This window comes from Gymnogyps californianus, chromosome 2 (assembly GCF_018139145.2).
Source record: "Gymnogyps californianus isolate 813 chromosome 2, ASM1813914v2, whole genome shotgun sequence".
In the NCBI taxonomy this organism is placed as follows: domain Eukaryota; kingdom Metazoa; phylum Chordata; class Aves; order Accipitriformes; family Cathartidae; genus Gymnogyps; species Gymnogyps californianus.
In genome coordinates, this window is record NC_059472.1 from 43,993,906 (window position 1) to 44,243,039 (window position 249,134).

At 37.9% G+C, this 249,134-nt stretch overlaps 1 protein-coding gene across 5 annotated transcripts; it reads left to right on the top strand.

The window, feature by feature from the left end:
• Positions 1 to 14,910: 14,910 nt before the first annotated feature.
• Positions 14,911 to 185,773, top strand: ST18 (ST18 C2H2C-type zinc finger transcription factor). 5 transcript variants are annotated; one of them, XM_050891821.1, is made up of 23 exons: positions 14,911 to 14,949; positions 15,257 to 15,392; positions 109,619 to 109,725; positions 116,357 to 116,411; positions 118,295 to 118,325; positions 136,202 to 136,392; positions 140,695 to 141,492; positions 144,279 to 144,413; positions 146,207 to 146,297; positions 147,399 to 147,503; positions 148,904 to 149,109; positions 152,287 to 152,498; positions 161,097 to 161,342; positions 167,405 to 167,520; positions 170,965 to 171,027; positions 171,887 to 171,955; positions 177,043 to 177,105; positions 177,201 to 177,281; positions 178,336 to 178,557; positions 180,644 to 180,732; positions 182,225 to 182,328; positions 184,681 to 184,824; positions 185,633 to 185,773. In XM_050891821.1, the coding sequence occupies exons 1-23, from the start codon at positions 14,911 to 14,913 to the stop codon at positions 185,771 to 185,773; spliced, it is 3,444 nt and encodes a 1,147-aa protein (XP_050747778.1). The 5 variants fall into 5 exon arrangements, with proteins under 5 accessions (XP_050747778.1, XP_050747779.1, XP_050747780.1 ...); XM_050891822.1 differs by lacking the exon at positions 14,911 to 14,949 and adding an exon at positions 15,058 to 15,099; XM_050891823.1 differs by lacking the exons at positions 14,911 to 14,949; positions 15,257 to 15,392; positions 109,619 to 109,725; positions 116,357 to 116,411; positions 118,295 to 118,325 and having other exon boundaries at positions 136,209 to 136,392; positions 140,695 to 141,057; positions 141,148 to 141,492.
• Positions 185,774 to 249,134: the final 63,361 nt, after the last annotated feature.

The following is a 249,134-nucleotide window of genomic DNA, read 5'->3' on the forward strand; positions in this document are numbered from 1 at the left end:
GGTTTGGGAAAACACTCTCTCAGGCAGCTCTGTTTGGGTATTCCCTTTTGGGTATTCCATTTGCATATACCTCTCACACTCACATCCCTACTGTATCTTCTGATGTTACACAGGCTATGTTAGCAAGGAACAGCTGTATGAATTCCCCCCAAAGGAAGAAATAATCTTTCAGTATAATGCTAATTAATGTAATAAATCCTGGTTTTTTACTTTTTGTTATAAATATGATGGCTATGCTACAATGTATGGTAAGAGTGTCTAAGAAACTATATGGTGTTTTGACATGCCAGTGAAGGTGTGCATTCCTCCAGACATTAGATTTATCAAACTTTTGAGCAAAGTTTTAATCAGATAACTTGTTATCTTTAGATAGTTACTCACTTAATACTGTCTTTCAAAATAACATTTCACGAACTCTTTCTAAATAGATTGATCAAAAAGCTGTAAGGTCTGTCCTGCACAAAATTTCATTGTGGATGCCAGCACAGCCTGGATGTTAAGAAATACTAATTGTTTAGCTTAAATAAGAAAGTTTTAAATAGAATGAATCGCTCAGAGTCAATCATTTGGCATTAGGATGCAGGGGTTACAGCATAATGTTGTGCGGTTTGGTATGCTGTTTGTTTAGCATTACTTACTTACCATGAGTAGATAGATTTGTTGAAGCCTTACACCCCAAGCTGCAAACTTTCACGTAGATATGCTGAACTTTTACCTAGTTAAGCAAAAGAGGGCCTCCAGAGCCAGCACAAACCAGAAGATAAGGAGGCTACAACTGTCAGCAGAAGCTGCAACTTGACAAGATAAGAACAGTTAATGGCCTGCCTGGAGACAGAGAAGGAATCCAATAAGGTGTTAGAAGATCCCAGACCAGAAATCACCATTGGACCAAAAGGCGCATGAAAGACGCTTGAAGAGCACGGGAGGGGTGGGTGCATAGATTGTAAGGGTATAATTGCCCAGGGATTTCTTTGTTTGGCATCCCTCTTTGGAGACACCCAGCCTGAGCTGTTCCTACTGCTGTACCACTCAATTAAATTATTTTTTATGGAATCTGGCGCCTGAGACTCTGCTGTGGGAAACCTAGGGTCCGAACTGCGGGTATACCATCCAAATGAATGTGTGAGTGTGTGAGTGTGTGTCAAGGAGTCAATTGGGGCACCCGTCGGTTCATTGGAATCGCCCTCTGCGAAGGGACTCAGGTCCTAGCAGTAAAGTCTCGGGTGGTGTGAAAGTGACTCTGAGTCTGAACTGGACACCCGGATGGTGTGAATTACCTGAACAGTTAATCCACTATTAGTTGCCATACTGTATTTTCTGGGGTACCACTGCATTGCTATGCATTTATATACTGAGAGAAAAGAAGTTCTATTCATGGACACATGGAATCCTACTGCAGATGTGCTATGATTTTGACTGCTGCATTTTTCTTAAGTGAGACAGTGATCGTGATGGGTTGACCTTGGCTGGCTGCCAGATGCCCACCCAGCCGCTCTCTCACTTCCCCCTCCTCAACAGGACTGGGGGTTGGGGAGAAATAAGATGAAAAAAACTTTTGGTTTGCGATAAAGACAGGGAAATCCCTTACCAATTACTATCATGGGCAAAACAGACACAACCTGGGAAAAATTAAATGAATTTATTTAATTCATCAGTCTGGGATGAAAGTGAGTATTATAAATGTTTTGTTCTGCTTTGTGTTGTCTCAGACCCAGATTTTGAAGAGACACTTTTTGAAGAGACCCTGGGAAACTTTCTTCAAGCTCAATGGAAGAGAAAGGAAACAAATGGTGGCTACAGCAGAAGACTGGAATCCTGGGTCTAAAACACAGGTACAGTTGGGCAACAGCTAGCTTTATAAAAGCCATGATAAACCTGCTAGCACAACCTTCAAAACTGTGTTTTTGTAGTGCTTTTTTCAGCATTCAATATGCTTCTACTTTTCTAATCCATTTCTTGTGTTCAGCTGAGCACATACTGGGTAGCTTCTTGGCAATAACTTGATATTCTGTTCCACTTATGCTGACGGTGCGGTAAGGAAACTTTATGGGTCATCAGCTCCTAATTGTCGCTTGAAGGATGCCTACCCTTGTGCATCTGCAGATGGTGGGGAAAGACTCAGAGATTTTGCTAGGTGAGAAGTAAACCTGACGTAGGTTGGAAAGAAGTGGAAAGGAATATGAAGAGACTCTTCCTGGTGAAGTGGACCACTGATATATTTAAGGGTGATCCATGGGTCTGGAAATACATTATGGAAACCAAGAAAAAACCACTGTGGAAAACACAGTCAAAGGAAAGAAATTTGGGTTCTTCATAAGTAAATAAAGGGGATGTCTAGGGTCAGTAGGGGATTGATGTTATACATAGGGGATGTTGTCTCTTTTATGAGACTTCTCTTTCTAGAAAAATGCTGCCTTTTTATCTGTTCATAGTTCCTCACTGCTTTCTGTCACATCTTAGAGAGATGGTGTTTAAGATTTGCAGTAAGTGTGAATGCTCCCTGGTGGTAAACCAGGAAAAAAATAAAATGAATGGAACAGTCATTAGGGATTACCGATATAATTTGTCTGTAATATCTAGTTATAGGCCTCAAAACCACATTTAAATTCACAGCTTTTCTCAGAATATACTGTTCTAACATTAAAAAAAGGGGGGGTTTTAGCTTTTTAGAGGCAGGGTACATTTATGAAACTCACACTCAAGTTTAGGTTGTGAAGAACCTGGGGCTTTTGGTCATAATCCATCTATCCTCTCTTTCTTTTTTAGTCTGATATTAGTTTTGGATTCTTTGTAATTGCCATTGAATTATACACCTTTGTAGTGTTTCTACTGTATTGTTTACACTACTCTAAACACTATCTGTAGTTTCTACCACAGTGTTCAGAAAGTGAAACTTTCTTACAGAATTTTCATAAACATCATATTATTGTTTGGATTACAGGGCTTTACCTTATTTGTCAGGTTCTCTGTTTAACACAATAACATAGTAAGTTTATGTTTGCAAAAACATTGTAGAGCTTGTCTGAAATAATTTTTCTCATCACATCAGTATTTCAAGTTTACAAAAAAAATCTTCATTACAAATGGAGATCTTGAAAACTTAATTTCAAAATGAAGTGTTTCAGTGGTTTCAAAACCAACCTTTCCCATTAAACAAAAGTTGGTCTTGATGGAGCTGCATTGCCTGACTTCTTTCTCCCCTTCCCCTTAATGTATTTCTGTCAAGACAAAACATCTTTTCATTCAGCCCTCTGAGCAACTTAGTTTCAGCTTTCAATAATTATTGGCCTCTTTGAAATGCATTGCAATAATACTACAAATCCTGATGTGGAAATATCTCAAAAATCTGCAAGGATTTCTTTCAAGAGGCTAATTTATTTCATTGTTAACAAATGCTTTTGCAAGGAAGAAAAACTTATTATGTTAAGGACCTTTGAGAACAAGTTGAATAACTCCTGAGTTTATGTCCCTTTTAAAAGAAACACAGGTCTAGTGCATTCGACCTATAAAATGAAGGGGGAATGTATTGAAATAACATAGAAGGCAAACTGCTTTTGTTATGTGTTCAAACATGATATTTTTGAACATTGTCCAGTGTTAACTGTGTACTGATTTTTATACAGAGTATCGTTCTCTTGAAGAACAGGGGAATATAAAATAATTTTAAGATTATTAAGCTCAATGTGATGACTACAGGGAAGGGACTGCCTTAGTTTCTGAATAACTCACATTAGCAGTGCTTGTTTTGCTTTCTACCTTTTCTGCATTGTCTTGCATTCTTCTTTCTTTCCTGTCTTGTTCTTTAATCAGTTTAGGTTGTTAGAAATTACACAGATATGAGTTTCAACAGCTGCCAGAACAAGTACGTTCTCTAGTTCACCCTTGTCAAGTACCAGTACTGAATTAATTGTTTGAATTCATGTGTTGCTGTCAACATAACTGTCCAATACCCCAGTTTTTCCTTACCTCGCTTTATATCACTATCAATACTGGTTTGCAAATGCTTCAAGGTGTGTAGTGCATCTTTTAATCCATTTTGTGAAGTATTTAAAAAACCTGAGATATACTGCAGTGCTGGAGAACAAATGATGCTAAGTTTCATTTGACTGGCAGCTCAGAGCAGCTCAGCTACAAAAGTGGTGGAGAAATTAATTTCAAGGCACTGCCTTGAGCCAAACCAGATTTAGAGATATCCACGTGCCGAGCAGATATTCTCTATTCTTGAACACTGTAAATTGTTCCATTAACAGAAGTTTATATACAAATGACTAATTATGAATTTTGATACATATATTAACACAAAACAATATGACCCATGTAGCTGAACTTCTTTTGTCTTACAGTTATAGAAGCATTCTTTCTTATCATGGCAGTTTTAAATTCTTTCCCTTATGGCTAAAATAAAATACTGATGTCATAACTAATCTAGTTTATACAATAGTAAGATCAATTTAATGGGAACTAACTCATCTTTTCCACATCTAAATTCCTAGGACAAACTCTTCTTCACAGAGAAAAACTTAGAAGTTCAGCTTTTGTATTACTTCTGTGGAATGTTACTTAGAATTTTCTTGCATATTTCCTTCCTTGTACCTCAGCGGAAGTCTAATGTCCCTGAATTTTAATTCTGTTTTCTATGATTTGCTGGTGTGAAGTAGAAACTCCTCTATGCCAGCCTCTTCAGTTCCAGAACTGGTACTGTGTTAATGAGAGAGCAAATGGGCTAGACAACTTTCCTGGTAAATGTCATTTTTAGGATGTTAAGGATTTAGCTTCATTTTTAATGAAGAAATTATGTGCCTGTGTCTCCCTCTTGTGGCACGAAAATATTTTGACCAGAAGTTAATCATAACAGAACCATTGGAAAAGAGCACAGCCTTTCCTGGTTTCAGATTTGCCCATTGCTATTAATTTTCTAATGATCAGTTTGTGTGATGTTTTAATTGAACGGTTAAGGATTCTCCTAGAGGTGCAGTGAAAGTTTCAAGTTAAAATTCTGGCCAGAATTAAACTCCCTGGGTTTGTACTGCACTGTCCCTCAAAAAGAGATTTAACATTAACAAGGGTAACTTTGAACTTTTGGTTTTCTTGTACTGTATTCAGTCCCAGCTTTTAAGGTCCAATTAATATGAAGACCTCTATTTTCTCACAGAAAGAAGAGTTTATGAGCTCTGTGTCATGCTTGACAAACCCTGCTGTCCTGTTTCTGGATCAAGGTGGTTTGTACGCAGCTTACTCTAATGTCCCTGCAACGTTCCTCCCAGGACTTCTGTTTCCAAGGTCGCTGTATCAAAAACCAAGTCAGGTGTCTCGGCTCTGCACCTGCAGCAGATATGGTTAAAACTTCAAAAAAACAACCCATTTCAGATAGCTAAGAAAAATCCTTCAAAATCTGGTTTTGTTTTGTTCTTAAATATTTTATTTTGTTTTGTTCTAATTTTAGCTTCTGATTTTGAAGTCCTGAAGACTCAGTGGTCTATCAACTCATCAAGACCCATCAGTTTTGGCTTGTTTCTCTATCAGTTTTTACACACTGAGTAGTCCAAAGTGGAGGAGTACAATTTTTCTCAGGAACGGCAGGCATCATCTCAGACCTTAAGAAGCCTTCAAGAAAACTAAGGACTATACCTCAGGGTATAGTGGTATATAGTGGCAACTTTTAGTGAAGATCCAGGAGTGTAAAAAGCTATCTAAGGAAGTAATATATAGTTCTTCCTGTTATTAAAGCCCACGTTATACAGAATGCTAAATGTCTTCAATCATTGTCTTGCAAAAGTGACTGATAAGGGATATATCATATCAGTAGTTTGGTAGACCACATTCTTGAACGTAGTTACCTAAATGCACTTATTCCCCAGGCAAACAGGACTGACATTTACCAAGTATGTATCACATCTAAGAGGCTGGAGATGAACACAAAGCACAGCAAAGACAAAAAGCAATATAGATGTCTCTGTTCAAAGTGGGCTCCTTTAAACATAACTTTGGAAAAACAAACCAGGTCTTAAGAAATCACTGCTATGTAGCTGAATATAAAGAGTGCCCAAAGGTAATAAAATGTTTGCAGGTGCCAAGTCTATTGAAGCTGTTGTGCAACCAGGAAGTATATAGTCCAGAAGGAAGTGAAGGCACAGACCTGTCCTTCAAATATGAGGCTGATCAGCATGCAGAATTCATCAGCAGCAAACTCTTAGACCTCTAAATAACATCTGTCACTGATTAGGACAGAATAACCACATATCCAGAGTGGTCAGCGCAGTCACAGAGTTTTAGTCCCCCATTTCAAAATAACAAAGAAAGTCTTTGGGGTGCTGTTTTGTTCCAGATTTTAGAAACAACACAGCAAACAAGGGAAAATGTCCTTTGACTTTGGGCCAAAGAGTTTTCTATCTCTGTTTCTCTAGCTCCAGTCCTAAGGACTCAGACTCTTCTGTTCTCTTATAGCCTGAGAAAAGACATGTACTCATATGCTGTAACTTGACCCAGAGGAGATGCTCCACAGAACCTTTTCTGGCCTTATGGTGTTGGGGGTTTTTAACTATGTGAGATAAGGGGCATCCCCTGAAAGAATGGGAGATGGGCTTCAAACCACTGTGCTGTCTTATTACAACAGAGACAAGAGTCTGAAGTTTCTGTGTCCCAGGCGAATGCCTCAATCATACAGCTATAAAGTAGACAAATGTCATCTTGTCTGGTGAATAATTATCATAAGTAGAATAGCTTTTAACAGAAGAGGCTGCTAATGAGCAAGTACAGGATTCCTAGTCTGGTAGTTAAGAGCGTTTCAGAAAGCTAAGCGTCACTTGTTCTAAGTAAGTCAGATAAAGCGGAGATTTGAAAACAAGACTAATGCCTACAAGGAAAATGATCTTATTTGCAGTCAGACATAAAGGATTTGCACACCTGTCAAACAAAGAGGGGGAAAAATCCCATGTTACCAGAAGCATTCCGTAAAATCTGATATGCCTTGTCTGAGAATTGAGATTTCCAGGATTGGGCACTACAGGTAAGGATAATATCTAAGTTAGCATGAGACCATGGACTAGGTGTGAGTTACGCTGTGAGCAGTTTAGGTGTTTTAGGGATCAGAACTCATCTTTTCTGAGGACATTATAGTTATCTCAGGGCTTTTGTAAGCCTGAATACTCAGCAGCTATTCTGAACATCCTTACGATAACTTATTTCTCTTTCTTTCCATCTGTAAAATATGTGAGAAAAAACATTTTGATTATGAGACCACAAAATCTAAATTGAAATAAGCAGTTTTAATACCTCTTGTGTGGAAAACTTTTTGATATTGTCAGTTTGTCCCCATTCACAGCTTGGTAATAGGCTACTTTCTTTTATTTTGTCCTTGGTAAGTTCCACTTTCTGATTCTTGTACACAAGAAGGATGTTTGAAATACTATTTGAAATGCAGTAAAAGGTGCCTAAAAAGAAGAATAACCAGGAAGTGGGCTTATGCTGGTTCTCGGAGCAGGGCAGTATGCCAGATGGGAGTTACTAGAAAGACAGAGTCGTAAAAAAATTATGTGGCACCTATATAAGTCAGTCTAGATGTTGAACTGTGCCTAATTTTTCTTTAATTGTCAATACATGGGGATTAACTTTTTTTTTTTTTATCTGTCCTAGCAGGACTTCAACTCTGATCTAGATGTTTTATAGGAATGTCCTCTGTTCTTGCTGTGTATTTCCATAAGGCCATGCTTTTTGCTAGTTTGTAATTTTTGCTAGTAAAATTACATTACAAGTGATCCCATCTGTGTAAAAGCCATATAATTGGTCATAAATAGCAATAAGACTTCCAAAGAAAATGTAGAAGAAAAGATATACTATGGCTGAAACCATAATATAACAAGTATATTGACATTATCTGCTTTGGAAGTTTATTCAATAATCAGTCTAATTTTGTCCTACAGAAACTATTACCACAGATATGCAAGACAAAATTTCAATCTGACTCTAAGATCTTGGGTTAGCATTTAGAAAAGCCATGTTTGAACTTCTGGACAGAATATGTTGATCCAGAATAACTGATGTGCAAGGAACAGTAGCACCATTAAGGCATTGTTTTTTCTGCTATTACTTGGAGAGCAACAGAACTGGCTCTCCTACTGTGACTGCGAGGCTGAATCTGTACAAAATTGGTACCTGCCTCCACTGGGTGGCAGCTCAAGCTCTTCTCAACCCCGAAAGCTTTCTCTTTAGCTGAAAAAAACAGCATCACCCTCGCATCTCAGCGCTTCGTAAAACTCATGAGACTTTTCTGTACATCTAGTGAGTCAGGTGTTGGCCCCTTCATCCTCAGGGACTCTCTGATTACCCATAGCAAGTCGGTCTCTCTTCTGCTAATGGCACTTCAAAATGCAGTTCTCATACTGTGTTTTAATTAGATTGTGATTAGTTCAAGCGAACTGTTTTTTAAAATGAGGATTCCTGAAATGAACACCTTCACCATGAACACTCTACTCACAGAATTCATTGGAGACATCTCATGGGTTTAAGTAGCCTATCTGGAAATTACTGTGTGTCACTCATAGCCTTATATTTTAAAGCATGCTGAAGCACCACTGAAGAAAGTGGATCTTTACAGTAGTGAGAGATAGCACTTTTGATCCTCTCTTCTAGGAGGCTCGTGCCTGTGACTGCAGTCATTACTGTTGTCTGTTCAGCTGTAGTCTTTCTAAGTCTCAAAAGCAGAGTCAGTGCTTGGATGCGGAGTGCTGCCCCATCCAAGCAGGAGAGGGACCAGTGTGCCTCTCCTGCTCTGCCTCGCCTGACACTGGTGAGGAATGCAATGCTAGGATTCCTTCCTTCCAGCCAGCAAGAAACAAAGGTCGCAACTGCTTCAGGTGGCAAGGATCCCATAGTCTTTTCAGGATGGTAAAGAGAAATTACAGTGTCCTGGCCATGCTGCATAAAAAGTAAATTTCCTTTAGGTACCTGAAGGCTTTCTGTACTTTCTGTTGGACACAGTTTCACTTTCTTCTCTTTCTGGCAATTTTAATGGATTTTACAAAGAGTTGCTTGGCCTCACAGCATATACCACACTTCAGTCACTGTTTCACCACAAAACAGCATAATACAAGAAAGAAAATTTTATGGGACTCTGGTGTACAAGCAATATTCTTTTTAACAGAAGACTGTTAGTTTAATCTAAGATACGTAACTTTGGGTTATTTCAGGCCTTTTCATAGATTCCTTTAGGAAAGATTGCACTGTTTACCTCCAGAGGATAAATAAGGTAGTAGACCCTTTTTTCTATGGACAGGCCCAGTAAACTGTGTTTCACTGAAATAACATGCTAGCTTTGGAGTTTGCCCTGGTTTGATCTCAGAACTGTGAGTCAGTGTGTTAGCAGCTTCAGATCTGTGTCATGCAGAAAGAGGCATTGTACACCACTTTTCAAAATCTTTGTCATCTCATATACTCAAACTCAGCACCTGAGAGATTTACAAAATCAAACCCAGGCAAGAATAATTTGGTAAGTAAAAGGATAATCTCCAAAGAACCTTTCCGCACCTTAATCTGGAGCATTTATATTAAGATTAGTGACTCAGTTTGAGAACCTGAGAGTCCTTGAAATGTTTTCAGTAGAGTTTATTTGGAGATTTCCACTGCAACGGGTGTTTCATATCAGAAACCTATAAATGAAAATGAAAGTTATCTTTAGTTTCACAGGATGAAATTTCAGTTCTGAAATAGAAGTGTTCCTTATAGAGCTGTTCTCACGAGGTTTTTTTTTTTTGGTGCAGCCAAGCTACAATGAAAACATCCTCTTGCACTAGTTTCTTTCTTGCTCTTAACAGAGGGGAAGTATCAAAGGTTTCTGCATCACTTTCATGATGTAGGCTGCCTCAGAGCCCAGTGGCTCTGACAGTGCAAGCTGATGTAGCTGATTGTAGCCCACCAGGAAAAGTAGAGCTCTTCTCACTCCCTCCTTAAGTGCACAGGAGATTCCTCATAGCCAAAAGAGGGATACGTCATTCCTAATTTCTAGGGATGGTGCCATGAGCTGTGGAAAAACTCCAGCCAGAGCAAACTACAGACCATCCTCTAGCAGCAGAGGTCACCATGGACATACCACCAGTGGCGACTGCACTGGCTCCCTACTGCAAATGCAGAACCTCATTTGGCAGCTTTTACTCAGATTTGCACAAGTTATCTGGCGGTTTGCAATCACATCTGTGATGGTGATTGCTGACGGTATTTTGAGGGAACAGGCTCTCAAACAATAGGAGGATTGTGGAGGAGTTTTCCTAAGAGGGAGACCTAGACTGTAATATTTGCTTCTAAGAGAAAGGAGAGTGAACATGAACCTCAGATTTATCTCCAGATATTTCAACCGCACTTGACATGTCTTCCACCCAGACAAGTCACTTAATACTTGCAATGAAATAACACAGCACACCAAGGGGAAGAATAACCTTTCTGTGCCTGTTGCTTTGTAACGTGGTGTGCTGTCGAAGAGTCTTCTGGTCTTCTGTGGAAACCAGCTGTACAACCTGGTCTCTGCCTGCATGTGAGTGGGTCTCTGTCCCTCACCTACCTCATGAAAGAGTGCTGTCACAGTTAATTTTTGTGAAATGCTTCACAATTACTACCTGACAGATGCCTAAATACGGAGCATGGTTAGTATAATAGCGTAACTAAAAGGACCTTCACAGAACCATTTTTGCTTTAAAAATCTCTTCTGTCTCTCAGCGCCCTCTGTTTTAATGTTCCCATCTTCTTTCCATTTAATCCTCATCTCATACCTTTTGTTTCTTTTCATTGGCCCTTCTGGACAACTGTTTTTGGGAAAGCCTTTTTATGTATCTCTCTTTCCCTTGCTCTCTAATAGATACCATCATCTTTTAAAGAGCAGCCACTCCCTCCCTCAGCTAAGTACTGTCTTGGCAGGCAACTGGGGAGGAGGAGTCTTCTTTAAAAGGCTTTGAAATTGTGTTGTTAAAAAATATATAAATAAAGCAACAAACCTTTTAATAGGGCTTTGAACAATCATCCCTTTCATTCCCTTATGGCCTATTGTGCTTCTGGCTTTTTTATTATTTAGTGCGCATCAAAAAAAAATCCAAATGTTTTATGTTAAGCCATTAAGAGTTTATTTGGGTTGAAAATAAATAAATAAATGTGGTGCTAGCAGTTGGGACTGTGAGCACATGCACAGTTGCCTGGCAGAGGCAACCTATAGGAGGCACATCAGAAGGCCAGAATAAGCTTCAGTGAAAGACCAGAACAAAAGCATCAGCAGCATTTGTTTCTGGTTAAGTACTTTTGCATGAGCCTGACTACTGGAGTGGTTTACCCAGCTTTTATCTGTTTCAAATTCACCTCACTCCCCCCACCCCTCTCTACAGCATCACTCCGAACTGTAACTCATGGTAATTACATGGAAAAGGAGGAAACATGGGGTTTTTTAAATCTTCTTTTGTTTTATTTTTTTAAACCACCTGATGGGAGCATGTGACTGATTGGTATCCAACATTACTCCTGGAGTTATTAGACACCTAATTAAATGTTTTTTGCATGGCCTGCCTGGATTTTTTGTGCATTTAGATTTTTTTTAAGTGCTGGGTATATTTTGTGAATAGCCAGAAAAAGCATTTTGTTTCTTTCTGTCTTTCTACCCCCTTCCACTTTTGTTTGCCAACTCTGCCTGTCGTCCCCAGAGAATTCTGCAGCAGGCTGGTGACTGCAGCTAGGGCTCCTCTGTGTGCATAATTAGTATCAATCTTGATTGGTCTCATTTCCCTGGTGGGGCTGTTAAGGAGAGAGAGAAGAGTCTTTGCCATTAAATGCATTATTAGGTTCACATCTTAGCTCCCATGTGACCTACATTTGGCAAATCAACATCAAAACTTAAACTTTCTAACCCTCTTTCTCCATGAGACTGAAGTATATGGTAACTTTTGAAAAGCACACAAATAGACTGCTGTTGGTATTGTTAAAGAATTAATAGATTGCAAAAGGTAGATATGAGGAACTTCTGAGAATCTGAGCTTGACTTTGCTGTCTCAGTTTTGAGACTCATAAATAAAACAATATCTGATAAACCTTGTGAAGCTGAATGGAGCCACTGGCAGTCCAGACCTCAGAAAATCAAGGGAGAGGTGTCCATCTCCAATCAGGCTCCAAAGGAAGGACAGTGCCTACTGGGTACCCTTCAATGATTGCCATTTTATGTGTGCGACATGGAATGTCGGGTTGCAAATGACAAAAAAAGCTTCTAGCACATGTAATCTCAGGTGCATCAAAGACACTGGAACAGAAATGTACCCACAGCACAAAAAAAGAGAACGTGAAGCTGTCTCTATAACACAGTGACATTTTCACTTTTTGCTCTTCTGCAATAGTATTGCTGATTTTAACAAAAAAAAATGGCGTTGTCTCTTTCTCCTGTAATAGTGTGGAAAAGTAGTATGATCTGAACACAATTTTAAATGCTAGACTCCTTTAACTCACGTAGTTTGGTAGATTTGCCTATAAAAGCAAGGTGTACCTTTCAAAATCTAGTTACCGGATCAGTAATAGAGAAGAGAAAATCAGTTTGGATTTAGGAGGCTTAATGTTCTGTAGACCTTGCTCTTGCGTACAACCTTCTGCATGCTGGTTCTGACCTATTCAAAAATAAGTACTAGAGCTCAGAAAAGGCTTAAGAGCAAGACCTAACTGAGGTCTTCCCAGTCCATGAAACTGGGATTATAAACTTTCTGACCTCATAGTGATACTGTGAAAATAATCAACCTACTGTATACTGCAGTATTTTAGTAGGCAGGGTATGTGTTCCTGAGATACAGATAATTAAGTGGAACAGTGAGGTTATTGGGAAAGAGGAAGAATATATGTATACTGTTCTATAATATATTACTAATTTTAATGAGATGAGAAGAGCTTATAATGTAAACTTGGAATAAAAATAAAACAAATATACAAAGATTAGTGGAAAACTTCCTATTGGCCCCAGTGTTTTTTAAAGTCTACTTTAAAAAGCAAGAGTAACTGTTGTAGTATCTTCAGCTATTATGGAGAAGTGAAGGTTCACTTGATCTCTGTAAGTGATTACTTTTAGAGAATGGTACTGCTTGGCAAGGCACGACTGCAGACTCTGACCAAAGACTGCATGTTTGTTGGGTACTGAGAAACAATCACATTTGTTTTAAAAATCCTGAGTTACTCAGACAATTCTACTTGCAAGATCATTCACTATTCATATTTTAAAGGCATTATTTTCCAGTATTGATAAAAGAAATATAGCTAGGTATTTTAAGATTTTGTATATTTCTAGAAAACTTTTACATTTTTAAAAGCTATACTTCTGTCATCCAATTATTGGTCATGAATCACTCAGTTGTTAAAGTATATCAGCAGTTGAATGTCCTTTATGTCATACCTGGAATGATCCTTATTCCTGGAATAAAGATTTGGAAGAACCTATGTCACAAACCTATAAAAGCTTATAAAGGTATTTCACTCAGGACGAGATCAGAATACACATTTATGCTGCAGAACTAGACCCTACAAAAGAAAAAGCAGACTACTGTTTATTTTACAACATAATGTCACCATATCTCATGTTGTCCTCTCACAAACATACACGGCAGGTGTTTTATAACACCTGTCCTTTAGACCTTTGAAAGCATAAGAAAAAATATTTACTAGGAAGTCATAAAAAAAAAGCAAGCATGGGAAGGGCTGCCATGTAGATAAGAAGGAAGGATGGTTTAGATTGGATGGCAGAAAGAGGATTCCAATGCTGGTCTGACAGTTAAAGAATGAAAGTATAAAAAGATCAATGAGAACGATTTTTCATCTTTCCACATCTGGAAATAGTTGTTGTCTGTGATTTATTGTAAGCTTAAAGAAAAGCACTGGAGTGACTTGGTGTGAGTGGAGGCCAGTGGCCAGTACTGGAAGCGCTGGGTCTATATGGTACTTCTCTTCCTATAGGGAGCTGAAAAAGACACTTCTGCTTCTCTGCCAAAGTGTGGCTTTGTGACTAGTGGGGTGAGAGTTTTCAAAGAATAGATGGGTTTAAAATAATGAAAGTGGGTGGAGAGGGTTTATGATTTTAGGAATACTTGAAATTACCAAACTGAAATGCAAAATCTAAAGCTCCTCTGATATTTACAGCAATCCTAAATTGCTTTAAGAATTCAGTTGTATAATGAGTCAAAGTCATAAAGTTGGGTCAGAATTCCCACTTTGAATGGGAATACTGAACACTTGAAACTTGGGTATGGCTTTAATAATTGAGACCTATTTCTTTAACGAACCAAAGGAAAAGACTTCCCACAGGTGTTCTGAATGAAGGTGAAGGAGTGTAAGCCACTGAATTTCTTTGTCTATTTCTGTGATGGGTCTGGAAGACTCTGAACTAGCTTCTGCTGCTTAACTCAGCTCCAGGGTTCCAGATCTAGATCCTGCACTAATTCCAGATGTTCCTTTCAGATCCCTTCTGGAAGAAAATAAAGGTTACAGTGAGGAAAATACCGTGCAAGGACTATAGCAAATGCACCCAGTAGACTAAGCAAGAATGAAGTTCTGCTTAGAGATGATAAAGCAAATATAGCTTAACGTTAAGACAGAGAAAAAGTAACACCCGCCTCCTCCTCCTCCTCTGCACACACACACAACTTGTTTACAAAAGTGCCTTGTAGTGACTGCTGGTGGTGTCACTCCGTCCCATGCCCCAGAGCTATCACCGGGCCTCATGGGAGATGTGACTACAGCATCGGACATGGGACTGTTTGTTCACTCACTTTCTGTGAAGAGAGTTTTGAACTGTGTTTTGAATAGACAGCATTTTCTTTGTGTGGTTGGTAAATAACACAGAGCAAAGTTAGTCAGCAAGTTGCATAGCTTCTGCATTCTGATTCTTTGGAGCTCTTTTGTACCAAGCTTGACAGGATGTTTTTAACAGAATGTGACCTCACTGGGATACCAGAGGTAAGGAAAAAAGTTATTGGGGTTGTTGTGGAATATTTTGCACAGAGCTGACCAAAAGTACTGCTTTAAAATGCCTCTTGGAAAGAAGATGGTTTCACAGTGATCCAGTCAACACCTTGTTCAGTGAAAATCAATGTCTTTCACTCCTTCGTAAGTTATAGGAAGTCTTAATAAGATTTTCTATTTCCCACTTACGGAAAAAGATGCTGATTTGCAAATCTCAGAACGATTATGTACTTGCTCTAATGTGTTGAGCAAAGGCCCAGTTCTAGTGACAGAACATCAAAATGTTTTCTTTCTAACACAGAACAGAATAAGCAGAACAGATCCAGTTGTTCAACCAAGTCCTAGAAGCAGCAGTGTGAGAATCGGAGCGGTGGCAAACCCAGCAAGACCAGGCGACAGCGACCTTCTGGACACCCGTACTCAATCACTAGGTAAAGGTAAGAAGGCAAAAAAAACCCAAACCAGTAGCAGTGCGTTTTCTGGGTAAGATCTTGTGTGGGTTTTCATCACAGACGTTAAAGCTGAGGCCGCCGCTTGTAGTTTTGGTTGGACGTAGAGCAAGGGGGGCTGTGGTACCCTGGGGGATGCGGGGACGTGTGGGCACCCCCTCTCCTCCCTCTGCTGGTCAGCGCCGGGGAGACGCGGCCGCTGGCGGCGGGGGGACCCGGCACCTTTCTGCCGCGGTTGGGGGGAAAGCCCTGCTTGCTAGCAGCTCTTCAGGGTTTCTTTAGTGTGTCGCTCGTGGTTCTAAGCACTGACAGCCTTAGGATGTAGTGATGCAAGGTTCAGCGGTGGGAAAAGAAGGGAGAGAAATCTGAGTGTTCAAGAAGTTGGGGAAGATGATTAAAAAAAAAAAAAAGGGATGTCGTTCAGGTATTTATTTATACAGTATAAAAATGTTATCGATTCATGCTGAATATCTGAGTGATTTGTTTATATTCAGGATCTAAAGAGGGTTTTATGAAAAATGAAAGAGAAATGCATTATTATACAAAATAGCTTCATGAATAATAGGCACCTTGCTGTTCTGAAATTGAATAACAATGTGTGATCTGCTTTACTATGTATACCAACAAAACAACACAGCTTCATTGTTTTTGTGGTCAACAATCACTGTTTTTTTCCAGCCAGTACAGGTGACTTACCAAAAAAAAAAAAATTTGTTTGGAGTCACTGATAGAGCAGCGGGAGGAAATTAAGTTCTCACGATATGTAAAATTGTTATTCATACTTCAAGACTTGCATAACAAAGAAATCTAAAAATAGGCTTTTAAAATTGGAAAGTTTTGAGTGCTGCTGACAATGAAAGTGTTCTTTGGTAAATGAGGATGGAAAAGTTTGCTCATTTACTTATGACTAACCTGAGTTGCTTTTTACTGTAAGGCACATAAAGAACTAGAGATTTGTTTTTTCTTGTGATCAGTTAGAAAGTGGATGGGTTGAACTTCATTTAGTAGTATAAAAGATGCGGTGAGTGCGTCACTGCTCCCAGTAAGACAGGGTAATGACTTTGGTTTGACAAAGCATTTATAGTGATACTTTTATAATGTCAAACTTGCTACTGTACTTTCATCCACTGGTGTGTGGTAGATAAGCTGCAAGCTCTGTCCTAATTAGAGCAAATATTTCTTCTAAAGAAGCTTCTGGAGACAAGCATGTTCTCTGAAGCAGAAGTCGGTCAAATGGGGACGACTGAAGATGATGAATTTATATTCACAACTTCGGTATCTCTGTTGCAGTAATACTTCTGGTCCTCATCATGGGTCAGATGCTGGGTATTGTACAATACCAAACCAGATTTTATATACCAAACTGCTGATGATGCAGACATGAGACAGCGGTTGAATAAAACAAATGTGATAAACAGTCATAAAAAATACACTCAAAGTGTTAAGATGGAGTTTTCTGATTTTAATATCTTCCTACAGCTGTATGTGTACTGTAAGGGTTTTTTAAACTGATGATTTTTCATAGCTTCTCACCCACTACAGGTAAACTGCCACCAATAGTTGGAAGCTTGATTGCTTTTTAACCCTCAGTCAGGGAGAAGTTGGCAGGGTGGGATACAGCGTACTTCATCCCTGAATTTGAACAAGAGAGTGCAAAAGTTCAATACAAGTAGGCTGTGAAATATTTGTGAAAGCTACGATGGAGAAACCAGTAGAGGTCAGTACAGAGCGCTGAAATGGAAGCAGAGTGCCAAGGCTTTGTGTGTTTATGCTCTGTACTTTCGATCTTTAACTTTTCCTTTAAAATGTGGTAAAGGCTTACAGTGGCTTACAGTCAATATTCCTGTCCTCTTCAGAAGATAGATTAAAAATACTTGGGATAATATGATAATGACAGACTGCTTAAACAGAGTAATTTAAGCAACAACATGCATTTTGTAGCATGTTATAACTTGCAGAGAGATGCTGGAAACCTTATTTTGTGGAATCATTATCGAAATCAATGTGTAATACTTATTACATATATTGCAGTGACAAATGCATCTAGCTGACGGTTATGTAGCAAAAAATTAGGAGAAAGATAATTTTTAGGAAACAAGTTTTCAGACACTAGAAGTTAAAGTAACAAGAGTTTTTCTCATTTTAGGCAACAAGTTTGGATAATTATGACTAAGCGTTGTTTTAAAAGTCTTTTCTTTGTGTATATACACATATATACACAGAAAGAGAGAGAGAGAGGGAGAGGCAGACAGACTCTGTATATAAAGTTGAATTATCTTTTGTTTCACTTTTTAAAGCCTTTGTTTGCTCGTGGTTTCCTTTTGTGATTTAAAGCAAGGAAAAGAATCACCATGCATAGTCTGTGCATGAAAAGATCCTTCAACATATATTAGCTGCAAAAGCTCATCTCTGAAAAGCTTCTGTTCAAGCTGCTTTCTGTGGATCTAGAAAGAGCAACCTGCCTGTCCCCATTCTGTTTCCTTGCACTTTAACTAAGTACTTTGAAAACTACGTTGCTATTAAATTGTAATTGTCGAATATTAAAGAATTACAAAAAAATTATCACCACATAAAGATGGCATGTTCTATTTTGATTCCACTACTGACCATCTGCTGTCTATGAGTTTAGGGGGAAATTTCCTAATACCTTCAGAAAGAATAGAACTATACAAGCGGTGAATATTTTTGAAAATCCTCTTCACTTGTTCTGCTTACCTTTCATGCGCTTCTTTAAATTGATTATGGAGGCATTGGAAATTATCCAGCATCTCTGAAAACCATGCTTTCTTTTTATTTGCTTTATCATGCACTTAAAAGTGACAAGAACTAGACAGAGACTCTGCAATCCTTTCTCATGGGCACCTGTGTTGTGTGCTATTAGAGTCAGATGGCATAAGTGTGAATGCAGTTCAGAGGGCTTTAAGGGAGGATTACTACAGGGGAGGGATTTCCTAACTGTAGCAGCTATCAACAGTATAAACTGAGGTGGGAAGGAGACAGAGATGTCATAAACTGCTGTTGCATATCTGATCCGTGACATGTTTTTTCCACACTTCCATCACTGTAACATCACACACAGGTCTTCCAATCCAGTACAGCTGAATTTTCTTGTGAAAGGTCTCCCTTTACATGTATAGTGTAAAATCTTGGTTTTGGTGAAGTCAATGGAAGTCCTGCTGTTTGCATCAGTGGTGAGACCAGGAGCTCTACAGGCTTGTTTCAACATTTTTTTTTCCTGAAGCAAAGGAAACCTAGAAATAATCTCATTTCTTTCATAACACAGGGTCCAATCTAACAGTGTGGCACGAGTGATGGCATGTTAAATGACGATTTCCATTTTGAGTCCAAATTTCTTACCAAAGGCTTGGATTCAATTCCATTCAATTCAGTTCAGTTCTTCTTCATTTAAAGGGAAGTGGAGAAACAACTTCTAGTACTGATTTCACTCTTGGCTTTGACTGTGTTTTGAGAAAATAGGCTTGAATCCAAAAGTCAAACCCACCTTCTTTCCCCAGGTAAACTTCTGATGTCCATACCATTTAGGCACACAATATTTTCCTATTGCCTTTTTCACGTCTCTCTCATTTTTTGTTGGGTAAAAAGAGTGTGAGAAGTTGTATTTTGCTGAGCCACAGCGGAATTGCTCATTTACAGTAGCTGATATTCTTCATTAGTCGTTGTTGGGAGGGAGCCCTCCTCCTCAAATTCTTTTCCTGAAAAGTAGTGCAAAGGTTGAAGTTAAGGTGGTTCTTATAATACTAAATGCTCTGGTTTTAGCCAGTCAATGTTGAAGTCCAAAAGTCCAAGCATTTCTATTACTTCAATTAAGTTTGTTTACGTGTTAAATTTCATGAACATATGGTCTGTTTTTTTTCTGTAACATATGGGATATAAACCCCCAAAATTCAGTGACCAAAATAATGTTGCTGGAGATGTGTAGTTCAATCAAGTGTAATGTTATGCTAGAAGTTTGCTATTCTTATCTGTATCCAGACCAAAGATAGAAGATTACAGCAGGGCTGTTCATGATTAAAGAACAGAAGGTCTATCTTATCACTGAAGTTCTCAGTCTCTTGGTAGATTAATGTTTGATATTTTCTTGGTTGTGGTATTACATTCATACATTCTTATATAGTAACATTGCATTCTCATTTTGTCTCTCTTTTCTGATGTCTTTGATTTATTTGTTTGCTGGTTTTTAAAAATTCTTCCCTGCAAAGAGGCTATGCATAGTTAAATTATCCTACCACTATATAGCTAAGTTTTATGTTTGTTTAAGTCAGGGATAAATTTCTCCATTCTCAGTGTATGTGTGTACAGGGGTGACTTCCAACATTTTTGCATTACCTGATAAGGAGGTATCTGTCATTTAACTATAAAGCTGTGCGTTCTGTTTAAGCACGTATCAAAAAATTGTGGGCTTGTGTCCAGATGGGAATAATACCAATTCAGTCAGTGGTGATCAGTAATCAAGATAGCAGCACTAGTGAAAATCTCTTCATATAAACAAGGAAACTGTGGCATTTGCACCAGCAATTTAATAAATTAAGGTTCCTTACCTGTAATTATGTTATCAATCTGCAGATTGCAAAATAACCTAAAATAAATTAGAGCCAATAAATTAGAATGATACATGTAAGCAAATAAATTGTAATTTCAAACATTCCACAGGGAGAAAAAAGATAGATTTTTCACCAATTTCAGGAATAAAAGGACAACCTAAGGAATTGGTAAAATTCTGGGGAAAGTACGCTATATCACAAGAAAACATCAATATAACAGTTTCGTTTTTGGTGGTTCTATGATTTTAGTGAAGCATATCTATGGAGGCAACTTTGTTTCTAAGGTGCTTAAGGGATCAGAAATGGTGCTTTTCCCTGACTATATTAGATTGGATAGTGTAGCTGGGTTTGGTTTTTTTTCACTTTATCCTAGAGTTCTATTGGGAATTTGTGACCTGTCCTTTTCACTGTGTAGCTCAAGTCAATACTAGGCTTCTCTTTTTCATTTCCTCACTTTGTCATACATCAAGAATAAACTTTAGACTCCAATCTCCCCTTGATATTCTTTACCTCCCACTGAAATCAATAGGACACTGAACCCAAGTCTTGAGTGTCTTACATATCCCGGTAACAGAAAAAAACTGTAGGGGTGGCCTGAGTCTGAGGACCTGTAGCCTTTATAATGGCGACATTAAACCTGAAGTATAGGTGGAGTTAAGGCTTTCCAGAAACTCTGAAAATGGCTTCTTTTTCGTAGAAAATTTCTCAATCATTTCTCTTATACCTATGTATTTCTAAGAGGTCAATATTCACACTGTCACCTGAAACATAAACCAAATAAAGTGAATTCAGTTTTTGTAGTACATATTCATGACTATGTTTACAAGCAAAGTAGTTTCTGAAGACCTTTATGTTTTTAATAAAACATAAAGCGAATCTTATGTTTGGGTCTACTCTACAGAACAAGTCTTTTATGAACAAACTGTAATATATCAAAAAGATCTTCCGTAGTATATGTTTGTGACTATTCAATATACTGCAAGGGGATGTTAAGAATAGGCTTCACAGAGTAGAAAATGTTTAGCAAGTACATAGTCTTACTTTTTCCTTTTGTACTTTAAGAGCAAACCTCAGCTTCAATTGTATGCACTAGGTTTTCCCAACACTGTAAAAATACAATGAATAGCAATGTTATTTGACTACATTATTTGACTGTTCTTTAGGGGTTTTTTGTTGGTGCAGAAAAAGAAATGTGCCTTTCTGAAAACTTTTTATCTATGTTTATATATATTGTATTTTTATCAATATACTCATATTTATATATATATGTATATAAATATATACAGAACATTATGAAATTTCTGCAGGAAAATACTACTTGGGAGCTTATTAATATTTTTTATGATCTCAACAAGCTCATATTGACATTAATTTTGTTCCAGGAATTAAGATGTTAAATTTAGGAAAATGTTTAATTAAAATTAGATGGAATATGGATAAAAGTCTTAAAAAATACTAATTGCAGCTTTAAACAGCAAGAAGCAGAAACACGTGTCATTTCCTCTGACTCACAGAAATATTTTATCTATTTTTCTCAGTAATAATTTTATTAGTAGTGCTCCTATACAAGTGTTAATCATGTGATTACATGTGTTAAAAATATTCCATTTTGCTAGCAGATTTATACTACTTCAGAGAAAATGTATGAGTAAAGGTTTTCTGGTAGCTTAATGTTGGTGGTAAAGATGACCACAGAGAATGTGAATGCTTATACCTGGTATGCTTATACCAAGTTCTCTTGCAAAAAAGTGATTTGGAGTACCATGGATTTTAATCCTTGACCAACCTGATGATTGCATTCTATGATGAGGTGACTAGACTGACTGGATTTGTGGTTAAGGGGAGCCAGGGATGTCATCTGCTTTGACCTTGTCAAGGTTTTCAGCACAATCTCCCACAACATCCTCATCTTAAAGCAGGGTTGTTACGGAGTAGATGGATGGACTACTAGATGAGTAGAAAACTGGATGGATCATCAAACTCAAAGGGTAGTGGCTAATGGTTCATACTCTGCCTTGATGCCTGAGTTCCTCAGGGGACTGTCCAGAAACCCATCCTGTTTAATAACTTCCTAAGTGTCTTGGTGGACAGTGGGTTAAACATTGTATGCTGACAGTGCTGAAGGTTAACACAGCACTGGACTGTATCAACAGCAGAATAGCTAGTAGATGAAAGGAAGTTGTTATTTCCCTTTACTTGGTACTAATTAGGCCACATCTAGAACATTGCATCCGGTTCTGGGCACCCCCATACAACACTGATGTTGATCAACTGGAGCAAGTTCAGTGCAGAGCTACCAAGATAGTTGGAGGCAGCAGCATATGCCCTGCGAAGAGACTCCAAGAAAGCAGGGCTTGTTTAATCTGGAGGAGAGATGCCTGCAGGAAAAAATTCATGTTTAGGCAGAGCAATCCTGAGAAAATAATTGTGTTGCAACTTTTGAAATAACATTTTGCTTGTAAGTGAATAGTGCCTCCTGCCTCCTAAGGAAGCTTACCCATTCCCATGCATCAGATGAGCTTGGGTTGTTAAGGGCTCTAACGAATCTAAATGTTACAAGAGATTCCCTTGCAGTTAGGCAGTAGATGGAGTGCTGCACTACTTTGTAAGGGCGAAGTATTTTTTTCACATGGATAATAATGGAAAATATAAAAAATTGGCATTCCAGATGTAATCTGATGGCTTATCCAGGTCTCTGAAACTCCTGTGCCTGCTGGGAGGATTCTTCCTGTGGAGCAGTCCTTGCCATCGCTCCTGGGATGTTGGAAATTTACAGACTACAGGTGTTTGGCCAGGATGGTGAACGCTGTTGGTAGGGAACCGATAGCCTATGGATTCTGAACTGTGCCTTGTTTTGATTAGATGGTGCGTATGCCCTGTTTTTGTTCTTTTCCCCTGAAATTTGATGTGAATATTTTTGCTTAGGAAGAAAGAATTGTGTCAAGGAAGTCATAAGAAATCTGACTCATTTTTGTTTGGAAGTGAAAATAGTAGAATAAAGGGAGTGATTAGCAGATATTTGTAAGCCTATCTTTTCCTTATGCTAAATCAACATGACTAACAGTAAGGACAGGGGGCTAAAAGTAAAAGGAAAGGGTTAATGGGCCATTGGTAGAAAATACGCTACTTGGGAATGTGGAATACGTTGTAACAATCTTGTACTGTATGAGTTTATACTCTGGAAAGTATTAGGAAGTGGCTGGGAAGATACCAATGTGATCAGCCCTGGAATGGACAGAGAATGGTACCAGAATGTTCAATCTGTCCCATCCAGATGTTGTCCTGTTAGGCCAGGGAAAGCACCTCTCCCCCACTCCCTTCCTCCTGATTGCAGAAGCAAGTTTGATATATGCATTGTATGTTTACAAGTTTGGTTTGTTGTCCTGACTCAGGCTGTGCTGATCAAATGCAGGACTACCCAGCAGGCAGCACTGCTCACAGGACTTGGATAACTTCTGATCACTTTTTCTATTTCTTACCTTTTTCCTTTTCTACTTTTTGATGTTCCTTTTCACCTCTATGGTTAACTCTTTCCTGCTTCAGTCCTCTCCAAAAAAACAGCCTGCCCCAATTTCTTTCTCCCCACTGGTCCCAGCTTTGCTATATCTCTTTGCCAGTTCAGTATTTCTGATACCATTGCTGATGTACTCGTGGCCTTGCATGGAATTTCTGCTACAGTTGCCTGGGCACTGCTGGCCTTGCATGACTATACTCACCAGAAGGTCCCCAGTGCTGCCCTGCAACTATCTGTGAAGTCTGACCATTGATCACATAACTCTCTCTCAACTGCCTGTGAAATCCAGCCATTCTTCACTGCACTATGTATAAAGTTTATTAGCTTCTTTGTTATCTCTCAATAGTTTCTCATTTTCTGTTCATGTTTGCATGGGTAGTGTTAGCATGTCCTGTTCAGTTAGCTTTAACTCCAGGCAGGGCCGAGGCAGCAGCGTCATTGCTTTCCTGAGCCCTAACACCAATAGCATCATCCTTAGTTGATGCTATTGGTGTACAGTAGAAGAAAAGGTAGGTAGTAAACCAATGAATTTAACAGTAATTGGAGTAAAAACGTAGCACCTTCACTTTCAGAGAAATAGTAACACATTTATATGACTTTTCTGTTTTAAACACTGAATTTAAAAATTAATGGTGCAGTGGGACAGCCATACTTCAGGACTCTACATACGTGATTTCCATGACTATGTGATCACTAGCCAGCATCGCATCTAGGACAGGATGCAACCTGGAAATGAATAGAAGTGAGTGCACGTTTCCTCTGATGTGTTCAGTCATTCCTGACCCTCCCTGCTTCAGATCACAAGGCAGTGGTGATACCATGATGCAGATCTGCAGAGGGAACGAGTACACAATACAATAGCTTTGGAGGAGCTCAGAGCAGTCAGGGCCACGTGTGTTGCCACTATCATGGTGAAGGGAATAGGAGATAAGGGCATGGGTGATGATGGCTAGTGACAATCAAGAGGCTGAAACATCTTTAGGTTCCTTCTATACATCCTGGCACAGGAATCTGTCTGTCAGGGCTACTTGGGAGTTACAGTGCATGAATGGAAACAGGAGCAAACTCTGCCTAAGTTCCAAGCTAATAGGAAGTGAGTAATATAACATTGTGTGAGCCAGTGTCACCGCAGCGATGGTGATAAGAAAGCCTTGCTACAAGGCCGGGTATGGTGTCACATTTATTTATTCCTCTGGTGGTTGTGTGAGAGTTGGCTGGCTTGATATATGGCAGAGCAAGGTCTCATCTGCTCACAGTTGCACAAGCAGACCTAGTCAACGAAAGAGGAAGTTTTCTTCTCATTGTTCCTGGTCACTGAGGACAGCGGGAAGCAGAGCAAGTAGGAGCAGCTGAAGTCACAGCTATTGATGCAGCATCAGGATGGGAATAAACATTTGGGAACTGGATGCTGGAAAAGTCCCTAGTTCTAGTCCATGGCTAACCCAGATGACTTCAGGTAGTCATCTGTTAATCAAATGGGAATGTGCTCTGGTTATAAGAGACTGGACCCCACCACAGCTGGAAGGCAAAAATCACAACTGGAATACTATAATCCTCTGGTATTAGGTAAAGAAACAGGTCTTTGAAATCACTGTTTACACTTTTTGATCTTTAAAAAAACCCACTTTCCTAAATGTTTTTAATTTGAGACTTTAGGAAAATGAGATTGATGCTGCCCATTGTTATCTCTTGTAGAGATCATACTCAAACCCTTGCTTAGTGGCTACGTACCTCTTAAAAATTAAAAAGTGTAGAACTTGAATGATTCTTTAATATTTTGGAAATAACATTGAGTTGATTCACTTCTGTATTATTAAATCTTTACAGTACTTGGCTGCAAGTACAACAAAGAAATAACGTGCGTAATCATTTCTGTGATTATAGCGTCTGCTGCCCAGTTACAAAAAATCTGTCCAGAAGAAAGAGAAAATGCAGCACATCCTATTCACCTGTTTATATAATCTTATGGCTAGCGCTATCACAAAGGCATCAGGTTTATTCAGTGATTTCTGGAGGTCAGATTTCATGAGCGAAGTGAATGAGGCACAATGGACAATGCTGACTAAAGATGAAAAGATAATGCTTGTTCTTGTAGCGAAAAAAAGTTCTAGAGATTTGTGTATGAATAAAACTACTTCTGTTTCTGAAACAACACTAGGGTTGCCATGAATTTCAGTGGAATCATACAGTTGGAATATGATGATATTCTTGGATGGCTTTTGTTTCTTTGTTAAACCAGGGATCTAACAGTGTCCAACACTCCATCAAAGATGTATTGCGTTCAGTTATAGTTTTAAAAATGTTTTGTAAGTGCTGCTAAAGAATTGAATTCCATCATTTAATCAGCTGACAACCTGAGAAGTGCTTGTACAAGTTCTACAACTGCATCAAAGAATGGCTGAAAAAGGACAAACCTGAAATTCTGATTTCCACAGGTTTGAGATACAGCTGATTTGGTAATTAAAGATAAAATCTTGGAGTGCCAGTGTTTTATCTGGGGACTCATTTCACTTGGATGGACTGTTCTTAGAGCCCTTTTTTGGTTGTCTGCTCCCATTTAGCCCTGGATATTTGGTTACTAGCCTGTGGTGACTGTGAAAGAAGAAAGCTATGGCAGATTAAACCTTTCTATAAGGTGTTTTCTGCAGTGTGCAGCCATCGCTGTGTACATGATCTACGGAGATATAGTGAACGTATTAAAAATACGTCAGTATGAGAAATCAGTGTCATGTACAAGTGTCATGTAAAATGACTAAAGAGCAGAAATCCTTTGCTTCTTTTTGGAACTTAACAGGATGCAACTTTGCTTTCTGTTTACCTGGACTACAAGAGAGAGAAGCACATTCTCCTCCATTTTATTAAGCTTTTTAGTATGGGAACATTCCTCAAACAAGATATAACTGGAGCTTAACAGATTCCATCTCCAAAGGGAAAACACATCCTATTCTCAACACACTAGAATGAAGGACTGAATCTTACTTTAAATTATTTGCCTTTTTGCCCAAATATCAAATAGATTTATTTAACTGAATAAAAATGGTCCTGAATGCTCAAAGTATTTTTGTGAAATAAAATGTATGTTACGTATGTACAATGACAGAGGGAAAGGAAGAAGCAGAGATTGCCAAGGACATTCTGAGAGCATTTATTGATTGGAAACAAATCACTGGATTTTTTTTGTTTTGTTTTGTTTTGTTTTGTTTTGGTGTTTTTTTTTTTTCCTCTCCATATTACATGAAGTGGTCTCTGTCTGGGTGTAATTTTTACTTTTTAGTGCCATCTGCACCTGTGGCCTTTGGACTTAATGTTTATGACAGATGGACTGGACTGTGTTTGCACCATTTAGTGTATAATCCTTCTGTATGTATCTATGCCATGCTAGGCAGTGGCACTGGCCCAATGGGCATATTTATTAGTGCAGACTTCCTGTCTGCTTCCATTGTTCTGTTGCAGTGTCCTTTGAGCCTAATGGACCTTGCTTTGTGCTGGGCCCACCTACAAAATATTGTTCCTGATTCATGCCAGATTATCTGTTGCAGACTCTAATCTTTTTTTTTTTCTTTTTTTTTTTCCCCTCTACTACGTTTGCCAACTAGCACACTTAAAATGGATCAATTCCATATTGTAAATGCTCTTCCTCTCCTCTCAGCCTGCGAGCTTCATTTTGGAACAGGCTGGCTAGCTTTGTTTGCTAGTATCGAGATGCTTGATGAAAAGGAGAACTGTTTCCTCTGAAAAATGTCGCATCTCACGCGACCTGAGCTCCCGTTCTACTGGAAGCGGAAGTTGTTCCCGGCACAGCGATGGCCCCTGTAAAACAGGGTGTAATAAACACAGCCCCGGCTGCAGGAGCCTGCTGGCCCATGGCTGGCAGCCGGGAGCTGTGCGGCACGTCCCATTCCTGCTGACTTCATCGATGCTGTGTGGCGGGTGTGGGAAAAAGGACAGGCTACTATTTCACAAGAAATGTTGCCTTCTGTATCAGTAGAACAGCAAAACAAATGCCACACTTAGGCACTTGCAATTTTTTAAGTTTTTTGAAGGTTTGTGAACCTAACAATCGGCAGATGTGATGATATCATAACAAAGAACAATTTACTATTGTTCATTTATCTCATAAAATCATGAGGTTGCTGCTCTTAAATTTTTATGCCTATTACAGAAATGCATGAAATTAACCTTGCTAGGTTACTACAAGGTACTACCTACTACTACTAGGTAACTACCTAGCTGTAGTCACACGAAATTAGTGGCAAATTTCAAACAGACATCTGAGAATCAAAAGCACCCTTTTCTAACCATCAACATATATAATCCCAACAGTTAAAAAGGATTTTAAAGTATTTCTGTAGAAAGTAATCATGCCCTTGTAAACCCTCTATGGAAAGACAGATCACCCATATAACTTCTCACACTACATAGCAAGACTATGCATTCTGTGCTCATATTATCATGATCATGAGGAAAGGAGGCATATTGTGTATCATACACCTGGATTCTAACAGGGATAGTTTCTAGGGTGGATATACCTGCCAATCAGAGTTCTGCAGGATGAGACTGAAGACCTGGGAGGGAGAATTTATCATTTCATAAATAAAAAAAGCAATTATCAACAACATTTTCATACCTAGAAAAGGCTTCTTTATAATATTGAAATAAAGCTGTATAGTAAAAAGAAAAGAGATTATGATGGTATATTCATGACTGAGAAGTAAAAAAGGCAAAAATTCTTTTTTTCCTTTCAGCCATTTTGAATTTGGCATTGCTGGTTTGCAGTAAAAACTTCAACTATAAAATATCCACCCAGAATGTGTAACTGAGTGAGCTTGGGCTTCAGAAGAAAGTATGTTGAAGTCCATATACAAATACTCATGTATGGTTTGAATATCTTCCTTTTTCATTCACCTTCAATGCTGTTGAATACTTAGCACTTTCAAAGATTAGGTACCCACATTGCAATGATGAAATTCCATGTAGACATTTTTGTGAAGGAAAGTGTGTATTTTCAACCCTGAATGTAATATTAAAACATATGATTGAAATTTGAAAATCTCATGGCAGTATGTTTGGCAATGATCTTTCACACCTCATGCAATTTTTTTTCTTTCCTTTTGTGATATCTGAAAGAGTTTCATCAATTTAGCCTCGTAGTTGCACATCTTGAAGGAATATTTTTAAGACTGCAGTGTAGAAAATGTGCAAGCTAGTTGTAGGCAAATCCTGTTTAATACCCTTCAATTTGAATTAGCTGTGTGACGGTTCTGAAATTTTTTTCCCTGCATTTGCTGTGACAGTATCACAATTTGTTCCTGATAGATTATTGCTCACCTACTCCATGAAAAAGCAGTTTTCTAAGTTGCTTTTCCCTGCTGCCAGTCAGTGTGATGATGAAGTATCTTCTCGAAACTACCATAAAAGCTTCAGTATCTCTTTTTTGTAAAAGACATTTTATAAATTTTAAGGTGAGAGCAGAGGTTGGTACAGAGGTATATCACAGAGGAGACAGGATATTATCAAATGCCTATTTTTTATTTGCTTTTCTTTCTTTTGCTTTATAGAGTTCATAGCCACAGTTCAGTACAATAGAGATATTATCCAAGTTTGCCAGGACAGAGAAGTAATCTTCTGCCACAAAAGTCTGTTTGTTACATGATAAGATTAGCTTTAAGGTTATTGTAATGTTTGAGTTTCTGATTGGAACCCTCTGCAAATAATGACCTGAGGGGTTGTGTCATCATGTAGACAAGCTACATGACCATTCAGCTGTGATTATCGTAACTTCAGTGCCAGTAATGTGGAGTGCCTCAGAACTGTGGAGCTAGGTATCATGTCCTGCAAATGGAATTATTCAGTTAATCACGGAAGAGCCCGGGGACTGAGCTGATGGAAGCACATAATAGCAAGGTTATGCCTATCAAGGATATGCAGCCTAAATCTCCCAACTGTGAGGCACAGTAGAGACAAGTGTTATGTGATGGCCCTCCCTTGTGGATCATCATCATACCCCTTCCCTAGACATTACCTGATTACTAGCCAAGCCAATATACCATACTACCATCATCTACCCTTGCATCTGCAGGGTTGCATCTGAAATGGAGACAACCAAGGGGATTTTTCATTACCCTGAATTGCACGTATCTGTGAACACTGGAGAGTCAGCCTTATCTGGTCTTGACTGAATTCACACTTCTGTTGTTAGAGGAACTGTAAGTCTAAAGAGCTTTGCAGAACATCCAAACTGGCCAATAACTAACTACATGTCCTTGGGGACATGAGACAGGAGACTGCAGTCATCTGCAAACACTAGCTCAGGAATAGTTGCTTTCTGTACGTAAGCCTCCTGTCTCTGCATGAGCTTACCGAACATTCAGGACCCCTCTATTCAAATATTATTATGTGTAGATGCATAACCTAGCTAGAATTATCAATCATTTTGTGTCACTGAAGCTATTCTCGCCTGTTAGGCCTCTGGTACAGTAGAAGTCCTTGTGCCACACCTTCCACCTACTACTTTTTCCTATTACTGTAATTTCTTCATAGCTGCAGACTTTTTCTGCTTTGTCTGATCTACAGGAACAATCCATCAGTTTTCTGATGGACAAAAAATCCACATTTGTGGTCCCACAGAAGGATCTTCAAAAGACTTGTACAACGCCAGTGTTCACCAAGCTCTGGATCAGTTTTCCCTCTAGCTTTATAACCATCTGCATTTGCAAAGAAATAGAACAGTGCCCTTGGGGTTTTCATCAGTTCTGTTCTAGACAGGATTTCCATGCTGTAAGCAGATCAACTGGCTTTCCCTATCCATGACTTTCCAGGGTCCAACCAATGGATTTAGCCACTAACTTCCTAATGTCTCTAGGTATGTTTGACTCTGATCTTTGGAAAGACCAATCACACCACTCCTAACCTGCTGGGGGATTCCACTGATGTCATTCATTGTAAGATCCATTAGGCAAACCAGCTGCTCCTTTTGTCTGCTGAAACACTATTGTTGCTACTAGATCACCTGTGAGTTCCTGAGGACCCACAGGCAAAAGATGCTGCAGGTTACTGTGAGCCACACCTGGCACCTCCTAGAGTGGTTCTGAGCAGCGACTGATGGAAGATCTGCAACTTTCTGCTTCTCTACCAATTTTCTTCCTAATATGTCTGCACATATTATTTAATGTCATTGTATTGTTCTATCTTTGCAAGTTATTTTTATTATTAATGCATTTCTGATGCTTTCTACCTAGATGTTAGGAGCAGCTTGGTCTCATTTGTGTTGCAATTGAATCAATCTTCGTATCTGCTCCTTACAAAACCAAAGAATTTCTTCAATGTTGAACACTAGGATGCAGTGATAAATTCATCAAATGTGGTAGGCAGAATAGAGCTCAAAGGGTCACATTTGGTTGCTTATATGAGTTTTTTTACAAATATAAAATAGCGCTGCTGCTGCTTTCCTCTAAAAGTTAATCTTAGTTTGTGCACTCAGGAAGTATACTTAAATTCTGAATAATTGCTCCTAGTTGAAACTGAAAGAAAAAATTGCATTTCATTTATGAATAAACTGTGTAAGACAATATCATTTGTGCCCTTTTTTAATACTTTAGAAATAAAATATTTTGTTTCCTGTACTTTTTTCTTTTTCTTATAGACTAATATATCCAAATGACAATATATAAAAAAATATTCAAATTATAGTAAAATTATTTGAAAAATAAGAAAAGCAAATGCCAGAAAACTGCAAATACTGGAATAACAAATGTTAAGAGAGTAAAATAAGTGTGTTTGTAGGAAGTTTTTTTCAGAGATTCCTATAATATCCTTTTGTTTCGATTAAGGGTCTTTTTGCCTAAAGACCTCCATTTTTCTTTGGTCCTGTTTCTCATGTTGTTAGATATCATTAGGTCCTGCCTACAAAAAAACTGTGCACATACAACGCTCCTATGTTCACTTTCTTCCTTCACTAATGGGGGGAGCTCAAGTATTGAATAATGTGGAAGGGGAGACTGTGAACTACTTGGAATCAGTTGTTCCTTTGTATAAGGACTAGTATAGACAGAGCTTTATTAGTTTCTTTAGCCAAGCCTAGTAAGCAGTTCGATAACTGATTTTAAAATCTGTTCTTGTGGTAGTCTTCAGTGCTAGGAGAAGTAGTTTTTCACATGGTTGACAGCCTCACGTGTGAGCCTCATATGTGAACCTCACAGCACCACTTCTGCATGTGACTGAGATTAGGCCAGCAATGGGCTCTGTGTGGGATTATTTCATTTGTCCCCCTCACTACTCTGAATCCTTTTCTTCTGTCTGTTAGTTGTATTTCCATTCCACCAGTTAATACTGTGATCAGCGAGGATGAGAGATTAATCCATCCTTTGTACAGGTCTTATGTATTTCTCCCATCTACCTACATGTTTTCCCTAAATCCTGTGATTGCTCAGCAACTGGCAACAGAGACAGATGGAGGATGTCACACCTACATACAAATGACGAAGAAATGATGGCTGTTGGCCATTGACTTGCAGTGACAGAGGCATCTTTAACTTGTACATCAAAGGAGCCCTTTTTAAGAATAGTGTCACTATCACTGGTTGCTGAAAATGGAAAAACAGATACTCAGCTGTCATGTACTCTATCATTGATTCACTGCGCTACAACAGCAAGCCAGTTACAGAGCAAAACTATCACATAAAACAAGCTAAGCCAAAAAAAATGTGAGAGACTAGGGAGGTGTATAGTACATATTGAAAGTGTTTTGCAAAATGCAATATTAATGTAGAAATCTGAAATGAAACCTATCTTTCAGATGAGATAAATTTTAAGGCGGTCATTGCTCTGTATATGTATTACCAGAAATCTGACTTTCAGAATAAATGACTACCTAATGTTTCCTTAACTGAGGCTGATATCAAAGTTAGATTCTTTGTAACATTACTGACAGATTTTATGAGGATCTAGATAATTCAGTGAAGGTGTCTTCACAAAATGATAGGCTAAACTTGTAGATAAAGACTTAGCCATGTTTGTGTAACATAGAAAAAGATAGCTGATCAGGTTGCTGTGGGAAAGAACAGCTCAAAGCATTGATTATAAAAGCTGCAGTGTTGACTGCCCATAGATATGTTAAGTAGTATCTTCCCAGATTAATAGTTTCTTCCATTTAAAATAGTAGCTGCACTATGATTTCCCAGTGGAAAAAAAGAGGTGTATTAGGGGGGAACAGGAGGGAAGGGAAGGTCTAAGACTTAGAATTTCCTTTAATTAATCAACTTCATTATAGAAAAATAATGGGTGAAATAGCATGAAAAATAAGATTTGTGTGTGTGTGTGAAATAAATGCAAATGTATTAAAAGACTGATTAATGCTAGGTTCCCAGTGGTTAAAACAATCCCTTCTTTTCAGTACTCTGATATTTGAGTTTATAGAATTATATTCTCTTCCTACTGACTACTCTGTAGTCATTTCTGTTAATTATCATCTGAAAGACTATACAGTCCACTTCTTACTGACATAAAAATGCAGTAATTCTTAGAAATTGTCCCACTGATGCCTATGAAGCTATTTGCAAGAGAAACTGCTGGCCAGAGTAAGCAAGGGCTCCATTAAAGGGTTCAAATGGAAGATAAAGTTAAATTTATGTTTACTTGATAGATTCCTATTCTCTAACATTCCTCTTGTTTAAATCCTTATTTCTTCTTCTACTTATATTTCTAACTGCTTCAAACTCTTTCTCTGTTTCTTCCTCTTTTTTTATTTTTTTCTTTCCTCCTCCTAATATTCCATTTTAACAAGATTTTGTGAGTCACACTGATTCCAGGCAAACAAGCTGCTGTACTGTAAAATAAATAGCCTTGAAATGCTACAAAGTAAATCACTTGCCTTCAAGATTAAGCTAAAATGTTTGCTTCAGCTTCATGTCTGAACATCCTTCCACTTAACCAGATGATAGCAGACTTTTTGCCAACAAAACATATCTTTACTAAACCAGGGCCATCTTTCAATAAGAACAGAGCAGTATGATGCCCTCTGCCTTCAAAACATGCCTCTAGCCCTATTTATTTATGAGGAGCTTTGTACTGGATACAAACTGATCATGAATGTTATCCAGCTTTATATAAGACATCACATGGTATTGGTAATCTGATACAAGGTTTTAAAAGGATAGCCACACTGCCAGTTTTAAGTGCCAGCATTTTTTTTTCCCTTTTGCTATCGAGTGGTATAGCATGTACTGCTAAGAAATAGTCTAGCTTTCATTGAGTTTATGCTTCCTGCAGAAGAATTGCTACGTCTTTATTTTGCCTTCTATTCTTCTGAACAAAATAAACTATTATTCTCTGATGGAGCATCCTAGAAATAGATTGTTGTAGGAAGAATAATCTACATTTTACTTCTTGCTCCCAAATATATTTTTTCACAAGCTTGTGTTTCAGCATCTTTTTACTGTATGTTTATTAAAATAGTTATGCTTTACCGTTACAAGTCTGGAGAGTCTTAAGGAACAGATATGGTTTCAGACAAGAAATATTGACTTTTCTTGGTGGTTATTCTTATAAAATTCTATTTGATCACCTAAACTTGTATTTGTAAACCTAGAGAATCAGCTTTATTTGTGGATTACATATATAATTGACATTCGCTCCACGCAGGCATGGAAAAATGTAACCTGGTGTGAGAAACCTGAAGTGTGACTAACATCCTGAATTTTTGCTTTGCAACATAATCTAGAGGATGGATGAGCATTAACATGGAAAATCTAGCCTCTTTTTCCCAGAGGGCACCTTTGCATTATTGTAGCTGAAATGCTTCATGTACTGTATCACTTTGATCTGAAAGCGAAAATCTGATGAACACTTGTTTGAGTATTTTAAAGGTAAAGATAATAGCTTTGATCAATCCCTTGAATCCCTAGTTCCTTAAATCATTTTAGGACAAGTTAAACTAAGATTTTGGAGCTGGTCTGTGCATGCTTAAGGGAAGGAAAATTGGCTAATTTGTGCTTGACTTACTAGAAAGCAGATATGGGAAAGAATATGGCAGAGGGAACATTTAAAAAAGTGAAGAGAACCTATCTGAAAATTTTGTAAGTAATTAGATGGCAGTACAGATAGAGGCATCTCAAACTGGCATTTCAATATCCAATTATTTATCAAACATTCATTTGCAATTGAAATAGCTTAAGCAGAGATGTGACTTGGAGGAGAGGTGGAACCGGTAAGGAGAATTGTACACTGAATATTTGTTTATATGTTTCTTCTACCATGAGAGAGAGATCTGGAGTTTTGTATGCTTCCCTAACTTCATGCATCAGAGAAATTGAATAGCATGACTGAGTTTAAAAGGGGTGACATTAATGTGAAGTCTAAGGATTCTTTATGTGCATAAAACCATGATGGTTCATTCCGTGAACAGCTGCTAGCCAATAAGCCTTTTAAAAAGCCTTTTGGAGACAACACTGACAATCCAGAGCTCACACTCTCACTGCAGGATTTGTACACTGAATTTTCAAAAATAGGGCACCTCCAAATACATGTTAAAAGGTAATCTAAATGCCTCTTGGGGACCCAATATTTTATTAATTGTATATCCAACTGTTGTGGTTTAACACCAGCCAGCAACTAAGCACCACACAGCCTCTCACTCACTCTGCCCTGGTGGGATGGGGGAGAGAATCGGAAGAGTAAAAGTGAAAAAACTCATGGGTTGACTTAAAGACAGTTTAATAGGTAAAGCAAAAGCCGCGCATGCAAGCGAAGCAAAATGAGGAATTTATTCACTACTTCCCATCGGCAGGCAGGTGTTCAGCCATCTCCAGGAAAGCAGGGCTCCATCATGTGTAACGGTTACTTGGGAAGACAAACGCCATCACTCCGAATGTTCCCCCTCTTCCTTCTTCTTTCCCCAGCTTTATATGCTGAGCATGACGTCATACAGTATGGAATATCCCTTTGGTCAGTTGGGGTCAGCTGTCCCAGCTGTGTCCCCTCCCAACTTCTTGTGCACCCCCAGCCTACTTGCTGGTGGGGTGGTTTGGGAAGCAGCAAAGGCCTTGACTCTGTAAGCACTGCTCAGCAGTAACGAAAACATCCCTGTATTATCAACAATTTTCAGCACAAATCCAAAACATAGCCTCATACTAGCTACTATGAAGAAAATTAACTCTACCCCAGTCAAAACCAGCACACCAACACACCTTTGAACTTACTAGAACTTTACTTAGTACCTAATAGAGAAGTTGTACAATATTAATGTATTTAAACATAATTAAATGTCATAGTTTTGAAACTGGTTTCAGTTGGTGACTTGATTGTCCAAATGTACATCTGAGTGAATCTGGCTATCGGGTATTTTCACTCTAAACTTTGTGCAGGCTGCAAAACTATCACAGTTTCTGTGAGCACAGAATGATGTATGTAATAACTGAAGCCCACTAGTGAAGCTATGTTAAGGTTTCTACCAACAACTTTCCACTGAGTTATTTATGTTGAGGTTATGTTGTAAGTTTTTTGGGGAGACTCTTCATTTATATTCCACCTGCACAGCAGTTCTGATTACTGATTAGTGCTATGTTATAAGAAATAAATAATAAAATCAATGGATTTGCTTATATTTTGGGCAATTGCTGAAGATTCCATAGTAGCACTTCTCATTTTCTGGCAGATGGTAAAATGGTTACCTCTGCAATTAGAAGAACACATGTGTCTTCTTTTCTGCACTGAAAGAATCTTAACAATTAAACATGTGGCCATGATAAGCCAGAGGAAAACAGAAACAGCCTGTTTGTAATGTATGTAACTGAAGAAATATATTCAGAATGAAAGTAAAATGTTTAAAATCTTCCTTCTCTCTCTAATGCAAAATTTTCTAGGACCCAAAGGACAGGAGTGCCAGTTCCAAACCTCCACAGGTGTTGAGCAGAGGTAGAACTGGTCATGGAAAGGAACAACACATTTGAGGGTTTCTATCCTTGTACATTCAGCACTAAGGGCTAAGGAACCAGAGTGTAATTACGGAGAGATAAGTATGAGCTGGCAAAGGTACTACAGCCATCTGACCGTCGTACAAATATAAACACAGTTAACGTTTATCTATACCTAAGCAAGATATTTTAAAATGTGTTTCATTTTTAATTAAGTTAAAGCTATTTAAACTGTAAGGGTTTCTGGGACTGGTGTCCTGCATGTCCTGACCAATGCATGGGAAGAAAAATTATATTCCACTTTAATGAAATTACAAAACATTTCCTCGAGATTTGATCCTGTTGCTTAATAGCATTGTCTCATCTTATAGACAACTTAGCTAATGCTGGTGTAATCAGAGATGGCTGTTGTAGCACGAGTTGGAAATACATCTGTTAAGAATGTAACAGCTGCACCTTCCGCTTAAATTTTGTCGTTATATCTTGAAGGATAAACATTCAAAATACAGTTTAAAAGAGAATAGAAGCTTCAGCTAAGTGACTTACACCACTGAAATGGAATTAACAATAAAAATGATGGATATACAACTTCATTTGAACTGACAGACTCAGTTGTAACAACTTTAAGCTGCGCATTAGATATTTGTCCCATTGTGTCTGATGACTATAGTTATCAGGGCAGGAGATAAGAGCTTTAATCACAGTCTTAAAATATATTTTGTGTTTCCTTTTGCATACTTGATTTGCTTCTTGTATGCAAATTTTATATTTACTCCATATTCAAAAAGTGTCTCCTATTAATCTACATTGATCTTATTTTATTTTGCAGATTGACTAACTTGCTTTGTGTAAGTTACACTGTAAGGACAGCTTTAATGGTTGAATTAGATGGTCTGTTCACTTTTTACAGTACATTTTATTAGTCTAAATGTATGGTAGCCAGGCTGAAAACCAATACCTACAGGTACCTTTTCAGCACAGTGCTCAGGAAATTAACCATGGAGCTCTCATTAGCATTAATGGGTGCTTAGTGGCTAATTTACTGTGCACCACGCTTAAAACATACCCCCCAGGGTGCTCACCAGGCTGTGTGGGAGATTCCTCCGTGCTGATGGTACTGTAATTGTGTTTTACTAGATAAAGCTGCAAATGAAAGATTTTGATTTCAATGACATCTATGCCTAACTCTGATTCAAAGAGAAAACACACACACCTATGTTCACTATGAATTAGCTGTGACAGCAAGATAATCCCATCAAGGAGTTCTGGCAGAAAGATACAGTAGAAAAAAGATGTACTATCAATACTTCTAATTTCTCATAAACGCGGAAGGTTACACAGAATATCTTATTTTGATGCTAAATATTAAACATTAAAAGCATAAACTTTCAAAATAACTATTCAGAAATTTGGAACTGCTGTTGCTATTTTAGCTTAGCCTCATTATGCATGTGTTTTCAATTACAAAGGGAAAACTTAAAGAAATTAAGATAAATCAACTGGAATCAAGAGCTCAGGAACTTATGTCTCTAAGAAGCTAAAGTTTTCCCAGTCAAAGGTGCAAAAATTCCCTGGAATTCACACTCCAGTCCAAGAAGAAAAACTGTTGGGAATGCTTCCAAATTCTGTTCTGAATAATGAATTTTAAAAGAACATTAACTTTAAGCAGAAAACCTATAAGGAATGGGGGAAAGAGAAAACAACAAAGAATCCTGTGCCTTGGTGAATAGAAAACAGTGGGATAAGGCAAGACTTAAAATCAATCTGAGTTTTGCTTTAGAAAGAAGATTCTTCATTTCTTAACAGAGGACAAAGCAGGAGGAGGGTTGCCATATGCTTAAAATTATCTCTTACCTAGAACAGATTCAAAATTGGTATCTGTTTCAGTTTTTAATGGGACTAACACTGAGTACAAAAGCAAAAGCAGGCTTGCTAAAACAAAGCTCACTGAGCTTAATGTGTGTGTGTACAGCAGACAGGGAGAGAAGAAGATGACATCCTTCCCAAAATATTGGAATATAAAATCACAATCAGACATAATTTGTTAACAAATCTGAATGGCACCATAAAATTGCGGAGTAATATAAATAGTAACTACACTTAAGACAAGAAAGAAAATAGGTAACTTAGGCTAATATGGACTTACAAGTGTGACCCAATCAGCCAAAAACTTAGAAAATATTGAAGATATAGCAGAGATGGAAGTAAACAGCATAAAACAAAGGGGTCATAGATCATGTCAGATCAATCTGTTACCTATCTCAGGTAAGAAAATTAATTTTTTGGATAAGAGAAATGCAAGTCAGTCTAATTTGTCTGGATTCAGAGAAGCATGGAAAATTATTGGTTACATTGAAAAATTGGGGATTAATAAGGAACTCTAGAGTGAGTAAGGAAGGAACTGGCTAGAAGAGAGGTGAGTAGATTTTACTTAACAGGGCATTGTCATCATCAAGGGCCTTTGTTAGCAGTACACTGCTCGTGCATTGCTGCCTGTCTGATAGTATAGATCCCAAAATGTTATTTATCACACAACTTCTTGGCCACCGGTTTTTTTTAAAGCATCTTTTTCTCCACTATTGTCTATAAAGCTGTATTAAAGAGCACTGCTACGGAGTCTGTCACTTAAACTCATGAGTGTCACAGATTCTCATAATTCACAATGGTGGTATCATTCTTGTACATTACAGTTGCTGGCATCACTAGTCCGTGATATCCAACTATTACTATTTTTTTACACTAACCCTCTTCCCCCTTATTGCACAGATACATGCTGAAACGTTTGCTACTGTAAAGTGACCTGCTTATAGTCTGGGTCAGCATCACATCAAAAAGGTACATCAAAAATGTTTAGGACAGTGCTTTGCATCCTAATACCTTCTAGGAAAGGTATGAATAAAACTGAGCTTGGGTAACCTTCTTTAAGACAGAGAATGTGATTGCCTCCAGAAAAAGGTCTTTTATTTGTTCCAAATATGTTTACAGAATATCTTTGTGGAATCTGGCAGCATATTTACAATGGATATCTGCCCAAGGATAACTAACAGATATGTTACAATCTCCAATCGTGGATGAACTGTAACAGATGTAATGAAGTGAGTGGTGCAGGAAAAGCACAGAATAAAATATGATATATCACAGTTGGAAGGCTACTTTCCACAGATTTCTTTTCACAGATACACAGATTGACTGTATGTAGTAGTTCACAGCAAGAAAAGAAAGGTAGACATGGTTTCACTTGAAGAGGGAGACTCCAAAACTGCTTTGCTGGGCTGGGAATAAAGCAGCTCTAGTGATACAGACAGAGGAAAATTGCAGGTCTTGCCTACCCTTCCTTCCCCTAGTGTAACATTTGTTGCTGTGATGTAGATGATTACGGTCATCTGTTTCAAAATTTTTCAAAAGAAAAAAGTGACTCAGTGTAGCTGTATGTGTCAACTGTATTTTATCTGTTTGCTGTAAAAATGCTGAGAAAGAAACTTTCACTATTTATTTTCAGAAATGTCTGTTATTTAAACATCGTCAACCTGTCAATCAATGTTCCTTTGCAAAACTGAGCCAACTTTTTGCACTAGGAAAAATGATGATAAAATATATTAACTGTTTTAGAAGGTTTGTGCTGGTGCTCCTCAGTCAAGAATGTAATCTCCATCCCTGTATTCTTCAGTATTAGCAGTTTCATTAATTTATTTCTTCTTAGCTTGAGGGAAGACTGAAAATGCTTGTTGAGTGGGTGAGGTATCGAGCAAATAGCACTTGTAGGAAAGGGTAGCAGGCAACAGCCTGTTCTTAAACAACACAAGAGGAAATAAAAAGTGCTACATTTATCACTATTATGAAGAAACCCAGAAAGAATAGACTATCAAGAGAGGCTCCTAAAATTGCAAAATAGTTTCCTTACATCTGAAAAGATATATGTATGGCAAGATGACTAAAACTGTTTTCCAGAAGGATGGCAATTCTGGAGTAGGCTATGTATAAAGGGACATCTATAGCTCGCAGACTATGCCCACCCTCGTTCCCACTAGATGAACAGGTCCTGCCCTCTACCAGATGTAAAAATCAAGTTCTACCAATGCCCACAGGAAGGCTTCGCTGCTTCTGGAAAAAGTAATATTCCCAAAAGTTCAAAGGGAAAAATCCTGACCTCACTGAAGAAAACTGAAACCTAGCCACTGGCTGCTGTAGTGTCTGACTTCTCTCTCTCATTAGCAAAAAGTTAACTGAAAATATCGATAAGACCTGATGTACTTGTTAACAAAGATCAGGTCCATCTTCAGCTTTTAAAGAAAGTGAGGACTGGATACACTATTTACAATAAACATCAATCATTAACTGTGTAAGGAGATGGGAATGAGATGGTATAATTAATGATACACAGGAAGATGTAACATGAGTCAGCTTAGTTTGTACATTCACTTTGACGCTGAAGAACCCTCAGGATCAAAAAACATTTAATGAACCTAGCATTGTTATACTTACTAATTGCAAATACAACTCTGTGATATACTTTCATATTTTAGCAATATAAAATAGTTTTGATGAGTTGATCTGTTAGAAAAAAAAGTTCAAATGGTTTTCCATCAGAATCTGCTCATCTAATGAAATTGAAGCATATCGGGGGATGGACAGATACACGCCAGCTAAATTTACCTAAATCAAGACATTGATCTGTACCTACACAATATTTTTTTCCAAATTACGAGATACTACTTCACAAAAATAAAGACAGAATAACTTCACTGCAATGAAAAAGAATAATATCTTTGACATTTCCAAGATTATTATTTGTTTTGACTTTGACTCTTCTTTCTCTTTTATTTTCTAATAAATGGGTTTCTGTTGATCATTGCAATGTGGGCTTAAAAGGAAACTACAAGTTTTCTGAGAAATCAGATTCTGAATTTTAAGAGTGGTCAGAGTCTCACTTAGAAGACTGTATTGAACCTAATTTCTGTGGATGCAAGCATCCATCTTTGTTTTTCTTCATGGACCTTCAGGTAGAACATGAGTTTGGGTAACCTAACTATGTGTTGTTGACACGAGGTGTGCACCCGTTCTACTGCAACTGCTGCAAATTTTTTACCAATTGCCTAACAATTGCACTTCTTATCTTCAGCGACAACACAAAAAAAATTCCTATCTGGTCTCATCAATGCCTGATAAATCTAGAACACAGAGGTGGTTGGTTGGGAAAAATGCATGTTAATGGGCTGACTTCTGTACTAGAAACACCGATAAATGTTTAGTGGGTCTCTTAATTCTTTTTTAAACTACATCGACATGACATGCTGCTATCCTGCATGGAGCTGCCAAAACTTTCTAGTACTGGAATCTGGACTGCCCTATGAGCTGCCCTATATTAGTGCAATTGATGCCGGCTGATAGCGCGTTCATGTTGTTTCATGTACCTGCTGGTCACATCCTCATTTACAATTTCCATATCTAACTCAGGCACATCAGTGCACTGTGTGATATGCATAAATCTTTAGATCACTGCAGCAGGTTCCTGTACAAGTTGCCAGCACACAGGTGCCTACATCTTAAATGCTGCACCTTGGAGCACCTTGGCTCAGGTGATACTCTTTAGATGTTCCTAAAAATTCTTTGTAACTTAAAGACTATTGCAGTCAGGAAACATAAACCTGTACAAAATTTCCCTTTCTTTTCTTCTTGCTCCCCTTTAGCCCTCTCCCCACCACTAAATGAATAGTAAGTACTATCTTGTAGCACTAAAAAAAAAAAGCCAGGCAATCTCATATTATGTCCATATAGCATATGCATAGTATATGGGCTATAGTCTCTTAACAATTTTCTGCCCTCATACTGCATAAACCTGTGCATCTTTTACACATAACCGCAGATTTGTAGTGTTCTTTCCAATGAGCAAGTGAATAGTGGTTTTCTGCTTATATAAACTAAGTGATGCTGTGGCTGCATGGTATGACACAAACATCTCTTGTATATTTACAGGGAGCAGAATACAGTCTAGTTTAATTATGCAAAAATATTTATCTCTCCCCTATTACCATATCTGAAAAGTATATTTCCCACTCCCACAGTTAAATGTATCCTCATATCAATTTCTCATATGTAGTGCTCAGCACAGTGCTTTACATTTTCAAAGTGCTTTAGAAACATTAACTAATTAACTAATGCATGTCATTATGGGCCTGTGAATCTTGGATGTCAAAAGGCAAAAGACAAGGCAACCACAGTGGATTAAATAAAACACAGATTAAATTGCCAGCATAGCACCACCAACACTGCAAATTTCTCTACCCCACGCAAAACTATTCTCTGACCTGCACTACTGTTTCTTGCTTCTTTCTTCTGGTGTGAGATACCACTGCTGGGTGATAATCCTTCCCTTCAATGTAGGTCCCACAATTCGTGGGGCCAGTCCCAACCACATGGCACATGTCTATTCCTGCTTTAATACATATGAGCATAAGATTGTACTGTCCTTGAGAAGTGGTTAAGATAGCGTTTATTCCAAGATGTACTCACTGCACAGTCTTAGAATAGGAATGAATATAAATGCAGTAATCTTGACTTCTGATTCATAAAAAATCCTATTGTCAGTTTAGATCAGAATCATAGTCTGAAAGTTAAAAGCTAAATATGAGACTTAATGATAGAAGATATTTTTGTCCTTTGATACAGTTCTGATTTCTAAAGGATTATCTGTATAAACATGTCTGATCCGTTTCCTGGGAGAATGTCCCTCATATACTGGATGCAGACCACTAGAAAAAAAAGTTATTAGACTCACAGCTTATTCAACATCATTCTCTTTCCTTGGATCTCTTCAGATAGGGGCAGAGAGCAAATTGTTGTCTAGATGAATTTTTATGGCTGTTTGTTCCTGGCCTCCTTTTTCCAAAGTTCTTCATGCCTACCCCTATACATGAATATAAGGTATGTTCCTCATGTGACCCAGCTACATACTTTTCATTCAAAGAAGACTTCCTGATACGGAATGGTGCTGTTGTGTTGTCTCATGGCTGGAGCCATATTCTTATGCAACTGAATGCAACCTGTCACTTGACCAAAATACAGACCCTTTTTACAGTGTGACTGGACATGTTCTCTTCCAGTAACACTGAATACCAGCATTTTGTGCATGGAACTGATGAATTCATATTTGCGTGACGGGTGAGAAATCTAAGCATCCGGTGCCTTCATAAGAGACAGTGAAACCATTCTGCTTCAAGAGTTAGGTGGATTGTTCAGCACAATTCCACAACGTTGTGTTCCTCGTCTGCAAGAAGCGAAAATCATCAGGTTTTACATGGTAGAGTAGCTTACTGATTCATCAAGAAAATCAGGTTGTATATTGCTCATTAGATTCCACTTACCAGAATAAAAGACTCTAACAGCTCCACTAAAGGAGAAAGCTGCAAAGGGAGAAGGGAGAATAGCAGAACAGGCAGATTTCTAGGTGTGGCCATTAGGGCAATCACAGCAGGCCACTCTGCCTTTTGTAATGACTAGACAGGTAGGTTTGCTGAACTGATGTGAGTTTGTAATACAAACGGGCTGAAAACGACTTGCTGAAGTTATTCTTAAATTTTCTGAAAAATTAGAATTTACTTCAGTGATTTCATTATCTTTCATTCTATATCCACAAGCCCAACTCTTCAGTATTCTTAGGGGGCAAATTAAAGTTGTAGGTAAAAGGTGTCTTAATAACTGCTGGATAATAACAAAAGTTCTGACAATTTAAATTGATTTTGTACCTCAGTATTAATAACTGCACAGCCATTATACAGCTATTAATGATGATACAGCTATTATAATTACAGCTATTGTAATAAATGTGGAAATGATTTCACTGGCTTAAGCAGAAACATTATAGTATCATCTATATGAAATGGCAGTTTTCCCCCTCCTGCAGATACTTCATTAGCACAATCATACTTCTCTAGTAGTAGCACCTAAGAGTCCCTTATTGGTATGAAAGCATTCCTGACAGCAGTGCCAAGTTGCCTTGCAGTTAATGTGAAGAGGCCTGAACTATAAATATTTTCATGACCTTTATGAATGCAACCAGATTGCTAATTTTAAATTGTAAGTATTTAAACGGGTTGGAAAAGCTGGACTGTACCACTGAAAATTTGCTATTAACATTTTTTTTCCCCAGAAATGTATGTTCGAGTGATTAATTACTTTATGTTACACTTGTCATAAATCTCCCTGGTGCACAGTGCTCCCCCATCTGTCTGTCTCATCGTCACATTATCTCTTGCTCTAGGTGTAAGTATAGTTCCTTCCTCTCCAGATACATGGCTAAACAGGCACCTAGAAGGACTTCTTTATAGAAAACGGGTGCAGAGTACAATGTGCTGTCGACTTGGTTGTTACACAAGCTTTTAGAGGCAGGGATTGTCTTTTAACGGTATGCATAGTGCCTCATTAAATGGGCTTCTCCCAGACTCCATCACCCACAGCTGAGGTCTCTAATTTCTACTACTATACAAAAATAACTGTATTCAGTTCAGATATGCTCCTGGTTTTAATCTATCTTTAACAAAAGTTGATAGATCAAATCTGCCCTTTACATTATGGCTGATAAATAGTGCCCTAGTGCAGAGGTTCTAAATAAGTTATTTTGGCTGCTAAGATGGAGACACTTTTTCCAGAGCTAATGAAACTTTTATAAAGCTGGATTGGTCCCTGTCTATCAGATCTTGGGAGAGAATTTTATAGTCAAGGCTTAACGATATAAATGTCTATGGTTGGTACATTCAAGGACATCTTTCGCAGCTTTGTGAATAAAAGATATTATCACCTCATATAAAGTAGGAAGGAGAGATGAGGTGCATGAACCTGAACTGTGCATCTGGGGCTAGTTTAAGGCACAGTGCTTTGTAAAATCTGATAGTAAAACTAGACTTCCCTGAAGCTTTATTTGGCAGTTCAAAAAAAAGCCTGTTTTACTTCTTCATGTAATATATCTACATCTAGTATGTATCCCTAGGCCGGTGTTAGATGGAGGGGTTTAATTCATTGAAAACAGTTTGAGATTCTTACAATAACTTTTATCTTAGAGGCACATGGGTAGATGTACAATTAGCCACTTACCTACTTATTCAAAAACAATAACCATCTTTTACACCTACTGTATATAACTTGTGCCTTCTCATTGCCTTAACCTTTTAAATCCATAATTAAGCAGTGATTTTGCCTTTTGGGTCTTGTACAGATCAGCAAAACTGGATCTTCCATTTAAACTAATACATGCTTGTGTATACAATTATTTCCTTAGCATACTACTTGAGAATCAGGGATGTTTCTTGTGGTTCATATTTTGGGTATAATCCTTTGGCACCCACCATTTTGCTCTTTCTCCTGAAAAAAAACCCAAACCAAACCAACCAGAAAAAAAGATTGGTGGTACAGTCTGAAGAGGGACAATCATGACAACACATCCACAAAGACCTGTGTTTCCCCCATCATATTTCTACTTTATTCATTGAAGTGAGCATGCAAACATTTTTTTCCATTTTCTCCCTGGAAATCTTCATTCTTATTTAACTCTACAGTATGTATTGAAATGGAGTACATGTAAATAAGTTTTAACGACAGCTCTGTTCATAAAAAGATTAAAATGGAATACCAAATGTTTAGTCAATTGTTAGGCTCTTTGGTTAGATTCAACAGATCAATAGCTTGTTATTTTCATGAATTACTATAATTCTGGCAGTTTCCTGTTTGCTTATAGCATATGTTGTTTGCATTTATATTGTAATTTGCCTTGCAATTTGCAATATAATCTTAAGGAAACATTGAATGTTTACTTGATATATAGGGTCCCCTACAGTTAGGTTTTCAACATTCAAGCTCAAATAAACCATTTGGATTTAAGCGGAAGAAAGGAAATTAAAACAAGATATTAATAGGAACTTTTTCAAGGAGTTTCAGAACTTTGAGAAGAAACTGTTTGAAATGTGTCTGTGTTGAATACACCCACAGCTCAATATGACATCCCTAATAATTATGCTCTTGAAGGCTGACTATGAAGTATTTAAAACACAAGGAATTCTGTAATTGACTACTTTGGGGCAATAGCTACAACTGACTACACTGGGTCTTTGCATGAGCCGCAGTCTCTCACCACAAAGTTCATTGAGCACGAGCAGGACCATACCTAGAGATGATCAGGACTTCTCAAGAATGCATTAATTGGAAAACAGGGATTTGTTGTAACCAAAGTTTCTGGTGGGAGCAAAATTCAGGCGATACTTTTGTCCGGAGTGAACTTTCTGATGAAAGTGAAGAGAGACACAGCAGACCCCCGACCTCAAATACCTAACATCCCCAAAATAGAGAGTTCCTCCTGGGTGTTTATTACCGGGTTTAGGCCTCCCTTCTGGCTGATTTTGACTGGGGACTGGAACCTGGGTAGTTCTGTGTTTCAAGCATGTCATTAACAAGGAATTACAGTGTATCTACGTGAAAAAGTATAAACACATGAAAACTCCTCTGCCTGTTTGCTAATGTATGAGGGAAGATACATTCATTCTAGCTCTATAGAGTGCTATGGTAACAGTGAAACTCCTAAGCCAGAAATTTGTCTGCATACATTGATGTAGAAATACCCTGTCTGCCTTTTTCAGAAACATCTGCTGTGCCCCCCTCCCGCCCACCACCACCAAACTAGAGTTATAAATGTGGTATAAATAGTTAAATATTCAGTCGCTTAAAGAGAAGCTGTCTAGGAAGTGTGTTTAGTGCCTGGCTTGTGCAAGACATGGTTTCAAATTGTTGGCCTCAATCAGATACCAGCTTCAGGTTTCCTGAAGTATTTACCTGTTCTCTCTGTCTCTCTCTTCTCAAAACTTTTTTTTTTTTGCCCCTTTCATTCTTCGTCTGGTTGAAAATAATCCCATAACATCATTTGATATCAAAGAGAGTTTTGATTTTCCGGGTAGGCAATACCAAAGATAGTCTTCATATTACATCATGCGAGGCATCTGAAGTGCTTTGAGTCACCTTCTGGAGACTGACCACTCTCCAGTAGTTGCCTGGGAAGGGTAACTCTTCTTTGAAGTTCAGATCACTTAACTAATCCAGCTTAAATGTGAACACCTTCTTACCACGAAGTGTAAAAGACGAACAATGAGGTGCTGTAGGATATTAGGATGGCCTGTAATATATACTGAGCTAAAGGAGGAACACAACAACACAAGAAAGGAAGATAGCACTATAGTTGGAGCACAGTGATTTATACAGGCTCAGATAAAACCCAGGTAGCATCTAAGCACATTGCAGGAATTGCAAAAGGAAAAATCAGTAACTGAAAGTCTTAGGATATTTCCATATACATTTACTGTTTGAGGAGTTTTTGCTTTTAGAATTTAAAAAATTATTAAATGCATTAGCTTTACTTTATGATTTCGACTGTAGGAGCATGTGTTGGATATCTGCCTACTTGTAGCTATTTTCAGACAGTCAGTTCCCTCCTATTTACCGGCTTTTTATCATTTTAATTACATGATAAATAGTACAGATTACAGATTTTTCCTGATTAATGTTGCTACTGAGGCATTCAGTCTTGGAATACAATTACAAGAAAATGTGTATTTACTCCATCTTTAAGATTGCTTAAATAATAAAAAAAAATTGTCACTTTGTAAATCTCTTAGAAAAACATTTTTGTTTTGCCAGATCTTATGTTTCATACAGACGGCATGCACCATGCTAACAGTCAAAATACTGTATCCTTGTAATATCAATATTTTATACACAACCATCTCATAAGCTTTAACCTTGCAACTTAAAACAATGATTCTCTGTCATAATAAAGATAATTAGGGATGAGCATCCCCATTCTGTTCATTTTTGATGTCCTCCTAATCTCTGTAAGTAAGAATATTAAACTCCAGTAATCCGTAGATAATATGGTGGGAGTGACTCACCACAGTTGTGTACTGTGATCAAATTAGTTACCTCAGAGGCATTTCTTTTCCTACAAATGAGAAACACAATCCAGAAAAGGAAAATAAAATAACTGGTTTGGTTCCCCCGCCATCCCCCTCAGTCTCTCTGAAAAAGAGCTATTTGTAATAACAAATCTAAGTGTAGTTCTGAATGCTATTTGGGGATTTAAATTAATTCGATCACAAAGGAGAAATTAATAAATTATAGAATTTTGACAAGTCAAAAGCAAAATCGAAAACTATTTGGGCACTTTTATTCTCATCTGTTGAGCACATAAGTGGGATTTTTGTGGGGGACTTCACACATATGAAATATACAGAGAAGAGTCTTGAAGATGTAACATGTATCCTTGTAGCTGTGAACCTCCACACCAATGACCTGTACTGAAGTTCTGAGGGTATTGTCTCACATAAAGCCTGTAAAACTCCCACAAATAACCTACATTCTCTGAAATTTCTCACTTGTCCAGATTAAGCAAATTCACTTTCTTCAATCTTTATTTCTAAATCGTGTTTTCTAAACCTAATTCATTGCTGTTGCTTTCCTCTGGACTCTTTCCAGTTGATCCACATCTCTCTGCCAAAAACTCCATGTGATACAGCCAGAACCAAGTGGAGTGGAAGGATGACTTCATGAATCTAACATGACACTCCTATTTGTACACTGACTTTCCATCATTGTATTTATATATCACAGTATGATGTTTGCTTTTTTCTTCACACCGCTGAGGTGCTTTTAAAAATTGTTCATCTCTTATCCTCCAAACACTTCCTCACGTGCTTAAATTGACTTGAGTTTAAAGGGACAATTCACATGTGTAAAGCAATGCACATATTTAAGCATTTCAAAGGTCAAGGCCAAATATTCCTGTCAAGGAGTTATAAACCAAACTGGAGCCAGCCTGAGTCAAACGCACAGTAAGCCAATAGCAGTGTTCTCTAATGTAATTAAATCTTTTCTGATCTGCACTTCAGATGTGGGATATGAATGTACTATTGTATGAAGACCTAAAAACTGTAGTATTAACATTCTGCATCGCTCATGGAGAGAGGGGGGAAATGATTTTATTTTTAATCCAGTTTTGGTTTACTTTTTTAATAACTGGAATATTTTTTGATTCACTGACTTGCATTGTTTTATTAAGATACACAGCAACATTTCCATAGTAAGAATGAAAGCAGACTACCAATTACAAATTTTACAAAAATGCTTCTCATATTCTGGTAATAGATTAAGCAACAACTGATTGCTCAAATAAAATGTATTTATTTCTAAGACACTTCAGGAAAAATATATCAAAATAATATCTGATGTTCAGTTTTCTTCAATTTTGTCACAATGCAATTCAGTAGATAATAGAAAATTTAATACTAATTGTTCATTTCTTGGTTCATGCTATCTCAGGTGTGTAAATTTGGTTGGTTTTTTTTTTCTTCTTTGTAAATATCTTGTTATCAGTTTTATAGACACTGTTAAGAAGCTTTTCTTTTCAGCACTGATTTTCTAAATAATTAATTCAAAATGTCTTTTTAAATGGTATTGCTTTTTTTTTTTTTATTTGGACATTTTTACCTATGTGATTATGTAAATAAACATTTAGTTAAAGGTACCATTATTGAACTGCTTTTAAGGATGTTCGGTACACAACAGCTGACCCATCATGATGTGATTACTCATGTTGCCTTCATTTTCATTTCAACCAGAATGCAGGGTTTTCTTGGTCCTATTGTAAGAGCAGAAAAACAATTATTTTATGCATGACTGATGATAGTGATGGAGACTTTATATGGGACACAGCAGGAAGCTGAGAACTGCTTGATGCTTCAAAATACCGTGTACTTACAGCACATTCAAATGTTGTAAACCCTAAGTATGCAGCTTAATTTTATTTGTAACTTCAGAATTTCTAAACTGCTGTATATATTTTTTAATTCTAATGGCACACTGAAAAAATAATACTTTTCAAAAAATGTACGATACATCAGTTTTAAAGCACAAATGAATTCTGACTAAGTGGATGCTTTACTAGGCAAACTGGTGTTAGAAGTTAATTGGGTTTGACTAGCAAGTCCAGTTATTGGCACAATTTATAAGCTTTTGCAGAATTGTGACCATTCTGCTATCATACAGTAATATGCACAATGTGAGGCCTGACAGTAAGTGCTTGCTATCTGACAGTAAGTAATGAATCCTAGTACAAAATATCCTTATAAAATAGACCCCTTTTTGAAGTGAAATGTAGTACAAGACTATTTTTCAGGATGCCTGAACATTTATTACATCAACATATAATTAACTTTTCATTGTCTTTGCGTGCTGTGCCAAATCTGTTACAGGAATGGTCAGATGTTGCTTCTTTGTGGAGAAAAAAGCTTCTTAGTAGAGAAAAGGTTTGTTAGAAAATATTATTAAAATTATAATAATTATTCTGTAATTTGGGAGACTTCCTCATTCTTTCTGAAACTTGATGCTGTAACTTTAAATCCTAAAGTAGCATTTCATAAATCCTACTGGTCTCTTGCATTATAATATTTTTTTCTTCATGTGCTTGAAGTAATTTCTGCAAATCTTTAGGCACGCAACTGATTTAATCACTTCAGTAGTTCCTTTAGCATCTAGCATAAATTTGAAATCACTGAAGAAAATCATGCATATGCGAAGTGCTGTTTGATGCATTTTGTTTTTATTTAGTATTAAGTGAGTTAATCTGAAGAAGCGTTTAACCACTGTACATGTAACCATTACTGTGAAGTGCATAAAGTTTTGCAACTAAATGCAGTTTCTTCTAGGAGAAAAATCACTTAATTTGCCACTACCTGTGTGACACAATGTTTCTAATTCTCTGTGGGCATTGTGAGTGTTAGAGGTTGGTAATACATCTATCCCCCACTATTTTTCCTTTAATTATCCAAAGCCTGGGAAAACTTATTTCCCTTGAGAGCTTAACTATTGTTAAAATCTCTGTTTTCCTGAAGGATAACCAACTCCTGGCAATTGCCCTGGAGCCCAGAGTTTGCCTTTGCAGGCTCATGCGTGCACATCACACCACCCGTCTCTTCCCCTGACTGCCAATTCCATCCCAATGAGCTGGCAGGGTGCTCAAATTCACATCAATTCTGTTCCGTGATATTTTCATCAAATTGCCAAGCCTTAATTGCATAAGTGGGCTACATGGTTTTTTTGTGCTTGCACACCATTGTAAATAGGACTAGCTGCATGATGCTGTCTGTAAGATATTTTACATTTCAATGTTCTCATTTTTTTCTGGGGGATCACTTTCTGTTCATCCCTTCGTAGGCTGCTTTTCTAGGTTTCTCCCTCATATTTCCACCAGAGAGTTTAGTTTGTCTTTGACTTTACATCTCAGAGAAAGATGATTTTGTCACTTCATCAGGGAATGTAGACGATTCTCTGAAAATCTGCAGAAGGCCAAGTCCTTTATTGTCTGGTTTCGCTGGCACTTGGTGGATCATGTGAGTCAACCAAATGCTCTTATAGAGAGGGACTGAGTCACCATCCGCAGCTGTACCTGGAATCGTGGTCTGACTTCTCCTTCGTTGTGTGTGCTCAAGCCTGAAATCATCTGCCAAGGTGATGCCAACAGCGGTTTTGGTACCACTTCAATGCAGAGAATTTGGGAAGGGGGAAGGAGGGGAGGGAGGGGCCTAACTGCTGAATGGGAAAGTCTTGAGAACTAGGTATAGGAGAAATGCAGTAGGGCTTATGTTCTCTTTTTTTTCTGGTTGGCTGCTTAGTTCCAACACTGATGTTGCAAAGTGTGTTACCATGATTTTTCTCTGGCACAACATTTCTAAAGCAGTAAGGGGAGTAACTATGTTGCAGTTACAGTTTAGATGAGGAAAAAAGTAGACCTGCAGATTCTGATATTGATGTTGAAGATTAAATCAAAGACAGTGTTTGAAATTTGCTTTTAATGCACATAATAAGCATTTAATAGATCGTCAGTGTAAAGTTCTGAAGTAGAATTATTTCCAGCCATCTTTAGAAAAGTACAGTCATGGGTCACTCTTTCTATGCTACACAAAACTGTAATAAAATGGGAGGTGGGGGGATTTGTTTGGATGTTGATCTAATAGCAAAAGTTCAGGAAACTAGCTTATATATAAAGCTCAAACACAAGGCTTGTTTATTCAAAAGTTTTCTGATTCCATTACCCTGAAAACACATCACTAAAATATGAAGCATCTATATCCTGGCATAATGAGTCCAATTCTTGCTGAAAAATTATAAGTATTCCTAAGGAAGCTTTTTATTTTGCATCAGAAACAATCAGTCATATTTTGAATCTGGACTTCTGAATAGCCAAAGGTCTAGATACGCTCCACTGTCTGCAGCTGGCTGTGGGTGAAGAAGCTACTGCTGCCCTGTTACCTCTGCTTGCCTATCACTAGCCTTGTAAGTGAATATAGTTACACCACCTCAAATGAAATCTTTACTTACTTTCAACAGGGAGTTGAATGGAATGAAATGTTGAGCTGAAACACAGGCTTTTATGCTGAGTATTGGTTTTTAACTGCAAGAAATTGTTAATTAGTCTGTTTCCATGGCAATATGCAATAGCAACCCATAACTTTTCAGTGTTTAGTAACAGTTTTTCTTTGTTTTTTACGTTTCCCTGAAGTTTTAACTGCTGACCACAGTTCAGTGTTTCCAGGTCAGTCATCACTCGGTAGTTTAGAAGTCCAAAGAAAGACCCCATAAACTGGCTGGTTTAGACAATAGTATTAGATACCTGTCCTGGTTTTGGCTGGGACAGAGTTAACTCTCTTCTTAGTAGCTGGTACAGTGCTGGGTTTTGGATTTAGTGTGAGAATGATGTTGATAATACTCTGATGTTTTAGTTGTTGCTAAGTAGTGCTTATCTTCAGCCAAGGACTTTACCGTGCTCTGCCAGCAAGCAGGTGTGCAAGAAGCTGGGAGGGAGCAGAGCCGGGGCAGCTGACCTGAACTAGCCAAAGGGGTATTCCACATCGTGGAACATCATGCCCAGTATATAAACTGGGGGGAGTTGGCTGGGAGGCGTGGATCACAGCTCTGGCATCAGTCAGCGGGTGGTGAGCAATTGCATTGTGCATCACTTGTCTTTTCTTGGGTGTTATTTCTTTTTTTTTTTGTCATATTCCTTTTCATTACTATTATTATTATTATATTTCATTATTACTATTGTTAGTATTATATTTTACTTTAGTTATTAAACTGTTCTTATCTCAGCCCACGAGTTTTACTTTTTTTTTCCTTTCCTCCTCCTCACCCCACTGGGAGGGGGTGTGTGGTGCTTAGTTGCTGACTGGGGTTAAACCACGACGACACCTCATGAGAAGGTCATCTCTCCCAAGATACTCCAGAACTGTAAAGAAGCACTCAGTGACTTCAAAAAGTAATTCAGTCTTATAAAGTAACATTCATCTCATTTTCTGCTTTCATTCACTGCTTAAGGAATACTTTATGAGCCACTTTCCCAGGCAGTACTGTCCTAAAAAAAAATAAAATCCCAAATACTGATCTCATAACTGTATAGACAGATTATTTTCTTCTTATAACCCCCATCTGTGCTCTTGGAGACGTCTCTTGAAATTTTACTACATGGAAATTTTTAGCATTTTATTCTGAGTCCTTCATGGAGAACTCAGTGCCTCTGGACATCCGAACGTGTTCGGAAAAGTGAGTGTGCTAAAGGACAAGACAAAGAAATTAGACTGAAGAACCCAATTAGACAGGGTAATTCTCTGTTCCTTTGCAGTTGCTGAGCAAACAAGGTGTTATGCAAACCAGGAAGTGCTCTTTTCGCTCAGTCATGTTTTAAAATATCGACTTTTCTCCTTGCTGCTCTTTATGTGGAGACACATGGCACTGTATTTCTATGGTACATAAGTTGTTTTAATGAAAAACCACTGTTAACCTCTTCAGTGCTGTGAGGATAGAAGCACGACCTAGCAGTGGCAACAGCTTTGAATAAATTGTTCATTCATTCGGATGGAATATCAAAATGTACAGTAACCTATACATCCACCTGCATCAGAGGAATACATTTCACATGCCCATTGGGTACATCACATAGCACTGAAGTGATCAGAGTGACAACTACTGACTCTATCGCTTGTCCTACCATCACATAAACGTACTCAGATTATTAAATAATTTGGTTTGGGGATTCGGGTAACATATAACAGTATATACTCATGCTATGGAAGGTGTGTACTAGAGGGTATTATTATGCCCCTTTGAGGCAGTATTCTTGTTAGTGTAATGAAGTATAGCTCTGAGTCAAGTAAAGATACATGTCTTAACACCAGCTCACAATTTAAACCTTCACGTAAACTCTATGTCCTTTCTCCCAACGATTTGTCAGGAATATCAGGGGTGCCAGCAGTGCACAAGGTTTGAATGGTTCCTGCATAACTAGTCAGAGAGTGGCATTTGGGGTTTTTGCAAAAGTGGAGTCCTGGCTGGCTGCCCAGCCTTCCCTCTCTTTTCCTGGGGGTTGGAACTGTCAGGGGATTCCCCAGTAACAATCAATGACCTGCTGGCTCTTCTGGCAGCATGCCACCAAGTTGTGAAACTGCTGAGAATTACATGTCCTGATTCACCCTCACATATGCCAGGGAGCTTCCAGCCAGGAGAATATTCTAACCTGTTAAACAAAGATAATGCACATATTCTACCTCCAGTCAACCATTTTTTCCCCCCTTTTTAACATGGGGCAAAATACATGTTTTGGCTGTTGGACTCTTATGCAAGCACATGCTGAGGTCTCTTTTCGTGTTACATCTTATGGATTCAATAGGGATTTTGTGTAATATCTTTCACACCATTTTTTGTTTCATTTTCATGTGAATACCAACAAAATCTTAATTTAGGCTCCAGCTTTTTGTATGTGTTTTAATGCTAAACAGTTCTTGGCAGATTTTAATCAAAGGTGATGATAATGATAGCATCTTACCTCAGCCTTCATTTCTCATTTTAACTATTACCTTCAACTGTCTTCAGGCTATGAATGCCAACTTGTTCCACTCTGTATACAGCTCTTCTTTGCACTTAATTTTTTATGCTACTTACTATGCAGGATTAGCCTTTATGTAAATAAGAGTTTAATTAAATATTTTGCTGGGACCAGGACTAAGATTCCTATAAAATCTGGTTTGAAACCCTTGTATGGCATACTTTCTATGAAAGTGTTCTGGGAGAAGACTGAGCTATAGGAGTTCATAAAGATTTAATATGACTTTCTGCTGTGGAACTTAATAAAATGTCTTACAGTTAGTTGTGTCTAAGGGCTAGTTAGGTACTTTATCAGGGTTCCAAAAGATTTTCCTTGACGAATTATTTTACAGTTTGCTAACAAAATTATAGAAATCTTTGAGCCTTTTCAGGTGCAGACATAGACAAAGCAGGATATCATATATAGGTGGATCAATACTGTAGTCTCGTACAGGTACTCAGTCACACGTATCTAGGACTATTTTCAACTTTTTAGAACAAATGGTGCTGCAAACACTTGTATTTAGTCCTGTCAAATAATTCCTTCTTAAATCCCTTAGAATGCGAATTCTCCAAAGATTTATAACACATATTTTATTATGGGTTTATTTCTGGTACAATTTTGAATTTTAATGCACAGGTTAACATTTTGATTGTTTTTTAAATTAATGCCAACTGCAAAAAAACTTTTTGAGAGCCTCTTCAGTAATTATAATCCTGTGGATTCATGCATTATCTAATCCCTTTTAACATGTCAAACAAATATTTCTGCACTTGTTGTAAACGGAACATCATGATAACTCTATTTTTAGTCTTATCATAGATACAAGAAGAGACATAGTAACCAATTTAACAATGTATGTGAGTAACAAGCCCTCATTATCTAATTCATAGACATGGTCTTTAAACTTAAGTGATCATAACAGCATTTTTTTGATCAAATCCCCCTGATGACAATTGGAGTTCTCTGAACATTGAATCAGTTACTGAACATGATTCAGTGGATGGTGGTGAAGGATGAGATTCTTCCCAGTGTGTTCATTAAATGGCTGTTTTGTATCTCCCAGCTATTGCCAAATATTTGCTCCTAAAATCGCATCTAAAGCAGTTCCTGTTTGCTTAAAAATCATTGTACCACATTTTACAACAAATGTTTTAAAACTGATCTAACAACAAGCAGCAGGTCATATTACACTTTTGGTGTATAAAACATGGTTCACTGAAGTTATTTTGTGCCTCTCTAAAGAAGAAGCTACCTACACGTGGATGAACAAGACGTGTATGTGTAATCACATCTTTTCTCCTTCTGAACCAGCAGAATGACTAATTTCTCCTTTAAAAAGGGATGATAACTTGGTTGAAACTGTATTGAAAATACTGGTTAACATAAAACTAATCCATTAACTTCAGTTAAAACCATGTTCTCAGATTAAAGGAAGTATTTGTCCAAAATTGTTCAAAAGATTTGAAGCCACCTAGGGGATTTCACTAATCTTTCAGGTTTTTTGCAAATATCTCTCTCTCTAATAATTGTGTATTTTGCCTTTTTTATAAATGAGTGAAGCAAACACTGTAATTCATACTTTAAAAGAAAATAAGATGGAGTTAATCAAAGTAACCACTCCACCACTTTTATTATTCTACCTTATTCACACATCCTGATTAAAAATCTATGAAACACACAAATTAAAATACAAAAGCCTCACAAGCCGTGTTTCTAAATGGTGATAAAAAATGCAGATGTGGGCTCTGCAAAGAGTTTTCTTCAAACCTTTCCAGTCTCATTGTGTTAGATTTTGGCTAGCCATCTAGTGAAAAAGTAGGTTTGTGAAATCCAAAGCACTTCTAACATCCTGATTCATGTTGCAGATGCCAGACTGTGTCCTGAACACAGGAGGAAGAGCAAATAGCGTACTCAGCACCATATGTTTTCCCACTGGCCTCACACCTTGTTCTACCCAGAGGCATTTACCTGTGAGTGCATAGGTCTGTGACTTCATTCTTCTCCATACGGCAGAGTTGATCAGAAGTATATAGCATCAGGCCTTTACAAGTTGCCAGCCTTTTTTCTCCCCATACATGCATGGCTGGACAGGGAATTGTGACTCCTTTGAGTCGTACTTCCTTCCTGGTACTCTTCCTCACATCCAGATTTGCCCCAGGTGATCTCACATTGGAAGATCCACTGGAGAAAAGTTCTTAAAGATACCTATTAGTTAATGCAGTAAAGCAAGTGGTATCTACCTTTTTTCCCACTTATCATTCTGGCAAACACTCACACACACCATTGAAATTCACAGTTGAATTGAGATTTCATGTATCTGCTTTGAGACCAAAGCAAATGATTAAGATCACCTTGCAACATACTGAAAAGAAAAACCTTAATGAAAATCCTGAACTACTCTAACGTACTGTGACACATACTACATTGTAATAATTGGGTGTGTGAACAAACTGAATGCAACTGTATTGCTGTTTTGCTGTCACTAACAGAGATGGCATTAAATACCTCAGCAGCTTTACACATTGTATCTCTGTTACTAATACTAATGATATCTACACGGCAACCCAGAAGCATAATTACTTTGCCATCACCACTCCCATTATAGTATATGAAAGAAAAATGAGACCCTAGCTTTTCTATATTCCAGGCATCACAATATCATGAACGTGAAGCATAACTGTGGAACTGAGAAAACATATTGAATAGAATACAAATCAAGAGCTCAGTGACATAAGCACAGCTCCTTCATGTGCTAACGGAGGATGTCCTCTGCTATGACTTGCACATGATCTGAGCAAAATGCACTTTTATTTTCAAATGCACTTTGCCCAGCAGCACAGATGTGAACGAGCCTGACTGGTGATTATCTGAAGGTATGTGGTATTTAGTGATGTATCATAGATATTGCCCATCTAGCTTGGACAAATTTTTAACACTTTTAAAACATCTACCCTAGTATCATATACTAACTGCATGTCAGGTTATTCTGAAAATATGCTGTTACCTATTCCAAAAGCACATGCATGTCTAGTAACTAACATCCCAAGTCACACAGCAAGGCTGCCTTGCAGTTATAATGCTAGGGCACGCACTTTGTTGTTTATGATCAGATGTGTAATTTCTCTTAGCCTCACTGGGCATTCTGTATGCATGACACGATGTAAATTTTCCTACAATGGTAAAAGATCATATTTTCTGCTGAGTAATGATATCTTTGCACTCTGTGTTTGTGTGTGTGAGTGTGAGTTTTTCTGCCTCAAATATTCAACTGAGGTTTTCCTTGTCTGCACAGGAGATAGTATAGGCAGAATATAACATAATATAGCATATAGCATAGCATGCTATTCATAGTAGAATTTACCATCAGCCATGTTAGAGGTCAATGCTAATTAAGCAAATTGATCATATTTGTAGTTAACTACTGTAAAGGCTCAAAAAAACCCACCAAGTAACCATTTTATTCTGCTCCCCTCCCCCCTTTTTTTTTTTTCTGAAGAAAAGAATAAACGATATTTCTGGTACAGCTAATGCAGTGACAAGGACTGTCGAGCTGCATTTCTTCAGTTATCATGAGCCCAGGTGTTAAACATGGCACATGACACTGGTGCGCACCATGCAGTGAGGCAGGGGCACTATATGCTGACAGAGAATCAATAATGAAGTGGAAAAGACAATGACACTCTATGGCATTGTCTCTCTTCCTGACAGATCTGTTCAGCCCCAGAAGTATTAATTCAATTGCTTCAGTAGCACCAGACTCTTTGATTTCATTCAAAGTCAGCACTTGTGGGGAGATTGAGAGCAGCATCTATAATGCATAAATATGTTTCATGGTCCTTTCTTTGTAAATACTTAGTTATCTAAATTGCTGTTACAACTGATGAAGTCGTATTGAGTTCCAGCCTTTTCTTCTCAAGGATAGCCATTTCTGCAGCAGAAATTCAATTTTAAGTCAGAGCTCCCCCTTGGCTTGATGCCATACTTAAACATTTTAGGGAGAATCTAGTGACAAATTTGGTTAAAAGTTAATTAATTCAGTTTAGACAAATTCGATAAAGGGTGATGTACAACAACAACAAAAGAACTATGTTACTAGTAACTATATAGTAACAAAGAAAGTTGCATTTGCTCATTTTTCTCTCTTCTCTCTCTATTTGTTGTACACCGTAAATGTACAATGATTTCTACTCTTTGTTCACCACTACAAATACAGCTACACTCAATATTAATTTACTTCCACGTCCCTGCTTCCCCCAAAATGACAGCATCCATGTATTGAGAATTCTCAATCATCAAATTCAAACCAGGGAAGACCTGAGCAACATGCTGGTAAAACACATCTGAAGCAAGTAGGCTGGAAGAGCTTAGGCAGCTTCTGCAATCAATGTTTACCTGTTCTACAGATAAATAGAGAACTTGAGTGTATTCTTTCTTAGCTCATAAAACTTTCAGAAGCTAATGTTAATTACTTAAGTTTTAGATCAAAGTATCTAAACTACATTTAATTTTCATTCATTGAATTTTCATTAGTTGTAATGGGCATTGCATGCTTTCAGCTTTTTTTTTTAATTAAGCTATATACACGGGTTACTTAATCTTTATTTGTGTGCCTGGCATTTAAGAATCATTCTCTGAATACTTGGGCCTCTATTTCGATGTGGGTACGGACAGAGAAATGAGAAGGGTGAATTTAGGCTTCTTCCATATCATCAGACTCAGTAGTGCTTATGAACTGTCAGATCCAGAGTGAAATCACAGTGGGCTTCAGACCTACCATCCATCCTCACGGTCCATTTTCTACAGGAGGAAAACTTGGACACATGGGACAGGTTATTTTTATGCCATACCAGAGTCAGATAGTGGTGTTCCAATATTAGAAAGTAAAAAACCACCAGTACTGGAATTTTATCTTAGGAGGTGTACTCACAGAGAAACTTTTAGAAATAATCTGGGATGTAAATGTAATTTGTGACTGTGAATCATACAGGACATTCATATTCTTCACTTGAAGTATTGTTTGACATTTACCTAAATTCCAAAGGCCAAAGTTGATGAAAAGGTGTACAAAACCAGCGTATGGCTCTTGGTACAAAATAAATCTGAAAATGTGCTTGAAGGGACTTCTGCTGAAAAATCTAGGGAGGGAATGTGAGTTTCAGTCAGTCATAAAAACTTCATTTAAAGTTAAAAGGACACACTGAGGTTCTGAAGGCAAGTTAAGATCCTGTCTTATTGCTGTTTTAATTTTAGTTGAGTATACTTACTTTGATTATTGAAAATATATTCTAATGTGGAAAGAGAATGTCCACAGAGGGACCCGGTTGGAAACAGTATTTCTATTAAAGTCATTATTGGATGTTTCTCTGAGCAGAACTGCCTTAATGAAGCCTTGTTCTGTAAGAATTTGGAGTTCTTAAAATCTATAATTCTCTTTCTCATGCTAAATCAGGAACCATGCAAGACGTGCCAAAATAAGATGCCATTTTGAAACATGAGTGAGTATGAGAAGTGGATGTTTGCACAATTTTGTGAACGTGACTCTATTTAATGGAGGAAAACAAGATCACTTTTCACATCAGTAACTCTTTTTTTAAAAATCATTTTGCCTTTATTTACTTTTAAAGGAGTCTCAAAAAATGCCTGCAGCATGACCCAGTGATAGGAAGAATTAAGATCACATTGGAGACAGGGAAAGAGATAGAAGGGAAATAGGGAAGAAGTGTGACCTACTATCATTTTCCTCTTGAATAGATAGTTCATCTTTTCAATCTGTATTCATATATTTAACGCATAAACTATTGAAAATTTGAAGCCACCGTATGAGCAAGCATGTACAACCTTAATTATTGTAATAGAGAAACAAATATTGCTTACAGCATCTGAAGGCTGGGTATACTATGTATAGCTTCATGTTACTCTGACAAGGGTTTCATGTCAAACTGGGGAAATTACATTGTCCCAAATTTTCTCCAACAAGACATCACAGTAGATTATCTGGCTGCCACCACTCATCAGGCTGCAGCTGCTAACCCGCTCTGTTTGTCTGAACCAGCTCCCTATATCTCTGCTGAAGTCAGACGGGATGCAGACCGTGCTCAGAAGCAGGTTGGATTAGCAATAATAAGGTGGCAGATTGAGCAGCCAGTAAAGAGTCAAACATGACTGGTGGTGCAAATCCAGGCTCACCCAGGCTTTTGTTTGCTGCTTCAGTACAAGGGCTGGTGGGATTTATCCATCACAGCATTAAAAAAGAGAGTACATTGATGGTTTTGACCTCAACATTATCCCTTTGGTTTAACTTTGACCTCCTAATTTTGCACCAAAGGGATGTGGTCCTGCTTAAGCATGCCAAGAATTGAGAATGTAGGGAGCGCTAACAAGAATTTTGTGGCAATGTGTCGTAGTGTATTGCTGGTAAAATGCTATAGTCTCTGTCTACTTCAAAAGGTTTCATAATTCTGCAGCTGTATACAAATGATCCTTTTTGTTAATCTGAATTCCTAGGGTCATTAAAATTTTTTTCTCTCCTCGCTGAAGTAGTTTATTACTTTGAGAGAAAAAAAATCAGTTTAAAGCCAAGTAAGGGAGGAAAGCTGACAAAAACATAAATTAGAGGAAGAACTTAATTTAAAAAGTGTCAAAAAGGATAGATAGTCTTAGTTCAATAATAAAGCCTGGTTCAAGAGTCTTCTATCTTTAAATAAAGCATTCAAGCACTCTATTACCTGTATACAACCAATCTTTGATTTCCAATCTAAGCCTATTTTTGCTTCTTATGTGATTAGCATACAAATGCAACAAAAAAAATGTGGCCACCCTGGTGACACCTAGGACATGTTTTTGACTTTCATGTCAGTGTCAGTGAAAGATTCTGTATGATTTTGAAAGTGAGTCTTGCATAAAAGCCTCCTGTTTTGCTTGAATCAAAATATCATCACCACTGAGTCAGATTATATCTACACTTCCTGGAATATTTCATGCTGTGCTTTGTGCTGCTTTACAGAGACACCAAAGACTTTTTAAGGATTTGACCTTTTCTGGGCTACCATACTGTAGGCTGATCGTGAATACCTACTGAAGTCACACCTGTGCAAGCAAGGCAACTGTACTTGGAGAGTAGAAACATTATCCACAACTGCATAAGCAACTCTTGTTTTCCATAGGATTTAATGCTTCCTGGAGTTCTCCCTGGTAGAATATCCCTCAGGGTAGTACCTGTAAGCTACAGTCCATTATAGGACTCTGATTTCAAGACACTATATTTAAGTATAATAAAAGCAACATACTACAAAGTTGAAGGGAGAGTTGTACTTTACATTATTTGCTGATAAACATTTTGCTGCTTCTGATATTAAAGACTAAGTATCAATTTGCCTCCCAAACCAAAGATCAGCAGCAGCCTGTAGAGCCAGTGATCACAACTACTATGCCAAGACAAATCTGGGGTAACTCTATTAGAGTCAGTTGATTTCCTTTGAATATATATTGATTTGCAGTGAGAGCAGTATGTGACTCAGTACATTCATCATAATCAAAATAAGAAAAGTAATCCTTTTTGTAATTTCACAGCTTGATGTAGAGGGATGATGGTAGCTTGAAAGTCAGATGTGTTGTCCACTACTAACAAACAAACAAAACAAGTCAGTACAGATAGTAAGAACTGTGAATTCCTTCTTCCTGATCCATGCCATCAGCTTGCTTTTCACATAGTGGGACCAATTGTAAAGAGGAGAGGTACATAATTACCTCTCTGTGGTTTCTTTTGGTTTTCTGCTGAGATCGAAAAGAAGATGCCTGTTATGATGGTGAGATTTGTGGTCTGTCATACTTTGTTTGGAACTGGACTAAGATAGCAAATATATTTCACACAGATCATGCATTGAAATTGTTCCTTTTTCAGTACTGAGAGCAGTGGGGTCTGAGGAGTTTGCAAATAACTCTAATCTTCAAATCTCACAAAAAAAAAAACCAGAATTAAAGTTGTTGGCTATTTGGTTATTTAATTATCTTTATAGCAACAGCTGCATCATTTGCAAACACTCAAATCTGATTAAAATTAAAGATACTGAATTTACTAGCCAAATATTTCAGACTAATGATCACTGAAATGGCGGTTAGCCAAAATATTTAACAATTTAATTTCTGGTAGTGCATACTGTTTGAGTTCTCTAGGATCCACTGCTTCATTAATATTTCATTTGTGATGAGTTTCTGAAGTTCTTTGTAGCTAAGTTACATCATCATCAAGCTGGTTGCTCTGCATTTTTTCTCATGAAGGAAATTGTCTCTTGGGGAATGATAATTGACTGCTTGGGTTGATCTCTGAGGATGTTCAAGGTCTTCCAGGTTCTTTATAAGCTGCCATTTGTGTCTCTGTCATTTTTGTTGTTCTAAGACAAGCTGAGTGTCTAAATGAAATTGTGCTCTTAAGTTGCTCAGCTGCAATGAGGTGACTGCTCTCTTGAGGGAATGCTGAAACCCACTCTTCAGAAATACGTCCCTTGGTATGGGCGTACTTGCTCACTTTGTCTCTAGTCCATCTCATTAAGAAATGTAACTGAGAAAGTGATTGCCTTCTACAAATACCTAGGTCAAAACAGCCTGCATAGGTTCTACCTAAGTTTTACCTAGGTGGCTGTATTATTGTTGCTGTCTACCTTTACTGTGCTGCATCGCTTTCTTTGGCACAGTTTTGTTCTTTCTTTTGCTTTGACTATCTCTTAGTTCCTTAGATCAGGAAATTTGCGTGTGTTTCTGTGCGTGTATACAGACTTACTGACATTATAATATGCTTTCAGAAAGAGACAAATAGGTGTCATTAATATAGAATTATAAATAATGAATAATGACCTATCTAACTTCTTCCTTCAATCCTTTTCTTTTTCCTTATTTCATACACCATTTCACTTCTCACATAGTTCCATTTTCAGAGATTGCAATTTTTAGCATTGTTACTTTCTTTCGTTGGTCCTGTAGTGCACCATGATAATTTTGGTTGAAGGAACTGCTGCTGACAGATGCACAACTATAAGAAAATATTCTGTATTTGCAATGGCAGTCTAGCAAACATGTATGTGGTTTTCCAGAGACTGAGATATGCTTGTAAGCACTTAATTGCATGCACTGGAAGTAAGATCTTCAGGATTATCAGATTCTGACATGATACTTATTGTCTGGCTGCAGGATGCTTACTGCTTAGACTTTTCTCTGTATATGTCCAATTCTGTTTTTATTGTCCTTATATTTTAATAATCTTTGTAACCTCTCTGTGTGAGGAGGAAGGAAGAGAAATGGAGAGAAGAAGAAGAAAGAGCACATATAAAGCCAGTAGGAGAAATAACTTCTTCAGTGTGTTTTTTTTCTCTCCACTATTTCTTCTCTGTTTCTTTTCCCCAAGATTTTGGTTATGGTGGTAGAGCAAAATGCTACCACCTACCCGGTAACTTGTATGAAAAGGATGGAAAATAGTTTATCTACGGTGTACTTGGGTGTAGACAATACTTTTGCTCTGCTCTGTTCTAACCCAGTTGACAGTGAGCTTTATGCTTACTCTTTGCCATTGCACTAGTTGTTGTTTGGGGCTGGGAAGAAATGTTCCCCTTGGCGCTGAACTGGTAAATGTAGATGAGTCTCCACTTTTCTGCAGGGCTTAGACTTGTGAATGGTAGATTTAGGTTCAGATTAGTAGGTGACAATGATCTAGCAGGGATCCTTGTTCCTCTCTCTAGTATGCCATAAAAAAAAAAAAAAAGCTGGGAAAAAAACACCGAGGGCTTGTGATGTTCATACTGTCAAGAGGCAATCATAAGCAAACTTGCTGCAGTGGACTTAGATGACTTTACTCTTGTCCTTCCCTGTAGCACCAGCTCATGAGGCATTACCTGATATAGCAGCTACCTAGCTGTGTAATTCATGCCTCCCACCTAGTCATACCAACTTGTATCTAACTTGGAAATTTCCCTCTCACCAGTATCTTACAAATCAAGTCCATAAGTCAAACGGACTCTGAGAGGATTGGTTAAGGAAACAATGTCTTGGAGGATACGGATGACATCTGGGTGGCCTTCCTAGATGTATTACTAAATTTATAGCTTCAGTAAGCCACATTCTTGGCATCTAAAGGTGCTGCATGGTCAGGTTTCCAGTTGCTAGTATCTTGTAGGATCCTGCACTGTTTATGGAGACACCACCACTTTTGACTGCACAATAGCAAGAGCTTCATCACTCTATTAATTCAAAAATAAAAATAAATATGTCCAGGTTCTTGGTAGGGGAATATTTTAAGCAGAATAAGAGCCTACTTTCAGTCTGAATAGCTAAGTTTTGTACTGAATGCATAGTTAATAATAGTAATTTCTACATTTACAGTAAATAAGGCAAGTTTGTAAATATAATAACCCACTGCATGAATACAATACCACCATGAATAGAATGTAGAACAGAAAAGAGGGTTAATAAGGCAGACATTATAATAAGTATAGTTTTATGTGTAAATCAAAAGATCTAAAATGTAAAAAATTACCATGCACGAGAATCGGCAGTAGAAACAACAGAGCTTTAATCTAAAGTACACTAATGCAGCTCAAGTATAATCAGGGTTGAATAAATATTCATCACCTGTACTTTATTATACTGTACTCTGAAGAGGAAGGTACAGAAAAAAGTACAGGGCTATATTAACATTCAGTTTTTGGCTTTGCAAGCTAGTTCAAGTCATTCATTTATATGCAGCTTTATAGCTAAGGGCTGACCAGTATTGCTGCTCAGAGAATGTGCAGTTCTGTCAAAGTCAAAATGCTTCACTAAAGTGGCCAGTTTTGCATGAATTCTATTTGAAAGGGAAAGATGTGGGGGGAAATTCCATTTCTGTCAGAACAAAAAAGGTTTAAACATTAACTTCAAGCTGATTTTTCTTGTTGACATTTGATATTGTGCCTTAATACAAAATAACACAGTTGCAACTGAATTCTGAATAATCAGAAATTAGCATTTGAATTTTTGGTTGTGTTAGCCTTTGCTTTGGTTTGGAAAAGAGCTATACTTACAATCTTAAACTTGTTTACATAGTTTCAGTGTCCTCTTCGGATTAAAGTAAACAGACATCTGACCTTATGAGAATAAAATTGGACTCTTTCTCAAGGCCTAAGAAACAATTTCTTTTATTTTTATTATTTTACAACGATGTTGCCCTTTTATTAATTCTGGTTTCCTGCTGTGGTTCCAATATCCTCTTTCTGCTGAGTAACAGTAAATACCTTCCACCTTTTAAGTCTGCTTTCTGCTCATGAGCAGAGAACATGGACAATAGAACTGAAGTTGCTGAAGAGAATCAGGCAGGAATCCTTTATAAAATTCACCCAGTACCTTGCCCTGGAAAGCCTTTCTTATTCACAAGCTCGCTAATAATAATTAGAGACAAAGTGCAGAAAGAAGAGCTGAATGCTGCTCATCCAAAATAAAGTTGTTCACTACTTTCCAAGCCCCTACAGATATTGTTCATAATGAAAGCACGCTGCATCTTCCAAAGACAGGTGTTTGCTCATAGGTAAGGACATTGGGAACTTGGTATTTTAGATAAACTGAGATTCCTGAAGGAAGGAATTTATTCCCTGCTGGTCATCACCTCAGTTCCTGCACTGGCTAAGTGAACTTGAAGACTGCATAAAACACCACCTGAGGATGGTTTTCATGGCTTTACGTTTGTGCTTCCAACCACTTTGGTTTCATGTGTTTCAGGCTGATTATTTTTGTAAAGTGTCAAGTAACATCAACAATTGCTAAAGTTATTCACACTTAATAATTGATTTCACTCACTGGTGAAAGCTCCCCTCACAGCGACCCTTGAGGAGCTGAAGTGAGATACCTTGTAAGAATATTGTTTCTTTCAAGTGTTCTATTCTTCTGAGCCTCAGTTAATTATACTCATGTTACTACAGTCGCCCTAACTCAAAGGTAGTTAAGGGTACTCAGTTATTCACTAGACTGTGAATAAAGCTCATAGCTTTTCCTAAGGTGAAAGTAATTAGCTCAGAAACAAGTAATTTCCAGGTAGGGAGGTGAAAACCCTGTGAAAATAACTGATGATAGGACTACAAGTAGGAACCAGGTCATCTAGTTCTTGGTCCTCCCTCTAAAATATGAGATTATTCTTCCTTCTCTGCTTTGAAATGTTGTCCCATTCATCAAGTTAAATATACAGTGGATTAATGATACGAGTGTGTCTTAGCCAAATTATTTCCCTTTTGATGTTCTGTCATTGTAAATGACAATATTATTTCAGTAAGCTTTCATATTCTTTGTAACAATAACAAAAATTTTGGACAATATTACAGATCTTCATCAGATCCTTTTAATGTAGGTCTGATTTACAAATTGTTTCCTTTCTTCTGTAGATAGATGAATGTATTATTGGTGAATAAATGTTTCCATTATTCAATTAGTTGTATAGATAGTCAAATAATGTTTAATTATGTGACCTATTCACATTTTCCCATCAATTGATACTAAAATACTCATGAGTAATTATTTTTGTTTTTCAACCAGCTCTTTAAATGATCAAATAATATTATTAAGTTAAATCCAGTTATTATCAGCAAATGAAGCAATGAATATTAGAGTATTGTTTTTCATTATTTGCTTCAATACATATACCTATGCCATGAACCTGCTTTGAGATGTTTTCTGTAAAAGTAAAGTCTTTTGTACATTCACACCATGTTTCATCTTCAATTTAACACTAAGATAAACTCAGGCCAAGGAATAAACCTAATGGGCTGGAGGAGAAGTATTGCAGTCCTCACTTCTCCACTTGGTATGGAGGTTGACCATTAGCATGTACTCTTTTTTCTCCAATATGAGGAACTGTAGACAACCATTTCAATAAATAGACTCCAAATGTTTGTATTTTAATGATGTTAATGCTATTAGTTGGAATTCATTGTTCAGCCTAAAGGCAGATTCATTTGCAAGTTACAGTCTTTTTTTTTTTTTTTCCCAAGCCAGTTTCCTGGATTTTTCCACCTCTATTTTTATTTGGTGTATTTTGTTTTCAGTCTGACATGGTGTTCAAAACCCACTGCTATAAATATGAAAGAATATTAGTATAGGCACAAGAACGCTGCACTGCACTTGACAGATGGAAAAGGTTTACGGTGAATCTATCATTGCCCTATGGTGGAGAACAACACTGTTCATAGATTAATGTTCATTTTATTACAGCCATATCTTACCCTCAATCTGTGTGTAGAACTCTCTCTGAAGTCATTTTGATCTGTGTTCATCAATCAAGGGTAGTATATGACACTTAGGGCCACATTTTCAAATGTCGGCACTTGGCATCTGGAAATCCTGTATCTTGTGTGCCCAAAATATTTATTTATATGTGCAAACATGGGTCGTTACAGGATGTTTTAGTGAGTGAGATAGTTAAGCTGGTCGGTTTGAAAAATTCACTGATTAACTATTTGAGTTAAGTTCAGGCACAGGCTTAAACCAGGTGTGCCCGATTTAAGCCAGTTCCGCAATCTTTCCATTCACAACTGCATTGATAGCCATTTCTACCTGGCTGTATCATTTTACTAGGATAGTACAATCCTTTAGCTGTGTAGTTCAGGGTAATATCTATTGTACAGCAGTTATATATATATATATATATATGTGATTATATATAAGCCCAGTTAGCAATACCACAGTTCTGAACAAAGTCTTTGGGCCCTATGAAGGCTTATGTTAACAGTTATTTCTTAAGAGTTTTGTAAAATTTGAGAATCTGACAATTTGTATTGTTTAGATGCAAGTAACTGCTGTTTATCACAACTGCTGATAACTCAGACCTAAGATAATGTCGGTAGAAAAGGGGTCCCTGAAACAAGTCTGTGATAATCTCATACTTTATAGCACACAGTCAAATGGAATAACAGTTTTGCCCACACTTGCTCAGTATAACCTCTACACTTCGTGAAATCAGCAATGACATAGGATTGTATTCTTCTAAATTGATATGATTAGAAAAGTCCTCTAACTGTTGAGATTTGAGAGAAATAATTTACCGTCAATATAATTTCCTGTATCTCCCTTTGTGATGCTCTAATGAAGTTATTATAGTTTGGCCCTTCAGCCTATGACAGATTGAATTTTCCATGACTTGATGATGTGACAAAGTCATTGCTCAAAGGCAAATATACTTTGTAACTGATAAACTAATGCAAATTAATTTATACTTCAAGTGAACTTTACAAAAAGGCATCTTAGTTTATTTTTTAACTCAAATTAAAAGCCAGGCAATATCATAATTTAGTTGTCTCAAGAAAGCAGTAAGTACAATCTGTGATGTGAAAAGAAGTATTACTGCAGGATTAGGGAAGTTTCAGAACTTTAATCTTTTATTTTCTATACTGTTGGACTATGACGATGACCAATGTCCTTTTAAGAAACTTGAGCTGTATCATAGGCCGATTTAGGACAGAAAGAAGAACTGGATGCAAAAGTAATTTTCTCTTGTCATGTTCATACAAAGAATATGTGAATTATTACTCTCAACAACAAAAGCTTTACCCAGATCGTCAATTCACTTATTTCATTGCCTTTAGGCCAGAACTCTGGACAAGGGTTTGGTGCTGTCACATATCCTTTTCCATCTCATTTAAGTGATCTGGCCTCTGTTTTGGGAATGCATTTTTATTGTGCTGTTAAGCCCTGTGTCCCCTACATGAATATTTCATATATCTACTAAGTGCTTTCACTGAATATATTAGCCCCTGGTTTTCTCTTTTTTTTTTTTTTTTTTGTCATGCCTGTTGCCACAAATAAAATGGTAATCGTGGCCTAAATATACATGAATAATCCTTTATGGGGTGGGAATTTTCAGATGCCAATAATAGCTACTTTGTGAGGTTTTGGCTAGGCTATTGAAAATGTTTAAACAAAATCTGTCCATCATATTACGTAAGCATTTGTCTATTTATATCTGCCTTTACCAGTCCACAACAAACATAATGAGCAATAAATGAAGCAGTGGCCAAAAGACACGTTTATGACTCATGCAGATGCCAAGGGACCATCCTAATATGGGCACTGCTTGGCATTTCTGCGAACAACAGACCAGAGTGTAACTCTTATTTGACAGTATTTTTTAAGTTTACAGTTAAAGCCCATAGACTTTACTCATCTTAATGAAAGTAATGTTCAAATTTCAACTGACTTATTCCACTTAATATGACAGATATCAAGGGGCAGGCAATCCTGGGAGTTCAAACTAATATTTTACATCCAAAGGACGCTATAAACAAGAACAGAATTTGTCCTGTACCGTGGTAAAAGGAAAATATGTAAGTGTGTCCATTTGCTGCTATTCGGACTTCATCCTTTCCATTGGACCTAAACTAAATTAACATTGGACTTCAGCCACACTTATTTTCTAAGAAAGAAGCTTGGCTATGGTAATGGCAAAGATTCATAACATCATTTCACCCGTTCTTGTGATGACTAGAATATTTCCCAACAGTGAATCTCCTGATGGTTTATGCAGATTGCATCTATTGAGCTGAAAATATATGTACACTTCCCACAAGGGATTTTGAGATAAGGATGGAAATGGAGCAAAAACCGAGTTCCTAAAAGGGCAACAAGGATGCCTTATATCATGTTAGAGAGGAGATGGTCCGTGTTTTTCTGCCTATGTAGAAACCTCCTTCCCAAGTATGCTAACCAAAGGTTTAAAAAGAATGTGCTAGGGGACTTTGAACTCTTCTTTTTCTCCCATTCACACATTGGAATAATGAGCCACATGTACAGGTACTCCAGGGAATGTTCTTGGACTATCTGGATGTGGAGCACCTGACAGATGAGCAGATTTACGTAAGCCTTCTATCCTGTTAAATATTTCTTATTTCCTAAGCATAGTTAAGTGTCCTTTAACTGTTGGAAACAGTGCCAGTCTCCCTCTTCAGAAGGTGCTGCAGGAACCACTTCGCCATTATTTAAAATCATGGTAGTCTTCTCTGTAAAATGAAAGCTGTACGTGCATGGCTTAGAAGTAATACAATGAGCTCACTAATGTGCAGCTCTGAAATACCCTATTTCTCAGCTACACAGAAGAAAGCTATGCTAACCTTCTGAGTCCTCCTCCATCGGTACAGAACAACTTCAGATGAAGTCAGTTACATGATAATACTTCTGTCTGACAGATAAAAAGTGCTTTGTATAAAGTCCATTTATGCTGATACAAACTGCTTGGTTGATTCCCTGTACTTCCAATGAGACCAGCCTCCTTTATTCCACATACAGAACCCCTTCAGCAAGAAGTTTACGTGAAGCTGTACAGTAGGATGCGATCTTTTGTTAGATAGGGAGTCAACTAAGTGGGGTTGTTTGCCAGAGAAGAGGAGCCCATATATTTGCCATCATGCACATTCCGAATTTATTGACATCTCTGCTTCAGACTGGAGTTTTGCAGCCAGTTTATACTAAAAGCTTGAAGCATGCTGAGTTCAATGGAAGCTTTTTTCATTAAAACCCGAGTACCGTGTCTCAAGCCCTAGGTGTTTATTTGTTGACTTTTCAGAAATAAACACAATAAAAACTGGTTTTAAGGACGAGGAGAGGCTCCAGATCACCAAATGACATTTTTATCTATATGTTTTATTTTGTATTTATTTTTCAATCATCAGCATATTAACATTTGATTAGCAACCGCTTGTTTAAGAGAGCATATCAGGTTATCTGGCTGGAGATAACAAAGCATGTTTTCCATAGAGGCTTCCAGACTAGAGGCTACACAGATGTGCCTGAGTTAAAAGGGTCTCACTGTCTACTTTGAGAAGTGTAGATGGCTTCTGTATTTAGAGAAAACTCATCTGAAGCATCATAAAATAAAATGTACGGAAAATATAATATTCCATAATTAAGATTTCTAATGAATTGCCTTGTTAATCCATACAGTGTATGCATGTTGCAAAATTTGCCTGGCTTAATTAGTGCACTTGCTGATTATGTTTATTTCCTGATGTACACACTGATTAAGCATTGTCCATACACTGAGGCTTGAAGCAGGATCAGTCTACAAAATAGTACCTAGTCGTTTAACTGGAGACTCAGAATGCAAATAGATCAACTTATGTAAAATTAAATTAGTTCTAATAGAACCCATTTTGACTGAGCAGCTGGTGACACATTATAAACAGAATTCGCTTGTTATGTGAAATAAAGGGCTTCTGCTAACAGATGCTTATATACTTTTAAGCCACAAAAAATGTCATATTATGTTTAAGGTCTAAAGTTAATGAAACAAAATAAATTCTGAGCTTGTTAGGTAACAGTTCCGCACTGGGTCTCAGCATTGCTATTTGAATAGTGTGTAAGGTCAGCTAGCCCTTTGCAATGCTCCATGTGGGAACTTAAAAGTGAATAACTGCTAAATCATTAGTCTCACAGCTAGCACATTAAACCTGTTCTCTTTAACAAGCAGTGGCTATCAGCTGATTTTTGAAAAAACTATTAAGATGTTGGTACTGTCCCCTAAGCCCTTAATTATTTTGTTCTTTTAATAGAAAGTGACTACTTTGTCTTTATTATTCTTTGGGAACATCATTTCAGACTGGTTATAACACTCAAACTAGCCATTAAGAGTTAGCGGTGTGCTGTTCCTGGTCAATATTTGACAATGAACTGCACTTTTTTCCTATGAATGCTGTCAGCCACACTGAAATGTGTTGAAGTCCCAATGACAGGCCTTTTCTTAGTGATAGAAGGTCTAGTGGATTGTATGAATGAGGTGGGTGTGTTTTAAACTCCTGGATGTACAGTTTATTTATGGAAAGTTTAAGCCTCTAAGACAAAGAACAGAATAATTTCAACAGAACTAAGTAATTAAGCAAGTGAGTAAGACATTAAAGGCCTAGATGTGCATTTTCTGGCTTTAATGGATTTGACTCTGATCATGGATTTATTTGAAGATGACTTTTTGTGAAGAAGACATTATACTGGAACTTAATGGCTCTTTGGTTCTTGTTCTGTGTTTGACAGTGCTTACCCCACCAGAATTTCTGTCCTTAACTGACTTTCTAAATACAACAGCGTGCAAATTAATGCATATGGATGCTTTAAAGCATTATAAAATTAGTCATATCTTTAGTAAGTTAATGAGGAAAACAATTAATCAAATGCTCCATTTTTACTCCATTCCTGGCGTGTTTCTGATTTTATTTTGTTTTTTGTCAATGTTTTTTGTCTACTAAGCAGAATTAAAAATATCAGTTGATCCATTCACAGTCTGGCAGTTTTTTCTGGCCTTACTCAATTTTAATTTAATATCAGTTGACTCTGTGGAGTTAGAGGTCTACAGAGTTTAAATCTTAATATTTTAGACAACTCTTGCTGAACCTGGGCGAGTATAGATAGATGCCAATCACAGAGATTTAAATCTCTAATTCTTACTATCATTTGAATAAATGAGCAATAAATCTTGATTCAAAGAATTGCATTTGTACTTATTTTCTTAATGCAAGTTTGAACTACGAAGATGTGGATTTTCAACTAGCATGAAACTTATACTACATTTGCTACTTCTTTTTGACAACCTGGAAGATACACTAGCTTTACAGTTAAATAATATCATCTGAATGTACATTTCTTCAATTCCCTATTTTGTGCATTTTGTTTGAAAAGGGAAAATGACATTTATTTTTTATTTAAAGGGCTTAATTTTTTACCCTCATAACTTGGGTCACGTTGTTTTTGTATGGAAATGGGAATTCAATGTGGAATATATGTAATCAGACACTTCTTTTACATTTGCTACATAAAATTATGTTTTAGATATATTATAAAAAGTGTTGAAACATTCTGCACATAGAACCGATTTATAAAAAAAAGGTATAATGTGGTCCATGTGTGTTTTAATGTTTTATGACTAGTAAATGGTCTTTCACACATTTATTCACACATAGATTTGAAGAGAAAAACAAGTTTTACTGCTTGTTCAAGACCCGATAGATTTTTTTTCACTTCGAATACCTAAAACAGAAAGAAAATATTCTTCCTGGATATGCAAAAAGGCATGATTCCAGTTTATTGTGCTAGTAATGTAAAAGCACCTTTTTAAAGTGTGAAATGCCACACTCCTGTATTCTGAACAATATTTTTGAACAACAATATTACTGTTTTCAGTAATATTTGGAAAGGATAAGTTTAGCATGAAAGACAATACTTTGAATACACAGTAACAAAATACACGTGTTATATGTTTAGGCAGTAATGTTAGGAGGCACTATTGAATTAGGTGTCAAAATGCAGTGTGGCTTATCTTTCAGACCTTTTAGATGCTAAAATCTTTTTAAAGTAAATTTTGTCTTCAGATAGTGTTCTTTATTCCATCATTTCAATAAATATGTGTGTGTGTGAGAATTAAATTTTTAAACTAATTTCCTCCATAGTCACTTAAGATATCAGTACTGCAGAAAGGAATTAAAAAGAAATGAGTCTTTCAGCAATACTCATTGGTACATTATAGTTCTGCTTCAAAGAGTTTTCAATCTATGAGGAAAAAATCCCTCTATTGTATAAGTGAAGTTTTTTTGCCTAGTGTCCCTAAAAAGGTAAGAGACTTTATACTCAGTAGGTGTGCTTTTAAGTATGGTAGGCTCTTAAATTTAATGCCTTAATGCAAGGCTCTTAAATTTGGAAGGATGCTCTGACCTATCAGTATAATGAAAGCATTTAAAAGTGCTAGGTTCACTAATCACAGACATAACACAAATGCTAGTGTGATGGGTTTTTGCAGATATTAGCAGCAATGGAGTAATAGATCAGAATGGAGTTGAACCTACATCAAAGTTTTGGAGATCAGGGCATATGTCTGGATTTATATGCACTTAAATCTTTGCTCCATGGATATATGTTTTATCATCTCTTTTGCACTCTCTTGAAGACATTGGAAAAAAACAATCTGACTTTTAAATATTTTTAAAAAATCTAAATTTATGCTTACATAATCTCATTCTTTTACATAATCTCATTCTTTTACTTGCTGTTAGTTTAGGTTTTCAGCAGCCTTTAATGGTGGTGAAGCATCCAGCCAACTAAAAAACATTTAATGCTAGTTAAACCTTTGTGCAATAGAAACCGAGGCTAATAATCTCATACCTGGGCACTGGTTATTATGATCACAGTTCACATTCCTGACATTGTCTCTGTGGTCTCCCCATTTTATGCCCAGAAAAAGGAAAAACAGCCAGCAGTCATTCCAGACTGAAATTTAAACAGCCAAAAATCATTCTACCGTTAAGCAAGAAGACAATACAAAGCAAGCAAACTAAATCCAAATATGTTTAAATTGCTGCTTTAGCCTTCACGGCCTTTTCATATGATTCATACAAAAAGAAAAAGAAAAAACAAACTAAATTAGAATCACAGCTCTGACAAACTGCAAAGCTTCATATTTTTTCCCCATTTCTAAAATGTATCGACTGCAAAATGTCGGTGTGCTAGATCAAAATTAAAACCACATGAAGTGAAATATCAAACTTCATGCTCAAAAGAACTAAGAAAGTTCCCGAGACACAACCTTAATTTAAAGAAGCAAAATTACAAGAAGTCATGCAGAGCAGTATTCTCTTCCTCTCCTTGGAAATGTGCAGCTTTTTATTATGGAAAGGCAGTAGCCCCTCTATAGTTAGGGTTGCAATCAACTTCCATTATAAAGCCTTATTTTAGCCCCCTGTAACTTTGGCTTGAAAAATTGGAATACAAATTACCATATTTTCTTCAAAAGAAAAGAAGAATGAGGATTTTTTGTTTATTTGGTGAGGTGGGAGGATTAGTTTTTAATTTTACTTTTTTGTGTGAAATTGAGAAAAAATTGCTTAACAGTTACAAAGTTTAAGTCACTAAGAAAAAATTACCCTGATCTAAAATTTTTGCTTTTTTTCTTGCTACCGTATCTGCCCTTATTAGTTGAAATTATTTACAAATAATTTAGCAAAATAGTCCAGTTGCTTTTTTTTCTATTAAGAGGGATGGGCCTAATATTTCTCTTGCTGATGACAGTAAAAATATTTTGCTGGTGACTTCTAGAGGCGTAGGATTGGGCAATCTGATCAACGTTTTCAAAAGCAATTCACATCTGGTAGTGTGTTATATACCTCAAAGTGAAGAATAAAGCACATGTTGATCTACCTGGAGTTTTGGAGCAAGTGTTTAGTTTCTGGAGCTCTCCACACATTCTTTGTTGAAACTTCCAGCACAGAGGGAATGGCTGAGTGTTAAACTAAAAGACTGCTCTTAGAAAGGCCAGAAGAAAACATATACTTAGTTACTGAGGGCTACTGACTGCAGTCTAGAGATTGCCTAATGACACTGTGGTGAAGACTAGCCACTCCCAGCATTCAGCCTTATTTATCATGCTTGGCTCATTTCCTAGGATTACGTCCAGAATAGCCTCTGGCCATGTAGGCTGTTCAACAAACTGTGTAAGAAAAGAAAGCAAGCATAGTCCATGGAAACACACTTCCCTCTTTTTTCAGATAGTTGTTATCCCATTCTGGATCTAAGCATTTTAAATTCTTTATGATTAAAGACCTGGCATTCTTGCAGATCTCATTGATTCACTGAGGGGAAAAAAAAGTTCTTATGGCTGTCCCTTACTTTTGTGTAAATTGTTTAGAAAAGGTTTATAGTACTATTTCCATTCTATTCAAATGATCTTTTCACTGTTAGAAAGAACAAGGTTTTTATTCCCTAAAGGCTTAGTTGTATTATGTATAAAAAGTTGCATATGTGTGTTTATGCGTTTATGTAAAATACGCATTTGTGTATAGATACTTGAAACCGGAGATTATTTTGCATATACCTATTTATAGGGGGTTGGACAGCCCAAAGTTTGTTGTACACTGTGTTACAATATTAAGTTTTGTAATTATTTAGTGTATTAGTATCGTATTTTTAACGCTGACAAGATGCATCAGAAGGTAAATTTAGATCCAGCTGTGATCTATACACCCAATATTGAATACACAGGTGAATCTGACTTGGGGTTCTTTTCATGCAAAGCTTAAGATGTCCATGTGAGATCACTGTGTGTCTTATGGTATAACTTGACTCTTTGAATACGCTATAGTAAAGTTATTCAAAGTTTAGCAAGACTATTGCAATATTATTAAAAAAAAATACACTGTAAATTTAGAGATTTTAACAAACAATGAAATCTGACAAGGTTTTAAAAATGTAATAGAAAAATCTGTACTAAGAAGATGGTTCTCCTGAACAAATCAGACTGTTTTCAGTAAGGTATATCTATAAAATAAATCCTAAAAATTTAGGAGCAGAAGGAAAAGTATTAATCCTGTGCCAAAATACTTGAAAGTGAAAGAAGGAAAAAGATACCAATATTTTCTCTCTTTATATCCACACAAGATATTTTAAAAAATTCTTTTTTTAACTGGCTGTTTTCATTGTGATAATTAATGTTCAGACCCATTTGAATTTTGCTTTGCCATTCAGAATTCTTAAAACCCAGGAACACTAAGATCACTGTTTCTACAATGTCATTAGGCTTTTATTTGGATAATAAGTATGTGCTGCACATAAGCAGCGAGGAGAACAGAAAATGATGTGCAGGATTTCCCTGAAGAAAGCAGCTGTCAGGTATCAGGTAAGACATTGCTGGCAATAGCTGTTGGGGTTTTGTGTATGTTGCTGAGAGAGCAGCAGAAGAGGTTACCTAGGCACTTTCCCAAGACATGGCTATCAGAAGAAAAAAAAAACTCTGAAGAACCACAGCTGGAAGCCTAGGGAGATCTGAGGACAAGAACTTAGGCTGAAAGGCAGGTGTTCAGCAGATGAGTGTTTACCTGTTGACTTCTCTAATCTGGAAAAGGGTGCTATGTGAGCAACAGAAACAAAGGCAGAAGCTTGCCTGCAGACAAGTCCAAATCAGAGAAGGGATATTTCCCCAAGACAACCTGGAATGCTCCTGCTCAGAGGGCCATAGATGGGCTTCAGTGAAAAGGCTGGAAGGAAAGATATGAAAGGAACTGAGGGAAAGACACAGTTGTCACCGCTCAGGATATTTATACAGCTATGTTGAGTTCTGTACTTCTCAGGACTACATGGACGGCGAGATAAGTGAGCTTTGTATTAAGATTTCCAGGGCTCATTTGCTCTGTTGGAAAGAATGATTTTCCCAAACAAGATTTAGTCTGATGCTACAAATACTCATGATGAAGTTTTCAGAGGCTAACACTGGAGGTGTTAGAGGTCACCCCTACTTCCAACAACATTTGTGATGGTGTGTGAAAGGTAGGAATAACACATATAGACACAAATACATAAAATAGGCAGCAATCAGATCAATAATTTAGAAGACAAAAGTTCTCTGAAGTAAGGTTGACCTAAACAGAATCATTTTGCTCTTTGAGTCAAGACATATAATAACTTGAAAACTACTAAATTATGACATGATCTGACATTGCAATTCAAAAGAATTTTTGTCGGCTGATCAGCTATCTAAATTGAAAATGAAAATCTGGTAGTATCCATGACAGAAAGTTTCTTACCACAACAGCAATATGATTATTGGGTTTTTATTTATGCATTTAATAATACAATGATTAGGAGAAAGATGTGTTTGAGGGCTTTTTTTAATTAGCAGCTAGAGCTGGGAAAATTTGTTACTCTTAATATTTAGCCTTACTATGGGATTTTTTTGAAAGGCTTAATCCATATTTGACATCACCTACGCCTAATTTTCAGTGCTTATTAAATAACTGCTTTCAGTTACTTATTAAGGCTATATATTAAAGTAAATAAGACTACAAAGAGAAAAATATTTTCATTTCCCAGTTTTAGATCAGCTTGAATTTCATAAAACTGTAACTCAAAACAGCAATATTCTAATTTCACTTTCAGTGAGGTACAATCCCAACAACTAAACCCATTAAGGATGACTTTTTTACATCCTTTAAATGGAGAGTTGTCCACAGTGCCTTGAGTATTTTTATACAAAGCCTAAGAGAATTGGGTGCATGCCTGCACTAAGAGGCTTTAAGAAAACTCACCTGAAATGTCTGTTTCCAGCTTTCTGTGGTAGAATCTATTGGCAGGAAAGGAGTACTCCATAATTTGCTGGCTTTCTCTAGGGTACTGTTAAGTAAACCTTTAAGAAGGAAGGTGGCTAGAGAGAAGATGAAAACTTTCTGTTATTTCAGTGAATAGAGTATTTCATAGAGAACATGCTGAAAACCTTAACATTCCCATGAGCCAACATATAATTTTATTCAGATAATCATTCCCTTGTTAATATGAGGTCAGGTATCTTTTCTTCTTCATCCTTTTTATTCTTCTAAATTGACACTTTTGAAGTAATATGTTGTACAAACATGGTTAGTACATTTTTGAAATGTCATTTCAAAGTTGAATGCTTAATGACTTGTAGTTTTTCTGCTATGTGTATATCTGGCAGTTTTCCTTAGCACAAACCTGCTAACGTAACTCACTCCAGGCTGATTTATTATTTTTATTCAACCAGGTGCTACAAGGGTTTGGCAACTTTGGCAATGCTATTGTCTATAATGACTCTGCACTTGGTGCTTGATGATGCCAACACGTGCAATGAATTTACTGGCACCAGCAGAGAATATTTCATTCCCTTATCTCTTCGTAAAGAATCAAGCTTCTTCTCCCATATTGCTTGTTATCCAATACATCTCATGTAATGTCTTTGATTTCTGTGATACCTCTCCATTTCCAGAATGTTCAGTTATGATTCTGCTGAGCTAATAACTGTTCTTAGAAGTAGAAATACATTTGTTATGTTGAAGTTTCTTTATAATTATTTTCACTCTTTATTTTTCCTCTCATGAAGTCTCTTAGGCATGACTATTTTGTTCAGGAGGCTGTATCATAAACAAGTTTTGTCTTTTAAAAATAGATCTGGAATATCATTTGGCAAGATATAGGAATATAGAGACTACATTTATTTCTACAGAGGAATGAAAAGTTTCTTTTTTTACTGTAGCAGTCTCTTCTTCCTAATTGTGAAGATAAGCTAAATTCAGGTGAAAACATTGAAAATTTTAGTACTATTTAATACAATATTCATAGTACTAATTTAAATTCTGTGCTGTTTTTGAAGTTACCCCTGAACTTGAATAGCAGTCAAAGAACTGCTGTACAGTCTACAAGGAAGCTTTCTTTGTCAATCTTTGCTGTGGTCTATTTGGTGTACTACAACCATTCATTTACAATTTTGTTTATGCTCTTTGAAGAGTGTTTTATTTATCAATAGAAGACTATAAAGTCTTGTATCTGAGCATTCATATTAGACCCGCACAATTTCTTACCACTACAAGTCTGAATGGTAGCTACTGCATATTGCAATGCACATTTATTTCATTTGTGTTTCTGCAACAAGTCATCACTCTCCTATTAGATTTCATTTTTTCCTAAATAAGCAGTTTGAGGGATAATTTAAGCCTTTCTTTATCTTTTTCTTGTTATTCTTGTAAACTTTGAACCTCCTATTGCTTAGAGGGTCAAAATACAATGACTGTTGCAACTTAGGTTTGCTAACTTTGAAGCACTTACTTACAACCTAAGTACATTTTTTTTTTAAATGACTTCTCAACACAAACAATCCAAACTTTGCCAGTTTGTCATTACTTACTGAACTGTAAACCATGCAAAAAGCAAAGTTGTGTTAAATCTGAACTTACTTAGGATTGATTTAATGACAAAGATTTTTTTTTTCTTACTTATGTGTCTCAGTGGAATGTAAGAAATACCTTCCAAACCCTTTTTTCAGCAAGCAGTTTTTGATAGGCATGGCACTACAACCATATAGATAAGAATCAGACAGGAAAAGATAATCTATATCTACAAATTTTACTCTTCCCCTCATCCCATGTTCTTCTGAAGATGTGAAAGGATCTGAATAGCTTTGTTAAACAAGCTGTACCTTTAAGGTAAATGAGACAGTTCACAACCCAGGACTATACTTAACACTGGAAAATATAAAGACAGTGACCTAAATGCCAGTCTTACTCCACGATCTATTAGGGCCACGCACAGCAGATCACACATGAAAAAAAAAAAAAACAAAAACCAAAAAACAACCTAGGAAAAAAGCTCCATCTGGTTCAGAAGACAGTGGCCAGTCCCATAAATAACACAAGCTGTCAGGAAAACATCATTCCTATAGTACTCTGTGTATTGGCTTTCTGTCCAACTACAGATCCACTACAAGGAGCTTCAGAGCTTTGCATAGGCTTGGACCATGCTTATCTCTTTAGCTCACCATAACAGCCACATTCATGAGTTATTCCCAAATTAGCAGGGTGGAGAATGAAATGTACAAAAGTAAAGAACATGGACGTATACAATTCTAGAATCCTATTGCACACACATGCACACACAGACACACACAAAATAAAAAAACCCTAAAAATAAAAGAAAAAGTCCAGGTTTTCATTTCAGCTGATCTTTTCTGAAACAGGAAAATAAAACTCATCAGTAATATTATACGTGGAAAATGTAATTGCAAAGTCCACACCACAGCATGAGGTAAAGATGAACAATAAGCTTTATTTTACACTTGTTTGTATTTCAAATACTTCTGTTGGTAGCTAATAAGTAGTTGGCAATACTAAAGACAGAAAAGAAACACTTCTGGTTTTTACTTGGTTAAAACAGCCATACATTATTTTCACATTCAGAAGAATTTTTTCATAGTGGAAGAGGAAAGATCATTCAGTACTGAACATTCGTATTCTGGTAGCATCTGTTACTAGGTCAGAAGATGAGAGTGCTGGGCGCTGTACAGGTGTATTAAAAATAAATAATAGTTCTGGAAGTTTGCAATATTGGTGCACAACACAAATGTGCCTGCATTTTTTTTAGATGGAAGCTTTACCTTCATAAAAATTGACGACTGGAAATGCTAATACAGAACACAAGCAACCCTGAGGTGGTGTTGAGCCCTGCCAAAACAGGAGGAGGATTCACAGGCCCAGCACTACCTCTGGAGTTTCCCATCACTTGCTTCAAGTGTTGTCTCAACATCCCAATTTTTCTCTGGGGGGTGTAATGCCACTTGTCTCCTCTCTGGCTTCAAGTTTACACCCCACTTGTGCTTAAGGTGTGTGGGCTCCAAGGAGAGGATTGAAAATTACTTTCAACAATCTGATCAATTTTGAGGAATTCTCTTCTGTGAGGGGTAGCAAGCTTCCTTGGTCCAGTTCTGCGCTAAATCTCTAGCACACAATGGAGCCACCACTTCCCAGAGCGTTTTGTCAGTGTTACTTAAACATCCTCTGCTCTGCTGCAGAGGGAGACAAAGGATTCTCCATTTTTCTAAGGTGTCCCCTGGGGAAAAGAACAAAAGACATACAGTTTCTGTACGTACAGTTTCTTAGTTAAACATACAGTTCATAGCTGAACTTTATTTCTGAGGAATCAAATGGTTACTCATATGCTCAAAATATTAAAGGACATGAAAGTTGTGGCATGAACAGGGTGAAGAGAGACTGTGGATATTTTGTTTGCTCAGAGGTAAAATGGTGATCCCCACTCCTTCCTGTTAATCTGTTGAAGATAAATAGCAAATTGCTGCATTTATTTCTTCTCTCTGGTTTGCGTTTAGAAGATGACACACAGAAAATTCACTTTGAAACATTTCCTTAAAGGCACATGATAAATCCCTAAGGAGAAATTCACAGCCTGAAGAGAGCCTTGTGCTTGGTTTGATAGTGACAGATAGCAATGGAAATACAGTACTTGGTGCTCCAAACTAAGAGACCATTATGTGTGCAACTCACAGTGAGACCATGGCAGAATAAAGCTTTCCCCAGCCCCACCCAGAAGTGTGGCTGCCTTTGTAATTTTAATTGGTCTGTGTTTGTGGAGTGGGGCCTCTATTTACTTATGGCTTGGGGCTTGTGTTTACCAAGCCTGGTGGAGGCCAAGTGTCATATCACTGAAGCTTAGTTCCTGCAAGCTCTCCTGCTATATCTTGAGGCACTTTTCTTTTCAGTATCTGTGCCTGTCTAATTCGCGAGCTTCTGTGAAACAAGCACAGGAGGGTACAAGGCCTACAGGGAGGAATTACACCTAATTACTCAAATAATTGCTAGGCTGTTGCCTTCTTAGTCACTGAAAATAATTTCCAGGTCCCTGGCTTTTATAGATAGTCTTCTAGAGGCAGGAGGACACAGCCCCCTTTTTAACTCAGCCCATTCACTCACAAAATCAGAACACTCGAGCCTGCAAAATTAATAAGCACCACTTCCATTACATATATTTTAGGTTGTTGTTGCCGTGGCGATAAAGTCAGGGACATTGAATCTCCTCTGTTGAGCCATTGTTATCATCCCTGGCCATCTGCTGCAGAGGAGTGATATTCCATCTCATTTGCATGATGACTGATATATGGGAGGTTTGGAAGGACATATGCCACAGCAATCATGTGATGAAAATTAAAGTGAAAGTTTTGGGCCCAGAGCCGAAAAAAATCTGTGTATGCGCATGAGGCTGTTGATGTGCAAATGTGAATCATATTGAGAAGGTTTGAATAGGGAGGTGTGACGTAAAGAGGGGACACAAACGCAGGTGCTTATCTCTAGGCAGTCAAAGGCACTGGATGTCATATCATGGGAACTACCTTTCAAAGACACAGCTTTAGTGCACAGTTCAGCACACAAGGGAGGAGAAACATATAAGTTTTGGAAACAAAAATAAAGTAAGTTTAACAACTTTTTCACACTATTCTGAACCCGTTAATGTTTAAGCAACTTGTACTATTAGTAACTTTCTGTCTTTTCTATTGTTTGTGCTCTTATTTTGCAAAAAGCAAAAAATCCTGTCCATATATCAATGTTGAAAGCTTGAGAGATTTGTATTAAGAAGTTTGAGGGGTTTTAATCCATGTTTAAAATGCTCTCTGCAAACTTTTCTTTTTGTTTAAATGACACTAATGCTGTTTCTTCCACAATGTATGCTTGGTCATTATCTTAAATGCTATTTTGGGCCTCATTTAAAAAATAGCTACTTGTAACTGCTTTGAGAAAGCTTTCTGAATAAAATGTCATGGTGTAATTGCATTTATACTGCCTCAGTAAAGCCTTTGTTCCTATACATTTTAGAATTGTGCAAATTTGCAGCTCTAGCTATTTGATTTGAGGAAATGATCACAAGGACACTTTTCCTCTCATTTTGAAAAGTTACTGAACTTAAATACTACCATTGAAAAAAAGAGAGGGGGAAAAAACAAGACGGAAGAGGGAGAGAGTGGGACCAGTGTATTTGTAGGAACTGTTCGATAGATGCAGGTTCACTTGCAGTTATGTATTACACACCAAAGAGCTTTCTCATGATGTTTTAGAATGCTTTAAAATCATGCATAATGTTTTTAAAATGAAGATTGTTGATCAATATATTTAATAGCATTACTCTAAGTGAAAAAGGGTCTTTCAAAGTGTGACATTTCAGTCCTTTAAATTATTTGGGATTCAGAGAGTGAATTGAGAGCTTCTGATTAAAAAAGCGAATACTGTACTTTAGAATGAATGTCTGTGTCAGGAAAATCTTTAGAAAGTTAAATGACAGTAATATCAGGCAAGGTTGAAGAATGAAATGGACCTTCTGGGACAACATTTTGCAGGAAGATGATTTTTATGAAATAGCATTTGATGCTAGGAAAAGTCTGTTTAACACTCTGATCAGCAATAGCTCTCTCTCTCTCTCTCTCTGACTTTCTTTTGTCTTTAACAAAGCACTTAGTTCAGATGTTTGTCTTCCTTCATATGTAAATAGCAAGACAATCTTCTGCAAGGTGCTGTGAATTTTTCATTTACTAGATTATAAAAGCACAAATCCCAGATTTTATCCTTAAACTGTATGGGGTGAACTTTGTCAGTTAAGGATCTTTTTAGGATTCAAAATGACCATTTATTATCTCTTTTGTCAATTAAATTAGTTAAGTTAATTGCATAGATGTGTCTTCTTTGGTTTGGCTGTGCAATGGTTTTGTAATTCTTGGGGAAAATTACAGCATTTGTGATGAAAGCTTTCTCTGAGACAATAATATATTTCTGCTACAAGGTGGCTAACAGATAATCCAGATTCAGAATGAGGAATTTCTAAATATAGGCTTTGCCTCTTAACTTCCCAGTTTGGAGCATTTTATTTTTACTTGTAAATATCATCTGCGTATTATAGTACTTTCATGTCTGCAGGCTAAGATTACCAGTCTTCCTTTTTTTCCTCCTCCTTCTAAATATTCAATTACTCAATGGTAATTATTATTATGTGGCCTTCTTGGCTTACTGCATTATTAGATTAATATAGATTTCTTGTGCCAAATTAGCGGAAATCACTGTTATACACAACAACGAATCACTTTTTTTTTTAGTTTTATTTACTTTGTTGAATAACAGGAAGGCTTTGACATCATTTTATTCTTGAGACTTTTAATATAATATGTCTTCGAAAGCTGAGCGGGAGAGGGCGTATTTTTGTTTTGCTTTTTCTTTTGTAGGTTTCTAACACGTAGAAACTTCGGTTAAATTGTAATTTAGTTCGTTCAAAAATCTATAAATGGGGACCTTTGTGAATGCAATGACAGTTAAAGTCCCCTGATCTCCGGTTATTGTTTCAGAGGTGTGTAGCAGAGGTAAGAAAACCGAAAATGAAAGAAAAGGAGCTGTCCAGGGTACTGCAGCTGATTAATATTTCCTCTTACTGTACAGAAAAAATTGTTTACTGAAGTGTTCACAAAACTGCCACCATTTGCTACTGGGTTCTTTTTTTCCCCCTCAAAACTAGATAAACGTCATATTGAAGTTAACTATAAAAAAGTATGCGTATGAAAAAGTTATTTCAGGAGCATGTCCTGTTTCTGTGAATAGCAAATACACCCTAAGATCACAATAACTTTCACAAATTGCTTATTAAAACTAAATTTTTATGCGAAGGTTTTTGTCAAAGGTACAGACAATACAACTTTTCCAGTCTAAATTAATCTTTGAGTATAACACAAATGGTTTCTATGGTAGTGCCGTAATGTAAACAAAACAAACAAACAAAAAAACCCCAGATCCCAATCTTGCATTACTTGATTGCTTTTGAAATGAATTCTTGTCCTTATATGACCTGAAATGCGTGGTTACAAAGCTATAGAAATCCAAACGATCATATTTGTTTGATATGAAATGAAAAAAATAGTTAAATTGAAAGTTTAACATCATGAAATTCAAAATCCCAAGCGGTATATAAACATTAAAAGAAACTTTGGACTGCTAATCCTAGGAAATGAGTTTTATGGATTGAATTCAACAAGGCTTCAGAAATGGTTCCATCTGCTGCCTAGCAGCTGGTGAAAGGATAAATTTAATTCATTAATTCATTTGGAAAAAAGGATCCAAGTAGTAAAGACTTCATTGCTCATAATGCACATAGGTGGAAATCAAAACTGAAATTAAGTCCAGTTGATCATCTTTGATAATGAGGAACATTTTCTTTGTTATTGTTGTAATGATCTTGATCAGGCAGTTGACAGTATATTGACTATATGTTGTTACCTGGTATTTTTGTCTCAAAAAGTTGAGAACAGTTCTGAAAGAATAACTCCTCTTCTGGGAGGAACATCCCTACTTTGGGAGTTACACATTATGTAGGTTTAAAAAGCTGGAATGTTTCACTGAAACAATATTGCTGTCTTTCTATGAATATTTGCAATGTCTTTCCTATTAAGTCAGTTGAAGAATACAAAATAAGATATCATTACAATTAGAAAATAAACTTATTCACAGTTAAGTCACCATAATAATCCAAAACCAGAATGTCAAAAGTAAAGAGTTTATTACTTTTCTTTTCGAGTCATAAGATTCATCTTTTCTTTCCTGTCTTCACTCATTTTCTTTTCATAATAAGTGCTGAAAACTTAGAGTAACAGTAAGAGGGGAAAATATAAGTTAAGAATGGAGAAAGGGCAATATTGAAATATCCAGAGTTTTAAAGGCAAAATTATTGGACAAATGCTTCAATAATAACTTGACATTTAAGTTCTAGATATAAAGTTATCCAAATTATCACAACCTCCAAATACAGATTTTTTTAAAAAGTGGTTGCCTCTACTTCTTTTAATCCAAATCACAAGCAGTGAGTGCAAAGTTATCTAAGGCTTTCGAACCGTGAGATGGTCAAGTGGCAAGGGCTCTTGTTCACTTTATACCAGTCACACAGGTAAATGTGTGCCTCATTACTTGCTGAGGGATACACAGGACTGATGAACCTGTTATCCTGAAACCAGTTAAATATCTGCCAATGCCTATTTTCAATGTTTCTGCTTGAGATGGTGATTTCATGAATGATATTTGGCTTTTCCCATTTCCTCTGTAGCCCATAGCTCACTGTGGTGGGTTTGTTGGATTTACTATAAAGGTTCTGTTCGCACCCTGTGGGTTGGGTTAAGAATTAGGATTTATGCATTTACTTCTACTGTTGCATTGTTTATACAGCTTTGGTTTAGTTTTGATCCCTTTTTTTTTGCCTTTGAGGCTCTTCCACAGTGTCAGCTGCTGACTGATAGTAGGAGAACGGCCTCGTGGTGTGAATGAAAGGGACCTAGCGGTTGGTAAACAGAGATAAGGAATAAATAGAGCACAGGCAAAAGGAGATAGTTCTGTGGGAGCCCAGATTGCCGCCAGTCTGTTCAAGTGAGATGCAGTGCCTGTCCTTTTCCCAGATTAAATTAGTGTGCGAAATCTCCAGTGACCTCCTCCCCTTCTCCCCATACTCTTTAGCCAAGCTGAACAGCCTCTGCTGTAAAGTATTCATTTTATCCAGGGACAAGTTGGACAATAGAACTCTCCCTGTTACTTATGGACAGCTGTCGTGATTCATAGGGCTTTTCAGCATTTCATTTTTCATAAGAGTTAAAAGGGTTTTACCTTGTAACTGACAAGAGGTTAGAAATGCAAAGACACCAGCCCTGAGGTTGCCTGTAGTAAGGAAGTTAATAAATAAATATCACCCCCCCACACACACATATCCCTTCCCCAATGTGCAAAAGGCTGTGTATTTTGTTAGTGCTGCTCTTCTTATTTAAAGGGGTTTAATTGTGATAACATGATTACACTGAAGCATGAACTGCATGGAGAAATTAACAAGCAGAGACACAGCGATATGCAGGGCCCCCAAGGTTCCCTAAATTAAAGGTGACCAGTGCAAACCCAGTGAGCGCCCTTTTCCCTTCTTTGCCCTTGCTTTTGCCTACATCTCCTATCACTTTATTACCTGCAAATAACTCCCAGGAAAGAGTAAACCCTCATGAGATACCTTTGTGGTCCTGTATTTTTTTTTTTTAGTGATTTACTGCAAATATATTCAGCATTTTGACTGATTAAATAGACCTTCGGCAACCTTGAGGGTCACTGTGTAGAGTATGTACATAGAAAATGCATCAGCCCATTGTACCCTGGCAGCTAATGAGATTGGTCGTTAAGTAAATGACACAAAGCCTACAAAAAAAGCTTAGCAGCTCACTAGAGTATCACAGAGTGTCCCCGCACACCACACAACGACACAAACAGTGGACTAACCTAGCCCACCCCTGCTTTATTCTACATCACTGCTTCCCTGATGTCAGCGTGAGAGGCAGAACAAAGGCTAAAAGGCACACGGTAAGTCAGTCTGACAATTATGCCCTAGGGAGAAAGTAGAGCAAATCTTAGCCTAACCATGGGGTTGAAAGTCCGTTTCTAGACAAGTAGGTCATAATGAAGGGATTTTTTTCCCCCCTGTCACTTCACGAAGGGGAGAAAAATGTCTCTGGAATCAAGGTTGGGTTTGTTTCTTGTTTGTTTGTTTCCTTTTCTCTCGGTCTGATTCGCCAGCTTACAAAAGTTTCTGGAATTCCGAAAGTAACGTGAAACAGTATGTTTTGTGAACTGGATATTGCAATTATAGTGTAATGAAATAAATATTCTTTGTAAAGAACTGCCACACAATAAGCACTGCCTCGGATGTACGTTAATGTCTGATAAACTTTACAGACAGAAAGTTTCTTTTTACTTCTCTGTAAAAATCTGCTGAAAATATGTTATATGTATGAATACACATTTCAATCCGCTAGCCTGCTACTTACACCCCTAAATATCTGGTACAGTTTTTACAACTATGCAGATATAAATGAAGTTGTTACTATAATTTTGGGGTGTTTTTTAAAACAGATTTTTACATGATGTCTCTCTCAGTGTTGTCTTTTATGTGAGCTGAAATTAAAGAGTTGAAGATTGCTGTTAAACAGTTACACAGTCATTACCTATTTTCTTTGCACAGCAGCAAAATATTCAGCTGATATCTTAGAATAGCAGGTGCCTGCCTGTGTAACCAATGATAAAATCTTTTCTAGCAGTGTTTCAGTTTAGTATCTCAGGACCCTTTATTTTGCTGAAAAATGGCAACAGGAAGTTGCCAGAAAGTCTTGTTTGCATTGCTAAAATGTTTCTGTCTGCTTTGCACTTTGGAGGCTCAGGGGATGTTAGGTTCAAAACAACATGATATTATTGCAAGATGCCTGTGTGAATTAAGTAATGCTTCTCCCCCCACCCAAAACCGCTGAAAACCATATGTTTTAAGAATGCTTTCTCAAATACAGACAGTTAAAGAAGTGGGGTTTAGATATCAGCCTGCGTTACAGTTGGTTTTTTGTTGTTTTTTGTTTTGTTTTGGAAGAGTTATTTAATTTGGGAAAACCCTTGTCAATATACGTGTATTTAGACTTGTCAGGATAACCTGTTCACTTAATTAGAACTCTTCATAGGTCACAGAAGTCAGTTCACTACGATATGTCGCTTACCCAGGGACATGGTTTTTACTGCACGGATCATAGAAGTATCATCACAGCTTATAGAAACTAAGATAAAATGTGGTATTTTAATGTATGCATTTGATGATTCCTTGCAAAAGTGTGTGTGTGTATGTGTGCACATATATATGAATCTGCATGTGCATATTTATATAAAAAGTGTACGTATGCAAAAAACTATGTTCACCTACATAGTATCCCAGTTCACTGAAACTCAGTATATATTAAGTAACAGTTATGTCTGCTTTTGCATTTCCCAATAATTCCAACTTAGGAAATTTGATGAGGAAGTAAACAAACTTGAGTAAAATTTTGTATTTAATTTTATTTTCCATATTTTTAAGGTGTGTGCATCTCAGCAACATGTTTTCCTTATGTTACCTCAGAAAATATGAGATACGCAGGCATCAGAAAACAAGCTTGCTTTCTCAGCTAAGTCCTATAATTCATACCTAATTGCTAGATCAGCAGAGATTTAGTAAGCTACAGCATTACGACACAGTTTTCCTTTGAACTTCACTAATTGATTTCAAGTTTTCAGTTCTTTTTAACAGGTAAGATTTGAGGATATTTTATGTTCAGGTGCATCACCACAGCTTCTAAAAATGAGCACATCCCTGTCACACAGTCATCATGCTTTTTACATACCTATGTGAATGAGAGTAAAGGTTATTTGATATTTTAGCATTCACCACATTAATGAATAAGTTCAACTGTCCTTTATCCTATTAAAAGTAGAGAGTGATTTCATAGGGGTAATGCACATGCAACAGTGCTACAAAAATCATACTGCTACTGTAATCCGACAGGTTGAGCCACAGTAAGTTACAGTAGTTTTTCATAGTTTCATTATTGTTTCTTTTGTCTGTCATTTCTTTGGTACACCTGAGAGAAAAGACAAATAAAACTTGATTTCTGAAAATTAATGTTGTTCATCTGATCTCCCTGATAAACTATGTAACACACCAGATTTTTAGAAACCACTTTTCAATAGAGTTTTTGCATCTTACAATCCAATATGAGGCCTTTGCACATATCTTTGTGCACTGTTCCAGGGGACAACAGTGTGAGTTCTGCATGTGGATCTGAAAAACTTTATGGCATTACACAGTTGATTTGAATAATTCTAATTCAGTTTTTTTCATGCTTATAGATTTTCAAGTCAGTAATCCCCAAATATCTGATATTCCTGATAAGCAAGTATCTCCAAGGTCAGTCACAGACAATCCTCCCAAAGGCCTGGCTCTGTTGCTCCAAAACAAAACATAGCAAATAACATACAGAGTAAACTTCTACTACATCCATGTCTATATGGAGCATCTAGACCAATATCTATCTGTTATTTAATGGATTAATTTTGGAAGTACACATATATAACTCAGACTGGGTCACTTCTTGTAGTTTATGTGTGCATAGTTCTAATTATTACAAACTGCATAAGCAGAATCAGTGCTTCTGAATTTTAATGATCTTGAATCAGTTCAGACTAAAGATACTGTTAAATTAGTGATAAAAAAAATTGTCTCCCTCTTAACTTTTTTTAGTACTTACATAAAATCTCTTTGGAGGAGAATTGCTCTCATTTATGTTCATGGAAGACTTCTAACAATACTATCAACTTTTGCCTTTCTAAATCACAGATTTCTGGTTCAGAAAAGGTGATAACCTAACAGCAAAAGTTACTTTATAAAGTTTATAAAAGTTACTTTACCTTCTTGGGTAGGTGAACACTTAAAAAAGCATTTGTACACATGAGTGATTCCACTGAGGTGAGGTCGATGGCTTACTTCAATACAGTAAAGCAGGTGTGTAAGTGTTTTGAAGATGAGGGGGTTATTCATTTGCTTAATAGATTCGGGTAACATTTGCTAGCTCATTTTTCAGGTTTGGCTTCGTATGTGAACTTTTCCCTCCATTAAGGAACTTTGGTTAAAAGGAGCTAGCTTTTCATTTAAAGACATGTTTTTGAACTCTGCTCCATGAGGTATTAGATTAAAACAAAATGCTTTAGAACTTTTCCAAAATATCATTTCATGTGAGGACAGGAGATCCCAATTTCTTCTTAATAATGTTTCTTCAGGTGATAGTAAGAGTCACTAGGTCAGTTCCCTAAATGTCAGGAGAAAATCTGACACCTTCAGTGCCCCCCCCCCGCCCCCAACTTACAGCACATGTACAGCAGCTGGATTGACGCAACAAAGTAGTAATGGCTCCAAAGGCACGGTTATGGACTATGAGGTCAATAATCCTTATGCTAAGAAGGATTTACATGATACGGAGTAATGGCTCCGTCTTTTCTGAAGTAAAAGTCCACTTTTTAATGAGCATCAAAATACTGTTTTGCACTGTTCACATCAGAGATATTAAGGTAGTTAAAAAAACCAACACATATATCTTCTTCAAATAAAAGTTCACATTTAAATATTTGAATTTGAATAGGTAGGCAGTTACAGTATCCCAAACGGAGGCTTTTTTGAAACTGTACTTATTACTGTTCTCAAATCTTTTCTTCCTTGCTATATCAGAAGATTATAAGATATTTCCATCGTGTCTTCAAATAGCATTTTTATGATGCAGTTCAGAAATAGATTGGGCTTAGGGGGCCTTTTGTTAGTTTTGTTTAATTTTTCTGCTGTGTGATTTTCTCCTATTTCAGGCAGAAGTTTGACACAATCTAACACACACAATCTAGATCTTGTTACAAAAGTTTGAAAGTAAGGACAGTGGTCATAGAAATCCAAGGTTGTGATTTTTATATTAATTTATTTTCTTTTATATAATTCAATTTCTTGTGATAAAAAACCCACAAAACAGTTAATAAATTTCTCACATTTTGGGAAAAAATATTTTCTTCTTTAACAATGTGATTAACTCAGCCTCCATACAAGGTATGGAAAGTCACCAAATCCTAAACAGAAAGAATGACCGTTGTGATACAAATGAAGAGACTGAATACACGTGACATTTTCATTGTATCGCTAACATTTTATAAAATTAAACATCATTTTGAGGTATGGGTCTGATGGGAATCATCCTATATATAAGGATTCGACATTTAGTGAGCAAAGTGCAACTGAACACATAAATCACTCTAAATAACATTGACTCTTGGTCAAAAGAAACATGTATTTAAGGCTCAAATGTGTGGTCAAGCTACTTTATGGAGAGCCTTCCCATTATTTTTGTGAGAAACACTACTGTCTACAAAAAGGGTTAAAGAAAATGCATTCTGTTGCATCTGCTTACTAAATCCCTTACTTTAGTAGAAATTCAAATTTTGTAAAGATTATTCGTTTTATTGATGCATATAATTATAATCACAAGCCATCTGCTGATTTGGCAGGCATGGTTAAAATTCTCTAACTCTCATAACCTTTCAAGTACAGTGCCCTTGGGACTCTATTTCACTTTTATATTTTGGAAAACATGTAGGGACAAACAAGAGAGGTCATCTGCCGAAAGTCAGACCTGTAAAACATTAAAAGAATAAAGATCGTGATGACTGCTCTTGTTTTAATAGCAAAGAAAGTATTTTCTGTTTTATTTCTGACTTCAGGAAGGATTATACTGGTTTCCATCACGCACTTTGGGAATTTGAATTTTTTCTAGGGATTAAAGCTCTCTCCTAGCACTCCTGGGATCTGGGTTCCAAGTCTAAACTAAAAGAACAAATATTGTTCAGTTTGGTTGTCACAGGTGAATTAAACATATTTGACCTTGGCCTTAATTTTTCTTTTTATGCAATTCCCATTACATTTCTATTTGAAATGTTTTAACAAACACTATTCTCTTTTTTTTTTTTTCTGTGTGGAACTTGGTCGTACTGAGTTTCACAGAGAAGCACCTATCACATATTTAGCTTTTTCCCATGAAGCTCGAAAGAGCATTTTAATTTAGAAGGCTACATACAATAAGGTATAAAATGAGTGGCTAACATTCGTTGCCCTAGTCCTTTAGAAATGCATGCCCTTATTTATATAAGCCTACCGTCGACTGGTGGTTAGCCACAGTTACAAATGCTTGGGCTTTTTGCTTATGAGAAGTTTTGTTCTCCATTTTCTTGTGTCCTTCACCATGTTTAGCCAAACTATTTTATACTTGACAATTCTTTCTTTTTTTTTATCTTTGTTGTTGTTGTTGTTGTTGTTGTTGTGTTACATGTGGTGTTACTCTGCTGCTTCTAGCAGAAAACATCCACAAGGGAAAAAAAAAATCTAGGAGATACTTTCTCTGTCATAATACAAAAATTATCACATTTCACCATTGTAGGATATTGTCAGTGCTCTGAATTAGGAAAAAGGGTGTTTTAGAGAGAAAATACATGAAGGTGGAAAAACTTGGTGCAGAATGGGATAGTCCAGTGACTTCCTGATATTAGCAGAAGGCAAAGACAATCACCCCTCAACAGAACGGTCTTGCTTAATGCTGTATTGACGTGTATCTCACAGGAACAAAAGATGCAACTCTCACTTCTGTTTAATTAGTGTATCTGAAGGCCAGTATGCAGCATGCATGCTGCTTTACTCCTTTTGGAGGTTTGAATCTCACCCCACACCCTCATTATGACAAGCAGGAGGGAAATGCACATGTTTGAAAGTGTCTTCACAGCTGAAACTAGGGAAACAGGCCGAGAGTAGCTCTGGTTTATTTCACAACCAATTAAGTATGACATCTGTTGAAACTCAGGAAATAAGTCTCCCTTCCCCCTGTTCATATACTTACTTAAGCTGCCAGTCTTTTGTTTGGATATGATGAATTTTACTCACAAGACTTTCTCTGCTTTGGAGTAAATACACAAAATAAAGAAAACAAGACATAAAGGTTATTTTTTTTTTTAAACTAGGTTTCATTGAGTGCATGTGAAAAAGCCCTGCTTGACACTTACAAATCAAGCAAATAATTATGTCAATAATTCTTTGCCTAAACACTCACTTTACATGCTGAAAAAAGGGCATGTTTGTGGCTGGCAATGTAGGCACAATAACATTTTCGTTTTTGAAAATCTGGCTCTTGTTGGCTCCCAAAGGCCAACAAAAGTTGCTAGAAGGAATTTGGATTTTAATTTCTTTAATTTTATGGTTGAAAACTTGGCTCTGAACAGAAGACATCAAACAGAACAGGGCATGTGGCACTAAGTATGGTTAAAACAAACAAAAAAAAAGAATTAAATGCAGAGCCACTGTCACTGGTGACATCAGATTTCTCAAGTATACAATAGTTCGTAGTAAACTAAGCAAGAAACACAGATAAGCTTAAATAGCAAACTTAGACTTACGAAAACTACCATATTCAGTATGAGATAATAATAGTTCAAGCTGAGAGGCACTTCCTGTTTATCAGATGCTAATCCATGAGACGCATTTACTTATCAGGAAAACTTTTATTCCTTCATAAAATATTGTCCAATCCAAATATTAAAAAGATGTTATTTCAGTCGGTACCAACCCTTAGAGTTCAGTTTCCCTCTGTTGTGCTTAGAACTTGATTGTCTTCATTCTTCTATATCTAGATAAAGAAATATATGCCATATCATGCTGACCTTTTTCTTTCTGTGCCTCTTGATACTGGATTCTCCTGTGTCTCTGAAGCCACACTGCTCATATCAAAGCTGTAGCTAACTCTCCTCTTCTTTAATTTACACCATCCACTAGTGCTCCCTTTTATTTGTTCAGCTTCATTTTGTTTGCCAGTTCTTTCCTACAAGGACTGGCACTGCCTTCGTTCCTGGAGGATTGTTCCCTACTCTATTTCTCTTTCTTTTTCATCCCTAGTTTAAAATACAGCTCAGAGCCACATAGCGTACGTGTTATTTAAACTGTAAGATGCTGCTCAGCAATTGCCATAGGTTCCTTAGTTAGGAATCCTCTGGTGAAATGTCAGTGTGCACAGTGGAAGTGTCTAGACCAGATTCATCCAGATTCCCTCTAGAGTCAGTGGAAAGAAAGAGACATTTCTTGGATGCAATTCATCTCACCCTGAAGTAGATGTATGAAATAAGTAAGATGTATCACACATCTACACAGTGGCAGAAATGCTGCAGGTTGCCTACAGGCTACCCAGAGACTATGGGAAGCCAGCTCTTACTACCTCAGAAATACTCATCTGCATTTCAGGCACATAAAGTTAGGGAGGTGAATCCTGTCTTTCCTGTCTAGCCTACAAACTGGACTTGATTTCTTCTTATATCTTCTCTCCACATAAACTTACTATTTCTCACAAATTAATGCAAGACAGTGATAAGAATAATATGGTATACCTTAGACCAAAAGTTTCCTCTTGCATATACATGGCATTGATGAAATTTGGTGTGTGCTCGGGTATAAATGGAGAGCAGAATAGCAAAACTCAATAGTGCTGTGCAGCTCAGAGGACCAAATTTTGCCCCTGAAATGTGATATTTACAAAAGGGAAGGGTGCATTTCCCTGCTTTGTTCTTAGAAGTCATTATATTTCCTTTCAGAAAAGGGTTTCTTTTCTCAAAACTAATTCTTAAAAAATAAGAAGAAATGAGCTGTAACAATTTAACAATATCCATTCATTTCAAAATACAGTAGAGATTTCTACACTAAACCAGTTGGATTTTTTAAACACTGCTGATAGCATTTCCAGACTCAGGTCCACATTTTCTTTCTTTCATTGGTCACTACTCAGACTCTGTAGGCACTTTTAGGGGTGCTTCTGTGATTTCTCTCTCTTCTCAGGCTTTCAAAACTCTGTATCTCAAGTTTTGAGGTAATAGAAGGATAGATTAGATGACAGTTTTGCGCTATTTCTGTGGGTGATTATAGTGATTTAATGTTCCTCATGCTATCATAAAAACTACAAGCAAACTTTCAGTTCAAAATTTCAGTTGCTGTGCATACTTTGCATAGATTTCAATTATTTTTTCTGTGTTTGAAGAGATTTGATGACACAAATTTTGATTTTTAGAGGATTATTTATCTTACATATAGCTTTAGCACATAGGTGTGGGTTTTTTTAAACAAATCTTCATCCTTTAAAGCTCTAGGGACAAGTTCTCAAAGTTTCTTCAGATCAAGGTAAAGTGCTTAAATTGTATTTCTAAGTGGGCAACTCAGAATTCCTTCAGGGATCAGAGCTGGATGGAGCTCCACTAAGCTGTGCTAACCCTTACGTAGTGGATGGTTCCTATGGAACAGCATGTGGCTATACACTACCCTAATCTATACCATGGGAAACACAGGTTGGCCTTGGAAGCAGGGAGCCATAGCTAGGTCTCTGGCAGTCCTTTGCCTTTTCATACTCTTTCCCTGAGGGGAAGATAGCCACAGTAGTAAACTCTGCTGTAAGATCACGCTCAGCTTGATCTAATTTTATAACAATGAGTTTTACAAAGGGTTAGCAACTATGTGTTTCCAGTAGCACTTCCACAGATGAGACTCAAAGTCAATGAAAATCATGCCCAAAATTGTGAGCATGCAAAGTTCATTATGGTATAAATTGACATCAGTTCAATAAACATAACCCTTTAGACCAATTTAACATTTATCCTGAAAAGCTTAACCTGCTCACATATAATATTCTCACAGTTTTCTTCCCCACAATCAACATTTTAGTGGCTGTCATTAAAAAGTGTCGTCTTAAATATCCCTAACTCATTTTGAACAGCGTGAGAGAATAAATAGCTTTAGCCCTGAATGCTTTGGGCCCAATGTTATTTATAGCAACAACATTAGTAATACCACTTACTTTTATTGTTATTAATGTGAATAGTGTGCTACTATTTTGTGATCACAGGGAATAATACTGTAATATTGAAGAAGTGCAAGTTCCTTTCAGTTAATGATTGCCAGCCTTCAAACAGCGAGTTCAGCATTGTGGATACCCTTCAGGTTATACAGCTTGCTTCCCTATCTATTGGGGGGGGGTTGCTATTTATTTGTTAGTTGCATGATGATCCCCATCTTTTAAATTTAGAAGTTGCATGGCTATTTTGATGATATTTTAAAAGTAAAGAAGTCAAGTTTTTAAGTGGGCACAGTACGGAAGACATCGTGATTTTTGGCCCTAAATTTTTCAGAGACACCATTTGGTATGCCTCCTTCCTCCTGAACCTCCAAGAGGGATCCCCACAGTAGGACTATCATCAACCCAATAGATTCTTTAGAGAAGCTGTCTTCTAGCATCCCAGCTGCTTCAGTGTACAGCATGAAGTCTACTTCTAGTAGAGAGCTAGTAAGCCTTGTTACTGACAGAGTTCAAGTTAAGCAGACTGCATCTCAGGAAAGGGTGAAACTCAGTCCAAGGGGTTAGGTTTTCCTATTCACCAAATGGAGAGCACTTACTCCCAGTTTTCCTGCCTGTGGATGAAGAAGGCATCATGTTCTTCTTGAGAACTCGGGAAAAGACAAGCCAGTAACACGTGAAGATCTTTGAGTAGATGGAGAATGCCCATGTTATCCCTGAGATTTTTTTTTAAGAGTGAGTGAGATACTGTGTGTTGGAAGAGGAGTCTGGAGCAGAGGGAGAATCTGAGACAAAATGGGCATTACATAATAACAGTTTCCCTGGCCTGACCTGAGTGATTAGAGGTTTCTGTGAATCATTAAGCCCAGTTAATGCACCTTCATGAAAATTCACTTTCACATAAAATTCCAAAACCAAGCAGAAGAATTGCTTCTAATAGAGCAATAAATAAATATCTGCCTTTTAAAAGACCATAACCACACAGCTCACATTTTCTCATTGCTCAGAGTGTCTGAGGTTGTCAATACAGCTTGCTCACCTTAAGGTGCCTGACAGAAAGAGGTGGTTCATTACAGTAATGTTCAAAGGAAAGTATATTACTCATTTCCCAGATGACTATTCAAGTGATCTCTTGGAATCCCATGGTGCTTTTGCCTTGGTATTTTCAAAAGCAAATTTATCATATTTTGAGCTGCCAGTCCTGCAAGGTTAACCTGGACCTGGAAAGCTTAAGTTTCTTCCTCCATCATCATATTCAGACGACCATATTCCTGCCTTAGATTTGTCAATTACCATTATCTCATGTGACAGCTAGCAAGGAATTCAGCCTCAAATAATATCTTCATGAACGAGCCTGTTGCAGATACAACTGCCAGTAGTTGAGCTCATTCTCACATAACATGCACTGTGTGGTGTCCCTTTCGTGTATGGTGAAAATTTACTTTCTTTGCTGACTCCTATAGATGTTACCGTGAGGAAATCTGCTTAGATCAGGGCAACCTCTGTATAGACAGCTTTAGCATAGAATCGTGTTTTGAAGACAGTGCCAGCTTAAAGTCCTGCCCTCAGTTATATGAAAAACAAACATTTTCTGATTGTTGACTCAAACAGGACTTCAGCTTTGGAAGCTCTGTCATAATGCCCGTCTTTAGCCATAGTCTTCACAGCCTCCCATGAGAAAGCTGGAATAGCCACTAGTGACTAACTGTAGGTGCTCACTGCTGCCGTGGAGGAGCCCATGCCTTTACTTTCTTGACAATAAAAGGAAGCTAGATGTGAGTCCCCTCTCTGTTATTAAAGTTAGGCTTTCTAAATACCCCCCAAGTTTTATACAGTCCTTAAAGAGGACATATAAAAGTGATGTATGAGGATCGCTCTTGATCTTATACGGCTATAAAGAATACATCCTGTTCACCCCAGCTAGAAAATGATGTGTTCTATTTACTTGCTATTGAATTATCTTCTAGAATTATGTAAAAACATTAGCAGGTTACTGAAAGTCTTAAATCGTTGTCTCATTAGAATTTGCCATAAAAATAATACAATCTCTTTCCTTAAGTGCATTAGTTTTTGCACTGTTATCTGTTCTACTGCTTAAAGCAATATTTTATAAAGAAGTTTTCTAGTTCATAGACCAGCAAGTTATAAATAAACATCCTCACCCAACAATCAGGTAAGACAAGATAGCTAGCTACACGGATCTAATCTTCCTTATATAAACTATGATGCAATATTACAAAAAATGAATTTTTACTAGTTTTCATGTCCTTAGATTTCTAATCTTGTTGATTAATTCAGTAACCTTGAGAACACGGTGTTGGCCTGAAAAATACAGTTGTTTCCATGAAAAGAGACATGGGAATGGAAGGAGTTTTACATATTTTTTTTTTTGTAAAATGCTTTGCAAATTCTTTGCACAACAAACCTCACCAATATGTAAACAGGGCTCTAGCTACTGTGTTTGTCCACAGCTAGAGCTACAGATGAACACAGTGTAGTTGTGTGATGACAGGAACAGCTGACTCATTAGTAGAGAGCAGTGAAAGGTAATTAACCCTGGGAAAAGTACAGCTGCCGTGCGAGCTGTTCCTTTCTGTAGGATCTGATTAGAAATTAGTGTTAAACCACTGATTCTTTAAAAAAATGTCATCGATAATTCACTTTCTCTCTCAGGTGTGGCCCCTAAAAGGGGCCTAGGATAGAACTAGTGTACAAAAGGTCTTCTATTTAAAAAGGCCTTTTCTGAGAGAAGTACACACCTGTTTGGCTGCTTCTGGACTTTTCTTAACCATGATTATTGTCCCAGCTTTGAATGTTTTGAGGACACCCTCCAAGTCTATGGGCAATGCAGAGAATGCATTGTCAAAACGATTTAAGGTAGAATATTGTTGGTTGCTGTAATGGTGCCTTTAGTGAGGCTGATTATTTAAAAGTCACAGCTACTACTTCTTGTATCAGGACATAGTTCTGATGCAAAATGATGCAGACCTCTTCAAAAGAAAACAAAAATCTGTCTCCTGGGGTAGGTGAGCGCAGCATATGAAAAAAAAGATTACACCCTGAGCACGAAAGCCACCCCCCAGCCCACCCCTTTTCCTGCACACATCTTGGCGTTTGAGGTGCAAACAGAAGAGGCAGAACCAATGTTTTAATGTGACATTCAAACAACAAACCAGCCTATTACATATGTATCCAGACATCTGATACAGGCCTACCTATCAAGAATGACATAACTATCAACTAAAATAGCAAAATTTCTTTAATATGCTATTGGAATTTCTAAACTGCTGTTTATTATTTACAGCTGTCATATCCAAAATAGTTTTTAATCATCTTACTTTGTAAGATTTTCTGGCCAGGACTGTATCTTTGTATACCTGTGTGATTAGTACCGAGTGTATGTGACTAGTTCCACATGCAAATAACTTGTATTATTGAGGTCCACGAGAGTGTTCTGGTTGTTTACAGTGGAGCCAGGCTTACACTAGGGAGCACGAAGGAAAACTGTGTTTAAAGTGATAACATTTGTAAGACATCCCTCCGTAGGAAGATTTTTTTCATCTTGCTCAAGTCAAATTTGCTGTGATAGGATGAATAACGGATTACTATTATTTACTAATATAGAACAATACTACAAAGATATGTTTCTGTAGTGTTAGCTTTAACTCTGTATTGTTTAGTGGTACAACGGGCCATTTTCTCACCACACATCTGATACGCTCACATTAAAGGAAACTTTTTTCTTCCAGTTTCTTTTAAATTAAATACAGCACTTGCTGGCTACAATATTTGAACTTAATGTTACCACAAACATATATATATATATATATATATGCACATAAATTGAGAGAGACAGAGAGAGAGAGAGAGATACACACACCTTAATGACATTTTCAACATTGAGAGCAAAAACATTCAAAGCAAAACGGTTAAAGATATTTCCTAGGAGAATGTTTCTCTTTATAGGAAAACAAGTGAAACAGATTTTTAAGATAAAGGCCTGACACGCCAAGAGTACAATTACCTCTGGATTGCCTAATAGGTTAAGAGAGAAGAGAACAGAAATGTATTTTAAATTATTTTGCCATTCATCATGCATTAGTTAGTACCCATTCTTCTCAGAATAGTCCTTTTCTATCTGTTCTTTTTTTTTTTCTAGTAAAAAAGCTTGAAGAGAAAGAGGAAACATTTTTTTCTTGGAAATCCCAAGTAATAGCTTACTCTTGAAGTATCAGGTTGAGTTTCAGAGGAAGTGAAAGCATGAGCAGGCTATTAAATTGACGAACGCGTGAGGATGAAAATAATATTCACTACCTTAAAGCATGGTTAGAAATGCACAAAAGCAGTTCACAGCACTCAAGTTGTTATCCTCATTTAGCTGAAAGGTGCAGAGACTTGCTGAAGGTCACAGAATAGATCAGTGGCAGAGGCAGGAAGAGAGTTTCAGAATCCCTTTTTTCCCAATTATTTGCTCAACCACAGTGCCTTCTGTTTATGTCTATGACAGAAGACAGGTACCATTTTAGGAAACAATCTTCACCCCGCTCTAGAATCATAAAAGGCTTTGAAAGGAGAATTTAAACTGCCATCCCTGGTGCCACTGACCTCTTAACATAACTTTGAACAGACTGAACACCCTTTTCCTTGCTCCACACACCTGACCCAAACATTTGCTGAGTGAAACCTTTTCAGATAAGAAGTCTGTCCCAGCGAACATTTTACATGCACATTTTGGTATCTGACAAATATCAGTGAATTTTTTTGCATATTCTTTACTGCTTTGATTTTCAAGGTGGTATTTTTGTTTCTGGTTTGTTTTTTCCTGTGCTCTTCAGCATGTTCCCAGGATCTTCAGGGTAGTGCAGTAGTGCAAGCAAGCCCCATTATCTTTAGCAGTCAGGGTCATTACAAGTCTTTTAGATGGTGGCAGACTGTACTTCACATGGCACTCTTGAAGTTAATGAACATATGTGATTTGCATGTTGAGGGAAGGCACACTTCTTCCCTTTGTGTGACTTTCCCTTTCTTGGGACATGTCTGTCATGCTTAATGAAGAGAGCTTGTTGTTCAGAAAGGGGAGGATGAATGCATAGGATAGCAGAATGGTAGTTATGTTTCTTTTTATAAAAATAGTTTGTATTTTTAGGTTCATTGTTCTTTTTGACTCCATGTCGGAGAATGTTCAATGAGCTAATTAGCCATGGGTTTTGTCCAGCATTAGAATTGCAATGTCCTAATTCTGGCTATTAAATTAGTCCCCAAAATTTTGGCTGGAACAATCAGAAATCACAGGGAAGGAATATAGTAACCTAGATTAAGCCTGTAAGTATTTGAGGAGTGACCACTTTTACTGAACCTAATCAGCTCCAGCACTTCTGTAGAGGTTCAGTGCAACCATAACAGCATCCCCATAAAATTGCCCTTCAAACCCATTGATTCCTAACTAGCTTACTGGAAACCGTGTACGGTACAAGGGCTGTAACAGTGGTGGCTAAACAGTAGGCATGTAGCAATACCAGAGCCAGACCAGAATCTTCCTGATGTTGAAGGAGACTATAGCAGAGTAATTAAAACAACACGATTTTGCTGCTTAGTTATAGTGATCTATGTGCTCAGGCATCTCCTGCTGGCCTCAATCCTGCAACTACTAAGCATGACTTCAATGAGCAGAGCATGGTCATCTTTCGCTGAAGTCAGTAGCGGTCCCCCCACACAGTACCTCACAACAGAGATGACTCCATGCAGGAAAAGTCATCCAGGCTGAAAAAGAGTAAACATGTTTTAAAAGAAAACAAACCCTGTGTTCCAGAGTCAATGACGCATGCTCTTTGAACTTTCTTCTAAAATTGCTCTGAAATCATAAGGTTGTTATGGTGTGGTTTTACTCAAAATAATGCATATCATTGTAACACAAGCCTTGAAGTTAAGTGGCTACTTTAATGAAACATAGTTACCATAGTTACCACAGGAGAACAGAGAATAACTTTTAGTTCTTTTGAAGCTATGAATTAGTTTAAAAAGAGGAAAAGGAATAAACAAGCATGTAGAAGTTTATTATTCAGTGTTTCATGCCTGATCAACTCTAAAAAAGAAAAACTCTCCCTAGACTAGGACATTAACATTTTCCAGCTGAAATCCATAATTGCCCATCAACAAACATAAAATTACATTTCGACTCTTCAGTATGTCTATTTCCATGTTTTTTTCCTGAGTCAGAGAAGAAACAGATTTTACCAAAGTTCTGCTTTCAGCATTTGGTTAATAACTGACATTTTACAGCATTTTGGTTGCTAAAAAAATAATGTCCTAACGGTAATAATACATTGCTAAACACAACTCATGAAATCTATGGTCTAGCTCTATTATTCATTATAAACACTATCTTAAGGTTGATGAGAGGGACATGAGAATTTATCATAGTGAAGGTGTCTTCTAGGACCAGCTTCATTGTTTTTCAGTTTAGCATTAGATGTGCTCTATCCCTGAAGTGTTAATGGAGGTCACTGCTGTTGCTCTCCTTTACTGGGTCAAAGCAAAGGAGTTCCTACATAGTTGACTATTGAGAAACAAAATGATGTTCTTTCCAGTATATCACCTTCAGCTTATGAGCCTCTAGAGCAGCAGTGATTAACAGGACTTTTACAAAGTTTCTGTGTAGTTACAAGGACAGCTTCAATCTTCTGTCATTTTTTTGCATTAGCTATGATTATGCTTTTACCACCAAAATGCATTTATTTTAAAGGTAACAATACAGACTCAGAGAATAGCTTATGTTTCATCTATATTTATCAGCACTCACTGTACATTTGTGTCTTCATTACCAGGAAATATTAAGGGACATTGTGCCATCTATTCCTGTTTACAGTTTATTATGCAGAGATAGGAAACACTTAGCATGTAAAATGAATGTAGAAATTATTCCTGGATAGAAACACGGACATTTCCCACTCGTTGGCTCTTTCTCCTCCATCACCGGATCAGAGTGTAATTGTCAGTAATCAGGCCTGCTTGCTGCTGATAAAACCACTCTGAATGCTAGCAGCCTTCTTTGTGTGATGACTCAATTATTCCAGAAGTGCCTCATCAAATCTGCCCCATCAGCTGGGCTAATAAATAAGGAGAAGAAACTGGCCCCCCAAAGCAAATTATAAATCCATTTGCATTAACCATTTCGCTGGTCCATGATCTAGGCAGAAATAAGCATGGCAGATTGTGTTAAGCTTATTTGAATATGTTTATAATGTTTACAGCATGCAACCTTTTTTTTTTTTTCACAAGGTGTTGGAATTATCGGTCATGAATAGCATCTAAATGCAGTTATGTTAATTACAGCAAAGCCTCAGGCATCTTTGAGGGATAGTTTGTTGCTTAAATCAGGTGAAAGTTAAACCCTTCTGCTAGACGAAATATGATCTTGCACATGACATTGGAATTACTGCCGTGTTTAAAAGAGAGGATGAGTGCAAGGGATGTGTTTTCACAGGTACTGGAAGGACAACTGCCTGTGTTACCGTGTTACCAGGCTGTCTTGCACTGGTAATGTGACCTCCTGTTCATCTCAGGGTAGAACTAAGTAAGATAAAGTTTAGCCTTATAGTTGGGAAAGAAAATGCAATAGTTGAAGCAGCAATAACTCTATTTCATGGGCACTCTGTACTTAATAAAACAAGTGCAAAGAGGAGTACTCTGCCCCACGGAAATTCCTTTCTGAAGCTCAAATTATATAAAAATTATGTTTCCAAGTAGACTCCTTCAGATTTCTGAGACTGCCCATGTGTACTGCGATGAGGGTGTTAAAGTGAAGCATCAGAAGGCCAAATGAAATTAATTTCTTTACTCATGTGCTGAACATTATACATGCGCTTAAGGATCTCACTGAGGTGACCCTTAAGTTTGTGCAGAACTTAATGTGTAAAGTTACGTAATTCAGCCTGTGCAGAATAAAGATCTGACTGCAGTCAAGAGCTCAATATATCTTCATTCATTTGTAATGGCATCTTTTGCTTTCACATATTCTTTTCTCAAGTACTAAATATGCTGTGGTGTTTTATCTTGAGAAAGAGAAATCACTGTCACTGTAGAAACACAAAAAATGTTCAGGGATCGTAATGGTGAGCACAATGGATTTTGTTTCCTTAGATATTACTTCCATTCTGAGTTAAAAAATCACAAACTGTTGTGATCGTTCATTTTCATATTTGCAATATATTAACTAGTGATGTGGTAAATGAGAGAAAATCAAATTCATCTGTTGGAAATGATATCCATTATGCTCAAAAAAGTTGTTGGGGTCTTTTACAGATGTAGTACAGCTTTGTATACTGCAATTCTGACAGAGAAAACAACCTCAGACTTCTGGTGAGATAATTTTTGAGTGTAGAATATGTCTTTTCTCATTATTAAATCCTCAGGAACTCTCTAGTAATCTGACCTGAATGAGTGGACTTTTACCCATAGACAATGGGTCAACAAGAATGGTTGCTTGAAGGGATTTGTCACACACATCTGATGTTGAGGATCAGGGCCCAAACGGTGATTCACATCAGTATCCTGGTATGACTCACGGATCTCAGTAGGATGACACTTCAGAGTCAATACAAAATCATGTTGCACTGGAAATGGCTATAAACCAAAGAATGAATTGCAAAGGTTCCAGGTGACTTCACTGAACCATTACATTGACAAATCAAGCAACTCATTTATTCCATCTTTGTGGGTTTATAAAGTTTATTACTTTAGTTGAATTGAGGTGCTGGTTGAAAAGGGTGAAGGTTTTCTTTGTAGGTAGGCAAACTTCACCTTCAGGTTTAAAAAAATTCTGTTCAGACATATAGGGAGGTGAAGTGTAGGCATAATTTGCCATCTGTAAATCCTTTTGCATTCTTTACTAAAACAGACAAATAAGTTAATGTAAGCTATGAATAGACTGGGCCAAAAGAAGATATGTGTGAACTTAAGGGGAGTGATCCCACCAAAGAATCTTGGTTGACAAATAAGTTAGTTCTACCTGATTTCCATCAACAGTGATCTTATCATCAAAGTCGACAATAACCTAGAAAGATGTTCTTTATGGGCTCTTGAGACTGAGAACTTAATTTTTCCAGTTGGCATTACAGAATTTTATCTGCACTTCTTGCAATGCCTCAAAATTTGGCCCATGATTAATTTTATAATTCATAAAATATACTAAAATAAAGTGTTTCTCAATAACTTGTTGTATAAGATCTTGATGTTACTGTGAAATCAGCACTAACTCTTGTTTGCTACCTGAAGTATCAGATCCCAGCACTTATATTTGAAATGTAAGTTGCTTCTTGGAGTGTGGACAGGAGTGATGCATAGTTTATATTCCATTAGGAGTATGTCACATCCCATGACACAGCATAATCCTACACACCCTGTTTATAACATGACAGATGCATGACATTGTATTAGACTTTTTATGAAACACCCTATCTTCAAAGGTGGGTACTCACCCACGAATCAGCTGTATGGCAGCCAGCACCCTGTTATATGAAAGAAATAGAAAATAGCACATTTAAACTTACTAACCAGTAACTTCTGTTGTGATTAAACACAGAGAGGGGTTCAGATTTTGTGCTTTATATAAAGTCTTGCTTTTGTCCTACTATAGAACTCTCTGCTTTACAAAGGTAGCTGATGATGTCGCATGGAAGGCAGATGGGAGTAAAATAGCAAATGGCACTGTTGCATGTAGTTTTCCAGTACAATTTTAAAACCTGCCCCCCAGCCCCGACCCAGCCCAGACTCCTTTTCTTAAAAGGAGGATTTTCAATGTATTAGCTTATTCTATAAAGTTAAATGTGAAAAGTTTTGTATATTTTTCTGTCCTTTGTGCACTTTTCCAAGTGGATCTCAGCTGTGCTGTCTTAACTCTCAGTCCCTTAGGATGAGAGAGACAGCAGATGGGGTTAGGGCAGAGGGCTGATGCTTCTGACAGCAAACGGCCTGGTTGTTGAGTGGAAGCTGTGAGCGTCAGGAAGCTCCTTTTCCCCAGAGAACCAACTAACCACTGAAGAAAGTTGAAAATGAGCCCTTTGAGAAACGCTATTAAAAGTAGTAAAAAATTGCAATTGTGCAGATGATGTGCTGCTGTGTGGTTATTCGGATGCTAATGAGTTTGACATTAGGGAACTCAAAGGGTTTACAGCTACTCCCTTATGTGATTTAGTTCTTTATTGGCAATCTTTGAGAAAATAAATGAAAAATATATTGCTAATAAATACATAACATGATAGGATTTTAGACAAAAAGCTGCTAAGTTTTAGGCTTTAGAAAGAGCTTTGTTCACCATTGTAGCTATTCTCAGAGATCTTTTGTTTTAGGTTAGTGTGTTTTGAACAAAGAGGAGGAGGCAGGTAGAAAGCTTTAAGACTCCTTTTGTTTTTTTTCATGGATGTGGAAATAGAATAACAGGGAAAGAGGCCTTTGAGGATAAACAACATCTTTTTCCAGCAACATATTGCCTAGAAAACTGCTTAAAAATCTTTTCCGTATTGGGCTGTTCTGTTCTGGGTTTTCTCCCTTCTTTATCATCTTGCATCTGTTGTCTGTTTTGCTATTTGATAAAAGTGTATTTATTTTAATTAAAAGTTATTGATGGGATGCAACTAATATTCCATCTATTGGGACCCAAGCAGAAATTAGTCACTCAATAAAGTCTAGCTTCCCTGAGAATCTGCTTAGAATGAGCCTTTCCAGTTTCAGAAATGTAACATTACAAATTTTACTGACAAAACTTCATCAGATATCATTAAATGAATAGCTGAAGTTTCACCTTCAAGTTCCAAAAGTTTATCTGCAAACTTTGTCATAATTGGAGTATGTTGAATGAATAGATCTATTTTACTAAATACACTGGATACTATTTGAAAACGACCTCTGAAGTTGTACGTGATAGTAAAATTTTTATATTTTGGTCACTAGTGGCAGGAATGATGCTAAAATAAAGCCTGCTCATAATAACTGCTCACGGCCAGATTTTCCCAGGTTGCAAGTGCCTACAACTTTAAGTGTTCAAAGGGTTTGGGTATTCATTATTTCTGAATACAAGGCCCTCAGTATAATACACTCAGATATAAACTTCTGCAGCTCTTCTTCCTTCACTGTTACTGTTGATTTAGTGGGAGTTTCCTTGCAGAAAGAAATAAAAATTGAGCATGGAGAAATGTCAAGGATTTCGTTCAGTTTGCTTATGGTGAGAACGCTATCAGTCTGCCAAACTTTAAACTCTGATATTCAAAATCAGAAAAAAATATAACTGAGGGGTTTTCTGCTATTATTAAAATAATTTAGAATGCTTCTCGTTTATTTCACATCATGTACTGAACCGTTCTACTCAGTCAAAGGAGTTCTGATGTAGTAAAAACATTTGACTAAGGATTTCTACATATAGAAATTGTGGACTTTGGTCTGTGCAAGAAGAAAAACTTTTCTTAGAGCAGGTCTATTTCATAAGCTATCAGAAAGGGCATTAACAATATAAAGAAAGTACCATAACAAAAGAAACATTGCTATTCTTTCTGCCTTTTAGAAGTATCATTGATGCTTCTATACCACATCTTTGAAAAACTGCACAAGAAAAAAATGCACCTGGATTACTTGCCTATTTGATTTAAAGAGTGTCCTGGTTTATCTACCTTTTATTTAGTATAGCTGGTTTTTGGTTTTCTTTTTTTTTTTTTTTTTTTTTTTCCAGAGAATGAATTTCAGGATTATCTGTTAAATCAGGCAAGGCATCTTGGGCGGAGTGACGAATTTGGTCCTCTGGAATCTGCACATATTTTCACCTGGAAACACGCAAAGGTGGGATAATTTATTTACAAAAATGAATTTGAGTCAAAATATATCTCTATATTACTACTAGAATACTATGTGGTTTCACGTGTAGCGTCTTGTGCACCAGGACAATTTTTCTCGCATAGCATCTGCTGTTTTAAGAACAGCAGTCTTCAACAGTCAGGTATAACAATATTGAACAATTGAAAAAGATATAAATCTTTGTAAATACCTAGCAATGCTAGCTTTTAAGTTCCAGAACTACACTCTGTTAGCATTACACACTGACAGGAACACAACTATCTTTGAATCTATATGACTCCAGGAGTGAGAATGTATTTCATAATGCACTGCTTAAATTTAATCTGTGAGGGATAGTTTATTTGTGATTTTTTTTTTTATAATAGTTATTGTGGTTTTTTTAACTATATATCAGTTGGATGGGATAAAAACTTTGGTGTATTTATAAAAGATCTCAAGGTGTCAAAGCATTTTTTTTCTTTTTGAATATTGACTTTCTTTCTTCTAAAAAATTATATTTAGTACATAGTAGCCCAGGAAATAGTGACAAGACGTTGAACTATGTAAAAAATAAAAATCCAGGAAAAAAGCCTCCAGAAAGTAGGATCACACATCAGCTTGTGTTGAGCTGCATTTCAGTGTGGTAGACTATATAATTTTTCTCTAAATTTAAAAAGCTAGCAGTTGCCCCTTAATTTCATAAAGCTGTGACTCTGCCCTCTAAAGCCTTGGTAAAGCAGACTAATAGAAATACTTGGCACATGTTGGTTACCTAAGGGAATAATAGAACTATTTGCTGTAGTCGTTTGGCAAAAGGACATAAACATATGGCTTTGGTTTATATTCAGCACTGCCAGTTGTGCAAAGTTGCATGGATGAAGTATACAACAGCAGTGACAACTCAGAAATCAGAAGTGAGAATCAAAATAAATCATCCTCATTACAAAGCTCTTCAAGCTTGCCTCTGATTTAAGGTTTATTTTGTCGCTGCATATTTTCAAGTAGCGAGTTCAATACAAAAAACATCTACTTCTCAAAAATATGTATACCATTCAACCACACTATAAAATGCCAAATTGTTGATGATTTATATGTGTTATAAACATGTTTTAAAGTTTGCATTCAGTAGATGTACTTACTTATTTTAATTCCCGAGAAATGAATACATCTGAACCAATTATTTCCATGATATTCAACTTTCTCCTAGAGAAATCAGGAATAGCATTGTGTAAACTAAAGCAAAAGTTTCAAAAATAAAGATGAGATGACTCCTTGGTTAAGAATAATCAAAATCACAAAACAAGGCATATTTTTAGTAATAGTCTTGAAGACCACCTACTTTGTAAATATTTTTTCTCCTCTCTGGCCATCAACATGTTATTAAAAAAAAGAAGAAGAAGAACAAGAAACTTTAACCATGGTACAAGCAATGTTCCTAAAAATGTTGTCTTTGGATTTTGGATTTTTTTACTGTCAGTAATCAGAATATATCAGCTTTATCTAGAAGTTGCTATATGTGTACTTTGCATTTCCTTCTCGCACCATACTTCATATTAAAAAAAATTATCATAGAGTGACAGAAAGATGCGGTCAGCACACATATATACACAGACAGCCAAACAGTGCTCCATACTTCTGGACAGGCTATAGGAAATCTTCTTGCTTTCAGATTTATTTTAAAAAATCTTTTTCTTTATGACATTATTGTCTTTTTATGTGTTAGATTCTTAAATGAGTTATTGAAAAGAAACATTAAAATGTGAGTACCAAAAGCACTGAAAAGCTCACTCTGAGGGTATTATTTATTGTAGGGAGAGGCACACACAGTGTCGTGTCACCTTGGGGCACAGTACAGCACAGACATGTTTGTAGTGCTTAGCAGTGTCTGACTTCAACTTTGAAGTTTGTGGCCTGTGTTTGAGACTTGAGGATGGATTTGCATGCCTTAAAAATCATCGAGGGCTGGTTTTTTCTCTGACTAAGTTCATTAGTCTAGTGGCAGATGTAGCTGTTGTCTCTATACAAAATTAAGTAGTTTACAAGTAGCAGAGAAAAGCTATTCTTTTTTCAGACTTCTCAAAATCAGTTAAGGTTTGTCCTAGAGAATTTGTTTGCCAAATTTCATTTGAAAATCAGATGTAACTTTTAGTTGGAAAATCACAACGAAATACCAACTATTATACTCCTTACCTCTAGATAAACTGGTGATTTCTTTTCCTCTAGCTAGTTACACAAAAGGAAACAGAATGCCACTCCAGCAGTGTGAAACCCACTCCGGGAAAGCCATGCTTGTACAAAGATTAGAATAGAAATTAGAAAGTACATAGCTCTTACATTAGCTCTTTCCAGGAGGTGCATTTCACGTTTACCTATGTCAGCAGCACTGGCTTCCCCAAGTCATAGTTTATTTCACAGTAATGTGCTGTAATACTATCTTACCAAGATAGTAGTATCAATTTAGTTTCTGAAAACGTGCAAGTAAACTGAAATAGTTGTTATTATTGTTATTATTATCATCATTTATTGCACATGCCTTATTTTCAGCTGTTAGTCATATTCTTGGATCCCACTGTAATATCAGTACATGCACATGTGCACAGATAGACTCCAGGCACACAAAAAACTAAATTCAGAGCCAAATCCTGATTCTCTCACTCAGGGAAGTATTTCCAGGTGCTGCTCTCAAGTCTGCTGACTGCAGTGGGATGATACAAACAGAAGAAGTAACATTTGGTTTCTGCAGTCACGAACTCCGAAATAGTTTGCTCAGAAAGTATGATTGCTGCTATTCCACCAGTAAATTCATCTGGAGAATCATGAATACCCTCTAGCAGTCACATAGCAAGTTACTCCAGTTTCAGCCAAGAAGAATTTGTGGTATCATCGGTGACTCCAGTCAGTTTTCTAGGATCTAGTTGTTGACTTACCCTTAAGTCTCAACCAATATTGAAGGAAAGGTGGAGGGAGGATCAAACTGAAATTCACAAAGTCAGACAGAAAGCATTCATAAACTGAGGGAGATTTGTTGGAACATGCTTTCAGAAAATAATTCAACATCAACATCCTCAATAAATTTCCAAAACGCAGAAACAGGGCATAACTGAAGCAATTCTAAGGCAAACATTTATTTCTTAGCCTGCTTGCCTAATGATTTGGGACTGCATAGCTGCTACCTCTCTGTCACTATGTTTCTGACTGTATATCTCCCACTAATTCATTTTGAGTCCATTGGCTAGTTTCAATTAATTTTGAAAAGAAAATGTTTAGATAGGATTAAAACCCATCAAATCAGAGACTCTAGGTATAAGATACAAAGACAAAGTGGAATTAATTCCACTATTCACTTGTCATTGTTTTTGTGAAGCTTGCACTTAAAAAATATGGGACTATAACTCCCAATAAAATTTTCCTGGCAAGCACTTAGATATCATCCCGATGGTCCTGATGGCTAAAAAAATTAGTAGTGACGCATTGTGTGAGGATTTTGTGCAGACATGACCATTCCATTTATCCCTTATGGCTTATTGTCTCAAGACAACATAGGTACTGGGAGGGAGGGCTGACCATCCCCAGCTTTGAAAGCATGAAGCACCTTCCAGAATCCATCCAATCTTTACAGTACACAGCAGTAATAAGATATGTCTCTCAAATTAATACCTTGACAACAATTACCTCTAAAAACTTTGGATGGAATTTCTCACTCAGAGTTTAATTCTTTTTTTGTTCCATGGGTGATTTAAAAGTTTGGGTACTTCGTGTCGACCATCTGTGGCTGTAATTTCATGTAAAGCGATCACTCTGTAGATAAAAATCAGAAGTGAGAAACTTTGTTCACTTGTTTCAGTATCAGGCAGTCTCTGAAAGAACTATCAAAACCCAAAGATATTACATATAAATTTTGAGCAAGAGAGGTCCTTTTGCTGACACGCTTAAAAGATTTCACATTTTTATTCAGTTACTTTTGTATAATTTTCAAGTTAATGCATGGGACTTTTTGTAAGTTAAGATTTTTTTTATGCAACACAGACATGATGATTATTTTAATATGTGATATGCACCAGGCTAAATAGTTGTATAAATTTTAGGTTTGAGTTGATTAAACATCTCTCATAGTTTCAAATTATTACGAGGAAAGAAAATCAATAGAAAAATCACCTGCATTGATTTTATTGTTGGTTTTCACTTATTGTGCACTTTTAAAATATTCATCACAATGCAATGTGCTATTTAGACCAAAGTAACTGCTGTTCAGTAGAAGCAGTGGACACTTTTTGTCTCATAATTAAAAGAGCAGCACTGTGATTGGTGTGGTATTTATTATGAAATGATGACAAAGGAGTACCAGTGGTTTTAATAGTTTTAGCTTACAGGAGCTGTTGTTAATTTTGTCTGTAGAGTTGCAGGTGAAATAATGCACAGTGGATAAATAGTCTATATTGGTTTAACTGAACATAATATATAGTGTGTTCTGGAGTTGTTTGTCTCAATAGACTATAGTAATCAAAAGTAATGAACCTATTATGTGCAGGACCTTGGAGAGCATAGAATGGCAGTAAAAGTGTGGCACATAAAAGGTTTATTAAAGGAAATTAAAGTCCATCATTGCCACACCTGCTCCCCTATTATAAGTCTATGGCAGGTCAGTGCCTTCAATCACAACTCAGCATCAGAGAACAGAGCCATGTTTCCCATTACCATTGCAGTCACATTGCAAAAACTCGTTCTCCAGGTTTTAAGGATAGTAACAAGTAAAGGCTGCCATCAGCCCTATTACATAAACACAAGCCACTTATGTTCTTTTCCTGCTAATAATCAACATCAGATGTAAATTTAAACAGAGAAAAGATACCATGTCTGGCTTTGAGGTGCATTTCGATCAATTTACACTTTCATGTCAGATATTGCTAACCTGTGTTCTAGAATTAGACTTCTTCAAGTACACGAATACCCTTTTCAAATGCTTGTGTTCTCTCCCGCAAATAGATATTTTGATTCCAGTAGCTGCATATAATGTGTAACCATATATAACAACAAACAGAAAAAACCCAGGAAATTAAAGAAATGCTTTTTCTCCCCTAGAAAGGCTGACTTTACTCTTTTTCTTTCTCAGATCAATTTTGACATATTCTGCAATGTTCTTTCAGATAAGACCTTCAAAACATCTCAGTTATCTGAGTCACATAAAGCTAAAAATAAAGCATCCTCAGATCTTCAAACTCTATAAACGGAAAAAGGCACAAACAGAGCTTCTTGCATCTTCCCTCAGTGGGGCAAATCAGTTCTGCTGATCCTCAGAAAGGAAGAGTGAAATAATAGACAGGATCTTCTGTTGACATTGTTTTTTATCTTGCGACCTTTTGCAGGGAAAGGTGTCAGGCATAGGCAACTTCTGGTATCCACAGAATGTATCTACCTATTGCCCAACACAGTTACATAAATCACATGTTGGTGTCTGCATTTGTTCCTGAATATTGATCTGCAGAAGCACATGGGAGTTGCTTCGTCTACAGCATGTTTGATCATCACCATTTTACAAACAGGGAAACTGAGATTCAAAGCAAAGATGGATAGTAAGATACTACCAGAGACTGAAGAAGAATTCCAGAGTTCCTGATATTTTTGCCTAGACAAAAATTCCTCATGAGAGAGTCTTCCCTCCATAAAAATTAAGAGTTACTTTTAGAAAGAAGAGTTTGCCTCCCTGGACATGGTCAAAATTACACTGTTGTACAATCTGCTGTATGTCACTGCAGCTCTCCACACCAGAACAGGAAATCTTAATCCCTTTTTGAATTTCAGGGGTTTGTAATAAAATCCATGGATTGAAAACCTGCCCCTACAATTATGGGTCTGGGCCAGATCCAAGACCAGAAGGTGCATATTTCCAGTGCTGGTTTAGATGTAGCCAAAAGTATCATGAGAACAGCTGATCTTAAAAGGTCTCTCTTATTTCAGTTAGAAATCTTATGGCAACAGCTGACTTTGTGGGGAGTTGGATTTTTTGGTTGTTTTTTTCTTTTTTTTTAATGTGGCATACTAACCTGGACACTACATTCTCCCAAAACCTCATACAAATCTGTAACTGTCTCTTTGACCAAAACTTCTGTAAGAAGTAGTTGATTAAATGGTGAAGTATTTCAAAGCTGTACGTGTGCAATTATGCACATTCCAGCAAGAGGGTTTCACTTTTTAAGGATGAAGTTGTCAGAAACGCAGGTTCCAACACAGCTATTAAGATATGCTTCAGTTACAACAGTAATGCAGAGTGTCTGTAGGCGCTGTGGCTTTCTGGGACCTTTTCCTCCAGGAGGTGGATGCTGAAAGCAGCACTCATACAGCATTGCTGTTTCTAACCTTATGCCTTCAGCTAACACCTGTAGACCTTGTCATTAAACCTTACAGAGTCACTCATAACCATCACTTTATTAAACAAATCTGTATCATCAAAGGTATCTCCTAGGTATTTACTAGATATTCACAGATGGCTTTTTATCTCTTTGACAAGATTAATAAGGCATGATTATTCTTCTTTCTATTACTGTCTAGCTTTTGGAAATGTGAAAAAAAAGCATTGGAGACTTTTTTTTTTTCTCAATGGCAAAAGGAATGAATTAAAGACTTTGTGTTAATATTACAGATGGATGCAGATGGGGAAAATAAAAAGCTGCGCACACGCTCAAAAGGAACCAAGGGTGAGTTAGCAAGCACGTTCCATGACCCTGTGCCCAGCACACCATGAAATATGATAGTTCCTGTGCACAGTCCCTAATGTGCAGTAAGAGAGTGTGTAGCTTCCTTAGGGCTGCTTTTTTAATCAAGGCAGGACACAGACTGCTGGCATTAAGAGGCACGATGTTATTAGCTACGGTTTAAAGAAAAGCAGAAAAAAATCTACTGTATGCTATTTTCTTTGAGCTATTTCTCAAAGAAAATAAAGGTTATGCTTTTTATTATGCAAACAAAGATTTTCCATAGGGAGTAGAGCTAGACAATATTGAATGGATGTTTTCAAAATAACGTACAAAACTTTGTCTCAGCCAACTGAATGTTTTTCTGTCTATTGCCATTAATTATCTGTAAATTAGCTGCGTAAATGGTCCAGAAGTAAATTTACTTTAATCAAAAGGTGCAGGTGTATGCAGCAGAGAACTCTGTGCTTTTTAAAGTACTGGTGTTCATGTTTCATTTTGCAAAGTTATGACATAGTTGTATTTCCCAGCTATTCCTCTCTTTTTGTAAGGAACAGATGGAAATGCAGTACTGAGAGATAAACAGGCCCTTAATGATCTCAACATCTGGAAAACATGATTGACTAGTAATACAACCCTTCCAGGAAAATAACTTTTTATTTTAATTCATAACACTTTTTGTGACTCTTGATAATGAGTGAAAAATGGAGATACTTAAAAATAAATGTCAAAGTTTTGCCTGCCCTGTGAACATTTTGCTTATGACTATTTTCAGAGGTGCAAAGCACCCATCCTTCACTCTGATTTTAATGTGAATCATGCACTCTCAGGATTGTGCAAAACAGACTAATTTGATTTGTTGTCACAACTCAGTAGTTCTGGATTGTTAATATCGTGCCTTCAGCTTCAAGTTGTGGTCAGAATGAAAAATTAAAGTGTGGTTTGACTTAGTTCTCTAGTTTCAAATGACCAAAGGGGTGAAGGGCGATAGACTTCACTTAGGAAAAGACAGAGGAAGGGGGTGGGAGTGCCACAAACAGCCTGCAGACAAGGGGATAAATACAGGCAAGCCTTTCTAAAAAATATAAGCCTTGTCATATCAAAACTTTGATGCATCCCTCAGTAATGTTCTCTGAAATTAACGTAAAATTCATATGTATTTAAAAAGTACCAGAACAGAGGACTTGAACAAAGTTATTGAATAGAGAAGTTACTCACATGTCAGCATTAGAGCATGTCTTCTCTGTTGGTCAAGACTGTAAGTTAAAACAGTCTGATTGGCTTAGGAGACTTTAATTGTATTTAATAGGGGATTCATAGCCTTTTCACTCAAAAAGCTAATAACACATTTTTAAAACTTATAGATTTTCTTTCACTATATTTTTTATACACATGCATACACATCTATAGGAATTAATATATCAGGAACATTTTCCCAGAAGTGGAAACAATAAAAGTTGCCTGTGCAACATGAGTAATCCTTAGAACCACCTGTTGGCTTTGTCAACATGCCGTATATCCTTGTGTGGGTAGGTATTTGTAAACACCAGCCTTTGTCATTCCCAAATTGAATTAAAATTCAGAAAAAGCAGAGATTTTTCATTAAAAACAAGTGCCTTCTCTTTTACTGTTATTTTTTCTTATTATTTTTCTTATTGTTCCACTGAACATCATACTCCAGGTTTTATGCATCCTAAAATAACTGTGAGAATTATATGTTCAGTTACCATTTGCCACTAGTAGCTACAATCCTGTGGTTAGCACGAAATAATCACCTGTGTTTTGATAGCCACTCCTCTGTCATCACAGATAGGCAGGTGCAAGGTTGCAGAAAGCACAAGTCTGGAAGTGTAAACTAATTCATTCTTTCCTGCTTTTATTAACAGTTCAAGTGGACTCTATAGCTCAAGAGCTCAGGTAAGAACTCACATGGTTTATTTTTTCAGTTTTATTTTCTGATTATATTGATAAATTCATACCAATGGTATTGCTATAAAATAGAGAATCCAGAAAATGATGCATGTGTAGAGATTTAGCATAGATCTGACAAAGGGTACTTGATGCAGATTCACTTTTTAAATATACCAAAAATAAAAGCAGAATGTCAGTAATAATTATGCAAACATAATCAAAAGTAATGCAAAGTGGGCAGGATTCTGGTATTCTGTCTTTATCTTCAGCCTGTGTCAGGGCACACACAAAAGAGTATAATTTCCGATCGATCTTCAGTCTTCTTTTTCCTGTAATAAGTATTATACTACTTCAACATCTGAACATTCTAAGAGATATTAACATTTATAAATTTTTGTTAGATGGCTTTTATAAAACTGATAGTCTTTGTAAACTACTGTAAATTTTAAATGCACTAATGGCTCATTCTTCCTCAAGTACTTGCTGAAGTTTCATATTTTATTGAAGTAGCAGAGAGTACTTTTCAAATTTGTGTAAAGCATAAATTGTACAAGGATATTTCAGATCACAAATAATCTAGTAAAATTTTAACATTACTACTTTAGTAAGACTAATCTTACTAAAGTGTGCACCAACTTCTAATAACTGGTCCAAGAGCTTAGAACAAACTCTGGAAAGACTGGCATGTTATTCAGTACCAAATAATCAAAAAAGAACATGTACCATCAAATTAAAGTTTTCTATGGGACAAGTTCACTCTTCATGTCCCCCAGGGAAAATATTTACAGGTAGCTGCAAATTCCTAGAGTTGTTAATCAAAATTACAATGGGCTAGAGCTGCAATATAAATACTGAAAACATTTTCGCAAAAACTCTTAAGAGTTTTTCTTAAATTAACTTATTTTGCCTACGTGCACTTGTCATCACATGCTACTGAGCTGCTTTCTTAACCACAGCAGCCAGTGGGTTCATCCATCTAGGGAACAGAAACATCATCATGTGATTTATTTGATCAGTCAAAATGCCACTCTCTCTTAAGATAAGACATGAAATATTTACAGGAAGTTATTTGCAGTGAAGACATACAATATTTTAAGGTTTTCTTTTATAATAAAACTGAGGAAATTATAAGCTGCTTATAGATATTCCATGAACAGAAGTGGAGGCTAACTTTTCAGATAAATTATTCATGGTGAGTCACTCATTCAGCTCTACTGTGAATCTCATCTTTCTGTATGGCTTCAGTTTCCTGAGATTTAGTGCTTCTCCTTTTTCCTCTGTGCATCCCTAATTTATGCACCAGAAGGATGCATTAATCCGAAGAGGCAGTCATCCAAAAATGAGGATGGTCCATGTGTTCCTAAGAGAAAAATGTTTGAAAAATAGAGGATGTGCAAGTTTCTGCAACATCAGGGAAGCTGTAATTTATTCATTATCAATTACTATATCGTTTCCCAAGCAATTTTGCTTTTCCCTCTGAAATACATACTATCTTAGGAACTACTGTGTAACAGATTACTCTCTCTGTCAGAGGTGTGGACTACCTCCATAAGGAAACATACATTGGTTTAAAACAGTGAGCTAAACAGCCAATAAAGCCATTGCCCAGTCCTTAACTTGGTATTTGTAATTTCTACAGTACCAAATTCCATATTGGGTATCTTCACAGTCAAGTGTCTTTACTGGCATACAAGTCAGGTGATCAACTTTTATGAATCTATTTGTTTATGAAAAACCAGAGGAAGAGAGGCAGGGGCTGCCTTTTGGAAATGTAGCCTACTAACTGCATTCCTATTACTCATACCCATATTATTGTGGAAAAACTACTGAACATTCCTCAAGAATTAAAGACTGAAATAGCCTGTTGTGTTCCCTGGATACAGATATTGGAATCACTGTATTTCTGACCAAGGTTCTAAATGCTGTGTTGGCTGAGAAATTTAAATCCATGCTTAATTAATTTCCCCTTTTCCCCTGGCTTATCCTATCTGACAAAGCACTTTTGCACTCCTTATTGAGTTTCTGTTACAAAGTGCCTTGGGATACTTCTACATGAAAGGCACCACATAAGCTTACATGCTCATATTGTATTATTATTAGTTTCGTAACATTGATTGGTTCTAGAGCATTTGTTAGCCTTTTCTTATTCTGCAAGTTGTGTTTCACAAAAGTAGAAAATGAAAGAAATGAAAAGCAAAACAAAGAGTTGCAATCACCAATTAGATTCAATAATGCATGAAAATTTCTCTTTTCTAAATTCCAGGGGTTGCATTCCTGCTTAATGGAATTCAATGCTAAAAAATCTATTGATTTCAAGAAAGCCAAGATTTCACCCAGAAATCTGGCTAATGGTTTTGCTGTCATCCATCTTTTCCTGAGAAATAGGACCACCTTTCTGCATAAAAAGTGTATTTTCAGAAAAATGTCACCTTAAGGGCCAAGTTAGGTTTTGATTTTTTTTCTGTTTAGTAAAATAACTAAAAATTCTCTTGTATTGCACTGAGTTTTCAGAGGACAGTACTTTTCTTCTAGATACTGACCACCTATACACAACTCCTATTTAAGAGTCAAACTTGCACTGATTTCTTGTAATTATATGCCTTAAGGAATCCCAAATTTCAATATCATACAAATAATTTTCTTTATCCATGAATATTATTGATACTGTTGTGTTATTAGCTGAGATTTATGGCTTTTTTTTTTAACTATATTTACTGTATATGCTGTAGTGTTGAAACATAATATGCTCAACTTAATAAGTCCTTCAAAACAGAACTGTTTCTCCTTCCAGTCTTAATTATTTACTTACGAACAACATGGTTTAATTTTTCATTTAGGAATGTAGTGCTGTGGTGATTTCATTGGTAGCTAAACTACCCACAGAAAGAGATGAATCTTTTATCACAACCTAAACATAGCAAACACAATATGTGGTAAAAGTAAGTGCTGAAGCCAAGAGATCTCTGTCCCATACATTCAAGTTTGAATCTGACACCTTTTGGGCATAACAACTCTGTTGTATCCATCTTCTGCAAGAAGCAGAAAGAAGAGGTCTTCTCTTAGATGATTTAGTCATGGACCACTGAAAGGACCAGGACCTTCAGCTGTGTTCAGGATTAGAATGAAAACCAAAAGGGAAGTGAGGAATATTGGTGTGATGTATTCTCATTACTGTGTTCTATTTAACAGATGGGATACAGTACGATGAACCATCTGTAGGTTATGGAGTGGCATCTGGGTCAGACCAAGGAAGAGCAAATTGGATCGATCCAAGCATGGGATTACAAAGGCATAGATCAGTTTGGCTAAGTCCATACCAGAATAGAAAGGATGCCTTTTCTGGGTTAGATACAGGTGAAACCAAGTCTTTCTGGCTTCTGTCACTAATAATTAATGAAGACTCCACAAGGCACTGGTGTTTCAAGTCATGGAGAACAGTCCTGCTCTTTGGTGGGCATAGTTACACTTCCCCTTACTCTCTGTAGTATTGGATCACTTCTTCAGAAGGACTATTTCTTCAAAAGTAAGGAAAGTTACTTTTTATCTGGAACGCTTGTTCTAGATGTTGTGAGACATTGTAGATATTCAGATAAGTTGAACTGTTCAGTGTGAATGTATAGAGATATGAGTATCTTGAATGTTTTAGCAGAGAGAGAAGTAATAGAGCAGAGCTGTCTCTTTGATAGAAGGAGTAACTGGACACTTCACCCTTTGCTGCTGTCTCTTGATTAGGAGGGTGAGAAACCAGCAAAGCAACCCTGCAATCAATGGTACTGAAGTATTTCACAAGGTTTATGTTACTAAAATGTATTTCTTATTTTTTTCCAAAATTTTTAAGAGGTATGTCAATATAAGTAACGATATTGACAGTATACTAAAAAGCATTTTGTTAACTGGAGTAGTTATTACTTATTCTACAATACTGAATATTTTGCTGGTTTCCTCTAAGTACTGGTAGATGATATGTATCCAATTATATCTGAACTCTAGTTTCAGACAGTAATGGAATGAAGGTAGACAGTTTGGTAGATAGAAGATGATTTGGCCACTCAGGAAAAGTTCATGGCATGAAAGAAAAGGGTTGTGCATGCCTAGCTGTATTTAGAAAGGAATGATTCATTGGTAACTCTTTTTCTGAGCTTCATAAAATAAGCAGGTTTTTAAGAAGTATTTGTATGAAAAGAAAGCAGTCGTCTGGCAGATGACCTGAGAAAGAGGTGCAAGCATTACTTAGATGATGCAAGAAGTGGGCACATGAAACAAAACCACACAAAAAGGCTCAAAGATATTCCTCAGTAAGAATCGAGATTATGATTGATTTGTGTAGCTATCACCTTCACAGTACTCTTATCCCATAGCACTGCTTAAGAGTGAGACAGAGACTGAGAAAGCTGTTTGCTCCTAGCCTGCATCTGGAAAAACTGTCAGGTTTGTCCTTTGGTCTTGGCTTCTGTTTCCGCAGGAGCTGTTCATAGACTCTGATTTTCTGGAAACTGCTGGGAAGAAGCACATTTGTCATAATTCTGAATAAGCACATTTGGAATAGAACTGAGGTGAACTATTGCATTTCCTGGTGACTCATCTATCTCCCACTGGCAGAGAGTGTGGGACCCTTGCAGTCCTCAATGTGCTTTGCTGAAACAAAGTGTGTCCCTGAGTCCAAATAGACTTAGTAGTAAATGCTAAATGAAGGTGGTCAATAGTTATATCTACTGCCAGGATATTTATCCTGATTTTGTGCAGACATGTCTGAGTTTGACAAAAAGTGGTTTTTTGCAATTGAAGATTGGATGTTGACAGCAGACATTCCCAGCTCTCCTCCCCAGTGTTCCCTATGATCGTAACCGCCTGGGACAGAGTTGTGCCACCTTGCCATTTAATATTTCTCCATGATACATCTAGATTAGGCATTTCACCTGAGACAAAGATCTGTATCATGCTCTTTCTGTTGATAACTGATCTTCAATTAAACAACGGGCATTAATCTTAAGAGTACCTATTCCCAAGGTCTGGTAACAGAATGATGAGTTAAGAGTATCTACTGCTTGCTCTCTAGCTTGGAGAAGGAACTTCCTCCCTGCCCTAGCCACTGTAGAAATTGAAATGGTTATGGGGCTTTGAAAATATTAACCTCTGCCTCTTACTCCATGATTTCTGGTATAATCAAGTCTGTCATGTTGTCATCGATCATACTTTCTTAAATTCCCAGTAAATCTTGTTCATTTCTTCTTCTTTTCTGACAACACTGTTAGGTTCTTAAGGAATTTAGGCTGGCATGCTGGTCAGTACTCTCCTCAAAGAATCCATGGAAATCTATGTTTTATGCTAAGGAAAAATGATTTTGTAATTAACGTTTGACAGAAAACATTGAACAGTCAAGCATAAATAAATGCTGAACTATCAATATGTGGTGCAGTTTACTGTGAGGCAAAGGTAAGTATATGCTGGTCACAGAACTAATAAAATAATAGTGCTGGAATTCACCTATCCTTATTATTATATCCTGTATGTCAACCGTTCTCATCATAACTTATAAAACAAGCATTAACATAATTTGTAATGGCAATCAAATTTATAGGTCTGTCGTGTCTAAGTTCCTCCCTTGTTTCCTCCTTCATCTTCCAGTCCCCCTCTAATTAGCCTTCAAACTGTGAAATCTACAGTGCTGTCATTCCTCCTCTCCCTTGGCTCTGCCTCTCCTTCTCCTCTCCTCTTCTCCTCTCCCTTTCCTAGAGCTCTGACGAGTTGATAGACCTCAGGCTTTTTGCCTTTTTTGTAGTCACCTATGCTTTCATACTCAGAAACAGGTTGTTCTTTCAGTACTGTTAAACCAGTAAACAAGAAACAGTACACAAGAAACAAATAAACACAGAAAGAAATTCAAAATTCAAACATTTTCCACCTCAAGTTTTCTACTTTGAAACATTCATGTGAGTGGGTTAAGGCTTGCATAAAATGTTTGGAACTGGTGTACAAAGGATGTCAGATAAAAGTTTTTTTTTTCCATTAAAATATCAATCTTTGAATGAGATTATAAAAGGTAATAAGAACCTCCACTCTTAAAAATATTTTCATTGTTTCTGTGAAGAGAAATAATACCATATAGTTCTGGGTGGCCACAAGTAATGACTTTAACATTTTGCAGGTAACCCTGAGGTTGACAGTTATTTGACTCAACTATTTAGTGAACTGTTCTGAATAACCACTAAGATGGTTGAAATAGGAACTGTACCTCATACTCCTTTTGAGACACCTGTGGTTAGAGATGTTAATTACAATGAATCATTTGCCTAATTCCTGTAGATATTAAGACCTTTTGATCTATGCACTGTGACCTCTACCTTTTTCTCCTGGATTTTAGAACATTTAAAAGTTATATTTCATGTTCAGATTTCCATTTTAGTTTGCTTTAGTTGATACTTCATATGCATTTGCTTTAAAGGTGACTTTTATAGCTTTCTTCAATAACAAATGCATTAGATAAGTTTCTAGCATATTATAGGCCTCTTTTAACGTCTACTATGTTAATTTCTAGCCAACACCTGCAGTCCCAGTGTCTCTTTTCTCTTTGTTAATTTATTTGATTGTGGTTTTACAATTTTTCTACTTAAAACCTCCACTTAATATAAAAAAAAAAGCAACGATTAATTAGTTTCAATGTATGCTTTTCTGTAATAGTCTTATAATACATGTCAAATCCACTTCACTTTAATTGTGGCTGCTAGACTGGCAGATAGTTATTTGCAGTTTTTTTCTACCTGAGAACTTGTTGCATCTTAGAATGTTCCTTGCCTTGAGCTAAAACTTGTATGTTATTTAAAATATTACAGGAGTCGTTGTCTTCCCCATCACAACTTCTGTGTTCATCAGCACACAGTAAATGTTATCCTCCCAACCCTACACAGGAATTAAGAGACGTATATGCCTTAATGCCTTCTGCTGTGTGACAGAATGCATCAGAACATTATAGCCCCAAATGGTTGTTTCCTCTTATGGCAGATCTTTTCTCTGTAGATGACCACAAGCCATCTAGAGATTGAAATGCCAACCGGTGACTTCTGCCTCATATATATCAATCATGAGTTAAATATTATGGCTGGCTGAATTGCTCTATCTGACTGATGTCAAGGGTGGATTCAGCCAAGAAAAAGCAAGCCGAAACAGACTGTGGACAGCCTGGAGATAGCAAGGAAAGGAAAAGAATGCAGCCATGGGACCTCCTAATACATTAAAGGGAGGTACTGGCTCCTGACAATGAATTGCTTACAGTCCCATTGTCTGTTGTCAAAAAAAAAAAAAAAAAAAAAAAAAGCTTATCTTCTTTATGTCTTCTCTAACCAGACTGTAGTTACCAGTATGCTTTTTATTTAAGCATTTACTGGCGTTAGCAGGCTGACCACTCACATGCAAGCCTTTCTGGTTGCAAAGATTGTGTGGATGATCTGTAGATTTGCCTAGAAACTTAATCCATTCTAAGCCAAATTCTTGGCTGGGGTCCCACTGGAATTTATTGACCTACTGAACCTGGACAGATTGAGTGAGTAAATGAAAAAGAGGCTAGGGAGGCTGGATTTGGCCCAGATCTTGGGCATTCATTCATATTACTGAGTTTAAGAACTTCTTGAGCTCCATACAATAAAAATTGTGTCCTCCAAACTGGCTTTTACTAAAAATAACTTACCTATTAGAAACGGGTCCAAATATACAACTCTAGCCATATAGAGTTCTTGAGCTATGAGCTATAGAATGACACCATGAAGAAGTCATCCATTTCATTAACATAGTATTTCAATGAAAGGGTTTATATGCGTTATTTTTAATATGATCTGAATATCTTTATGATCCTACAAGTTTGTAAACTGAAATCAAGAAAGCCAGAGACGAGAATTTAAATCTGTGCTGTCCTTCTCTGAGTTGCCTTTCCTGTAGGGAGAACACTGCTAGAATAGTAAAATAGAGTTTTAAAAAAAAAAAAAAAAAATTTAAAAAAAAAAGCCATTTTATGAGCCTGTTGCAGTCTGAAATCATTGTCCTTTAGCCTCAGGCATCACAGTGAGCTTGAGGCATGGGTAGATTTCACCATAACTGCATGCCTTTTCCTGTGTTATTGCTGACTTACCATTGCTCCACTCTTTTTACGTGCTTCTTTTTATTTGCTCAATCATTTCACAGTCCAGTTGTTCTTTTTGGTCAGGTGGCCTATAACATTTAGTTTACTGTCTGAAACATCTCCAAGCTCAGTACATAATGACTCAACACCATTACCCATTTCTCCCCAGCCTCTTCTTATGGGGGCTAATAAATCCTCTTTCACCAACAAGGCTATGGCAGCTCCTTTGCTTTTCTTATATGTCTTTTTAAAATAAAATATAACTTTTAATATCATGCTCCAGCCAGGTTTCAGTTATGATACCATATTTTCTCCACATTATTATCTGTCCAGTTCTGTTCCTTTTTTCCCAGCTAAACCTTTCATTTGTGTATATAGACAGACACTTTAATACCCCCAAGTTACTGAGCTTATTTTGCTCTATATTAGTGTTCATAAATATGAATTTCCCTTTTATCTTTCTTCCCATCTATACCTCATGTGCATTCCTTTCATCTTGGTTCAGCCCTGGACTGAACTTCTTACAACTCTGGCATTTTAGAAAAAGAGCACTGCCCATGTATGGCAGTAAACTTTTCTATTTGTAGAAGACCCTTTAACCCTGGAATGATTGCTACAGTGCACAGGAAAAGTCTCTGCCCCTTTCACAGACACAACTTGTAAGCCAAGCATGCGGGTTTGTTAGAAAGGGGTGAAATGCATTTTTTATGTTGTGTGTGATGTTAAAAAGTGAGAAGCAGTCACATTTTCTTTAATTATCATTGGAGTAAGTTGTGCTAGTTCTGAGCTTCTATTACAGCCAATTCACCGGGCCTAAATGACGAGCAATTTTTTTCAACGCATTTTATTGGTTTAAGTTCTTACCATTTTAACACTTAAAATGTTGATGGAAGGAAATTACTTTTACCTGATGAATTCTCTCCCAAAGGCTTTTTCAGGATTTCCCAGCTGGAGCTATTTTCCAGATTATTTTTCATCACCTAGGCTGAATTAATGAAATACAACACACTCAGTCATGGAGTCCAAATGCTACAGATTATCTAAAAGTTACTGTGGCTCAGTTTACTTTATAAAGTACAGGAGAACGTTAATGTCAATAACTCTGAATCCAAATTAGCAATCGGGGCAAATACATGTTTAGCTTCTTGTCAGTGATGAGAACTCAGCAGTCCTTTCCAGGACTAGCCTCCAAAATTTCATCTGTAAAAACTCACATCAGAGTTCTGTTAACAAAAGGCTTTTTTTAATATTTTCACATAGAGCCATAAGTTGTCATTGGCATAATGTTTGAATATATTTTAATAATTATAAGCATTATTTAAAAGAATTAGAAAGAAAACTTTTTTTTTTTCTGGTTTAACTCAATCTTAGACTGTGAATGAACTGTAGCTCAACCCTTGATTACAATTTTCTCAGTTGCAGTCTTACTCCTTGAAATTCTTCAGCTAGTCAGTGTGTTGCCACCAATAACTTGTAAAGCAAGCAGTTGTTTCTGGACATGTGCAATTTTCCCATACCTGACAATTCACAAATCTTCTTGCTTTTACTTTTTTAGGTAGGTAAAATGGTCATTTCATTTAACCCATGCTCCAGCGTGTTCCACTATTCAGGGAGAAATTCATGGACTTACAAAACATCTGTAAGCATACTTTCACATCCCACTGAGTAGAACAAGGTTTGGAAATGGGGAGTACATTGCAGGATGGAGCATCAGAATACAGTGCTGTAGAAATCCTGAGAATGTATGTAGTCCATACAGCAGAAAAGATAGAAGGTATTGTAAAAATTACAGATCTTTCTAAGAATGAGAGTTGAAGGGTGCAGAGATTGGGTGAAGTCATTAGAGCCTTCTCTTGAACTGCCATTCTCACTGATGAGAAACATCTCATCAAGTATCTTCCTTAAAAAAAAAAAAAAAAAAAGGATCGATCAAGAAGTCCTTATTTAATACACAAGTCATTTTCTTTATGTCCTTTGAAAGACTTTGCTTATTTTTGCATCTAGCACCTATATGGATTTTAGAATGGAATACAGTAAACAGAATTACTGTTTAGTTGTCATTTTTCCAAGGGCATAAACCTTGTAGATTTTATATTCCAATATCCATGGTCCGAAGTGATGCAATCTACTTTCTTCCTTTTAGAAAACATTCTTTTCTCTTTCTGTATAAAATCTATGACTAATCCATGTCTCTTAAAAGTAACTTCTATCTAGTTTTCTGAGTTCAGGATTTGTCTTTGTATATAGTTAGAATATGTGAATTCTTTCATATTCAGTATGTAATTTCATGGCATTGGAAACACCACCCTAGTCCTTGGATGCTGAATAGTTCTTGCAGACCTGACTGATGCTATGCACTTTCAGCCTGTCTGTGGAGACTCCAACTTCTGGCTATGATGAGACAATGTGTTAATACCTTCTTTCTGTCTGTTCTCACTTTTAAAGCAACTTGAGCTGAGAACACTATCCCTCTCGCTTCCACTGAGCTATAAAATTTACATGCACTCTTTGCAAACAACGAGTGTTAATTAAGGAAATAGAACATAAATCTGACTGTCTTAACCTGAAGACAAACAATTGAGTCATAGTCACTCTCCACCTTCCTCCCCAACTGCTGCTGTCCATCTGAAGTTGCTGTAATTAACAGCACTCATCTGAGTTTTCAATTGCAGTGATCAGACTACCAACGCTCTCTTTCTTTGGACTCTGACATTCCAGCTTCTTTCATGAACCTCCGGCATTCATGGTTGATGTAAATAATAACATCAATGTCATTTCAACTTTCAATCCATCCTAGAAGCAGACCATCCCCTTTCTGTAGCCAGTGTTAGTAATTTCTCCTGTTCATCATCAGCTTATGAGGAGCTCAGGATTTTTATGTGATTTTGGCGGATCAGATACTTTCAGCTATAGCCTAAACCTTTAGAGGCCATTGTGCTAGAGAGTTAGACAGACTCCAGCTCATCTGTTTCTTAGAGAACAAGCTGACATAGAAGAGGACTAAAATGGGGAGACATTCAGAATTTCTGTTCCTTTTAGGTACCTCTGATTCAGTACAGTCTTAAAATTCTTAGAAGAAAGCCCAACCATGACAGACATTTGTAAGTTACTGGTTCATCTGTGAGTGGCAAGTGTCCCTTACCAACTTTTCCCTCCTGTAAAGAAAATGTAGTATTTGACTTCCACAGTGTCCTAGGGCATCTGCAAGTTTGTGAACAAAACCTGATCAAGGACTAAAGTATCTGGCAACATCTTTAATCACAATACGATTAAGGAGTAGTTAGGCTAATCTTCTCTGTGTAACCACTGGTGTGAAGTTAAATGGTTCTGCAGATCAGAAGATGATGTCTCCTTTAATTGTAATTCAACAGTCTAACGCTTATTTTTGTAGTATAGTTAAGCAAACAGTCAAAAGGCAATTCAGGTTAAGAATTTAAAATTATTTTCTCCACAACTAAAATGTTTCACTAATTATTCTTGCACAAACTCACATGAGGAGTGGGCTCCTTAAATAGCATTAGACAATAAATGTAAGAAGTGCCTTGATATTCAAAGACATTTATTTTCTCTCTTGAAGCTAAGGAGTAAACATGACATGCAGTGTGTTCTGTTCTTACTATTTTACATGGCATCCATTACAGGCATTAGTAAACACCAGTTGTCAGGCTGAATGTACCCCTGGTTTTACCCACTATGGCAATTCTTTGCTCTGTTATCATGCTTTATGAATCTGCAGGCTGCTGTGAATAAGGAAAAAATCCTGAGATCTGGAAGTCTTGCCAGCAGATTAACAACAAAAAATCCTTGCTGGTTACAAAGTGGTTAAAGGTTGGGTTAAAGGCTTGACAAACACATCACTTTTAGATGAAACAATTACAAAAAAAAGACAAGCATGACAAGTTTTAGCAGTAGGAAAAGCTGTATGTGGTTAGGACTGCTCAAAACCTCTTTCTTCTGAGGCATTGCTTTGTCGTGGGGAGCCAATGCACTGTTCTGCCTGTATACTACCAGTGTCCGCAAGATATATTCTCAGCAGAAATAAAGGAAAGAGAAGGACCCGGTAAATTCCATAAAAAAGTATTTAGGTATGAAATACATATGAAATATTTATCATGGGGTTTTTTTTCAACACATGCAACCAGGTCTTACATGTCTTAGATTTTAACCTCTTGACTCATGCTATAACTGACACAAGACTGTTTTTGGTAACTGAGCCATTGACTAAAAAAATAATAATAAAAAGTCTGCTCATTATAGATAGTACTAAAAAGATTTATTATTCATAAAATTTAAGTACAGTTAAATTGGGAAAAAAAACCATGTATTGGCTTTGGGCTCATAACAAAAAGAGCTTCTCCTGTTTTATGAGCCTCAGATTACCAAATAACCTTGACAGCTGAATCAGTGTTCCATGACAACAAGCAGGCCATTGATAAATAGCAACAAAACTATTAGACGTTGAATTTATGAGATGAGTAATAGAGAAGCTAAATTATAGGTTTACCATTTGACAAACTACAGCTTGACAAATCTGTGCTAACATACATGTGTGTGTATGTGTGAATGTACATAAGCAAAAGAGAGAAATAAAAACTTCTAAAGACAAAGGTGAAATTGACATGCCATGAATGTTACAAAGACATAAATATATTCTTTTCATAGTAGTTAAATTCCTAGTGTCTGTTATCAAATACTTAACAAATCATGTGTAAGTACTTGAAAAATCTACCACTTGTGAAGTTGTTTTTCTGGGTTTTATTTTCATTTTTAATTTTAAGTACTGTAAGGTAGAAAAGAAGGGGAATTGCTGGTACACAGCAGATCTTTAAACTGGCTCTTGCAAACTAATAGAATTCAGTCAAAACTCAAAACCAGCTGTTTAAAAAGACACCAGCAAAAGCAAGAGTATGTTCTGCTGGAGTTGAAAAATCTCTTCCTGGCCTATGGAGAGCAATTTGCACTTCCTAGGAAAGAAGCAGCAACTGTGTTTTGTCATTTTCCTGTAATCAGAGTGGAAGGTGTCAGGAATTATTTTACTTAAAGTTGAATCTCATAGAATCATAGAATCATAGAATGGTTTGGGTTGGAAGAGACCTTAAAGATCATCTAGTTCCAACCCCCCTGCCATGGGCAGGGACACCTTCCACTAGACCAGGTTGCTCAAAGCCCCATTCAACCTGGCCTTGAGCACTTCCAGGGATGGGGCATCCTCAACCTCTCTGGACAACCTGTTCCAGTGCCTCACCACCCTCACAGTAAAGAACTTCTTCCTTACATCTAATCTAAATCTACCCTCTTTCAGTTTAAAGCCATTACCCCTTGTCCTATCACTACATGCCCTTCTAAAAAGTCCCTCCCTGTCTTTCCTGTAGGCCCCCTGTAGGTACTGGAAGGCTGCTATAAGGTCTCCCCAGAGCCTTCTCTTCTCCAGGCTGAACAACCCCAGCTCTCTCAGCCTGTCTTCATAGGAGAGGTGCTCCAGCTCCCTGATCATCTTCATGGCCCTCCTCTGGACTCACTCCAACAGGTCCATGTCCTTCTTATGTTGGGGGCCCCAGAGTTGAATGCAGTACTCCAAGTGAGGTCTCACCAGAGCAGAATAGAGGGGGAGAATCACCTCCCTCGATCTGCTGGTCACGCTTCTTTTGATGCAGCCCAGGATATGGTTGGCTTTCTGGGCTGCAAATGCACATTGCTGGGTCATGTTGAGCTTCTTGTCAACCAACACCCCTAAGTCCTTCTCCGCAGGGCTACTCTTAGTCCACTCATTGCCCAGCCTGTATTTGTGCTTGGGGTTGCCCCGACCCATGTGCAGGACCTTGCCCTTGGCCTTGTTGAACTTCATGAGGTTCACATGGGCCAACCTCTCAAGCCTGTCAAGCCTGTCAAGGTCCCTCTGGATGGCATCCCTTCCCTCCAGCCTGTTGACCGCATCACACAGCTTGCTGTCGTCAGCATACTTGCTAAGGGTGCACTCAATCCTACTGTCCATGTCACCGACAAAGATGTTAAACAGTGCCGGTCCCAATACCAACCCCTGAGGAACGCCACTCGTCTCTGGTCTCCACTTGGACATGGAGCTGTTGACTGCAACTCTTTGAGTGTGTCCATCCAGCCAATTCCTTATCCACCGAGTGGTCCATCTGTCAAACCCATGTCTCTCCAAGTTAGAGACAAGGATGTCATGTGGGACAGTGTCAAATGCTTTGCACAAGTCCAGGTAGATGACATCAGTTGCTCTTCCGTTATCCACCAACACTGTGACCCTGTCGTAGAAGGCCACTAAATTTGTGAGGCACGATTTGCCCTTAGTGAAGCCATGTTGGCTGTCACCAATCACCTCCTTATTTTCCATGTGCCTTAGCATAGTTTCCAGGAGGATCCGCTCCATGATCTTGCCAGGCACAGAGGTGAGACTGACTGGCCTGTCGTTCCCCGGGTCTTCCTTTTTTCCCTTTTTAAAAATGGGGGTTATGTTTCCCCTTTTCCAGTCAGTGGGAACTTCACCGGACTGCCATGACTTCTCAAATATGATGGATAGTGGCTTAGCCACTTCATCCACCAGTTCCCTCAGCACCCACAGATGCATCTCCTCAGGTCCCATGGACTTGTGCACCTTCAGGTTCCTCAGATGGTTTCGAACCTGATCTTCTCCTACAGTGGGTGGTTCTTCATTCTCCCAGACCCTGCCTTTGCCTTCTGCGACTTGGGCGGTGTGGCTGGAGCACTTGCTGGTGAAGACTGAGGCAAAAAAGTCATTGAGTACCTCAGCCTTCTCCATATCCCGGGTAACCAGCTCTCCCGTTTCCTTCCAGAGAGGGCCCACATTTTCCCTAGTCTTCCTTTTATCACCAACATTCCTATAGAAGCTTTTCTTGTTGCCCTTGACGTCCCTGGCCAAATTTAATTCTATCAGGGCTTTAGCTTTCCTAACCTGATCCGTGGCTGCTTGGACAATTTCCCTGTATTCCTCCCAGGCTACCTGTCCTTGCTTCCACCCTCTGTAGGCCTCCTTTGTGTTTGAGTTTGTCCGGGAGCTCCTTGTTCATCGATGCAGGCCTCCTGGCGTAATCACTTATTTTAAAATGATGGGAACTATAGAGGAAATCTGGGTGAGTGGCTGCTCGTGTACAGAAAAAGATATAGTAAGGACAAGCTAATGCATCGGTCTTTCATAGAGGAGAAACTTTCTAACATTAGCAACGTGCTTCCAGGCAAATTTGTGGGCCTCCTGTCCTGACATTGATGCAGCAGCTTTTGATTTACTGCTGTAAACTGTGGTGGTTACAGTCAGGTGGGATTCTTGTGCTCTCATTTCTCAGAGCAGATCTGCAGGTGGCAGGTGTCAGCAGTACCCCCGTACTGGTCTTGACCATGGTCTGCTAACATCTGAGTTTGACTATCTTTCACAGCTGTGGTGAAAAACCAACATGTTTAATAGCTGTTATGCCAGCTCACAGTGGTGGGCTTATAACGTTATGTTACTAGAAAAAGATTGTACTTGGTGAGCAAGAATACAGCAATCAATTTACCAGCTTACCATGTTTTCTCTTAACTTGACTGGAAGATACCTAATAGTCACACAAATTACAGGATTAAAGCTGAAGAGCTAGATGAAGTTCTGTGACCTGTGTTGCACAGGAGGGCATACTAGATGATCTAATTGGATCTTCTGTTCTAAAAATCTATTAATTATGCTTGTGTAAGAAACAGCTGTAGCTTCGTCAACGGGGAATTAAACACTGGAAATTCATCTTGTCCTAAACACTCTCGCAGTAGTTACTGGAGGTAAACTTGAAGCTTGACAAATAAATCAGAAAGATCAAAAGCAACCTAGTGAAGGTTTTAGTTGATAAAAACAATTGTGTGTAAAGGGTTTTCAAACATTTGTCATTTATTCTATTTTCCTGAAACAACATGAATGGTATGAACTACCGTTCACAAATATGAATTAAGAAACTCTTGATTGTATTTTCTTAGAAATAAATTATGCATATTAGTCCACGCTACATCCATCCCTGATGTCTGTTATATGGGCATCATTTCTAAGGGGACATTTATACCATTGTGATTCTGACCTTTAATATGATATTCATGTTATCCTCTATTCATAAACAGAGAAATAACACAGAAGCCATAATATATTCAACTACAGCAGGTGCTTAGCACTCAGTATTCCTGATGCCCATAGCATTTTAGCTTTCAGAAGATCAAGAATATCCACTGTGTTTAAGATGCATATGGTAAAATTTTAACATTCCTCCTAAAATGCAGATCTTCGTATTTCCATGTCCTTCATGTTTGCAATGGTGGATTGCCAAAAAGGTGCTTAGCCAAAAATGGGTATTTTTTTTTTTTTAACAAAAAGCTCAAGTTAGTCATATGCTTTCATCCAAAACAATCAGAACCTGAGCCAATTTAGTGCACATAAGATACCTTGGAAGGATTAATTTATACTGTTGAGCTTGTAATATGTGTAACCAATAGGAGTTCTCTGCATACATGGATTTTTTGCAGATCTTGCAGCTAAGTCAGTGAGCCAAATGCAAAATCCAACACCTAAGGGCATTGTGTAGATTTGTAATGCACCCTGGGGGTGCCTAAGGTTGAGAAACCATTGAGTGGATTACACAGATTCATATATGTAGTTTTTTCATCTCTGACAGATATAATATGAGCACTATTATTCATACTACATAAATTTCTTAGAATACTGTGTGTGAGAGAACAATGAAATCATGCCAAATCACTTACACAAAAAGTTATTAAAAAAAGAGTGTTGAAGGTTCGGGCCTCTTTAGTGAGGTGTCGTACGATGTAATAATATCTATATGCCATACAGATCAGCTGTATGGCAGCAAAGGCTTTGCTAAATATCTGTAGAAGCAAATTAATATGCAGATTAATATGTGGATCTTATAGGAGCTGAAAGAAGTATATCAAATCTGCTAAAAATTTTCCTCTTTAAAATACTGCCCTCTCTTCTCATGTCGGTCATCTGAAAGTTAGGCATCTAGACTGGGTAAGGTCTTTCCCAGGGGATGGCTCACCCTGTTTATCGGATAGATCTAGTTTTAAGTGGGATGAATTGCCCTCTGGAGGAGCCTTTTTCCAGAGTCTACATAGAGACCTGAGAAGAGCTTAAACTAGGCATTTATGGCTGGAGTTAATTAAATGAAACCAACGCCCGGGACTGATATTGAAAGAGGGACCCGTATTGCAAAATGTTCTGAAGGTACAGTGTGTTTTACACAGGTTTTATGCTGTTGAACTCAAGGTGCGTGATTGGATTTCCATACTGATGTAAAGGTAATGGAGCCAAAGGCTCAGAATGTTGTAGTATAACCGGTGGTATATTTTTCCCCTTAGCTGTTTCTCTGGATTATCAACCCAGACTACAATTTTATTCATCCTTTCCTGGGTGTATTTATTTTACTGCAGAGCAGGGCTTAGATTAGCATATACTTACTTAGGACTAAGGATGTTGGGTTATGGGTTTTTTGGTTTTGTCTTCCTCCTCATTACCCTTCCCCCGAACAGATTCTGGCAGCAGTGAAAAGAAATGGGACTTGCCTGTGCCCTGAACTTCGAGTACATGAGCTAAAATTAAATATCCACTAAACACAACTTGCTGAAACTGCAAGTGAATTAATATTTTGTCAGTCCTCACTTTTATACTTAGAATTAAACTAGAGGATGGTGCTATTTTTTAAACAATTTACCCCTCACGTCTCCCACTTTTTTCTCTATCATTGGCGACTGATCATTGCAGTGCCTACAAATGCTCCATGGCTAAGAAGAGAAAAGCTGAAGAACAGATATCAGGTGTTCCCGTCAACAAAAGGAAGTCCCTGTTAATGAAACCCCGCCACTACAGCCCCAGCTTGGAATGCAAAGAAGAAAACGAAGACAGGACGGATTTACAGGAAGAGATCAGTGTCCTTGAAAGCAGCTCAACTCCAGGTAGTCATGCAGTGTGTCTTTGCTTGAACCTGAATTCCACAGGTAGGGAGATACGAAACAGTATTTTCAAAAAGGATGCAGAATGTGTTTGACTTCTAACAGAGTTGAAATGGTGCATTTCTCTCTAGGTTTAACCATCGTACTTCCAATTGTTTTGTACAATAACTCCTCCTGGGGTCTAGTAAATGTTTTGTAGGTCACACAGAGAGAAAACTACTGCAGCATGTCAGGTATGGAGCAGCATCTGCTTCTCCACTAGCTCTGTCAAAGAACAAGGTTAAGCCCACCACTGAGAAAAACGCATTTATGAAGAGCAGATTTTCACTGGAATATATAGAGCTCTTAGGAAGAAAAAAAAAATGCTTAGCAAAACATTGTTGACTTTAACATTTAGCAAAGCAATTTCATGCATGTGACTGCTACGTGTGTTCTGTTTAACACGATTATTAGACTCAGCACTTTTATACTTGTTATTCCAACTCTGCTAAGCCAAACATGTTCAACAATTTATAGAAACTTCTACGTGCGTGCTGGAAAATATGGAAGAGGATGGGGAGACAGAAAGACACAGCTACAGTATGTCTTTATTGCTCTTTCTTTCTAATATATGTTTATATATATATTCAAGATGAACAAAAAATATCAAACTCAATTGGCTGTCACATATTTGTTTAAGAAGTCCTGCACAAATTGTTAATCAGGCAAGTAAGAAGATATTAGCGAAATACATTCTGCATTTGTTTTAAAGGGAGGAGTCATCAGTAGATAGCAAATGTCAAGATAAAAGCAATGTGATCTGGCACTGGGAAATTAGTAATCATAGATAATATGAAAACAGAATGAACTTATATTTCACTCAGTCGCTTGTTGCCATGGGAGTTTAAAAGTAATTTATTTTCCACTCAGTTTCTTCTTATCAAATATTTTGGAAGGACAAGGTGCTAGATAATCTCATCTAGGCTCCCTTTCCCACAAAAGGTTGCCCCAGATCATCGTTTGAGGTCCCTTCCAACCTGGGCTGTTCTATGATTCTATGATGAACTGAGATTAGGAATTTATATCTTTATCCACTCTAAATACAATTTACTTTAAAATAAAACAAACCCCCCAAATTTTATACATATGAATATTATAAAACACATATAAAAAGAAGAAAGCTGTCTTTCAGACTAAAGAGTCAAATCCTGGTTCTACCAAAATCAGTGGAGGTCTTTGTGTCATTTCTATACGGCAAAGATTTCAACCAGTTGTCACTTGTAAGTCTTCTAGGAGTCTCAGGGATCTGCATCCCATCAGTGTGAAAGCCTAGAAGGGAGCTCCCTCTTCAAATAGAACATTAATTCACAAGGTGATACCCAATGTCTCTGTCTTTTCGGTGACATTAGTCAGCTAAATTCATCAAGAAAAAAGCTCCATGGTTCTCAGTGCCTGTCCAGCCTGCAAGGAGTATTTCTATCTCCTAACACCAGAAGGGAAGCTGTTTGAGTAAGAGTTCCTGTATGGTTTTTTTGTTTGGGGGTTGGTTTTTTTTTTGAGATACATAGATTTTAACTAATTTTTCTTGTATTGATTCAGCCTGGTTCCTGGCCTTCCAGAGCTGCCCTCAGTGTTTTTCTTTCCCTTGTGTCTGTCCTCTGCACAGCTTGAAGAACTCACTGAAGGGAAGGTACTATGATGGGTGTAAAAGTAGAACTTTTACATACAACCTGCCATATACAGATGAACCTAAGTTATTTAACTGGTTCTTTTTTTTAAAAAGGCCAAGTGTTGGGCCAGTTCCATTGACATAAATGTAGGGGACCCCTGTTTGCACCCAGCCCTTCACTCAAAAGAAAAAAACCACTTGATTCCAAAAAGATTTATTTGATACCAGTGAGATTTCTCCCAACCTGCTTGTGTCAGTGATAATACAACCTATCCCTTTTGCGTTAATTTTGCCAGCTACAAAACACATTTCAGCTGAAGTATACAGCTGGTGTGGGTATGTAAGTTTATTTGTAATTTCTTAGTGTAATATTGCTCATTTTATTATGAATTCATGATTTTTGTCTGTTAATCAGTTAATGCTTCAGCTCACGGATTGATGCAACTGTAAACTAAGACGAGTTTTGATTATTTTTAAAGTAAATTTACAGCCTGTAGAAATGAAAAGCAAAGCTGGGACAGCTGAGCCATTAAGACTGGTTCAACAACAAATTTTTAAACATTGCATTTAAAAATTGCTGATTATTTAAGGAACAAAAATCTGTTATAATGCGTTTATATTATTTTTCATCTTTCACATAGAAAAATAACTGAAAAGACCTGTTACTATTATCAAGTTTTGTTTGTTTTGTTTTCTTTTGAACAGTGGGAGATTTCTTTTAAAACTAGAACTTCTTACTTTTTGAAATGACCCACTGATGGGATTCTGGTATTTTCCAAATGGCGAAGAGCAAATAATAAAAACCCATTTGACTGAAGTTGGTTATAGAGCCAAATCATCATTCTTACTTGCTGAGACGTGAAAAGACAGGAGACTTCTTTATTCAGAACACTGCAATATGTGTGGTGCTAGACCAGCTGCTAAAAAGTTACACTAAGGTTTACAGACATTTTTTTTAAACACAACTTTATGCACACAGTGCACAAGGCCACCTTTCCCTGCATGAGTCCAATTTTCTGAAGAAGAATAAGAATAAATCAATATTTTCTTTTAACATATAACAAACAGTTGAACCAAACAATTATGTAAACTGGAAATGACCCAAAATGCTAACAGTTTGGCAGCAGTAAAGTGAAATGCATTGTGGTGCACATGTGCATTTTTGTCCCCCTTTTCCCCTCCACAATAATCTGCACTTAATAGGAATATTTTAAACTATGTAGCTAAGCAACAGAGGTAATTGTTGCTTTCTAGAGCTTTTGTTAGGCACTCTAACACAGCCCAAATATGCATAATTAGGTATAATGTCTATAAATCATTATTGTACACATGTGGGTAGTTAAGTGGATTGAGAGAATAGTTCAATGAATTGGACATATTCACTGAAAATGCTTTTTATTTGTTTTCTGTAGTTCATAATACTTTAAAATTATCATAACCCTTTACACTTTCTCTTAATAGCTCGCTGTGTTATTGAGAGAAACTTCATTTGCATTTTAGACTATACTTAATTTATTATTTAAACCTGGAGTTCTTCTGATTCAGGAGAGGACAGACACATCTTATGAAATAGTCTGTGCTTGTTTATTCATCCTCCTTTCTAGGAAGTAAAATGTTAAATTTTTCAGTTTATGTTGAATAGATCCCAACAAAAGAATGTACCCTATAATCAGCATTATTGAAGGGGCTAGTGTTGTGACTAAATTCTTCCCTTCATCCAAAAATGCTTTTAGTTACTATGGCAATATTTACTTGATCCTGGCAAACCAGTGTTGATTTTAGAGAGATAATTACCAGAAAGGAAGATGATGGAGATGTATTTTTGAGTGTCCTTGTCAGAGGAAATGTTTATAAAAAATTAAATGAGATACAAAAGGCATATTGTCTTCCACACTGACAACCTCTCCTACGTGCAGCCTCTATTACCTGCTGGCTGCTGCTTTTCTTCTGAAGAAAGATGTTTATAAAGACAGGATGCACTTCAGTGGTGTCTTTAACAAGTCCTTTGTGAGTCTGTACATAACAACCATTTCTGTTTGCCTGTGCATGACCTGATCTATCACTTAATGTGGCAATTGCAATGGTGACCAGGAGCTTGCCCTTTGTGAAGTATTGAGATTTTTTCCACCAAGGTCTTTCATGGGATCTGGGGTGACTCGGAAAGTAATCAGGGTCTATTTTGAGAAAATATTTGGGAATCTTAGATGAAAGAAAAGTGAAAATAGATCAGAGGAATTTTAAAATGTGTGTGTGTGCTTGTATATGTACATATATATGCATATATTGTATAGATTGTGTGCATATATATAGTATCTATCTATCTATGGCACATTATATTTATATGAATGTATGTAAATGTGTGTGTGTCCTAAGATAATATGTGTCTTCACCATCAGTGAAAAATGGCAACATATTTATTTCTCATATAGCTCTGGAGCAATATAAAGTAGGTATAATCTTAGAAGGGCTTGTCCTAATGCTACAAGCTGTCATTTCAAACACAGCCTTGGTGTGAATTCAATCATTTCAGAGTGAGTCATTCATTAATCTTTGAGTAAAGAAATGGTGACTGGTAAGCAAATATCTTCATATCACTTCTACAAGATACAAAAAGCAGTTATTCTTACATATTTTTCTCTTGCTTTTTTCTCATGCAGAGGAAAATACTCCAAAATCATCTGAGGAAACCCCTCATTCGGGTGTGCAAGAAAATTCCAGTCAAAGAAAAGATAACTACTCCAGCTATCAAGATGCCGTGGCCAAATCTTTGATGAACATGGGAAAATTAGCAAAAGATGCACCCAGTCAAACAGTGGCAGAAAATCTAAATGATAGCGGCATTCAATCCTTAAAAACAGAAAGTGATGACACTGATGAATGTTACATGATTAACTCAGCTGAAGGAAAGGAAAAGACTGTTATTTCTGACCCAAAATACTGTTCATCTGAGGAAAATGAAAGTAACTCTGAAATTATGGACAACGAGTGGGACAGCTCCTCGAATTTCTCAGAAGAAACTAGTGTAAAGCCCCATGTAACTCAGAAGTATATGGTAGAGTGTAATCAACCTAGCATCCTGGAAGTCCCAGAAATTAAGAAGGAAAAGGTAGAATTCGGCCCTTGTGAAACACTTTGTGACTCGGAAACAGAGCTAAGAGCACCCCAGGAGTCTCACCCAGATCCTTTCGAGAAGAGAATTCAGAATCCCTTCCCTGAAAGTGAAGAAGATGACAATGAGTGCCTGTCTGAAACCACAGAAGTGTCAGTTGAGCTGGACAAAACAAAAGGGAACTTGAGTTTGCTAGAACAAGCAATCGCTCTGCAGGCAGAGCAAGGGCACGTGTTTCACAGCACCTACAAGGAACTGGATAGGTTTCTTCTGGAGCATCTAGCAGGGGAAAGGAGACAAACCAAAGTTATTGACATTGGTGGGAGACAGATATTTAGCAACAAACGTAAGGAAGTATTTTTGGCTGTTCTTACTGGCTTAAGCATTTATCCTGTGACTGATAGAGGATTCTAAGCTGGGTTTTATAGCAACAGTAAAGAATCTGGAATTTAGCTGGTGATTTTGTTAATTATGTACCTTCACACTAGTGCCTTACATCTAACCAGGTTAAACGCTAGGTACTTGGCTTCCTGCCAAACCGCTATGTGAAATGATCAGTAATGGGTACTAAAAGGGCTGTGTAGCTGGCACTGACACCCCTTCTCCTCCTTTTCCTCCTCCTCCGCCTCCTCCTCCATAGGGTGCTAATACATACCTCCTAAATTTCAGCAGCCAAAAGAGAAGGCACTAAAACGGTGCTTAAGGAAAGGTTAGGGTGAAAAATTGGCCTCTTCCAAACGTACCACCTAATTCCTAAGCCATGTGTTTTCTGAGTTCTGTCTACTTCACATATCAACATTACATTTTGCTACAGCCAGCACTTCTGAGCCAGGAAAGCACAAGCCGTGCTCTTCTGCCTCATTCACCATCAGCAGAATTACCAGTAAGTTCCAAAATCTTTATTGTTTCTGATCGTTTGTGACATCCTACAAAGCTGTAGGAACATTGCTCCATTTTCGGTATTTAGTCAGGCTTCCAGAAGTGGAGATTTAAAAGATTTGAGTTTGGTTTGTAAACTGGGCTGTCTTGTATGAAACTCCTCAATTGAGGACAATTACAGAACATCAAGAGATGTCATTTTATAAGCACACTCCCTGCTGTAGTAAGTAACAATACATTCATCTGTTCTTTGACTTTTTCTTTTGGGCTTCCAAATATACCGAGGTCACCTCAGCATTGCTGCAATTTCTGCTTTTAATAAATTATTTACTTTGGTATTTCTAGTGTTACTTTAGAGTAGTCCCTGTGGACACTGCAAATATTATACTAGTCTAGTTATCTAAAGCATTTAGTGTATAAGATAACTGACAAGTTTTTTTAGGAGTTGCAACTATAAAATGTTTCCTGTAGTACTTGGGAAGAATATGCATGCATCTCATTTTTCTGTCTCAAGCAGCCTTTTCATTAGCACGTCTTAAGCTGTGCATGCACGGTATTAGTCTACCTCCTTGCTACACTACATGAACGTTTATTTGCTCAGATGACTATGGTGTATGCAGGAATTTTACAGATACCTTTTCTTATCCTGAGATCAGCCGTGTTCACCAGGTTCACACTGGTGTCAATGTGACTTTCTCACAGCACACATAGGAAGGAGCAGTGATGGTAAGCACAGCAGAATCTGGCCCTTCCTGATTTGCCTCATATTATTATTAGCTGTAGTTTGCAGGTGAGTTCAGAGGTAATACTCACGGAGGAACAAACTAGGCTTTGTTCAGGTTATATAAACACCGTATGATTTTAGTCAATGTAGTATCAGGCACATAATTTTTTCACTTTACATAATTAACTGGTTTTTATTTCTAAAAAATCCACCACCAAATCCATCAGCTCTTAATTTTCTTTCTTGGATGCTACATTAGAAAAACACGGTTTAAATTTATATTTTTCCATCTTTTTAATGATAAACCTTTCCAATTAGTCGGGGAAAAATTAAATCATATTTCAGGGTGCCTCTTTATTTCCTGTCCACTATTGCAGCACTTTCCCTTTGCAGTGATTCTCAAAAGCATGTGGTCTCCTGTTGATGCTCAGCCTATTTTCTTTCCTCCCTATTTCTTTGGGGGTTTGTTTTATTTTGTTTTTACCTAAAACCTTGCCAGGAAGTTTAACCCTCAGCTGTCTCTGGCGATCCTGTCCCTAAGCACGTCCTACCTCACGGTCCAACAAAACGAGCTCGAAGGAGGCTGCTCCCTGTGCTGGCTGCAGCTGTTTTCTCCCCCAGCGCCGAATGCTGTTGGCAGCCAATCACAGATGGAGCTAAAACCATCCTCAGCAATTTATGCGGCCACTTCCTCCAGATTTCTCACAAGAGAATTTCTGGACCAGAATTCATTCCTTTCTCGCCCAGACTTTTGATCCTGCATTGGAAATCAAATAAAGGCTTTCTGACCAGTGCTTCTTGCACATTTCTAGGTGCTTGAAACAAAAATTGGGAATGCACTGCGGCCATTACAGAGTGGTAGCTGTGGGGCTGGGCTGAGACCTCGCCTTTGAAAGGGTATCGGCTGCTCCATGTTTTCACTGTCATTGTGGGCTGCTCCACAAAGCGGCATTGCCATGTGTACCAGAGGGAGCTGCTTGCCTTGCCTCTCAAATGTAAAGTGGCATGTATTCAGTTTCCTAACAAAGAACCTACAGCCTAGAGATCTGCGATATTTAAGGAATGGCTTCTGGTTGAAATGCTGTTTGTTTCTTTGTTTGTTTGTTTCACACCTCAGCTTTTATTTGGTTGTCCCAGCTTCCTGGAGTCTGACATTAACAGAGTAAGAGATTGTTTCTGCTTTTTTATTTATTCCTTTATAGATCTTGCTGTTGGCTGATGCTGCCAGTTTTCTGGCTTATTGGATTGTGGCTTCTGTCCTGTTTGAGGCTCTGAATGGAATAAATGATACTGCAATCCTAAGGCTATATAGTTGAGCACATAAACGGCATATTGGGAGGGGGGAGCCATTGTTTAAAGGACACTGTGAAAATCTAAAGTAATGCTTAAATCACATACATCTCTTTTAAAACTTTGTGTGGGAATTACATCTGAAGGACGAAATAGAGAGTATCACGCTGTTAGGATCACTCAGCTGAGTGCAGACAGGGGCTAAAACCAAACAAAATCCTTATCTGATTTCTCTGCAGATTCACCCAGGCCTGAAAAGAGAGAAACCAAATGTCCCATCCCAGGATGTGATGGCACAGGGCACGTGACTGGGCTGTACCCTCACCACCGCAGTCTCTCAGGCTGTCCACATAAAGTTAGAGTGCCACTAGAAAGTGAGTATCATCACCCTGCAGTCCAGAATAACAACTGGATCTGGCCCGGTGTTGTGGGTAGCGTGTACTTATGCTGGAGAATAAACCCACTTTTTCTGGGTGAGATTGCAGAATGAGGCTGAGAGAGGAGCCATCACACCATCTTTGCCCTCCAGCTCTTAGTTGCAGTCCTACTTCCCACACTTGTGAAGCTCAAGTACTCCTTAGCAGTAGCATTACAACAGCAGTAGGCTCCTCAGGCGGCCTGGGAAGAATAAGATCAGAGCCAAACTATCCCCATGCTGCCAGCAGACCTGCACGCTGTAGTCTTATGTATCTTCAAGATCTTGCTTGCCCATGCCTTTGCTAAGGCATGCAGCACAGAAATCACCTGCTTGTTTCAGAGCTGCGACCTGATTTGCCGTAATCACACACCAAACCGCTGCTGGTTTTCATTGCCAATAACTGAGAGGCCTGGGCATGCTTATTCAGAGACGTTTCCAGTGTCCCCCTTACCACTGAGCTCAAAAAGGTTGCTTCCATCAGTACATCCCAGCGTTGGTCCACAGCACGTCCCTCTTGTATGACTGTATTGTGCTAACCCTTTTATGCCCAGTCTAGCCTGAATTTCCCTGCTTATTTCTAACTGTGCTGATCTGATTACATTGGTTTGTGTGTGTGTGTAATCCTGCAATGTGATGCAATGAAATGCTGCATAATAAGCCAAAACCTAATGTGAAACTATTCGTTTAAACAACCTAGTTAGTCAGGTTGTTTTTTGTGGTGGCATGCATAACAACGAATTACAAGGATACTCGCACTTTACCAACGTCCTGTTCCTAACTGTAGCTCTCTCTTTTTTAAAATCTGGTACTAAACTGTATTTATGGAAACATCTGCTGAGTTAAGCAGGCTGCTGCATTTGGAAGGCCTTAGCAACATTAACTTTCTAAAAAGTTAAAATTAACAAGTCCTTGTTAATTATCACGCTTCCAATCAAATGTGTTCTGTGCTGCTGGCAAAAAAATATAAAATTATAATTTGGTTCCTGACAGAACAAACCAGTTGACTGAACAGTCAGCTTTTTTGAAGCACTGTGCACCCAAAGGAGTAATGCAGTACTGAAGTCATGAGGGCAGATGTACAAAGACGTGTTCTATTTAACACAGACATACATCTCAGTCTTAGTAAAGATGATCCACATCAAAGGACTTAAGAAATGTACATGCAAGAGGTTATAACCACTGCTGAGAGTGTAAGCCACTGCTTGGGAGCATGACCAATTGGTCTAAAGTACTTTCAGAATAGCTCAGGTGATCAGAAGGTATCAGGGTTCAAAGGGGACATACTCAGATCAGGTCATCTTACTCAGGTGCAAGGCATAAAAAGCCTTCCTGTACCTGAGAGCTTGCCCTCCCTGAGACAGAGAGGGACTGCAGCTATACATAGCATGACTGTATGGCCTGGGGCTCCTCTATCACCCCCCTTTTCTAGTCGACTGTATTAGTGGTGTATGAATCAGAGGGCAAAGGGCTTCATGATGTAACATCCTTGCTAACTTCCACTTTTGTTCTTTTAAAGTTCCTAGAAAAAATGATGTGCATGTGGGAAGCCACACTACAGCAATATAGGGATAAACTGGTATATGCTGGAGGCAGCAGCCTTGCCGTGTTGTAGGTCCTTTGCTTCTCCTTTTCTTTTGTGGTCAAAATGTGACAGAATTGAGAATCTGAGCCCAATTCATATTTTTTAATATATGTATTTTTAATTGATGCATGTTATTGTCACCAGTTTTTTTTCTTATTCCTGTTTAGTTCTTGCCATGCATGAAAATGTTTTAAAGTGCCCCACTCCAGGATGCACTGGAAGAGGACATGTCAACAGCAATCGCAACACACACAGAAGGTAGATCAGAAAAGTTCCTGTCCACTTAAAAACTAACACGTACTCAGGAGTAAATTGATGGGCACATCTTGGAATTAGATGTTATGTACTACACTGCAGAATGCCTATGAACTGCAAGGGTAGCCTGTATTATTTATAACCAAATAATTGTGTTTAATTTCATTATGTAAAAAATTGCTGCAGCACTGAGGATGGCAAATTCCACTAGTATTTTTCACAGATGAGATTTCAAAGTACAGTTTCATCACAGTCTTCACAGTGAAACATCATGATGTAAAAGGGGTAGGAACGAACAGATACATTATTATTATTGGTACAACTGGAAAACCCAGCAGAAACCAAAGCCTCTTCCTTTTGCACCACATGCATAGTAGTCCTTGGCAGGAACTTCCCATCAAGGCACATTCTCTTTTAGCAAAACAGAAAACTTTAAGTGGAATATTTTAGAATCCGTGTAAAAACTAACTCCATTTATTACCCTCAGGAATGTTATCTTTCTGCTTGGAACACTCTTGTCTGTTTAACTTGCTGCCTGCAGGGAGAAAGGAAAATTGAGAAAAGCCTTCCAGACAGGCAGCTGGGGAATCACAGCTGGGCTGCAGGTGAGGCAGAGAGCCGGCGCGCTCTGTCTCCAGCAAGCCACTGCTGTCGGCACGGCTCTTGTCAGTACTGCTTTCTGCTGGAAACCAGCAAGCCAAAATATTAGTTGCTCACATGCCCCTGTTTTTTTTCCCATATTCACTTTCCTTTTAATCAGCAGGAGGCTTATATGCATGGTTTAGTTGATAAAGGAAATGTCATTTGTCAAAAAATTTACTAGTGACTTGCCAGCCACAAAACATCAAAGCTGAGCTGTGGAAAACTCCTCCATGATTCAGTTTCCAGATATATCACCTCAAATATACAGATTTCACAGTTTTGCATTAAGGATTGAAAAACAGATGAATCTGGGCTATAATAGCAGCAGCTCCCATAGATGCACAGGGTACCAGAGAAGTTCAAAGTTATTGAGTTCCACAGCACACATTTCCTTTACTTAAGATTTCATTTTAATGTGTTTTTTTTCTTCTTGCTTCTTTTCTTCACCTTGCTTTTAAACAGCCTTTCTGGTTGTCCAATTGCTGCAGCTGAAAAGTTGGCAATGTCCCAGGAAAAGAACCAGCTTGAGTCGCCAAAAGCTGGGCAGTGCCATGATCAGACTCACAGGTAGGAGCCCTCACAAACTAGTCTCTCCAAAGTATTTCTACACAAACTCTGTTGATCAGTCCTTAGGTCTTTCCCCCATTTCAGATTTCACCTATAGCGGTAACTCGATTTTCCAATGATGAACCTCTGCAAAGCTAAATAACTTGACTGTATCTCAAAATTAATGAGTGGCTTTCTGCTGGTTCTTGTGTATGTGGCTGACATTAAAGACAACAGATGTATCTTTTGAAAAGCAATCAAATTTATTCTATTAAATCTTACTTCAACACAAATAGCCTAATCAATGGTTCTCAAATATCTTTCTCCTGTAAACCAAATCTCCTATCTTGCTGAAATGTTTTAAACAATTTTCAAGAACTGTTCCTTTGTTACAATATTTTGGCCACTGAAACTTGATTAAAGATCTCTTTGACCTTATTGCACTTTTAGCAGCCCAGTCATTTATTTTGTGATTCTTTTCAGAGGAATCTTCCAGTGATCCAGTAAGTAGCATGTTATCTGAAAGAGTTGAGAACTCTGCTCATTCTGTTTCCCCACCATTGAATAATTCATATTTTGAGTTTCTTTATTTTAAGTTTATTGGTTTAATTAGTTTAATTTACTTTTTATACAATGGCATCAAAAAGGGGAAACATCTTTTATTGCAATTGTATTTTGTTTGAGAGTTATATGGACCCTACAGACATGCATAATTTGCACATCATTGGCACCACGACCATTACAACCTATTATATTCAGGTCTATTTGGGGACACTTTAATTTGTGGATTATTGACATGATCAGCTCTAATGGTTCCTTCAGAGCCATTACAGAATATTATGTCCATGTGTCTGCCAACTGCACGTGCCTTAACTCTACATATGAAAAGTCCTTAGGAAATTACTAAAGACAAGTAGTTACTGAACAGTAACTAAATGGAATAACACACCATAAATCATTCATTCCTCCCAAATAACAGAAGCAATTATTTTGGATCATCTTATATTATATTTATACCATACTCATTCACACTAAAGTGAGAACAATTGTGATCCATAAAACTACAAGTCCTTTGACTAGCAAAAATCCAGACAATTTTTAGAAATAAAGGAAGCACCATGCTACAGTGGCAATCTAGAAGTAAGTCAGAATCTTTCTTGTAAATAGCCCACATCATTACTAGAGAATACTAGATTTTTTATGTCCTCAGCTTTGAACTTGTATGAAGTCAAAGTACGCTGACTACTAGGTCAGCCACCATATTCATGTTATTTATTTCTTGTATACATCTACCAGTAAGTTTTACATGTGATAACAGCACACTTTCTGATACTGAGATGCAACTGTATCTTATTTTTCAAAAAAAGGTTATTCAAAGATATTCTTGTCTTTCTCATTCTTTCTTTTCCTTCTCTCTGCAGGACAAATTTAGCGAAGCAGCCTGAGGTGTCTCAGTACAGTTACAGAACTTCACAGCCAGTCACCTCCTCCAGAGCCACCCTGGCGAAAGAACAGGAGAAGTTCGGGAAAGTACCATTTGATTATGCCAGCTTTGATGCACAAGTCTTTGGCAAACGCACAACAGCACCTGCAGCACAAGGACGAAAAACACCCCAGTTCCTTGAATGTAAGCTTGAAATTCCATTATCTCTTGGAAAATGGGCAAAATGTCAATGACTTTTTTTTTTCTTTTTGCTTGTTCTGCTTTCAAACTTCTAGAATTCAAAAAATCTCTTTAGGAAGCATCTTTAACTACTTGTGGCCAGAATGCTAAATATAATCACTAGTTTGCTAAATATAGAATGCTAGAATGCTGAATATCATCACTATAAGGTTTACTTTTTTGATGTTTCTTTTAAAAGCAATTATCAGGGGAAAAGAGGATTAAAAAGGAATGGTTTATGTCTTATCTGTTACCTTCTTCCTTGGCTAAATTGTGATATCTTTATGTGATAGGATGCTGCCATGAGAAGTCCCATGGAATGTGTCTGCACAAGACAGATGAATTGTAGTACAGAGAAATCCAAGTTAGGTTTTAAAGGCATTTCAGATACCTTTTAGATGCATCCATACAGGTATTATTCCTCCTAGATGACCATGTGCCTCGGCTGCATTACTTCCAGGCCTGGATTGAATTCATTTTGATATCTCATATTTCTGTACTACATCATATTTGTAGTGCAGACGTATCCAATGCATCAAATTGTTATCAAGATTCCTCTGCTTGCATCACTTACAGATTTGCTGAGGTACTACTCTGTACAAATGAGGTACTATAGTGCGAACACTGATTGTTTATTGCAGATGCTCTTCACAATCTGCATGGGAAACTTCAGCAAGATTCTGCCATTGTATTGAGCATTATAAAATACACTTTAGTTCAAAGAAACAAATTATTCTGTTGCCATGAGGGAAATGGAAAAAAAGGGTTTCATTGCACCTTATTTGGGTTCAGAAGAAAATAGATCCAAAACAATGTGACAAAAAACTCTTTAGCTGATTTTTCTCTTGTTCATGACAAAAAATTTAGTAAAGGAAAACAAATTGCATCCCACTTATCCCAACAACAGAGAACATTCATATTAAGGTGAACAGAAAAGCAGAAAATTTTATATATGTATATATACATATATAATATAATACAATATTATAATATAATATTATAATATAATATAATATACTTCTAATACTATATAATATTATACATGTTTCATATATTTATAAAATTTGTATATTTATATATTTATTTGCATATGTGTCTGAGTACACACACACACACACACATATATATATACATATGTTTGCAGGTATCTATGTGTTTGTGTATATATATAAATACCCTATTTAAAATTGCAAATGGAAAGTAGATATTTATCCGGTCTGGAAAATAGGCTTGTTCAAATGAAAGCAAATATGTGCATTGCCAGCTTCTTGGGTGGCAGATTTTCCAATTTTGTTTGTAAAATTGAATATTCCCTATTAGCTGTCTCTTTGCACAGATGTATGTCTATTTCACAGGTTCATTTCAAGGAAAAAAATGATTGAAGTGTTTTTATACAAATACAAATACATACATATGCAATTTATGTATAACATATATCAGGGCTGAAGTTTATAGCCTGTTGTTCTTGCAAAGATTGCAGTGTGCAGCTATTATTTTAATGGAAAGGTGAAAGTAAAAGAGCAGGTGAGTGCTTTAACTGTGCAGATACACAAAAGTTGGCAATAAGAAGCTGATGATGCAGTGATTGGTTCAGCGTCCTATGTAAATATGTAGCTAGCCAAAAACCCATCATTAGCCCTCTGTGGACTCTGCACTTATAAACTTGATTTGTTAACAAAACATGCACCCTTCATAGCCTCTTTTTTTTTTTTTTTCTTTTAGGGTGGGTAATGGAAAACGCACTTTTTTGCTCTTTAAATATAATTTCAAGTTAGCTGTAGTAACTGCTAAAAATGTAGACTCTCTTGCTTGTGCTACAGTTTTACAGCAAGGTAGATAGATAGACAAATCCTTTTTCATTGGCACTGGAGGCTTTTATGTATTGCTCTACTGAGATGCCTCCAGTACTTAGAAAAACTGAATATGGCATTCAGCTACAGTCAGTGCACACAAACAAGCATTTCTCTTAGAGCATCCCAAGTTTGAGGAAAGATGAGTTCTTCAGTGTCTTGTGTAGGTCTTAGCATTAATATGCACTCAGCCAAAGCTCTATATCCAAGGGGATCCAGAGACTTGGGGCTTAGATCTTTATGGAGCGAGCAGATGGCCATACACAGAAATGTTCTTGGTGTATCTGGGTGTAGGCTGAGAAATTGGATTTTGCTTAGTTTATCTTTGTAGGACACTGTGAGAGCTACAGACGAAAGAAGTGATTATTGCTTCCTAAGACCTGAAATCGTGTTTTCCCTGCAACAATTAATGACATCTCAAGCTCCAAAATCCAGAACAGAGAGCAGAGTTCTTTCTATCTGTTTTAGAGTAAGTGCTGCTGATGGAGCAGAAAACAAAGAACCACACACACCACTTTTGTCTGTAAAAGTGCTTTTCTGTTCACCTGTTAGTTTTTCATTCTCAACTGACCTCTTTGCACCTAATAAATCTCTGGATTATTCCAAATGATAGCCAACATAAGACAGTGAGCCAAGATCAGTTTTATCCTGAATGTTCATTGTAATTATTTTTTTTAAATTATTAAAGGGTACACTTAAATTTCTAAAAATTTCCACAAAATCAGGACTGAATAATCCTAACAGGTAATGTTCTTATCTGATTGCTCTGGTTCATTCAAGAGCCTGGTCTTGTTCTCCTTACTCACATAAGCAAAGCCATTTAAATAACAGACTTACTCATTTAAGTAGGGTAAGCAGTGTTGTTTTAGCTAAGACTGGACAAGTCACTGTTGTTTTTTTACATAATAGAGCACCAAGAGGAAGCCTTTATAAGGATACATTTACAATTGCATTTGTCCACCAGTGTTGTCAGCTCATGACAGATAACACACTAACGTTTGTTCAGTCTTTCCTTGGACATTATTGCTTTTAATGCCTGAGTAAAGAATGAGTAAAATCTGAGTAAAAGTCTCAGATGCTTTGTTGAAAGATGTGTATTTGTCAGGTAAAAATTAAATTATTGTGTTTCTGAAGTCATTTTTACAGCAAACCGTTACTTCTAATAGGAAATGGATTGCTTTAAATGTATTCTTTGAATATTTAAATGTATGAAATTGTAGTCTGAGAAACAAAAGTATTTAATGGAAAAAATCTCATACGTGCAATTGCTAATCAAATCTCTCTTCAACAGCAAAGCATTTTTCAAATCCAGTGAAATTTTCTAATCGACTGCCTAGTGCTAGCGCCCACACACAGAGCCCTTGCCATGCCAACTCTTATAGCTACGGTCAATGTAGTGAAGACACCCACATAGCAGCAGCTGCTGCTATCCTGAACCTTTCCACCCGCTGCAGGGAAGCAGCAGAGATCCTCTCCAACAAACCACAGAGTCTGTCTGCCAAGGTAGGGTAGTCCAAGAACCTGGAGGGTGTGCTAGCTACTGAACTGTGCGAATAAACTGTCTTTCATGTTAGTGACTGCATTAAATCCCCGAAAAGGAGGCTTCTGTTTGCATGCTCTTTTGAATAGAGACAGAGAAAAAATCAGTAAAGCAGTGACCAGCTCTGACAAAAATAAATAAATAGCAGGAATTATGTTGTTAACTCTTTTCATAATTGAGCTCTAAATACAAGGGGGGAGTTTTGTGGGAGGAAAAAAGAAGGTTCTTTGAAATCCAGCAACAATCTGTGGTTGATAATGAGTTAGATCTGTTTAAAGAGGGAATTCTTCTCCCTCTGAAACCTGCCATAAGCGATCATTTTGGAGGCTGATTTAAAAAAAAATAAAAAAATAAAAATAACATGATTAATGAAGGTGATATTTTGCTAGCAATGGAACAGAACTACACCTATTGAGTCTGTTGTGTTCGGAGCTCATGACAGTTTGACGAGGTGTAGGGAGGGAAATAACAACTGACTTCTTTGGTAAAATTCTCCTTTCTGCTGGCAAGAGAGGAGAATCAGGCCCACAGCGTTTGGAGATAGATAATTTGGGCAAGTCTGTCATAATGGAAAGCTGCCTAATATCGTAGATGTTTGTGTGGCTTTCATGTTTTGGTTTCTGCTCTGCGTTTCCTCACAGATCTTTATGATTCACAAATGGTACTGTGTGAGCTATGAGCCTTATTTTCTGTACCATTACATGGTATTATACTGCTGATGAAAATAGACAAGATTTTCTTCTGACAACCGTGGTTGTGGGAGCGCTGTTGTTTATTATTTGTATTAAAGTCACACATGCTTCACTGCAATGAAACTTTTGAAACCTCTGTGTAGATGAGAGGGTGTTGTTACAAGAACTTGAGAAGAAATCACTGCAGAGTGAAAACAGGTGTATTTATCAAAACACAGAGTAGCAGGTGTGTTTCTGCTGTGGGAGTCTGAGTCATGATGTGTGCTCCAAAAGACAGATGACCTATTTCTCTGCAAGTCAGTGTCGCTCTACCTTGTCTATTTTAGCACCAGGCTCAGTCTGGCTAGAGGTAGCTTCCACAGCTCTTGGTCTACAATTTGGTTGGGCCTTCATTCACCATGGCTAAGAGGTTAGCTATTATTCTTTGAGTGGAACCATTAATTTTACCACCAGCGCAACACCTTGTTAGGTATTCCAAGCCTTGCGCCTTTGCAGAGTGGTATCCCCTACTTTGCTGCCTTTGATTTCTACTCGTGAAGTCTTGGATCTTGAAACCGATGTTGGAAGATGCCACGGGGTAGACATTTTAGAGTGTGTCCACATGCATCCCCTGTAATTCAGACATTATCTGCCCCAAAGATTGCTCACAGAACCTTTCCCAGATGACAGATCCATCCCTGATATCTGCTGTAGAAAGCTCCTTCCACCGGTCTTCAATAGAGACTTCTTCTAGCAGGGAAACGGAAACTGATGCCAACGGCTGGATTAAATTGCTGCCACAGCCTTTGGCTGACCTCAGCAATAGACCTTCTTGCCAGAGAAGAGCAGTAAAGGGACCAGGCATAACTCAAAGATTTTCTACTCCATACCTGCTTCACAGTTGCCAAATCATGGGGAAGGTTTGAATGGAAGTGAACATAATAGTAACGATATGGAGGGACACTTGGGGCACATAGCTTACTCCTTTTTCACAGCCAGGAATCCAGCCTAAAAGAAAATCACCTGCATACCTTGCTATCTGCCTGCCTCCACTTTTGCCAGACTTTCTGGAGGGCATACTGCTACAAAACATCTGACAGAAGAATCAGAATTAGCTTCTGGCCAGAACACAGGCAAGTAAGCCCCAAACAGATTTGGTGGCCAAAACCACACAAAACCCATTTTTATTTTGTTTTGGCTATTTATTACTTTTATCATACAGGATTCGAACAAAAAATTATGGAAATAAATCGCCAGACTCTCTTCAATGAAGATGCTTTCTTATTTTAAAATATGAAGCAAAAAATAAGGCTATTTTTAAAGAGACTACTACCTATTTATCAATGTTTCTGAATGGTTTTCTGGCTGGTATTGGCCACAAAGGCAAATGTTTAACTACTAGAATATCTTACAAACTTTTAGATGATAAAAAACATCTCTTGAGACTTTATCAGTGTTTCGACTCAAATAATGCAACATCAACAGATGACTACAGAGTTAATGATTTCCTTTTTCTACTCTTGATAGCACACACATGCACCAGGTCTGAAAATACCTGTGTGGGGCAGCTGTGTTCAGAGCCTCATAGTATCAGACCTCTCAGCCCTGCCCCTTGCCACATTCCTTTGTTCCTTTGCCTAAGAAAACCTGATTAGCATCGTTCTGACTTTAGCAGATCAAAGCTCCTGACTTGTAAAGGTGTTTGCTCCTATACGAGCATCAGGCAGCCTCCCAGAAATCCAAGCCATGACGCTTTGCAGGTGGGAGGCAGTGTGGTGGCAGACCAAGGATGGACATGTGGGACTGCAGAGGATTTCCTGGACTTGCAGGAAATCCTTTGCAAGTTACACAATTGTCAGAGCTGTAAAAATATTGTACTTCTAAGTTTTAAAAGCAGAACTTGAACTTCAAACATTTCAAGCAAGTGTCATTTTCTTATATTTGCTCAAGGCATGCATATGTTGCCTTGCTTAAACAGGTGGGGAAAACATCAAAATATTTTTTAGCGCAAGTGTATTCACGAAGAAATTTTTTTTTTCTTTCTGTCTCTCAAATTTTATTTGTTAACCTCCGGAGTGTTGTCCATTTTTTAATGAGTTGGATGTTTTACCTTGAATGTTCACCACTTTTCTGTAAATAAAGATAACACTTACATGAAAAAGTACATGTTTTTTACAGCACAGTTCCAAATTTCGTTAATTTAATGGATTTTCAAATATATATCTCACATTCTCTACATATCAGATCAAAAGGGCGAGTCTAAGCCAAAAAAAGAAAGAGAAGGGTAGCAAGGGTAGAAAAATCAGATCACACACTAGCAGTACCATTGGTAAGCAAAACTTCCAAAGAGATCTAATGTACAAAGGTGATCTGCCAAATATCTCAAGATTAAAATTATGAATTTATAAATTAAGCAATTTAAAGAATAAATTTATTCTGAAATGAGCAGTAAAATGGATCCTAAGCTTTCTCTATGAATTATCTATCAGCTGAGGACAAAATACTAAGATCATCAGATACCTTGATGATACTGTTTTCAAAAATAATTAATACCACATTGATGTTACATTGTGTGAGGCATTCAACCTCCACCTGGGACTGTAGTAAACTGTTCCCCTGAGTATAATCCTGATCAGCCAATTATCATGCAGTCAGTACCCCAAACCAGTCTCCTGGTTGCATTTATTTGCAGTTTATGTAGCTTCATTCAACTGCCATTGAAGTCAACAGAAGGACTCCCCTAGAAGGCTTAGCCTGCAGTTTCTAGCACAGTGCAAGAGTCTGCATCATCATAACATCCAGGGATCTTCCCTGTTTACAGCCCTCACCACATTCACGTCTCACAGAGGTAGCTGCAAGCAACACAGTTTATCTGTATCCTCATCACTACTGCTTGCCAAACATTTTGTTGACTATTTTGGTGTTTTTCCCACCTGTTTAGACAAAATGGCATATGCGCACTATGCCTTGAAAGAAAACAAAAAATGACACTTGCTAAAAATGTTTAAAGTTCAAATTCTGTTTTTGAACAAAATTATGTCATCTCTGCATTCTTGGATATTGATGATGGTGATAATTACATCAATTATTTCAACAATGTAGTTAGTACTCAGCGCATTTGTCAGGCAGTCCTTTACTCCAAATACCTTAAAGCCTAAATACAGGATGAAAAATCAGCCAAGAATATCACTAGGTACCATCCTGTTATACTGCTGTGCACATTGCTCCTTGACTACTTTCTTGGCTAGCTTTTTTTAATTTGGGAATTGCTCTGGGCTGAAATTATGACTTCACTTTTGTCTTAGATGTTGCTGGGCAGTTACAAGTTTTCTTATTTTGACCCAAATTAGTATTTTAATTTGCTGCAGAAGAACTCGATTGCTTAAATTTAAGTCTGAAGAATTGAGGACTAGGTACATATATTTTTATTGGCTGGGAATAGAAAAGATTGTACTCTTTTGGATGGAGTTGCAATTAAGAATAGTATTCATACATATGGCAAGATACTAGTCTCAGAGTTACTCCCAATACCAGAACTGAAGAGCTCTTTTGAGTTTTCCAAACTCAACTAAACTGCTAGTGGGAATGCAAAATTGCTGATAATGTTGTTTCTTTGGACTTACTTAGTATTAAGTTGTATGGCTGATGCCAACCAAAGAATACATAAAACCCCTTACATGTAATGATACAATCTCCCTAAAGTCACAGGTTTGAAATAAGATTCATGCAGACACAATAATTCACTCTTTCTGATCCAGCTATGAGATAAAGCTTAACTTGTAATCGTTACTGGAGACACACTGCAGAGTATTAAATGTTGTGAGTGATCAGATGGACCAAAAGCATATGAAAAAATGCAGGAGTAATTTATCACAAAAACCAGCATCCTTTATTGTCCTAGCTGATGTAGTTCAGTTCTAAGGACAAGACTTAAGACTGTATTAGAAAATATTCTGTAATATTTATGTCATAAAATAAAGGAGGCTGAAAAAGCTTGACATTACAGTACAAAGCACTTGACGAGGATAGAGACCATTTTTTGTTTACATATTTATATTAGTCTTCATTTTAGATAGATATTCATAGTAAAGTACTACTTGTACCTTATCTTTTCACTGAATAGATCCTGGAATAAAGAAAATATGCTTCAGTCATTTTTCTCTCATTTTTTATTCTGGAATCCTTTTTCCAGCTGCTTGTAAAATCTGTGGGGGTGATTACACTGTCACTGATGTGGGTGTAGATAAGGAGTAACCTCAATTTAATTACCGTGTGTATCCTCTCACCCCCATTGATTTTTCTTCATTGCTTCAGTGGATTTTTTCCTGATTTATACCAGTGTAAATGTAAATGTAAATGTAAATAAGATCAAAATCAAGGTCCAAAGATTTACACAGCTGCAAACTAATATAAGTTAGGAAATAATAAGATACATTTGCATCTTTATTTTGCTTACATTTTCAAGGAAGAATCAGAACAGTTTACATTGTTTTGGTAGCTACATTTTAAATATGTCACGATAAATGGATAAATATAGGCCTGTTCACACATGCACTAGAGTCAACAGTAATAAGATCTTGCCTTCACTGAGGAGAACACAGCCTTTACAAGTCTCAACTAAGCATAGTAAGTGCCATTTTCTGTCAGTATGTCATATCACCGCTCTAGCATTTTTTTGCCATTTGCCATTTTTGTCTCTTTAGTTCCATTCTAAAATTAATGTAAAAATAAACGTGGTAAAACAAGGAAAGGAGACATATTGAGAGGAGGGTGGGATGAGAGTAGGAATGTAAACTGGAGCGATATCTCTGACTATCCTCTCTTTTTGCTCTGCCATTTGGACTTTGCTATGAAGGCAGCAAAGTGATAGCTCTTTTATACCATTCTGAATAAAAAGCCATGCTGTGAACGTGTGATCTATCCTGCAATGGGCAAAAGGGATATTTTTTCCATGACTATATTTAATTGTTGTGTGCATCTGTGAGCTCACTTAAACCCCATCTGTACGCTACTTCACAAACACACAACCCAGCCTTCCCTGAGCAGAATTAGGTGCATGTTGGACAACCCAACTTCTACGTGAATTTCAGGAAAGTGCTGAGGAAGCTTTAAATATCCATGTTAGTAAATGTTCTGCTTATCAGCCAGAGCTCCTTGTTGTGGCTAATGGTATCTGTTTCTCAGAGACAATACAGTTCCTGATATTTTTCTATGTACAATTTCACTGAGGAGGGGAGCTTGATTGATTTTGGTCCTTTTTGTTGTCGCTGTTGCCTTCCGAGTAGTTGATATTTTGTCAGTGACAGAGAATCTGCACTATTTATGGGTTTTGCACTATAAAACTACTGCAGCCCAGTCACATGGCTTCCTTTCCTAAGCCATCTGTCACAGAGGTCTGGAATTTTATGTGAATGTTGGTTGTGCAGACTTAACCCAAGTTTTTTTATTATGAAAAATGTCAGCAACTACAATATTTAGCATTTTACTTTACATTGGTCATTAAACTTGATTACTGTAGCTCTGTTTCATTGCTATAGTTACATATCAACTATGAAGCCAAAAAAACACTGGGGCGATCATGGCAGAGCTATATTGTCAGATCCTGGAGCGTGCGCTTGGCACTGATATAGTTAATATCTTGGATTTTTGTAACTAAGGTTTATTAATGCTGGTATAAAAATGTTTTTGATATTATACAGATGGCATAAGATGTTGTGGTTACTAAGTTATTATCCAGGATAAGCTGCACTGTCAAATTCAGAGCTTAAAACTATCACAGGAGATTAAACTATTTACTAAAAAGGGGCAGAAAGATATAACCAAAGCGTCTTAGTATGAACATATTAGAAGTGTATTTACTTCCCATAAATATAATAAAACATCTCTCTCTTTAAGCTGTATGATTGAAAATGTGAACTTTGCTATGCAGGAGAAGTAAACATAAGAGGTGCCTGAGTTTCTGAACTGGGGGCAAGCAGATGGCTTGGTAGTGCTTTGGTCTAGGTGGGCATCTGTCTTAGGCCCATGGATACAAAATGGAGTCAGGCTGTCTGAGTGAGGAGGGATCGTTGGGCCCTAAATTTTCATCTTCTACCAACATTTTCCTTCTGATTAAAAAGATTTCATCAGCACATTTTACCTTTAAATGAGTCACCGATGGCAGTGGTAGAAGACAAGGCTTCATGAAGGAAGCTTGTGCCTTCAGTCCAACCGGGGTGACCATGTCACACTTTCAGCACAGGGGAAGAATTCCCTGTTTCACCGCAACTGTTTTTAAGATCCGCAAGCAAGGATAAGTTTCACTGCCCTATCTTTAACCACTAAGTGGTTGACTAATCATCAAGCTCCAGCAATAGTTAATGGGAAGAAAGAGAAAGGGACTCTTTCTGCCAGTGTCTCATCTCTTCCTAAGGAAGGGGTCTAAGAAAGACAGAAAAACTTGCCCCCTGGACATACCTGTCTCTTTTCCATTTACAACAGAGCGCCTAGGTGATTCACTTATGCTACGGGTTTACTTTTATATTACTCAAGGTAGGAAGTCTCAATCTGGGTTTATACGACTGTCTCCTACAGTTACACAGCACCTAACATATCTAGCCTCAAATTCCCAAGTGGTATCTGAGCTTTGTGGTGATGCAAATAAAAAATAATGGTGATGACAATAACAGGAAGACACAGAGCAGTGTTAATTACAGCGTTCTACATGTGTAGATCTATGACATTATTTATCTCTGTAGTCTTTGAAAGTTTTCCACCTTATTCAGGGCAACACAGAGAACTAGACTACCAAGTGCTCCTCCAGAAGCTACCTCTTTCACGTCTTCCCTTACTTGACTTTAGTAATTGTTGGCAATAGCAAGGACTAGTCTCATACTCATCTCTATATACACAACGTGTCAATATGCAGTGTTGCATATTGAGCATGAGGGGAAATTTTTTATTGCTTCCATTAGTAAGTTGCACTTTCAGGAGCTTTTCATCATTCCAAGAAGAGGAGTTTTTACTCTTTTTCTGTGATCAGACAGGGTAGGACAGAACAGTGAGCTTTCCTTCCCTTGTCCTTCATGTACAGCTGAGCAGCGCTTGCCCCTGCTTGTGAGCAGGAGTTGCTCCAAGAGCTTCTCCCAGCCTGGAAAGAGAAGTTGGGTCTCTCCCCAAACTGCACACACCCCTGCAATCAGAGGCTGCTCTTTACTGTACTTCCCAGGTAGCAAAGGCTTTGTTAACTCATGCTGAAGGTCACCAGCAGGGACAACCTCCTAAAGATCCTCCCGTGGCTCCCAGTCTAGTGGTCTCAGTGCAGACCTGTGCCTTAGTGGCCTAATCAAACTATGATTAAGGCAATATGTTATTTTGAGTGATGTACAAAACTCTGGTGAAAATTTCTCCTACTGTGCTACTTTTAGGCATATTTCTTCCCCCCTCCTTCTCTCCCCCATGATGCAGATGTTGTAATATTTCTGAGGTGTGGGGGGAAGGGAGGATATGTAATAGTAATGCTGTTGATGACCTAAACAATGCATTAATGCTTTTAACTGTGAATTGGGGTCATAGTTCTTTGTAAGAGTGAAAAGATCAAGAAGATTTAAAGCTAAACTTTTTTTAAATAAAACTAGATTTAGGGTGCATAGGTTATGGTTTAGAGGCATCTTATTTAAATTCTACTTACTATGTTTAAGCTGAGATGCAGGGATACCATTACTGAAGCTACTCTTAAGTCTGCCTAAGAGTTGGACATTAACTGATATAAATCGAAAAGCTGGTTTTAGATTCAGATAAATTTAAATAAAAGCGTGCATTTATATTTATCCTTTAAAAGCACCACATGGTTAAGTTGCAGCCTCACCATGTCCATAGCTAAACATGTCTCTGTTTCCTGTCGCATGTCAGGGAGCTGAGATAGAAGTGGATGAAAATGGCACTCTGGATTTGAGCATGAAAAAGAACCGAAGCCAAGACAAAGTTATGCCTCTCACTTCTTCCAGCACAGCACTTCCCACTCCTTCCTCTTCTCCTTTCAAAACAAGCAGCATCCTGGTAAATGCAGCCTTCTACCAGGCTCTTTGTGAACAGGAAGGCTGGGATACACCAATCAACTACAGCAAGACCCATGGCAGGAAAGAAGAAGAAAAAGAGGTATTTTTTCAGTTTCTGAGTGACTTTTTCTCTTGGATGAGTGGCCATCTGATGGTCTTTGGGATGAGCAATCTAGTGCAGTTTAAAGGGAATCAGTTTGCACAGGTAGAGGTTTGTGGACATTGAGCTGGCTTTAATGCCCTCTTGGATGTGGCATAAAAAAATTACTACTCACTTTGAAAAATCTTGCTCTCAGAGCCTACTTGTGAATGCCTATAAGTCTCTAAGATAAGGAAATCAAAAGTATCCACCATTAGAGACTGCTTTTTAAATTTTGTTCCTAATGGCTCAGTCCTGTAGCACATACATCCAAATGACCTAGGGATCACTCAGAAAAAAAAAAAAACAAACCAACCAAAAAACAAAACCAAAGCAACGTAGTTTTTTTCATGCTGAAACAAAAAGTAATTTTTCCACACCAACTCTTTATAATTCCAGATAACTCATTATCTAAGCATTTAAACACATGCTTAGAATCTTGCCTGCAATATTCTTTCAGTGGAAAACTTTTAATTTTACATTTAACATACTTCAAGAAATCTCTGCCATGAGTCTTAGATCTCACAAGTAAGTCCAGTGGTCCAGAGTCAGTCTGAGAGCACAAATTCAGAAATACAAAATTGTTAGGAATTCCTGAAGGTTTTAGTTGCGATAAGTAGCACAAGAAGATATGTACATAATTTCCACCAATTGTGATATTTTTTTATCCCATAAGGAAACAGCATAGAAAAACTAGATGAGTATATAGAGGTTCCTTTCCTTTTCAACCTGTCCTAGGAAATGTAAAAGCCCAAACGTGAAAATATAGTTGCAGGAACAAAGATGAGCAACTAAAATTTCAGCAAATATTTTTATTTAGTAACTTTTCAACTTTTATGGCTAATCTTCTAGACTACCACTTCCAGGCTGATAATTGCCTTGATTTCGGTTTTGTTTCTGTTTTGCTCTTTCACGTCTATTTATCCTATTTTGGCAACATGGCAGCATAGTCTCCTTTCTCTGTCTTTCTTTCCTATTCTTCTATTTTGCTGTCAAGTTTGGTTTTTTTTTTTTCTCTTGAGCCTGGCTGTCAGAATATGGATTGCTTGCATTTTTCTTAAATCAGCACCTTTAAAGGCTAATTAGATAAAATCTTGGTAATTAACATAGACAAGCCTGAGTGACAGTTTTCTGAAGCAGAATAAAAGATGTCCCAATTTGGAGTTTTTGTTCAACTTCAAAGACATTTCCTCCCTATTTGGTTTTATAAATTGAATAATAGCATTTGAACATTATATTTATTACAAAATTATTTTTTGTTCAAATATCAAAACCGGCACTTCAAGAAGACATAGACAGGGGTAAATCTACTTAGGGCTGAGGTTAGGGGATCCAGGCCTCCAATTTCAAAAATATCTGGAAATAAAAGATAATTCAGTCATGTGAAGAAAAAAAATCTGTCAGCACTGAGTAGAGATCTGTCATAGTGAGACCACTGAGACAGTTTGCACCACAGTGGATCATTTCTTGGAGGCTGGGTTGTCTTGAAGAGCGCTTTGCGGTCACCTCTGTGGGGCTGATGATGCTCCTTACCTCAGCAATGAGAGCATGACCCCTGTATCAGGGTTTTGGAGTGGATTTGACACAAGGCAGTAGGCTGAGGGCTCAGGCTCTTCCCCATTCATGCCGCATAATGTGCAAACACATCCAGCTTTGAGAGAACCGCCTTGCTGCAGGGGATCAATCGGTGTCGCAGACTTGGCAGGGGGCCTGTCCTGCTGCTCCTCCTCCCTGCTGCCACCGCAGCTCAGCAAGAGCTGTGGCAGGAGCACCTCTGCATCCCCCCCCAATCCCTGCTTGACTTTTGGAAGGCCGTGATGGGCGGCTGGCTATTTCCCTCTCCCTTACCGGCACAGGGAGCTGGAAGCGTCAGCAGACTACCCGACAGGACATAAAGGTCTGTGCTTAGGCACTCTTGCCCCTTGCCCTCGGTGCTTTGACACTGTGCAGTTTGTCCCTAACCAAGGATCTGGCCCCAGACCTCTGCTGTGAGCTTTTGCAATCCTAGGGAGCGTTGACATGTCCAGTGATCTCAGGGCCAGAGGCTCTGTTTTGCAAATCGAAGACTGGCAGTCACCCTCATGCAAAGAAAATGACTGATTATATCTATTTCTAATTCATTGTTATCTGGTTCATATGCACAACAGTTGCTTAATTTTGGTGGTAATTTCCAGAAAATATTGTCTCTCTCTCTCTCAGCGAAATAGCCTGTCCAGATGCCCCCTTAAAAAAAAAAATCTGAATTTGGAAAAAGCTCAAAATCTCTCCAAAAGGAAAGCGCTGAGAAATAACTAGAGCTGTCAGTTAGTTCAACTGTCAGTTCTCCAAAGATTTCAGGGCTTAAAAATGTTAAAAGTGCCAGATGCTATTATCTGTTATTCATGTTACCATTATGTTCTGGTCTTTGCTGAAATCAATATAAACTTCCATCTGTACATTAATGGAGTTTCATTGCTTGCTTGCTTTCTGTAGTGTGCATGCGTGAATACACACATGCTCTTTGCAGAAAATAGTAGTGTTTGGACTGATTGGGCTGGTTCTGATTTTCCTTTTAGTCTGGAATTCTTCAGAATTTTAATAGCATATAGTTATAAATCCGTTCAAATGGGAAAGGAAAAATTATACATACGGTTGGACTTGACTAGCTGTGACGATCATCACCTAACAGACCAAAAAGTAGGAAGTGCTAAAGGTGTTTTCCCAAAGGATTATCTCTCCCTCTAAAGCTAAATCCCTGGAGAAGCACACAAGCCAAGGCATGATGCTCTATGCTCAGTCCTCAGTGTGGAGGACCAAAAAATATTTGGTCTTTAGATCTGACCTACTTGTTTCAAACAGATGCAGCCCCTTTTGGGCCACATATACTGATGTAAGGTCCTAGAAAGGCAGACTTCCAGTATTCCTTTGCCTGCATTCTCTTTGCACTGTCTTCCTTTTGCAGCTTCTACCCATCTGAAGATTTTATGCTGCTTGGACAATACCAAGCGTTCCACAGGGTGCTAAGACAATGCTGAAGAAATCACCTGTTTAAATGTCTATATGTCTCCCTCATTCCTGGGAAATATACTAAGGGATGTTAACTAGGAAACAAACTGTATTTCCACTTTGGTCCTTATTAGATTTTTTCTTTTTCAAAAGAGCGGTTACTAGGAAATTGTAGGTGTTTGTGTATGTGTGTGTGTATGTAGCTATTGGTTTAAAAAGATTACAAATTTGAATAAGTCAATTAAGGAAATTCGCAATTAAGATTTGAAAAAATGAATTATTTCAAAGATAGAAAATGAAAATACTGCAATTCTAAACCCTCTAGTATCAGTTACGCTGGTGGCTGTAGATGCACTCATGTCAACCTTCATCTTGCAATTTTATTTTTGTTAAATGATTCAGTGAAACATCATTAAATGAAGCTGTGAACTGTAATACTGTAGTATTTTGTCAAGGCTTGATATACGTAATTCTTGATCAGTCCTCTCTGTGCAGCATGTATCAGACAGTGACATGATGAATAACTCACACAAGTTTCTGGTCCATCACCAGCAAAAGATCCAGAGATATCTTTCATTTGAGATAGAGAACACAAGCTATATATATGAAAATATTAATAAACGCTGCAGCACGAACAGTTACAGCTGCTCTTGTTCGCTGCAGGTGCATCCTGAGGTACATCACACAGTTCAGGATCCCAGTGGAGTGCCAGAGTGGTTTTTCTACCACCCTCTACTCCAGGCTTCTCTCAGTCGGACCTTTGACAAGTGGAAGAGGCTGATATGTGCCTGGTCTTGATGCATAGTTAGGATCCAGCCAAGGCACGCACTAAATTTTTAGAAACACAGCATTGGTCCTCAGTTCAGTGATACAGATGTAGCCTATCAGAGTTAGTTGATAGAGAGGAAACTGATAAGCCAGTCTTCTTCAACCTCCATTACATTAAGTGAAAACCACTTCACCTGTGTTTTTGAAGTTATTTTGACATCTGACCCCTTCCAGCTGGCAACAGAGGGTCACCGTTTTGTTGTTTCTTTTGGGAGCTTTTGATTTTACAGTGACTTACACTGGTGATGATCCCTGTAGGAGTTGCATTTATGTGTATATAAGAAAGGCAGGTCAGAACTTGTGGACAGAGAGAGTCAGGAACTTGAATCCCCATCCTGCAGATTGCAGTGGCAAAAACACCCCCATATGCCACTGGAACCAAGATTTAACTCAATGTTGGAAAACAGTCTTTGAGGTTTCTTGAATCTTGAACAAAGCTGGCATTCATTTTTCCACTTTTGGTTTTTAGTATTTTATTTTCCATGTTTGGAGGACTTTCAATTATTTACTCTTTTTGTATTAACATTTTGACAATACCCATCATTGTCTTTAATTTTCTCTGTTACTCCTTATCTGAAGTTTTCCTTTAGAAATAAGTTTCTAAAAGCCTGAAATATATCAGGGGGTTTTTTTATTTAAAATGATTACTCGATAATTACTACGAAAGAGTGTTTAGAAAAGATGAATATATGTATTTTTGCTTTCTATATTTGTAGCAGATGAGATTATTCCACAACAAACTAACCCCACAAATGTGGTTGCAAAAATCAGTAGTAATTGATGTAGCAATAATATGGCATGGTTTCTATATGTATGCGTACTGTGAGTTTCAGTAGATAGTAGGTAGCCAGTACCAGAAAGCAGAAGGAAGTCATATTGAGGATCCAGTCTCCAAACAGGCAAAGATGAGCTGCCAGAATTGAGGACCATATGGAAGCTTTATCAGAAGAAACACCCCCGCAGAGCTTACAAGTCCCGTTAGGCAGAATCTCCATTTTTAGTCCAGATTCTCCTCAGCCCTCCGCTCTGTGTTAACAGCTCTGCAGACATCCCTGTCCCTCTGTCCTGGCACGTTCATCAGCTGCACAAGCCCAGAGCATCTATGGCACCAGCCCCGTGAGTTGAGCAGGAGCTGGGAGCTTCTCCCCTCAACCACAGGCAGCAGTTTCTGCTCCTACAGACAGTAATTTCTGGGCGATACCTACTTGAGTATTGGAATGGAGTCCCAAAACCAACATGAAGTCCCAAAAGAGATTAATAGAGATTTGATAATTGATGCTATGGGCTTTGAAGAATTCTTGAATGATACAATATCCACAGAGCATCCCTCCAGAAAGGAAATACTTATCCTTCATAAAAATAATAATAATTGAAGACATTAATTCTCAAAACAGTATAAACCAAGTATAAACCATTTTGAAGTGATCAAAGAAGTTTTTTCAGAAAACAAAAATGTAATTTCCTTTCAGGACTCCAGATTTCCAAAATGCTTTCCCAAGGGAGTGAATACTCATGGTCCATATCATCCATCAAACAGCACTGTAGCAGTGATGATTTTAATCTACAAATAGTAGAAATCAAGAACTACCCTTAGCAGCCTGCCACTAAGAAAATTTCAAAGTGGTTTTGTTCTTATGATTTTTACTTTAACAAGACTCTGCTCTTTGGATAAAATAACAAGTCATTCCATTCTACAGACCTAAAAAGCTTTGCACTTACATCTGTTTATGTACAATAGGTTTTTTTAATTTATGATTATAATTTTGTAATTCACAGTACAGTGGTACTCACTTCAACTGTATACAAAACTCAGTGGTGTACTTGCACAGAAAAAACAAGAACGTACTTGCTGAAGTCTTGTTTGGCTCTATATATTCAACAACTGCTTTTATTTTTGCTGTGTATTTTTCTTTGGCCTTTATCACCATTTTATAAATCTAAACCAAATTTTCCATACATACAGCTTAAAACAGCATTCACCTTCAGAAATACTTTCACAAATATACAGTTCAACATTTTTAAAAGTCTACCTATGAGATCCTGAAATTATGATGTATTAAACTTTCCTCATCTCTCTCCATCATTTCTTAAGACTTTTTTTTTTAATGTTTTCCAAGAGATCCTCTTCTTGCCACAGCAAGTTATTTGTTGAATATATGAGAGGCCTTGAAGAGAGAAACCTTTTGTCACATTCTCTTCTAACATTTCAGAAAGATCCAGTGAGCTCTCCAGAAAACATGGAGGAAAAGAAGTATCCTGGAGATGTCTCCATACCAAGTCCTAAACCCAAGCTCCATTCAAGAGATCTCAAAAAGGAACTCATCACGTGAGTCACAAAAAATGCCACATTTTCCTCTGCCCTGCTAAAGACTGACTACGCCATTGTTCTGAGTGCTGGTTTGGAGTAGATTTGCAGGAGCTGAGCAGGGAGACTTGCATGACAGCTCATGGCAGGTAGTTAGCTCCCTGTTGTGTCTACGCAACTGGGTAGACATGAGGTCCGGAGCTGAAACAAGCCAGGGTAGGCCTGGGGGTCTGGACAGTTTCAAGACTAATGTTATATTGGGTATCACTCCTTATTCCTCAGATAGACAGGTAACAAATGAACAACAGCTCCTTCTACAAAACAGACAGTTTTGTAGCGTGCTACAGATTGGCTGTGCTAATACTTACATAATTAAATAAACTTTATTTGGACAATCGTCGTTACAGGTTCACTGTCGAGAGTTTGCAGAGAAATGCGGGGGATTTCTCAGATAGGAAACAGGCAAAGTTCATAAAAAGATAAAACACAAGACAGGAGCTGCCCCAGGGTTTTCCAGACTGTACAAAATCCACGTTTAAGTCCTTCATCTGCTCCCTTCAAAGCAGAGTTAGTTATTTTGTCCTACTGAAAATCCAGTGGCTGCACAAATTCATACTCTGGGAGAATAGGCTAATACTCTCTGTACCCAGGTACAGAGACTCACTTGCTCTGTCTTAAGCTCCAAAACTTTACTATCTGCAAAGATAACAGGATAATTCTATTAAATCTTTCTGTATGCAACAGCTTGTTTCAGTTTAGAATCCTTTCAGTAAAACTGTCCCAACCTGCTCATAACACTAGTCACTCTTTAAAATCTCATCTAGGCTCTTCGGAAAACCCCTTTGGATTCACATCAACATCATTCTGATATCAATAGAGTGTTTTCACTGTAATAGTCAACTAGGACTTAGCAATCATTTATACCACTTTTCTTTCTGTCCCAAACCAAAGTAGGTCTCTCTAGACAAGTGCACTCCGTATCGCTTAGTGATGATAGTCCATACCGTATCACTGCAGGCTCATCCATAAATAAATGAGTCGCATCCTGTCACCTTGTGTCCTGCTCCCCACTCAGTGGCACTGAATCAGTTAGATCCGCCTCTGTCTCTAGAAATTACATTTCCCTGGGGCAAGCTGCTGTGAAGAGCGATTCTTTCCCCTCATGCCGAGCAGTCTGCATGTTGTCTACTCTCCACATTATATCTGCAGTTGTAGTTCACGACCTAAATTGCTACAGGTCAGGTTTATTTTGCCTCTTCTAAAACAAATGCATACAAAAATCACTGAGAGTTTGTTTGCTGAAGACTAATGGCTTTTCTTTTGTAATATTTATTCCTTTGTGATATTGACCTGTTTTGAGATGTCTGTAACATACTTTTCTACTCTCCTAAATAATAATTCCCAGAGTATTTACAAGGGCAATGATCAGCTTACAGTGGTTTTACTGTATTGTTTTCAAACAGTGAGTAGAAACAGGCATCTAAAATGTAGCTGTCCAGAAAATTAAATAGGAAATAGTTTTAATTTATCAGAAGAATCTATAGGCAATACAGGGAACAGACTGCATTTCTATGATCCCATTGAGCTCAGAACTTGTACAGAACAATTCAATACAGGTGGCTCCATCATGAGGAAGTTTTTAAAATGACATAAGCACTTGTAGAAAAAAAAATTCTGACATGGTTAGCTCAGTTGCAGTGAACTAATTTATAAATACCATCTCCTGGCATGTGCTTTCTATTTTTCCATGTTAATTCTCTTGCCCATAACTGCATTGCCTAGGTTGAACTGGGCTGTGAAAACAAGGCTGATGTCTTCCTAAGGGTTCTTTACAGATTTGAAAAAGTTCCTAGCACTCTGCCAGCTCAGAGCAAACAGCCAAGTGAGGATCTCAGGTACCCCTTACTCATTACTATGAAGCACCAGCTAAAAGTTTTTGTACAGTTTCTGCTTGCCCTTCTTATCCATGGGCCCAGTGAAAGAAGACACAGCCCTTTAGAAAGGTATACTTAATTCACCTCCCCCTCCCCCTCCATGCATAAATTGCATTTCTTGATATCTTTGTCCTCTTGCAGAGGATTGTGTCCCAATTTGATAAATGAGCTCAGTGCTATGACTGAAGAAGGGCTGAGGAAAAACAGAAGCTATAACATCTTCTCCAGGTCAAACATACCTCCATCTCTTGGCATAAAGGGACATATTTGTTGTGCTAAATGTACACCACCTTTGTATCACTTCACAGTTCAGCTGAGAAACATCTTGGGAAACTTTTGTGCTCATTCTGAACTTCAGCTGTGTGAGCTTGATGTGCTTTCTGTTCTGCAAGCAACCATAACACATCATTTTTCACTTATGTCAGCAAATAAAGATTGGATGTGTTTCTAAAGAAGGTGCCTTATTTTAGTCAGAAGTCGAGGGAATTATTTTGAATATTATTGTTCTCTGGCCTGTGTTATACAGGAGGTCAGATCAGAAACTTCATCGCTAACATTTATGAATTGCTGTCAAAATTTGGTACCAGTAATGAAACTGTCCTTTTAAGAACTGTCCTGGTTTCGGCTGGGACAGAGTTAACTCTCTTCTTAGTAGCTGGTACAGTGCTGTGTTTTGGATTTAGTGTGAGAATGATGTTGATAACACTCTGATGTTTTAGTTGTTGCTAAGTAGCGCTTATCTTAAGCCAAGGACTTTTCAGTTTCCCATGCTCTGCCAGCAAGCAGGTGTGCAAGAAGCTGGGAGGGAGCAGAGCCGGGGCAGCTGACCCAAACTAGCCAAAGGGCTATTCCATACCATGGAATGTCATGCCCAGTATATAAACAGGGGGGGAGTTGGCCAGGAGGCACGGATTGCGGCTCGGGAACTAACTGGGCATCGGTCATCGGGTGGTGAGCAACTGCATTGTGCATCACTGGTTTTTTTTTCTTTCCCCCTCCCTTCCTTTTTTTGTTATATTCCTTTTCATTACTATTATTATTATTGTATTTCATTATTACTATTGTTAGTATTATATTTTACTTTAGTTATTAAACTGTTCTTATCTCAGCCCACGAGTTTTACTTTTTTTTTCCTTTCCTCCTCCTCACCCCACTGGGAGGGGGAGGGGGAAGCAGCTGCGTGGTGCTCAGTTGCTGACTGGGGTTAAACCACGACAAGAACCCAAGTCGTAACCAAAAAATCTACACAAAGCATGGTGGTTTCACATTATATAGATTAAAAAAATAAGGTTTTGACTCATTTGCATGGTGAAAATAGGAAAACTTTTTTCCACCTATGCTTCAAGTAACAATTGAAAACTAGAAGTGTCGTGTAAGTGTTCCTAGTTTTCTGTAGTATCATGATAGTGTTGAGATGCGTAATGATGAATGTGATTGCCCTAAGGATCATTACGTAATTCACTGCAGGGTAGGGTGAGCTATGTGGTGTATTATACATACGCTAATTTCTCATTGCATCTTCTGTGCATAGCTGTCCAACTCCCGGATGTGATGGTAGCGGTCATGTAACAGGAAACTATGCCTCACACCGCAGGTAAGAAACAACAGGAAGCCTAAAGCAGGAAACAGAGCTACTTTTAGCTGTTGTCATCTTTGAACGTTTTTATACTAACCATGGATAAGTATTCAAAAGTAATTTGCAGAGAATAATCCATATAGAAATGTGGCCGTTTTTCCTGGTTTTGTTATATTTTGTGAAGGTCTGGACTCAATAGACTGATGGAGTTAAGCAGCATATGCTTATTATGTTATTACTATTATTAGTTAAGTAGCTGTATGTCTTAGCCGAGACCTGTAGATAAGTCATTTATAAAAGTTTTTGTTTCCCTAAGTGTACAAGCACTCTCTGTACAGATGCTGGTGCATGAGATTTTAAATGAGGTTTCTGCAGATATCTCTATGAATGGCTTTGAAATTCATAGATCTGCTAACATAAACTGAGGATGCTAAACATTTTCCTCAGAATTGCCTACTGTCAATAGCCAATACCTGGGGGTTGAAATGATCATTTCCTGCCTTTCCTTTTGGGAGCAGGATGGAAGCTGTTTCTGCCTTTTCCCAGCCACATGGACCAGATGCTCTACCTGACCTTCATGTAGGCATCATAAAGGAAGGACTCTGTGTACCACTGCCTCCCCATGCAAAGCTTTACAGGGGCTTAGAAAACTTTGGCCCTGACTGTATATCTTTCCAGTAATTTAAGAACCACAGCCTGATATTGGCTGCTCCTCCTTCGCCAAGAGCAAATATTTGAGGATCTCTTTTTTCCCATTATAAGTCATAGATTGTCTGGAGGTTGCTGTTTTAAGAAAAAATGATTGTCTGGAGGTTGCTGTTTTAAGAAAAAATGTTCTGTTTTAGTAAAACGTTTCACATCATTGTGTTTTTTTCAGTGTTTCTGGGTGCCCATTAGCTGACAAGACATTAAAATCCCTTATGGCTGCTAACTCTCAGGAGCTTAAGTAAGTATTGATGATAGCACAAATGTTATTGTTATTTATCTTCAATCAACATGTTCCCTACATTAATGCAGTTGTTCATTTGAATTCCTCTGAGTTGCGTCAAACCTTTGTCCAAAATTTGATGTGAATTGGTTTGAAAGCTTTTGAGTGAAATAGAGTTTACTTCTCTCCATTTGTCTTTCTTCATTTTTGTACCCCTTCATTTTCATGAATTAACCGGGACCTGGGGGGAAAAATTGTAAACACTAGGAGAGAGGCTGCTCTCACAGTATTTCTGAATCAGAGAGAAATAGAAAATATCTAACATGTAAGACAGATCTGGCAAATAACTCAGTCTGATCCAGTTAGAATAAATTAGAATTATTTAGTTAGAAATAAATCTAGTTAGAATAAATCTAAAAATGAGACCAGAACTCCTGCAAATCATTTTTTATCATTCACGACCATATACTATGAGTTTAATGTCACTGAAGCAGACATCAAGTCATATGATTTTGTGCTGGCATAATTCTCACCATGAAATGTCACTTACAAAAGGACTGTGCAGGCTCTGCTATATAGACAGATGTATAGGGACATATGAATATTTCAAAAATCTGTAGTCAAGAGAGGCACTGGCAACCAGTCATCTAGTTATTGAATTGGCTTTGTCAATAAGGATGTGGGGAAGAGGAAAGGATAATTAGAGTTCTTTCATAGCTTTCCCTCTGCAACTTGTAAATTGGATCCCATAATAGATGGCTTGGAAAAACTCATGAATGCATGTAAAAAGGGGAGAATCCTGTGACTGTCCTTTCTGTCCTTTGGGTTCATCCCCAGTCCAGATAGAAGAAAATAAAGTCTGATCATGGCACTATTATGCTGTTCTAATGGTATTAATAGCAGGAGTGACTACATTTAGGCTTGACTCAGTGTTTAGTCACAAGTTAGCTTCTTCAGATCATATGTTAGTGGTCTCATCTTCTAGTCTGACAACTTTAAATATAAACAAAATGCTGAACTGATGGTAGCTATGGAGTTGAACCTGCTGGAGATGCAGCAAAATGGCAAAGAATGGCCATTTATATGGGCAACTGTTCAAAGCAGTTCCCAAAGTCAGTAGGTAAACTGACATACTGGTACAATGTTTCAGTTTTTCCATCTCAGAGTTTCAGAGGTATAAAATTTAGGTTTAGTTTGTTTTAAAAAGAGCAGCACAAGAAGCAAGGAACTGACTTGCGAAAATGCTGACAAATTTGAAATCATTTGCTGAGTCATATATATTTGTCCCTGCTTTTGTTGGCTTTCTGCCATACATAGACACTCACACAAATATTTTGAATAGTTGCTCCTCATGCAGGCCCCCCCCCCCCATATTCATGTGTGAATAAGGAAATTTGCATACCAATATGGTTATTTTTCCACTAAAGCTTCTAGAGTTTTGGTCATGCCATAAGGAAAGAAGAGCAACAGCATATGACTTAAATGACAAACTGCACACTGTACGCCATGTATAATAAGTGAGTTGTGAAAGACAAAGTCAAAGTTCATGAACATTTCACAGACAGAAATATGTTGCATAACGCACTTAGCATTTAATTTCAATTAACTAGAAAAAGAGCAAAAATCAAAATCTGTTCACAGACAATTTGCAAAAGGAAAAAGGGCTAAATACAATTATTTTCCACAAATGTACCACCTTATTTTAGCTTCCTGCAAACATTGTTCAGGTGAAATTTTAAACAAACCTCTGCTTTTGATAAGTGTTGGCTAAATGAAATCATATGCCAAAAACTGCAATCGTGCCTGGACTGGTATAGTACAGTGATATCAATAGTTAATTTTACTATTGCTATGTGAGCAGAGGGCATAAATGCTCATAGAATCAGGCCACGAAAGTACCCTCATGCAGTTAGGCATGAATATGAAAAAGCTGTGTATTTTTCCCAAATGTTATTCACATTTAATTTGCCAGAATCAAGATATGATTTTGGCTTTAATTATAATAATCTAAGCCAGCAAAGATACAAGGCTTCCATGTGATCTACAGTTTGGAAATAAGGAAGATATGTTCAGAAAGTGAGCCTTTGAGTCAGAGTCAAGAAATTTTTATCTGATGATTCTTGTTTGCACAGAGCAATCTAAGGTGGTCAAATTAAAACATACTAAAGTTGATGATGACTCATAGATTTTAAAGCTATAAGGGAGATTTATGACTGATTATCCTATTTCACCAAAGAGCCACTTATCAAGCCTCAAAGAATTCTAAAAGTGTACTTTAGAAAGATATTTACTTACAGTTCAGAAACTTTAAGGAATAGGTACTCAGTCCTATCCTTAGACAAGTTGTTTCAGTGGTTGTGTGTCAATTTTAGGAGAAATTCTAGCAGTTCTTCTAGATAGGTTTCACACAACGCATTGATACTGATCCATATTCCATAGGCAGCATGACATATTTCAGTCAATAGTTTTCTCAGCTGACTTCTGTGGGTTTGCCTTAACTAAAGTTCATATCCAACCATCTCTGTGAGCTTTCCAGGGACTAAAAGTACCAGAAATGCTCCTAGATCTGCAGCTCAGTGTATCAATTTTACATGCAGTTGTAGTTCATTTACCTAAAGATAAAGCAACCCTCTTGGAGAAGGCAACAAAATAGCAGGTACTCAATGCACAGTTATAAGAATTTCTGTGTGAAATCACTGAGAGATATGTTCTTGGAAAACAACCTTGATGAATTGTAAAAGAATCTGTAACCTACACCCACTTGAGAGTTGACATCTTTCTTTTAGCTAGAACCCCTGAGGCCTCTGGCCCTCCAATGTAAATTTGATTTTCTTGGCTCTGCACAGGAATCCAAAACAGAGGATGACTCCCTAAGCTGGGGCACCAGTCCAAACTCATCAGCCAGTTAAAAGCTGATGAAGATCCACAGTATTACTCACTGTAAGGCAATACATTGTTGGTGTATCTTGTATTGTGGAATTTCACAATCCATACAAAGATATAACCAATTTTTGGAAAACCCAACCCAGTGGTCAAGCTTAGGAGACTTGCTAGTGAAGCTTCTTACTAACTTGTCAGTAGTCCACCTGAAATATCACCTTATAATTTCATCAGTATTGGTAATTTCTCAGCCTCAAATCTTCAATGACATCAAGAATACTTTGGACTCTAATCTGGTTGTGAAATCGAACTGTTGCCAGAAGTGGTAAATGCAGATGGGGAGATTTAAACTTAGTTCAGTCTCTTTTTTAAGTCCATAACTCTCAGACTCATGATCTGAATGTCTCCCACAAAGAGCTCTTACTGAATTAAAATCCATGTCCAGTCTATGCGGACAGCTCTTCCATCTGTGATCATCTGATAAAACAAGTAGCCAAAATTAATACCCATAGTATTTGGCAGGTGTTCTGGATTTACTTGTGAGCATTCACACTCTCCAGACATCTGCCCTTGATGCCTGCCTCACATGACATTGTGCCCAGTCCTTGTCCCACACTCAGACAGGTCAACATTTAGCTCTACACAGTCAAGTATATCTGGCACTCTGCAACCCACACCTCTACCTTCGCTGTCAGTGTGAGGCATGTCATGCTGCCAAAATATTTTGTTCAGAAAATGTCATCATGAAATGTTTTGACATTGTCTTTTAAAAAAAGTCTCCCCTATCTTCAGTTGAAATTATTTGCTGAATTCTACTTGAATCAGTGAATAAATTTGGTCATGTCCAAAAGAAATCACATTTTTGACAAATTAATTGTTTGCAGAAAAATAGTTTTAAATATTCTGTGAAGAGATACACCTGCACATTCAGATGTGATATTACAATTATATTTGTGGGTGTTTTCCATGGCAGCCTACCAACGTCTGGATTAAATCACCCATCTCCTCACCTCAGGAAAGATTCAGTAACAACTGAGACCCTTAAGAGAGTATTGAACAATGCAAGTTTCCTTAATGGTTCAGTACAAGATTATTTGGCACAACATTTTCTGTAATTCTGATACTCTGTAAAAATCATAGCATTCAAAAGGCCCTTAGGGATACTTAGCATAAGAACTTTGTGCTGTATAATACAGAAACATAGAAATGGCTGGCACAACTTCTAAAAGTAAATATTTTGCTTGTGCTGCTTTGTGTGCTGAGGTGTGTTTCTCTTCTCCAAATAAAAAAAATCAAACCAAACCAAAACACAAAACAAAAACCCACACAAGAAATACAATACTCTTAAATGAAAAAAGAAATAAAATATCTGAAGTTCTGAGATAGAAGGTGCTACCAGGAAGGTCCTGCTCCAAACCCCACAGAAGTCAGTGGAAAAACCTACTGACTCCAGTAGGCTTTTGGAACACTTTCTTCATGTACGACCAGGAAGTGAGAAGCCCACCCTCCCAGACCACTGGCAAAAACACAGTAACAGGCAGGTTTGTTTCTTTTCATTGTATGGATGTTTTAGCGTTAAACATTCATACTTGAGAAGGCTTGTTTGTTGCACACACACACAGAAACCCCTTAACTATGAGACATAAGCATAATCCAATTGCCAAGCTGAATACCCAATTGAATCTAGTGCTGGAAAGATATGGTCCTGTTGTATGCTTACAGTGCTAGAATATACAAATTATTAAATTCAAATTCTGGCTATCACCTATTGATGCCCAAAAGTAAAACTGCTTCTCTGCTTCCATTTCCCCTTCTGTAAATACTGGCAAAGTGCTTATTTATATCTGTACCTGAAAACATCAGAAAAATAACAAACAAACACATAACAGTAAATTTACAAATAGATCTATATCAAGCTGGGGGTTTTTTTTGTCATGTTGATCCTGTACAAGGAAAAATGTTTAGTGCAAACACTGTTGTAAACTAATTAAATCTACACATCATATGCAATATATTTCACATTCCTTACTAAAACTCTGTTATTAAAAAAAAAAAATGAAAGGAGTCTGCTCGTTTAAAAAAAAAAATCACCAAGAACTAGTTTTAATTATTCATCAAAAGCACTGCTGTTCTTTCTTCCACCCTAGACAAAATGCAGAAGGTACATATTATTTACTGTGTACCTTTGAAGCTATATTTTGTAAGCTCCCTGTGTTATTCTGTAGGTGCCCGACACCTGGCTGTGACGGCTCTGGCCACGTGACGGGGAACTATGCATCCCACAGAAGGTAAAAACTGTCCCATCTCACGGGGCTGCAGCACTCAGGGTTCTCAGCAAGCAGCAGCAGAAAGAGGTGGCTTTTATTCTGTGTGCTTCTTTCAGCTTATCTGGTTGTCCTCGTGCCAGGAAAGGAGGTATCAAAGTGACTCCTACCAAGGAAGAAAAAGAAGACCCTGAACTTAAGTAAGTACAAAAGCAGAGGTCTACCACCAGTGAAGGGGGAAAAAAGCCCATAAGAGCTCAGGACTTGAGGCATCGTAGGAGATGCCCCAGTTAATCTGAGCCACGTGAGAACAGAGCCTAGAGCTGGAGCCAAACCAAGTGTTTCTGCTTCTAGCGAAGCTGGTGGAGTCCATCACCTTGGAGCTTGAACAGTGAGGGAGGATTGCTATATCTGCTTGCATTGGTCCAATTATTTTAAACAGTGCTATGAAAGTGCCACTTGGTTGGAAAATTTGGCAAAATGAAGGAAAACAAATTATTCCTGCCTGTAGTGAAATCTTAACATGTCAGCTAATTAAATCAGAGCGACACCTTCAAAATATGTCCCAGAGAACTTAAATATATGTAAATCTTATGTCTTTCCTCTATAAATAAACTAAAATTTCACTTCAAGTGAAAACTGGAAACTCAATAGAGATTCACTACATTCCTGACTTGAATGCACATTCCATTAAAATAAATAAATGGTAACTTCCAGAATATAGATAGGAAGATTTAGTTGCATACAATGTTGTTCTTAATACTTGCCAATGATCTATGAGAGGCTGCATAACACTGACAGAGCAGCACAAAAAATCCCAAACCTTTCTTTGCAAGTATTTGCATGAGATGATACAAGTTTTCCAGGTACAGGAACCCATCTTCTGCTTCATGCCAAAAACCTAGATAGAGAGGAGACAATGTTGACTTTCCATAGACTTGTAGAACTGTGATTTATTGCCTGTGATAGAATTTCAATTTTCTTTTCTGGTAAAATACTATCTAAATGAATGTTTTAGTTTCTTAGGCTGTATGACTGTATTTTAAATTGCCTAATCTTAAGATCAGCTAAACCCCCATAACTCAGCTTGACATGAATTGGATGCTCAGGTACAGCGTGCCTCCAGGGACCGAGTCTGAATCCATTAATTCAAAGTGGCACAGGCAGCTGGAACTATTATCTCAGACTTTCTTGAGACTGTCTTTACCTGCTCTCTCCAGTGAAAACGGGGATTCTTTTGCTGTGTTTCTGTAGATGTCCAGTGATAGGCTGTGATGGCCAAGGTCACATATCAGGTAAATACACTTCTCATCGCACTGCTTCTGGTTGTCCTTTGGCTGCCAAGAGACAGAAGGAGAGTCCTGTCAATGGGTCTTCACTATCCTGGAAACTGAACAAACAAGAGCTGCCACACTGTCCTTTGCCAGGCTGCAACGGGCTGGGTCATGTTAATAATGTTTTTGTCACCCACAGAAGGTATAACTTTGTGTTTTCTCTTTTTATTTTTCCTTAACATTCCACTGTTGAATTGGCAACATGTGAGGTTACAGTCTGAATAAATCATGCTGAAGTCTTTTAAGTAACAACACAGTTTACATTGCAGCTGAAGTAATACGGATCAGAATAACTTTTGGAGAGTTGGGATCAACTTTTTGCTCTTTTTCTATGTTCCCATTGCAGTGTCACTTTCCAAGGTCTTTTCTTCAGATTAACACAGTTTCTATATGGTTTAAAATTTAATAGACTTCTTTCCTAGGCAAATATGGAGTTGTATCTGTATATCTTTTATGGAAAATGCAAATATCATTGAAATGTCACCAGAAAAGATTTAGCAAGAGCAATGGCTGCATTCATTTCTTCTTTCTACCAGTGGAAAAGCTGCTTTCATAACCTTTGTATTTAAATAGCTAGAACCACACAAAAAAGCAAACACGTAGAACTCATATGGATTACACAAGTTTGAAGTTATAACAATCTTACAAAAAAAGCTATTCTTACAAAGCAAACTATCCTTACAAAGCAGGAATCACACATATATCAGTAACAATAAACACTACAATTTTATATATCACTGCGAAAACACTAGTATAATTTGACCATGTTCAATCAATATTACTCAAAGAATCTGGCTACAGAATCTGAATTAATACCTGGCAAAGTTTGGTCTTCTGTCTGTAATAGGAATTAAGTCTATATCCTGTACCTTCTTGGCTTTCTTTCTAACACTCTGAACTAACTTCTCCAATACAAGAATGTCCAAGGTGACTTGAACAAATTCATTCAGAGTCCAGTGTTATCCTAACTTTATGATCTACATCTCATGTTAAAGTCTTTACATTAGGACACTAGTGTAAACTGGGACTAATTAAGCAAATAACATAAATAGTATGTTAGCTGGTTGCAACTCATACTACAGATGATTTCTGTCCTACATAAGGCTGGATCACATTCAAGATCATGTTAGTTAAAATGAGGTAGTAAATATAGCTTTGTGATATGATATCCTTTCCTAGCACATTTGAAACCGAACAAGTAACCCATGGCTTTGAGACATTCTTCCAGTTAGTTACATCTGCTCTGGGCAGAGGTACTAAGCAGCATTTTAAAACCGGAGAACTAGCAACTTTCCCTGTATACCTTTTAGCTAAGCCAGTGTGAAGCTAACTTTAACCCGCAAAAGCTTTTTTTTTCCCCATGTGGAAACACCATGTCTGTTAGGATTTTTGTTTTTAATTTTTACATACGCACAAAAATCTACCATTTTCCTGTGGAACAAAATTTTCTTTCACTCCTTACTTGGCTACATCTGAATACAAATCCTTCTGCCAGTTCTTCAGCATATGGGTATTTCTTCTTTGTTATTTATAAAGATAGTATTAAGACAGTGCAATTTATCTTAGCCCTTTAGTAGGCTATAAAAATTGCTTCAGATAATTACCAGCTGATGAAATTGTAAGCTTTGAAATAGCAAAATGTAATTTAATGTGAACAGTGGTTAAAAAGCAAACTGACTATATAATACAACCATTCAAAAAAGCTATTACAGTCTATAGGGTATATCCAGAGTTATTATTGTATTGATCATTATTATGTATCAACAAAATGATACAATAGTTGTGCACCATGGAAATCATCCCATTAACTAATTTTTTTTAGGGTAGTAAACTTGCCATTTTAAAGGACCATACTGCCCCTCTCCTTTGGAGCACAAGCCCTCAATAAAAACTATAGCGAGTTTTTATTTATAAGTGTTGGAACTTCAAGAATTCTGTAAATGCATCTTCACATAACTTAACAGTAGCTGCCACTGCTATTTTGATTATTCTGAAATATACTTAAGAGTTGTTTACTTATAGGTTGAGATTTCTGTGCCAATTTTCAAGCTGGAATATACAGTTAAATGGCTCTTTATAAGTTATGTCATTCCCTGAAGCTATGCTATAATGGAGATACTGATGTGACCTTAGGTACAGAGGTCTGTCCAAGTGCATGATAATATTGCCTGAAAGGATTGTTGCCATTTTCAAGTGGGTGCTAATGTTTTTTTTCCTATCTGTTTCAGCCTGTCTGGTTGTCCTCTGAATGCACAAGCCATAAAAAAGGGCAAAATTTCGGAAGAATTAATGACTATCAAGCTTAAAGCAAGTGGTGGTAAGGAGATTTGTAAAAGATGATGACATTTATTTAGATAGAAGGGCCCTGACTCCCATTTATACTTATGCCCCTTTATGCCATTCTGGCATTAATTCTCACTCCTTTCAGTTGTCTCTAGTAATAACAAATCTTACATAACAAAAATCTTTGCATAAGAGATTATAAAATTATTCTCATTTACATCATGATAACTCAGCATTGAGGGTATGCTCTCATCTTGTCTCAGAGCATTATTTTTGATTTGGAGATGCTTTCAATATTGTTATTACTAATAAATTATTAGTTACAGACCAGGAGGACTTAGCTATCTGATGACTAAGGTAAGAAGGGATAAATATTGTGTGCAGAAATTGACTCCTCTCCTTAACTTGAATACTACATGGTTTAGTGTCTGTGCAGTACTCGGACAATTTTGCTAACCCATGTAGTAAGTGTAAAGGAACATTTGCCAAATAGATATAGGGGGAAATACGTAGGACTCTCCTTTCTTATACAGCATGCTCTATTAAGTTGGGCTTTGAGCCAGGATTCAGGGAATTTAGTCTTTATGCCTCCAACTGCTGAGGAAAAAGGTTGTGTTAACGTTGGGCACACGAGTTTGCTTCCATGTGTCCATGTTATCACTGGGGCAGGGACTGCTGCTTACAGATTTCCCAAGCTGGCTCCCCAGTAGACTCAGTTCAGGGCTCTAGCTTTTAAAGCAATAACAACAACAGTGGCACAAATCTCTAGGCAGAGTTGGTCTCACAGTGATACTAAGCAGAAAGAGGGACATGTATTGCCAGCAGCTGTAGATGCCCAGTATTTTTCAGGACAAGGCTTTCATTAAAGACCTGAAGTTTTTTTTCTTTGCTATCTAACTTGTGGGGATGTAAAAGTCTACCTTCCTTTTTTTTTCTGCTTGTTAGCTTCCTGACAATTTCCCTTTTGCTGCTATTTAAATTTCACTATTTATCACATGTAACTAAGGCTGTGCTTCTTGAAGTTATTCTGCACAGAGATTTGCCCCCACAGAACTTCTTGCAAGATCAGAAGCAGGTACAGATGAGCTTACTAAAGTCAGCAATTATACTAGTGGAGATGTTACCTTGGGATGTTCCCTGCAAAAGAAGGGTTGCTGTTACGTTTCTTTTAAAACGAAAAAAAAAAAACCCCATTGTAAATACCCCCTCGTGTTTTATGATAAACCTTCCTCGTTCTGTGCAATTTTTCCTTTCTGTACCCTCCAGCTTGTAGTTGCATGTTGCACTGGAAAAAAAGAATCATGAAACACAAAGACTCAGAAAGCCCCTTCTATGTTTCAGCTCATATAGCTGTTTTACAGCTAGGAAACAATTTTGACTGTAAAAGCAAATTTAAGGATCAATCATTTGATCAAAAGCTTGTTATGTTCCTCTTGTTCAGTAACAGGTAACATAGCTTGTTACTTATACATCCATTTACACGTAGACACTTTAAATCTGATATCGGTTTTTTCAACTATTTGAAGGTATTGAGAGTGATGAAGAAATCAGACACTTGGATGAGGAAATAAAAGAACTGAATGAATCCAATCTTAAAATTGAAGCTGACATGATGAAACTTCAAACCCAGGTATGACATCGACGTGAAAGTTTTACCTTTTCTTATGCTATGTTTAAGCACAATAAATAAATTAAATGCTATGTAAATGCTATGTTTAAACACAGTTAGTCTCCTGTGCACTTGTTTTCCCATCACTCTGTGGCACTTAAAAATAACAAACCTCCTACATGCTTTTTTGTCAAGTTTTTGTTTTTTTTTCTGCAAATAAGCAGCAGATTCCTGGGTATTGTCTTAAAGATCTAGTGAATGACAAATTCAGGGCAGTTTGGAGCTAATCTTGGCAAGCAGAAAAAACATATTTACAAAACAGAACATTCATTTTCCTTTGTTGACCAACCCTCTGTTGACCAAACCGTGCAGAATCCCATGACTGCAGTTTTTAGGGAGGATATTACCTCTTACCAGCACACTCTAACTCTTAATGCGAGTTGACTTTGTTCTTATGTGTTCCTAAGAAAATCTCCCTAGTTCAGTTCACCCACCGTCAGTTATTCAAATAGTTTGAATTTTGCCTCCAGGCAACACCTGGTAAAGAACGGATGCCTTTTGCTAATTTGTGTAGCAGACGAATTTGACGGGAGCTATGGAAAAGAGTCATTCTCTTTCATTCTTTTGTACACTGGAGAGATTAAATTGGCTTTAAGACGCTGATAGTGGTTCTATGGAGTGAGCTGAATATATTCATCCCTACAGAGACTCCTGTATGCACCTGGGAGTTCACCTGGGCAGACTGGGTAAAAGCAAGAGCAGAAGCTTGCTCAATATTTTAGGAATAAGAGTTTAAGAAAAAAGTTCCTAAATGAGATCTAGGAACTGAATATAAGCCTATACTGATCTGAAACAAACTGAGTGTAACCATACTCCTCTGTGTTTGTACCACACTGGAAGGTATAGTGTTGATTCATGTTGGTTTTGTAATAATCATCGTGTGTATGGTCTAAATAAGGGTGAAGTTTATGCCACCGATGCTGGATCTAAATGATCTGGCTTCACACTGCAAAGGTTGTGGGGATATCCATCCCAAATTGCTCTGCGGGGGAGGGGGAAGGGTGATGGTGTTCAGTGTCTCAGGACACTTATTTCAGTTCTCTCTGGTGACCACTGTGCTGTTTGCACAGAGATCACCCAATTTATGTAGACAGATTTCTTCTCCTCAGACTTGCTCCCTGGTGAAGGCAGTCTGACCAGCAAAGCCTGAACTGAACTACAGCTGAAGCAACATGTCCCCTACATGGCTTGCTCTATTTCCTTTTAATCTAGCCCGGCCAGGTGTTAGGCTGCTGCGAGCACCTTCCAGAGGAGAGGTTGTAGTGGATCGCAGGCAGGCAAAAAGGCGTTCCTCCCTCTGGGGACAGTTTTGATGTGTGACAGTGTGTGAGGAAGAGAAGTTATGTGGCCACAGCAAGAGACATTTAAGTAGTACAGAGATGTGCATCCTAACGAGAATCGAGTGGGCATAACAGCTGTGGACGTGACTCCATCGCTCTGTGCCTTGCGGAGCCGTGGCCAGGCACAGGGGTGGCAGCCCTGGGTTCTGCCCTGTCCCGCTGCCCCGCTGCCCGCTGCTGGGTAAGGAGCTGGGCAGCGGGGAACCAGGCCCTGCCATTGCTGCCTTTGGTTTTTCAGCACTGCTTTTGACATATAAGTCTTCAGAGCTGAGTATATTCCCAGCGCTCTCATGCTAAAAAGATACCATTTTGCTACCTCGGATGCTTTTTCCTGCTCTTTCCAAAAGCCTCGTTTCCATTCTGTTGGTTGGAGATCATCTTTGCGATGATCGTTGTGCGCTCAACCTCTCAGTTTCCTTTCCACTCTGTTTTTCTCTGATTGTTTCCAGCGCCAGCCCTGCCGCTAATCCCAGCCAGCCCACAGCTCTGCCCTCCACTCAGGAGTGGGGCAGGAAAGTAGCACAACAGCTAATACCCGTGCCCTTGCTATTATGGTCGATCAGCAGGGATGCTGTAAGAGCAGGACAGCAATGTAAACATCAGCCTCCTTTCTCCTTCCCTCTGCCAGCCCTGCAGCCACATTCTCCATCCCAGCTCCACATTGACCTTCCCCTCCCCACCCCTCCGAGCTCACTTCCCTCCTCCCGCCGCGGGGCACCCTCCAGTGCCTCGCTGCCGCAAGCTTTCTCTGTGAACCAGCAGCAAAGTCCATTGGTTCAGGGCAAATACGACCTCTTCCTTGCTGTGAATATTCTGTGGAGAATTTATGCCTATCCTAAAAAAAACCCATACCTGAGTTTCAGACCCATCGTGGCCCCTCTCACAATCACGCGACTGCCATTTTGGGTTCAAACCGCAGTTACAATGCTGCCAAGGGTCTGTTTGTGTGTTTGTGCCTGCTTCTGTCTTTTAGATCACATCTATGGAGAGCAATTTGAAAACAATAGAAGAAGAGAACAAACTCATAGAGCAGAACAATGAGAGCCTGTTGAAGGAGTTAGCTGGCTTAAGCCAAGCCCTCATCTCCAGCCTCGCTGACATTCAGCTTCCACAGATGGTAAGACCACAGCCAGCAGCTTCGCACTTTCTTTGAGACTGTTTCGCCAGTACTTGAAACAGATGAGCAAGCTCAGGGACCAGCAGGAGCACTGGAGCTGCATTAGCAGAGAGCTCTTTTAGCCTAATTTACTCTGCAAAGATGCTGGAGCGTGAAATCCGCGTGCTAGCAGGCGCAGTTTCTTCGAGGACTGAGCCAGCCCTGGTATCTGCCCCGTACCACGCTGTGCAGGACAGGCTTCTCCCCCGTCCCTCCCTATCTGAATGTCCACCCTGCACAAAGAGTGAAAACTTCACACAGGGAATCCTTTTTTACTCTGCTCCTAGACGAAAACTTTAACCTGTTTCATATAGGTGATTTTTCTGGAGCCAGCAAAGCTCTACCTTCTCAAAAACTCCATGTCCTTGATGTCTTACTTGCAAACGCAGGCCAAATCCACAAAGGTGCTTTGGTCTCCAGAGTTACAGTCCCCTTCCCCAGTCTCAAGAGTGCCACTGGGAGATTAGGTGAGGACAGTTACGGGGATGTCAGCCACAATCTCAGAGCCAAACAGGCCACAATAAAAAAGCAAGTTACACTGACGATAATGTCTCCAACCCTTTTTCTTGCTTGGAGAGTGTGCGGTTCCCCCAGCACGTGCAACTTCCTTCATTTCTACAAGCCCTCCGTTCATTTGGACGGCTGCCCTGTTTACGACTTCTCCCCAGTTGCCTTATTGCTGCTTTTCCATGCTTTGGGGTTGGGTGTTTGGGTTTTTTTGGCCTTAATTTTCTCTCCTACAATTATAATCTGTTTTGTCTTCATTTAGGGGCCAATCAGTGAGCAGAATTTCGAAGCATATGTAAATACACTCACAGACATGTACAGCAATCTGGAACGGGACTATTCCCCCGAATGCAAAGCTCTGCTGGAAAGTATCAAACAGGCAGTGAAGGGCATCCATGTGTAGGATGTGAAAGCTGCTGGGCAACAGAAATTACTTAACAGCAGTAAACTCCAGATGGATCTGTTAGGAGTTCATGTACTGCTAAGGGGTGTAGGTTGCCATGCTGCATTTACAATTGCAACATTGCACTAATTTTTTCCCAGCTGACATAAAAAAAGAGAATTAAAACACAACAGACTATTTGTATTAACAGCAATGCACTCTGTTAGTATATTGTATTTATTTCAGTACAATTCCTTTTTTTTTCTTCTTTTGCACTCAGTTTTTGTAAAGTGAATGTAAAAAGTGTGTGCGACTATTTTTTATATTTTTTATTTATTTCTAATCAAAGAGTTGGTTTTTTTATCTTTTAACAGCATTTTTGCGGCCTGCCATATTTTTACAAATGTGTTTATTAATTTATTTTCCAACGGGATTTTAAATAGACTGAAAGTTATACTGTAAATTAAATAACTTGCTGGGTTTGTACAGGAAGAAAAAAAAACCTATGAAAGTAACAAAGGACTGAACAGTGGTTCTAGTTTTATTTTCCTCACATCCTGCTTTTTTATAATGGCTTTGTATCAGAAATGGGTTTGCAGTAACATGAGATGTGAAGATGCATGGAATGAGAAGATAAACGGTGCCCACTAGTGGGGAACTTGGGCTCTTAAAAGCACAGTATGCTGGAAAACAGTGTGTTAAAGAACACGTTAGCAATAATGAAATATAGCAATCAGCAAAGCACTTGACTTGGCTGTGTGATTTAGCCTATGCGAATGATTATTTAAAATGTTTCAAGAGAACTTCAGATTTATTTTACCACTGCAGTTTTTTTCAGAGTTAGCTCATGGAGGGAAATGACAATTTTCTCTAAACAAGAAGGATAATTTGATAGGACTGGTACTTTTTTAGTACGAGACGTTGAGGTTTTAACCAAGTGACCAGTATTGCTATGGATTTGGATTTGAAAAACGCAAACACATCCCAAGCCGAAGGCTTTGTACATAATGAATCAAACACATCTCCCCTGAAATGGCATTTAATACTGGTTTGAACTTAACGGCAGCTGAGAAGGCAGCAATCTGGAGAGGAATAATACCACTCCAGTGCAACGGTGGTTGTTTTTCTCTTTGAACGAACGGTAGCAACACCGTGACTGGTTTCTCCCATCCTTCTTCACTAAGACTAGGCTGATACTGAATTTGTTACCAGTCTTTCGGTAGGGTACCAAGTGCTACAGAGCATACAGACAGACGGAGGTGCGGACAGACGAGCACTTGCGCGGAGGTGCTGGCGTGTGCCTCGGTATCTGGTTAGCCTGGGTGTGGAACTTCTGAATCCGTCAGAAAGTAGCGGTTGCTATAACAGAGGCAATGTCTATTTCAGGGATTGTAAGTAATTAAGCATTGTTTCAAAAGTTTTTTTTATATTTATTTTTTTTAAGAAAAAGGTATAAACAACCAGCTAAACTGCCTTTTTTGTATGCACACACACCTCATGTGCATATGTGCCTCAGTGTAAATGTATACATGGATCTAGCGTGCGTTTAATTTTTCCGTGCTATAATGAAAGTGTTTATTTTTATTAGCCTCATTTATATTTAGATTGAATATGATGGCATTCACAGGCTTGACATATACAATTATATTATTACTGTTCCTGCACAAAAGTACTATTCAAAAGTGATTCAACTCTCATGCACTGTGGTCACTGTTCTGCATTAGGTGGGGCTTGCTTTTTGTTTGAGGGTTGATTCAACTCTCCGATCTTAGTTTAGACAGGGGAAAATGTATGTTCTTAGGAGCTGTGTTTATTTTTAAATCGATTTTTCAAAAGCTACCATACGTGCTGTCTAATATAAATAGGAGGACACCAAACAAAAATTCGCTATTAAAGTTATTGTTCTTGTTAAAAAAACAAAAAGCGAACATTTGTTATACTTGTTAAATGCATACAAAATGAGTTCACTCATGACAAAGACTAAAATTTAATTTACTAAATATTTTAACAAATTTGTTATATATTTTATTTAAGTAAAAAAAATCTCTTACTGACCTATGTATTTATTATTATGATTTACTATGGCTTCAGGTTAATTTATCTGTGTTTGTTTGTTTGCTCAGGATGTTCTGTGAAGTATGTTTGTATTTATTTGCCTCCCTTGTACTTGATGTGTTTTGTAATGTGCACTGATTTTTTTTTCTTTTTGTTTTTCTTTTTTTGTGTTTAAATGCATTGATGAGCTATACTGTAAATTAGACCTTTTGTAAAGAGCAATGATGTATGCATTTTTTAATTTGGAGTAGTTTGTATACTGTTTCTTCATACAATTAATATTTCTTACATCAAAACAACAAAATTGTGTTCTGTGCTGTACATTTGGTGTATGGTAGGAAATAAAATTGATAATGAAACATTGCAGCAAGTTTGTTGGGTTTTTTAGCCTCTAGATGCCAACTTGTATTACACTTTCTTAACTGCACCTGGCACTATACAATGTGTCAGATGTTTTACTTGCTTTGTGTACAAAATGTGTCATCCCTGTAAGTAAATTTCTGGTATAAATAATTTCATTAGTGTTTTACTTTGTCAATTTGAAATAAGGAGGAGAAAAATGGAACAGCTTAAGAGGTCCTTTTCACTTCTGAAGGGAAAAAAACCCAAGATAATAATCACTGCATTATTTAATGCATTCTTTTCTTGGCAGTTGTAGACTTCATTTATACTGATAAAGTACAGGATTTGTGCTGACCTTTAACAGCTGCTAAATGATGTTTAAACATAAAAGCCATTGTAAAGTTTCCAGCAATTCGGAACCGCCCACTGTTCCAGTGCAATTTTCTGCTGAGATTTGCAGTGCTTAGACGTTGCACAAATAAAAATCTGCTGGTTTTAGAAAGACAATATTTCCAGTATCTAATGGACTTTCTTTTTTCACTGCTCGTTGTAGCAAAAACAGACCAGTTTTATTTAGGATGTATGCTAATGGCTTCAGGAGCATTTCTTGTCTCAGATTCCTACTTCCCATGGATAGACCAAGAATAATTTTCATTTAGAAAATAAGGTAAATTTAAAGCCCATAAAGTAGCTGGTAATTATTTATTTGAATAGACATAGTTAGATAAACCAAAATGGACCCTAACACTAGAAAAACTGACATATCCTACATTTAAATAGAGCAGAGGTTCAAAATTTGGATGATGACATGAATCCTGGATACTCACAAATCTTGCCGAGTTTGGAGCTGTAGAGTCAGTAAAAGGCTGAGATGGAGACAGACCTGTCCTGGGAAGCTCTGTTCCACTGGGGTTCAGAGTTTTCTTTGCTCTAGGACACTTATCTAAGGACAGCATGAACTGATTCTTAAATAATTAACAGTTACTTAAGTAACATTTCTTAATATTTCTTAATGAATATAAAATAGTATTTTTTCAGGGTCCTTTAAAATTACTGTTTAACTTTAGCTGTAGACTTTCAGGTCAGCAGACACTAATGGGACTGTGAGCAAAGAAACACTTTTCCTAGTGGTTTTGGATAGGAAATACGATATCCACAGTTAATTGATTAAATTATTATTATCTAAAGACTGTTCCTGCGTTCATCTTTAAACAACTTGCTCTGATAATGTTTATTTCGGTGTTGAAATGATGGTCTTTCTCCATTAAAAAAGAATAATGTAAACAGTTAAGCCATATTCATTACTAAACTAACATAAGCCATGGGGGAAAAAAACCAACAAAACAACAAAAAACGTTGTGCTTGAAATAACCTTTCAAACCATTTCCATCTTCTGAAGTTTCCATTTTTAATAATTGTTCTGTATCTATGCCTATAGAAGGGGGAAAAGTGTTTAATTCAGTACAAATACATAAATTCCATTGATTGCATTAACTTGAATGGAATTGAAGCTTTAAATATCAAAGAGAAGGAAGAGGAGCAAGAACAGTCAACATTTACTGTCCTATTGGCTCAGGAAGTCTATCCTGTCTTAACTAATCATGATGAAGGTTTTTGAATCTACAGTGTAGAAAACAGATTCTGTTTTCTACTGCAATCTTATTTCTATTTATTAATTAAGCAGCTCTTCTCTCCTGCTGGCTCAGTGTATCTATCTCATTATGTCATGGCTTTTCCACCAGTGCCCCTTCATCCTACTCATATTGTACTTTTCTTTTTTTTTTAATAAGTCACAAGATTTCTTGATAGGAATTTTTTATCGTGCAATGATGCAGAGTTATGACAGAAGCCATCCTCTTCATTTCCTCCCATGTTCCTTCAGTGCTATACATTCTACCTGTCTTGGCATTTCTGCTATGCTTAAAGTTTCTTTATGATTTATGCAGCGGTATAAATTGGACACTGCTAGGAGATTTGCGCCAGACAAAGTCCTTTGTTCATCTCACTCAGGATACTGTGGGATGATAGAGCTCCATTTAGCTTTTGTGCAATGTAGGACAGTGACCTAGTTTCAGTACCTTTCAATATCTCATTCTGGCTTGGTTTTCTTCTGTCTCTTTTGCTCTAGTAAGTCTTAGACAGCCAAGCTTACGCATAATTTCATCAAGGATTAGTCTGATTTCCTGTCTGACTTCTTGGTACAAATTGCTTCAACTGCATTTCATTCTTAATGAATGTTCCCAGGGACGTTGTCCAAGTAAATCTCAGGACTTTTCAGTTATGTGATAACAATTACTATTTAGGTTGCTGCTATCTGCTCTTAAAACTGCTACTGCACAAGATTTTTCCAAACCACCTTTTGGTGCCCAGCACCAGATTTTGGTGCCCAGCTTCACATTCCTTGAAGGGGCCCCATTTTTAGAAGCTAAATGCACAGCTACTTTTGCGAAACAGGACCTTTTCAAAATTCCCTTCTCTGGCCAATTCAAATGACTAGCCACTAAATTTTCATATTATTTCACAGAATTGTTATATATATCTTGTTAACACCTATTTGCATGTACAGTGCACCATAAAATTTCAGGTGGGTACTTGTACCTATCTCAGGTATTGAAGAAGAAAACATCATTGATGTTACCCCAAGCTTAATTCTGACCCTTAACAAACTCCTCTTTTACTGTCTATGCACACCTTTTTTAAGGTTCTGACGGAAAATAAAATAAGAAGAAAAAACAAAGGACCAATCCTCATTCGTTATTTAACTGAAGATATCATCTGTCCAAACAGTTCCCTGTCACTGCTGCTGAAGCTGGAGCTGGGGCTTAAAGTATCTATCTGGCCCAATTACAGTCATATGTAGCATCTCATGTGCACCCTCTGCTTACTTCTGCCACAATAAGCAAAATCTGGATTAGGAGCCAGGTTCTACGCTGATTTCAAATTTATTGGGATGAAATTCTTTTGATCTTTTAGAAGCAGGATGAGCTTAGTTCCCTTGGGAGGGAATTGCGTAGAACTGGGAGACAGAGTCAGTTTCTTTAATCCTGATGTCTGGTCAAAAAGATTTTAAGGAAGGAATGAAGGTTTTAAAAAGCTCATAAAAACCTACCGGGAAAATGTGTGTAAATCGAATTCCTTCAGAGAAAAATGCAGTGCCATCTCCATGGACTAAAGAGCTGAGCTCTTTGCACAGATGCGTGTGGCAGAGGCACCGCACGTAGAGCATGGGTGCTGAAGGCTGTGAGGGGACATTTTTTGTGTTTCCCAGATGGCAGGAGATGAAACGGCACCTCAGGAAACCCAGCTCTAGGCCCTGCTCAGCCTTTTGGGTAGCTCTGGGCAAGACACTTGATTCGAGCTCTGTTCTCGCATCTGTGAAACAAGAAAATGAGCCACATACTCTGAAGTGTTTCAAGAATGAACAACGCCAGTGTTACATAGGAGCATGCAGTACACGCGTGCATGTACAGTGGGGGAGAAAGAGCCAGAGCACACGTGTAAGAGCATATAGTAGTTATTAATATATGACTGGCAGTATACTATCAATTTCACAGTAGTAATTGCTGTGTTTGATGAGAGATATTTGCAATACCACACTATACATTAAACGCCTTGATGGCAGTCATTATAACTCTGATGCAGTCACTTCATCCCCTGCGTTTTAGAGGTGCTGCATGGTACCAGCTGTGGCACGCGGATCTGCTGCCCCTGGTTTCGTTCCTCTGCCTGTCAGAACTGGCTTCGCTCTGTACGCCACAGGTTCATGAGAAATCCCCACATTTCCTATTTCAAACATTATCAGTTCTTATGCACAGCCCATCATCTAGGTTGAGCTCTTTTTTTTTCCCCTCCTAAGGCATTATTACAGTCCTCATTTTATTGCTACACTTCTTACATTGTTTCCCTTGAAGATATCTTCCAGTTAGTCCTGCTGGTCAGTCTGAAACTAAATTTTCAAAATGCAGAAGGTAAATTTCAAAACAACAGAAGCAAAGGCTATAAAAGCAGAAGCATTTTTATGGAGATAATGGAGCTCCTACAGATTTTGTGAAAAATCAGCTGATTGCTATGACAGCAAAATTATGATTCACCGTAAGAGGGAAGAGGAGGGAGGCTCAGCTGTCACAGATTCTGTTTGGCAAGGGCCAGCTCCTGATCAACATGATGTACAACCCAGACTAGCAGCAAGAGTTAGTGCAAGGTTGGCCAGAGAACCACACTCTTGTGCCTGGTGCGGTGTCAAAGGATGTAAATGGTACAAGTCTTATGCGTGAGTATAAATATTTGAGCTAAAAAGCAGGTAGGCAAGCAGTGACTACAGCTCCTGTGTTTATAGTGACAGTGATGAGGGCAGGGGCACAGGGCAGAAGTCCACAGGAGTCCATCAGGCGCCAGGCTACATCAACTCCACCCGGTGCAGAACTGGTCCGTTTTCCAAACGTGGGTCTTCCCCCTTTTTTGTCAAACTAAATACCCTCTCCAGCTTGCTATGGTATCATCATGAGTAGTGTTACTAACCCTGCTTCCTGGGGAAACACACGCTACCTCTGAGCTCTGACTCCCCCCGAGGTGGGTTTATGTCTGGAAGAATGAAGGTGAATATTTCTCACAGCACCTGCTGGGCAGGCAAAGCCTTGCTGCGGAAACTCCCCAGCAGTGCAAAACGCCAACCGCCAGCACGTCTGCTTTCTCAGGCTGAGATTTCGTGGGGGCGGCTGGTGGCGGGGGAGGCACCAAGGTGCTTGCTGCCTGCCGTTTCTCCTCCGCCTCTTAGCACCTCCCCGGGTGCCGCAGTCCCCAACCAGGTAGCGGCCGCCCACCTGCGCTTCCTCCCTTTTCCCCCCTTCCTTACCCAGGCCAGGCTGGAGGCAACCCTTGGGTTTTTTTCTGCAAGAGGCTTAAATCTCCTTTCACCATCTTGGGAGCATAGCGTGCCTGCAGCCATCGCTGGCTGGCCTGGCTGACGCCGTTCATGATGCCCTTTTTATTACCAGATTAGAGGACATTGTCGCGATGCGTATGAGGCCTTTCAGATAAGGCGCTGTACAAGTTCCAGCAGGTTCCAAATACAACAGCGCGGCTTTCGCATCCAGCCTACGGGATCAGAGTTTATTTCCCCAATGCAGACAGCTTTGCACTGCCTTCCTGTTAATTAAAGTATTGATTACAATACCGCACTGTTTACATGCAAGATTTTGCATGGTCTTGGCCATTCACATGCAAATGAACTTGTAAGCCTTTCTGTGCCCTAAAATCTGCTGATGTCAGTCTTCCAATTCTAAGTCCACGTTGTAGGACATGTGGCTTTCTATAGCTTAGCTTTGATGCCCCCAAGTCATATTATCTCAATTCTGAGGTTCATTATGATAAATCTTTCACTGGTTTTAAATCAAAAACTTTAATTGTACCGTACTTATTCAGCTTAGGCTTTGGCTCCTGAAGGCAGCAGTTTTAATTGCATCATTTGTATAGTGGCCCAATATGTTTTGGTGTGAAAAGTGCATTATCACGTTTAATTTTGCATTATTTTTCCCATATGTTTTAGTTACACTAAAACTTCAGATGGGAAGTGATGAGGCTTTCCCACTGCTCTCTCATTCTCTCTTCAGTGTTTTTTAATGAGCTAAGACCACACTATTTTCTTTTGTTCTCATCGGTTGAGGTTTTAGGGAGCTATTTATTTGTAGGGTAATTCTTGTATTTATGTAGAGCAAGGCATTAGACATTTTTATCCTCTACTTATTAACAAGCCAGATGGTACCGGCTGCTACCCACACAATTCCAATTATCAGATGGCAAACTGAAATATACGTGGGGCAAATGAGAAGATGTATATTAAAGAAGCATCACAGAGAATTGGCTTCTCGGAGATGTTGATTCACAAAGGGGTACTAGCAATTAGGGTGTGACAGCCTGCTGCTGAATGTACAGCGTTGGCCTGGGGGCACAAGCGTTCAGCCTCCAAAATTTTAATACTATCTCTCTCTTTCCTCTATGAATATGTATCTTTGAAATCTGATTCAGGTCTTTCACCCTTTAGATTTCTTGTCCACTTCAAAGTGATATGTAATATCAAATCCAGTCAGTAAGTTAAGGTATCCCAGAAAGGTGCAGAAGAGCTGAAAATTAACATTAAGTTTGTGCACCACCTCTCCTACTACACCCTCATGCACCTCTTGGCATGCACCTCAGTAACATAGGAGTAGCTCTAACGCTGAAATGTAGGATCCAGCAAAGTATTGTTATTCCAGGTCTCAAACTGACATAGAAATTACAATTTACACATGGATTTTTGCTTAAGGGCAATTTTCAACTTCAGATTTAAATATAAGGAGGTCTGGTCACGTTTATTATGGTTGGCTTCACGGTCTTTTAAAAACAACTTTTGTAAATTCAGAACCCAGACCCAGTGCTTACTTAGGGATTCACCCTACATCAATGACACATGCTAGTAATAAAGAATGAGTGTTTAATGGAAGGTTTTACAATGCTTTTGTTTTTTTCTGGCCAGAAGATACAACCTCTATAGGAAATGTTTTTGGGTAAAGACTGTGCTCTCGTGCTTCCTTTATTTTGACATAGAAATCGTACACATGAGTTGCCTGGGAACTTGGTGAATTATACGGGAAACATTTTGTGTGACATTTCTATTCCTTTTCCCCACTGGCTCAAGCTGAAAGCACTAACCCAAATCAAACTGTGGAGAAATTGATGTCCTCAGGTCAGATCAGCTAAAGGAAAAAGTTATTTAAACTAAAGTAATGGCTTTCTAAAGTCCTTCAGTTGTTCATATGGGGTACTAGGAGGTTAATCATCTATGTGAGTGGATTTTGCAAAAGTTGTAATGTGAAGCATTTCAGGTTGTCTCTAGTTTCTGTTTATAATATCCAATCAAGAGAACACCCTCTCTTTCAACAGCTGCTCTCACGATGCCAGGGAAAAGGTACTCTCCTTGCAGCTGTTCCTTGCTCTAACACTTACAACCTACAGACCTTGGGGAAGTCTCTTAACAGGATGAGTCTGAAAAACAAATCTGCATGGTTTAAACACCATTTACACTTCAAACAGTTTACTATGTGCAAATGGTGCATGTGCAAATTCTCACTCCTGTTCATGGAGAAATGAAAGATGTGTGCAGGCATTTGTCTGCCATTTGGTTACACAAGTGCCTGAATCTGCAACTGTGAAGAAGCTGGTGCTTCTTCTGTCTCACCTTCCATCTGTGAAATGGGGGGACTAATAATGTTCCTTTCATCTTGCTGTTAGCAGTAGACTTGAGCAAGATCTGCAGTGGTCTCTAGGATGCTCTCAATGAGTTCCTAAGTGTAAATCAGTGATACAGCCATTCACAAAGTCTTGGGGAGTTCAGACAGAGCTTTTGTACCTGGCTTACCAGCTACAAAAAAACCCCCAAACCATTGTCCAGTGTTTGTTCAATAAATGCTCACTCCAGTGAAAGCAGCCCGTTGCCTACTTTGTGTTACTGGTGTTCCTCAAAAAGGTTAGGCAAAGTAGAGAGATGCAAAATAAGCATCTCCTTGAAGCTCCAAGGTGCAACTGCCAGTCTCTCCCAGTCTACACAATTGTCAAGGAGGCTCACTTTTTGCTTCAGTTCTTTAAAATCCGCAAGGCCGAAGTTTGATTTGATGTCTCAAAATAAGAAAGCCAACACTGGATCAGATGCTTGAAAATCACTGACATCCAAATTATTGTCAGGTCTGGATTGCAAAGAAGTGATTCAATAGTTGAACATCTGTGTACTCACTCACGTAGAGTTGCTGTTTCACCCACAAGCAGCTGTGGTGTAGACAGGCAAAATTCTCTACGTGGTGATAATTACAGTGTGAATTACAAAGGAGGCATAGTCACAAGAGTATGCAATCAGTTTGGTTTTTTTTTAACTTTGGAACAGGGCAACACTGCTAGATCCAAGGCTAATACACATAAAATAGGTTTCTCAGCCAAAATAGAGGAATATTTAGTCAAATCTGACAGGATTAGGAAATTAACTTACTGAACAGGAAACTTTTTCCAGTCTCAGTTTTGCTTCTGTAGAAGCAATGGTTAAGAACTACCCTAGGCACCCAAACTCTTCCAGAGACTGAAATACGATTGATTCTCTATAGATTTGCAATTTGCTTTAATATGTTTTTGTTGCTCGCTACATGTGCCTGCCTGCTCTATCTTAGGCAGTGGCATTAGCCATCATATTTTCATTACTTACCACCAGGTTAGTGGTGACAGTTGAGTATCCTTATCAGAGTTCATGATCTTTTCATCTCTTATCTTATGCTCTTTCAGCCTCTTGGTCACATCTTTATATGAATACTATTGCAGCCAGGGAAAAAAAAAAAAAAAAAGAAAAGAAAAAAGAAAAAAAAGCTTACAATGAAATCTTTCTCTCACCCAAGGCAAGTAGCTATGCACTGCAGAAAGCCTATGAAGTAGAGCTTAAATGAGATAAAATGGGATTTAATTAATGCATAAGCCTTGTGTGCTTGTACAGGACTGCCTTTTCCCTCCATTCTGGATCTATGAGCTCAACTTTCTTTTTCATTGCTAGGAGCTGAAAGGCATTCAAGTATGAAACAGTGCCTTCCTTGGGTTAATTCTGACACTTTGAATTTGTTGTTTCAAGGTTCACATGTGAATATGAGTGTGCTAGTGTGACATTTTGGGGATCACTGCCCACGCAGCCAGAGAGAACAGTCTCACCCCAGGTAAAGAGAGCAGCCTGGACTATAGCAGGAGTGAATATATCATAAAACATAAGAATTATGCCAAAGTACAAGAAGATTAAACTATGTCAGGAGTTCAATCCTGTATCTTATTGTAAAATGGCTGTATTTTATTATCACAGGGGTTTCTGGTACAGTAATGACTACACAGCAAATTCCTTTTCTAAGCACTAGTTTGGTTCATGTGTTTGCATGACATTTGTGGTGAAGAGAATAGAAATCAAGTTACTAGTGTTTTTTTACCAACAGCAAGTCTTGGTTTTGCACCTGAAATATTCAGTAACTGTATTTTATTCATTATCTAAACAGGTTCCAAAATTTCACAAATTTTTCTCTGAGGGAAGATACTAGGCACAGCAAGATTTGTGAGATAAAAAACGATAGGTCACTCTATAAAAGCAAACCAGCTGTCAAGGTTTTGCTTGTTCCCTTAATAGGTAGCTGTGGAAAAGAAGTGTTTGGATAGAATAATTGCAAATCTGGGATTGTGGCATTACACAATGTGCACAGGAGGAAAATAAGGAAATGGAAGGTTTAATTTAAAGTTAAAAATTTAATTTAAAGGAAAACCCATTGGAGAGGGAGAGGGAGTGAGCTGAAGAGTGGTAATGGGAGCCCCACTCCTGCCTGCAGTCAGGGCCAGATAGAAGACGAAGGCTGGGCACAGACTAAGGAGAATTGGTCCTTGCTGAGCTTAAATATAGTTTTCTGACATACCTGGCATGTGGGCAACAGGCACCTACCGACGACTCTGGATACTTAAAGCACAGGATATTGGGCATTGAAGGCATTGTAGTCCCCCCACTGGGAAAAGCCTGTGGGGTGGGTGCAGGCAGCTTCTGGCTCCTGGAAGAGGTGAGCTGGGTTTGCTGGCATGGGGACAGATCTGCAGTGCCCAGGTTTGGCCCGGATGGCAGTCCTCTTGCTTAAAGCCTGCACAGAAGCGTTGGTCCATCGTTGCCTGTGCACACGGACGTGTCTCTGAGTGGCACTCGCGACTCTTACGGCAGCAGTTCCCAGGGCTCCGGGGGGCTTGTAACAATTTATACTAGCTGGGATTCATCCCCATGTATTTTAAATCCCACAACAGAGAACAAAAATTCGGCAAGATGCTTAAACGTGTTAATGTGAGTTGAACACGGTTGTTCTGCTGACCTTAATGGCGCTATTCACACGCTTACAGCAAGGCATGCGCTGAAGTATGTTGCTGAATCAGCTCTTATGTGTGTACTAAAATATAACAGTGATTTCTGCAATCAAGGCCAGTGCCAAGCTCTGGTACATCCCTGCCTAGAGTCAAGATATTAGACCATTGCTGCCGTGTGTAGTAGCTGGCTTTGCAGCCTCTCTTCCCAGGCCTGCTGAAGATGAGCAGGAAGCATCCACACAAATTGGCTCATGCCGCTTCTTTAATAATTCATGTATTTTTGCTCTCTTCTATAGTTAATGAACCTCCCCCACTATCACCCTCATTCTCTCTCCCTCTCCCATTCAGTCAGTTTGTTGTGGTTTCATGTATCTAATCCATCTGTCACTCGATTATAGCTATCGAGCACCTGTTATGGATTTCTAGAGTTTCATTCAAGCTGTTGACAAGTTATTCACAAATTGGCCCTTGTCACACTGTCATCGTGTGGAGTGCACTTTAGTGAATTCTTCTGGGTACACAAAATAACGAACAGAAGACAGCAAGGCTTGTGAATTAAGCAGTTTCATGTCCCCAATATTTAAAGAACCGTTAACAGATTGGAAGTTTCTTGTTGGTGATATATTTTTCAAGCCCTTTTCTTAAAATATTTTGTCTTCTCCATCCAGACCCTTTTGCATGAATAATCACAACACAACTTGCTTGAGTTGTCAGGGCAAGCTATGTTGATGATGACGCCTTATTTTATACAGCCTATGTTGCAGCTGCGACAAGTTGATCATTGCTTCCTCTGCACAATCCTCCTTGCCTATGCTGCTTTGGTACTAGCAGGGAAAGCAGAGGGCTGGCTGGCTGGCTGGCTAGCCCTCATTAGCTGCAAAGCTCTTCTCTTCAGGTGGCTATTTGTTTTATTTTGCCCTGGAGGACACTAGGCAGAAATCAGGTATCATCGGAGGCGACAAAGGTCACTATCCAAGAATGAAGCATCTCCTGAACAAAGCATTAAGAAAAGTTAAGGTTAAAAGCAGGTTCAGCTGTCTTGAAAAATTCTCACTTTCCTAACAAAATTTCAAAAATCTCAGTACCAGAAAGTCTAGAAATAAAGTTTTTCATTCTGTTTTTACTTCTGCTTCCATAGAGTTGTTCCTTACTCCTTAGACTTTTGTCCTGCACTGCTCATGTACCTCTTAGCTTCTGTCTGTGCTCTGCTGTCATTCCTCAAATGCTCTTGACATTATAAACAGTTTTTGAGTGTGTATTAAGGACCTTGAAAGTAATGTGATACCAGGATAACATAAGCTAGAAGAGAATTCTAAAATATTCTCACAGTGCAGCATGTTGGTGGTGTAGAAGAATGCATTTGCAAATAGAGGCAGAGTGATTGATCTGTTTGCAGCTATGAAATAAGTTATTTATGTACAACTTGGCTCGAAACAAGTAAATGTAGTGCATGCATATCTGTATATTGAAATCTATTTTGCATCAATAAACATATGTACATTTTTCTAGTGTAGTCTGCAAATCCTTTGAATAAGACTCCAGGGCTTCAGTGTTTCAATCTTTGAAGAGGAGGGTCTTTTTTCCAAATTCAAAAGGACAGAAACTAAAGTTTAGCAATTGCCTTGTCCATATGGGGTGCTAATATAGCACTAGAAAATTATCTGGCAATTGCAAAGGGGCTAAATTACTTCTGATCACTTATTAGATTTCTTACTGCTTAGGGGTTTGATGTTGTCAGATACATTTTCCTTTGTGGTTTCACAGGGAGAAATCCAGCCAGTCTGATCGTTGCTCTGATAAACCAATAGGTGGCAGGACTTCAAAGCAAACTGTGAAAGAATAAAGCCATGTTCCATTATAACGAAGCTTAAAATAGAACGTGCAGCTGTCTCAATAGTTAATAGCTTAACAGTTAACTCAGAAGAAGTTCTTTTAGAGTTTTTTGAATATGTTTATAATTATTCAATGTTCAATCTGTGAACTGTAGTTCAGATACTCACAAAAAACTTCCTTCTAATTAAACAAAACAAAGTTTCAGGGGAGTTATGGGCGAAGTTTGTAAGGGCATTTAGGTATTAGAGGATGCTGATATGCACCCATGATTTTTAAAGCATGTAAGAATCAGATTCACAGAAATACTTAGATACCTAAATATTTAGTTACTTATGCTGACATGATACTGATCACCTTTAGGGATCCCAGCATAAATAGGTTATGATAATAAATCTCATTTTCAAAAACACTTCATTTCTGTTGAGCCAGATCGTAAGACCAAGTTATGCACCTGAAAAGTTTTCACTGAGTGTTTTAAAACCACCTCACAGTGAAATCATCAGTGCAAATCAGTAATAATACCTTCCCACCTGCTGCTATCCAATGCATTCAAATCAACCTAATCACAACTTCAGCACCACCTTAATGAGCTGCTCTGAGCCCTGCCTCAAATGGAGGTCCTACAAGCCCTGACACCAGGGTTTTGGCCTGGATGCCAAAACAGTCCTTTCATTAGCAGCTTACCCATCCGGCAGTGTCCTCAGCATGCCTGAGGCATGCTGTCTCGCAGGACCACGGTAGAAAAATAAATACAGGCCACCTCTAGATGGAAGGAAAGCCCAACTCCAGCCTACGTGACAGCTGAGGGATAATAAGAATAATAGAGTAAGCTCAGCAGAGATGGCCTTCAAGACAGGCAGAGGTTTTGACAACTAGGGCACAGGCTGCTTAAGTAGTTGACTTGGCTGCGGTGCCTGCGTCCAGCAGACAGCTCGCAGCCAAGGATCCTGAGCGAGGGGAGCCACCTCTAAACTGGCATCACATCAGTTGCTTAGACACATAAGCCCCATTCTTCAGCCTTGCACTATTGGCTAATTTAGGCAGCTCTCTGCTCAGCTGTTTGCCTTAAAAAGCTGAAAATCCCTTTCTTACAAGCTTAACAATTCCCGTATAGGGATCCCAAGCTGCAAACAGGCACTCAAGTTGGTGCTGAAATTCCAAGCTGCGAGCAGCCGAGGAGTTGTGTTGTGCTCCTCTGCCAAACAATGCTGAAAACCATCTAAATAAATCCCTTCAAATCCTAAATCTTGCTGGCTGTGATGAAACTAGGCTAGGGGGGCTTAAATCACTTTTGAAAATTATGTAGGATCCTAAGTCACTTATGTGCCTTTGAAAAATTTACTGCTAAAAGGGGGATGCTGAAAAGTGATTTCCTTCCCAAGTACCACTGTTACCTTTGTGAAATTATTCCTGAAGCGTGCATGAATAAAAATTATTCATAGAAATAAGGGTATATCACCATCTGTCTAAATAAAAAGGAAGCATAAAACAGGCCCAAAACCATATTGGTGTTTGGGCTTTTCCAATGAATCACTTTAAAATGAATAGGTTTTCATTTCATTATAAAAAAACATAATGTGTTCCTTCTAATTTTTTTTAACATTTTTTTAAACTTTTTTTTTAACATTTTTCTAACTTTTTTTAACATGTTTAAACATAATCGCAATATATTTTCTAACTATCTCTGATGAGTGGTCTGGGCATTTGATTAAAGGATCCTGGCAATGAGGATATCTTGGCCCCTTGAATTGTTTTCTTGGGTCATGCCAAAAAGAAGTCTCAGGTGTTTGTAACTGCTTAAGTATTTTACTGTAAGAACACTCCCAACACTCCAAGTCTTATTTCTGTATGAAAAAATAATGAAAGTTTACAAAAATGATATGTTTTACCTCCATTTCAGTTGGTGCTAGTCTTTTGTCTTCAATGATGTAATTTAGGGGTGCTCCTTCCTACTCTGAAATGGTTCAAGGAGTGAATAGTTTTGAGGAAAAGAAGGAAGTATCATTCCCAGAAGTAGCTGTTGCAGATCATTGACAGAACTGGTTAAATTTGGGCTAGATTCAGGTGTTGGTTACACCACTGAAAAATCAGCACAACTCTCATTTTTATACATGCTTCTGATGTTGCTGCATTTCCATAAAATGCACCTGTGGTGGGATATAAGGTTGAGCAGAACACCTTGTCTTAGTATTGCTTAGTTGCCTGCTCTGTTGAGCAAAAGCAGCCTTTGCATATCTGCTCATTTCCTTCAAATGTTTTTCTTCTCAGTAGCTTTCAAACATTTTAAAACTGGGCTTTTTTCTTTAATAATTTGGGCCCCCCTTATGGTCGCGTATGTGAATATCCTACATGTATTTTCATCTCTAGCATGCCCCAAACTCTACTTTCCAACCTCCACCTCACTTCCCATTTTCATGGTGTCTATTCCCCCTAAAAAGATCATTTTTTTATACTTTAGGAAAGTCACCACTGCCAAAGCGATGTGCTCTGTTCTCTCCTGCAGCCCATGTGGCTCTTGGCAACACAACCCAGAGCCGCCTCTGAGAAGGGGAATCTGTGAGAAGGTTGGTAGTACAGAGCAGGGGGGCAAAGTGAGCCAAGACAAAAAAACAAAGAAAATTTTTCATAGATCTTCTCCTGCTCTGAAGTTTTATTGAGTCTTTCCTGTACATCACCACTTCAAGCACTATTAGTCTAAGTTGTTGTCTCTTCGAGCCATACAGGCAGTCGCGGAGCTGAGGTGGCTTTGTGGCAGGCAGTTGTGCTATTTCCTCCACTTGACAAGTATAATCTCCTGCCATGTCTTGTGCTTTTCTTGTTACTGAAGAGATGCTCGGTCTCATAAAAGCTGACATGCCCTGCGAAATTCCGTGTATGCTTTTTTTTACAGAGCCTGTGCATGTAGATCTCTGAAGGCATACAGTAGATGTTTGACTTTGCATAGAACAAAGGCTCCCAAATTCATTGTTAGGGAATACCTGTGGGGGAAAAAAAAACCCAACAAAACCCATCCTACTTGACTTTTGACATGTACTATAAAAAGACTGAGTTAGTGAGAAATAGCTTATGCGCACAAAAAAACCCCAAGTGCTGTATCAGCTTTTTTCTTTGGGGATTAGCAAAGAGAAAATTGATTTATTTTTGGTGGTGTTTCCTCCCCTGGGCCCAGAGAAAACCAAAACTCCAGATTATGCCCAGGTAAGGGTTTTAAAAAATGTGTAAATGTGTAAATATTTTTTTTCTAGTTAATATCGCTAAATTTAAAGCTTGCATTAACTAATTTCTAAATCTTACATGTGGACTACTTGCTCATAAATGTCTATAAAAATATTAAAATCTTATTAGCATTTAAATAAACATTGGAATAAAAGTTTGCTATGATGCTTATTTTACCCACTTTCATTCAGCTATCAACCACAGTCTTAGATGGAGAGGTTCATAGTAATGCAAAAATGTAGCAGATGAGGACTAGAACTATTTCTATGCAGATGGCAGGGTGGATCACTGCTTACAAATATATGCATGTGTATATATATATGTATATATTGGTTGAGCAACTGTCATATGTATTAGTTATGGTAGTTTCATAGCTTTATATATAACTATAAATAAATGTATTTTGATTTTGATGAAAATTATTTTGATTACCACTGTACCTTAGACAGTTGTCAATAGTTGCACAAATAGGACCAGATTAGAATGGTAAATTCTTGCCCATTCTGCACAAGGGTGTATAAACAATATCAAAACCCACGCAAGAATAATGAATCAGGCTTGTTGGAGGCATTTTGACTCATTAGTTGGCCAGGTATACAGGAGGATGAGTGCATTTTTCTAATAAAAATTTGGTGTCATTTAAAGCTGCTGTATAAAGTATTTATTCTAACTCAGTGGCATAAAAGCACAACATTAAAATCAGTCAGGTAATGGTAAGATTCTCTTTCAGTGACTTCTCATATCAAAAAGCTGCATATCTGAATAAATCCCCTTGCAAAAGGCTTTCACTGTCTCTACACATTGACCTTTCAGCAAACATAGGGTGAGTTGCCATTAAAGGTTTTTAAGGACATTATTGGTGAGTGCAATTTTTTTACTTTAATTTTCATGCTACTTTGCTTTTGACTATGCACCAGGGATACTTTTAGATTATTGATGACTGCACCATCTGGCTGTATTCTATTAATACCAATGTAACTGAGTTTTGCAAACTCTTTCTCCTTCAGTTCAAACCCGTAGGCAACGTATCCTTCCACAGCTACAGCAGGTACTCTAGACTGAGTGACCTTGGTTGGATTAAGCAGAGAAAGTATTTGCTCATGTTTTAAGCAGTATTTCTACCTGTACTTTCCGACAGTTGGGAATATGGGACTTCAAAGTAAGAGGATGGAAACAGATTTCAAGGTTAATTATCTCATATCCTCGACTCATGAATCCATCTGGATTTTGCTGAATGCAGAAACTTGACGGTTGGGGATTTGATGGTGGTGTCATGATCCAAAGACACGCTGAAGGACCTTGCCTAGTATGAAGAGCTGTAAGAGGGTCCTCACTAAGGGAGTGGAAGTTCAGCATCAGATTTGTCAGTCCAGTGGTGGAGCTGGACATGGAGAAATTGCCAATATTTTTGAGCCTGGAAAAATTCCTGTTTGGCCTTTAATAAGTCGATCAGAAAGCAGTGTGGAGGGTCTGGTTTGAGCTTTTTGTAAACTCTTTTCCTCATGGTTTCCAACAACCACCTTAAGAGAAGGATTCAAATATTTCAGTGCTCACTGCTTTGCTTTTAACACCAGCTCTGGCTGACCTGCCTGTTTAGTTTTTAAGTTCTGGCTACGTTACATGCTATTTTCAATGCTTCAATCATTTAAAAAAAAAAGCATAGTAATTCACAAAATTCACAAGAATCACGGATTAAACACTTGACAACCTAGTTACACTGAATGCTGTACTTTGTTTTCACTGGTAATAATGCAATCATTTAACCATAATTTCGTAATCCTTAGAACTGTGATGTTTTCCTGACTTTTTTCTGATAATTAATTCTTGAAAGCAAAAATTTGTTGACACAAGGTGTTTTGATACTACAATGCTGAGTATCCATGAACCTAAACCCAAAAGCTAGTTATAGAGTTAGAGAAAGTGAATTGCAAATAGTGAATGTCCTGCTTCTGCTGCAACCCATATGCTAAGGAATTTTTTTTTTTTAAATGAATGTGCAAAAAAGCCCACAGAACTGCTTGTGGGACATTTATTAAGAGAGAAAAGGATGAATTAAAACTTTTTAAAAGTGCCATGAATTATTTGTCAAGCTCAACTCAGAACAAAACGCAACATTGTAGTAGTATTGTCACCTGAATATATGCATGTGCGTCAAGATATCTAGACAGACAGATAGCAACCCTTTTTAGGGAGGTGACAACAGGACTTGAAACAAGGATATTTCTGCTGTGTGAGCTGCAGAACAAAGTCCATTATCTGAGAGCAGGAGCAGGGCTTTACCAACTTTTATTCGGCCACAGTGGAGAAACAGTTGGCTAAAAACATAGTATACTATCTTTGTGTTGATTATAAGCCCCTGACTATAATTCTTATGGAAATTATTTTTATCTTCTCCAAAGGGAAAATGTTTTGGAAACTCCCTGTGGGTTTCTCAGACTGTTGGTTCATTACATGGATTACTCCTGCAGTGTTTTGGGCTCCCACACTCTGGACTGAGTTGTGATTCTATATCTATCTGCATTTCTTTCTTTTGCTGCCTTTTTCTTTCTCCAACCCACATTTTTCCCCACTGGGAAATAAATTGTTTCATATTTTTCATTTGAAGCTAAGGCTCCTTAAATGACTTCCATTGAGTTTTTCCAAATCAGGTTCCATTAGCAGAACAAAAATGAAAACAATTCCTGCTGTGGTGAGCCTTAAGAAATGGGTTGTGTAATGAACCAAGACAATGGGTGATTGACAGTCAAGAATTTAGCTGGCTTTAGCTGATTTAATGAAGCCAGGATACATATGAAAAAAACTCACTAACAAATAGACTCCCATGTCTTTCCTAATGTCAGCAAACAGTCAACCTTATATACCAAGGTAAATAAATACTCAGGTTTAAGGACTTCGATAGTATATGTCCCTGACAATGAAAAAACATGGTTAATATTCTTTCTTGGGGTTAAAGAAGCAAAATTAACTTCAGAGCTACTGTTGCCAGCTGTGATTTTGGACTAGGGCACAAGCAATAATGGGATGGGGGAAGAACTAATATAGATATTGCAAAAAGCACAAGGGATCACAGACTACTAGTATAGTATTGTAATAGCAGAACAGCAGAATACCCAGAAGAGTAGAGATGCCCAAGAATTTCTGGAAAAAAAAGTGGCACGGTGCCAGCTGGGCTTTTTAGTGCTGGCTCACTGCCAGCGCTTCGGGACACCAGTGAGGTCCTGCAGAGCCACTTTGGTGCGTGGTTCCTGTAGCAGCCAACACTTTATCTTCAGGGGTAGACTTACAGGTGCTGTTGAAGCACGGCATCTGCAGAAGGAGCAAGTTCAAATCACATGCTGCCCTGAAGCGAATAATCCTCCCAGAACATGTGTCATGATGGACTGCAGTGCCAAGGCAATCCAAAGGCTCTTCAGGAACTGGGCTTGATTCAGTGGGAATTAGGTACTTTGATGCACCTCATCCTACTGGCTCTAGCATATCACCAGTGACGGCAGACACAGGCTGGCTCTACAGAGAGCTGCTCTAATGTGTCTGCACAGGGCTCCCTACAGCATTAGCAAGGAACCCACCTCGTTCTGCATGTCTTCCTTGGATGTTCACTCTCCCAGATCTGCAACGCTGTAAAGCATGAGAAGAAACAATAATTCTGTGAGTTACCAGCATGGGTCTACTGCAGCCAGAGAGTAAACCTTGCTGGACCATGTGCCTAAATGATGCCGTGTGAAATGGTGAGTACATCTTGTCACTGTGCTGCTTATTGTAGGAACGTTTCAGGAATCTCACTGAAAATGTTCTGGGGTAACTAAAGTAACCCATTTTAAACAGATCTGACTTCTTAGATAAAAGGTTGCCATTTTCTGAAAGTCTATCTTTGACATGCCTCAAATTGTCACTTAAAACCGGGGGTGGCAATGACTACTAATGACTCTGAAAAGTGTGGTGTGGGCTTTATGAAATGCCACAGTCCTTTTAACTAACAATCTATTAAAATGATGATCATCCAGAATATGGTGTATGGGATTTTTCAAAGCCATTTTAAAGTAGTTGATAATTTTTTTATCAAATGAGAATATAGTATTGCAAGTGGAGATTAGCGTTTGAATAGGAAGGAATTATATTTGGAAGGAGTGTGTAGACTTTTCGGTCCAGAGGGTTCACACTGAGTACCAAATCAATCCCACAAAATGTTCCCAGGGGCTCTCAGAGTATGATGTCATAGGTCCACTTATCTTTTCTAGGCAGTGAACACTTGCAGCTGCCATAGATTTAGGAGCAGCAGAAAGCCTGCAGCATTTCATGTAACAGGCCCTTTCATTTGCATTTTTTCCACCCTAAAGTGTAAACCATTATGTGTTGTGTTTTGGGTGTTGGTTACTGGATTCCGCAAGGTTCCACCTCAAAACCTGGACAGACTCAGACCTTAGCATTCAAAGTCAGCCATTAATTACCTCACAAGCAAGAAGGAGAGAAGTCTGATCTGTACTGAAAATTACCTGTTTTCTGCTTTTCAGTCATTTTTTATTTTAGAGTAAAAAGTGACTTTTTCAAGCCTCATCCTGCATGTTTTTTGACAAGGGCAAGACAAAAACATTCTGACCTGGGGAAAGACCAATGAAGTTGCTATGCCGTGAGCTGGTGTGGAGGGAAATTGTGTTTTCTGGTTAGTCCTGCGACACGTTTTGTGTTGATAGCACTTTTGGATAGCTCTAGTCTGCACAGTTGGACCACAATATCTCTATCTGGAAAAAAACAAGTGTTCTCCTCCCTCCCCATTCTCCTTCAAAGTACTACTAGGATGGGTTGATGAAAAATTAGATAATCTTTAATAAAACAGAAGTATTGCCACAGAAGCCTGTGCTATGGATAGCAGCACGTGTTCTTCTCAGTCTGGAGGTTGTGACCTTAAAGAAAGCTGCAGCACTTACTTCTCAGCCACCTATGCTAGTTTGATAGAAACCAGGATCAGCAATCAAAAGTAGGATTGCAAAAGGAAAACATTTGGGGACCACCAACCTAGGTTATCGAAAACTTTTTTCCCTAATAAAATTTTTTTACATAAATTTTAAACTCAGCCTCAGAATCTTCTAATTTGGTAGCTGCCTAATGTAAGAGAGAAGATTAATGAGTAGTTCATACTTATAAAGTTTTGGATTAGTGCTTTGTGGGGAGCCATAAACCAAGCATGTTTCCACTTCCCACTTGTGGTGTGTCTTGGGGTATGCAGGAGGGCATTAGTTTTTTTCAAGTCCTAAAAATTCACACTCATCTCATTGTCAGGGTTAACTAATGTTGCAAGATGTGCTCATGCAGCCCTTGTTCACCACAACTATATTTTATTCAGATCACTGGACTACTACAGCTTTTCACAGGGTGCTACTCCACAATCCAGTAGTGCTCTTAGAAAACGTTTGATAAGCAGCCCTTCTCTTCCCTTGCTCCATTTCATTTCACCAGGCTTCACATGTAATTCTTTTGTCTCTAATTGCCCTTTAAAAGTTTACAACCATATTGATTTTTGGAAGAAGTCAGGCAACTGTAACAGGTAGAGAGTATCCAGCATAAATTATGGAAGAATTAGGCTGCAATTGAAAGGAAAGCCTAATCAACAGGGAGGAAATTCTTGTTCTTATTAGCCCAATGTATCTCGACCATCAACCACTTTGATCTACACCTGCCACCTGTAGCAGGACCAGAAGAAAAAGCTTTTATCCTTGTAATGCCAGGGGAGGGGATGGTTCCCTGTAAAGAAGGTGTGTGGCTGTCACCTACAGAGATGCTCTGACCTCTAAGCTTTGGCACAGCTTTTACCACTTCCTCCCACTTGCTACCTAAAGTGATCACAGCTGTTTTTGTGGGGACATCCTGCATGCGAGACTTTCTGAAAAACCCAATCAGGTTGGCAGAATCAGGGTGAAGTGGAGTCAAACTTAATTTTTCAATCCTAACAATAGTCTGGGCAGAATACACACTGCATTGCACAATTAAAATAATTTCTGGGGACTAGAAGCAGAGGTCTAGTTGCCTTGAAAACTTCCAAGTCAAACAGGGTTGCAGCTATCAAATATAAATATCTCCAGGATTAGGGAGGACTGTTTTAGTTCTCTATTTGGGATTTAGGAATCCTCCATTCTAGCCAAGTCCTTCTGGAGGACTTCCTAAACTCCATAGCAGGTATTTATTTCAACTAATTACAGACAATCTGTTCTGGAGAAAATGAGTATTAGTACGGACTGAAATGTAATAGAAGACACATCTGAGTGTCTGTGAAACATTCCCACCTCCAAAAAACATCAGAAATTTTTGCTCATTATTTTAAAAGGAACCTGAAGTCATCTGATAAAATAAGTAGCCCTTCCCCAAACTTTCAAAAGTCACAAACAACTGGCTTCTGGCTCTCAGTATCTTGTCCCTTTTGAGAATTTTCTATGATTCTTTTTCTGCTGATAAATATCAGCTCACAAAATGAAAACAAGGTAACCATGAGAGTGCCCCTGTTTCAAGTGGCAAGAGCAATCATGTGCATCCTGCAAATTTCAGGTTGCAGCGTAGGATCTATAAAAAGCCCATCCAACGGATATGAAGGAGTTAGCCTCATCTGGGAGTATTACCCACATCACGACTGGTGCTTCTGTGCAGGTGTGCCTGGATATAAACTGCTAATATTTTTAAAGTCTCTGCTCCATGAAGTTAGAAAAAAATGATTGTGACAAAAATAGAGAGACTAAAATACCCCTTGTTCTTGAAAAAAATCTATTGGAAATTAATTTCATACCACTAAAATAATTTATAGTAAGGTAAACACAAACTAAGGAAAGAGATCTAAAACCAAATCACAGACTACTGTTTTATTAGTCTTGTAGTTATAGCATATTCCATGAAGTGTCAAAAAATTATTAAAGATAACAGTTGACTACAGCAGCCTAACAAAACTTCAGGACTAAATTTTGTGGAATCTTTACAAATGTCATTAGAGTGCATATCGTAATGCATTACATAAAATCCTCTTCAGCTTAGATCATTTACAAGCACAAATAATTACTTCGAAGGAAGTGATGAAGTTCAAAGCACCAGATATAGGAATACTATTGTTTCCTCAGGCAGGCTGGTACTAAAGGCTCCTAATCATCCTTAGGATAACAGTGTACCATAGACTGCAACAAGTAGTGATAAAATATGCAATCTTGTGTTGATGAGCTATAATGTAGTACTTGGGAAAGAAAGTTAACACACCAATGTGGGATGAGAAATATGATGAAATGGGCATAGACATTGATTTATTACTCACAAACAAAAATTAGTAAAATAAAGCTATAAATTATGCCCATTAGTTACTGTCTATGTTTTTTGTAACGTTCTTCACAGCCAGGAATGAACTTTTTAAGTGCCATATAAGGATTACTCATCTGACATACATAAAACACTGAAATGTAAAGAACGATCTTCATCTTGCTGTCCAACTTTCATCCTGAATTTCCTCTGTTTAGTAAACTAAACAGACACAAAGTTATTCGGCTATAAGGGGACCAAAATTTTTTGTTTATAAAAAGAAATTGTGAAATATCTATATGCTGTAATGCTAGACCATGGTGTATTTCATTTACTTTGTTCAATGAAAGGTGTATCCATGTCAGAAGTACAATGCTAATAAGCTAGGAATATTCATACTAGAGCAGCCAAGGATGGATAAAGATGCATTTTACTACCAGACAGGAGAATTTCCTCAACATTCCTTGGCTGATCTGCAAAGTCCTTCATCCAAAGTTGCATAAAAGTTGTCATCTTACCTTTAATACAGATCCTCAGTCATTCAGTCAATTTTCTCCCCTGTCTCTCTCTCTCTCTCTCAAATATCCTGAAAATAACCTTCAGCTTCTTTAAAACATAAAGCTTTGGCATTTTAGACAAACTGTAATGAGCCAATAAACCCGATTTGGAGGCTGGTTAGTATCACATAAATTAATTTCCCTGCTAAATGATCAGAGTCACATCCACCTTTTTCACTACCATCTGCCTCACAACAAAGTTGGCACTGTACTCCTTTGAGAGGTGGACTGTAAAAGTGTCATTTAGAAAAGGCTTATTAACAAAATGCATTCTAAGTTCCAATTTTCCTGTTCCAGGGTAATGGCAGCATATATATACTGTTAGCAGGAAGCCCTCAAATGTCCATATGGCATGCACTTAAAAAAAAAAAAAAAAAAGGAAATGGAATGTGTGTATGGATCTATACAAATATTCACCTTCATTTTCAGGGATTTTCCTAGGTATTTGATCATGACAATTCTGCTAGTTGTTAGTTCTGCCTATGAAGGAACAGTCCCTGCCAGCTGGGGTACTTCCCCTTCTTGCCTCTGGACTATATAATCAAGCATTTTGCCACACCTATAAAATGGCACTGGAACAAACCACTTCTCCTGAGCTTGCTCTTGATTTCCTCCCCCCACACCTCTTCTGATGTGTGACAGACATGAGGTCACTCACTCGGCCATCTCTTTTCATTCCTCGACACAGTCAGGTACTTGGCAAGTACTTTGAGATAGTCCGATGGCAGGGGATATGCAGAGAAAAAAACGTATGCTTCACCTCCATGCAGAAAGTATTCTTTGCTTCTGAAATTCTCATTTCTAAGTTCTCAATGTCAAAGACCATTCCTAAGCGTAACAATGCAAAGCTCCAAAGGGGCCTTCCCCAATTGACTGGCGGTGCCCAGAGTTCGCCAAAGGGAGATGTGGCATGTTCACCCTCCAGCCCAGAGGAGAAGGTGATGTACCCACGCGGGTGAGGACTGCAGTCCCTCAGCGGCTTCTGGTGGAAAAAGTCAGGGGACAGACTCAATGCTGCAGCTCTGCAGCATTGGAGCAGTGCTGCTGGGTACTCTGGCTTTGGCTGGAGCTGCTCCTCACCTCCTGGGACTCCAAAGCACCACCCGCAGGTAGCAGGGACAGGGCAGGCTGTGCCAGCTAGCTCTCTGAGGAAGAATCAGTTTAGATCATACATGCAGGACAGAGGGCTCCCTGAAACATATTTGGCTTTCTAGTGCCCCTATTTGTCTTGTTTGGGTGTATCTGCTATTTCCTGCCTATTTTCTTCCCCTAGCCACATAAATGCTTTTACTTCCTCTCTGTGTAATGTGGAGAAGCAAGCTGTCTTTGTAGTTTGCAAAAGCCACACAAGCTCTCCAAGCTTAGCTTAGCCCTTATGTTTACCAACTGTTGTAAAGCAGGAAACCATCCGAATATGGTTTCTAAACTCAGATTAAAAACATCTTTCTGGAATTTTTTACTTGTTGTGGGTAAACATACATGGAGGCTAAGATCTTCTTTATATTGAGAAGCCTGCAGTGAAGGCAAGGAAATTTTAAATTTAGACAGGGACTCTGATTTCCTTTTTCCAGTAGTGAAAAAAATGTGGTGACAAAATTGATTCATGGGACAGTGGGGTAATATGTTTTTCCATGTGAAGGAAGTGAAGAAGAAATTAAATACTCAAGTTAAAATGTATATATATGTGTTTCCCTTTTATGTAGCAGAGTCAGAATTTAACAGACCCATCAAATGGAATTTTACCAGTGTCATTTAGTTGCAATGAATGGTACTGTCCCTTCCTGGGCCAAGGTACCACTGGGCCATGAGCTTTCAGACAAGGGAGCAGTATCAACATGACATACAAGCATCATGTTACGTTGTTCTCTCTCACTAAATGTCCTGCAGCATGCTATTGTTCTACCATATATAATGCAGACAGTAGCTTTGGTTTATTTTCAGGATTAAAATGTATTTTCTTCTCCAAATTCTTAAAACCTCCATTTTTTTCCCCTTAACACTAGCCATAAATCCTGATGTAGTAACAGGAATTACTTGGGTTACAGTGACCCCTCCTTTCTAAGTAACTGGAAAAGACACCATTAAGATGGTTTCCATAATTTTCTATCTTATTAAGTGTAATCAGATTCTTCAGTTTTATTTTTCCCTCTTAATATTTATTTCCTCTAGTTTGTTTTTATAGGTGTTCTAGGAAGGACTGGGTTTTAAGAAATTATTTTCAATAAATCTAGTTAGGAAGCTCTTCAAGCAACAAAACCAGTAGCAGTAACCACATGAGTCAAATTTCACTTCAAAGAAGTTTTTGAAATCACACTGTGTATTTCTGATCTGTTTTCTGTCCTCAAAATAGAATCCAAATTACTTGAATGTAAATTAAAAATAGCAAACTGTACGACTGTAAAGGTCAAAATCCAGACCACAGAATTACTAACAGTGTTTCTTTCAGATCTATTGTCCTCCCAAATTTAGAAAGAATTGAAAACTTCCTTCTCCTTCATTGAAATTAGCACTGCCAGTAGAACGCCTAGAAAACTTAACATATTAAATCTTTCATTCACCTTTCTCAAGGTCTTTATCATTTTAAAATTGATTTCTTTTCAGGAAAAAGAACCATACTGTATAAAGTATAATTTATCTGACTTTCCATTTCTCTATACAACAGAAAGAGATTTAATATTGACCAGGCTGCTGAGTTTTCTTCCTTTTAAAAATATATATCAAATAGTCGCCTAGGACTTGTTGGAGTCTGGATGCTGAACGTCTTCTTAAAATACTGGAAACTCCAAAGTACATGCATGTTGCAGTATGGCAATATTAATATTAGGTAATAACAAAAACCAACCTATCTCCATGTCTCAGATAACAGTAAACTGAAGAGGCAGAGGCTTCTGTTTGCTCCTGCCAGCAGCTCAGGAGGTTCTTCTCTAATTCTTCATTCTGGAAGTCAGTGCAGATTTTCCTGTTCATTACGGGAGAACATTCCTGTTCTTACCCTGTCATAACTGCAACCTGTCTCTCAGATCCTGAAAACATGGAGATGCCTATTTTGAGCTAGGAGAGGTTGCTCAAAAGTCATCACTGGCACTATTAGGTGAACCCTGTGGTCTAGGACTGGGGTGAGCTCCTTGAGGTCTCTTCAGTCTGATTAGGTCTGAAAACTGGCAAATGAACTGTTCTGCATTTCCCAGGAATTCCAAATAATTCCCACATGAATGAGGTTTAACTGAAATCTCTGAACTCCTCACAGCTAGTTTCTGTTTCTCCACTTGAATTATGGAGACTTCCAAGTTCACAAAAATGGGAATTTCTCCTGGGGAAGAAAAATTTTGGGTGAATTTCTGCCTGAATATATGAAAAACGTGTGAAGTGCTTTCAAGCAACAAAAGGTAGCTTCCTTACTGCAGCAAACATAGCCAGTCTATACCTGCATTGCAGCCTCCTCTGTGACTGCCGGGTGGTTTAAAGAGCGCTGCCGGTCAGCTGGCAGCAGCTTAATTGCCGTAGCACAAAGCTGCTGAGCCAGATTTCTTCCCTTAAGAAACTGGATGCGCTGCACTTCTTAAGAAAGTTTAAAAATACCTTTTCCTGGGGTTTGTGTTTGGGTATAGGAAACATTCTAGCAATGCTTTATAAATACTGCTTGCCTTTTTCTTGTTCCTGTCTCAACATCCTAGAAATACAGCCTATATTTCATTCCTGTTTTACAGGTTCAGAGTCATCTCACTGCCAGCTAAAAACACAGGCATTGTTTACACTGGTCATTAAAACACCTATTAGTTTACCTGAGATCTCAGCTTGTCAAGTGAACATTAATCTGGTCAAATTTCCTCCATGTATATGGTCACAAAAAGCAGAACCCTGTTAGTCCTTTGTGCAAATAAGATTATGTACACAAGACACATTGTTAGTATTATTACTGGAAGCATACTGTGCATTCACATAAGGCTATTTTAATGTGTTTCTGGTGTATCATACCTTTTTATAGACACGGTTGCTGATTTTAAAATAAAGCCATTTTTGTTAGCTTGCTTAAAACCAAACCTAAAGCTTGGAAATACAGCTACCATTTCTGTGTACATGTTTTTGGCACAAATACAAATTTTTTTAGGGTACATTACTTGGTATTCTGCAGATGCAAATGAGCCTGGTCACTTCCTGTTTTCAGTTGACTGGACACAAATCTCCGAAGATGCAGAAGCTACATAACAATATTTAAGATTGTGCTTCAGGTGACAAGCCCTGCTCAAGCACAACAACATACTATTTGGAAAGCTTGCAAGGTTTATTAACCTGACCACAGCACCATGTAAAATGTGGCTCTGCCATTTCTTATTTTGCTCTGAGCATATCCAGACATGAGACACTCCGGATAGCTACGTTTTAAAATACAGTTGTGAATACAAAATACTCAGCTGGGAGGAAGGCATAAACAAGTAAACTACAGTTCAAGCTGTTGTCTGCTCAGTTTCCACAGTCAACTGACTTCAGCGAACAAGGAGCAGGATGAAGCCGCAGAGCCCGAACCTGCACCCGCCTTCTGGAGCACAGTCAAGTGCCGCAGTGACCACCACCAAGCAGGACTGGAGACATATTTTGGAACTGTTTAGATGCTCGTCCTGAATAAGCCACAACATTGAGGTAGATCTGCATAAATCTTTCTTGGAAGTAATTGCTCCCAGCATATTAAAAGGGCTTTTTTAGATTTATAAGCTGGGTTTTTTTCAGAATAGAAACTAGAAGAACATACTTTTAAATCTGAGAAAACTCAAAATGGAAAGGGAAGACAGAAGAGAACTTGAGGATCTTCCCAGTCCTGAGTGTCATAGCAGAGCTGGCTTCCACATCCAATCTTGGTTTCAAACTAAAAATTTGGTGACTTTCTGAGTGGCCACACTGCTCTCTCTCAAACCTTAGGAAAGGGTGATTTTTTTTTCTTATCTCCTGTTTTGGCTGTGATTTTTGACATTGTTTTCCTCAGGAGTCACCCACCCATGTTTGCTGTGCTGTTTCCTTGCTGCCTCTTCCATTTTCCCTTCTGTCTGCCCTGTCCTTCAGCTGTGAATCCTCCCTCCTCTGACCATGTCCAGGAGTTTCTGGGGAAGGTGGCATCTCCAGGAGGCAGAGGAGGACCCAGTGTGCTGCAGCTAGGACAAGGCAAGGAGACTTCCTTTCTACTGACCTGCCATACACTTCTGAAAGAAATTAACAGACAAACTTCACACTCCCCATATCCCCTAAAAATCCCCCAAATCTTATCATAATGTGCCTTTAAAACTAAAAATTAAAAAAATTAAAAAAATAAGACTGCCATCTGAGATATAGAAACACACCAAAGCTTAATGTAGCTGAGCAAATGTGCCATTACAGTACGCACTGGTACACCTAAGAGTTTCCTTCTCAGCTGGAGCACAGAACAAATGGAGTGAATGGGCAAACAGTAAAAGCAAAAGATAACTCCTTTCCGAGCATCGTTACATTCCTCCTTTCCCCCCATACATATGCACTCTAAAGCAGTGTTTCCTGGGCTGTGCTCATGTCAGGCTCTGCAGGTCTTTAAGCTCGCATGTCTGTGGGTCCCAAGCAAGCTACGAAGCCCCTGGTGCGGAGGGCATTGAGATACGTGCCACATTCAGCATTTCCGTGGTGCCTGCTCAGCATTTTGACACATCGGTACCCCACTGAGTGCTCTGTTCATGCAGTGGGTGAGCAAGTCCTGGGTCATACCACTGGGGCAAGTCACCTACACTGAGTGCTACAGCTCTGAGCCTCAGCCCAAGGCAAACAAACAAATAAAACCTTCAAACCTACCAGAAACCATCTCAGCTTTACCAAATGTAAGGACACAGTCTTAAGAGCTAATAACAATCTTCCATGAACAGAAGAGAGCTGAACTGTTTAACAACTATGTTTGGGAAAATCTTCTTGGTAAACTGTGGGATTGGAGACTGTGTCCAAGAAGAGACTGAGGTCCTGCTTCACACATCCAGGTGCATTTTCTCCACCTGTATTCTGACCAAAGCAAAGCCATCCAGGACTGAAAATCATATACCTGCATCAGTGCAGAAGTGGACCCGGACTGATCCTTGCCGGTGTAAGCGGGCCCTGAGGGACAAGACTAAATACCACAAGTGCAGCACTGAGAAGGTATCCACACGCAGAGATCTGCCTGGCTTCAGGTCCAGGTCTACCGCTGGCCCAGGGCACCAACTGAGCAAAACCACCATTGCCTGCTCCCTGCCAGTCACACCCGAAGAGAATTTGGCTTGTTTAATCTAGAAAAACAAAGGCCAAGAGAACATTTGTCTTCTAAATATATCAACTGTGTAAACATTGGGCACAAACATCTGTTTAGGTTTAAAATTAACTTTTGATCGGAGACAGGCGTAGACTGGGTTCAGATAAACTTGGGTATGGACATGTGAACTGTGAGGGTCTGAACCAGCCTTTCGGTGGGAATTGCAGGCAGCTGCGGAGGGGAAGGCAGGAGAGGGCAAGAGGAGGACAAGGCTATATTAAAGTTATTTATTTACAGACTGTAGTTAGGGATGAATCAAGAGCTGTGAAGGAAAACAAAACAACCCAAACCAACCAAAAAAACAACAAGAAAGTAAAAAGATGGTAATGGTTAAGGCAACAGAAGACCAACCTGTTAACTGTTTACAGTCTGCCTGCTGTAATCGATAGATATATTTTGCTGGGATTGGAAGGCTAAAGTCAGAGAGACACAAAACCAGTGAATGTATAAACAACATCAGTCTGCAGGAGAGTGTGAGGTGCCAATGGCTGTTCAGGGAACAGGTTACTCAGATGCTGTAACTTAAGCTAAAAAAAGCTTATTTGGCTAAGAGGTGAAGGTGGTGTTTTCTGTGTATACATGCTGGTACCAACTATTTCACTGTTCTAAAATCCTGGTTTCCTTAGGGTATTCAGGGTTTCATTGCCTTGAAAAGTTTCAGTGGTTAGTTTGTAAATACCTGATCTGTGTGGGGCATTTTGTTTTGTTTTGGGTTTTTTTGAGGTGAAAGCTTGAATTTCTTTTGTAAAGGAAAGAAATCAGAGAGAGGGCAACAGTGCAGCTACCCTGTTGGCTCTCTCAACCTGGTTCTCCTGTACAGTTTTGTGGAGCACTTAGGAAAATTACTGTCTCTCCCCCAAGACACATGACATTCACAGGGAAAGAAATTCAGTGGGGATAAAAGTGGGGAAGGGATTGCTGTTGCTGTTGCATTAGGGTTTTACTTGTTTCGGACTTATTTTTGCCGGTGGTGGTGAGTTCTGGGGTTTACTGCTTGGGTTTTTCTTCTTTTCATTGGCTTCCTGACGCAGCTGCAGCTAGGGAATGGCAGCCTTCCCCATTGCTCACTGGAAGCCAGCTGCTCTTTCCAGTGGTGTGTCCAGAAGTGAAATCAAAAGTGCAGATTGAGAATAACTGACACTGCAATCTGTCATTGTGCTGCTGCTTTTCAGAGGAAATACTCTCTTAACTGACAAGACAGCTAGACCATCCTCCTTGTTTTGCAGAGCCTGTGGAAGTTGGGAAGTGGGTGGGGGCACTTGGTATGGGCACATGGATCATTTTATGTCAGATACTGTACTTTTTGAGGTAGCCTTAAGATGATTATTGACATCACTGGACCAGCACAGCTACAAACCTGTCAAGAATTTGGGAAAAGTATGGGAGATGCTTTGCACTTTAGACTGAGAAAAGTGACCTGTGAGAGTGCAGGCAGGTTCTGTCTGAAACAACAAAGAGGGAGAGCTGGAAAGATGGTGCAAATATGCCAACAAACTTGAAGACATTTTTTTGTCTTTGGCCAGATGGTTTGACAGTTTGTAGTATGCCTGTGAATGATGAAGTGCTTGGCAAGGTGTTGCTGACCTCTTACTAGTCCCTCCAAAAAGGAACAAGAGAGTTATCTTTACAGGTGCTAAAGGCCTCCAGTGCATCCCAATAATCCACCTTCAGCAAGGATAGAGATCCTCAGTGAAATAAGCTGTATTTGGCCTTGCTGCACTGGGAAGAGGAATACTCTGTCAGTCCTGCTGACTTCTGCAGTTAACCCAGTGCTTACTAGATGATAGTGGGTTTTTTCCTGAAATATATTGCCATTATATATGTCTGTGATATGAAATATTACTGTTGAGTGGTTAAGTGCTCCTCTCTGATTCTCTATATAGATCTATCCTGACATTGAACTGCCAGGTACTGAAGGTGTGGTGCTTAGATATTACAGTGGTAGGGAACTTAAATATCTAGAAAGATCGCTGATAAATTATACACTCTGCAGATAAACCTCTGCCAAATTCTATTCAAATGGCAAAGACATAATGTGAATATGACTCTAATGAAGGAAGGCTAGAGTTGCCATAATGCATGCAGGTGCAATTGCTCCAAATCTCTCTTAAAATCCATTTTCCTGCCAGTGCTCATTCTTCCTTTAAACAGAAGTTAATACTCTGCTGACATTACTGAACTCCATCATGCTCATTATCTCAGGCTAGCATTTAGATCAGGTTTTTGGAGGTGAAAGACCAATTCATTAACTCTATTGTGTCACTCAATGACTTCCTGTAGAGACATCATAAGTCAGATGGTGGGTGTCACTGCTGGAAGATGAAAGACAGCTATAAAGTAGGAAGACAACTGGTATAATTCACAAAAATGAGGAAAAAAAATTATAGCCTTTAATTTCTATTCATAGTTCAGGTTTTCAGTATGTTATTTAGATAACAGTGCATTTGAGGGATTTTTTTTTTATGAGTTTCAGATACGGAATGGAAGAGGTTATTGGTTGGTTATTTCTTTTTGACTTAAAGAGAAGAAATAATATAGGTAACAAATAACACAGCAATTCCTGTAAAAATGAAGTAAAAATGAGTGTTTTAAAGCCAGAAGTGTTGAAATGCCCATATACACTAACTTGTCTTGGCTTAAAGGGAAAAAAAGAGTGTTTGGAAAAAGATTACTTTGTCAAAACAATAATGTCATGAAACTGTTTGAATTTTTGTTAAAGAAAAAAACAGCTGCCAGGAATCAAAATCCACTTATTTGATAAAAACAAAAAAAAAAATCCCCCCACTGTTTCCTCAGAGTAAAGAAAATGTTTATTTTTAGAATACTCTCTGGGATGAAAGAATTTTTTAAGACTTTTTTATGGAAAGTAGGCTCCTACTGCTACTGGTTATCGACTGAACATGAAGCTTCTCACTTTGCACACAGGAAATAAACAAGCAAAAATACTTTTCATGCTTGTAATTGAGTTTTTCTAAGAAAATTTTCAAATACGAGCCTTTTCAAGTGTAATTAGCAACTACTTAGCGTGAAGAAGCAGTGTCAAATAAGGAAAGCCTTTGCCAGAGAGCTTCGCAGCTTCTGTTCAGCTTCCCTCTCTCTACCTGTTGCTCAACAAAACCGCGGGAGATGATCGTTTGGGCGACTTCCCCCCCCCCCCCCCCCCAAAGCTGTAAAAAGCATTGCGGGGGTGGGGCGGGGGAGGGGGGGGAGAGGAACTTTCAATAATATCGAATATTTGCAGGGATTCTCCATGCTTCAGAGCACACAGAACAAGCGCCCATCTTTTAGAAGAGGTGGGGCAGCCGCCTTCCACGAGAGCCCTGGGCTCCCTCCGAGGCCGGACGGCAGCGCAGGCGCCTGCAGCAGCCACCTCTCGCCAGCAGAGGGCGCGCTGCGCCGGCCGCGGCGGCGGCGGCGGCGGCGGCGGCTCCAGCTGGTTGTTACTGGGCGGTGCTGGTTGAGCCTCTTGAAGTGACTGACGGGTAAGAAAGGAATCCTTGTAGAACGATGCCGATGTTAAAAGAAGTAAGCATGTCGCAGTGTCTTTTAGTACTTCGGTGCCTTGCAGTGAAGTCACTTCTTCAGTCGATGGCGCTGGGATTCCTAGCAGGTCCCGCTGCCCAAGAGCTGGGAGCAGGTAGGAGAGCAGCAGCCGTTTACCAGTCACAGCATGAAAAGCAACGGCACCACTCTTCTTACTTTCAAGGTCTCAAGCTGTCCAAAAAATACCACGACCTGGGAAGCTTGAGATCTTGTTCAGTTTCAGATCTATCCAAAACCTCTTATCCCAATAAAACCCTGGTTTTTCCTGTTGATTCCTTCGTACCCATTAATGATAAAAAGGAGTGCAGTTCTGAAGGTACAGATGAAAAAAGAAATAAGTTTTCCTTTCTCCTAGCTGGTTTGGAAACAGCTACCTTCCCTTCCACACCCTGCCCCCACTTCAGCTAATTCTAATGCTAAGCTATTCATACCTTAAGTGAGAATCCCCTTCTCAGCTCCTTTAAAGATGAAAGGCACAATTGAAAGGGGACCCAGAAGAAAGCAATGCTACAGCAGTATCAATCTCTCTGTTATTCATACAGTAATTTATTGACAAATTTGGTTCCTCTTACTGTGTTGTCTGGCAGCATCCTTTGCTCTATTTTTTGTCTGGATTGAGGCACTCTTCACAAAACCCTTCATTACTTTTCATCCATTTTATTTCTTCTGTCCCCCCTCCCTGCACCCTGCAATTGTAGGCTGTGCTCACTTGCAGTATTTTCTGCTGTTAACAGACTGTTTGAATTTTTTTGCATCAAGTAGCAGCTCTGTAATTGGAGACCTAAGAGTCACTTAATATAAAGATCACTAAGAATCATAAACTATTTTCTTCTTGACCTTTTCTACCAAAACATTAGCTTCTGAGTCAGCCTGCTTTGAAGCTACAGAAGCACTACATATTGTCTTGTTGATTAATGACTTCAAGCAATTCTTTTCTTCCATTTCCTCTATTATTAGCATCTGAAGGCTGAAATTTTACAATATACTATTGCTCTTTTTTTTTTTTTTTTTTTACAGGAACAAATGTCAGCACATCAAAAGCTCACTGCTTTTAGTGTGTGTCACTTGAGATCACTGAAAAAAAATACTTTGTAAGTCTCCTTATTGAATCATAAACCGTGGGCAATACTATGAATACTATGAAAAGTTCTGGGATCAGTCATTTGAGCATCACTTCAGTGATAAGCAAAATCCATAAAAACTCTCAACACTGAAGAGGGGAACTAAAAATGAATATTATCCCAAAGGTGAAGGGGTGTGCAATCAAAACATTGCTCTTGTATGTAGCTTTTGTATGTGTTTTGTTATATAGCTTATATTTTGTTATATAGCTTTTTTTCCCTATCAATTATATAGTATTTGTAATGAAAATAACTGTACACATTCACACACACATATACTTGAGTTGCTCACCTCCTCTCTCTTTCTGTTTAGATGCCAGTCTTAAATCTTCCAGACCTGAAATACTTTCTGCAGCAATCCAATCCTCTCAGACAACCATACAATAGTTGTTTGTAAGGAAAACGGCTTTTAATTTCTAGGAAAATGGTTCATACTATCTTTCTGATCTTTGGTTAGCAGGGAGAGGGGGATGTGGAGTCACCACAGAAACATTTGGCACATACAGACAAAGGCCAGGGTAGCTCTCCTGCTGCCTTTGGTGTGCTGCCACATAAATTCACCTTCAGTGCGTGCAGATAGCTATCTCATGATCATATAGCTATGGTTGTGGACAGGGTCAGTCTCCTCATCGCATATACAGCTACAACTCTTATATAGTCTGCAACACCAAGTATACATTAAAGAGTTAGAAGGACTCTTATTTTTCCATGATAATCAATAATTTCCTGTGCTGCCACCTGGACAGACGTGTTCACTGAGGTGTTCAGAGGCACTCACTGAATTCAATGAACATCTGGGAGGGGTGCGGTAAGCAGAAAGACTTCAATATATTTGGCAGGAACAGCCAGTACAGATTTTCCAGAACTTTGTTCAGTTTGCCATTCATCAAGTTTGTGTCTAATGCAATAAAGAAATCGAATATATTCAACATTTAAAATAGGGCTGCTAAATTGCCACCTAGTGGTCTTGTAACGAAGTTAATGTCGCCAGCATGCTCATCTGGGTGAAAAAATACCAGTGTGCTTTTTGTATTTTCGTCAGGGCCTCGGTATCGGTGCTCACTGACCCCTCGCCCGGAACGTGGTCAGAGTGGAGGGCCGGCAGAGCACAATTTCCGAGCCAATGCAAGACGGGACTGTTGAGACTGCTGGGGTGCCAGGGGCAGCTTGCGCAGGACATAGACACCGAAAGGGAATTTCTAGGCCAATCAGCCAGCCTGTGCACAGGGTGAAAGATGCCGCCAGGTAGGAGCCTTAGTCTATTATCTCTACTACTTGTTTATTTTCCCTTTTTAACAAAAAAAAAAGGTAAATATTTTGATATAAAAGGAAATAAAAGGTTTTCTGACTGTTGGTAAATGAGTGAAAAGTTAGGATTTTTGTCCTTCCAAGGCTCAACCAGCTCCAGCGTAGGAAGCACTTTGCTCTGCTGGGGTATTCTCCCACTTTCTAGTCTCACCCCGCCTAAGCCATATGTTCATCAGCATGTGCTGTTTACACAGAGCCAAGCAGATAGGAAACAACAAAGGAGCACAAGTGGAACAGTAAGTTCTGCAGTTCTGCTTTTGTGATTAGTCACGTAGGTCTGCCCAGAAGCTACTACGAGAGACTAAAAATAATTTTCAATATGATGAGCTGCACAACCAAAGTCTTTAGGTATTAATGCATCCTCAATCATCTTACCAATAATCAGCTTGGGGTGCACTGGACTGCGTGTTGACAAAGCTGATGCTCATAGGAGGTGGAGGCAGTAGAGGCCTCATGTTGGGAAGCAGTCCTGGAGCGGGGGCTGCAGGCTACATCTCTGGGAGGGTGCATCAATTGTTTCATGGATAAGTCAGGGATAAGTCAGAGATAAGTCAGTCCACGGCAGCAGAATTCAAATGATTCATCTTCCTCTTCCATCCTGTCATCTGCAGGGACCTAGTGCAGTTAGTGGCTGAAGAAACATGAGCCCGGGGAGACAGACTGAGAACCCATATTGCACCTTCACTGAGGTCCTGGGTAGCTCAAGGAGTCACATGAGTACGGCATTGGTCTAAGGATGCTGCAAAACCCGAAAGCTTAACTCTGGCCAAAACACCTCCCCTTGCAGATCACTGGGTCCTTGATTAAGGTATTGGCACTTCTCATGTCCTCTCGTGATGAACCGACAGCCCTGTAAGCGAGGGCCATCACTTCCCACAGAATATGAAGTGAGACAGGTCAGGAAAACTAGGTGAGGAAGAGAAAACAAACAGGTCTGGGGCAAGGGATAGGACTCGGGTAGCAATAAAAATATTAAATTGGTGACAGGAATATTGTCTTCCTACACTTCAGGTTTTGTGACTAAAGTACAACTCACCATATATAGTACCATATATGGTCCTGTTTTTTCCTTTCATATCACTTTCGGCCTGGTTGACCTTAACCTGTTTTAAGATACAGTCTGATTTTTATTTGTGGGTATTTTCCCCCTCTTTTTTTGTTTTGCACGTCACCTATAATTCTCATAATTTGTTTCACATTGTATTTTGTTCTTGTTCAGGATTGGTTCAGTTAAATTTGCACGTTGTTTCTCTTTGTTTTACATACTTGATTTGCACACAGCTTTGTTTTAAACAAATATTTATTGTTTCACTAGTGTCTGACCTCACTCCATTAACTTAATCGTATTTTATTTCAATTAAGTTCTCTGTAGAGTGAATAGCTATCTCTAAACTGATTTACTTTTTTTTTTTGCAAGACCACAGCTTCCCTTTTTTTAGATATTATGGAAGTACAGTAATAGAGGAAGCTGTAATCACACACCGCAAACTGACGTGCCACTAATCCAAAGTACCTAGTATAATGAAAAGGCATGCAATTGAAAGCCAGTTTACTCCTTAATGTACTCGAGGTGATTTGATCTTTAAGGAGCATACAATAAAAGGTGACAGGTAATCAATACAATACTGTCTGAAAAACTGCAGGTTTAACCGCATAGCTGTTGTCAATAAAATTATCCAGGGACAGAATGCCCCATAATGCAACCAGCTTTTTCAAAAAATAAATGACCTGTTCCAAACCCCAGAAGTTGGTAAGCCACAAAATAGCATCTAGATAGCAATTATTCATTTGAACTGTAATGTGTGGCATGACTTTCTGTTTCCCCTAGCCTTTCCTGAGCTGGTCTCTTCAGGGTTTATTAGGACTGGCTTTGACTAAGGGATTTACCATAAAGTCAATCTGTCAGTGTTCTGCTATCCCAGTAGCCTCCTGATTTTTCAGATCCTGTTGAGATTGCCATGCCAAATGGCATCCACAGAACTCTGGAAGATATGCCTTCCATTTCTGGGGCCTCATGCCTGCAGTAGATAATATCGAATGCTTTCAAATACATCTCTTGACAACTTCTGCTGCTGTTTCCAGGTAGGAAGTCTTAGATCCTCCTGTCTTCATCCCCACAAGTAGCCAGAGTTAATGGCTTGAGAACATGTTAGATGGATCATTCATTACATTTTTTACTTGATGTTTATACATACATTTACAAAAATACCGAATGCTTCCAGTAGGAAGAAAGCCTAGTCCAGTGTTACTGTGCTAGCCTCGAATAAGAGAAATAACTATTCAGTTGCCACGTGTAGAGAATATGTGGCAGCTTGAGGGTGGTAAGAACTTACTTGCATTGGCTCAGAAATGGTATAATGGTATACTGTCTCAGTCTTGTCTTCATGTTACATGGCTATGCAGTTTTTACTCAGTTCAGAGCAGTCAGAATGAACTTGTGCCCCCCAAAATACCAAACTGGTTGTCATACCTGAAGATGTGTTGTGTGGGGCAAGTTATCTACACTAACTATTCTGGAAGAGAGCTGCCTTAAGACTTTTAAAAACTGAAGTACAGTCAGACACTTAAAAATGGACCATAGCTTTCTCTGCCAATTCGCACATCTCAGGTTAACTGCCAAAACAGGGCTTTCACAGGAATTTCTTTGAGAGATCTTAAAGACACAAGCAGGATACTTACAGTAACAGGACAGTCGTGATCTAAAATAAGATTGTTTTTTGAATGTATAGAATGGTTTTCAGTCAAAGGGATATAAAAGTTAAAGTAATCGGAATGTTGGGAGGTTTTTTAATCATTTTCAATACAGAGTGTGTGTTGGTGACACAAGTTTGACCCTTTATAAGCAAGAGTTACTTTTATTTATTAATTTTTTATTTTCACTTTCTCTGTGTGTGTGTGTGTCACCTCCAGGAATAAAAACAGCTGGGAATACTGAAGTCAATTCCCTTCTGCCTTTCTTTATATGGAGCTGGTATTTATAATGAGCCTCCAGTCAGCTCTGTCATGTTAAAATGAACTATCTATCTGAATTATTGTTGTTCGTCTGATTTCACAATCAGCCCTTTGCAACCCACAACACTGTCACTAACAATCTAACCAAAGGTAAACATTTCTTTAATGTCTAGATCAGTTTATGTTGGATAATCTCAACACTTTTCAGCAGCAGCAGTATTTAAATACAACCGGAGTGGAACAAACCAGAACGTCTGAATTTTCAAAAAGCCTTATGTATCAGCTCTTCTTTCTCTCCTGCTGGAATCCTGTAAGTAATAACTGTTGTGGGTTTTTGTTCCCTTTTCTTTCTATGTCTTACTAATACTTTGTGTCTTGTCTTGGGTGTAAAGGTTAGCAAGTTTTAAGACTGATGGTCTTTGACACAGGAAAGTGACTTAGAAAGCCAGTAGATTTATAAAGCTATATACAAATCATATGTTTAAAAACTTGGGTCAAGAAAATTTATCAATGTATCCATATCAGGTATATTTCTGTTGTCCTTTCGATGTGGATAGAGCATACAAACCCTTGTCTTTTGGAACACCACAGGAATAAAATGGCCAAAGACAGTGTCTTTACTTGCAGCTTGAAGTCCATTTCCAGTTACCACTTCATATATATATTTTTCTTTACTTTTCTATGACCACCTCTACTTACTGTTTTTCAAAGAAAGACAGTATCAGGTAGATAGGACTGGAGGCGGGGAGGAGAGGTTGCCTATGCCCATTCTCCATTCATCATCTTTTCAATCATCTTTTCATCCCCTCTTCTACAAAAATGAAAAACTTCACAAAACACTAGCTAGGTAACTCTTCTTCCCATATGTGTATCTGTTGGGGTAAAATAAAATATTTCCACTGTCTGGTTCCAATAACTATGCTAAAAAAAGATGGATATAGATTCACAGCTGTTCTTTTTAGGAAAATGTATTACATATACAAAGCATTAATAAGATTTAAAAACAAAACAAAACAAAACAAAAACTTATCTCTGGCAGCAATAGAACTGTTCAGCTGCTAGGGTCCAGGTTGAGATGAGCTTTGAAAAAATGCTAGAGATAGGCCACTGATGGATATTACCAGAATAAATCCTTTCTTTGTTATCTAGTCCTCTTTGTGCAATAATGATACACAGCCCTAAATTCTGAATGAGACGTGATTTCCTTCTAGTCCTATGATAGTGCAATTCAGACTACAATCTGACTTTAATTCTGCTTCAGCACTGGCAAGAGTTTCACCTGTTCCAAGGGCAGTACAGCTCGCCCACGGCAGGGCTGCAACTGCTTTGTACCTCTTTGAAGCAGCTCTGAATAAAACCTCACTACTAATCTCAACCGCTTGCCAAAAGAGTTATTATCAAAACTGTACATAGCTAGAATAGCTCTGTCACTGAGCTATAAATCAGAGGGGAAGAAAGGATGCACTCCCAACTGTTAATTCCCACTTTTTCCAGTACTTTAACTTGACATAAAACACGTGCACCAGCAGAGGGCATTACACACCTCAATAAAATGCAGATTGATAAACAATTTGAAAGGAAGGGGAAATTCTTCTTTTAGCCTTCTTAGGATATTGGACATTTTATAAAACTAATCAAAAGCTTAATACAAACTGAAATATCCCAAGCACAGGGTCTAGCAGATATTTCTCAAGTGCTCATTCATTCCAGTAGCTCTTTTATTGGGAAAAATAGTAAATTAATTAGTTCTCACTTGTAAACAAAGGGTGAAACTAAACTATTAGAACTGAAAGCATATTTTTCCTTCTAAACAGATTAATCTGAGGAAAAACTAAGAAGAGTATGTTTATTCATTGCAGGTTTTGTTTTCATTTCTCCTACCGCTTACCTAACACACTGCAGCCTTTTTCTACTTAGTGAGCCATATGTTTTGTGTGGATTTTGCTTTACTAGCATCAAGTAATACTGAATTCCATCAGCTGAGGAGCCAGCCTTTTGGATATCGTTAGTTATAGAAATATGGCACAGCTGGGAATACATTTGTCATTTAAAAATTATATTAGAAAAATAAACCTTTCTTGCTTTCAAGTCTGCAATCTTCTATAAGGATCCTGAATTTTTTTTCATCTCAAAGAGCTTAACACGTAGACAGCCTCTAAATTTATATTTATAAATTGTAATTTTCTGTAAATCAAGCAAAATGAACCCAGTCACTAGAACTGAAAGACAATGACTGGGGAAAACACAAAGAAAACAGCATTTGTCATAGTTCTGTGCAACTTTTCATTGCAATTGGCTTAATGTTTGCATTCAATTTTTTCAAAGTCTGAGGGTTTTAGCAGCACTTGTAATGATCCCTTGATTTCACACATGAAACAATTTTACCATGAAAAAACAAATTGTCCATCTTGAGATTTGAAAACAAGTTCTCTCACAAACATTTTTCTACCAAGTAATATCTTGCTAGTTCATAATACTGCTGTATTTCTGTTCTTCAGGTAGAAGTAGGGTCATCCGGGAAAGCAATACAACAGGAGGGTTCACATACTAATGCATCAATGCATAATTATGTGTTACCAGATAATCTAATACACACTTCTTCAGTGTAGCATACTAGTACTATTCTAGAACGTTCTTTTTAAAAAAAAAAAAAAAGAAATTAGGGTAAAGAATCTTTTCTAATTCAACCTAGCAGACAAAATTTGGAAACATCTGTATTTCTGAAATGCATTAAAAATAAAGCTTACTGAATAAACTACATAAAATAATACATTTCTTTCTAGAAAAATACTGATTTATCATTGAAGTTGTTCACGAAACTTTTTTATGTAAGAAAAGAAAAGACCTAAACGTAGGTAAGTCATCAAATAGTAAGAATGAAAAGTAATTTCTTTGGTGGAACACTTTTTTTCACACAAGGATGTAAAGAATATAGCAGCCAATGATCTTTTCATTATACAAAGCATTCCAGCTCTTCAAGTTTGTAGATGAGTACATAACTTTAGATCTTAGAATGTAAACATAACATAATAATAATTTGTTTGTTTACAAGGCAGGGATGTGCAGTGACTTAAATCTATTGCTTGGATATCACAAGTCCATTGGGTAATTTTCAAGGTGATTTACAGAATATCATTACTGGGTAGGATGCACTCACTTGCCTGTTCATCCAGTGTGGTTTTGCTTCCTTACTTGAATACTGGCATAGCAAATTAATAGCTTATAATAATGTGTATATCAGAAATCTAACATTTGGAAGTACAATGTTTGCATTTAAGTCCAGTCCTAAAATTAAAATACTATTTCCTTCTGCTTCAGTGGGCCAGAGGAAAAATGTCTTTCCAATAAAAGGATAAATGCCCAGAGACATGTATACAAATGACACACTGACAGTTTGTGTATGTTTTCCTTCTGCTTGTTTCAGAACTCAGCAAAACACTTTGTTGCTCGTAGATGAGAAAAGTCCTTGTCCAGCTAAGCCTAAAATGATCTTAACGTTCAGCATCATCTAGGCTGCTCTACAAAGAGGAAGGACTGTGCTAGGTAGCAAAGGCTAACTGGTCTTGAAAGCAGCTGTCCTGACAAGTAGAATATATATTCATGAGAAACTATGGTGCAATATTAATTAAAACTCTAAGATTAATAAGGACAGTATTTGAGATATAAAACTCTCTATCGCAAACAAAAAAGGTCTCTGAGTTTAAGCGGACTGATGTTTAGTGACTTCTATCCACAAAGCCTGTAAGTCAGTGAACTAGAACTCAGCTCAAAGCCCATTTCTGGATATGGGCCCTGCAGTCCCATACTATGCTGCTGTAAAAGCTTATGCAGGTGCTCTGAAATTTGAGCTATCAAAATCAAGGATGCTGCTCTCAGGATAAAAAAAAATATCTTGTGCTTCATGTTGGAAAGAAGAGGTGGCAGAAAGCCTTAAAAATACCTTACATTTCCTACTGCTTTTTTTGACACTTTTTTTTTTTAAATGTCAACTGCATATCACAAACACTTTGTAACCCAGTTGGCATGCAAAGAGGTTAATTTGCCTCATGTCAGCCAATGCTTCTTAAGTAAAAACTTCTGCAGAAATTATAAAGACTAAGTATGTATGTGGTAAATTTTCATCCATATCTTAACCAATAATAAACTTACTGAAAAGTTATGCTCTCTAGCCAAAAGGTTGGCTTTCAACAAATGTTTTGAATAGTTATTGTTACTACATCATTATCAGATCTATGATTAATGAATGTGTTTGGGGGAGGCTTTTTTTTTTGCTTTTACACCATTTTGTCTTTTTGATAGACAATAGATAGAAGGGAGTTGCTAAGAGTCATCCCAGAGAATAGCAAAGCTTGGACAAAAGAGAAATTTAGCCTAAACCACATGGGGAAAAATATGCTGCCACTACTACTGGTGCCAGGAATAGGAACTACAGGTCAATGGCAGCAGCTGGAGGGAGTCTAAAAAAGAGGTGAGAGGATAGGAGTCACTAGCACGATCAAGGGAGAGATGCCTCTGCATCAACTTGTAAACAAGCACTTTAATCATGTTTGCTACTTCATTAGCATTTGAACAATGCAGACTGAGATATGAAAGATGGTTTTAGCTCCCTTCTCTTTTATGCTGGTCCTGGACGGCTTTAAGCAAAACACTTCTCATCTGAATAATGAGGATAAGAATAATAACTTTTCTCTATCTCAAAGGGCTGATCATGAGAATAAATTAGATGCTCAGATGTTATAGTAATGCATCCCAGTAAATTAAAAAGAATTTTCAAAACAAAATAATTACATTTACATTATTTTTTAGATACCTAGAATTCAAAAATCTCTTTTTGGCAATCATAAGCTGTTTGTATGTAAGCAAGGAATTTCTGGATGGTTAACCCCAGAAATGTGAAGAACGCTTATTGGGAAATACTTCAGCTAGTTGACAGCAGAATAGACAAAGAGGAGACTATTAAATTATTAAATGACCTACACTACAGCTTCTCATACGCAGTTTTGCAGCTGGAGGAGAAGTGACTGCTAGGATGCTTAGTTTGGTCTCTTCAAAATGTCTACAGTGAGGCTCTGGTTTGAAAAGTGATTATGTAAAAATAGCACTTCCTACTCAGCAGATCTGTTCTTGTGTGCTTTAGTGGGGAGAGAGAAAAAAGAAAAAAATCACTGCATGTCTTCACTGCTGAGCCACCATATCTCTGGGGGAAGAAACTGCATTATACTCCAGTTTATGCAACTTCATCAAAATCACCAATTTAAAGCTATAATGAACCTAAGCAAAACCCATCATTTCAAAATTGTGCCCTTTGAAATCAGACCTGCATAACCTCATTACCTTCAGCTGAATGGAAATGAATGAAATGAAAGGAAATAAACCCTTCAGACTGAAAAATCATGACTGGATTTCCTCCAGCTTCCTATCATCACCCAAACTAATCAAGCTATTTCTCCCCCAGGTGGAAAATGAAAAGAAAGAAAGAGGTGATGATGATTCTTTTTTTAAATATTTGGCAGGTATTCTCAGAGCATGGAGCCCATAGAAGTTTCAAGAGGTTACATGAGGACTACAGAAGGCTAATAGTATGATAACAGCTGCTAGCACAGGGATGTAAGCAACGCAAAAACCAGATTCATGCAGTTTGGCCAGCCTGTTGCCAGGGCTGTCAGACTCCTGAGTGATGGAGTGGGCTTTGCTGCTACCAGCTGCTTCCAAAGGATCAATATATCACAACAAATGTTCCTCTTTCAGACTTTCAAAAGAAGTCGTCTTTATCAGTGTGATTTTTTTTCCCCAAGAAGAGCAGATGACGAGGCTCCTGTAAAAAGGAAAAAAAAAAAAAGTACAATTCTTAACACTGGAAAATGCATACTTAGTATCTGTCTAGAGATTTGAAAGGATACTTTGATCATTCTTGCCAATTATATACCTGTTAGAGGCGAGTATATTTACATAGTTAATATTCAGCTAATCTCCAAAAACTTCTTTGATCAAATAGACATGCCATTTATCCTCAAATGCTGTGCCAAAATCTCATCTCTAGATAGCCTAATGTGTGAAGTGATGAATTTGTTTTCAAGTCTTTTACAGAATGCCTTCCATTTTTCACTTCAGATTAAAACACCTACCCTTTTAACAAGTGTATTGCCTCTCCTGAACACTATCTTTAAATATGAAAGAAATCATACCAGAATGGTTCCCGTAGGGTTTTGCCTTTTGACATTTCTCTACTTAGAAAACTTCTGAGAAGGAAAACTAATGGCACTATGATTGCAGACACAATCCTCTTCTAAATGAACAGAAATGTCTACATATTTCTCCTTCCCTTCTGTGACACATTCTTGTGTGCCTTATAGACACTGATCCTGAAAGATCTTCACTAAGTCCCTGGAGCAATGGACTTAGAAGCTTGACTAGCCCTAGAACTGCAGGTTCTGAGTTAGGGCTTCTGCACTCATTGAAAATGGAAAGATTACTTCATAAGTTTGCAGGAAAAAAGCACATAGGTTCTGACAGAAGGCAGTCCAGCAACAGAGGTTTTGCAACAGAATCTGGACTCAGGTCTGTTACGTCAGAGTTAGACACGACAAATCCCAATAAAAAGAAGCATCATATTTTCGTGATCAAATTGTGTTCTTACAGAATACATGCTTTCCAAGCAATGTCTAAGCTTGTAATTCTTTTCTTCTTCCATACCAAGCTTTCTCTTAGGTCTCTTCAAGAAACTCTTTCCCAAAATGAGAATCCACCCAAGAGTGTTTTATTCAACAAAGAAAGAGATGCAAACACAGCATCACAATTCCTTTATGTATTTAGAATGCAGTATTTGCGTTGAACCTCAGACTGGGTCTTGGAGACCTTTCAAGCATGGTCTGCATGTTTACTGAGGAAGTGCTGGGCATTTGTCTCCTTACAGTACCAGGCATTCTAACAGTAGAGGGTTAAGACCTCTGGCAAGTAAGGCATACAGTCTGATAACTAAAGTGTAATATATTTGGAGTCACTGTCAGCAAAGCATTCCTTGTTCACAGTCCTAAAATTGAAGTACCATGATAGAGTCTTTCAGAAAAAAAAAAACAGTTAGAGCTGCAGTAAGATTTTATTTTCAAGTCCTACCAGAATTACTGTAGTATTTTTTCAGAATACTCGTTAGTGTTGGCACTTCAGGGAGCAAGTGTATGAGGCCTTGTACGCAGGCAGCTCTGGTCTATCACAGCACAGTAGGCTGGGGTCCAGCCATCAGCAGTATGCCTCATTAGTGGCATTTAGGACTTGAAGGAATAACTGATTTTGTACAATTGTTTTCATGGTGTGAGATGCAACTGTACCAACTTATTTAAGCACAGACTGCAGAGCTCACTAACCTATAAGATGCAAAACAGACAGTGAAAATATTGAAGAGAAACATTTAACCACAGAAAAAATGCTCTTTCGTAGACTGTAGCAACCTTTTCATCCTAATCTATCACAAAAATATTTTGGAGGTTGTAAAGCATTTTTTCTTACCAATGATTAGATCAGTAAACAGTAGAACTTACTACAAGGATACAAACAATATTCTTAAAAATTTACAAAGGTAAAGTTAAATAGCCTTCAGCGAGAAGGTTTTTTAGGGTTTTCTTTCCAAATCACTAGATTTTTTTTTTTTCCCCTTTAGTCAGAAGACTCATTTTCTTTGCAAAAATGTTTTTTCTACCTGGGACAAATTTGTAGAAACAGATTTACTGACAAGAATTCTGACACTTTCCTGGCAACTTGCAGTGATGCCTGGTGAAAGTAGCTAAATTCTGCTGTAGAAGAAATTTGCAAAAACTCATGAAAACAGCTTTTGAACTCATCCAAACGTCATGCCCCTAAAGACAAATCTAAATAGAAATTGTAATTTTTTACTCACTTCAGGAAGCCCATTTGGTATACTGCCTATACAGTTTAATATTGAAGTATTCTTTTTTCCACAGAAAAAACACTGACTTTGTGTTGATTCTGATTTTTCTTTTAAAGCTGCCTAAACTGGATATCTATCATATAATTTTGCCAGGAGACTGTTTTGCTTCTAGCGATTTCACCTTGAAGTCTTCAAAATCTGGTAAGATCTGTCGAAGAATGAAAAAAACCAGTGGGTATCTCTGTTTTGCCCAACACCCCATAATCGGACACAAGCAAGTAAAAGAAGGTCCAAAGAAAAGCTAAGAGCTCTGTCCCTGCATGTCATGAATTACATATCACTCTCCTTCGCCTTGTAAAAAAATCTAAGGCTTGTAGTACAAAAGCTACCAGAGGACATCACCAGTATTTCAGGCTCCCTACAGTAGCAGGAAACTTGTTCTGCTTAGAGGAACCCAGCAGTACCACAAGCTGGCTATTTCTCCTATATAATAACATTTTTGGTTTTGTTTTGGTGAGTGTTCCAGTCATGAAAAGAAAGTCCATGAGCAATTTGCATGCAACAAAGCAGCATGACAGGGACTTTAAACTGTGTATACCTGACAAAACTCATCTTCAGTGCAATGCTTTTTATATCCCCTGTCTTGATAGTTCATCTCCTAAACGAACTTTAGAAGCCCCTCATTTAAAGTCTTCCTGGGTATAACCTGTTAAAAGGTGCTTCAGATGACAACTTAATAAAGGCTGATCTTGTGAAAACAGAACAGAACAAGATGACAAGAAATTAGAGTACTATTCTTGGTTTTCCTTATTTTTTTTTCTAATTCTGAGAAATTTGTTTAACCATGCTGTGCTTCATTGTACTCTCTATAAAATAAGGATAATGATACGTGCCTATTCTACAGAGATCTGGGAGAATAATTATCTTTACATTGAAAATCTATGGGAATGAAAAGTATCATTATTTCACTGTTATTTAATTGTACTAAAAATGATCTTTCAACTTCCATTAAAGTCTTTGGTATTAAATATAACAAGAATGGGCAGAAGTAATGAATGCCATAGTCCTTTATTTTCTCTATGGGTAAAGGTGTTTACTTATATGAATTGATTGGCAGATCCAAATCCTTTTAGAGAAACAGAGCCCATCTTCTGTTTGAAGGAGGAAGAATCCCTATCAAATTCATATCACCGGTTTAGTTTAGGTTCTTCTCAGTCATTTTGTAGTGTTTCAGGTCTGGGAGCTTTTGGGTTTTGCTAGCACTACAATGCTGCTCTAGTAATTGCACTGTGAAGAAAAATAATCTAAAAATAAGCTAAAGAAATCAAGCTCTGGTGTTAATGTCCCAGATGAGAGGAGAACAACAGTAGGATGCTGACTAAACACAAATCTCTTTGCAGCTTTTTAATAAACTTTCCTCAATACACTACTGACATAAATAAGGTGTTTCAGAGAATTTTTTGTTAAATATGAATCTTATTTCATGACAGATCCAAGGTCCCACTGAAAATTAGTTACAATTAGGAGCAGTGCAACATAACTCTTTTCTTCCTTTGCACTAACCAATGACCGTGTTTCTGAAAGCAACTCTTGCAAAATCAGGAGAGTTGTCAGCAAAAAGATTACTACATCAATATTACGAAGTCAGAAGCTATTTAATCTATTAAAAAGGAGTACTGTGATAGCTGAGCTACACAGGTGAGATGCAGTAATAAAACCATATAATGACATTCCCTTTTCTCAAAGAATTTACACTCTATTATTAGGCAGAGGAAATAACAAAGATATTTTGGATGCCACTGACCTTTGCAATAACACCACCTTGGGGTGTTACTGACCCCCTGTGACCACTGAAGAAAAAAAAAAAAGTGTGCAAGGATAACCCTAAGTATATTTAGAGGGTGCTTAAATAATAAACATCAAGGAAAAAGTTTACCAGAGTTAATTTTTTTATTTATATTTATATTTAACAAGTTTTTATGGCTTCAGATAAAATGTAGGTATTCAGTAAGTTGGTTTGAAATTTTGGAAACCGGTTATAGCAGGTCAGATTTACATCCTAGCATGCTGGAAGATTTACATCACGTCTCACTAAGAAGGCAATTGGCATTATTCGAACACTGGGTCTTTTCCTTTCTGTGAAATGGAAGAGCATATTTCATCCTCTAACTATAAATGTCTTCAGACATTACAATCCCCTGCAGCTCTGAGTCACAAATCAAGTACTTATTACAGTCTGGACTCTCAGTATCTGATTGTGCTTTGATTCCCAAGTTCTGATTGCGATGAATGTTGTCGCTCTTCTGCAACAGCTAAATTAGTTTAAAAAAGCCACACAAACACTACAACCATATACTTAATTTGTTTCTGTTGCAGAAAACTGATTAGCCTGTGATAAAAGAAATTAATTCTAATGTTTGAAGGGGGTCACTGAATGAATTAAATGAAGGTTCTGTAAGACTTCTCTTATATTTAATCACCAGAATAAAGAACAGCTACTGTTATCTTCTGAAATGATCCTTCCTGGCTGCAGGGTAGAAAGTCAGAATAAAGAAAGGTAATACATTGACTTTATTAATGTCAGTGACAGTAAAGATAGTACCAAATGAAAGGCCACAAAAAAAGCCTCAGGGTCACTTGTCTAGATGAACTTGCAACAGCAGCATACCCACATTACACAAGGAATTGAAGCTACCCTCACAGTCAAGGTCTAAAGAGCCCAAAAATTCTAAGCAAGAAATTTCACAGAAATTTTTAAGGATCGGGGATAAAGCTGGATTGAACAATGTCTAAAGCTGCTTCTGTGTCATAACAAAGAAGAAAAAATCCTAAAGTAGAATCCAAGAAAGTGCGCCATTTGTAAAATTATTCAGAACAACTCTCAGATGTCTGTGATGCATCTTCCATTGTGGCTTTTAAAAATCTGTTTCTAGTGAATTATTCCAGAAAATAAGATGCTTCTACCCTCTCCTCTTCACAGCTGAGGTTCAGGAAATTACTTCAGTTCCTTTCTCTTTTATATTCCTAAATATTCCTCTAAAGATTCTGGCAACTTTTGGAAGGTAGAAGACTATCATAAAATATATGAAGAGCTATGCAGTAGCCTTCATATATTTTTTTTTAATGTTAAAAGATGTGTACGAACAAAGTGGAGTGTGATTAAATAGCCTTAGTTGTGTGGGGTCTTTTTGTTTTGTATATCTATTTTTTATGTATCTGTAATTTTACCCTTAATACAGACGTATATGAAGAAACCCCATGAACCCACTTGAATACCAAATAATTTCATTTGTCATACAAGTTTTAGCTACGTGCTTATGTACATGCTGGGTAGTTTCTATTGGTGTCTACTGCCCTAGAGACTTGAAACCATTTGGATGCTATTCTATTCGTAGGTCTTAATCACTAACTTCGTGTTCATTATGGGTTCAGTTTGCTATTATATGCCAAAAATACAAGTGGCTTTATTCAAGTGAATTAAAACACATTGAGAAAAAGTATCAGTTACTTTCTTATAGAAAGGAAAGTTCTTGAGCTTCACTTCCCATTCTGCAGCATAAGCCTTCTTTCTAGAGAACAAGTGTTAAGTCAGCAGGGCTCTGCAATTACCAACTACTTAGAAGCCAAAGTGAGATTTAAGTGTAAACTTTGTTCATTGATCTAAGCTGATGCTGGCACAATCTAAATATGCATGTTTACCTGCCACAGATAGATTTACCTGTGATCTAGAGTATGCTTTGAGTTCTAGGAAATGGTTATGTGAAGTACTGAAACACCTAAAAATTAGCTAGATACAGACTTTAAAACCAGGACAGCCAACAGAAATAATTAGTGGGCGTTCTCTAATATTAACACATTGTTGCCTATACACTGTAAAACATTTTCACTAGTGCAGATTCTGATTGATTATATCCCAGAAAATGCAAAAAAGCACAGTAATTGTTAAATACAGTTCATTCCTTGGGGGAGGAAAAAGAGGTTTCTATTATCCTTGCATTTTTGCCTGCTTCAGTAGCAGGGTATTGAGTCATACAGAGGCAAACTTAGCACATAAAATAAATAACTGTATTCTTTTTTTAATATACTGAGATTTTAATTATTCTAGGATCAGATTCTGCCATTACTATAATGTATAGCATAATTTTAGCAGAATACATTTATGCTTTTCTACCTCAGAGTCCACTGAAGACTTTCTTGCCACTGAAAGGCTCCACACACACAAAAAAAGAAATGCCATGTAGGTATACCCTCACACTTGCATGTAGCCCCATTGATTTCAGGCTGTTATTTTACTTGAGAAATTGCAGACTTTAGCAGAGTAATTTTCACATTATAAAAAACCACAATCAAATAAATCTTCCTCTCTCACACCTGGGTTTTCTTCAATGGATTTTTTTCTTTTCATGTAATTGTATGAAAAATTAGAGATTGAGTAAAACAGTTAAAGACATACAATCCCCATGAAGATTTACAGTTGCTTTATTGTGAAATATTTGAGTATTTAGCCTTTTTATTTCTTTGGGTTAGTAGAAAATTGAGAACTGCCAGGAACCAAGATGAAACAATCTTTCACATGACTTAAAGAGTGGAGACTTAGGCACTTACTCAGATCTTCTGGAGTACAAAATGCTCAGTCCTGTAGTTGCATGCAAGAATGAGTTGGCTTTAACAAGATCTTCCACTATTACCAATATGCAGTAAGGGGAAAACATTGGTCTTCGGCATTTACTGAAGGCTTAACACAAACACTGGTCTGCTTGCTTGTCCTTGTCTTGCACATTAAGATATACGCACTAGGCCAAATAAAACAAATGAGAAAGATCACAAACCTATTTCTTATCACAACAGTTAGCCATACCATTTCTACAAGAGACCTAATGCCTACCTAAGGTCATCTGAAACAATCAGAAGCTTTTTAACTTGGCATACCTTAAACAAAACTAATCAGTACAATCTTAATCTGGTTATTATACCCTGCACTCATGTATTCACTGCAAAGTTTAGCCTGCCAAGCTATGTCATGAAAGAGCTCCATTGGGCTTGATCAGCTGAAAAGCTCAATGTCAGGGCTGAATGCACCCATAGGCTGTAATGGCCCTGATGAGCCCCACCTGGAACCCCCACTCACAACCCCTGCCCGTGGCCCCAGAAGATCCGTTTAGCCTCAGGTTGCTCTATGCTATAGGCGTACCTACTTATCCCCATCCCTGCATTGTTATTCAGATTCTCTGGCTTGTTGCCTTGCTTTTGCCTTATGATCCCTGGACTGTTCATAGGATCTGTTGCTGTAACCACCCGGCTTTGCTTATCCAGCTCAGGTGCTATCAGGCTGTGCCCTGGCAATGAGGGCACTGCTCATCCTGTGCTGTGGCTGCTCTCAGCTCCTGATTTGTCTTTAACCTTAGAGTCCGGCTCTTGCTGCTCCCTGGTACTCAGTGGTCACCATTCCTGTCAAAAGTGAATCTCTTTTAGAAGTGAAGCACCTGAAAGCATTCAGCCTATCATGCAAACAGGTATGCGTGGAGGAGCCCAGTTCTACCGCTCTCACTATCAGCATACTTCACTTACAAGATTTGCCTTCAGTATATTTTTTTTTTTCTTTCTTTTCCTTCTTTAGCTGGTCTTGCTTTTCAGCAGCTTTCCAAAATGTGCTAGTGAGATTTCCTCCATGATGCAGACACAAGGGTCTAGCTGTGCTTCAATCTATGAGACTTTATACAAGAACAGCTGAAGGCAGAAAATGTCTTACAGCTGCAGAAATGGCCAGGGAGATTTGTGTAGTCAAAAAGAAAAAAAAAAAAAGTTAAAATATTGAGCTTTGTTTTGCACTATTCTCATTAGCTATTTTCTGCAACCTTCTGTAGCTTCTCAGATCCCAGTTTCATGTCGTACCCTTTTTCTTCTCTCTCTCTCATCCTTTGTTTCCTGCCTTGTCCTTTTATCCATCTTCTTTCCTTCACTCTTCACTTAATCTTCTCCTACCTACCTTTACATGCTATAAAGTTATGAAACTAACTGTCCTGGTTTCGGCTGGGACAGAGTTAACTTTCTTCTTAGTAGCTGGTACAGTGCTGGGTTTTGGATTTAGTGTGAGAATACTGTCGATAACACTTTGATGTTTTAGTTGTTGCTAAGTAGCGCTTATCTTAAGTTAAGGACTTTTCAGTTTCCCATGCTCTGCCAGCAAGCAGGTGTGCAAGAAGCTGGGAGGGAGCAGAGCCAGGACAGCTGACCTGAACTAGCCAAAGGGGTATTCCATACCATGGAATGTCATGCCCAGTATATAAACAGGGAGGAGCTGGCCAAGAGGGGTAGATTACAGCTCTGGCATCAGTCAGCAGGTGGTGAGCAACTGCATTGTGCATCACTGGTTTGTGGGTTTTTTTTCCCCCTCTTCTTTTTTCTGTTATATTACTTTTCATTACTATTATTATTATATTTCATTATTATTATATGTTACTTTAGTTATTAAACCGTTCTTATCTTAACCCACAAGTTTTACCTTCTTTCCCGATTTTCCTCCCCATCCCACTGGGAGCAGGGGGGGAGCGAGGGAGTGGCTGCATGGTGCTTAGCTGCTGGCTGGGGTTAAACCATGACACTAACCCAATGCTTGCTACTGCCATATAGTTCACTCATATGCATACTGTTCCCCATAGCCATATTCAATTAACGTCTCATAATTTTTACCTTTCTCACCATTGCTCCAAGAGCCGGAGGAATAAAACAGGGGAGAACATTCAGACCATTTAATTTCTTCTACTATGAGGAAAGCACTCTAATTAATTAGTTGAGAACAGATCTGTTACAGAGATCCTTTACATCTCTCCTAACAATCCAGTTTCATATAACTTACTAAATAATGTGCTCCTCAGACACAGTTATGAAGTTTCACTTTTACTGCCCCAGCCATCTGTACATACATCAAAGACTTAATAATAGTCAACTACATCATCCAAAAAGCAAAAACAAGCAAAAAAACAAAGGTGTAAAACCTCTGCCAAATTTGGAGGAAAACATCAATTGTTTTTTTGGAAAGCATCAAGAGTTTGGAGGAGGCTAAAAGAAAAGATTATGTTCTGTTAGAAGACCTTTAAAAAGCAATCTGCATGCTCAATATTAAGCACAAATCTTTTGGTAAGTCTGTTGGATCTAATGCATTCTCTCTCCGTTTCTCATAAAATTTACTTAAAATGTAGAATATTATATCCTATGAACTTAAAAAAAATAGCACATTAATTTTAATGATCTCTGTACAAGAAATGATTGTTTCCTTGTCTTTTTGGTAGCCTGTTGGTAAAGAATGGTTTTATACAGTCCAAAAGAAAACTAAATTAATGTCTGTAATAACTCAATCCTATTGATTAAGAGATTTAAATTCTCTTAGGAAAAAAATCATATAAAGGTAACCTTCTCACTTTCCCAAAACATTAAATGTGTTAGAAATGAAACTAGAGATATTTGGATTTTTGACATATTTACAACATGCAATAGCCTTCCTCATCTTTCCTACTTAAAGATAAAAGCAGTATGTAAGAAATAGAAACCTAAGAGATTGTCACTCTAAGTAAATGGTTGGTCTTAAAAGCCTCTGAAATTATTGCACATAGGCCAGCTGAGTATCAGTAAGAGGACTAATGATAGTGTATTATCAGCCCATATACAGAAGGGAGGCTCTACAAGTTAAATGTTAATTCATATAAATTAAATTACATATTGTTCCATGTTTGATTAACAAAATCAGGCAAAATTACAGGCAAATTTCCACATTTACTAATTTCAGAATAAAATTTTTGCTATTATTTAAGATACAAAATACAGTAACTTCCTTTCAACATGACTCATTCAAGGGAAGCTCATAGACTGGCTTCAAACTATTAATCATGGTGGCATATAATTTTTGTCAGTTTGAAGGACTGTGTTGCTTCTAAAAAAATAGCATTATAAATTTAGCAAAACACCCTATTGACTTAAGAAAAGGATGACATAAAGAGTCTGTTGTTGACTCACTGTCAGCTACAGCCAGAGACAAATCAACATATTTCCATGGAGAATGTCTCGTGCTTGCAGTTTACAATCAATGAGTAGGACAGAGGTGATAATATATGACGCTTTCTGCTGACACATTAATTTTGTATCCTAATATACCTCTGAGACAAGTTACAAATGGTTGAAAGCAGAAGCACTGAAGGAAGACATTTCTTTTCCCATCATGGGTCATGGAAAAAAAAAAAGTAATGAAAGCAGGTATCCATAACTTTTTGAAATAGAAGAATGGCTTCATATACCGTATTATTTGTAAAATATCATTGCAGATGAATAGGTTACTTCTATACATGAAATCTAAAAGACAAACACTTGTCTTGGTACCAGATTCTAAAAGATTTTTTTAACATTTGATTGCGTGACTAGATTTTATAGTATGTGAACCGTTATCTAGATGTGATCAGTTTGTTATGTTTATGAACAACATTTGGTTATACACTTATCAGTGACTACAGGCCACTGGAATCCTTCCATTGCTACGATCTCAGGCTTGTTCTTAACAGAAGAAAAAAAACATGAAGGCACAAGCAGTAAATTGGAAAAGTAATCTGAAGAAGGCCAGACAGCTCATCATGAGACACATCCTTGAGACCAATGTCTATGGCCACAGATTCCATTTAATTTCATTTTTCATTTCATTTCAGTAATTTTCACCTTTAAGTTAAAATATATTTTTTTTTCCTAGCATGTGCTTTCAATGTTTTAAAATATGAACTGAGCATAGCTTATGTTCTGACAGCTAAAATAATACTTCTGGCTCTGCGCCATCCTTTGCCTGCAGCCAGGAGCACTCCCAACATGACTGCTCCAGGGAGCCTGAGAGTGCTAACACCGCCCTAGCAGAGGATTTCATGGAAAGGGAAAAAAGCCTCCTGCACTCCCCTAACCAGATGTATGCAGGCATATCAGTTTTGGTAATTATCACTGCTATTCCTGCTTACTCAGGGCAACAAAAGAAGACATTTCTGCTACTATTGTATCACACTTCCTCTGATAAAGCAGGTAAGAGTTCTGATCACTTAAATGGGGCATGAGAAGTGGGATGCATGGATAGATTACAGGCATCCCAAATAAATGTACGTGACTCAAACCCCAACGCATTTTATTTGGAACGGATTCTATGTTCTTCAGAGGAGCATGATTGTGATCCACAGCAAGTGTAACACTGTTCAGTTGCTTAATGCAATTCACGTCTGAGAAGAGTGTTTGAAAACGTACAGTAATGAAAATCTCTATTCTTAAAAATTACAAATGCCTTAGCAAGGTTACAGTACCAACTGCCTCTCTGAAGGGGGTGGGAGAGGGACAGAGCGTGCCGTTCTAAAAGAAAATTAAAGTGGCAAGTTAGTCTTAAAGACCAGTAGGAATACCTATGAAGTAACCTGGCACATAAACATGGCCTGGAGTAAATGATGATTTACTCCTTTTAAAGATGCCTTTTTCAATCAACTAGCTCTGGAGCTTTTGGGAAATGTTATTCTGATCTAAAGCTTGATCAGCATACAACCACTTTTATCTAAGATAGTTATGCTGGGTTTGTTTACCCAAATTGCAGATTAACAAGGCCAAAGATGCAGAGACACTAGAGCTTGCATATGTAGATCTTATCAGTCTTACAGGTGAAATCTTTCAAGTCTCCCCTGTCAAAGCAACACCATACAAATGTGACTAAACTACTTCCAGAGCCAGGCCACACCTGAAAGAAGCACAGTTGCATAGCTGGTTTCAGAGGTCCACATCAACAGCCTACGGAGCCAGCTTGATGTTTCACTACTCATCAGAACTGGGGGTTACAATGTGGTATGTGACTGTGCAGTCAGACTAGTCCATTACAGCTTAACTATGAGTGGGTTGGTGCTGCATGTGCAAGTGAACGGACTCAGCTTGGGTTTGGCACTCTGGGGGGGCTGATCCAAGTTCCCTTCCTGGGAACTTGAACACCACCTGCTAGAAATCTTCGGAAATGGCATGATGGCTGCTGGGGTACAGATGAGAGCCACAGAAGGTACACTCCAATATCTGGGAGCAAAGAATGCAAAAATAAAATATTTAAAAAGTATGATAGGCAGGCCAAACATTAAAGGTAAAAGAAACTGCTTTCCAGCAGTTATTTCATTACTTTTCCCTTTGTGTTACTTATAACTTTCTCAATAGTACAGTATTTTTTGCTCTGAGACAAGATGTTAATGTGGGAAGACCAAGTCTGCAAGACAGGAGAAAGCCACTGCAGCACTTCTCCGTTTCAGAGCCCTCTTCCTGCAACAGGCTACGCCAATGACAACACATGATAGAGCGTGAAGTACGTGCTCACTGTATCCAGTTGCCAGAAGTGGCATCTATTGGAGGGAGCAGAGGACAATATCTGAAAACTGTGACTGCTACTTGTACAGCACATGCTTTTTGTGTTCTACGCCTGTAAAACTGACCAGTCAAAGCCTGTCAAGAAAGAAAATCCACCAAAAATAAAGGAAAGAAGGCAATGAAAAGAAAAATTAAAAAGACAAAGAAAGAGCTTAATGCATATACTGTATGAAGGCAAGAATATCAGGAAGATATCAATATGAGAAGGCACACAGAACAGACATAGTAAATCAACTATAATTGTAAAATGCTTGATAATTAATGATGAAACAAAAGAGCAGAATGAGATTAGACTGGAGGAAGGAAGTCTAACCAGATTGTGGAAACTAGAAAAAAAATTAGTTACATGTAAAATGAATAAGAAACAGGATGTTACACAAAGACTCACTGAAAGTTGTAAGTTTAAACATAAATTAAAAGTATATGAGTGTTCACTGTAATTGCAGTATGAAGACACTATTTTTTTTTAATTTTGTGGAATAGAAGGAAAGCAGCAGCTTCTGATCTCCATATCAGTCTAAACATTGGACTAAGTTCAGAAAACAATGGATTCTTCTCATCCTACTTATGGCTGCTCTCGGTGAAACTCTTTATCCAGTTCATCAGCTGAAGTTCTTCAGCTCCAACATTTTTAGTTTCTAATGACTGTGCTACATTGGCCATCTATTGTCCCTCTGATGAGAACAATAAAAGAAACAGAAACAGCAACTACCATTAACTCTGAAAACTGGTCCTACCATCTTTTTGAGGACAACTTTTTATTCCTGCTTCATTGGCATAATGGAAGATATTTCCATAAGGAAAAATATGTGAGAAAAAAACTAAATATGCAAAAATTGGCAATATTACATCTTTCACAATTATTTTATTCAGTTGAACCACTAACAATTGGAATTATTTGCTGGATTAGAAATTTATAATCTTAACATTTCTCAGAGTTATTTTAACAATGACTTTCAATTTTTGCCTCAGCTTTTTGTCTGCCTACGATGCAATATCAAGTACTACTTACCCAGATCTTTGTATCATCCCACGCAAGCCAATTCATCTGAATATATAGAGAGGGTCTATGCTTTAAACAGAAATTTAACCTTAGCTTTATGGATCAGGTTATCTATTTACATTTCCATAATATTTTGATTGCAACATATTCTACATTGGTTCATCCCTATTTTACTACTCTGTTGGGGTATTTTTTTACATGGGCTTTCTGGACTACATGCAGACCCAACACTACATCCTGTTTTATTTTGTTTTATTTAATTTTATGGCCTTCAAAAAGCATCAGTTGAAAAACCAAGGCAGAAGTAATTTCCAATAAAGAAGAAATTCTGATTGTTTAGATCTCAGGGCCACCATCAATTACTTCTTAATTATTTTTTCTCAAGCTGACTGAACCTCTATATAACTAGCTACTAGTTATAACAAATGTGGTTGAAGAAGTTAAGTGCTGACATTAAGAACACTTCTTCAGATGTTTGTCAGTATGGAAAATGAATGGCAGGTAACCCACGGAACAGTAAATAGCCATAATTAAACCAGCTACACTAGAATTTGTTTCTATGTCTTTGCACACAGTGTCTTTTTCACTCATCTAAAACAAAAGCCAAGGCAAAAAGGGAAAGATAGAACGAAAAATTATCAGAAAAATCTGGTTTCATTAACTACAGAAAAGAGCAGAATCAGAAAATGATCACTGTTTCAAAATGACAATAAGTTATGAGTATTTTCTAAAAAGTTGTGTCAACATGCAAATGCATGCAGCACAATGTGAAATAGCTAATTAGAAATAGAGCTAAGGTGTAAGTCTCTTACATCCTTCTCCTTGCATTAGCTTTCCATAGCTAAACAAGCAAGTAAAGAAATTCTTACCTGGTATGGATAATACTTAAGAAATCCAAACCTTAAGAAATCCAACAAAACATTACAGTATCATAACTTTATTAAAATTAGACTGTATTGCAGAACATCAAAAATATTTTAAACACTGTCAGCTAAAGCTCCATCAAAAATTTTACAAGTTTATGCTTTATTCAATTACCAAAAAGGCATATATCACTAAAAAGAAATTTTCAAGAAAAATACTTTTTGTACGTATTTCCTGTAGCATTTGAAAATATTTAAAAATGGTTATTCAATAACACAGAACATGAAGTTGAAACTGACTCAAATCAAGCCAACTTAAATGCAATGATACGTAAATGGTTTTCATTGACTAAACTGAGATGTGCAAAAAATATAAGCAGTGTAAATTACGCATTATTTGTCAGTTTTATGTTAACAGGATTACATTCAAGGAATACAGTTTGCACCACTACTTTTAAGCTAATGCCATTTTTAGGAAGGCCAAAATGCTGTTTAGACCAAAGAGCAACTTTTTTTCTACATGAATAAGAAATTAAATACACCTAACTACTCAATATATATGACATCGTCTTCATTTGGAATAGTTTTCATTATAAATTGCTCTGCATATCTAATTTTCTGCTCAATATGGTAAGAGTTAAATCTTAATACTTAACTTTAATGACCCCTTGTCGTGCTTTAACCCCGGTCAGCAGCCCTAATAGCAAATTTCAAATTTATCTAAAAAATGGCAGTCTTGAGTATGTACTTTTCTATTAGGCATCTGAATGTTATAACCTTCACCAGCAGCACAGAATGAAGACAAACTGGAGTCTTCCACCTAGTTCAGACTTTCTTTATTTGTATGATCATGAAAAAATAACAGAGTATCAGGACAAAGTACCAAAAGAATACATAATGCTTAAATCTGCAGAGACAGTAAAAAAACCCCAAACTTTCACAGAATAATGAAGTTTTGGGGGCACGTTAGCATACACAACCCATTGTTTTCTGATGGTGAAAGGATGTTCACTGTGCTTCAATTAAGAAGTGCTCTACATGGGTTTTGAACTCAGCTAATTTATACAGAACTTTGATGGGCCTGTCATGTAATACTTAAGCTATGTTTTTTGAGAATATTAACCTAAATGAAAAGAAACGTTGCCCAAATTGTGCACATCTCAAATTTAAAATAATGTGACAATAAATATCTTTCACATCAAGATGCAGAAGTTACATGCTGCAACAGACAATAAGTACCTTACTTCTGGTTTGACGATGGATGACGGGAGTTGGAGCAGATTTGGAGAATCGTACATGCTTGAGTAGAATTTTCTGCTAGACCTGAATGCCGAAGCGTCTTTTCAGCTCTGAGAGAAGACGGCAGAATGACCTTCCTAACTGGACGTCCACGTCCACTGTAAATGGAAAAAAAATGGTATCAGTTCAAGCACAACATGGTAATTTACAGGGGAAAAAAGCTATCTGAAAATTTCTCTTAAAATTAAATGAGCAAAATATGGCCATAACTTTTGTCCTGAGTGAATACTGATTAAGTGCACCTTGTCTGACAGGTAATGAGTATGTGTTGGTCATGCAGGAGAAGATCTAGGATGTGATGGAAAGAGAGGGAATGAAAAACAGGAAACCCTCACACATACAATAGGAAGGGAATTATACACACTTATTACATCTACCTAAAATAATATTAATAGGAAAAATATTCAATATTCAAAGACAGCAAAAATTATTTAAGTTTACCATCTGAGGGCAAGGCATATTTCAATGTAAAAACGGAATTTATTTGTTTCTCCTCCCCTCCACTTCTCTCATGCAAGGGGGCATCAGTTACAGCAGTAACAGTATGGCGATTTGTAGGACTATTTGAATCCCTCAGTCCAACTAAAAAAAGACAGAATTATTTCTCAGTCATAGCCCACCAGAAACTCTCCCCCTTACGTTGCCAATTATCTCCACCTCAGTTGTTGCCATCTACAACCATTGTGTGCTGCAGGTATGAACTAATTCTGCCCCCCAACAGAGTAATACTCACTCCTGGCCTCTTACCAGCTACATTTTTGCGTACTTCATTTCTCAGAATTAGTTCATAATTTTCTACTTAGAAATCCTGTTCCACCAGTACTCAAACTTTGGCTAAAGCTCAAAACTTTATGCCTCTCAGCTGCATTTCACAAAACTCTCAATGCTTAAACCACTCCAGATTAAATGATCATTGTAAATGTCACGAAGTTACTGAAATTGCTGTTTTTATTGTAACATCCACTCTAGAGCTTCAGGTTTTTATATCCAGTAGCCTGAAATCCATAAACACTACACTTTTTGCCTGATCATTTGATGAATATGAACTTACTGTTCCACAAGTGTGAATATCATCCATTTTCTGATATTGATCTCTGGTGTTTCTCATTCCTTTCCTCAATGGAAAACTGATTAGCCAAGCTGCAGCAAGTCCTGACACCTATGTACTTTTACTTGTTCAAAACACCAGAAGCAGCCTACTTTCCCCACTCTGACTCCCCAAATCTCACGTCATTCCTCCAGCCCCCTCTGAAACGAAACATGAGACAATGCCTTAGAAACCTCACTTGAGACCAGGGCTCAGAATGACCCAATACTTTTGATCACCTCGGGCTTCACCAGCCTGCACCAGGGCCCCAGGCTGTCTCGACCTCCACTTACTCCCGTCTATTCCCTTCCACAGTACTTCCTCCTTTCCCGAATTCCTCTGAGCTGTCCCTGGGATCTCTCTTCCTCCCTGTAGTTTTTCAAACCATCTCATCTTTCAGAGAACCGGCAACATCAAAGCCTGCAGCCCCTTCTCTCGGAGGGGGGCAGCGCCACTTTCTGACTCCCC

Bases quoted from the DNA above. Each gene is read 5' to 3' on its own strand.
- ST18 (XM_050891821.1), top strand. From the start codon at position 14,911: ATGTTTTTAACAGAATGTGACCTCACTGGGATACCAGAG. The intron at 14,950-15,256 runs GTAAGGAAAAAA...TTTCTAACACAG, and splicing joins ACCTCACTGGGATACCAGAG to AACAGAATAAGCAGAACAGA. The intron at 149,110-152,286 runs GTAAGCTTGAAA...TCTCTTCAACAG, and splicing joins AACACCCCAGTTCCTTGAAT to CAAAGCATTTTTCAAATCCA.